At 42.9% G+C, this 277,938-nt stretch overlaps 7 protein-coding genes and 1 long non-coding RNA gene across 19 annotated transcripts; 6 read left to right on the top strand and 2 right to left on the bottom strand.

The window, feature by feature from the left end:
* Window positions 1-1,946: 1,946 nt before the first annotated feature.
* On the bottom strand, window positions 1,947-14,647 carry prss16 (serine protease 16). Its single transcript, XM_047593983.1, has 9 exons — window positions 14,413-14,647; window positions 14,041-14,222; window positions 12,022-12,254; window positions 10,807-10,942; window positions 7,186-7,300; window positions 4,215-4,416; window positions 3,565-3,655; window positions 3,186-3,388; window positions 1,947-2,256 (listed from the first exon to the last, which is right to left on the bottom strand). Exons 1-9 carry the CDS (start codon window positions 14,617-14,619, stop codon window positions 2,147-2,149), a joined length of 1,479 nt encoding a protein of 492 aa, XP_047449939.1. The 5' UTR covers window positions 14,620-14,647; the 3' UTR covers window positions 1,947-2,146.
* Window positions 14,648-15,133: 486 nt separating this feature from the next.
* On the top strand, window positions 15,134-25,018 carry psmd2 (proteasome 26S subunit ubiquitin receptor, non-ATPase 2). Its single transcript, XM_047594572.1, has 21 exons — window positions 15,134-15,318; window positions 16,880-16,936; window positions 17,028-17,192; window positions 17,491-17,612; window positions 17,953-18,177; window positions 18,288-18,446; window positions 19,271-19,415; window positions 19,991-20,051; window positions 20,210-20,356; window positions 20,491-20,597; window positions 20,814-20,941; window positions 21,136-21,223; window positions 21,306-21,468; window positions 21,606-21,707; window positions 21,942-22,093; window positions 22,212-22,295; window positions 22,556-22,724; window positions 23,483-23,577; window positions 23,683-23,809; window positions 23,939-24,057; window positions 24,250-25,018. The coding sequence occupies exons 1-21, from the start codon at window positions 15,196-15,198 to the stop codon at window positions 24,430-24,432; spliced, it is 2,721 nt and encodes a 906-aa protein (XP_047450528.1). The 5' UTR covers window positions 15,134-15,195; the 3' UTR covers window positions 24,433-25,018.
* A 667-nt stretch (window positions 25,019-25,685) lies between these two features.
* On the top strand, window positions 25,686-60,118 carry LOC125013286 (eukaryotic translation initiation factor 4 gamma 1-like). Its single transcript, XM_047593795.1, has 33 exons — window positions 25,686-25,764; window positions 33,013-33,065; window positions 33,231-33,352; window positions 33,905-33,991; window positions 35,065-35,097; window positions 35,620-35,640; window positions 36,196-36,390; window positions 36,638-36,740; window positions 41,603-41,739; window positions 45,616-45,708; window positions 46,320-46,410; window positions 47,246-48,262; window positions 48,381-48,469; window positions 48,691-48,883; window positions 49,243-49,376; window positions 49,508-49,633; window positions 49,725-50,138; window positions 50,815-50,961; window positions 51,146-51,379; window positions 51,547-51,651; window positions 53,264-53,554; window positions 53,682-53,793; window positions 53,891-54,005; window positions 54,136-54,383; window positions 54,958-55,085; window positions 55,268-55,440; window positions 55,956-56,081; window positions 56,170-56,251; window positions 56,375-56,473; window positions 56,968-57,102; window positions 58,046-58,127; window positions 58,211-58,351; window positions 58,480-60,118. The coding sequence occupies exons 3-33, from the start codon at window positions 33,233-33,235 to the stop codon at window positions 58,659-58,661; spliced, it is 5,253 nt and encodes a 1,750-aa protein (XP_047449751.1). The 5' UTR covers window positions 25,686-25,764; window positions 33,013-33,065; window positions 33,231-33,232; the 3' UTR covers window positions 58,662-60,118.
* Window positions 60,119-69,149: 9,031 nt separating this feature from the next.
* alp3 (alkaline phosphatase 3) lies at window positions 69,150-84,248 on the top strand. Its single transcript, XM_047593228.1, has 11 exons — window positions 69,150-69,258; window positions 72,763-72,879; window positions 73,171-73,286; window positions 73,992-74,166; window positions 76,254-76,426; window positions 76,533-76,673; window positions 77,533-77,602; window positions 79,419-79,553; window positions 81,095-81,286; window positions 83,378-83,494; window positions 83,666-84,248. Exons 1-11 carry the CDS (start codon window positions 69,189-69,191, stop codon window positions 83,974-83,976), a joined length of 1,617 nt encoding a protein of 538 aa, XP_047449184.1. The 5' UTR covers window positions 69,150-69,188; the 3' UTR covers window positions 83,977-84,248.
* A 4,345-nt stretch (window positions 84,249-88,593) lies between these two features.
* On the top strand, window positions 88,594-110,489 carry fam131ab (family with sequence similarity 131 member Ab). Of its 10 annotated transcripts, none has more exons than XM_047594071.1 (7): window positions 88,594-88,894; window positions 89,053-89,269; window positions 93,256-93,395; window positions 98,006-98,099; window positions 98,207-98,389; window positions 104,375-104,506; window positions 105,563-110,489. In XM_047594071.1, the coding sequence occupies exons 2-7, from the start codon at window positions 89,239-89,241 to the stop codon at window positions 106,219-106,221; spliced, it is 1,239 nt and encodes a 412-aa protein (XP_047450027.1). In that variant the 5' UTR covers window positions 88,594-88,894; window positions 89,053-89,238; the 3' UTR covers window positions 106,222-110,489. The 10 variants fall into 10 exon arrangements, with proteins under 10 accessions (XP_047450027.1, XP_047450028.1, XP_047450029.1 ...); XM_047594072.1 differs by having other exon boundaries at window positions 88,987-89,269; XM_047594079.1 differs by having other exon boundaries at window positions 88,597-88,894; window positions 89,053-89,149.
* Window positions 110,490-115,989: 5,500 nt separating this feature from the next.
* Window positions 115,990-122,944, top strand: LOC125013654 (heat shock protein beta-7-like). The gene is made up of 3 exons (XM_047594509.1): window positions 115,990-116,426; window positions 120,552-120,712; window positions 121,848-122,944. Exons 1-3 carry the CDS (start codon window positions 116,174-116,176, stop codon window positions 122,037-122,039), a joined length of 606 nt encoding a protein of 201 aa, XP_047450465.1. The 5' UTR covers window positions 115,990-116,173; the 3' UTR covers window positions 122,040-122,944.
* Window positions 122,945-128,549: 5,605 nt separating this feature from the next.
* On the bottom strand, window positions 128,550-271,926 carry clcn2c (chloride channel 2c). Of its 3 annotated transcripts, XM_047594208.1 has the most exons (25): window positions 271,654-271,925; window positions 226,710-226,860; window positions 199,836-199,967; window positions 198,441-198,569; window positions 196,751-196,884; window positions 194,398-194,475; window positions 189,209-189,287; window positions 188,099-188,224; window positions 187,135-187,219; window positions 183,222-183,323; window positions 182,261-182,345; window positions 178,431-178,586; window positions 164,465-164,534; window positions 163,617-163,727; window positions 159,757-159,970; window positions 154,639-154,772; window positions 152,883-153,073; window positions 151,627-151,738; window positions 149,838-149,908; window positions 149,296-149,370; window positions 147,894-147,926; window positions 140,227-140,265; window positions 138,825-138,929; window positions 135,244-135,330; window positions 128,550-132,480 (listed from the first exon to the last, which is right to left on the bottom strand). In XM_047594208.1, the coding sequence occupies exons 1-25, from the start codon at window positions 271,702-271,704 to the stop codon at window positions 132,286-132,288; spliced, it is 2,745 nt and encodes a 914-aa protein (XP_047450164.1). In that variant the 5' UTR covers window positions 271,705-271,925; the 3' UTR covers window positions 128,550-132,285. The 3 variants fall into 3 exon arrangements, with proteins under 3 accessions (XP_047450164.1, XP_047450165.1, XP_047450166.1); XM_047594209.1 differs by lacking the exon at window positions 147,894-147,926 and having other exon boundaries at window positions 271,654-271,926; XM_047594210.1 differs by lacking the exons at window positions 147,894-147,926; window positions 149,296-149,370.
* LOC125013484 lies at window positions 219,448-225,683 on the top strand. The gene is made up of 2 exons (XR_007113390.1): window positions 219,448-222,381; window positions 222,518-225,683. It is a non-coding gene; the product is annotated as an uncharacterized LOC125013484 (long non-coding RNA).
* Window positions 271,927-277,938: the final 6,012 nt, after the last annotated feature.

Raw genomic sequence — 277,938 nt, 5'->3', positions numbered from 1 at the left:
GGAAAATTACTAAGATGCTTGTATTCACATTAATAATTATAAACACAGCATAATTTTTCAGATTGTAATGCATACCATAAATAAAAATGACTAACTGCCCTCGTGGCTTTTCCAGCTAAATTGTTATTATTACTTAGCTAACTAAACAATAAATACAGGCGCATGTGAACTTTGGAACAACTTCCCCAAACTGAAAAAGGGCCATCTGACACTTTTCTATCTGTTGAGGTGATGCAGTCAGGTAGTGACACACAGATATACAAACACACACCTGAAAAGAGAGTTTCAATTACATCCATGCTGCTGCCAAACAGAGGATTATGAGTAGGTGTAGGTTAGATTAGTAGGTGCTCGGGGGTTTTGAATTACAGGGGATTAACTGAGTGTATGGGCAATTACAAACGAAGCCACCGCAAATGTTTATGTTTACGAAGATTATGAGGGATTATAGTCTGTCCTAAGAATATATGGTTCACATGTTTATTTTGTGGGCTGAACCTCAACTTTAACATATCAGTTTTACAGCCACGGTGTATGACTCAATAGCTATATGGAGGCTTTTAGCCACTGCTGCAACATGGGATGCAGACAGTGTGGCTGCGTTCAGGGCAGGGTTCGGTCAACTGTCTTTTTGGTTTGTGCTTGGGGTTGTGAGGGTAGTGGGTGTCCAGCTGGGATGCAGGGATGAGACTGTTGTGACAATAAACACTTTCAATCTTTTATGTCTGTTTGCAGAGTTTTTGTGGAACACGCAGCTGTGGATTGTGATCATGCCAGTAGATTTGACATACTGCTTTCAAAGTAAAACTATGTAGTTAAAGGCAAAAGATCTGGACTTTGCAATATGGTATCCAGCCTATCACGATAGTGCCTGACATACCCTCTCTGCTTCAGGGCGGCGATATCATCATGCTCCTGCCGAGCAGCCAAGAAAATATTTGCACTCTTTTCATCAAACAAGACTAAACCTGCACCAAAAAACACCAGATGGTGCATGTTTGTGCCACACATGCCCATTCAAGAAGAGGACAGGTTTCTGGTCCTGTTGAATTTTTTTTTTTCCCCCCACTACTTGTTAAACATGATTGTCCTTTTGATAACACCTTGCAAGGCTGTTTTTTTCCACCACAACTTGACATAAACTTACTTTATTATGAAATTTCCAAAAGCTGCTGTGAAAGATAAGTTTCTCAATACGAAAGATATTTGCCAAGAGTCTGACATGGCACATTGTGTTCACAATGATATGGAATAAAAAAAACAAAATGTTATGCTGCAAAATCTCATTTTGCACTAACCTTATATTTATTTAGGTTTAAACCGGATAAAGCAATTAAAGCTATAAGTTGTACCTTTACTCTGATGTCCTGTAGGCTTTCAGTAACAATAGTTTTATGAACTCTTCTTCCTTATTGTGTGTGATACAGCCAACAGCGGGTGAGTCGTCAAAGAACGTGCAAAACAGCCTGTTCCCGAGGTTAAGAAGTCAGGGATTGTAATGGAAAATACAAATTTCCAGTACATGGTTTAAAGTGTAAACAGAAAAGGATGACGATACCATTCCTTGGATCACTCCAGTGTTCTTTTGCAGCCGGAAATATTCCAAACTTTGACGTATTCTGTAATCTAGGCCACAAGGTCCTGGCCCACCTGCACTGCGGAGAGATTCTTAGCTTAAGGTCTAAAGTCTTCACAGGCCTTCTCAGGTGCGCAGGTTGGGAGAACAGGAGCGGCTACTCTGAGGCATGGTGAAAAGGGCAGAGTGCCTTCCAAACCTATTCAGTCTCAGAGAGAGGTCAAAATATGCTGGAACATTCCCAGTTTCTCCCCAACAACAAATTTTTCAGATTTTAACATGATGATGTTGGTTTAAAAGTACGCCAAATGTCTACCAATTTATTTAATTTAAACAACAACAATACAAATAAAAACTGGAAATGCAGGAATCATAAAAAACATCTTTATTCATCAGCTCAAATGCATCTTGCTCATTTCATACACCTGCATTTTGTGTCTCCTGACACTTGTGGCATGTCAAAACTCTCAGAGAATTTGGCAGTAAAATAAGCGGTCCCGTTCCAGTGTAGGTGATCTAGAGTGATAGGTTTGTTTTCCAAAGTCATCGGCCAGTTTATGTAAGCGTCAGTCATTCCTTTAACCACTGCTGGAGCAGTAAGAAGATGTGGTCACGAGCCAGAGACAGCTTTAGGAGATCCTCGCTCCTGGCCGGGTACATGTTAGCGCAGTGAGCTGTTCCTGGGTCAGAGGAACATATAAACATGATGAATATAGCAGCAAAAAAAGGGAGGGAAGCAGGGTGTTCCAGTTACAATTATACTCCTAATAAAATGAGAGTTAAACAAGGAAGACATTGTTCTCCTCTAAAATAACAGCATTGCTCGACGACTGCAGTGGGCAGTGGCCACAAACACAAATTAGTCTCAGGGAGCAACTTACAGACAAGAAAACTCCCTGTGATCAGATGAATGACTCGCACAGGGTTTACTTGAAAATGTACAGACAACGTCAAGCTGCTTAAGTCTGTTCCACCCAACGTATGCAAACTATGAGAAACTATGAGTATGAGAAGAACTTTACGTAAACTAGAAGTCTAAAAATCTTCTCACTGCCATATTCAAACCTCCTAGTCTTAACCAGAAAGTAATTTGATGGTGAAATACGCAAATGAATATTTGCCACACCGACCCATCTATCAGTCAGTAGCTCAGTGTGGCAATATCAGTTATTTGCAAGTTGTAAGCAGTTTGTGTACGAGCACATAGACCAATAACACAAAAAAAAAATCAAGTGTTACAATCTAAGTGTGTGTAAGCAGATAAATAATTCAGCTGCTGTCCAATTAAAATCGACACGAACCAAGTTCATTAATAGCAGTATGCCAAGTAAAAAACACGGCTTTTTGATTAGCATCACAAGGCGAAAGTGAAATGCAAGTTAAAATATGGTGTTATGACAGAATGTCTAAATTAAATTTAAAAAAAAAATAATGCCAGTAGAAGTTATTGTCGTCATTTAGTGGTACATTTTCCAAAGGATTATTCATCAATATGTTAATCTACTAACTGAATGATGTGATAAAAGATTCAATTTAAACTATAATTATTTGTTGCAACCCCAGCGAACACTTGGTTTCCATGGCTCTCACTGTGCATATTTTATCTCACCTTCGATGAAAACAGCAGGGAGGTCAGGTGATATGTCCTGGGTGATGCCCAGGGCATGCCAGGGGTCAATCGACCCGTTGGGGAAGACTATTCTGCTGGAGCGGATGTCATAGCCGCCGTAATACTCATTGGTCTGGGCGACGGCCTCTGCCACCTGATCAGCACTGACGTTGTAGAAGTCTGCACATTGTTTCACCTGATACCTAAAAAAAAAAAAAATAAAGTTAACAACGCGACACCTTCTGAAACTGTGCGTAAAGAAAGAAAATGGACAGTGTGTGATCTGGACATGACAGTAAGCGAGGGGAGAGGCAGTGAAGGAGTAAAAAAAACACAAGTTATGAAGGTGAGGCAGAGAGGCGATGTTGAGAGTACTCACTGCAGAGGGAAGCCAGTGAATGGCTGGTTGGGGGAATCAGTGCTCTGGTAGAATCCAAATTCAGTGCAGGTCTGGTAGACCCACTGTCTCCCTGACAACACACACGCACAGTTGACCCATGGCCAGAATGTTCAATTGGTTCTTAGAAACCAAGGCACTAATATCAGACTGATAATTCTAGAAATTAGCTTCAAATGGCCACCAATAAAGTCTTCACTTTCAACAACTCTGCCCTAATCAAAAGAGGAAAAAGTGCACAAAACAAAATGGGTGATCTGGGGAGTTTGTACAGGCGCATCCCAGTGGCTTTCCAAGAGACCACATCCTTTTCTGGTGATCCACCTCCCATCCACCCACTCACGAGCTGGAAATGAGTAACTTTAGAACAGAGCAAGGATTTGTGGCTGAGTTTTGGGTTAAATATATATGTTGTTAATCACTGGGTGCACTCGCTCAGATTTTTTTTTTTTTTTAAGTCAGACAAAAACACAAACAATCAATCTGACGAACCAAAAAAAGACACGATACTTATAAAGAGCTGTATTGCAACAGGCGCATAGTCCTATAGCTGACATTTTGAAATAGGACCAACTAAAATATCCTTATTTACCCAAACAAAATACCACTTCCCAATACACATCCACACCCACCTCCCCCTGCAGCCGGTCCATCCCACGACGTGTTTGTCATGTCCCTGACGTAGTTACTGAAGCTCGCATCCAGACATTTAATGGAGAAAGTTTCCATCATGAGGTGGGCCACGGCAGCATATCGGGCATAAGGATCTCCCAGTGAAGTGTCGGCCATCATGCTGCAGAGCACCTTGATGGTGATGTTGGTGCCCAACGCTCCCTATCCTCACAGCATCACCACAACAAAAAGAAAAGAGAAAGCAAATCAGTTATAGTATAGTATAGTGTGTGCATGTCAAGGGCTAGGAGAGATGTCTTAAACAGGTTTCTGTCTACAATCATTAAACTTGTGAATGCATCACAGGCCACATATTGCAAATTTTGAACCTTTCAATTGATTTCTTTCATTGATAAGAATCAATCAATCAGACTTCTCGCGTGCCTTGAATACCATCCAGCCTCTCTTATTGAGAGGAAAGCTCGACCGAATGGTGGGCGGATCCCTCCTTCACCACCTGGATCACAGACTACCTGATGGAACGGCCACAGTCAGTCAGCCTGGGAGAGTTGTGTCTCTGACACAGTTGTGAGCAAAACCGGAGCTCCGCAGGGTACTGTACTGGCCCCCTTCCTGTTCACCTTCTACACATCAGACTTTTCCTATAACTCAGATTTCTGTCCAAGACGGTCATCGACTTCCATGGGTCCCAGCCACCTCTGCTGCCTATTAACATCCTGGGCGAGGACATTGAGGTGGTGAAGACCTACAAGTTCCTGATGAACAGATGACAAACTGGACTGGTCTGCCAACTTGGACGCTCTCTATAAGAAGGGTCAGAGTAAGCTGCTTTTCTTAGGGAGACTCAGGTCTTTTGATGTGTGTATGGGAATGCTGTTTAGGTTTTACCAGTACGTGATGGCCAGCAATCTCTTCTATGCTGCAGTCCGCCGGGGTAGTGGCATCTTAAAAAAGGTCACCGGTCGGTTAAACAAGTTGGTCAAGAAGGCAGGTTAGGTGGTGAGGTGGTGTCTAGACTCTCTGGGCTGACTATGGCGGAAAGGCGTATGAGGTATAAGTTCTTGTCCAACAAGGGAAATGTAAACCACCCCCTCCACCATGTTTTGGCGGGGCAGACTAGCAGCTGCCATTGCGGGCGGCTCCTCACAATCTGCTGTCAGAAGCCACCCTAACCCAGACAGAGCGCCACAGAAGGTCCTTCATACCAGCTGTCATTAACCTACCTACCTACCTACCTACCTACCATTAACAGTTAGACTAGACTAGCACTCGTGGAATTGTCTAGGTAATTGTGGTGATCCGCTCATTGTCTGCCCACAGAGCTCCTCATAAATGATTCAGTAGCAGCTGTCCAGCACTGTGCTTGTGCTCTTCCAGTTAAGAACTCGCCCACAACAAAAAGCGTTATTTATTGCAATGAGAGCGGGAGAGGTAAACATTTGGTAGTGATTACAGCAGTGAGTACATGCAAAATGAGAGCCCTGTTAACCATTCCCCCTGCCTCTATCTGCATCCTCTGTGTGAAAAGAAGAACTGTTAGTACTTGCCCTACCAACTGCTGCGTTACATAAGGCCTTTCCGTATTTCATAAAGCCCCCCATTGATAACCCCTCAACTGTGAAGCTGCCGTCTTGACTCTTCTGATTGAGTTACACATCAATCCTAGTTCTTACCCAAATTCCTCAGTGGTACCTAAAACCTGCTAGTTTGCTCTGTAGCCAGCCCTTTGTGTCAGAGAGGCAGCTGCTGGCTGCGCTTGTCCGCCCAGCGCTGTGGGCTCTGTGGCCCACCACTCGTCTCAGTTCTTTTATAACCGTCTCTTTAGCTTGGGGCGACAGGAAACCAGAGAGACCAAAGAGGCTTTTGTTACATTTTCACATCAGCTTATTGGTAACCGGACTCACGTCTTCTCAAGGCACCAGGGGACAGAGAGGAGCTGGGATGAAAAAAAATAAAGAGGAGGGGAAAAGAGAAATATGAGGTAAAAGAAGAGGATTCCAAAAAGGGGACAAAGGGTGACATCTCTCCATCACGGGAACTTCTTTGAAGATTCTGTACCAGTTTGAGAGTATGGCAGTGCAACATTTTAACTTAATTTCTATATGATTGTGTGAGTTTCATTTTACAAATTTCATTATTTTTTTTTTTTTTATAAATTTGGAAAAATGTTTCACACCCTACCCTTACAGCTCAGCACAGAACGCATTTTGTTACCTCCTTTGAAGAAAAGCAGCAACTTGAACATTTAAAAATCTTTGCGATTGTCGCTTTAAGTGAGAGCTATGTCCAGTGTCGCTCTTAAAACCTACTTCCTCCCTTCACATGGTACCTACAGTGCTGCCATCCTCTTTGTTGAGCCACATAAAAAGTAGCTTACAAAAGAGACTCAGATTCAGACAGAGTAACCGGCCCCAGGAAACGCCACTCCTGACCCTCTTACGAGGCAGTATCTCTGGGGCTCTTTCTGTCGGGCATTTCAGGGTTTATTATGTTTCAGTATACTGCTCGGGGTGTGTGTAAGGTTCCTACACCTCATAACTCCCCTCCATTCAACCACGCCTGGATACTTGGTCAACCGCTGATCCACAAAACCTTTACAGAAAGTGTTTCTCGGTCTTCACACAACGTGCATCAGTCATGTTTACTTTAACACACTGTTTCTGTATCAGACAACCGTCAGGCTAAAGGCTATTCATCTGGAATTCATTAAGAAAAATAAAACATATAAAAATAATCAATGAACATCTGTTCAGCTTCATTATGACAATGAATGGAGTATGTATTGTGTAAAATCAACAAGCATTAAGAACAAAAAGAAGGGGACCCTAAAAATGTCCAAAATGCCCTTTAAATTATTCGTTTTCATTGTGGAAACTAATAAATTCTCTCAATGCAAAATGACACAATCTGTTTCCCGAGTCCAACATTTCTTCTACACATGTTGTTCGGCTTGCCCCTACTCTTTCTCACCTCAAATGCCCTGTTGTCTTGATTGTACTGGACCACATCCATGAAGTTGCCAGCCAGTGTTTCCAGGAAGTAGGCAGAGTCCGTCTCTGTCTTAATCGTAAGTGTGGAACACAAACTGGAGGAAGAAACAGAGAGAGAGCAGAATAAAAAAAAACAAAAAAACAAAAAACAAGGAGATGGGGAATCAGAAGACAGAGGAGAGGAATCACGGAATGTTGGGAAAATTAGGGAAGGAAAATGTGGAAGAGTGAGAGAAGGATAAAGGAAGTGAGTTAGACAATTATACATGGCATTGTGCATCTTTGTTCCTGCACTCTAATGGAAGAGAGCTGTGAAAATACTCCACTAGCCACCATTACTGCAACCAGCTAGAATGGGGTCTGAATAATGAGTAACCTAATGACCACCTTCCCAATATTGTGTATGTCTCCCTTGTGACTCATCAAAGAATGGACATGGGCCTTCTGAGGGTGTCCTGTGGTGTCTGGCAACAGAATATTATTAGTGGAACCTGTGAGTTGAGGGGAGGGGCCTCTGTGGATCATCCCACAGATACTTGATCAGTTTGGGATCTAGTGAATTTGGAGGCCAGGTCAACACCTTGTGCTGTCTTTCATGTATTTTGAGTTTTGAAACTGTTTCTTGCGCATGTGACTGCGTCAGGCTGCATCCTGCTGGGGATGGATGCTGCCATCAAGGAGTGCCCTTGCTATTGGGTGGGGGTGTCTGGTTTGGGAAAGAAAGTAGTACAGCGATTGTCTGTCGGGAAAATTCAGACAACGCTCTGACAACATGGTATGTTTTATTTGAAACTTGTCTGCATGTGTGTGTCGGCGCTGAGAGGCACTTCCCTCATGATGAAACCGTGACGCAAGTGCTGTATTCTCTGAGGCACTGGGGTCTGGAAACTAGACAAGCCTCAAAACCACCTTTTGACCTTTGTGTGTTTGTTCCTGCGTGAGGACATGTCTGCATCCACGGTCTGCGAGATGCTGAAATAAAAGACGTCCAGTGTGGTCAGGGCAGTTTTCGTGCGTTTCCATAACAACATTCGTACTGTGAGACCAACCACACCATTACAGAAGCCATTTACGTCTGCTTATTCATCATGCTGACTGACCTTACTGTCACTAACACAACCTAAAATACATGTTAAATAACATCACAGAAGGCCACAATGACTGCAGACATGTCGCAGGGGTGACAAAAAGGGGAAACAATGGGGGCAAAATTAAAGAACAATGGGCTTAAAATGTTCAAAAAAAATAAATAAATAGCATTAAAAGCTAATAATAAAACTAAACACCATCAAAAACCGTGACGTAAATAAACATAACATCCATCCCATAAGAAAGGACTGTCAAAAGCTGGATCTATACAATTTCTGAAATTCCATCTGAAATTCCAGAGGTGCATCCTCAGTCCAAAAAGGCCGGAGGCAACGCTCGCAAAGTTGTAACAGGACCTGACTCAAACGAGGACCCCGAAGCAACCGCCACTGCTCTTTGATTCTCTTACATCGCTCCGGCTTTCACTTCTTCCCCTTTTCTTTTTTCTCCTCTATTCACTTTCTATCAATGACTTGAATAAGAGGATCAAGTTGGCTCTTACGTCAGTTTGGTAAATGTGAAGCAAAAAAAAACTGTGTGTGTGTGTGTTGCTTAGCTTAGCGTAGCCTGAAGCTATGCACCAAAAACCAAAACATTAAAATATCACAGTTCATGTTTTCGCATCTTGGGTTCCGTCAGGTTGCCGGGCAACCAGCATGTGCTACAGGAAGTCAGCGCGGTACGTACACCAATCACATGGTTGATGCATAACATTAGGACCAGTGGGATATACTGTATTAGGTGGCAAGTGAACATTTTGTCCTCGAAGAGAAACTTTGAAAAGGGCCAAAGAGAAATGGCTAGAGAATTTTGAGGTGTTCCCAGTTAGTACTGACCAAATACGAGTCATCGGCCAAGTCTCACTGCAGCACACGCAGGAGTAGAAGTTGGACAGTATACTGCTGGATCAGACCATATATGGTCTGATACTGTAGCTTAACGTACTGAATGATTAATGCTGGTTCTGACAGAAAGGTGTCAGAACACCTTGTGCGCAATGTGCTTTGTGTGGCGCTGTGTAGCCGCAGACCAGTCAGGGTGTCGATGCTGAGCCATGACCACTCCTGAAAGTGTCTACAATAGACACATGATTCCAAGAACTGGACCATGGTGTGATGGAAGAAGGTGAGTCATGTTTTCTTTTCTCTTTACATGGATGGCTGAATCTGTGCGCGTCACTTAGCCGAGGATCATAAAGCACTAGGATGCAGTGCGGGAACACGGGAACATGGGAACATGGGAACATGGAAAGCTGGTGGAGACAGTGTGTTGCTTTGTGTAATGATCCGCTGGGAAAACATTCTTGTGGCTGTTAATTTGACATGTGCCGCCCACCCAAGCATGGGTGCAGACCTCGTCCACCCCTTTACGGAAACTGATGACAGCGGCCTATTCTAGCAACGGTTTGAGGAATACAACCCGGCGTTCAAGGTGTTGACTTGACCTCCAAATTCCCCAAGGCTCAGTTCAACTGAGCGTCTGAAGGATGTGCAGGACAAACAAGTCTGATCCACGGAGGCCCAACCTTGGAACTTGCAGGGCTTAAAGGATCTGCTGCTAACATATTATAGAGGAGTGGAGTCCATGACTCGAGGGGGCAGGGCTGTTTTGGTGGGTGAAAAGCCCTCAACAAAATGACACAGTATTAGACAGGTGGTTATTATGTTGTGGCTGATGGTTGTACATCAACGCAATTCTTGCAAGTGTTAGTAAGGATTTAACAAACAATGGTGGGTGATATCCATTTTTAGCTTAAGCTAAGCTAAGCTAACTGGCTGCTAGCGGTACGAGACTTCTGTCCATCTTCTCACCTAAATTTATGCAAATGTCAAACGGTTGTACAAATACATTAGTGTCATTGTATAAGGCATTCTCATTTAAATTATTATTATAACATAATTATTATAACAACATGACTTGACAAGCAGGAAGAAAGAAGGGTTAATTAGCCTATTGATAAAGGTTTAATTTTATGTAAATCTACGAGTCCTAGCATTTGAGAATTTGGTTTAATGTGAATTACTGATCTTACCGACTATACCTGGACTTCTCTGCTTTGAAAAGTCAAATGAGCTAAAATAAAATACCGAAAGTCCTCGAAGGTCCCGCCCATAATCACACGGGGTCATTCCAGTATTATTCTCTCTGATTGGACTTCAGCTCTGGGAGTCTACTGAGGTCAACAAATTTCATTAACTAATAAGATTAATAAAGGTCTAATTTGTGATGCCTTAAAAAGAAAATGTCCGGCAACAAAGCTAACGGGGGATTGAGGGGAATGCATCACCAGCTAAGCCTCTATCACTGCTCTGTCCTGAGAGGAACTCTCATCACGCGGAGTAAAAATAAAACCTGAACAATTCTCTCTTCTGCGCGCAATAAATAAAAGTAGCGCGACTGGGAGGCCATTTCTGATCCTAAACACATTCTGATGTTTGACCGGATTCCTGTGCTGCCGTTCCTACTTCAAGAGAGTTGACTTTGAGGTGCAGAGGGAGTGAATGTACTGTACTTGAAGTCTTTGGTTACGTTGTCGTAGGTTTTCGGGTCTTTCAGGCGTTCAGCGAGCGAATCCGAAGCCTTTTTCACCAAGTCCGGGCACTCCGCGTTCTCTGAGGCCAGAGAGCGCCGCACAACCTCCAAGTACTCTGGTAAAACACAGACACAGGGGGAAGGGTGGACACTTAAACCTGGGCCGCTATAAAAAGACCACAATAATACACACACACACACACAAAAACAAACCACGGGGCTATTTCCAAAGCAGTGAAAGCGCCAATTTATCTTCAAAACAGCACGTGAACCAAATTCTATTTAAATGCTCAAGGGAATATTTATTTTAGGAGGTTGAAAGTGAGGTTGAAAGTGAAAAGATGAGTCAATTTCACAGTTTATGAAATTCTAAAAGCTCTGGGGAGAGACTCATCATTACAAAACCCTGGAATATTTCTCCCTCAAGTGAGAGCCAAGTCCTTACTGGTAATAATTCTGACTAACTGCAGCGTCGTTTGAGGAACTCGCGAAACATCTTGGGGGTGGAAAAAGATTTTTAAAAAAAATAAAAGACACTTGACGTCACCAGTACAACTTGTACAATGCTCTCTGAGTGTTATGTCTTTCTTGCTTTCCTAAAGTCAAAGGGAACGCAGCTCCAATGTGTGTGATCGCGTCTGCAAGATTGCACCGGTGTGAGGGGGCGGAAAAGCATAGGTCCACGTTCAAAGCTGCTCTGACCTTGATTCCAGCCCGCAGCTTTCCGGAGGAAAACAACAGCCTCAGCCAAGCACAACACAGACACAGATAGAGAATGAACCCTCGTCTTTGATCCATCTGGGACCCTTACTTGCGAGACACCGAGCAAAACCGGAGAATCTGTGAGACGCTCAATTTAGTGCTTGACGTGTTCGACCGAGGATGTTGATATTGGAGCGCGCTTAAAGCGTGCAGGGCAAAATGAATCCAGCGGAGGATGTTTTATTGTTAAATCAGCCTATTATGTAAAGCTAAAAATGACTACTAGAACGAAAGTAAATTATTTCATGTCTTTTTTCTGAAGCTGTATTTACACTGACTGCAAATCTAATTTAAATTGCCTGTTTGTTTGTTTTTTTTTTTTTTAATAGAGTTTTGCACAAAATCAAATCTGATTATTCAAAAAGAAACAGCATCTTAGGGGCATGCTGTTCTAAATGCATGCGTGATTATATCATGCGGCGTCAATTCACACCTGGAAAGTTGACCGCAGCGTGGACAGGTGCACTGGTGGCCACAGAGGCATGGACCAGCTGAGGGTACTTCAGCCTGAACCAAGCAGCCAGGGAGCCCGGGTACGAGCCGCCGAACGCCACCCACTTCCTGTTGCTCAGGCCGTGCTTCTCGCCCAGCACGGTGCGGAAGTGTGCCAGGTCGGCCAGCGCCTGGCGGCTGCTGAGGAAGCGCAGGTTGTCTGAGCTGAGGTCCCTGAATGAAAAAAGAAAAAGAAAAAAAAGCACACAGCCCTAAATCCTGTTATTCAGTTCAAGCGACTACATTTGTGTTTATCTCAGTGCGGGGCTGCCACCTAGTGGTGCAGCTGCGACACTCCATCCAGGGGTGAGGTTGGGTCAGTGCACAACCTTTATAGCCTCAGAGCTGCCATTTGACACAGGTCATGTTGTAAACTGATACATTATCCTCATCGGGAAGCTATTCGTCTATTTCACTGTCAGTGACAACACCACAGTCTAAGCCATGGAATCCTGCACCAACCTGAGACATATGAAGATATAAATGTATGATTTATGGAAACACTGCACGAGCAGCATTCATTCCCCACCACTCTGACTGTAACAGATTGAATTCATCTGCTTTTTTTTTTTTTTTTTTTTTTTTTTTGCAATTGCTTAAAGTGTTCTGGAAATCATTTTAAAAAAAAAAAGTTCCTCTGCCAAGAGTTTTGCACTCGCCTAAGAGCAGCTCATCATGGCAGATGCCTTTTGTCTGAGGACACAGTTTGGCTTCTGGTATTACATCATTTTTAAATGTTTCAGCTCACTGAAGCAGGAAACCTGCTATTTTTAAAAGTAATTTCCAGCATTCGCGTACGCATGACTTGTTTTCTTTAGTACAAACGTGTAACGGGAAAAAAGCGTCCACCTCTTCCCATTTCCACTTCAAATTCTAACCAGACTTTGGCGTTAACTCTAGAAATGTACAGATAAAGAATCATAACATGACAATCTGTACTTAACAAATTAAGAAAGGCACACCGAGGCCAGGCGCCAGCTGATTTCACTGAGTTGTTCTACCTTCTGCCTGTGCATCCACAGGGTTGGTGCATGTAGATAGGTAAGAAAAAGACGTACAGACCCATAGACTAAATCATTCTCTGTGCAGGTTACTGAATATGCTAAAAAAAAGATAAAACAAAGGCAACTGGACTTAATGAGTTTTCATCACTCAGTAAAATGGTTTCTTCAGTTCTAAATACCTGAGATTAGCCCTCATAAATAAAGAAGCCTCTCAACAGGTCCAGTTGTCCTTGTTTTAGCTTTGTTTTTTTAGATATAGAAATAATTTATAACCAAGGTGTCACACAAGAAACATCTCATGCAATAGATCTCTTCACAAAAAACAGCACTGGTAACCAACAAATCCTCTCAGAACCACTGAGAGTTTTATCTGCAGGTAAAGGGGAAATCAACCGGCCGATTAAAGATTATAAGGCAAAAGACTACCACATAGGATATATTTTTTAAATGAAATGTATTTAGTACATTATGTAAAGCAAATTCCCTATTTGTTTACATGGAGTTTGGCACAAAATCATACTTATAATTATTCAATCAGAAATGGCACATGTAAAGGTTATTATAGTATAGTTGTGCGATCAGGAACATTCATAAGAGGGCAAAAGGAATCCCAAAGTGGATGATTCTTTACACAGGAAGTGTTTTGAAGCTGGTATTGCTACCTTTATTGCTATTGCAATATTGCTACCTTTTTCTGTCATTTGACTTTAATACACGCCCCTTTTTTATGGATCACCTGATCAAAGGTTCACGTGGATCGCTTGTGACCTCAGTGTTTGATAAAAAAAAAAAAAGTACTTATTTCCCTCTGTGTCTGTGGTGAACTTGATGGTGCTGAACTTCTGCATTTGGCTAAATTTAACTCAGGCCGGGCCCACTTGAACCAAAGCTGTAGGGGAACTTTACAGTCACAACACAATTAAACCCACTCATTACTGCAGCAGCGACAAACTTACACTGTCGGGTGACTCTTTCCGTAGAATCGATGTTCCAGCATCAAGCAAAGTGCTCCCAGCTTCTCAGCGTAGGTGAGCCAGGTGCCGTACTGCATCCATGCTGGATTGGCTGGCCCCTCTCCACCGATCATCAGGAAGACTGGGCCACCAGGCCTGTAGAAGGTTTCATTTACAAAGTACCTCTGCAGGGGGGAAAGGAGAGAGGTGTGCAGAAAGTAAAAAACACAGGGAGACAATATAGATCAAGTGCCAGTGTATTGTTCTTCATCTTAAGCTGAATCCACATGAAATCAATTATTAGATCAATTTGATTTGTCATCTTTCAAATGACACCTCAACCCTTGTACAGAATGACCCAGCACACAGACTTACTTGCTTCCACACTCGGCTGTCTGCACCGTTGAAGTGATCCAGTTTCTGTATGAACCACTGCTCCTCAGACGCAGCCCAGTGCTGGGAGTCCTGCACTTGACTGAACTTCCTGAGCCCCTTATACTGTCCCTCTCCAACATCAAGGAGAGACAACAGCAAAAATAAGGTCACTTTACACAGCAGCATGCTACACTTCAGGAAAGCCATAGTGACCTAAACAAGGAAACAGTCTGGAGCATGTGATATACTTGAGTGGTCATATGACAAGTTCTTCTGCTGCTTTATAGCACCCACAAAATATAGGAAATATGAACTTCCTGTCCAAAATAACACGATGCAAATGTTTTTTTTCCTCCACTAGGCTACACGTGTACTGTATACATGTTAAATACAGACAAAATAGTCGATGTGTTTATTTTAAGTACGAGTTTGTCATGCTGTGAAATTTTAGAAGATCTTCTATTTTAAAAAGACAATGTTGTGTTCCTTTTGACGCAGTAAAATATGGACTTAATATGTGACTAAAACGGGTCGGTGCATGTTAACCGATATGAGTGTGGGTTTAAGTAAAAACATTTAAAAATTAAGATAACCGCAGTTTACATCGGGTATTTAAACACTATGCTCAATTTTCTTAGCGGAACCTGAATCATGCAGAAAGGGCAAGGTTTTCCACCGCCTGCAGGGGCGCTAAAGACGCACAGTAAAATAATTCCTGTGGCGAACAAGTCGCGGTACGACACCAGTTCCGTTTGCAAACCGATAGTTCACAGAGCAGCAACCATGGAGGAGGCAAAAAACAAAGAAAACAAGAACACCGAAAAGACAAATGAAAAGGAGAAAGAAAAAGAAAAGGGCCAGCAGCCCGCGGGGAAGGATAAGGATAAAAAAGAGGAGCAAGAACTGGTAAGTTTGCGTGTTTCCTTTTCATTCAAATGAATGCTAACTAACTAACGCTACAGCAATCAGACGTGGGATTTTACCTTAGTCACTGCCGCTTTGACAACATGGTGGAGGAGGCCGAAGTCTGGGGCATTCACAATAAAGGACAAATGAACATTTATTTATTGGACAGAGATCATTTTCTACATGAAATGCCACCTCTGTGGCGGTTTACCTCACTATTGTCCGTTAAAGTCCCGCAGATAAACGCGGATAAAGCCATTTAGCTAACATTAGCTTAGCCTGCCAACCTCAGCCGGTGAGCTAACGTTAGCGTGCTAGTTGTTATGTTCAGGTTGTGTGGTCCAACTATGTGACACAGCAGTTAACACGAATAACACTTTAATTGCACAATAACATTTATTCTGCATTAATTTAATACTTGCAGTATTTGGCAGTGTATCAGTCCTAATTTATACACCTCAAGCTGTCAGTGGTCAGATTGCTGTGTTTACTGTGTTTTAGATGTTGGATGACTGTGTGAACTCCAGTATAAACATGAGCATTTATTGCTCTTTTGTTTATGCTATTTGCCACATGACCTTTTGCAATTAGCCAACTTTCTTAAAAACACTGTCGTGCTTCAACCTCCTGTAGTCCTGTAGCAGGGTGGTGTGCATGGGGAGCCAGGTCCCCTGACCCGATTCTGGGCCGTGGTCTCACTCATATCTAGGGAATGCCCACATGCATGTGTGATGACACTTGCCAGCCGGTGTTGGGTCACATTAAGAAAAATTGATAAATCCTGCCTAAAATGGGCTGAGCTGTTCATTCCTTCACTATGTGCCCCGTCTTTGACTCAGCTTGGGGACACCTGTACCTATCTGGTCTCCCATCTCTCCAGAGATCTACACAGAAACCCTCTGAATTCTCTTATTCGAGTGAGGTGACAGGAAAAGCTCATGACCCTTCACTGCAGCAGTTTCTACCAACACCAGCTGCTTCCCTTCCCCTGACCATTTTCCACATCTTTGTCCTTTAATCCCCCTTTTACTTACTGAGGTGTAGCTTTGCCCTCACTGCCACACAAGGTTATTCCACTCAATAAAGATCAAGTGTATCAGTGTGGCCACACACATGCACTGAAACAATAAAATATTTGACTGAAAGACTGTAACTGCATCAGTCTCATATTAAGATGAAACCCCCTTTATGTTAAACATATGAGGACAAATGTAGAAAAAAACACTTGGATCATGGACTCACCTTGTTAAAAATGTTGAAATTCCATTTAAATGAATTGTCTTTGTTCTGTGATGTCCTTGTCATGTCATTTGCTGTGGTTGCTGTAAATGCACCAACCATACATTCACAGTTGGTCAGGTTCCTCAGAAATATGATCGATGGGACTTAGTTGTGACATGGTCGTGATAGTTGGCAGCAGTGGATGGTTAATTATCAGTTTCCATTGATTTATAATTTCAAGAAGGAAGCGTGAGAGGATTGGTAAATGAAGTCATTAATGACCTTGAACAGCCCTGGTTTTGTTACAGTTATCAATAATTGTATTCTCAATGTTTTTCAGTCAGAGGAAGACAAGCAGTTACAAGAGGATCTGGAGATGATGGTGGAGAGACTGAGCGTGAGTATTTGCTTCTTTTTTCCCCAACTTCTCTTTGTGTCAAGAAGTTAGCGTGATGAATGAATAAACGTTATTTTCCATATATTAATAGGAGAAGAACACAGCGCTGCATCGCCCTGCACTAGAAGAGCTGCGCAGACTAATCCGCTCCTCAACCACTTCCATGACCTCAGTACCTAAGCCCCTGAAGTTCCTGCGCCCACATTATGGAAAGCTCAAAGAAATTTATGACAGCATGACCCCTGGAGAGAACAAGGTAGGTCTTCGCAGTGCTGCCAGAAAATCAAAAAGTTAAACTATGCTCTAATTCTTGAACAGTTCTCACTGGAGCCACATTGTAAAATTGGTGCAGATATGATATGACTGCAAGGAAAGGGACTGTATTATCTTAGACCAAGAGTTCTGCTGCACTCACTCACTGCTGTTTAATTGTACAAATGGCATTGTGATTTCATAAATTTAAGAACAAATCCATCCACACATGTCACACTTTGGAACACTTTAATACCAATGAACAAATGAAGTTCAAACTTTACTCGATGTTTGTTTTCCAGCGTTTCTGTGCTGATGTGGTGTCAGTGCTGGCTATGACTATGAGCGGTGAGAGGGAGTGTTTGAAGTACCGTCTGCTGGGCTCCCAGGAAGAGCTGGCCTCCTGGGGACACGAATATGTCAGGTACATTATATTAACTGAGCCATGAGTATTGCTTTGACGTCATCAACCATGGTATACAAAGCTGCAATGTAGGCATAGGGAATGTATAAGTTATCTCATCGTATTTTCTTTGGTGTTCTTTTGTCAAATTGCTATTTCTCTTACATAAGAATGAAGAGTAGCCAAAAAGCAGATTGTGTTGACTCACGCTAACTCTGTTAATACCTGACTGCTGCTAAGGAGAATTTCTAACAAAACGTCTGATAGAACATTGGATATTGCCATGTTCTTGTCCATCCTACTGTATAGTCTGTTGCTTTCCTCTGTGATTAATATGTTTTTTTTTTTGTCCGTGTCACAGACATCTCGCCGGTGAGGTGGCTAAAGAGTGGCAGGAGGTGGAGGAGAACGATAAAACCCAGCAGGAGACGCTGCTGAAACTAGTGAAGGAGATTGTGCCCTACAACATGGCCCACAATGCTGAACACGAGGCGTGTGACCTGCTGATGGAGATTGAGAGGCTGGACATGCTGGAGGACTATATTGATGAAAATGCTTATGGCAAAGTTTGCCTCTACCTCACCAGGTCTGTTGAGATTTTGTTTTAGTTTCTATATTTATTTGTCATTAAACATTTTGCATACAATTAAAACGTTATTTGTTGTCTTCATATATTTAAATATGTCACTCTTCCAGCTGCGTGAGTTACGTTCCTGAGCCAGAAAACTCAGCGCTGCTGAGATGTGCCTTGAACATCTTCAGAAAGTTCAACCGTTATCCAGAGGCTCTACGCCTGGCCCTGATGCTCAACGACGTGGAACTAGTAGAAAACATCTTCACATCCTGCAAAGACATGTAAGAACTTGGCAGTTATAACAAATGTATGTTAAAGTGAGCGTAGTTTTGGCTGCAGACATATTTCAATCGTATAATGGAGCAGGGCTTCATTATCCTGATCTCCCTATTTGTTAGAACGCGACTCTCTTGAATACTCCGTTCTGATTGGTCAGTCACCAATATTCACATGTGGTTATTACTCAATAGACCGCGGCTGCTCCTGTCAACTAATAGCCAACGCGAACACACTTCATAACTGGCGAAACTGAGTATTTTCCGAATATAACGTTTCATTTGTTTGGAGAGGATGAAGAACGACATGTCCCCAGCAAGGCAGGAGAGAACAAAACAAAGCAGTGCAGAGAGGGTAAGAGAGGCGAAGAAGACGCAAGCAACTGGATGAGAGACAGCTTGACCAAATTGAAGAGGACAGACATGGGGGAAAAAAACACTAAGAAGAACACAGCGTGGGCCATGAACGTGTTGAGAGAGTAGATACAAGAGAAGAACGTGGCAACACATTTTGACAGCTATGATGCCCAGAGACTAAATCAAGTCTTGCTTTCATTTTACGCATCAGTACAGAATGCCACCGGTAAAACATACTGTGACTGCAGTTACATCGCTCTCCGGTCTGGGGTATCCCATCAGCTTCCCAAGTTTGACATCCTGAAAAGTTCCTCCTTCACGTCCTGGGTTGGGGTGTGGTCATTAACTATAACAACAACTATAGTTGGGGCTGTGATGTCCTCTTGAACTGCTGCTCTGCTGCGCTTTGGGATTCCGTTCCCCTGCGAGTTATTATTATGATTAACCACATACCCTATGTTTATTTCTTGCAGAGTCATCCAGAAGCAGATGGCCTTCATGCTGGGTCGACATGGTATGTTCTTGGAGCTCAATGAGGACGTAGAGGACTACGAAGACTTGACAGAGATCATGTCCAACGTGCAGCTGAACAGCAACTTCTTGGCTCTGGCCAGAGAGGTAGGAGAGAGAAGGCTGTGAAATCATTGTTATGTTTAACTGTAGGGACGTAGTTTGATGACAGTAACAACAGTAAAATGAAAGGACTGCATAGCACCACTTCACACCATGTCTAGACAGATCAGGTGAGAATGTTGGACTATGCATTGCACAGTCCTGCATTTATCATTAATGGGTAGTGCAGTCCGGAGATTTTATTTGCTAATAATTTGACGCGTATCCAGTGTTTTGTCCTCATTTATATAGAAACTAGGAAAATTACAATAAGATTTAATATGTGCGGAAAGGGTGAAGCTGAAGAGTAGATGAAAATGTTTGTCCACAGGACGCCCTAAATCGTTAAAATGGCATGGGCAGAAATGGCAGAATTAATTACTCGCGGGGGAGACGACAAGTGGACGGTAGCAGCAGTAAAACAAAACAATTATGCACGGCCCAAATTGACTTCACCTCTGACACGTAGAGAATAATGCTCCATGATTCATAGAGAGGGACTCAGGATTATAACTGAGCCTCAGCGTCACTGCCGGGATGACTCAGTGCTTTTTTAGTAAAAACACTCTTGTCTTCCCCAGCTGGACATTATGGAGCCTAAGGTCCCTGATGACATCTACAAAACACACCTGGAGAACAACAGTGAGTATAGGTTTAAAGATTACGTCTTAATTTATGATTAATATACCCATTTTAAGTCACCTGGATGAGAACATCACTGGAACTTAAAATAAGGATGTTGATCGTATGTTGTGGTTTAGCTTTTTCTCAACAAGTGACCTCTTCGTTGTATGTGACAGGGTTCGGAGGCAGCGGATCCCAAGTGGACTCAGCCCGCATGAACTTGGCCTCTTCGTTCGTGAACGGCTTTGTCAACGCAGCCTTTGGACAGGATAAGCTGCTCACAGACGACGGCAACAAGTGGCTGTACAAGAACAAGGACCATGGTACGAGAACGCATACAAACAACAGTGGAGAGATGCTGTAACCCACTGGAGCAGTTCTTTTATTACCGTTGAATACTCAGTCTTTTTGTTGGCTGTTGATTGCTGTTTATTACAAACAATGATTGTCTCCTCAGGCATGTTGAGTGCTGCAGCCTCTCTCGGTATGATCCTGTTATGGGATGTGGACGGTGGTCTGACTCAGATTGACAAATACCTCTACTCTTCTGAGGACTACATTAAGGTATGGTTACTATGGAAGTTCACTGACTTATCTTATCTTGACCTTTCTTCTCTGGTATTACTTTGTAATTCGTGGCAGTTTCTTTAAAACGTACTTCTCCTACGTAACAACATATTACACGAAAGACTGTCAGGCTTATTGCGAGAGAGGAGAGGGCGTGAAATAAAAGCCCCGAAGGCGTCGTGTCTCACACCTGCTTCTTCTCTTTGCGGTCAGTCTGGTGCCCTCCTGGCCTGCGGCATCGTAAACTCAGGTGTGAGGAACGAGTGCGACCCAGCTCTCGCCCTCCTGTCCGACTACGTCCTGCACAACAGCAACGTCATGAGGATAGGAGCCATCTTTGGGTGAGGAGTTGTTTTGGGGATCATGAGCATTTGTTTTGCCGTCACATGCTATAGTTCCTGTGTCTACTTGTTGTTTCTTGTTCTGCTGTAGCATCAAAATAAGCTTTCATGAATTTGTAGAGTAGTATTTTTGTATCTGTCTTAAGATGAACACAAATTCCTGTGAATCCTGACCCTTCTCGTCTTTCTTTCAGACTGGGTCTTGCGTATGCTGGCTCCAACAGGGAAGATGTCCTTTCTCTTCTTCTCCCTGTTATGGGAGACTCCAAATCCAGCATGGAGGTATAACCCCCGTCATTTTGTCTCATTAACACTAAAGGTCAGTTTAGGGATATTAAAGTGTGTGTGTGTGTTAAATGTCCAGGTGGTTGGCGTGACGGCTCTGGCGTGCGGCATGATCGCAGTGGGGTCTTGTAACGGCGACGTGACCTCCACCATCGTCCAGACCATCATGGAGAAGAACGAACAGGAGCTGAAGGACACATACGCTCGCTGGCTGCCTCTAGGCTTGGGACTCAACCACCTGGGTAGGCACTGACGGAGAATAAAAGTATCTCACTGCCTTTCTGTGAATCGGTTTGTGTACGTCTGTTATCGAGTCAAATTCACAGCATCTTATCTGCAGCTGCTCTAACTATTCTATATGTCATGCCAATGTTTTTAGGTAAAGGAGAAGCAATCGAGACAACCCTGGCAGCTCTACAGGTCGTCCCTGAACCTTTCCGCAGCTTCGCCAACACACTAGTGGATATCTGTGCATATGCAGGTCAGTCTTACAGACTTACAGTGTTGTCTTTCAGCTATTTTTAGGGGATTCTACTGTGTTCACACATGCAAATATCCATCAGTCAGCCTTAGCTTTATTTACATCTTCATGCCCTGCGTAATCCAGTCACTGGTAGGCTGACATACAAGTATTTAGCTACTTATTTAGAAACTTATAAATAAATAAAATAAAACTTAACAGTAATTTGCAGTTATTTGTCTCTCCCTCCTCCAGGTTCTGGCAATGTGCTGAAAGTGCAGCAGCTTCTCCATATCTGCAGTGAGCACTATGAAGCCAAGGAGAAGGACAAAGAGGAGGACAAGGACAAGAAGGATAAGAAGGACAAAGACAAAAAGGAGACTGCTGCTGACATGGGCTCCCACCAGGCAAGGACTCACTTATTACCATCACTATCGTCACGCATCAGTTTTGTGGTACCTACATTGTGGATGCTTTTGTGCGTGAGGAAAACAGAAAAGACTGATTTTTATGTTTTCCTCTCAGGGCGTGGCTGTTCTCGGTATTGCCCTGATTGCCATGGGGGAGGAGATTGGTTCTGAGATGGCACTGCGAACATTTGGACACCTGGTAAGTAGGATTAAAATGATCCTAATTCCAATTTAACAGTTTACATGAATCGTCACTAAAATGAATCGGTAAATATGTGCTTATATTTAAATGCAGCTAAAATATCATGTACTTCTGCATCTTTTTCTCACTGCTGGTTCTTTATGTCATGTCTCAGATATATAATGTGTAAGCTCATTCTGACATAACAGATTTTTGTTTTCTTGATCTCTGTTTTACATGGTCATAACATCTCATTGTCACTGTTTTCATGTTACCAGCTGCGTTATGGTGAGCCCACCCTGAGGCGAGCGGTGCCCCTCGCCCTGGCCCTCATTTCTGTGTCCAACCCTCGTCTTAACATCTTGGACACTCTCAGCAAGTTTTCCCACGATGCCGACCCCGAGGTCTCCCACAACTCTATCTTCGCCATGGGCATGGTGGGCAGTGGTGAGTTTGCTTCTGAGAACTATATGAAATTATTTTATCTCATTATGGCTGCCATGACACCATCAAGCTTTAGGTGTCCCCTCAAGGGCTTTGATGCCCCGCAGCTTCGTTTCAAATATTAATAAAAAGCTAATTATGTTTAATCTTGGTTGCATTCAGGGTGTCATGACTTGCATTTACATTCACCTGTCATTTCATTAGGGAAATAAGTAAAAGCAAATACAATATAACAGTCCTGCATTAATCTTCCTTCATGACTCTAATGTTCAGTTTATATTGAAACTTTATGATCATTTTCGAGGATGTAGTTTTTGTTTGTTTTTGTACAACACAATTAAAATGACAATGGGCTTGAATTAGCAGCTCTCAACAGAGGCTAAAATAAACATAACCTTCATGAAGCGGTGCAGGATTGATATTAACACACATTGGTTTTCACCAGTGTACCTAATGAACTGGAAGTGAGTGTGTATGATGCATTTTTTTCTGTTTAAAATAAAAATGGGAGTCAATAAGGAAAAATAAAATAGATGCTGTCACTTAAAAATCTTTTTACACAAGTTGGACAAGTTTAGTTATTTTACTATGATGAAGCAATTAAAAACTGTGTCTCGCTAGATATAACGCTTAATACTTGAAGGTACTTGTCGTTTATTTGTCATCTTTACTGAAGCACAACGCTGCCTCTTCTGACTGTACTTCTATTGTCAACCTCTACAACACATTCAACAGGCTTCTTATTTTTTCCATGTCCTCAGGCACAAATAACGCCCGTCTGGCGGCCATGCTGCGGCAGCTGGCACAGTATCACGCCAAAGATCCCAACAATCTCTTCATGGTCCGACTTGCTCAGGTGGGTGGCGGAACAAAAGGCGCCCGCCCAGCACCAGACACAAGTCAACTTTCAAAAAGATGTTTGTGTGTGATTATTTACCCTCTGCGCTCTGTTCCTCCGCAGGGTCTGACTCACCTGGGTAAAGGCACACTCACTCTCTGTCCCTACCATAGCGACAGGCAGCTGATGAGTCAGGTCGCCGTGGCTGGACTGCTCACTGTGCTCGTTTCCTTCCTCGACGTCAAGAACAGTGAGTTCCTTTTTGACCCCTGCTGCCTTCCACATCCACATCAATTTAGTAATGAATTTGAAAATTGCGTAGTGATTTGAGAGTGTCCTTGTTCATATCCGGCTGCGTTCTCCGTTGTGTGTGTTACAGTAATCCTGGGTAAATCTCACTACATTCTCTACGGCCTGGTAGCAGCAATGCAGCCGCGTATGTTGGTCACATTCGATGAGGAGCTGCGGCCACTGCCCGTGTCTGTCAGAGTTGGACAGGTAAAGCCTGGAATAATTCATCTAAGGAACCTAATGACTGCGCGGTTTATCAACTTGCTTTATTTAATGCTTTATTTAATAGAGGAGATGCATGACAAAAATTTGTGTATGAATGAAGGTGTAGTACATTATTTAGGTCTAAAGAGGACAAGAAATGTTGTATAACATTTTATGTTTTTAATCTGTCCGCAGGCTGTGGATGTTGTGGGCCAGGCTGGTAAGCCAAAAGCCATCACAGGTTTCCAGACTCACACCACGCCAGTGTTGTTGGCTCACGGAGAAAGAGCAGAGCTGGCCACAGAGGAGTACCTCCCCGTCACTCCCATCCTGGAGGGCTTTGTTATCCTCCGCAAGAACCCCAACTACGAAACCTAGACTGCATCCATTCTCACTGGCCTTTCCTTGTGTTTGTTTTTTTTTTTTTTTTTTTTTAAGTAGCCCTCCATGGCTCTGGGCAGTTGTTATATTTAGTTGTTCATTGCATGGCTGAAAAGAGCGAGGCAGGCCTGTCTTTCTTCCCCTGTCGTCCCTGGCCGAGCTCCGGCAGTCATTAAAAATGAATGGATAGGGTCTGGTTAATTGGACTGGTATGACACAGGCAGGGGAAGCTGGGACCTCATCATCTCTACATAGATGGTTTCCTCATTGCTCTAATTTTGATCTGCCTCTCCCACATGTACTGAACCAGCTGTTTGACTGACCTGAGGCCAGTTCAGAAGTGGGACCTGTTCACCGTCCTTCTTTACATGTTTCAGTCATCATTAAATTAATAACTACTGCTCAGTCCGCATCAGTGCTTCAAATGTGTTGACCCCTCCTCCTTACATCCCGTCATCTTTTGTAATTAGAGCATTGAAAAATATGTATTCTGCATCACATTCTTCTTTTTTGGTTTTTGTTACAGTTACTGTAAAAGGTTGATTCAAAAATAAAAACTCGATCCACGTGGTGGAAATGTGAATGCTGTGTGTTTTTGTGTTAAATTAAGATGCAAAGTATGAAGTACCATTAGTATCTCTGTGGAACGCAGGTCAGGCACTTGACCCTGTGAGTCTGTGTCACTCAAGTTTAACATGAATCACTGGTCTAAGACCAACTAGTCCCGAGGTAAATATAATATCTAATATCTAAATAATAACAAAAAGAAATTATTTTAGTAGTCAGTACCACACCATGAGCTAAAGTGCAAATTTACTTTCTTGATTTTTTGGGTTTGAGCACAGCATGATTTCAGGTGTAGGTCTTTCATTTCTTTTACCTAACGGAACAATTTTTGTTTCACACACAGTTGATAACTGGAAAATCTTTGATTTCTCCTTTTTTTATTCCATGATAAGAAAAACTTAAATGGGCTTTCTCTGTGCCCTGCAGAGATATACTGAACTTTTCATAATGTAGTCATAATTGAAACAATAATTATAATTTATGGAAATTATTTAGTTTCTGTGAAATTCATCGAACCAATGATTCCTGGAAAAACAAACCCTGGTTTCATTTAAACACTCGGAGTGTTGTTGCTCGCATTCAAAAACTTTAAAGACAGTTAAGGCGATAAATGATGTGAAAACAGCGTTTGCATCCTGGACCAACCTAGAGACCGCGATAACCGGGAAAGATTCACGTGACGGGATTTTGCCGGAATTACTAGCTACCGGCTTCCGGGAAGATTTTCCGTCCGTCCGGCTCTGCGGACTCAAGGAGAGAAAGGTAATGCTGCGCTCCGCATCTAAACTCTGTATTAAAATGTTCAATTGTGACTGAAGTGCCCTTTCACTGGCACGTGGAGACTCGGGGAGGACAGCCGAGGGTGCCTTTTATATTCCTGCGTGTGGTGACTTTGTCCGGGGCTCTCTGCCGGCTGCTGCTCCCACAGTGTTCTCGGGGATTAGCTAGCCTGCTGCTAGCATCTCATGCTAACGCGACGTGGGTGTTCTTTCTTCGCTGTAGCCAGTGAGTGGGGTTAGCAGGATAACGTTACGGCAGACGTGGGATATGTTAATTTACTCGCGTGACACAGGGACGCGTATTCTGCGGTGTGGATTTTAAAGACGGGAAGCGACGGGCGGACTGTCGCGTCACGGTGTTGTTGTTTTCGCCGGTTAGCGTGAATCCTGTTGGCTAGCTACACAGTGGGCTCCGTGGGCAAGATAGCAGGAAAACCCACGGTGGTTGGAGCCCCGTGGTTCGGGGTTGTTTCTGCCTTCTGCACGGGTGCTTGTGTTGACAGCCTGGCTCTATGTAAAGAAAGGTCTGTTACCAGTTGTGGTGAATAATATGCACGCTGATGCATTGATACCTGAAACCATGTGATGGCGATGGGACATTGGTTCCAGCAATCTGAACCCCCCCACCCCCTCCTCCCCTCTCCTCTCCTCTTCTCTCCGAGTCTAGTGGTAAAGTATGTAAACGTGTAGCTGTGTGCAGTCCGAGTAGCTCATGCAACTAGTGTGCATATGCGGCAGCATGCCGCCTTATGTTGTTGATATGTAGTGGGAGTGTACGTAGGAACTGTGAGCCTGTGCAGGGTGACGGGAGTAGACCCGATCCGACACACAGTTGACAGGTCGTTGTGCTTCAAGACCAAACAGCTGTGTTGGAAGTGATGCCACACGAGAACTTGGTAAATATAGGATTTACCCCCCCTCCGAACAAAATCCCACTGATGCATCGCTGCAAACGTAACGCTGTCGTAAGGGGTGATGTCGCTGTTAAACTTGGTCGCGATGTTTGGCTGCGAAATAAAAACGGAGGCGTCTGACTCATTCCGCCCAGTTACAGTACTCGCCACTGTCACGACACCGCTGGCAGCACCGCTACTGTTTTCAAACGTAGATGGCTTAAGCTCCCGAGCAGCTGCTGAGTGTGAGTAGTATTTTAAACCATTGAATGTATAGCTTGTTATCTGGGTTACTGGTCCCTCGCCGGAACCTCTTCACATATGACTTTGCTGACTTTAAAAAAAAAAAAAAATTACTTGATTTGTATAGTTTGTGTTTCACGTGAAATGCGTGGTTGTCCGTGGCTGATAGTGGCTGAGGTGTGGCTGGCGTGAAGCCGGCAGCTGGGATGTGCATCGCGCCAACAGCGGCACAAACCACGTGGTAAATCCGGGCTGGGCCTAGGAGAAGTTAGCAACGTGGCTAACGTAGAGCAGCACCCCTTTGTAACCACCGCATTTGCAGGTGCTTTCGCGGCTGTTTGATGCGCCTGTGTTTATTCGGCGTCACGTGCAAATAGCCGCGTTTGTCGTGGTTTGCCGTGTGTCCGAGCAGACGGGCAGACACGCCCCTGTGTCGTAGCAGGAGTGACACAGTTTGGCCAGACATAACATCGGTGGTTCACCTCTGTGTAGTTAGCTTGCCAAAAACGCCTCAGCTGACTTTTGACTCAGTGTCGGATTGTTCAGAGGGCGAGTCTGTCGGTGGGCTCGTGATTTTTGCCGTTTGCTGCAGCAGGCTTGAGGCTGATGTTGAGGACTGCAGACATGTGACCTTTGCTGAGAACGTGGGTCCAAAATGGATGCTGTCCACTATGCATGACACAGATAATATTACAGCTGTCAGACGGATGTTTAGTCCCCATCTTCCTCTTCTGTCCACAAACATTCTTGTGCATTGATGTCAGACCTGCTTCACCTAGTTACAGTAAATGGAAACTTAAAGCAAAGTTCCATCAACGGTCAAGAGCGTGGTGTTTTAGAGCCAGGCCGGCTCAGTTTTCATGACACAAGGAAACTGCATCACTTCCTTTTGTGACATTTGAAAAAAACTAGAGTCTGGACATGTGTGGGTTTTGGCAGAATCTTACCAGAGGAACATGGGTGAGTGAGGGGAGGGGGGTAAGGAGGAGGACAGGCTGTGCTGGTGTGATGCTGTGTCACTGGAGCTAAACTTTTGACTGTATGTACTGTACATCTTTGTCCCTGTGAAATGTCAGGCTGAAGCCACATTTCGTCATAAGTGCTTGTCACTTTCTGTTTTGTTTAAAGTCTTTGTGAGTATGGATTTCATCATGTTTTTGAGTTAGATCTACGTTGTTTTGGAACTGGAGGAACTCCACTAATGTTACACGTGGGATTATCGGTGGGAGTGTTTTCTTTGGTACTGACAGGACCTGTCTTAAGTCTGAGAGGTCACGGTCAAGTTCACGTTAAGTTGTGTTGTTCTTAAAACTTAGAAGAAGCGGATAGTCTGTATTACAGTCTGGCTGGGCTGTGTTTGGCAGAATGTTAACTGTAAGACAGGGATGGTCATTGCTTTTCCAGCTTTGACCATTGTTTCAGTTGTTTTTCTTATGGCTGTGCCAGGTTTATGTAAGTGCAATTTTTAAATCAGAGGCTTTCTACTTTTAAGAAGCAGCGTAGCGCTGTCGACCTTTAACTGCTCGAATCCTTTCGTCTCTGGTCAGCGAACTTGAAAACAAGCCTAATTTATTCAGAACGTGTTGATTCTGCCCATAAATCTTAGACCAAAAACACCACTTTGTTTTATGTAACCGCCATGTTGCTGCCCCTTTCTGGCTTACAGGCTATAGTTTTCCACCCTCAAAGCGATCCAGCGAAGTTAAGTGAAGCTTGCCGCCACTGGAGCCTTTTCTGCACACAGTGTAACCACCACAGCCGACACAGTGGTACAGAACGCCATCACAATGTGCAGGTTGTGCAAGTGAATTGTATACAAAGAGGAGATTCCAAGGACAGTGAAAGCAGTGTGTGCAAGAGCATTCTAAGTAAAACAAGTCATCTTTGTTGTCAGTTCTGCTATATGTATAGACAGACATTATGTTTCTCTCAGGCGAAGGAACCATTAGCAACTAAATTATAAGGAAAAATGCATTAATAGAAAAGTAAGAAAATCAAGTACAAGTAATACAATGGAAAGTTCCCTTTTGTGATGTGTTAAAGTTAAAGTTGACTAACATATAGTTAACCATGCTTAATGTATAGTGTGACGTTTGCTAAATATCTTAATATCTGCAGCGAGCCACAAACTCACAAAGACTTTTCGTACTGCAAACCTCAGTGTCACTGATGATGTTGATTTGCGTAGAGTACGTCTGGTACAAGAATCCCAGAAAATGACCAGAATTTCATCAAAAGTGTGGAGTTAAAATAATTCCTACATACTGTATTTAGGACTATTACACTCTCATGGCATCCTTATTGTCATCTGGTAGAAGTGCACGTATAGTGCAAGTGAGTCAGTGTGTTTACATGCAGAGCTTAATCGAGCTATGCTCAAAATTCGACTTTCTCACAACACTCCTTGTGCCAGTTTACATGCAGCGCCAGAAATTCGAATAACTGTTCTCCTCCTCCACACTAGGTGGCGATACGTGTCTTTTCAGCGGGATAATACCACGTTATTATGTCCCGATTTCCGGGTTGACCTTTTACGTGATGTAATAAACAAGAGTGCGGCAGACCGGCATTTCAAACAACAACCAGATGGATAATACTAAATTTTTTAATCTTGTACGTAATGTTCGCGCTACTTCTGATGCAGGTAAGATCCGCGCCATCCCTCAGACGGCTTCGTTTCTCTGTGATCAGCTTTCTTGGACGTGTTTGTTCCGGGGTCACACGCCAGCGCAGCGGTGGTGGAGCATGCGCACACGCATTATCCGATTGAAAACTGAGATTCAGTTGCATTATGTGGGTGTCTCAATCGGACAAGTAAAACTCCGATTTTAATCGGAGTAACGTGTTTACATGCACTTACGTTCTCCTGTTATAGTCTGATTAAGGCAATAACTCGTTTTTTTCACGTGCATGTAAACGCACTGAGTGAGAGACTGCTGAGCTACTACCGTGTTCGCTGTTAAATGTGTGTGCATGTAGCTACCTTAGCAGGTAATTTGATTACTGACCAAAGATTGAAATTTGTGCTCAAACCTTCTGGTTCATTCATTGCACATTTATTAATGAGTTTAAAGGTGTTATTTGGATACGTATAAATACTGATATTTAGATTCATCCTGAATTATGTTATTTATACAGAACTTCTGATTCACCAGACCATTGCACTGAAGATGTAACTGCGTTAGAGTAAAATAAATGTTATGGATTTAAGACATTATGTTATGATTCTGCTTGAAAGGTTTAGGGCAAGTTCTTTAAATGATTCAGTGGTTAACAAAAGGATTAGTCGGTTGTTTTGGTCTGTTTAGCACTCAGCACCGTTAGCGCTTTCAGGTTTAGGAAACGGTTATTTTACAACAAAGGTCTGGGACATCGAGTCTGCATTATATATGTACATTGGTAAACTGACACCGTCCATACCCCTCAGTAGGAGACATGATAGCCAACTTCTTTAACAGCGAACCACCCCTCTCTCTTTCACTCAGTAATGGCTGTGCATGCAGAGGCTTATGAAACAGTCGAAGGAGAGCTTGTAACCAGAGGTGGAGCTGGTGGCTGGATCTCCACAGTGCTGCATGTCAGATCTGCTCAAATAACGGGACTGTGTGTGATTAGGGGGTTGGGGTGGGAGCGCCTTAGCTCATACAATTCCCATGAAACACGTATCCATTGTAAAAAAAATGAGGACTTCTTGGGAACTGCTCTTTGTATAGTTCTTCAAACTATTCCCTGAATGTTTTTCATGTTTTCTGCAGACATATCTTTGTGGTGTTGAGGTGTGTGTCACTGTCTCAGTGGTTGTTTAAGAAGCCAACCACGTCTCACTGCTTCTGGATAGAGCATTCCCCTAAACACTGCAGTTTTTTTTTATTAGTGCGTTCCCCAGTGACTGGAGTGAAGCCTGCGAGGCGGTGTGGACCCCTCTTTTAGCTTGGAGATCGTTTACTCAGCATTTCTTCTCCCAGCCAGTCTCACTGACAATCTTTCTGTCTGTGGGTGAGCCCACGAACTGCTGTCTGTCTGTCACCCCTCTTACACCCTTGACTGGCCCTGACTTGTGTTGCTGTGGTCCTTTGAGCTCTCAGGGGACGGGGGCTACCATCAGTGTCACCATCAGTGTTTCTCTAAGCCAGGGATTTCATCTGGCTGTAATGAAAGCAAGTTGACTGCACTCAGTTGAAAACTATTTTTTCCCCCACTTCGTGTGTGTGTGTGTGCGTGTGCGTGTGTGTGTGTGTGTGTCTGTGTCTGTGCGTGTGTGTGTGTGTGTGTGTGTGTGTGTGTGTGTGTGTGTGCGTGTGTGTTTAGTAATTGTAGCAGTGGTGATTACGACTGTTTCTGCTGCATGATTTCCTGTTAAACAAAAAAGAAAGAAGAAGAAACACCCTGAATCATCATGACTAAGGATTTTTGCACTGCTGCCTCTATGAGTGTGTTTGTGTTGGAGTGAATGATGGAAAGTGTGTGTAAAAGAAAGGGGCCGTGTGTGTGTGTATAAATGGCAAAGATGATGTAGGTCTTTGCTATGAATACAAAATGTGTCACTTTTGCAAGCGCCGTATAATCCAAGTAGGATGATTACTGGGAATCAGGAAATGACCCTTGAGTCAGCGGGGTGATGGTATTGGATGGAGCAAAAAAAACAAAACATATTCAATTTCAGGCATGTTCAGAGCAGCAATGGATGGCCAATGAAAGTGTGCCATTACACAAGAAATTTCTGCACGAGTTGTAAAGTGATGCATGGCCAGTGAATTTGAAATCATTTCACTTTGGTTAGGTACACTGACCTAATACATTAGATTGACGTCATCGCCAATAGTGGCCTAATTAAACAGCCTGTGTGTTGGTACGTGCCCCACATAAAGACTGTTTGTCGGTGGTAATGTATAATTGTAATAGTGAAAGTCTGTAATATTGGGGATATGAATTAGGTTATGGTCAGCTTTCTGCCTCAAATACAGCTCTTACATTTTTTGAAATGAAAATGTCAGCGTATTTTCCATTTAAATGTCTTTTAAGGTGCAGGAAGTACCCGAAGTCTTTTCCTGCTCTAAAAATCGTATTTGCAGTAGATTTGCATATCGCTACTGATTTCTTAAATCTATTAAATTGTAATCTACAGGCGCCTGATTTGTGACGTTTCGGCAATATTTTATCTTTAGTTGGCACATCTTTCATATACCGTCGCTTGACTGCAACACTTCGCTGTATTAAATACTTTCTAAATCCTGTCAGCCTTCAGGCCTGATGGAGCTCTTAAAGTCGTAGCTTCTGTCATGTTGTGTATCTCCCTCAGACTAATCTCAGAGCGCGATCTCATGAAATCTGTCTTGCAAAATTAGTCTCATCAGACCACAGCGAGAATGCAGGAAATAGTATGTGTTTATAAAAATTGTTCCAAGGATTTAATGAATCCATATCAGATCTTTTAAATCAAGATTGACTTGGAATGTTTTGTTAGCCTTATTTTACAGTAACAAGTTTCTTTTTGTTAACAAGAAACCAAAACAGCCTGGTTACTTTCTAAATACAGTCCAGTGTAAAATAATCAAGTAGTTCTTCATTTGAAAGATCCACTATCAGATCCAGTGCAGCCTGGACAAGTTCACAGTCAATGAAGTGACTGAGTTACTGTATAAAAAACACATTTTGCATAAACATAATTTCTTCCTCAAGTGTCTTGATTGTGTTACAGTTTAAGGAATACTTATGATTGTTAAAAATGATCAAATCCATTTTAATAGATTCTAAAACAGTTAGATTCTAAAATGTGATCGTTTCGTGTTTTGCCCCGGTCTCACTTTTATAATTGGTTGAATATCTGGGTTTTGGACTGGTCGCGCACACAAAAAAGCCATATTGTGTTTCACCACTAATGTACGGTTCGGTTTGAGGATTGTTTTACTGGAATGTCCAGGCTCGTCATGTGTTCTCCTCAGTGCTGTACCAGCCTTTATATTCCCTGTCTCTTTGGTACGACACAGGTAATTGGTTTCAGTAACAGGTTCTATTAGATGCTGTGAACTATTTGAATGGTGCTACAGGTCAGTACACGCACATTGATAAGCGTTGTGTTTCTGTCTGCCATGTAGGAAAAAACCTTCCTCAGTGTAACAACACTTAGGACCTTAAAAGATTCATAAATGTAAGTACAACTGTAAACTTTGATACCAAGTTTTTGAGTTAAATCTAAATGTAACTTTGCATATTGTTTTTTTCCCCCCATTTTCCCAAAATACTGACTTCTGAAATGCTGCTAATCTGTAGAAGTAAGCAGCACTGTTAACACTCCTCTCTATTTTTTCATCAGATATGTACACAGGCCCACATCTGCCTCCCCATGCAGAACTCCGTGAAATGAATAAAGCACCACAGCCTATAACGGGACCCCCCTCCACCCCGCACCCCGCCCCCTCCCCCGGCCTCTCACAGGTAATGTATCCCGCCGCTTCGCTCTCTGGATCGGCTCTTTGAGGGCGTAGTTCTCTGTCCCACTTTGTTTCTCTGAGAAAACGGGTCCGTTGTACTGTATTTAGCGCACGTAATGAAAAACAGATCGCGTACTTTCTCTGGTGGGGAACAGTTGCAGCTGTTGTAAGCCGTCTGTTTGTACATCTCTCAACCGCGTTACAGAAAGGCCCACAAGTTCTCCATACTGATAGTTAGAAATGACAACCGCTACTTTTATGGATGTTATTATATCCATTTCCAGTCTTAGCATCAACAATCTCGGCCGTTACTATAGCTTGCAGACTCTTCATTGTAATTATTAAGCTCTGAATGTCGGCTTTAACCGTATTAAAACAGAATGAGTCACATTCATAAAGTTCTTGTGAAATGAAACGCGAATGTATCATTTCCACCTCGTTAAAATACATATGAAAATATGAACGTCATTGTTCCTGTTTTATCACTTGTCTACAGCATATCCTCGCCTTCTCCCTCCACTCTTCTGCTTTTGATATCACTTCTCGCCCCTTGCAGCCCTCCTTCCCCCCCGGGCAGCCCCCTTCTGTCGTGTTCACCACCCAGGCGCCTCCACAAATGAACCCAACACCGCAGCCCCGACAGGTAGGCGTGCCCGCCGCTCACACATACCGCCGCGTACCTGCAGCGAGGGCCGAGCGTTTCTCCCCTCGCACGGCAGGAGGTGATTTCACACGTGCGCCGCAGCCCTGAACCTTTCTACGCGGCAGCTTCGTGGGAGGATATTTGGAAATATTCGATTCAGTCGGACTGGACGCAGAGTCGGTGTAATGTCCAAATTAGCCCGTCTGCGAATAGAAAAGGTCACTGAGAATTCACGGCGAGCGAGTGTGCCCGTTGGTTGGCGTTATGTCTTTCCCCGCGCATGCTCTGCCTGGGTGCCAAAACCGAAACGCTTTGATCCGATACCACTGACAATCTTTCGCCGTCTGTTACACGTGCTACATGGCGACTCTGGACGCTGCCCGGGCCTCATTCTTCAGACGCTGTGCTGAGTTCATGTGTGAAAACACCAAATTAATGAAATCAGAAGCTCGGCGTGCTGCTGCAGGATTTTACTATCGCTGCCGAGTTAGATTAGGTAGTCTTTTATGAAGAGCATTCCTAGTTCCCGTATCTGATCAGTAAAGTCCAAATAAATAATATCGTGCACGGTATCCTGAATGCAGCTGTGAATTCCTTATAATGTCTGCATGTCCTTTCACCTACTTCTCACCAGTTCTGCACCGTTTCAACTGTCGACATCCTTCTCTACCGCTACTAGTGTTACAGCTTAATGCACCACATGCTCACATTGGCTTTCTCTGCATCATTTAAACTCTTGTGCTGCTTAATGCTCCTGACTGACTGAGGGATATGCAACAAAGCCAGTTGTTTCTATTGATTTGTTTCTATTAATAGTAGAAGAAGAACAGGGAGATCAGTGAATTCAGTTTGTTTTTTAGAATTGCTGTATTTATCAGGTAAAATATGTAATAAAAGTATTTAAAATAGCAAGTACTTAGTTGTAGATTCAACTCTCCCCCTGACATCAGTTGCATATTTGCCATTAATTGCAGTTGCAAAGGTGCAGAACTGAATAAGTCTGATAGTATAAAGTGAAGCGAACCTTGAGCTTTTGTCTTTGACCCCTGTCCTGTCTGCCTCTCCTCCTTTAGTTTGCCCCAGGGCCCCGACCTATACATCAGCAGGTACTAACACCACAGCTGGCTAACATGACTCGGGGTATGGTGGGGTTACTGTCTTTAAATGCATGTTAGGAGCAGTGGAGCTCACTACTTGAACCAGAGGCTAAACTCATGCTATATTCTTGACATATATTGTTACATTCTGATATTGTTAAATATTTTACAGATGAACCTGCAGTTTTTATTTACAAATCTTAACACACACGATACATTCTTGATTTCACACCATGATTAGAGGGGACCTGTTAAAACATGGTCACCAGTCTGTGGTGCCCTTATCTGATGGTTTCTTAGTTGCACTGCATCTTAGTCAACTGCACCTAATCCAGTTTACAGGGACCCGTAGTGGTGTCTGTTCTCTGCATGCTGCTTGTTAATTCACTGCTTGGCTCAGAACGGATGGTTCCTGGGCTCTTTGCTCTAACTGATTGTGGTGCTTTCCTGTTCACAATCCTTCTCTTCCCACCCTCCTCCCGCTTTCTTATGATGTGTCTCTCTGTGTGGTCTGTGTTTGTGCTGCTGAAGGGAAGCTTCAGGTCGCTGCAGGTAACTCACTTTTCTCTTTCTTCCAGTTTTCCCCTCCGTTTTTTTTCTTTAACGTCTCGGGGAGTGCGTATGCGTGCGTCTAATATTTGCCAGTGTTGTGCTTTGTTGGCTTGGTGTCATTTCGCTGGCTATGGCGTTTAGCTCCCAGGCCAGCAGCAGAATGTCAATGAGGAGGCTCTGAATGAACCGGCATTAGCTGCTTTATCTCTGCTGGCAGCCAGGGCCAATATGTTTCCAATTGGAGTCTAGCCACAGATTCATGGACAAACTATGAGCCTTGCTGTCATGCTGGACAAGCTAGCTTCACTCGGTCCAAGACGCAACATGATGTAATGAGAGTTTATTAATGTCTCTGCTTTCAGAAAGCTAACTAATAATTATCACATTTGTTTTTGTCCTCTATTTCTCTTTCTGTCTTATTTTCTGTCACTTCCCTTTTGTCTTCGTTTGTCCTCGATCCCTCTTTGCCTCCGCTTGCTTTGGTCTGTCACAACATCTTTTCTTCACACGCCTCCTCCGTCTCCTTCCTCGGTTCGTCTCCCTGCCTCCTCATAGCCCTACTACCCTAACAGACCCAGCCTGCCTCCTAGCAGCGGGCCGCGGGGCGTCCCACCCAGCGGTGCTCCCCGCTCCGTTACCCCCACCCACGTCTACCAGGCCGGCCCTGGCTCCCAGATGATGATGATCCCCCAGCAACAGTTGTCCTTCCCCAGCTCACCACAGGGACCAGCCTACTTCATACCGGGACAGGTGATGATCTCAGTTTGACGAAAGAAAGTAGACGGTAGTAATTGTTGTACTATCGCAATGAATTGCCTTTTGTTTTAAGTCTGTACACACGGCACGAACTAAATATGAGGTAATGATTCCGTGCTCCCTAGCTGTGTGTGAGGAAGAGAAGGAGGAGTATCTTTTTGAGCACGTCTGTGAGGATGGTCTTTGTTTCTCTACATTAAATGACTTCATCTCCTCTTCTCCCTCTCGTTTGCTACTTTAGTACCGTTCACCGACCTACGTGGCCACACCCCAGCAGTACCCAGTCCCAGCAGGCACCCCAGGCTTCTACCCAGGAACCAGCCCCGCCGAATATGGTACTTATGGTAAGAGGCTCTAGCCGGGGCCTCAACACTCACACACAAGAGCCAAACACAGCAGGGTTTTTTACACTGACGCCGCACACCGCAGTTGAGACGATATGGCAAGTTGACAGGAAATGTAATTTACACAGGAAAGGAATTGTAAATATCAAACAGGGTCATGAGTAGCTGTTACTGATGACTTGCGCAATAGTTTGTCCATAAGAATTTTTACTTCTCCACTCACTTTCTCTCTGTAGCGCTTGTGAGTTTCATGACATTAACGTGGTTTGGGGTTTGTTTAATTTGGCTCTTTTTTTTTTTCTGCCAGAAATAAACACACTTCTGATATCGCTGTCACGTTTGTCTGTCTGGACTCCAAAGCGGCTGCATAGGATGGTTCCGTTTAATGTGAACAATGATGAAGAGGGAGTAAAACTCATACCTCCTACTCTCACCTGTGGAGAATCAAATCATACACACAAGAGCAGTGCAGGCTTTCAAGAAGATCGAGTAGCAGGATGTGTTTTTTTTTTTTAAATCAAAAGGTTTCGTTGTAAGTTCCTCAAAATCTAAGAGCAATGCCAGTTCTATAGAGTGTCAGTTGTGTAATGACATTCAGCAATCGCCTAGGGAGAAATAGATGACTTTTTCCTCAACCATCGTAGACTATATGTCCGTAATGAAATGCAGCTCCAAGTCATGCTGTGCTGCCAGTGTTGGGTGCAGCTGTGTTCTATAAAGTGTTAGCTGTCCGTTATTATCAAAGTGGATTACGTAAATGGATGGATTTACCACAGCGTGGTAAAGCACAACATCTGTATTCATTTACGCATTAATATTCTCTATGAAACACTATATTTTTATAATATGCTTAAAGAATGTAGTTGGCATTGCTCATACCAATTAGCTATTTTGTCTCTCTTCTTTCGTTTTTCTTTGTCTTCTTGTATCTCAAATACTTTTTCATGTTGCTTCACATCTGCCAACCACAGCATCACTGCAGACATGCAGTTTTTTGCTGCTGATCTAATGTGTTGGCGCGCCCTCTAGAGGCGACCGGGCGTCGGTGCAGCAAAAGAACTGGCAATTCACTGAAACAAACTTGCTGACCCCCCACTGCGAGGCATTTCAACTATGTGTTGTCATTGTTAAACTGTAGCTCATCAGCAATAGAACGAAGGGACCTGAATGCAGACCTGAAAAAACACAATCCTTCCTATGACGCTGTGCATGTCCCGCTCTTTGCACTGGGCAACCTGTGATGCACAGTACAGTACTGCACTGAGTGGTGCATCTGAAAAAATAATATTAGATGGATTTAATAATCATCTCATTTAAGTTTGTCACATGTTTATCAAATGTTTAAAGATGGTTGACAGTCCCAAGTTGGGTCTTCTGCATAAAGAGCATCAGGCAACAGTACATTAATTACTTTAATGTAGTAGCAGTTATTCTTATATTTCAGATATATGTGGAAACCTCAGTGGGTATACCTTGTACTCATAATGTCACTGATAGAAAAGTAAATGAATGTCATTATACACAAATATATGAGGAGTCATATGCAGGTTGGAAATTAAGTGCAGCATTTAAGTTGTAGGTGATAACTGTAGGTAATGGATGCGGGGATGACCCGCACACTGATCAGTCAGTGTAATGGGTAAGAGTGGGACCGGGGTGCAGATCTTTTTATGCTGAGATAATGTCACATCACGTAGTTTCATGAGGTACTTGTTTATCCACAGTCTGGCCAGTACCCACGGTACCTGGAGCTCGCCCTGCTGACTATATTACACATCACATCAGATCACTTCAGAGAAACCAAACTACCCCTTTTGCATGAAATAGACTTAGCAACTGTATCACGCTGATGGTGTGTTACGTCAATGACACTGAATATTGTCTCATTTTTAGGAAGATGTGATACACTGTGTTTGATGAATTTCAGATAGAAAAGGAAAGGGTTCACTCTACTTGAATGCTAAGCATTCAGAATTTTGAACCCTCAACATGAACAGGATTTCTGCTTCAGGGGTTTAAGTCATTAAAATAGTTTCAGCTAAATCATCCTGAAGATATGCGTTGGGTTCTGAACCTTGTTTCAGCCATGTTTGCTGGATTATTATCACACCTCCGCTGGATTTATTTATTGATTTATTGTGTCACCGCGTTCTGTTCTCACTGTTTACACGCCGCAGAGGTGCATGTTGTTCTTCTAGTAGCGTGCCGCAGTCAAAGAGGATGTCACATTTTGCTGCTGTTATGTGTGCGGACAGATTTAGTGAGATTCTGTTTGTCTTCCCAACAGCTTGGTAACATGAGTGAGCTGTGTTCAGCTTTACGCTGAAAAGAATTTGTGATGAATGGCATGTGTCACATGGTCATTCTGAGAGTCACATGGTATGCCGTGACATCAGATGATACATAACTGTATTGTAATACACAACTAATAGTAAGACTGTTCTCAGAGGGGCGTTGTGAAGAGGTGCTGACAGATTGTCAATATGCCCTAAAAACAGGAATGTTGTGTACCTATAATATATACATCTCAGGCGAATGAAGCACTAACCTATTATACCGATCATAAACTTTGGTACCTGCATAGCAACAGCCCCAGAATATCATAACACCACCACCCCCCCAGTCCCCTAAGTGGTACAGTCTCTCGGACCACAGTCCTTTTCTAGTAGTCAGGTAAAACACACATACACAGTGCTGACGTAGTGCAGTCACTATTTTTAAGACTCCAACCTGTCAAGAGTGATTTGCTCAACTCCTACCACGTCCATACACACAGCCCACCCCGTTTGTAGTAGGCTCCGGTGTCTGTGCCAGCACAGATCAGATAGCACGTCCATGGTGGCGAGTCCTCAGGCAAGTCAGAGCCACTGTGAATGGTACGACCTAACAGTTCAGCTCGCCTGCCAGTGCGCTGTAGGGGAGGGCGAGGGAACGAGGGAGGAATCAGGAAGGTCAGAAGGAGGAGCAACACGGAGACACGCTGGAAGAGGGAGGGCTGAGCATTAAAAGAAGTCATTCTGAGAGGGCACCTGTAGAGAGGACAGGAACAAGTCAGAGAGGGGGTTTGATCAGAAACCCCCTCTCCATTTTCTGTTCATACGCAGTTTGGCCCTCAGCAGGCTTTCAGCATGGGGAACCGTGGGTCTCAAGAGCAGCAGGACTCTGAGGGTAGGTGTCGTCTAGACAGTGTGTCTCTTTGAAGCCCCCCTCCCACTGCAAACTTCTGCACTTTGTGAGTCATAATCTCAAGTCTCTTAATTACAGTAATGGGCCTCGGTCCAAGAAATGCCTCATTCCGCCTTCTAGCTTTCTGGTTTCTAGAATGCTCCCCTTCTCCCTCTCTCTGTCCTACTCTTTCAGTCTTCCCTCCCTTTCCCGCTTGCGCGCACTCTTCCCCCAGCCGGTGTGGGTTTTTGACTATATTTAGGCTGTGCGGCTCCTGGTCAACAATGCAGACTCAGTAATGTGAGTTAGACCGAAATGCATGCAGAGGGGGAGAGAGGCAGAGCAGGAGCTACTTGCCGCTGTGCTGAAAGAGAAGCCTCTTCAGTTTGAGGATTTTTTTTTTTTTCTTCCCCGTTCATTGAAAGTGGGCTACAACTTGGGTCTGAGCTATAGCTGAGGCCAGTTACACGGCCAGGTAACGTCAGTGAACAGTTTAGCTGTATTGTTGACATTATTGACTGAGCAGGCTGAAATGGGTTGTTTGAGCTTGTGGATACTTTTGTTCTACACTGGCAGCAGCTTTCTCGTCAAATTTGTTAATGTGATAAATGACTACGGCCTTAAGAGATAAGGGCCACTTATGCAGCACTGAGCAAAGAGAGAGAGACACTGACTGCTGTGTCATGGCCCGAAGGCCTACAGTACCTGCAGAGTCCTTCCAGGTGCCGTGTCGGCTTCAGTTAACTGTTGAATTCAGATCTAAGGCAGTGGATTGGTAATGAAAATGACCGGGTGCACATTTGAGACAGTGGTAACTTTTCTGAGTTTATTGTTGAAAGTTAGTTCTTAATACGGACGTTATGCCTGGAAATGCAGTAGTGGGTACTATTTATGGGCTGATGTAAAGTTGAAAAATGGGAGAATTTGATGATTTTTTTGTGGAACAGTAGATTGAATAGCTGTACTGGACAACAAACTATGTGCGTACGTCAAACAGGGATGCATTTTTCACCATTTTTTTAATTTTATTTTATTTTTACTATTTTAACAATACATACAGTTTAAACTTAAATTGTAGTATTAGTTGCAGCAACACAGCACAAATGTGCAAAAAATCATGCATGTGTTTGATTTCACCGCTCAATAGCAAGTTCTATCAAAAAAGCAGCTTTGTGAATGTCTGATGCCTCACAGTCTGGCAATATGGCCGCCATAAATAAAGAGGCTCGTTTCAAAGTTTTAAAACACTAAAAGTAATGATTGGTCTGAAGGCAGTTTTTAGAGTTCGCACTTCAGTGTTTATTCTTTTATGTCCTCCACATTGTGTTCATTTATGCACTAGTTTATTTACTGATTAATCATAGCTTTTTAGAAAATGCTGCTGTGACAAAAAATATTTCCAAGCTCTTGTTTTGGATGTACAGAAAAACTGGAGAAAAGATAACCCAGAAAGTACTTTAGACATAAAGAGAATGCAGTTATCATATTACGTTGGTGGATATACAGCTTCACATTCTGCATGTCCCTTTTCTTACTGCTTAAGGTATCTTAACAAGTTACAACGTTATTGTGGAATCACAGTGTAGGACTTCTCAGTGGTTATGTGTGTATCTGATGTGTTTATGGTAAGTGACAGCTGTGTGTATTAAGTCAGTACGAGTTGATTTACATTGTTCTTTCTGTCTGACCCACACCAGGGGCCTACTACCCTGCACAGCCACAGTTCACCCCATCGGTGCAGGCAGCACCGGTTATTATGAACCCTGCCCCTCAGCAACAGCAACCACCACCTCAGCCGCAACAGCACATCCCCACCAAGCGGGAACGCAAACAGGTACAGTCAGCATTCTTCCACACAAAACCTGTTGCACTTTATACTGCCTCATTGAACAGTGCACATCTGCCACAGTGCTTAACTAACCATGTGTGTAATAATTTAAAACTTTCACCATTTTCAAACTGACTTTCCAAGCACAAAGCTGGTGTGTTGTGCCCGGATAAGATTGTGTTGTCCATGAAATTCTTGGAAGAATATCCCCTAGTCAGAATGTACTTTGTCATAGTAGTGGAACACCACAAATATTATACCGCTTTCACATCGGAAATCCCAGGTCGACCCGGCATTTTCAGACCCGGGTCAACACGCCTTTGGTGCGCTTTCACATCGCACCCTCATACTCCATCGCGTACGTTGCAGATAACATTGCAGTTTGTTGATGGACCGGTCAAACCCCCGCTCTCTCAAAAGGCTGCTAATATTAGAATAAATCACTGTGTCCTGTACAGAGCCCAATACCTGCCACTGAATCTCCTCTTTTCCTCGGATGCAAAGAACTGCTATGATAGTGTGGGAGATCCCTATACAAGCTGTATATAAACACAGTCGCTCAGGTGCTGTTTACCTATGCGCTTCCATTAACGATCATGTAACAACACATTTGATTTGTTTGTTTGAAAAAAATGAACAAAAAGCTCTGCCCTTCAGAGATCAGTCTTTATGGGAGTAGACTACAACTTGGTTTGCGGAAAACCCGGGTCGACGCGGTATTCCCGTTCACATCGAAGCCACGTCAAATTGAGCCGATAAAATCCGGGGTCGATTTGCTGAGTCGTTGACCCGGCTCGACTTTAGAAAGAAATGTCCCTCATTGGGTCATGTTTACGGAGCAATTAAAGCCCCTTTCACACAGCACGAAAATCCCGCATTGTCCCGGGTTGTGGGAAAGGGTTGACCGGGCATTTCTTCCTGAGTCAAATGACCTGACAAACAACCCGGGATTGTAGCAGCTCGGCTCACCTGCCGCGTGAAAGGTATCCTGCGTTGTCCCGTTAAATTAACCAATGACGTTTCCTGCCTGTCGCATTCTGTTGTTGTGGCCCAAATGAGCAAGCCAGAGGGATAAATGCTCCCAGTTTTCGGAGCAACAACCAAGGTTTGAAAGCACACAAGTTCTACCTGGAGACTACACCATCCTCTACGAAGTCATTCATCTCTCACTAAAATGTTGGTGCTTGGGTTCCATTATGGACAATGTACTGGACAGGGATTGACAAGATAGGAGTTTTTACTGTCTTCTATGAGCCATTATGCCATTACAGGAAAACATTATAAAACAGTGTATGTTTACTCACCATTAGAGTCATGTTGACCGAAAATTAGATGTTTAGCGTGGAAAATGAAAACTTTGCATTGTCCTTCCAGTGCACCAATCAACACACCCTTGCATTTGCATTATATTGACAAGTTTTACAGATTTTTGTGAGATAGCAAAACTAAAACTGTGTGTGTTATCTGAATATTATTCTCAACTCTTCTTAAGTGTATGTTTCACAAATTAAATTGCACTCCGTGTCCAGATAGTGGTGAACTTGATCTTAACTCGTTTTGCTGCTCAACTAAGGAGCTGTTACGACACATTCCCTGGCTCTACAGTATGTCTAGTGTTTCCTCTGCTCTCTAAGATGGCTCTTGCCTGGTATGTGGTAGCTCTGAGCTAAAGCCCCAGTTTGTGCCTCTCATCTCATCTTTGTTTTTGCATTTAAGACTCCTGCAGCGAAGGTTAAATATCAGTCAGACATATAAGTAACTGCTTCTCTGAATTCATCCTCTGCACCCAGACCAGTACTGTGCTTAATATAATGTGTCTGTCACATGCCCACACATTCATCTAAAGTCATTATCGCAAAACAACGTGCATGAATCATTGGTGAAACTTCACAAATATGCTTTAAAGGTGGTGGTGAAGATTTATGTAAAGTACACACCACAGGCTTTGCATTGTTGGCTTTTGGGAGGGATGCACTGGAGAAGGCAAGTAGAGATTTGCTGTCTTGTGAAGGACACGCTGACATAAAAAAGGCTCTGGTGAGGACTATCTGTAACATTTCATTTATAGGCACTGTATGTAAAACTGCAAAGCAGCAGTACACATGCATTATGTTGATAAGTCAGTGAGAAGGAGTGTGTTTGAATATTGTGGGTTTTAAAATGCTTATTCAAATATTTTCTGTCCTCTGGCTGTCATATATTTAACTGCCACCATCCGCACAATTTGCGCTCTTTGTATACCAGACGGCAAGCAAAAGCTGCATCTTTGTAAATATCAGTTTTTTCGGCTTTTCCGATTCCCACTCTGTGTGTCAGAGAGAAAATCCAGAGGGGAGGGGGTGAAGGACGTGTCAGCACATAGCTCAACTCCACGTGGCCACCGGTTACTCCCCCTTCTGAGCCGGAAGGGCTAAGCAGGCAGCCTTCCTCTGCTGCTGTGGCATCCCCCTCCTCCTCCTCCACTGCTGGTTTCCTCTGCTCTCAGAAGGCGCACGCCTGAGAGAAAAAAAAAAAAAAAAAAAAAAAGCCCCGAGGAGTGACTTCAGTGGGCTGGATGACAGCGAAGCGAGAGAGAGAGAGAGACAGAGAGAATTAGGAAAGGGGAGTTTCTTGTGCTAGCTGAAGCTCATTTGATAACGCCAACTTTTTTTTCCCCCCCTGGAACCCCCCATGCCCCTCCTTAACTCTCCGGCCCCTTTAACTGTCTGTTAGTCTCTGTGGGCGGGGGTGCGCATTCCAATACCATAGCTTTACAAGGCCAGTCGCTTTATCCTTTTTCCCCCCTCCCTGTTCTGTTCAGTGTATGAGAGAGAGCGAGAGGGTGAGTCAAGTCGCTGGCTAGCTCGCTGACAGACCCAGCCCTGCTCTGTCCTGCTTTGAGAGCGTGGAGCTCACCTCTTGTCAGCCTGGGTGTGTATTGTGCACGTTAAACCGAGGTGGAACTACTCTCTCTCTCCACCCGCCATCCCGCTCTGTTGAGTTTGAAGTCCACCCCTGAGCCAGCTGGAGCCGCTACTGCAGCCCGAGGATGAGAGAGAGGCCCGCCAGGGTTTGTAGAGCTCCGGGAGAGGAGTTGCAGGCAAACTGATCCAGGTAAAGGTCAGTAGTGTTGAGTAAATATTGAATGCAATTTCAGTCAAAAGTAGGTCACAGAGCAAAACCGTTGTAGCAGCTCGCTGGTAACTTTTACAGTTTAATCCTTGTCCACTGACTGTCTGCGTCACTTTAGTTAGTAGCATTCTGGTTTATACCACTTCCATGGCAGCTCTGACTCCACTCAGTGAATACATGGTGCGTTTGAGTGAAAAAAGACTGGTGAATAGAAAACACGTGTTTGCAATCTATGGAGTGAGTGATCAGATTTTCACTCGCTTTTTTTTTCCTCCCCCTTCTGCCTGAGTGTTATGCGTGTGTGTGTGCGCGTGAGTGTGTGGACAACATTTTCAGTTGTCGGACCTGATTGTGCTTTGCCTTTCACGCGAGTCAGGAGCTTTCACAACAGTTTACACCAGCAGAGGAATTCCTTTGACAATTTGTCTTCTAGTCGGTGAATTCAATTCACGTTGAGTCGGGCAGCTTTTTCTGGTGACTCAGAGGCTGAGGCGCATTCGGTGTGCAGCGGAGGAATTTGCATGGCGGGTGGTGTTTGGATTCTGTGTGGCTCGGCGTTCAGACGGAGAGAAATGCAGCTTTCATTGAATGAGAGGCAGCTAGCGAGTGGTGCCGCGAGGTGGGATCAGAAAGGGCGGATGACTGGTTGTAGCACTGTGGAGGGGGGAGCAACTCACACCTGTCACTCTGCCCACCCTCAAAAATGTCTCTTTTCTCTCTGAGCTTGAAGGAGGTTTCACCGACGGCTCACCTGGTTCCATTTCTCCACAGATCAGAATAAGGGACCCTAACCAAGGAGGCCGAGACATCACAGAGGAGATTATGTCAGGGGGCCGTAGTGGCTCTACCCCAACCCCACCACAGGTGAGCAGCCATGTTCGTACAAGCACAGCTGAAGCACAGTTTTTTTGTATAACGTTGTATGGTTGTTATGACATGATTTTTATCATACCATGCGGAGACATAACACTTGCCTTGCAATGAGTAATCAGATGAGTCGAAATAGAACATACGTCTGTCTGTTTTAACTTGGTGTGTTCATTCTGCTGTCTGTCGGGCAACGGCTACTCTTTTCTGGAGTTCATATACAAATGTAAGACATGTAGAGTTATTATAATGTTTTTTTTTGTGTGTATTTATCTCATTCATTATTGTTTAAATAATTTGAGCACTTAAACCCGATTTAAATGCTTTAACATTACCTCCACATTTTTGGGTTGAACACATGTAAGAGTAAAACGTGTCTCCTTTTTTTTTTATGTTCCTCTCCTTTTTAAGCAACCTATCAGTCCTCACGTGTTACCTCACAACCTGTCAGACTCAAACTGATTCATAACTGGCTCTTACAGTACTGACACGTGGCTCATATATCTAACTCAGGATTGACATGAAGGCAGGTTTTCCCACGGTTAAATGGAAAGGTTGAAAAACTTGCGTTGCTTTAACTAACTTTTTGTGTGCGTGTCTTCCGACAGTCAGCCATATCAGGAGCAGAGAGTACAGCAGTAGCACAGGCCAACGGTGAGAGCGTCACAGCTGCTGTTACACCAGCGCTGGTTAGACCAGGTGAGTTCCACATGCAAAGAGCCTTCAGCACAGACACAAAAAATAATCTGTCACTTTCATACTGGGCATATTAATCCCAAGCTGTTAATAATCACCTTACTTACTTTGGGAAACTCTGCTGTAGGCGTACTCTTAATCCATTTGTATTTTGTAAACCATCAGAATGTGTTAGTTCAACTTGATACACAGTAGTCTCAGTACTTTTGCTTGAAAATTAAATGTTTCAAGGTATGTTACCTCTTAACATCCAATAACTATTTTTCAAGCTGACAAAACAGTCTTTACATTTGACTTCATGTTTCATAAATTATCTTATCACACACACTTAAGGACCAAGCTTATCTAATGAAAAGGCCTGCTATGTTGATTTAATTATATTATAAATTTGCACAGTTTGCATGGTCAAATACTGGAATAACTGGATAGCATCAAGCATATTTCCACTTCCGTCAGTCACGTACGTGTTGATGGAAAGAAAAATGTATTTCCAGCAGCTATATACAAAAAAAAGCGATATGAGAAATAAAAAATGTACAATAAACGATAAACTCATAGCTAAGTGTGTATATTTAAAAAAAAAAAAACAGAGATCAAGTTACAAATTAGAAATGTTGCACAGTGGGTGGGTGACTACCACTCCTTCCCTTCTGTCCTCTGTGGCCTATTTTATAATGGGCCATGTGTTAAGTGTCTTATATTAGCTGCATATGTTTACATTTTCAGAAAATGGTAGATAGTGTCTGAAGCATTGTTACATTGTTACATAAATTACATAAACTTATAAACTTGGTATTTTCAACGTATCGTAACTGTATTTGTGATTTTGACCCCTCAGATGAAAGAGGGAAACCTTCGCCTCCTCCTCAGTCGAAAACTCCAGAACTCGCTAAGGGTGAGCCCACCCCCACAGAGGCTCCCTCCTCTGACACGAACACTAGGGCCTCTGCACCCCCTCTACCATCGGAAGCAAAGAACACTTCTCTCAACACTATTTCAACACTCGCATCCAGCGCTCCCGTAGCAGATGTGATGGATGCTCCTCCGCCTCTTAGAGAACCCACGCCGCCCCTCCAGTCGGCACCCGAGGTACCCGCGTACCCGGCACCTCTCCCCGACCCTGTCCCCAAATCTGACAAGAAAGCCACAGAGGCAAAAGAGGATGTGGCGGAAGAGGTGGAGACTACAGCGGAGGAGGCAGCCGCCTCTCTGGACACAAACATTACTCTCGCCTCTTCCACTAATGGCGTGGCAGAGGTGGAGCCACAAACGCTGTCAGTCACCTTACCGCCCACTCACCTGGACGCCCCTCTAGAGTCTCCCATTGCACAGCCCGAGGAGCTCCGCCTACCCAATGGCCTGCCTCTGCCGGCCCCCCAAGACCCCGAGGTTCCTGCCATCAGCACGGCCGAGCGCGACGACAGCCCCATAGCCGAGCCGGACGTCAGCCAGCTGCCCATCTCACAGACCTGCACCGCCATCACTCCGGCAGCGCCTTCGCTAGTTGTTCAAGCCACGCCTGCACCTGACGAGGAGTCGGCGGCCGTGACCCATAAGGAGTCGCCGCCTGCGCCCACTGTCCTGGAAGTCCCTGCTGAACCAGTCACTCAGGCGGCGCCCGCGCAGCCCGAGGTGCAAGAGGTGGCCCCTACAGCCATTCTGGACGTTGAGGAGGATGCTCCAGCGCCCCAGCCCAAAGCCAAGGAGGAGACGCCATCTCCTGCTGAGACGGTTTCCAAAGCTGACAGTGCCCCAGAAACAGTGCCCACTCCTCCCCCTCCTACAGCAGAGGAGAGAGAGGACACCCCTCCTCCTCAGACGGTCCCCCCTGCCCTTGTAGAAACTACTATGCAAGGTCAGTCACTTTCCTCTATTTTTGTACAGATATTTTTTAAGTATGACAGCCTCTATCATTCACATGTAACCTGCACCGACAGCACTGATCTGACCCAATGTTGCTTGTCTCTCTGTAGCTGCTGTGTCTGTGCCAAAGAAAAAGAGGAAGATGAAGGATCTGAACAAGAAGGAGGCGGTGGGAGACCTCCTGGATGCCTTTAAGGAGGCGAGTGTGCAGCAATGCATTTATTCATTAATTACCATGATTTTCTCACTTTTTATAACCAGTCTACAGTTTCTCCACACTTTCTGATGTTGGTGTGAAGCCTCACGTCAGCCCCTAAATAAGATGTTCCAGGGAGACCACTGTTACTGATTTGGCTCTGAAGTGTTAATCTGAGTTTGTTCTAAGATCCTAATATTCCTCATTGACTTTTCCCAAACAAGGAGCAGGTAGTGGTCCCACCGGAACCTGAGCCGACCCCTTCCCCGGCACCTGAGCCCCAGCCCCCTGTAGCCTCGCCCCCCGCTCCAGAGGAGGCGGACTTGACGTGGGAGGATAAGGAGGACAAGCTGGATGCTGAAAACATTAAGCCAGATTCTCCAAATCCGACCGACAAGAAGTACCAGTACAAAGAGGGTGGGTCTCTGAACCTTGATACCTTTCGGCGCACCACGCTGACGATTCAGCTTAAACAATGACCTTATCTCACTTTTAGCAGTATGTCGGTTAACCATGTTTATGTTTCCTATATAGAAGCTGAGGGAGTGGCATTTTTCCAGATTGCGTCGATATGAGTGTTGATATGAGTGTTCAGTGGAAAATGATAGTGTTATGATGGCAATGCATAATATTAAACTGCCCAGGTCACTTGTGGGTCACCTCTTTTTGCTTTCTGGTGACTTTTTCCCTTTGAATAACTGCAACAAATGAATCTAACTGGCATCAAAATGAATATATCGTGACTCACCTTGAGCCCTGGACATTTTCTGTTTCAGATCAGTGGAAGCCAATCAATCCAGAGGAGAAGAAGAAATATGACCGCGAGTTTCTTCTGGGGTTCCAGTTTATCTCAGCCAGCATGAACAAGCCTGAGGGTCTACCAGCCATCAGTGATGTTGTCCTAGACAAGGTACAAACATGTATAAGAAGCTTTAATAAACATCTAATGATAGTACAAAAAAAATGTACACAAAAATATATCGGTGTTATATTATGGCACATATTGTAATTAAGTTCCAATCCTGGTTCCTTTCTGTTCAGGCTAATAAGACCCCTCTGCGTCAACTTGATCCCAGTCGCCTACCGGGGATGAATTGCGGTCCTGACTTCACACCCTCCTTTGCTAACCTTGGCAGGCCTGGCATGGGAGGAGTAACCAGAGGACCAGTAAGTTATATCCTTGATGTCACTCCCACCCCTCCGCTTGACGACAACTTGTCTTTTAATGAAATGATGTCTTTGTGTCGTCCTCCCCCAGCCCCCGGGTATGGGCATGGGAGTCGGCGGCCCCCGTCGCTCTCAGCAGATGCAGCAGAGGAAAGAGCCGAGGAAGATCATCACCAGCATGTCTCTCAGTGATGATGTGCAACTGAACAAGGCGGAGAAGGCCTGGAAGCCAGCGATGAAGAAAGCCGTTCGCGCCCGGGCGAGCGAGGAGAACGACGAGAGCGATCCGGACCAGACTAAGACCCAGGAGCTGTTTAAACGGGTCCGCAGCATCCTCAACAAACTGACTCCCCAAAAGTTTCAACAGCTTATGAAACAGGTGACAGAACTGACTATAGATACTGAAGAGAGGTTGAAAGGAGTCATAGACCTCACCTTCGAGAAGGCCATCTCTGAGCCAGACTTCTCTGTGGCCTACGCCAACATGTGCCGCTGCCTTATGGGGGTAAGTTATGGGGGTGCTCCCTCTGTGAAAATATGTATATGTTACTTTGACTGCTGGACTGCTTTGATTCAATGCTATATTGCTTTGATACAGTGTATTAACGTTGTGTTTGTCTTTACTTGAGACTACTTTCAGGTAAATGTGTGACTTTGAATTTATAGAGGCAAAATTTCATATTCAAGTAATATATACAGTCAATTTCCACAAAAAAATCCTACCTTTATCTGAAGCCTCATCAACAAAATGAGGAGGAAATGGTGTAAACCCATTCCCCCAAACTGCAGCAAACATTTCTGTTTATTGGTAGTTGTCTATTTGACGTCTTTATTTCTGCATTAAGGATAAAAGGATCCGTTAATCTCAGAATAATGTTTGAATTGATCAGTCTATCTGTCACAACACTGGGAGGCTCATTGATAATCAGCACTGAAGCATTAAATCTTATCAGGCCCATTTACCACAGGATCATAAAAGCTGTTAATTGGATAAGGAAAATGATTGAATACCTCTCCGCATCAAGATCTATTGCAGATATGTTGCCAGCATCGTAGGCCAAAAGGAATAAAAGCTACAGGCTGTTAAAAAGTGATCAAAGTGATGGGGTAGAGTGACTGAGGAGCCACTTTAATGCTACACTAACCGACCTACTGATATTAATTCTCCTTGCTCTTTTCAGCTTAAAGTCACACCCGTAGATAAGCCGGGAGTCACTGTGAATTTCCGCAAGCTGCTATTAAATCGATGTCAGAAGGAGTTCGAGAAGGACAAGGACGACGACGAGATCTTTGAGAAGAAGCAGAAAGAGCTGGAAGCTGCTTCAGTGGTAAGTGTTCCACAGTCATTTACAGGCTGGATCCGTCATTCATGCACGAGAGAAATCATGTTTATAGTTTGAGTCTCAACTGTGTATTTAGAGGAAGCCTTTGTGCTAAGGTTGTAAAGCAGCGTTATTATACTCCAGTTTTGATTTCACCCCTCCCTGTTCCTCTGTTTGTTTTGCCCGGCAGGAGGAGAAGCAGCGGCTCATTGATGAGCTGGAAGAGGCTAAAGACAAGGCCAGGAGGCGCTCACTGGGCAATATCAAGTTCATCGGTGAGCTGTTCAAGCTTAAAATGCTTACAGAGGTCATCATGCACGACTGCATCGTCAAGCTGCTCAAAAACCACGATGAGGAGTCCCTGGAGTGCCTGTGCAGACTGTTGTCCACCATCGGCAAGGACCTAGACTTTGAGAAGGCCAAGGTACAAAACCCGCATACTCCTAATCAGAGATGTGATGAGGAAAAATAGCATTGATGCCCACATGCTTTATACGTGTTTGCTGATGTATTTATATCTGGGTTTACTTGGATACCGTGACCGTGAGAGATAAACAGTATAGATAAGAAAAAAGTGTTGTTCATCTTCAGCCTCGTATGGACCAGTACTTCAACCAGATGGAGAAAATTATAAAGGAGAGGAAGACCACTTCTCGGATTCGTTTCATGCTGCAGGATGTGCTGGACCTTCGACGGGTAAATCACTACAGACACACTCATTGTATATACATTAAGTTACTCTACATGTATTCAGGCTTTATTCCTATATAAGTCAATGAAAGAAGTTGTGAGCAGAAGCAAAGCTTGTTATCAAAATGTATAGCTACCATAAAAGCTACTATCTTCATTAATTTACTCCATATCAGTAACAGACCTTTATGAGCAAGATACCTGTACTAGTTCAGCTGAACCCAACAAGGCATTGCACCATAGTCCTTGAAAGAGTCTGTGACTAAATGTTACTTCACCACACAACTTCCTGTTTTCTGAAGGCTCACTTGCCTTTCAGGGTTTAATCAATACTTATTGCATGTACCTCTTGTGTGCTGTTTGTCCTCTGTTGGACATGTAGCACTCAAAAGGTTGTCCACCCCACTGTTTGCTCTCATTAGTCATGTCCTGCACAGTCCATGCATGTGTGACGTGAGAGTCAAAGCCGGCAGTATGGCTGGTGAAGGAGACACTGAAGGAGAACGTGGAAATGAAAGGAAGAGTTTTATTGGCTGCAAATTATGTTACGCCCCTTTAGTGCTGGACGAGCCGTCGTCATCATTTTTAGCTTCTTTGAAATCACAAACTGTATAATACCATTGAATTTATTTACCACATGATGTTTTTTTGTTAATTCTGAAGCAGATTCTCATCAATAGTTAACATATATCATGTGGCATATAAATTTTGTACGTCTCAAAGAAGATTTGACTTAATCATACACTATATTTGGAATATTATCCCTGTCATTTAAAGTCACGCAACTCATGCAACCACAGTTCAGTGTAAGTGTCCTCTTAAGACATGCATATAGACTACGCAAATCACATTTTACAGTATGTCTTTTCTTCTCAGTTCTGACTTATTGTTCCTGTTGTGGCGTTAAAGTCTGTTTCATGTCAGAGACTCTATCAGTGAGTGTTTGTCCCCAGCCCCAGAGATACCCACACTGGTCCTTGAGCCGTGGCCTGTGTGAGTCTTGGATGGGCTAATATAGAATGGTGTTCCTCAGCTCTTTAATGCAGGGCACGCTCCTAACACAGAGCTGCCTTGTGCCATAGGCTGAGACAACACAAACAATCCCAGCTCTTGTATCAGCAAAGTGGCTCCACTTCTGTTGGTTGACTTAACCATTTCATAATGTTTCAGAAATACTTTCTTGTGCCATCTGATTCATCACAGTGATTTCCTTGTCTTAACTTCCTCCATCTTATTTGAGTGTAACTTGGTTAAGCCGGCTGAATCTGGTGGTGTTAGCTCGTTCCTTCGAAGGAATGCTGCAGTCCTGTAGTTAGGCTTTCAGTCCCACCCACACAATGTTACAAAACCTGCTGTCCTCAGTGTTTTTACAAGCCAAACTCAGCTGCTTCAAGTCAGCACAGTGCACCAATTTAACTCTGAATCACGCACTGTGTCCTTTACGTTCTTGTGAGTCAGAGACTGAACAAAGATCCCTTTAAATTGTAGTTTTTCTCATGAACACTGTAGTTGTGATTGAACCCTTGTCACTGTAGAGATAAAAAATTCTAGATACATTTGTATCATCAGCCCAAATCATGTAAAAACACTCACTCCTGTCGCGTACTTGCCATCCCAGAACAACTGGGTACCCCGGAGAGGAGACCAGGGCCCCAAGACCATCGATCAGATTCACAAAGAGGCTGAGCTGGAGGAGCACAGGGAGCAGATGAAGGTGCAGCAAGCCCTTATCTCCAAGAAGGAGTCCAGCGGCGGCCCAGGAAACAGGATGGGTGGAGGTGGTCCCGGAGGTCGTGGAGGCCATCACACCCCGGGCCGTGGTGCCCCCCCACAGGACGAAGGCTGGAATACGGTGCCCATCTCCAAGAACCGACCTATTGACACCTCTCGCCTTAGCAAGATTACTAAAGTAAGAGGGAGCAGGTTCTTTTCACCATGTGTTAATATATAAGATCCTGTATTTGTCACTGTAACAGGTTTAAATAACAGATCAAATTCAGACTAGTATTTTGTTTAAAACGCCATCTTCTTTTCAGACTCCTGTTCTCGACTTCAACAACCAGTTGCTCGCCCCTGGAGGTAAAGGCACGTGGGGCAGCTGGGGTAAAGGCAGCAGCGGTGGCACAACTACCAAACCCGCAGATACTGGTAGGATTTCCCAGCTCGTTTGGTTGCACATCCAGTAAAATGAGCTGAGTACATGAAAATTGACACTGAACTGGTTTTGTGTGTATTTCATGCTCAGGCTCAGAGTTAGGCAACCGTCCAGCCACCAGCACTCTGAACAGGTTCTCGGCCTTGCAGCAGCCCTCATCCTCTTCAGGCTCTTCACTGGACTCAGATAGAAGAGTTCCCCAGAGGTAACACGTCTTATTCAGATCTTGCCCAACATTGTACCGTGGGACCCTATGTTTGCAGGTGTACCTTGTACCTGTTTTTGTTTTTTTTAAGAAATTGTCCTTATAGTGCTTTCCCGTCGTTCCTCCACAGAAACAGCTCGAGTCGAGAGCGCAGTGACCGCTTCGACCGCTCCGATCGCTTCGACCGGCGGGATGAGCGACGGGACGACCGGGATCGCAACCGGCTGCAGGTCACAAAACGCAGCTTCAGCCGTGAAAATGAGGAACGGAGCCGGGAGAGAGAGCAGCGCGGGTCAGCTGATCCTGTCCGCAGAGTGGCAAGCATGACCGATGACCGGGACCGAAGCAGCAGAGAACGAGCCAGGAGCAAAGAGAGCGGTACGCGGCACGACGTAGCTGTAGTACACTTTGAAATATGAAAAGTTAGATAGTAATCACAGATTTTTTTTTATTTATGATATTTATAGGTTTGGGTCCGTGTCCCTAAACTTATATTTCCTTACTGAAGTTTTAGATTCTACCTCTTTACTAATAAAGTAAGGGGGAAAAAACAGGATATCCAAGATACAGTGTTCAGAGACATGGTGAATGTAGGTAACGTACTGGCTGCTCAGCTCAGGAAAAAGACAATTTAGAACCAAGGACTGCTCACTGGAAAAAGTCGTTAGTAAGTTTTAAAAACTTTAATTTCTTCTCTTGGTGTTTTCTCTCCCCAACACAATTTGAAATGCAACACTAAGAATAAAATCCTGAGGGAACTCCAAATGATCTGATTTGGTAGGGAAACTCCATCCCAAAAAACCCCTGGTAAAATTACAGCTCAGCCACAACAAAGACACTTTTTTAATTCCTTCCACCTTTTGAGTTGTGAAAGATCTCCAACAGGAAAACTGATGAAACAGTATTTGTGCTGTGTGTGAGTTCTATGTCTTTTTGTGTTGTTTGTGAACAGTGAAGCGGGAGACCGCTCCCACCCCTCCCCCTCCCCAGACCCCCACCAAGCCTGCCTTGACAGAGGAGGAGTTGGAAAAGAAGTCGACAGCCATCATTGAGGAGTACCTCCATATCAACGACATGAAGGTACAAACCAATGCCCATCTTTAAAATCTTTAAAACACAGAGAAGATGGCGCACTTACAGACGAGTGCAAAGAAAAAAAACGTATCTTTTACCTTCCGTTATGCACAAATGACATTGTTAAATGATTTGGAATGATCATGCCTGTAATTTACTACTGTCTGTGTGTCTTCCCTGTCCAACAGGAGGCTCTGCAGTGTGTGCAGGAGATGAACAGCACTCAGCTGCTGTTTATGTTTGTACGAAGCGGCTTGGAGTCGACGCTGGAGCGCAGCACCATTGCACGGGAGCACATGGGGCTTCTGCTGCACCAGCTCATTAAGACTGGCATCCTCCCAACACAGCACTACTACAAAGGGTCAGCTTAGAGGTTATATCTAAAAAAAATAAAAATAAAAATGATATGAAGGGAATGTGTGTAATAAGTAAACATACAGTTGAAGTCAGAAGTGTATATATACCTTGGCCAGGTACATTTAATCTTTTAAACGGTTTCACGATTCCTGACATTTAATCCTACTGAACATCCAGGTCAGTACATTCCCAGTGGGTCAGACGTATACATGCGCCTCATAAAGCACAACATGATGCCACCACCCCATGCTTCACAGTTGGGTCTTTTTGGATTAGATATCTTTAACCTATTTCCTCCAAGCCCAAATTTTACTTTCACCAGACCAGAGGACTTTTGTCCCTCTGTGAAGCTGCAAACTGTACTCTGGCTTTTTATAACAGTTTAATGAAAACCCTCCTGTGACATGCAGGACTGCAGAGCTTTAAGAGACGACTGGTGACATTTATACCAACAGGAGTTCATTGACAGTTGGCTTGTGAATAAGCCTTGATGTCTGTGTGCCGTTTTTTTTTTTCCAGGCTTCAGGAAATTCTGGAGGTGGCTGAAGACATGGCGATAGACATCCCCCACATCTGGCTCTACCTGGCAGAGCTGATTACTCCCATGCTGCATGAGGGTGGTATCCCCATGGGAGAGCTTTTCCGGTCAGTACTGATAAAAAGTACTAAAACTATTTTTTGTGTTGTTTTATATATATCAGTTTTAACTTTTGCTTACCTGTTTGGTCTCCAGGGAGGTTTCAAAGCCCTTGGTCCCTCTGGGTAAAGCCGGAGTCCTGCTGGTCCAAATCCTCACTTTACTCTGCAAAGGAATGGTTGGTGCAGATCCTAAAATGCATTGTCTGGTGGATTGTGTGTAAATGTTTATGAATGTCTCAAATGTGTCAGCGAATGTGTTTATCCACCAGTGTACAATTATCTGTATCGTCCCTGAACAGAGCCATAAAAAGGCCGGGACAATGTGGAGAGAGGCAGGGCTCCGGTGGAAGGACTTCCTCCCCGAGGACGTGGACGTCAACAAGTTTGTGACAGAACAGGTGAGCGGGCCCTCGCTAGCTTCATCAGCATCAACAGAGAACTAGTCTATAATACGTTTCTATATAGTTGTAATGTATAACACAAACGAATGGCTGGTTGGTTTACTTTGTAATGGGAGTGACTCACTGGAGTCATTTTGACTTTAATTAATTTACGTATTTAATTAATTTATAATCTTAATTATCTTATAAATACATATTTTTCTCTTCTGTCATAGCTTGTGAAATGATCTTACCACAAGTTTTTTTGTTAACCATTCACCATTTTGTGCTGCTCCTCCAGTTCCAGTACTGTTTAAAAAATACTCAAAGATTATTACAGATCGAATGTCTTTTTTTTTTCTGACCAGTCACATCCAGAAATCGCCATCATCACATAAGAAAGAAAAGCACATTTTTTCACATTTGAGAAATATTTGCATAATAAACTGACATATGGATTGACATGTCATTTCACCTAAAACCTGAAATGAAACTATGATTTTTATTACTAGAATGTGGAGTTCACACTGGGCGAGGAGTCAGAGAAGAGCCAAAAGAAGGAGCTGAGCTCTGCAGAACTGAACAAGCAGCTGGAAAGACTGATCCATGAAAAGGCAAACAACCAGAGAGTCTTTGACTGGATCGAGGTTTGTGTCTTAATTCATACTTGACAAGTACAAAAAAAAAACAATTGCTACCACAAAATGCATATATTTGTATAACTTGTATTATAATAAACCCCAGATCATAGCACTGACCCCCACAGGCCTGTACAACCTTACCCTGATACACCCATCACAACGGAACAGGGTAAATCTGGACTCATAAGACCACATGACCTTCCATTGCTCCAGAGTCCAGTGTTTATGCTCCCTAGCAAACTGAAGCCTTTTTCCTGGTTAGCCTCACTGATTAGTGGTTTTCTTAAGGATAAACAGCTGTTCAGTCCCATTCTCTTGAATTTCTTTCACATTATACATGTGGAAATGCTCTTAGTTTCACTATTATTATTCTACTGTTGTTGTTTTTTTCCAGTTTGATTTCCCCTAACATTTAAGTGATCAACAATGACGATCAATAAGGATTTTTTTCCGACCACATTTCTTCCTGGAAGATGATAGTTCCCCGCTACCCTTCCAACTTTTAATAATGTGTTGGATGGTTCTTTTTTTTTTTTAGTAGTTTCTGTAATCTCCTTAGTCTGTTTGAGAAGGGTCAAATCATTGGCAAGCATCAAGCAAAGAAAACATCTAACATCTTTTCCATGACCACGGGATGTGTCTTTCATCATGGTTGTTTAAGGAACCATCAGTTGGGGTTAAATACCTTGTTGCCAGCTTAAAGATAATCACCCAGTAATTATCCAATAGGATGTTTGTATCTATTTGCTTAGTTAAATCCAGGTGATGACTTTTTTTGTCCAGTCAGTGTAAGAGTGCAGTTTGAGTTTTATAAAACAACTGCAGCTGCTGATTGTAACTGAACAAACACAGCTGAACTATATAGAAACTGTTTTTTAAGGATTCCAACAGTGTATTGCCTCTTTCTTTATGAGTCCCGGTTTGCTGATGAAAATGTTTCTGTGTGTAGGCAAACCTAGATGAAGAGCAGACCTCCTCCAACACATTTGTCAGAGCACTGATGACCTGCGTCTGCCAGTCAGCAGTCATATGTGAGTCCATCTGCACCCTTAACACCGACCATTACGGTCTGTAAGATATAACAATAGTTAAAACCTGACTCGTGCCTTTTCAGGTGAGAACCCGTACAGGGTGGATGGTGGGCTGATCAGACAGCGAGCCAAGCTGCTGCAGAAATATCTGAAGGATGAACAGAAGGAGCTGCAGGCTCTCTACGCCCTGCAGGCCCTGATGGTGCAGATGGAGCAGCCCGCCAGTAAGCAACACATTCGATCTCATGTTATCCCTTTGGCGCAGATATTTTGTACCTGTTATCATGCACAAAACTTTCCACTCTAACAATCATAAAGACTGAAGAATTCCCCATCTCCCCTCCCCCGTCAGATCTGCTGAGGATGTTCTTTGACACTCTTTACGACGAGGACGTGATCAAAGAGGAGGCCTTTTACAAGTGGGAGTCTAGCAAAGACCCCGCCGAGCAGCAGGGCAAGGGCGTGGCCCTCAAGTCCGTCACCGCCTTCTTCGTGTGGCTCCGCGAGGCCGAGGATGAATCCGACAACAGCTAGGGGCCGGCCCGGGGGAAGCGGCGGCGGCGGCGGCAGTTCAGAGAGGATCCTTGAGGAGAGCGAATGTTCTGTGGATGATTCAGAAGAGGCTGAATCAGCAAAATCCTTCTGCATAAAGAGGACAAAAAAAAAATCAAGAAAAAAATTCTTCAACTGGGAGAGATTGTATTATGGATCGAACGTTCGATCTTTTTTTTTTTTTTTTGCTCGTTTGTTTGTTTTGGGTTTCTTGTCTTTTGTCGCGCAAACCGAATGTCCTTTTTGAAATGAATGAACCTACAGGATTAAACAAAGAGAATAGATATGAGAGAGACGTGTTACAAGCCGTGGGAGACACTGTAATGCTGTTTTCATCAGTATTTTTTTGAGGTTGTTTTCAAATGGCTCTTCCTCGCCACGGCAACACTATCCAAGACTATTTGCTTAATGACAGACATAAAGAAAACTTAAAAGGCTGTTCACATTTATATTTTTGAATTCACCCTTGTGGATGGGGCACAGCAACACTGTCATGACACATGTCTGGTGTTTGATCCACGTGATGCGCTTTTGTGGATGACTAGCTTCGATGTTCCTTTATTTTATTTTTATTTTTTTTCCCTCGGCGCTGGCTGATTGGAGTGTGTCTTTTATAATAAAACAGAAAACTACAAAGACGAGTGACGAGAGCTGTCCAACAGACATTTCAGACAAGGAGTCAAAGCGACGGTTGTGGACTCCCGAGGATTTCACGCGGACTTTACGAGGACGATGTCGCCGAGTAGAGAGAGAGGGGCAAAGAACACTGACCATTTTGCTGCTGGGGGGGGAGGGGTGACCACGTTTCCCTGATACCCCTCAAAACCCCAGTCTGACCCCCTGCCCTCCAACGTCTGTGTTTTACTTGTTTCCCGTGCTTCTAAAGAAAAAAAAAAAAAGACTGAGAAAGGGAGAGCAACAGCGAGGGCTCATGGCTGCACCCTCCTCCAAAGCCTTTTGTTGGATTTTAAAAAGATACATTATAAAAACTTGATTAAAGTATACAGACAAAAAAAAATAAAAAAAAAATGCTTTATTAAAAAAGGACAGTACGAACCCTAAGGCCTTTTTGCTTCCACAAGTGGAAAAGCATTTCAGGAGAGTATAATCCCGTATAATAGGATGGATTTCCTTCCATTTTTTTTTGTTTTGTTTTGTTTTCAAAGAAGAGATGCTAATGTATTACCCCCCCCCCCCCCCCCCGCCTCCTCTGGAATAAAGTGGCAGTTTTTTCCCTGTATTTATATTTTTCTCTCCTCAGCTCGCAGAAGGTGCTTGTAATTATCCAACCCAAGTCATTGATTACAATTTAATTGAAAATCTGTAAATACTTTTTTGCTTTACTTTATTAAAAAGATATTTAATTAAAGAAAATTAATGCCTCTTTTCACATCCAAAAACTGGAAGAGCTAATAAAGATTGTTGCAAATAAAAGCAAAGCGCTTGTGCTTTTGTGCTGTAAGTTGCCTTGACAGAAACGGAGCCTCAGTGGAATAACGGAACGACCACTGCAAACCACAGCATACTGCACATTGCAACAATTGACTTTTTTATTAAGATGGACTAACCTTACTTTATGTCACTCACAGATTTTGTTAAAAGAGTGGTTTTGAAGCTCAGTGGCAGTGACTGACTCTGACTAACTCCTGGCTAAATGAAGTGGGGATAAGTGGGATAAGAGTAGCGCTGAGAAGGTTGGCGGTGGTGTCTAAGCTTCATCCTTGAGTCAGGAAATGAGCTTAGAGACCAAAACTTTTTTCTTATTTTCTTTCTTATTTTTTTTTTTTGGATTTTATTATGGGGCGTCTTTCGCTACCTCTCCACATGGCTGTAAGACTATATCACAGTCCTACAACCAATCAGAGCCATTCTGTTGTGAACTAATTTGACTTCACAGTGCTCGGATGATGTCAGTGACTACACTCTTTTGCCCAAACGTTCTGACTGACCCGGCAGATCTTTGCTGGAGCATAATAATCAGTTCCTAACGGAGCGACTCCAGACCGACTCCTCAAAAGTCAAGAGGTTTGTCTGACATCTGTTGGGATTTACTCACCTTTGTAACCAGCCTCAAGTAGTCATTCAAGGAACTGCTTTTTGGAACTTCTTGTTGGCTTCATTTTCAAGTTTGCTACTTGATAGCACCCAGTGAATACCTCTGGTTTAGTAGAGCCTACGGTGTTTGTTACTAAAAATGTGTTCGACTGTTCTGGGCTTCTACATAAAAAGTATCCGTGGAAGAGGACCTGCAGCATAATCTATTACATGCAGATGTGCCTATTCTCACCCTTTAATCAGATGCAGACAAGTTCTTTTGCCAGTCGGGTCTGGAGCTAACAGACTATACGTGATGTTTCTTTTCTTTTCTATCGTCGAAGGATAGATATGCTTTTGCAGATACTGAGAGACCTGGGACCAGCAGCCTGCTGGTTCGAGCTGTTCAGCTGGCCTTGGGAAACGGCGCTGCGGTCAGCGTAGAAATTATATAACTGGTAGCTGCACCACAGACTAGAAAAACTTGGACCAGGCGTCTGTTATGTCATCCCTGTGTTCCTAATGGGACGCTTGTCTGCAGAACAGGGGCTTCACGCTGAACACTCCTGGATTTCTTGGGGAAATCCAGAATTAAAAAAAAAAAAAAAAAAAAAAAGTCTAGGCCGTCTGTGAACACATTCGGTTAGACGGTTAGTTGGCTAAGATGCACAAAGGCCCAGGAAACGGCTTTCCATCCCCAGGGTTTAGCACCAAACCCAGTGAAGCTTTCCTCCTAACCACACAATGCAATTAAATATCTTAAAAGTTCTACATTTTCTACAGATTTCAACCCTCTTAGGGTCTTGGGTTCTGCAGCCTTCCCCAGTCCACTGTAATTGTAGAGCGTATGCCATCACTGGAAGGTGTGTTCCTTAACAGTCTTTACTAAAAACTACAGCAGATGAGGTATATACTGCAGGAAACATACATACATTAAAACTGATTTATCCCATCAGTTATCCTAACTCTAACCTATGTTTCTTTTTCAAAAGTGGATCGAGTGGGAATATATGTTTTAAACTTCGGCACCTGCTGGAGTCTAAAACCTATATTCCCACCTGAAAAACAAATGAACGTTCATGTTGGATTCACGTTGCTCCGGTTACTTTTCTCGCTGCAAATGCACAGAGGCCGGCGGTTACCCTGGAAATAAAAATACACTCTAAAACAGCAATGGAGAAACCACTGTTTGACATGGTTTGCAAAAAAATAAAAAAAAATAAATAAAAAAATTCCTCTTGCCACTACGCTATTAGGCCAGACATGCAGTCTGTTTTCTTTATTTGTGGTGAGGAGGCGTGAACGCTGTGAGAAAGCTGCCAGTTCATGTCTCCGGGCCGTACTTGTATCAGTGCTGGTGAAAGCAGTGGGCTTCACTTCGCTGTCAGCCCACCCCCTCCACCGCCGACCAGAAATAGAGAGTGCGGTTGTCCTGGAGTGCTCCTGCGTGCATCTCCGTCCAGAAGAGTGTGTGTGCTCAGCAAACTTGTGCAAGCTTGTGCAAATAAGAGGCGGCGCTGCGCTCCCACATTCTTGCGTTTTTCAGGCCGTGGATCCTGGAGTCGCCGTCAACCAAGCACCCAAAGTCGGATGTTCAGCAGCACTTTGCACAATGAACCTACAGAGGCACCTTTTGTCGGCTGTAACATGACCTCTGTGTAATCTTAGCCAGAGTCGGGCCATCATTTTAAACTGCCCGTATCAGCTTATCTCACTTGTTACGAGACCTGCTGTCAGCCTGCTGACATGCTCCCCCTCAGGGAGGAGGTGGCCTGCCTTATCTGTAACCTGCTTCCACTAGGCTGCACTATCGCCGGCGGTGGACCCGGTCTTTGCGTGACATTTCCACTCGGTTGCGTCACCTGTGGACACGCCGTGCGTTTCCATGTAATCCTTCCAAAGTGTATTTGCAGAGGGTATTCCACAGCTTTAGGCAGCTTTCTGACGCTGCGTTCCCACTAGTAGATTCTTTTTTTCCATGTGGATCAGCATCTTTTGCCAACTCGCTGTTGTAGATCTGCGAAATACGCAGGTTACAGTGAAGTAGAGGCAGTTTCTTCTGTAGTGGTGACTTGGATCAAATCCAACACTATTAAAGTGACTGAGAAGAAGCATTTATGCACAATCCCACAGTTGCCTGAGCGTTTCATAGATGCTGTTTAGCTGAATCTTTCGGATGCTGATAGATGCTACAGCGTTTGAAGGCCCTTTAGTGTACATGTATTGGTTGTTTGGAGTGTTTCTAGAAGTTTGTGTTTGTGATGTGATTCAACGCAGGCCAATAAATACGAAGAAAGAAAGAAAGAAAGAAACCGTTTTTGAGTTTGTGTGCGTTGTAATTGCATAAAAATGTGTCTGAGTCTGAGGCTTTGAATCTAGTGAATCAGGAAAAAACAAACAAAAAAAATGAAAATAAAAATAAAATGTGATGTTGTCATTCACACTGGTACCAGCATGACCTAATTTCTAAATTCAATTTAATTGCTAATTTATTGGGATAAACTTGTATTTGGAATCAAAAGGTCCAGATTATGTGCCAATGTTCAAATTATCTGCACTGATCTTTTCAGGACCAGAACCTCATAGCGGCCATGAAGCGTGGCAAAGGAAATGTTACAGTTTGGGGATACTTTGCTGCCTCAGACAATGGTCAGGCTGCACTCCTCACCTAGAAATTCTGCATCGTGTCAATGGATGATTGAAGGGTGGTTGAAGACAATGAGAACAATGTGCCTGAATGTAATGATAGCAAAATCCACCAAATAAAGAGGTTCACATGTGGTGTTAATGGCAGCTTTTATATAATCTATTTCCTACAAACAGCACAGCTCTGACTTATTTATATGAAACTGAAATATTCACCATCCTAAATACACTAGAGGGGGCCATTGCACCGTATATTCCTCTCATTCAGTATACCCTAGTAGTGCTGCAAGTGTTCATGGCAGCCTGTTTCATTTCTGAAATAATCAGTTAGCCACAAACAGACATTAAAATAGTTTTAATGTGGAAATATTTAGAGTTTTGTGTCAGAGTGCTTTCTCCTTGAAAACAGAACAGACTACATCTTGCTTTTGATTGAATGTACCATTTGTCCAAAAACAAGCGAGCGAAACAAGGTTCTCTTCCTCTAACCAGCACCGATCGATGAAACCGCATGCAATTACATTATGACCTGAGTTTGTTTGTTGGAGCGAATGAAACGTCTTCAGCGTGTGACATTTTTCTGTCCCAGCAGATTTCATTCAGTTGTTGGGTTAACAGCTGCCTCGGAGCCGTCAGAGCTTAATGAGTCAGCAAACCGCAACACTCCTGATGATGTATGTTTTAATATTTCTGTGTCAGCTTATTGCGTCTGTGTCCCATTGTGCCCAGTGTGTGTTTCTCGGCAGTCACTCATCAACTGTCCACCAGGGGTCCTCGTCGTGCTCATCCACTGTCTGGGTCTCCTGATGCTGCCAGCCCAGCTTCTACTAAAAAATATTACTTCATTTGGGCCTGTACAGGTGAGGGTTTCTCTGTCAGTTGTAGGATGAAATTATGATAAGTATTGCTTTATTATTTTGGTTGGAAAAAAATATAAAAGAAAGAAATGTTTGTGGACCAGGGGCATATATATATAAAAAAAGTACCCAACTCAACAGTGCCATCGCTGACTTGCTCAATCAAATCCACACCTCCACATACAGTCAATGCTGGCTCCAAATTAAAAAAATATGGCAGAAAGTAACTCAAGGAGAAGAGTGAGTAAAAAGTGACTTAATCGTAACTCACAGAGCTGTGCCACATCTTAAAATCTCACTTTGTACTGTAAGATATTAGCCTGAGAAAGCATCTGCTCAAGGTGGCCTGGAAGCAATGTGGGAGACCAATCAGCCGACTGTGGAGGATTTAACCGATGACTTGATTGCACTGACCTTCCTATGCCACCTCTCATTACATCCCAGAAGCCTCCTTAATATCACTATACGCTGTAGCTACAAACATACAGGGACCTCACTGTATGTCATATTTGGTGGCTCAGTGTTGTATTTTGAACAGGGGAGCGTCATATTTTCCTTGAGGGTCAGTCTCTTTCTGCTGTATTCTTTTTCTTGCTGCCTAAACGTCTTCTTCCCTTTCTCCTCCACCTCCTTGTCTCCTTGGATTTGCTCTGGAGGTCGGGGATAAAACTGGACAGATCCCTGCCCTGACCTCAGATCCCAAGGCTTGTGACGCCACTAGCTGGAAACACAGACATAAGCGCCCTTTTTCCACCACAATAGCTTTCACTTGAATACACAAACACATATGGCAATGGAGACTGTTCATATTTATACTTGTTGTATTTTTCATGCTGTAATTGCTCAGCCACTTCATTTTTTCAGCTGGTATCATTTAGGATTGACTTACATAAAACGCTCAATAGTGTGGAAATATGCCCAATTGCGAGAATTCATTGTGACGGTTATACCCTCTCTCATATCAATAAGCAAAACATGAACCTACAGCCAGGAGATTAGACCTTTAGCTTAATTTAGCTAAAGGTTGGAAATATGGAAATAGTTAGCTTTACTCTATTCAAAGCTAGGCACACCTCAAATAACAACAAGCTCAAGTGAAATATAACATGTTCATTGGAGAGGTGAGCGGGTGTTTTTAGAATGTTTTGTTACAACGTTATGTTAGCTTGTTGTTTCTCCAGTGATATGCTAAGCTAACAGGATGCTAGATGTAGTGCTACAAATATAAGAAACACAAACAAAATAAAGGAAGACACAGATGTTAACTGCATTTCTTCAGAGAATGTCACACCAACAAGGGGGGAAATTGTTAAATACCATGAGGTTATAAGGTTAAGTGATGACTGTCTTATCTCAAACTTATTCCATAAAGCACTATTGCAACGTTCAAATGGCGTCACGTTTATCATATTAGTGAGTAAACTCCATGTGAATGGCACCCTGCTGTGTTCACAACCTTGTAACTGGACATTTTTAAAGAGGCCTGTGTTCACAAGTTACGTGTTTGCTGACGTGTTGAGAAACAGCTGAATTGTCATTTAATCATAAAGTTTTTCTTCATAATTTTAGGCTAAGTAGAGAAATAATGTTCAGTTTTCCAACAGACTCATCTTTTCCTCATGCAAAACTATTTGCCTCTGCGGCTTCTAGACAGCAACAGTTGCCTAGCAGCAGCGTTCTCACAGCTTACAACTAATTTATGGTAACCAACTGAACGGTTGGTTACCGGAAGTATATTTTGTGCACACAATTCCTCATGCGGTAACAGCAAGCTCACAAATTCCAATTTAAGACAACATTATGTCAATAGACCCTTTATGTGTTAATTAACGTGATGACGTTTCTCGTGGGCAGGTCTTAATTGGAGACTAGACAAGCCACAGCAGTAGCTACCTTAATGCACACAAACTAGCAGCTTTTCTCTACAGCCAACCTACAAGATCCATATTTGACCAGATGATTGATTTCACTCGTGTAGTCAGTCATTCATTTTCTGTAACCGCTTGTCCTCTGGAGAGCTGGGGGGGTTAAACCCTGGACAGGTTGCCAGTCTGTCACAGGGCTATACTACACTAGTGTAGTCAATCAAAAAGAGAGCAACGTAGCCACTGCATAGGAATCATACAGCAACAAACTGCAGCAGCCAACCACTCAATGCAGCTTCTACAAAGACATTTGATCATTTGTATATTTTACCTGCAAAATAACATTCAAAACTGCCCAACTGGGTGTAAAACTGTCTGATCTGTCCACACTGTGCCCTGCCTCTCTCCTGATGCATGCTGGGATAGGCCCAACCCACACAACTCTTCACTGGATACAGCTGTAGATTATGTCCTTTTTTTTTCTTTTCTGTTCTTCTTCTTTTTTTTACATTGCATTCATTCACATCACTATATATTAGTTGTTGACACATTTAAATGTTGCAGCAGCTTTGCCTTTGCTCTATCCTACAAATTGCTACCATGACCCATTTTCTCACACACACGTTACAGGACAGTGAGGATTTGACATCACGTTGTGATGAACCTTATCTCCTTAGCAGATGGTAGCGGTTGTGAGCCATCCCACTGGCTGCTGAGACCTACACCAGTGAGGACACAGTGTGGTCATGTCTCCTCACCAGCATGACTGACAACATGTCAGCAGCTTCCACTCACCGTGTGGCGCACCGCTCCAACCCATTCAGCTGTCACACCCAGCTTGTCTTTCACAGGTTTTGTGTGTGCTGCAGAGGCTGAGGGAGATTTACTCTAGGTCACAATTTCTCATCTTCTGCCAAAATTTGCACAGACCTTCTTTTATTAACTGCAAATGAGCTGGAAAAAAGGCAGATTCACAAAGAACCGTGGCTATTACTCAACTCTTTTTTCCCCAATATCAAACGATCTGCTGCTTTCCTTACCCAACAGATAGAAATAATTCTGGGTGATGACAACGAGTTAAAAAAAAAAAAAAAAATTATGTAGCATCAGTTAAATGTTTAAAGTTGTGTATTTGACTTTGTAGTTGCACTGATGTGTCTTTGTTAATAGTATTGTTGAGTAAGGTTGAATCTGTATTACCTTTAAATGGAGTCATGCTTTATGTGTCCACAGGAGGAGTCAGGACCCTTATCCACAACCTTGGAACTGAAAATGTTCAATAAGGTCAGAGTTCATGAGTTTTGATGAGTTGAGTTCTGGTAAGTGGGCATGTTGCAATTTGGTGATATTTGTCTGCCTCAGGAAATTGCTTGTATTCACAGGGCTCTCATCTTTTCATTATGCCTTTGCACTTCCGAGAATGTCAGAACAGAAAATACACACCACAGCTCTTTAAAAAGAATTCAGTTTTAAGGCGTCCACACACGCACGCTCGTGTTGGCCCAGGGAATGAAGGCACCAAATATTGAATTAAAAAGTAATTACATTGAAACTATGTTGGGGCTTACCACATGAAAGATGACAATGGATGTAAAGTTGCAATATCAACAAAAATAAATGATTATGTGTATACACACCAGGCATAACATTATGACCAGCATGTGTAGGTCTCCCTTGTGCCTCCATAACAGTTGTGACAATTCAGAGAATGGACATGGGTCCTCTGAGTGTTTCCTGTGGTGTCTGGCAACAGGATGTTTAGCTGCTGCTACCACCTCCTACATGCGCTGTTTACACCCTGCTACAAAAATACAACATACTTGCATACATCGACAAACTTCAGAAAGCCCACCGTAGATTTTGGGACACAGTGAAACCATTATAACGAAAGAATAAAAGAGTTTTGAATGATAGCTGGAGTTTGAGGGTTTAATAGAATATGATAATAACTTGATGGTCCGGTCCTTTCTAGGCTCCCACATTAACACTAGACATTGTTTGAGGATGTCTTCTGGCCAAAAATGCATCGGTAATGATATTTTAATAAAATATGAGGCTGCACAGACTTTGCCTTTTTCGATTTTTCTTTGCTTTGATACCTGATTCATAAGTTCGCGTTCGAGCTCCCAGTTACTCTCTCTGATACTCACTCATATATATATATATTTTTAAATTCATTTTACATTTTCTCCCTTTCCCTTCATTATGGATTCAGAGAAGCCCACGTACAGTACGCTGCGTCACATCAGCTCTTTGTTTGGCTCTCTCTGCTTCCATTTACAGAAACATGCACTCTCATCCCCAGCTAATTTGAGCTGCTTAACCCGTTTTTTTTGCATATTAACAAGTCACCGTGGCCCTCGCCGACGGCCTGTTCACATTTGTGAGGCTAATCAGTGAACTTGCAGCGAGCATTAGGCGATCAGATTAGCTCTGATGAGTGTCCCATTACCAGTGTGACGCATGGCACCTGTTGAATAAGAAGAAAAACTCGTTCTTGCATCAGTTGCCATGCTACCTCCTTCCCTCCCGGTGTCTGTGATGGGAAAATTTTGGACAAGCGATCAAACAAAACATGGTTTGTTAATACATATATTCATCTCTCTCGCTAATATATTCATTGGAAAATAGATGGCTGAGTGCTTCTGCCATTCAGCTCAGCCCTGGTGGACTCTGCCTTTCTCAGTTACATAACTCTACCCATTTGTGATTAGAAAGCGCACAGTTTCTTTCCGTAGCTGTTTGGCATGTTCACTTTTATTCCCTTGAGCTTTAGCACAGCGTCATAAATAATTTCCCTATCATTAAAACAGCATGCGATGATCAGTTCTTAAGGAAAGTATAATCCATTTTTTCAAAAATGGTTCTCTGTGTGAAACTCACCTGCTCTGGTGTTGGCCATATATGCATTCTATATCTGTTTTCTACAATTTTTTTTTTCTCAAAGCCAACAACGCGTTTTTTCTGAGGTCATAAATTTGTCCCAGGCCCATTAATCTTTGTGCATTTACGACATGCTGTTAAAAGAGATAGTCAGCTGTTGTGATTGCTGATTATTTCACTTGAGGGCTTGTTGTGGAGGTCAGAGCTTCAGCTTCATCCTGGCCATGGAGTCGACAAGGCTGACCAGCTCTGTTTTCTTTCTGCTTGTGGTGTTTACGTTGTCCAACGCCAAGGGTAAGGCAAGGAAACCAAAGAGATTCTGAACTTGTCATTGTTTTAATGAATCTGATCGTTCTTCCACTTGATGCCTTTTTTTTTTTTTTTTTTTGGGTGGTTCCACTTTTGTACTTTCATCTGCTCAGATTTTCTTCAAGTCTTGCACATTTTAAAATATTCTTTGATCCCTTTCCTCTCTTCTATCCTTCAAAAACATTCATACTTTGAAGTTGAAACTTTATTACATTTATTAATACCTTCAGTACATTTTTAACCCTCAGAACGTACTTTATCCTGTCTGCCTCTGACACTTCTGCTTCTCTTTAAGCGACTTATTTCAAGTCGTGACATCTACTTCTTTTTCAGCTGTTATACTTCAACTGAAACTTTGACCACTCCTTTCAGTGGTTGCACATCAGCTGTCGTTTCTGCTCACTTTCATCTTTTACTTTTCCACGAACAATTCATCGGATTTTGATGGTTCCACCTCAGAAGACATTTCCATTGTTTTCAAAGCTTTGCTCTTCTCTCCTCCTTTGCTGCACACTTTATCAGCTACACCATAAAATACGTTCTCATTGCTTTCATCTCTTTCGATGTAACATTGCGTAACAGTTGCTTCCATCATTTACGCTTCAGATAACAGTTAAACTGATTTCACAATCCACAATTCAGTATTACAGTATGTCTGTCTCTTTCTCTGAAACACCTTCCAGTGCTTACACTGCAACTGAAGTTTCAACTTTGGCCACATTCTCTCCATCTAACAGCTCAATCACCCATTGCACTTTTTTGTTTTTAAATGACGTTTGGACTCACTTCACTTCTTCACTGCAAAAGCTCAACCACTTTCCGTGCATACACCACAGAAGGTATTTCCATGGCAGCAGAGACACAGCAATAAAATATGTCTCATGAAACCACTGGAATTAGATAAAACCAAAAGTAAATCAGGGATGGGGGTTAAGGTTACAGAAACCCCATGCAAATAGGATACCTGCAAATACAGAAGTGCACTGGAAGCAGCACTAACAGTAATGTAAATACTACCCCCTGAGAATAAATGTTTACATGCAGCATTATTAACGCCGTCAATCTGCAAATAATGGTGTATGTCGTCAGATTTTGATTTGCTAATAAAAGGCAGGCAAGTTGGATAGATGGATGTTAATACAAACAAAAAACGTATTTCCAACACCACTGACGAGGTGCTAAAGTCAGTGCTTGGTCTTGTGTGTGTTTTCAGTGCATGTGTTTTCCTGTGATGATGACGTTTTCTTACCGTGCTTATGTCTCTACACTTGTACACTTTAACATTTTTCCCCCATTTCCAATGACAATCCAGCTTCTTATCTCAGCATTAGATAGTTAGATAGTCAGCCAACCGCTTACTCTTCATTTATTTCTTCCCTTTCAACTACCTCTGTCAGCATTCGTATTTTTGCTGCGTCTTAGGTCACAGCATTATCTGATCCAAGTGTTTCAACTGCACATTTTAGTCAACCACCTGACATTTAACGATAACATCACAGTGGCCTGTAAATGCTGACTTTAATGTATAACATGATTCTCCCCCTTTTTACCTCAGACTTCTTTCCTACTTTCCTGCTTTTCTAAACATAACCACCCGCCGCTGAATTCCCTTCTCACTTTGTGCTCTGTTTTTTTACCCTCATTTCAGCCTTTAATTTTTTCTCCTTAATGATTCCTCAGCTTTCACATGGCCATCCGACCTCAAAACACTTCCTCTCCCTATTTGTCTTGTAAGAGGCTCCAGAACTTTTTAAATCCGCACGCTGGACTTGTGCCGTTATCAGCCTTCGCCGCGTATCGGAGGAATGCTGTATCAAACCGATTGCTGAGACCACAGAGAGATGTGCTGCAGTAGATAAGAGAGCATGATAGTGAGGCTTGACAGCTGTTGCAGCAAACAAACATCCCGACACACACACACACACGTTCAAGTCCTAAAGGAGTTTTTAGTTCCGCTCCCACTGATCTCTGCAGGATGTGCGAAACAGCTCTTTGACGCTCATCCGTGACATTTTAGTTTGAAGTTTGTTCAAAGCACTGAGTTACACCTGTAGTGATTCCCTACAAGGACGTGTTGTGCTTTAAAGGCACACTCAAGCAGATTACACTTTCAAAAACTTTAGGAATTCACTGGTCTTAGCAGAATTATAGTCTAGTAACCTTTGAGATTACATTATGAGGCGTGTTTATGAGTCAGTTAGAGAGATACAACCATAACTTTTTTTTTTGTGGACGGTGGAATTCGGAGTTGGAATTCACATTAAATAAAAGATTAAAAAAAATAATAAAAAAAAAATCTATTGAAACAGAAGATAATACGTCAGTGGCTTTAAGTCCCTAGTATGGGTCAAACTCTGTCACAAATACAACTGAAAAGCATCCTTCAAATATGTTTGTGAGGGAAGAGCTATTTCTGTCTTTCCTGGTTCTGGTAGAAAGCTTTCATTATGTTGTGGTGGGGGTTAGATACCTCATGCCCTGCAAGCATGGAGTTACTGTTCTTCCAGTTCACTGTGCAGCAAGATAAAGTTGTTTACCTTGATGATGTGTTGGAGGTATGCTAGTTATGTAGGAGATTTCCACCTGGAGCTAGTTTGATCTCACAGTTTTCTCCCTTTGGTTTTACCTGACCTTGTTTTACTTTACTTAAATAAATTAAGGTTACATACTAATGTGAGGAGTAACAGATTGAACTTGCTATATTATCTTCAGCAACAGGGATGGTATGTTTGGTGAGCATCAATGGAAAGTTAACAGACAGTGGTCCCAGCATGGCTTCAAAACAGGGTGTATGTCTGAAAGAAAAAACACAAACATGCAGATGAAATTAAAGGTCACGTTGCAAACTCTGAGGCTTTTACACCTCACATTAAAATGTGATCCAACCACGAGTGGGTGGCTCTGAGTACGGAGGTGGACGCAGCCACAATGCTTTGCAGATGAATTATCTTCTCCTGGGCAGTCCAGTCACTAGAGGTCAGCCCAAAGTACAGGTGTAAACTGAGCTCGGGCCACATTTGGAGGTGGCCTGGATCGCCTTCCTTTGGCAGCGTGAACACACAACTCCTCCTTCTGCACATTAACACCTGCTCAACGTGGGTACTCTTGCACAAGCGAGTGCCTAATTCATAATGATGAATATTCATTTGTTATGATGTAGTCGCTCACCCTCTTTTGCCAGTATTTCTCAGTTTCATGCTAGGTGTACATGCCCACATTGGAACTCGATGCACTGCTTGGATGAGCATGAAGCAGATAAATGACTCCATAATAAATGGTTCTTTAATGAACAGCATAAAATATAACACTATATGAAAACATAAACATGAACTTAAGTATGACTTTCACGTTTCAATCCTCCTTGTGTGTTTTTTTGAAGACAGTATCGAGAACACTGAAAAGTTTGCGGTATAGATGTGTCAGTTTTTGATGTGTTTATTTATCTCAGTTTTGGATTAACACCCTTTTGAACTGTATGTTTGTCGACAGTTGCGGAGGAGGATCCAGAGTTCTGGAGGTCTCAGGCCAGGAAGACCCTGCAGTCAGCGCTGGACAGGAAACTCAACGAAAATGTTGCTAAGAACATCTTGTTTTTCCTTGGAGATGGTAGGTTACACAAGAGAGTGATTTCATTACAGTAATAACACTGGACGGCCTCGAATGGCTGAACTGTTACGACAAGTGGAACCAGGAATTACTGCCTGATCTACTTCTTAAGATGTACAATTCTGGGTCTTGTCTCTGCTGTTTTGTTTTCATGTGTTGCGCAGAAAACAAGTAGATGTGCCAAAATGAGACTTTCCAGCGAAACAGAGCGATATTCTTGTTTCATTAGAGGAAATCCTGGATAGAATAGAATACGTATAAGATGTGTCTGTGTGCGTCTGTGTGCCTCAGGTATGGGAATCACAACGTACACCGCTGCTCGTATCCTCAAGGGACAGCTGCAGAACCAGACGGGGGAGGAAACAGTGATGACCATGGACACCTTCCCCAGTGTGGGGCTGGCTAAGGTACACACACAAACCAGAGAGTCAAGTGTCCATGAGCGACAAACTGAACCCCGTGAACAAACGGATAGATGTGTCATACAACATGTGACTGTAAAAAGCTTTGCGTGCCAATAGGCAGGAAGCTGTTATATAAATATTATTCATCATTCATATCTCCCTCATGTATTAAAAGAGCAACCTTTTGACCTGCATGTCTGCATCATCATGTGTTCTCATAAACCTATTAAAATGTAAATTAATCTAATATACAGATAAAAGTTTGCTACTAGGTACAGGCACACACCCATGGAAAAAAACGCTGACTCGTATTCGTATTTAGTTTGTCATCTGTGTCTAGGCAGGACTCACCATATAAACACTTTTTCTCCAAGTCTCCAGGGAGAAAGACAGATAAATAGATCGGATTCAGTCAGACGTGAAACAAATATTTTAATGAGAGCAATTTAAGCAATGGCCACTGAGTAATCGCTTTAAGGGAAACGTGAGCAGACACTGCAGTGATAGATTACTTTACTGTAATTGTTACTTATATTTTTCTTAACGTCCCATTAGTTCTTTTTTTTTTAATTGCTTGCCACTTTTTGCCTCTTTTCAGTTGTTATGTTCTGCTGTAAACCGGCGTCGTTAAAGTCTAAGAGCGTTTTGTCACGCCGTGTATTTTATTTACGGTCGTCTACAGTCTATGCGTGTGTGCTCGTTGTGCAGACCTACAGCGTGGACTTCCAGATCCCGGACAGTGCAGCCACGGCCACGGCGTACCTTTGCGGAGTGAAGACCAACCTGAACACTGTAGGGGTGAACGCGGCGACTCGCAACGGAGCCTGCAAAACTCAGAAGGGCAACGAGGTCACGTCTATCCTGAAGTGGGCCAAAGATGCGGGTGAGATCACGGCGAGGGCGCTGTTACAGAACCGCTGCCAGTACCTCTTATTTTTCACAAATTCAAATAAATGATGTGGCGCTCACTGATGTTTCAGCAGGAAAATTTTTCAGCCAATGAGAGTTTAATACCTGACACGACACGACAATGTGTAAAAAAGTGTTGGTTTTATTTTTTGGTGTTGAGCACTGGTGTAGATGGTGTACCTATAGGTTACCCTGATCTCTGACCTATCAAAGGCTACTGGCTACGCCCCAGCCCCCCTGTGACCAATAAGCAGTAATAGATGATGACTGTTGCTTCACTGGAAACACTTAAATCTGCACATTTTAATGAATGGATAGTTTAGTTGTTTACCCTATATGCAGTGTTTTGTGTTTTGTTGTTTTGTGTATGCTCAGCATTTTATCTTTGCTGACTTTCATCTCTCCTTGGCCAGGTTTCTATCACATACAAGGTCTCCGTTATCAATTATTATTTCAATAACATCGACATGAAGAAGCTTTCTTGAAAGGATATGTATACACCAATCAGCCACAACATTAAAGCATTCAAACCATTAAAAACCATTACAAACCATTACAGCCACCTACTGTCAGTACAGGAGGTGGTCATAATGTTCAGTCTCATTGGTTGGATGGATGGTAAACTTATCCTCACGGTGATTTTCTTTGGATGTATATAAAATAAGTCGTTGCTGCGCACTATGTCCATGTCGTCCTCAGATGGTGATTGAACGATCGCAGTAACAAATGGATTTTCGGGCTCTCGTTCAAAGAGCAGCCAGATACCTGACACTGTCCGTCGCGCGTGTCACAATTTAGTTCTAGCTCCTGTCAAGAGAAAATCCCTCAGGTCTCATACAACCTCGCCAAAACCCGATTTTACAGCTGAGTGCGTTCCTGTGAGCTGCAGTGGCCCGTCAGAGTGGTGTTGCCACAGGGGAGCGAGGAGCAACAGCAGCTCCACACTGAGGATCCAGTAAAGGATAACGTGCTACACAGGGAGGAACCTTGACTCTTATCATGTTTCCCCGTTATCGGAGGCTGTAAACATCTCACAGCGCACACGCAGGCACACAGCGTGTCGCAGCCTTGACCCTGGCACACCACCAGACACTGACGCTCAGGTGTGCGAATGTGCTGAAGAACAAGGGGGCTATTTTTAGACTTTGGCCTGACACCTGCTTGACGTCATGAAGCAATATCTCAGAAATGGTCCTCATAACGCAATCCTGAAAACATTTCTGTTTTAGCAACCTTTATTTTCCTGGAAGGGAACACCTCGAGGGGGCAGATACATCTCTGGCATTTCAAGACGATTTTTCTTTACTCAAACCTTTTCTGTTTTCTGTTTCTTTCCTAATGACTCTACTGAGTTATTAAAAACAAAGAAATATGGGGCGCCCGAAGAGCTCCCCTTTGAGCAGCCTGCATCCTCTTCAGCACGTCGTTCCCTCCGTCGCACTCCATCATTTCCGGCAAAGACATAAAAGGCCAAAAAAAAAAAAAGAAGCAAAACCCATAGGAGAGCATGGTGAGATGCAGCAGCAACTTGACGTACATTTTATCCACTTCTTGTGGGTAATTAAGACCCAGAGACTCGTGCAGTGCCACTGGAGGGCCAGGGTTGCTGCAAAAGTTGTAACCAAAGATATTCAGTTTGCTGCAAAGGGACGGAAACAGAACAAGCAAATATTCACCTTTTACAATCCTTTTCATGTTACTGGAAACATGACCCAAACAAGCAATCAGTAACCAGAATTATACCCTGTTATTTTTCTGTTGACTACATGACAGATCTTTACTGAATTTGTGCTTTAATGACACACAGGGTTCAATATTTAAGTAAAGACACTTAAATGTTAATCCAGTTTTGTCTAAGTATTCATGAGGATTCAGTTGACTCAGTGTTGTGCTGCATAGGATACAGGCCAAAAAGAGTGTTGGGTGTTGTGGTTAAAAGGAATTATACAGCGATCAGACACAACATTAAAACCACTGACAGGAGAAGTGAATAACATTGACCATCTTGTGATAATACCGTGTTGTGATGGGAAACTTCATTTCATTCACTGTATGCCGTAGGTAAGTCCGTTGGCATTGTAACAACTACGCGTGTGCAGCATGCCACTCCTGCAGCCGCTTACGCCCACAGCGCCAGCAGGTCGTGGTACAGTGATGCCGACATGTCTGATGCTGCCAAGCTGGAAGGCTGCACCGACATTGCTTCGCAGCTCATTGAAAACACAGACATCGATGTAAGATTCTCTGTAACCCAGATCAGCTCCACTTTTTCATGTTATGTTTTTTTTGTTGTTGTTGTTGTCATTAAATTGTGTTTAAAATTGCGGCATGTGTTTCTAGGTGATCATTGGTGGCGGCAGGAAGTACATGACGCCTAGCGGCACCAAGGACCCAGAGTACCCCTGGGATTACGGCTCCAGGGGCAAAAGGAAGGATGGACGCGACCTAATCACTGAGTGGCAGAATTTAAAAACCGGAAAGGTAGCATTTTTACTTACTCAAGAAAGCAGCATGATTTATAAGAACATCTTCACAGCGCTGCCTCAGTTAAAAAGTGGCCCTACATACTATCCTGTTTTATAATGTTGATGTCAGGGCTCCTAGTTTTTCCTTAAATAGTAACTACACTTGGAGCAAAAGGTCTGATTCTGCAGCCTTCTACTGTGTGAACGTTATACAGTGTTAGCAGCTTTAGTCGCTCTTAGAGGAGCTGCATTAAATGAAACACAGTCATAAATGTGCAGTTGTACTTGAGATAGTCATAGAATGTTTCAAGTCATTAAGTGAATTCTTTTTTAATAATTTCAGGTTTCCAAGTACTGAGAGTTGCAGCAGAGTACATTCAATTTGGTCGGCATTTCTGACAATCTTGACTAGTGCTGCTGAGTTTTTATAATTAGGTTTTTAATGCACTGACTACAGCAAATGAGCTCTGTTACATCAGTGTTAAATTAGAATATTTAGATATAGGAGCACAGCTCGTATCTATTTAGAGGTGAAAGCAGTAGAGTGTTCTTTATATGCAGCACTACTTCCTCTGGCATGGAAGGGAAACATTTGTTAAAGTTATAAATTACATGTTTCAAACGGACACACAGTGGTGGCAGTCAGGAGTGACACACTTATGCGACGTTCCATATTTCTTAGACGTTTATCCATTAAGTACTAAGATGGAACAGTTGGAGTTTATTTGGCGCTATATGGAACATAACACTTAACATTAATACACAGGCCGTAAACACAAAGAGAATTTGAGGACAGTGTACGAGTGGAAGTGACTCACTCAGTGACTCACAACCAGCACAATCGCTTCCACTCACAGCGTTAATGTGTGTTACAGAAGGCCCACTACGTGTGGAATAAATCGGATTTCGACGCTGTTGACCCTGAAACCACCGACTACCTCATGGGTGCGTTCATTTTCCTTTTCCATTGTCGTCTCACGTTTTTCTTTTCACACGAAGGCGACTCCTTTCCATCCCACCCTTGATGAACACAACATCAACAGACCCGTAGTGTCCTTGGTTCATTCACCAGTTTAGTCTTTTCTTCTTGTGTTTGTGTTGTCAGTTCTGCACAATGTTTTCAAGGTACATAAACATGAAGTCTTTCATCAAATCTTTTTTCAGCACACCATGTGTTTACTGTTACTGCTACTACTATTATAACAGCGAGCTGCTGCTTGGATGGCTCTGTAAAGCATGTTGTCCATGACCCAGATTGTTAGTGGTTTGATCCCCAGTACTTAACAAAGTGTCCCTGAGCTAGTCACTGGACCCCAAGTTGCTCCCAGGGCTTGGCACTGGCACAACATCTGTGTTTAATTAAAGTTTCCGAGAATAAATGTTCTGTTTTGTCTCATGTATAAAATATACTCACTTGCCACTTTATTAGGTACACCTGTTCAATTGCTCATTAACACAAATAGTTAATCAGCCAATCACATGGCTGCAATTCAATGCATTTAGACATGTAGAGGAGATCAAGACAACTTGCTGAAGTTCAGACCGAGCATCAGAATGGGAAAGAAAGGGGATTTAAGTGACTTTGAACGTGGTATGGTTGTTGGTGCCAGACGGGCTGGACTGAGTATTTCACAAACTGATGATCTACTGGGATTTTCACGCACAACCATCTCTAGGGTTTACAGAGAATGGTCTGAAAAAGAGAAAATATCCAGTAAACAGCAGCTTGTAAATGAAAATGTCTTGTTGATGTGAGAGGTCAGAGGAGAACGAGCAGACTGGCTGGAGATGATAGAAAGGCAACAGTAACTCAAATAACCACTGGTTACAACCAAGGAATGTAGAATACCATCTTTGAATGCACAACACATCCAACCTTGAAGAAGATGGGCTACAGCAGCAGAAGACCACAACGGGTACCACTCCTGTCAGCTAAGAACAGGAAACTGAGACTACAGTTCACACAGGCTCACCAACACTGGACAATAGAGGATTGGAAAAACGTTGCCTGGTCTGACAAGTCTTGATTTCAGCTGCATCATTCAGATGTCAGGGTCAGAATTTGGCGTAAACAACATGAAAGCATAGATCTATCCTGCCTTTCTGTCCATGTCCATCCCTTTATGACCACAGTGTACCATCTTCTGACGGCTACTTCCAGCAGGATAATGCACATGCAATGACAATGAGTTCACTGTACTCCAATGACCTCCACAGTCTGCAGCAACTGTGTGATGCTATCATGTCAATATGGACCAAAATCTCTGAGGAATGTTTCCAACACTTAAAAGTATGCTACGAAGCATTAAGACAGTTCTGAAGGCAAAAAAGTGTCCAACGTTTCACAAGCAATGTGTACCTAATAAAGTGGCCAATGAGTGTAAGTCGTGTTTATCTCCATCTCCCGTTGTACAATGTAAGTTTAGTATTCATTCTTTTAGTTTCTGGATATAAATATTTGTCTCTTTTAGTAGCTATATGCTCCAATATGTTAGTGTGTGCCAGTTCCTAACTTATCATTGTTCTTTTTTTATATATCCTGATGTCAGTCTTCTGTGTGGTGTGCGATGTGTGTGGGAGTACTTGTTCTTTTTCTGGACTGGATACTCACTTACCGCTGTACAGACTTTGGTTTATCAAAAAGATGAAAATAGTAGTAGGGGGAGTAGATAGGACTTCCCTTGCTTCTACGCCTCTGCTGTGGGTAGATACACTGGAGGTACTGTAGTTTAATTTGGTTTCCGTCTCTCCCACTTCACAGCCCTTTTTGAACCCGGCGATCTCCACTTTGAGGAAGACAGGAACCCAAGCATGGATCCATCCATCGTTGAGACAACAGAGAAGGCCATCCGCATCCTGCAGAAAAACCCTAAAGGCTTCTTCCTGCTAGTGGAGGGTGAGGAAAACAGCTTCGCCCACCTTCCGCATGCACCCATCTTTTAGTCGATCAGTGACTAGATAATGAAATCCCCTGAGAAATGGAACCAAAAATAGCCCAAGTGGATCAATTGAATCATTGATCCTACAGTAATGACAAAGAGAGCCCAAGTGGCCAATAACTGACCACATAATTGCTGTGGTTTGCTAAAATATCAACATGTGTTCACCTTCAACCCTGATATTGGTCGGTTTTAGGAGCTGTGTTTTCTGCCATAGTGACAGCATCTAGATACATCATGTCACAGAACAGTGTGTACCTGCAGTAGATCCAGTGACTTGACATCGATTCTGCATACAGCTCAATGAGTTTGCCGCAGTGTGGTGGCCTGATGTGTTTCTGTTCCACGCGGCTGCCTCATCGGCCCCCTCATCCATCTCTCCCTTTATCTGCCGTCTGGGGACTCCATGGTGCTACTGAGCGTCTTCACAATGACTTTAAAATAACAAGCAAACGTATAAATAGAAGCCAGCATATGGCGCACCCAATCACTGACAGCTCGCTGAGATCACAGCTTATTAACCTGGGTCTACTTCACTTTCCAGTATAGCTCGTGGAGAGGACAGGAGTGGGAAGATGCGCTAAAAGCAAAAAAAAAAAAAAAAAATCGTCTTCCAGCAAGACCCACTCTCTCTGCTGGAGGAAAGTAGCAACTTTGAAATCTACCTACTTCATATGTGCTGTACTGTATACATTCATCTCTAGGCTGTTTATATATAGACTGATTTTCTGCATATAAACTGTAGAGTAAATGTTACCTTTCAGTGGAGTCCTTTGAGCAAAGGTTAATCTTCAAGTGATTTGAGGAAAAAAAAAAAATAGGTCAAGTTCTGAGTGATTTGACATAATCCAGAGTCTTGCGTCCTTTCAGAGATAAGTCATATTTAAGTACGTCTTGAGTCATTTGACACGGGTCAGAGTGTTGTGTCAAGTCTTCTTATACAAGCCAGAACGAAGACAGTGTCAAAAGAAGACACCGTAGTCTGAAAATAGTCACAACCAGACATAGGTCTTGGGACATTCAAGATTTACTACTGGTGGGAGTTGAGCTGGACTGGTGGGCTAACATAGACTCAGTGTACCAAAAAGGTCAGAGCCGACTCTATTTCCTGAAGAGACTAAGATCATTTAATCGTTACATAATTAGATAAATTTTCCTTTGGGCAAGTCAAATCTGAACTCTTGAGCTAGTCTTCAGATAAATCTATGAGGCGCCAAAGCCAATAGTGATTAAAAGTAGAGATTACAGATAACAGTGTTTTTATGTGACAAACTATGTAAATAATAATAATAATATTAATAATAGGTTTCTTTAAATTTCAAACACGATTCACATTATTTTCTCTATAGAAATGTGTCTTGTTTGAGTAAATATAATAATAAAAACATGTCACTCTTTAAGTGTAATGAAAAAAATAAAAGAAATTAAAAAAAAAAAAAAAAGCAACCGATCATCCCTAATTTATGCCTTTGTAACCCTTTCCTCCCTGTATGTTCAGGCGGCCGTATCGACCAGGCTCATCATGCGGGCCGGGCGTACATGGCGCTCCACGAGACGGTTGCTTTCGACTACGCCATCGCCAAGGGCCTTGAACTGACCAAGGAGGAGGAAACTCTCACCGTAGTAATGGCTGACCACTCCCATCCTGTTACCTTCAACGGATTCCCATTTAGGGGCCAGAGCATCCTGGGTAATTACAAACAACCTCCTGTGTACAGTTTCATCGCTCACTAAAAATTGTTTTAAAAGATGACAGTGAAGGGGCTGAAAGCAGAGACCATGTTTCCTGCGTGTCAACATTTATACAAACTTACAGTTAACGATTAAATCCGTGGGCTTCCTATTCACACATGAACGGAGGTGAAGAAGGAGAAACCCTTCTCTCTGTTCTATTTCCTCCCCTCTGCTCTTTGCTCCATCCATCCGTTTCCCCCACCTCCAGGTGTGTTTGTCTGCCATGACAATCTACACCCAAGGTGGCATTTTGTGCCTGTTGTGTGCGTGTGTGATGGCTTTCAGTGCCGGCTTCCTTACAGCTTCATTGTGCCTCTGCCACCAGCAGCTTGACATTTCCTTCGCTTTCTCTCCCCTGCAATTACAGCGTGGGTAAACACATATAGCTGGCAGCCTTTCTCCCGCTCGCCTTTCTATTTCAGTCCCTCGATTTCTCCTCATCTCTGTCCCTTCTACCTGTCCGCCGACTACAGACGCTAACGCCTGCCTCTGCCACATTTTAAACGTCTGACTTTTCCTCGCTTTGTTAATCTCAGTTTGGACGGGCCTCACCGACTCCTTAGCTCTGTTCCTTCAGCTCTTTGTCTCCTCTTTACCTCAAGGCTTAAAACCTCAGATGCCCTTCGTCTCACACATGACAATATGGCTTGTCAGAAAAAGGAACATCGTGCGTGCTGTAAATTGAATGGAGGCCCAATTCTATTCTGTTCACATTACTGTCACCGCTTACCGAACACAACGGACGCAACCATAGGCACAGCTCCGCTTTCCCAGATTTGACACATGAAATTGCCTCAGTAGACAAGACAGTTTCTCAAATTAAAATCTCAGTTCTCCTCATTTGTATTCCGTGCATAAACTGTTTTACCTCCCCCCAGGCTGCAAGACAACCGACAACTAATGAGATCTAAAGATTTTCCAGATGGGGACACGTGTCTCTGTAGATTATTTTAAACAAAACCTGTAATCACCATAAAGAAATCCATTTCACCTCTGCTGTACGGAAGCGAAAGGGGAATTTATCACAGAGGCAACCCTGGAATCTCTTTCTCCTCAGCTTCGTTAGCGCCCGTGGTGATAATTGGTAATTGCGATTATGTTTTTGAAGGCGAACAGATTCGTCACGTTGTCTGCCAGCTGGACTTTTGAGCGCTCCACCTATATGTACCTCGAAAGCAAACTGCTGTTTGGCGGGACGATTTGTTCGTCTTTGTTCTGCGGCAGATAGAGCAAGATTCAACATTAACACCTTTATTTAAATGAAAATCTTCAAGACTGCCACTTAAAAAAAAAACTATGTACCGTTTTTGTTGCATTAAAGTTGACGTTGCCCTTCAAATGTGTATTAGAAAAAGTTGAATTCAGAGTCCAGATATTACAGTTTTGTTTAATAAAATACTTCCTGCATACCTGTATCAACAACTATGAAGAGTGGACAAGAGGATAAAAAAGAATGATGCAATAACTTTGTATTCCAGAGGAATTTGGATTCAATTATAGTTCAAACCTATAACTGAGCACATTAAGTGTCGCTGGAACAATAAGTAAATAGGAAAATCAGGCTAAAGGGGTGTTAACTGTACTATGAACTAACTATGTGTCTTCCTCCCTGGTTTCCACTGATTCTGTTGTACAAATATTCACTTTAAAAGAATATTCAGCCCACGAGTATATCAGAGAGTCTTCAAGGCTTATGTTGAGCTGTGGTTATATTGTGCCGGTCACACTTTTCTACTCCCTCTTTACTGTTTTATCCTATTTTACCCTCCTCCTCCTCCTCCTCCTCCCCAGCGGTGCAGCAGTGATTAATGTGCTTGGGAAACTCTGCGCTCTTCATCAGCAGGGAGACTCGTCGGGCTAATGGCTCATCTGGAGACAAACAATGAGTTGCTCAACAAGCTCTAGACCTCCTGCAGCACCCTCGGGATCCACAAATCCCCGCTCCTCTTTTGTGTGTGCGTGATGTGTGCGCGTGTGTGTTTGGCGAGGAAGAAGGGAAAAGAAAAGGAAAAAAGGATAAGTCAACGATAATCTTTATGTTCACCAGGTAAATCTCCACTTTGGGCCACCGACTTCTTGCCTTTCACAACGCTGATGTACGGCAACGGACCTGGGCACAAAATCAGTAACGGCAAACGCCCCGACATCCGCAACGTCACCACCAGTAAGGCGCACTCATTACTGCTTTGTTTTCTTTTAAAAAACATTGTGGACTTTGGTTCATTAGCATCCATCACTCCTTTAACAAGCTTTGTTTTCTTTGCATATCTTGAGAAAACTTGAGGACAAATAAGACAAGCCTAAAAGCTGTTGCATATCACTGTGTCTTTTCCAGAAGCTAAAGACTACGTCCAGCTGTCTGCAGTGCCCTTACAGTCTACCACCCACAGTGGAGAGGATGTGGCAGTGCTGGCCCGTGGACCCATGGCCCATCTCTTCCAGGGCGTCCAGGAGCAGAACTACATCGCCCATGCCATGGCCTATGCCGCCTGCGTGGGCGCTGACCTGAGGCACTGCCAGGGGCAGACTGAACCACCTGTGGGTCAGACCACAACCAGCGGCGACATGAACGGGGCCCGGGCAGTTGGAGCCTCCACAGCTTTGCTTGGCAGCCTCATCAGCGCACTGCTGGTCCTTCAGTTCTGATTTAGAAATTAATTTATTTACATTAATAAATTTTCCCTTTTCCTAAATGAGGCCTGACTGACATGAGCTTACAGTTGGAGGCTGGGCTCATATAGGCTGACTGTCAAAGACATATGACAGCCTGTGTGGCTTCTTCTATGCTACCACTACTGAGCACTTTGATTCGAAGACAGAGAATCAAACTAGACACCAGAAAGACTCACTGTAGTAAGAAAAGCCATTAAAGAACAGCGTGATCCCTGCATTACATTAATAAAGTATTCTATTCTATACTTACAGTGTCATGTATTAATATTTGTGACTTTATTTGCATTGATCCAGAATGTCAAATTTTCCTCATCTAAGAAAACAGCCTTATATCCAGTGTCCCTTACCCATGAAGGCTCACAGTCCTCCTGTTAGTCTTAAAACACCTACAGCAAATTGCCACATTTAGAAACAAGGTTAAGCAAAACTAAACAGTTGGCACTTTCTGCTTCAAGTTTTACATATTTAACCAGCCCACAGAATGCAGCTGACAGCACAATTAAAATAGCAGTTCTACATTTTAGGAAATATGCTGACTGGCTGGGAGTCAAATGACCTTCATGTACAGATTAAACCTACTAAATGCATTTTTTTTTTTTAATCACTGATACTCTCCTTTTTATTCTTGTTTCTGCTCTTAATACTAAGCTAGTTACTAAGCACACATGAGACTGATATAAAAAAAACACTCACCAAGAAAAAGAATTAATTACTTATAAGTTTATGTTTGATTGTAAATTACATGTTTCACAGTTCTTCTAAGGGAGGCCTTTCCATGCTACAAATTGTTTAGGCATGAAAATCACAATTAATTCATACAAAGTGTGTTCAAAGTCACTACACTAGTGTCCCTCTTCATACAGTCAGAGACTGACATTGGCATCACAGTTCTGGGGTATTTAGACCACCTGTTGCTGGACTCCTTGTTATTCTATGGAGTCATGATTTTTTATGACTCTAGTTGTATTGTCCAACTACAGGGTGAATTTGAGGCCAATAAGATGGTTTAAGGGTAGTGCATAAAACATTTGCACTTTGTATTTCCCAAAATTGCATTAAAATCTACATTTACCCCTTATCTCTATTATTTTGGCATGGGAAGCAACATATAGTGTAGGCCAATGGGATTTCAGTGATTAAATGCCATCATTTTCTGACCTGTGCAACGAGATGAGTCTAAAAATGACTCCTGGTTTCTTTGATCCTCTCCTCCAATATCCGCAGAGCTAATTGAGGTTGGAGGCGGCTTGGTTTGATGACATTACTACAGCAGTCCATTAATAATGCAAAGTATTTAAAGATCATCTATTTTTATCCTTGGGTGACAGATTGTGGTAATTATTTTGGACATCTGTTGGGGTTTCTGGAGTAGGTTAAACCTGATTTTGACTCTCCTTGCACTCATTTCTTCTGGCCAGCGGCCATCGGTTTCATTCCATACGTCGGGCCTGCTCTTGTCTTCCACACGCATTCAAGGAAGACTCATTTACGGGTCACATATTGGAGGGGAGATAAACAGCCTCGAAAACACTTTGTATGTAGTGATCAGACATGGAAAATATTCTCTAAACCCACATTCTTTTACATCAGATGATGGATGTGATCACGTCTTATCATGGGCTTAACCAGTGACAAAACACTGAAACCATCTTCACCACAGCTGGAGTTTATTAAAGTCTATCAATCTGTATGTCAATCTAACTAAAACACGTATTTAACTCTATCTGTAGAAAGTATGCAGGATTATTTCATCATTTTTCTGGTGGGTTTTCCTTCTTATAGGTTGAATTCTGGCCGCTCCAGATTCTTGGCAGCACAGATGGCTTCCCTGATTTTCTCCTCATAATATCCTGCTTGGGATGAATGCTCCTGTCCATCACAGATCCTCCGCGCTGGCCCCAAAGTCGCTGCTTCTCCTCTCGGACCTGCTGCTTCTCATTTAAAGCCCTGAGGGGACAGTACGTCTCCTTTCTGCCACTGGAGGCGATGGCTCTCCTGCTGCTTCCCAGCCTGGGTCGAAGCATCTGTCACGCTGTTGTTCTCCACTGTTCATTTGCTCAGCTGGGCACATCTACAATCCCACACTGTCCTCGTTTCTTTCATAAGGATTTATGCAGAGATTTCTTTTTTTAACAAGATGTCCTTCATATCAATTGCACTGAAGCATGTTTGGTCTGCTGGCAGAAAGCTTCTGTTTCATCATCGCCCACAGATGCTCCTAATAAAAACTCCCCATTTAAGAACTCAGCATTTAGAATTGAAGAATCCCTTTGGATGAGTGGTAAAACGTCTTCAGCTTTAGCTTTATTTTAGGTTATACCATAACCTGGACAACTGAGAATAGTCAAGAACCACACCTTCTCATCCACTTCCTTAGGCCAGTCATAACACAGTGGATCATGCCCTCCTTTAAGGACACATGAAATCCTGCTTACAGACATGTTTTAAAGGTAGATTAACTTTTGAGTTTTCCTTTTCAGACTACACGAGAGATTTTGCTGCTTTTACACACATTACACACTTCTAATTGTTTTAGAAATGATGAGCACTACACCATGATCATAAATAGACATTCCCAGCGTTTATGTTGCCCTATTTCTCCTTGAATTTCTCTACTCACGTAAAGCACTGCGAGGACCCATGGCATTCACAATATCGCCTGAACACATCATCCGAGGCTCTGATAATGGCCCTTACTCTCATGTTCTGCCTCTCAGCTCTGCAGCCTCATACTGTACTACGCAACAGGCTCTCCGCACTCCCGAGGCTTCCACAACTGCCCGTACCATCCTTTCGGTGGCGCCAGAGCATCAGACAACGTCCCGTGTAATGTGAACGTAGACGCTCTGCGCTTTGCGAGCACTGGATTCGCTTCAGCCGGGAGGTGTTGAGAAATGAGAGTTGAGTGCGCACTGCAGGGGGAAGACGGGTCGGAGGAGATACAGTCATAATGTTTTAAACTGTAAGATCACAAAACACGGAAAAGAACCTGCATGTGCGGGAAAAAAATAAATAAAAAATAGGCTGAAATACGTGGAAAGCGAATTATTTCCAAGTCACCATGATTTATTTTCTCGTGTTCATTTTAAAAAGGTTTGCTGAATAACGCGTAGATGTTTTTTTATAAATATATTTATTTTTTAGGCTAAAGTCTCTCAGGGAGGCTCTGCAAGATTCGCTCACAGAGAGAGAGAAACGTGTGGCACAAGCTCTTTTGTTTTCTCGCTTCACCTTTGTCCCCGTGGCGCGCATTACGCGCACAGCCTGAGATGAAGCGTCGATCCAAATTTCATCCAGTTTCCCCGACACGAAGACCCTTTGAATTAGCAACCGCCGGAGCTAAAGTTCTTCACGCAATGTCAGCAGCTATCACTAAACTCATGTGTAATTACGTTTCTGGGGCAACTGTATCAAGAAATGAGGGCCAATGCGCTGATATTTGTTTTCCAGAGATGCGCAGGGGGAACAGATCCCAGAAGCTGCATCAAGATATCAGTTGGTTATGGTTAACATTGTTATCTTGTTGTCCTTTCTTTCACAGTATGATCAAATTCAATTAAATATCATTAGTGTTGTGTAAGGGTAAAACTGAGAAATCCAGTTTACAGTGTCCTTAACTGTAACCGAGCACCCGGTACTCAAAAGGCGTTATATTATTCTACCCTTAGCTTTACTCTGGCTGCATCCGTTATCGATATGAGATAATAGGTGTAGTGGAGGAGCAGCCCCGTGGGTCAGCAGCACTGCAGGTCTATGTTTAGAGACCTGGTGGGCGTTACGGATGAGACTGAAGGATGCTTCAGCGCCAACCTGCCTGGAGACAAATTTGGGTCGCACATAGAACGAAAAAGAAAGAAAAAAGACTCAATATGGGCCTTTTTATTATTATCAGCGTCCGATGTGATCTAACAGGCCACCGCGATTTAACATGACTGAACAAAGAATTTCAGGCGCAGTAGTATTAATATTATTAATTTAACCATGCCTATTTGGATGTGCGCACTTTGAGGTCGGAACGAGCAAGCAGCGAGGCCTCTCAGGACTTTATGAAATTGGCTTCTGATGTCCTGAAACGTGTCAGACTGCGTTAGGAAAAATATCATAGTGCTCGCATGTACTTTTGCTACCATAATTGGACGGTTCCATGATTGCACCGCTGCACATGTAAAAGCTTGAGGGCATTTACATGTCCGGCGTGACCTTTTCTCTCCGAGACGGTTAGATGATTCTCGACATTAAAAAAAAGCTCAGCGAACACCTAATTTTATACACAAGTAGGTGTTGCTGCTGTCTTGTTATTCCTCACCATCACAACGTCCGCACTGCTGTTAATCAACTCTGCTATTTTCCCACTCAGACCTGTTGAAATATGCAACATGGTCCTCATTTGTCATTATGTCAGCTGTTGTAGAGATGAGGAGAAACGCAATCCGTAGTTGACAATTTGCTCCTCCTATGCGCGCGCCACTAACTCCTCCCTCGACTCCTCATGTCGGCTGCTATGTAACGGGACACCAGCCAATCACGTCTTATTCCGCTTCTACCTAGCAGGGGGAAACCGCGCAAGGAGGCGGGAACTCAGGTTTGACCGTATAAAAGCAGTTAAGCGTGGGATTTGGTCTCAATGTGTCGGTCTTCAAAAGGTTCACTCTCTGGCTGGACGGCAGTGTGGAGCACACGGAGCTCACTGGGATCTGCATTGGCAGTGTGGCGTGGACTTGACCAGCAGTGAACGAGAGAGGAAACCCCCAACCCTCACAGCTGCCAGACTGAGACTGAAACCCATGCTGCTGCTGCTGCTGCTGCTGCTGCCAGACAGAGCGCTGTCCGTCCGCTGTGGTGCTGAACCGCAGGATACGACCCTGCGACCGGTGACGCAGAGCTCATCAAAGTAAGACTCAACCTGATAAAGATTAAAAATAATAATAATAGTAATAATAACAAATCCATAGTCAGACTTTGTATGTATGGATTTGAAACAAGTCTAAAACACAGAAGAAACTAAAAACGTGGTGCAGAAGTGATGCCTGGACTCCCCCCCGCCCTCAGCGTCACTCCGGAGGTCTGAGCACAGCAGCCGCCTCGCACCGGAACCCAGCGGAGCCTCCGTAGATGAGGAGAGTGACCGAGGCTTTCGATCAGTGAGGTACGCTCGGCGTCTCTTACACAAGGAAATTAGGGAGATCAATTTGATAGATTGCGCCCCTATATAAGGCTCTACATGCAGCTGCGAAAATGGGCTGTATCAGCTCCAAAGCGCCTGTTGGTAAGAACTGTTTTAATCTGTCTCTCATGAAAAGCACGCTGGGGGAAGCCTGATTTATTTATTTATTTGTTTTCGCATTTGTTTTGCTGCAGCCTTTCGCGGGCGCAGAGTGAATTTTAGGTGCTTGTAGTGCACAGCATGCTGTGCCCTTAAATGTGAGACATATGATAGCGCTGCTGAGTCATATGTATGTGAATTAGGAGCCTTATGCGAAATAAACCGCTTTACGTGGCTAGAATGGAGAGCGTGTTAGAGGTGGACGTGTGAATGTGCGCTCGGGCGCGTTTCAGTGAGGCGGTGGGGAAGAGTTGAGGGGCTGGCATCCGCAGCCTAAACATCGCGATGCTACGAGAGTTGGAATAAGCTTTTCGGTGAGCACGCCAGTCAGAGGCAGAGAAGACACGGGTGCTCTTGATGCCAGTGAGGGATGCGCTGTTGAACGGCTTTTAATTTGGAGACGTGAAGTCTCATCGAGACACGATGGTTCTGACCGCACTGACCCAGTTTAGCTGCAAGGTAGGACAATATTTTACGGCATTAAACGCACGCGACCGCGCAAACTCTCGAGGTACAATGACGGATTATGTCTTAGAATGACTTCTTCTATCAAAGTAAAAATAATAATTACAATAATCAAGAGCAAAAATTTGTTTGCATTCACAGATGTCAAAATTGAAAAGAAATCAGAATCAGTCCATAAAAACACTCACATGCGACAATAGAACAGTTGCTTGTTGCCAAGAAACGAGCTCCCTGTTGCCACTACGTCTATTTGCTCTCTCGGTTGTTTACACATTTGCTGTACGTGTCCCCCATCCGCTCGGCTGGCCAGCAGTCTAAATGTCGCCCAGGGCCCCGTCCTCTGACGCGTGTCTCCCCCAAATATACCCTGCTATTTATTTATCTGGGTCTCCTCTGTAGCCTCCATGAACCCGACCCACATCTATCCATCCAGCGTCTTCGTCTTGACATGAACCGACGCGGTAACACATTTTCTACCCTTGGTGATTTAAATGTTAAACGTGACCGCTTCACCTGCGGTACATGCGTTATGCTCAGGCACACAGATCACCCGTCTCTAATTAGTAGTATTAATGTGTCGCTCCAGTCAGGTGGTGATTATGGCGCTTCGTCCCCGTCTCCATGTTGTTGAGTGCGTAAGGACATGCCCTAGCCCCATAAACCCACATTCTTTCTGCACACAAAGTGCCATTCAGCCTACAGGTAAATAACAGCCACCTGTTTGCCTCCCAGATGTACCCTGTATGTATGTGACATCACACTGCAGCCTGTCTTAGCCTAATTGTGTTGATTCGGCCATAAGACCCTCAAAGAGCAAGGAAGACAGAGAGAGAGAGAGAGAGAGAGAGAAAGAGAGAGAGACTCACGGACATGGTCTCTCCATCCGCAGTTTCCACGACAACGGCAACTACAGAGAGAGTATGTGTGAATGCCAGCGAGACCCACAAGCATAATTAACAGATAAATGAGAGCAAAATAAAACGGAAACTGCAGCTCTCATTTGCTTTGAGGGGAGAGGAGACTGAGCTACAGATAGATCGCAGTAAAGGGAAGGAGATTAATTAAGATAAAAAAAAAAATAGGATGAAGAAGAAGATGTGGAGCAAATTGGGCACAGGCGGAGGACGACCGCGGGCCCAGGCAAGAGAGACGCCACAAGTTTCAGTCCGTTTCTCCAAGTGGAGGAACTGACCTCCCGGTTTGATCAAGCCTGTTACGACAACACGTGCCCGGGTTACATATAGAACGCGACATAGTCCCATCGGTTCCATTACACCAGCTCATTTGCATTTCATTTTCGTCTACAGCCTTCAGTCATGTCACGTAGTCGGGCTCCTTGATCTTGCGCAGGGTCATTTCTGCAAAACATAGCTACAGTGATTTTTACAGTGACTCGTGCATTACGGGTGTGGATGTTGTGTGTGTGTGTGTGAGAGAGAGTGTGTGTGTGCGCGCGTGCGTGTGTGCGCGTGTTTGTGCGTGTGTGGTTTCAAATCTATTAGGCTCCTCTATGTGGCGTTAACGCGCGACTACACGAACTGCTTTACAACGTCTCGCCTGTCCCAACTCAGGCTGTGGAGATCCGTGCCAAATGCCACTTTTTTCCCAACAATTAGTTGCTGACGTGTCACCATAATATCCCTCAGGGTTCAGACAAACAGCGGGGCTGCACAGCTTGCATGTACTGCGGCTCAGATGACTGTCACATTCTGAAAATCCATCGCATGAAATACAGAAGACGTGCGCTTCTTTCACTCCTCTAAACAATCCTTTCATTGACCAAGGTGGCCTAGATCCGACGATACAATACACCCCGGGGCACCCGATCTCATCACACCCAATTAAACTCCGCATATTGAATTGTGCTGTTGGGCAACTTGAGCTCAGAACGCTAAACGGCAGGTCTTTGAGCAGGGGGGTGAGTGATTGCTCTTGATATTGGACTCAATATTTGAGATGGCTGCTGGCGACCAATCGAGCGAGTTGTTCTTTTCACAGACAGTAACTAGAAACTGCCCTCCGCAGTGGAAGGCTGGAAAGAGGAGACAGGCACTGACATTTAGAGGCCCACCTCTTAATCTCCATTTTGCAAATCTGATTTGAAGAGTGGTGAGCACCGCGGGATTTCACATGGAGCGTCAGTGGTTTTTGTTTTGTTTTGTTTTGTTGCAGTAGGGAGCTGTCCAGGTGCTGAAATGTTCCTCCGTGTGAGGGGGCCCATCCGCAGCAGCGGGTTAATGAGCGCATTTGGTCCTGCATGGTCTCCGCGGTCTGTCAGGTCACAACGAGGGCAACAGATAGAAAGGTTAAACTCATGTAATCAGTCTGGCGGTCATATATCTGCAGACAATTACGTGACGTTGCTTAGTGACATTTGTGGCGCTGCAGGTCCCGCAGCGTGACTCCGTTTGTCTGCGTCGCTGACGTGGCCTGTTCACGTCGGGGAAATTGTTTATTAAGAAAAAGAGAGGTGGAAATTGCATAATGCCATCGCAGACAAATGCTGTAATAAACAATAACATGAGAACAAAACAAACAAACAAACAAACAAAAAAACGAAAACAAATGTTTTTGCTGCTTCTCTTCCTTAGACAAAGCAGATTTAACTTCGTAAAATATCAACCAGGCTTGGGCTGCTGCCAGCGCCGCACCTGCATGACGTGGCATGGCTTTAAAGTGCATGGAAGCAGGCCTCCACACACGCCCACCGTGTTATCTCACTACATGTAGTCTCTACAGGATACGCTGCAATAAAGAAGCTGGGCATTTGTAGACTTGTACCAGACATAAAAACAACAACAGCAACAAAAAAAACAAACAAACAAACAAAAAAACAAAAACACGATGCTATGCAAGTAAGCAATTTTACAATGTCTGGTACAAGTCTTAACTCGCCCTTTAAAGTCTCATAACTTCTAACTAAAATATATATCTTAAACAACATGACATTGTGTCTTTGCTTCGATGTTCATTTTAAAAACCTACTTGTATCTTTTCATAAATCCTTTGGGAATTGGCTGGTTGGTCTCCGTCTATTTTGAGAATATCACGTTTTATATTTTAAAACCCGATTCTTTGCAGTTTCTGTTGGGGGAAACTGCAGTGGGATACGGGAAAGGGGAACATTACCTTATATGGTCATCACCCCTGCAATGGCCGCCCTGGGGTCCTCGTGGAGGCCTGGGTTGGCGTGAGGGTTGCAACTTTGAGCAACACGCCAGGTTAGACCTGTCCTTACAACTCATAGCTCGCCATTCTTGCTCCAGTTTAAAACAAACAAACAAACAAGCAAAGAAACCCCATTATGGACAATAACACCTCATTTTCGCATTCCATCAGAGGCGTTGTTGTCATAATGCATGTGATATTTGTCCCTTGGAGCGAGAATGTGGTGCGGAGCTACTATGAGTTTTGACGACTGTCCATTTGCTGTGACCTTCACGTGGCTCTCTTCCTCCTGACAGTGGCGGTTGACGGGTCGTTGCGCGTGGACTGGAGCGCGGCTAGCTCCCTGTCTGACCTCGCGCTTTTGGGGAACACGCGGACCTGCTTGGCTCGCAGACTGATACTGACAGCACCTTTGGGCGTACTGGACTTCAGTGAGGTGCCCTCAACTCTCTCTTCACTAAAGAATTAGTTTCTGCTTGGTCAAGTTTCGTACAGTAGCCATGTAGACGCATCGCGCGCTGTTATCCCCCCAAAAAACGCTAAAACGCATTTTTGGCAATTAAACCTAGAAGCTAGCAAACGTTACATTAAATGTAGCCTAGATGCGTTCGGTTGCCATTTAGGAGAATAAAGCTACGCATGCAAAATTATTATTTTTCATTTATTTTTGTCGCTTTTTTCCCCAATTGCTTATTACAGAAGGAACAAATAGCCCTTTACTACTTTATAGACATTATAATGAGGGTTCATGAAAGGAAAACACAAGTAAACAATATTTAATTTCAGACTTAAACAAACCAATACAGTGAAACATTTATCATCTGCTCGACTATTTCTTTTACAAAAATATGTTTTTATTATTATTGTTACTATCATTAAGGTACTAGTGCTTAATTTAAATTGTAATAGATGGTAATTTAAACTGATAAAATGCCTTTTTACTGTGTCTAAATGTTTAAAACTTGTGTGATGAAGCGTAGACGTACGTGACCTCACTCGGTTTGAGCAGGCTAACGGTGACCTAGTGTATCGTAACCTTTTCAGGCACTTACCAGATATGCCTAATCAACGATGACTCCCTCTGCAAAGTCTCTGTAATTCACCACGCGAAGCAGAAAATGATTTTCTCAACCGTTCCTAGTGTAATAATTGCCTTATTAATCAAGCCATCCAAGTCTGTAATGTGCTTCTCTACGCTCGGTTCTGTCTCCATTTTAGTTTTCATTAATGTTAACCAGTTGGTTTCCAATTATTTACATGCCGTTCAGGGTAATTAGCATTTCATTTTTAATGCACTCTCGCCTTTGGACAACATATAACACAGGAGCTCTGCTTGTGAGCGGCCGGACCGTGAGATGCCACATTTACAGTATCTCCCTGAATGTTACGTGCAAAATGTTTGCAAACGTTTTAGGGATGTCTAAAACACATCTTGAAGTGTGAGCAGGAAAACAATAACTACATGGTCAACATGAATATCTCATGGTTTAACTGAGTGACATTTTATCCTTACGACTAAAGGAGACCATAGGGTTCTTTACAGTAGTAAAAATGGAATGATACAAACTATTTATTGCTCAGACTTCAAGTTAGCGGGATGCTTATAATTGCCTCAGAGATTACGGTGATGGTAATGAGGATGATGGATCCACCTTGCCTCTTTTATCAGTGCACACCATCTGCGTGTGAATCTGATGCGTCGCAGTGAGCCAGCCAGGCGGTGATTAGCAGCGTCTAAGTGATCCATTATAAAATGCAGCCTCTCACTGCTCATCGGCGTGCCTGTTATTGAACACTGGGCACTTTGAAAGACGGGTTGGCAGTACTGCTGAGCTCTGCACAGCTCTTTAACACAGGAAGTACTTTCTAAAGCTTTACATTTCAGGGACATCTGCAAAGACATACCACAGCCATATCTGATGTTAGGAAATATTTTCGATTTTTTTTTGCGGCTGCTGTAAGAGGAAGCGGGAGCGCAATTCATCAGGCATTTGTGACTGTCGGTAGGTGTTCTGAGTGTGCGACATCATGTGTGAATCGGGCATGCAGACGTACTGGGAGGAATTGTTCCGCGGTGACTGGTTGCCATAGAAATGTTCCCTTTGTGGAAAAGTTCAGGAACAGGGAGGGTGAAAAAGAGAGGATGAGAGAGAAAGGCAGACATGTGGCAAAGCTGAACGGGGAGAAGGATGTCTGGGTTATTTTGCATTAACAAAATCACATATCTCTGAACCAACAGGTCGCCTTCCTACAAAATTCTGTGTAATGAATATAAGAGGAAAAGGGGTATTTGACTCAATCGACCAGCACAATCGCACAAATTGGACTACTGCGACGCAGCTTAATTATCCACGGAAATGAAGCAATACATATGAATGCCAAACAAAAACGGCTTTTATGGCCCAGCCACTGCAAATCATTGAAATAGGTAAGCCTAATGAGCCAATCTGGATTCTTACATCCAATTAAATCCCATCCAACGTAATATATTCTTTTCAATGGAATCGCACAAACCTATATAAACAGATAAATCCAACCTCTGTGTCCGTGTGTCGGCTACCCAAGCGATGTAGATAGAGAGACACTGGTCATCATACACCCGATTTCACCCGTCACTCTGTCTGCTCTCAGCTCCTAACAAGCGTGCTGTATCAGAGAATCTGTTGAATTTTTCTCTGCACTGTCTCCAAGCTACATTAGTCCGTCGCTCTGACTCACACAGAGAGCAGTTAACCGATGATTTAAAAGCCAAAGGTGAACCTGAGCGGCATAATGACAGCCCCTTTACTGGCTGCCTCCACTAGACCATAGAGATATGTGACTTAAAATGTAAGGATTATAATGTTAGGCTTCAGCTTGGCCTTCGGTTTGGGTCATATGTGAGAGTGTTTGAAATGCACTGAGAAACGCATATGTCATGTATCATAAAAGCATGCGGTGCAGTAATCTAACTGAAGTGCTGTGTGTGTTCTGAGTGCGCCTAGTGTCTTCCTCTGTGCTCACTCTGCTGTTCAGTAGGGCAGTGGGGGAGCAGGAGGAGGGAATCAATGGAGGAGCAGAGCAGCAGTCAGCATGATCACTCTCAAGCAGAGGGTTGTACTGATTTAAAAAAAAAAGAAAGAAAGAAAGAAAGAAAAAAGGCTCATGCTCACCTGTAACACATAAAATTAGACCGTTCTCTGCCAACAAACTGACATGATCTGTTTCCAAGTAATATTATTATAGCGGTAGAAATGTCCCTGCCATATCTTCACAGGATACTCCATTGGGGAAAAAAGAAGCAATGAAATCAGGTTTAGAGGCATTAGGCAGGGAGAGACAGTTGTTTCCCAGTCGGATCTCCTCGAAGATGCACAAAATCCTCCCACATTGCGCTGGAATGATTTCTCAGGACAACTATTTTAAAAACAAACAAAACATGTTCGGCCGTGGGTGGACGACATTAACTGGCTGACATCCGATTTTTAATTAAAGGCCAACACTGTATATAATTCTAACGCTCCTAGGGTATGTGTCGCTTCTCCCCCAGATTATCCTCCCTATGATCTGTGATCTGCTCTGCGGCACCAGAGGATTATCAAACCTCACAGCAGCAGCTGATCACAATCACAAGCCCGGGATCCCCCTTCACTTTCGCGGGGCACTTCCGATGGATAATTTTGCCGCTGTTTGTCTGCTGTTGGCGCTGCTGTTTTGTTGCTGTTAAGTGGAATTGGCAGGACATGGCCAGGGTGACACTTTTGAAATGAGCTAACCAGTGTCCGCTGTTCCTGATTTCGCTGCAAATCAAACATGTCCTGTATTGAATGGTGGCTCGTTAATGAAAGGATTTAACTTCAGAATTACTCAGCAATCCGAATGTGCATTTATGGTTCAGTTATTATAGAGTCAATAAGCTCAGGGCTGTTCCTCGACGTGAAAGCTTCTGAAAGTAGACCGCCAGACGACGACAGTCAGTCACAGTAGGGCTGCGCACAGCCTGTACCCGTTGAGATACACTTGTCTACCCAGAACCATCACCAGACTGCTCAGTCAGCCAAGTACGTTGACCCATATTGAGTAACAACACAGCAGCGTCAGCTCACCATGTGGCCTTTGCTGTTGACGTGCACGTTTCCTTACGTGAGTACAGGTAGGGCTATAAAAAGAGTTAGCACACAAAGGGACTTGTCAACACCCGATACTCCCTCTGTGGTTTGAATTCACAGGGCAGACAGATTTGATGGAGGACAGGCTGGGAGGGGACATCTTTTGTCTTCTGTCTGCTTCTCTTACGTCCCTGCGAGGACTCTCTGTGTTACCTATCGAGCTGTCCAGACGCAGAGCTGTATCACTTCCCTTCACAGGTGTTTTTAATATGACTGAATTTGCAGTGGATCACAATTCCCTAACATACGGCGTCACTACAGAGGCCCACCTGGGTAACAGCTATGTGGAGATAATGTGGAAATATGAAGCAATTTTAGTTAAGGCCAGAGATGTACCCTGTTTTCTTGTTTGTCTTTTGTGCAGTCGTCTGCAAGAGTGGTTTCTTGAGAAGAGTCATCTTATGTTACCTGAACAAGCCGCTGTTTGTTCATTAGCCAGGTGGCTAATGAACAAACACGCCACTTAAGTTAACACGCCGTACGTAACCACTGACACTGATTTGCTTTTTTCAAACATATGTTTCTTCAGAACTAAATACTATGTAAATCGGGAGTGGTGAAACAGTGCCATTAACACGCTAGACTACATAATTTAAACATAGTCCTGCAGAATTATAAGCGTGAGCCTGCACGCATATATGTGTGTCGCTGGGATAGCGCTCTTGACTCATTAATCACTTCATTCTGTGTAGAGAGAAAATCCTTCAGTTTATGATGGCCTTGAAACACCATGAAGTAGCTGAAGTATTTTGAATACAGGAGTCCCTCTTCCATCAAAAGGAGACGCTGGGTTTTCCTGTTAGTCATAACGGGATGTGTTCAGAAGTGGCTCACATTCACGCTGAGCTGCTCTACAAGTTTTGAGTCCTTTTTTTTCTTTTCCTTCTTGTCATTTCAGGTGAATGTTGATGACACCATTGAAATGTTACCAAAATCAAGAAGAGCTCTTACCATTCAAGAGATTGCTGCATTAGCACGATCCTCCCTACATGGTAAGTGCAGCTTAATGGAAGCTGATATACTCGATAGTATGCATGCACGTACTATGTACATATATGTGTGTGATAACAAGATATTATCCATGATATTTTCCATGCAGGTATTTCCCAGGTAGTGAAGGACCATGTGACAAAGCCTACAGCCATGGCGCAGGGCAGAGTAGCCCATCTAATAGAGTGGAAAGGCTGGTGCAAGCCTATGGACACTCCGGCAGCCCTGGAGTCTGACTTCAACTCTTATTCTGACCTCACTGAGGGAGAACAGGAGGCACGCTTTGCTGCTGGTGAGACACTGAAGATGTCCTTCTGTGCTACACTCACACTTCAAGCTGAAAGAGAGTTTATGAATGAGCTCCAGCCTCTTAACACCACATGCACTGAAGCAATGACTCACACAACTAAGGCGAGAGTGCTTATGAAAGTGTTCAAAGTAATGATGGAAGATCACAGAGGAGCTTTTAATTTACACGAGAAACCACCATAACAAGGAGTAAATATATACCAGTAGAGTATATCTGACTATTCTGTGATCATTAATTACAGTCAATTAAAGGGTAACTGATCAGCACTTACGCACTTACAAAGTGCTTACAAATGTAAACACTACGTAAGTGTGCTATGCAAGTCTTAGAGTGCTTCACAATGTTTCTCATTGACACACACTAGTACACTAGTGGCAAGGAAGCTGCTGTGCTAAGCACTCACCTGCTATTGGGAGCTGTGCCCAAGGACACAAAGAGGCCACAACCTCCTTATCACAAATATTAAACACTTGTGGCAAATAAGCCCCATATGTTCACAGTATTGTGAAAAATCATGCTGAACCAGCTTTGGGACTAGTCTTAAACTGACTCCAGAAATACCGTTGAAGTGTTCAGGTACTGTACAGCGTGGGGGATGACGTTAATCTTTCATCTGATCTACGCTTCACCAACATCTGGTGTTTATTTAGATCTAGACAAGGAAATACATGTCTACGTGGGGTATGAATGCATATAAAAAGCACAGTAATCTGATTGCTAAGTTGTTGGCCAGACCACATCTGGAGCTGGTGTGATTTATGACTGCATCTCAACAAGGTCAACCATAATATTAGAGGGTCAGTGGGATGATTTATTTTTGCCGTTCCACGGAGAGGGGAGTAAAAGACGGATTAAAATAACTGATCCTAAACGAAGTTTGATAGAATTCAAATGACTCTAAGCGAAGATACTGTACTTGTCAAACCTCGCATCAGGCTTTTTGTAATGTAGAATGCGTAAAGTGAGATACTCCTCCACAACCTCAGGAAACACTGCACAACATGTGCAATCTCTGTACACAGTGACAGATGGTGCAATGGAGACAGTTACTTACGTACATGCATAATAAAAATGCATACAGCTAAACAGAAAGAGTAAAATGACTTCAGGGGATCAAAGGTCATGATCCTGATTAGATGTCCAAACACAGATTTCAAGTTGGTGTTTATCGCCCTTAACTCTTCTCCTTTACACAAATGGTTTATTCCTCTGTGAGAGCGCTCACCTCCAGCTCACGTCTCTTTTATCTTTTACTGACTCACCTCATCTTTGACTTTTCTTTCATCTGTCCCTGCGCCCTCTGTTCATTACCCCTCTCTCCCCTTCACACTGCCCCCTCTTTTAATGCTCCTCTCTGCCCTCTGTTTCTGGATTTTCTCTTTTTCTGTCTTTTTTACCATGTCCCTCCTGCCTGCTCTCCCTCCATTCTGTCGCTCGCTCCCTGCAATGCAGACTCTCAAGGTTAATTTGCACAGTAAGGTTTTGCTCCTGGCTACTGCCACCGTGACTGAGCGAATTTCCTCTGTACCTCCTCTCTTTAGCTTTCTTTTTTTCCCCCCCTATTTGCATTCTCTACTAATACCTTCTTCTTAGCGATTTCACGGTTCCGTGCGTAACTGGAAGCCAAAAAAACGGACTCCCAAAATATTTTCACTCATTTCATACATCACAAATGATGTTTTATCAGTACAATAAACCGTTATCTATACTAACCTCTATACTAACCTCGTCACCTATGCATTTATTAAGAAATGCTTGAATTTTAACGCCACAAACCCATATGTAAACCTGAAGAAGTTTATTTTTCATATCTTTCAGGTTTCTCCTTGTAGCCCAGTGATGGTGTTACTGTGGGTGACTGGACAAACTGTGTGAATGTCAGTGCGTGTGTTAATACATAAAGTGAGCATGTGTGAATGTGTGAAATGGGCGTTTGGTGTGCCTGGTGTGCGTTCGAGCTAGTCACACTTGAACACACAATGCCAGTGTGTGTGTGTGTGTGTGTGTGTGTGTGTGTGTGTGTGTGTGTGTGTGTGTGTGTGTGTGTGTTGTTGAAATCCAGAGAACTCAGAGTGGAGGTTGTGTTACTTAGATGGCTGACTCTTGCCAGTATTCACGCACAAGTGCGCATACAAACACACACAGACATGCATTGTTTGAAGCTAATCCTGCAGCGTCTCTCCATGCTGCATGAAACTGACTGCAAGACTTGATCGTCAGAGTGAGACTTATGCCTCTATCTGTGTGTGCATGAATGAAAGGGCGTAAGTGAGACAATGTTTGCCTCTATTCCAGTTTCTGGTACACTGCAGCGTACCAGAGGCGTATGTGGTCTGACCAGGTTTATGTTGTTCCAGCAGTAAAAAAAAAAAAAAAAAAAAAAAAAAAGCCTATTGGAAAATCTAAATTTGGAAATTGCCATTTAGTGTTGTACAAAATGCCTTTGCTACAAGTGACAACAGAATCAGCGATGCTGCATATGGCACTTAGGGGTGAAGCTGAACCTGAACACTCATGTTAGCATTCATCTGTTCTCTGTAATTCAGACTATTGTCTACTGGTAATGGTAAATGGTCTTGTTTTTACATAGAGCTTTTCTACCTATTAGTACTCAAAGGGCTTTGCAGTCACAGATGCTTCTACCCATTAGCTCACACAAGCACACACACATTCACACACATCAGCGCCGCACACTGGGAGCAACTGGAGGTTCAGTGTCTTGCTCAAGGACACTTCAGCACCATCAAACCCGCTAACCACTCTACCTACTGAGCCACAGTCCCCCCTACTGTCACATCATCACATTCATCTGCCCTTCAAGTCAGTCTACATCACCTATATTAGCTGCATTTAATGCAAAACACCAACCAATATTGCATATATACATAATTATTATAATGGATAATTAAAGAATACTTATTTTTACACTGACATATCATAAATTAGAAGTGTGACTTAAATGAAGTGACTGGATTTTTACACCGCTTTTGAATTTTATTTGAATACAAATACTTTTTTCCCCTCAACAAATACAAATATTGGATGGTTTGTACAACCCTAGTAGCACTCCTGAGATCTGACAGAGACACCACGTCAAACTGCGTTTATCACCTGTTTTTCTTCAAGTGACAATAATAACCATGTTCATCATCTACAGATCACGTATTATGTGGACTCTAAGTGACGAACACAGACAATTATCATGCAACTCTGCATGTCCTCTTAGCTAGGAAGCACTTCACTATCTTTGTTTTGGTTTTATGGCCCAAAACTCTTCAACTCATCAATCATCAACGCTCCATTTCCAGCTGCAACATCCAGCTGTTTTCAGGCGAGGGGCTATGAGATCCTTTCACAACACCTGTCCAGCTCCAAACAGACAGACAGTTCAGTGTTGAAGTTCAATGCTTGACTGCTGAACAGATGGGAGCATTTAAGCTGCACAAAGTCAGATGTATCGGCGCAGCCTAAAAACAGACTATGGACTTGCATTCATGAACTTGGACAGAGATGTAATTCCACATGAATTCCAACGTGAACACACACAAAAACTGTTCGCTAACAACTTTGTCGAGTGATGACAAGTCAAATGTAGCTATCCAGTAAACATAAGAAAGATTTACGTCATTAGAGATAGTGTTCAATAATCATGTGAGTGTGTGGGAGTTTGTGACAGTGTGTGTTTACCGACACCTTCAGATAAAGCGATAGCGCACCAGGTCAAGTGTAGCAAGGCAGTGTTTGTGTATCATCTCAACATCGCAAGAACATGATCACACATGATTAGTTATCACCAATTAACCATTAACCATTTCAGTTTGACAGTAATCTGACAACAAGCGCACATACAACCTGGTCTTCTATATGCATCAATAGAGAGCAGGTTGCAAAGCAGGTTGATGTTGCATCTCACACACATAAATACTAATGCCTGATCTTTTTATATCTATTTTAGGCCTTTTGTGCTATGTGGGTCAGGGACATTAAACGTATAAATGCAGTTGAAAGCTCTTTTTATACCTCCGTTAAAGGAACTTTAAAAAAAAGAATTTCAAAGGAGAACTAAAGAGCAGCATTCAGAATTGCATTTAGTACAAGATGTGTCGGCGTTTGTGGGAAGAGTTCAGGGCCCAGCTACAGTGGAAGATGAATGAGGGCATTGATCTCTCCCTGTTGGAGATAATGCACGAATACTGAGCATTGACCACAGAGAGAGAGAGTGAATGACACAAAGAGAGAGAGAGACCGAGGAGGGAGAAATCAGAAAGAGACATCGGGGCCGCGGCTGAAATATTGCAGGGGAGAAAGAAAAGGGAATGGTAGGAATGAGGAGCGTCAGGTGAGTCGATAGAGCGTTTTATTGAGAGACGATTGGATGAAAGGCATGACATGAAGGAGGACGCTGAGGAATACAAAGCAGATGGACTAAGAGGAAGGGGATGAGGGAGCGGAGAGATAAAAAGGAAAAAAGAGAGAGGGAGCCTTAGTCTCTGATTGGCCGGTTGCTGCTGATGACCGGAGGTGATTGGTCACTTGGACCTTGTAGCTTACTGTTTCTGGCACTTGCTGAGTCACTTCGGCCAAATACAAACATGCACATACTGTTATCCTCCCTCTGGCCGTACACTTGCGCATGTTTCACATGCACACGTATGGAAAGGGTGGAATTACTTGTTACTTGCAAAATGTGGTGATTAGGTTGTTGTCACTGAACAGAGAACAAAAACAGGAATACGGTCGCTGATAGAACTGAGTCGCATTGTCTCAATTATGTTCAAATTTTTCGTTTTAAGTAGGGGCTCTGCTCCTAACCTGTTCTCAGAATTGATTCCTAAATTAAAATGTCTATATTTAAAGCCAACAATTTTGGGGATACGTGTTTATTATTTATTAATTTAAGTGAGACAGCAGACAGGAAAGACTTATTATACTAAATACAGGTCAAATAAGATCAAGTTCACTTCATACATGACAGACATTACAGGAAGCACATTAGGTGAACACTAACAACATATTTAATTATTTAACAACTAAAATAAAAAAATTGCTGATGTCTGGTTAATGTACTCTCTGGAGCATTTTGTATTCAGTCAAGACTGGGAGTGAAAAGATCTATAACGCTATACTGTTACACTACTGGATTGCCAAACATTTCTCATATCATGACAGCATTTTAAATAGGCTCCACACTTTTATATAAATAAAATAGTTTTTATGAGTCTTCCTCATAAATGTAACCGAGGAGAACAAAACAAGAAAAACCTCTAAACACATTGTGAATTTTCCAGGACTGGCCGTGGAACGGACCGACCTCAGAGAGACCAAAGAGAACAGGCTTATGTTAGAGACGTCATTCGTCTTTATTGTTCACATTAAATATAGCCTAGTCTTCATTTTGTTTGACAGAGCTGTTAAAATGTGGAAATGCACATGTTGTTCTCACCCACTCCATGTTTTCTGTGCCTGTCCTTTTCTTATCTGTCCACTGCCGGGGCCCTGAATACCGCCTTTAATGGTATAAAAACCTGACCTGCTGTTATATCATCGGCCTTTCAATGGAAATGTCAGTGCTGATTACTTTACCAGATCATTCCTCTCTTGGCATTTTGAGAGACATATGGATTTAGACTGTGCTTTCAAGGCTCTTTTTTGTGCTTCTTTCCGACTCACTGCCTCCTCCTCTGCGCCGGTAGAATTGCAGCCTGCATAACAACACTGTCAAACACTCAGCTACATCCATCTTAAGTGCACCAGCCAAATGACCGCAGAAGAACATTGACTGTAATGGGAATGTTGTCTGTGTCCTGTGTGCACTTTGTTCCTCGCGTGGACCTGCCAGTCAAAAACAGTTACATGACGTGGAGGCACAATGCCTCTCTGTGCCTTCTTGTTACTATCCCAGACATCTAATTGATTGTGTGCATGTGAGGCTCATGTGTGTGTGTGTGTTTGTGTGTGTGTTTGCAGGTGTAGCAGAGCAGTTTGCCATTGCGGAGGCTAAGCTGAGGGCCTGGTCCTCTGTGGACGGCGACGAGTCCAACGATGACTCATATGATGAAGACTTTCTGCCTGCCAACGAGCCCACCACACAGAGCACAGGTAAACACGCACAGCTCGTTTACTTGCCTCATATTGTCCCTTTCCTTTCTAATGCCCGATTACACACTCTATTTTTTCCCCATCTCTTTCTCCCCTCTCCCTCTCGCTGTATCTTTCATTGTCCCAGTGCCCTAGTTTTCATCTTCTCCTGACATTTTTTTTTTTGTTCCTCGACGCAATTTGATATCCCTCCTGCAAGTTTAATATCATTTCCTTGGCTGCAGAGACTGTGTCTCTGTGAGAATGGTGTGTGAGTGGGTTATAAATACAAAAGGCTGCATGTGAGCATGCCTGTCTGTACGGGCGTGTACGTACCACAGCTTTCATCTTGATTACACAGACGTACCAATAACCTGTGCAGCACATTGTTGCTTCCCTATCTTCAAATATTCATCAGTGATTTCTTACCTTCGGGCTAAGGTCGTTCAGAATGGAGTTTCTCACATACCGACCTGAATGTGATGTTAATCAACTCTACATGAAACGTGATCTGGGTCACTGATACTCTTAAACCTACCTCTGTACTTCAGTGTCAGATTCCGCCCCTCAGTTCTTCTGTGATTTTCTGGTTATGAACACAATATGTATTTTTCCACTGACCAAATACAGTTAAGAGAATTCAGTCATGGTTATCTCTCACCAGACATTTTAGCTCACAGATGGTTTTCGTTGTGTTATTAGAATTAAATGATAACTCATCATTCATAATTTTAATGAAGAGCAAATGAGTCTCCATAATTAGGGTTAATACAAAGTTAATCTGTGGAGTCAGCCTTATACTTAGTATACAAAAAGACCAATGGTATTCCTTCCATATAAATGATCATTAAAGCATTTTCTCTTCTAAATTTAAACCTGCATTCTACTCACACATGTAAAGCATTACTCTTTAGCGCTACTGGTGGTTAGAGTATCTTTAAAGTTTTTATAAAAAAATTTAATTCCTCAATCACTCAGGAAATATCTTCAGAAATGAACAGTTTCATATTTCTTCTACTTTCATTGTTCTTCTTCCTCCAGGACTTCATGCTCACATTCTGTCTCCGTTCCCTCTAGATGTGCCATCATATCCGCCCTACTTGAAGGACCTGATCCACAGCCAGCTTTGCCAACGCCTGGGCCTGCGAGGGCCCTGCTGTGAGAGTGGGGGAGGAGGCGGAGAGGGAGGCGGCAGCGGCAGTGGCGAGCCCTCGCCCACGGCCGGCTCTCCGGACACCCTGTGCTCCAGCCTCTGCAGCCTGGACGAGCAGCACCCGCTGCTGCGCGACCTGGGCGGCCACCCTGGCACCCACTCCCACAGCAACGCCGCCGAGCTTGCCGCGAAGATCCTGTCTGCGCTGCAGGGAAGGGAGGAGCTCCTGCTGGCGCGGCTGCAGAGGGTGGGACAGAGCGGGCTCTGCGGGGGAGACTGTGGCTTCCACAGCCTGGGCGGGGGAGGGGGAGGGCGGGGCGTCAGGTCCTGCGGGGGCCAGGACTCTCCTTGCTACTCCATGTCTTACTCCGAGACGTACCTGTCGCCCGGAGAGGACGACGACAGCCCCTGCAAGGACTACGAGAGCACCGTGTGCCCGGTGGAGGCCGAGGGCAACGGTGTGGAGTATGACCCACGCAGGAGGGTGTCCGACGTGGCCTCCTCCGGGGTTGTGTCCCTGGATGAGGAGGATGAAGAGGAAGAGGAGGAGGGGGAGAGGCCAGCAGAGCCAAACAACCAATGACTCCTCTTTTCTCACCTCAGTGTTGAATCCCTTCCACTCTTCGAAGGACTTTTTTCTTCTTTTTCTTTTTTGCAAAAATCCCCCTCGGCATCTGAAAAGTTTCAACCCTCTGAGCATGTTGTTTTTTTCCCCTCTGACCGACTTACAGATCATCCATACTTGCCTTACTTGCAGCATCTCATCTGCTCTTTCCCTCCTCCCGACCGCTTGTCCCCATTTCACGAATCAATGGTATTTTCTTTGAAGGCGTCCAAACAATCTTTTTTATCGGTGTGAAAACGGTGAGCGCTTGGACTTGCTCCGGTCCACTGACTGACTCGTGGGTATGATGCTCACAGTTTTCAGCTCTGCCCCCACCTGCGAAGCAAAGAGATTCCTCTGCCAGGCAAACAGATCAGAAAGACCGAGAGTCCAGAACTCTTGACTTATCTTTGCATGTGTTTTGCAAGTGCTGAAATCGACGGGCTGACCCGGTCTTGAGCACGATTTGTAATCTCAGCTGTTCTGTATAACCCCTGCCCATCTCTAAAGCGTCTCCCGTAGGAGGGCAGGTTGACACTGCATCCTGGGACCTGCCCTTACCTCCTCCCCGCCCTCCCTGCCTCCCTCCCTCCCTCCCCCTCCTTTGCAAGAGACTAAATAGCATCCTTTTTGGGCATGGCTTGCTGAGTATGCCAAACTATCTAACCCTGTCACTACCAATTATGAGCAAATGCTGGAATGTCTTCAAAGTGACAGGACATAGTATGTATTTTAAAATAACGAAGTTTAAAAAAAGATTTGTCACACGACGATATGACAGAAATGATATGCTTTTATTGTACTAGTTTTCTATCACTCAGACATGTTGTAGTTCATGTTATTAAACGTCATTATGATGGACATCTGCCATAATGATCAGCTATAGCTACTGGATATCTTTGGGGAGTTCTGTGGAAGAAAACACACGATAGCATCATCATCATCAGCAGCAGCAGCAGCAGCGATGACAAACACAACACAAGCAGAATGTTCTCTGAAGTGACCCTTCGGCGCTCGGTGTTCAGCAGGAAGTGACGCAGGTTTAAAACACAGAAAAGTTTTTTTTTTGTTTTTTTTTTCTGTGAAGAGATAAGTTGCATCGGAGATTTTCTATATTTTTGTATGCGTTGTCTTGCTTTGATCTCTTTGCCTATGCGGCGTGCCAGTGTATGTGGTTTTTTGCACGAAGCTAACGTGGCTGTAGATTTCTCCTTTTCTTCGTTATCACTATGTGATATAGTCTACTGGGAAAAAAAAATAACAATACAAATGTGAACAACAAAGTTTTTATTTTATTTTTTATTTCAAAAGAGGATACTGTGATACGGTTTGTTATTGCCATTTGTCATGATCCTCATGAAGAGCTCTTCTTCTTTTTTTTCCTCTTCTTTCCTCTCATACTGACTCTTGGAAAGCCTTGCCTTTTATTCTATACTTTCCCTTTTCTTGTGTGATGCTTGTAAAAGGGCATGTTTATGTGAGGCATCTCCATGGTGACGCGAGGAGCCCCAGTAGGGTTCTCCAAGAGGGACTGTCATTCATACAACTCAGGAAATCCCATTGGACCAGAGCATTAATACATCCCGCCCATACGCACAACACCACTTGTCTCTCATCCTCCACTTTTGTGTGCTTGCGTGTGTGGATTTTCGTGCGAGACTAAGCCTGGCGTGCGTAGTTATTTTCTACGAATAATTAAAGCACAGATTCAGACCCCACTTCCCCTCCTTTCTGTTGACTGTTCGGAAAAGCCTCAACGTGTGAATCCCTGTGCTTTGACGTTTTGCGCAGTCGCATGTGTGATTCTGTATGTGGCAGTATTGCAAGATGTCAGCAAGCACTTCAAGCTTGCACTTGTGTATCCATTCCGAAACCGCGCCAATGCAGCGATTCCCTTTAAAACAGTGGCTGGTGTAGCGGAGGTCTTGGGGGTCTTGAACTTTTACTGATGCTGGAGTTTAAAGAAAGAAAAAAAAGAAAAAAAAAAGCATGCAGTCGACAAAAAGGTAAAGAATTCTGAAGCAAAAAAAAAAAAAGGATAATGTTGCAAAAATCGTCTGACTTCTGCACTCAAAACTACATAAACACAAGGTCATAGTGAGGAGAGCTGGAAAAGACAGTGACAACTCAGGGGGAACCATTGAAGCTGTGCCTTTCATTTGTCACCTTTGACCTTTCAAGTTGCATCATCATCACGACAATCCTCTGTGATGTTAGTGAGACCATAGCTTCCTTCCGCTTCTCCACTTTCAAGTGAGCAAGAGCGAAACGCTGCGAGCAGGCACCGAACGTCCTGTTGCATCTCCAGTGTGTAGTCTCTTGCTGTGGAGGAGAGCAGGTTACAGCAGGCCGATTTGCGTCATTGTCCTTTTGGTTGACATTAAAAGCTGGGCGGTGCTGGCGAGGCGAGGTTGTGCTTTTGTCAGGGCGTGGTGACGTGAGTGTGCCATTGTCCACCCTCCCCTCCCTCCCTCCCTCCTTTCCTCTCTATTTATCAGCTCACTTTGTCCACCTCTGTGCATGCATTTTCTCTGTCTGTCTGTGCGTCCCCAACCTCTCCCCTGGCAATGTTTGTGTTTGTGTGCGTGTGTGTGTGTGTGAAGGCGGGCTCCTTGGTGTGATGCGTTTTTCATTCACCTCGCGGCCTCTTTCACACGTCCATGTGAGTGTTTTTATCGTGAGAACGTCATCGTTCACCAACCCGCACCCTGACCCCCGTCCTCTGTCTCGTCCCAGTCTCCTTGCAGCAGTGGGACTGTTGCGAACGTCTCCGTTTTTTTTTGTATTCCTACGAGGACATTTAGTCCCCCTAAGAATAGAAATAAAAGACTTCTCACTGACGCACACACAGACAGCCTGATGAATGTGTCCCCTCTCCATCTTTCAGTCCTGTCATTTCCTGCCCGCCACCCTCCTCTCGTCCCACCCTCTTTTGTCTCCGTCCTCTCCCCTCATTCTCCTTTCTTTTCCTCCCTCGCTCCCTCCACCTACCCCCGTTGGAGGCTCATTATGTAACTAAGAGGACATCTGAGTGCTACCTTTGCCGACAGGCAATTAGCCCGCGATTATAAAACCCCCTGATGATCAGGAGATGCGTATCTCTCTCCTGTCTGTCTTATTTTGTTATCCTTCTCGCCATCGCTCCATCTGCGCGCTCCCTCTACGTTCTCTCTACCCCCTCCTCACTACCACACACTAAGTGACATCTTTTCAGGTTCTCTGTCCCAGAAAACTTCTCATGTTTTTTTTTTTTGTGCTTGCCTCTCTGTTTGGAAGTGATTAATATTTAGTAAACAAATAGCAGAAGAGCACCCTGCTGTCCTTGAGTCAGACGTGTCTTTCTAGTGAAACATGTTCCTTGTTGTGCAAGTGTGTGTGTGTGTGTGTGTTTGTGTCCCTGGGCAGTGTATTTTAGTTTGTTGCTTCAGGCCAGCACTGACATTGGATACTTATCAGAGAGAAGTGCTCCAGATTCTGCGTGTGTGTGTGTGTGTGATCGTGGCGGGAGAACCCAGCGCTATAAAAAGACATCAAAACATCTGTCGGACAGTGTCAAGCCAGGAGGGCGTATGAATATTCAGTTGTCGGTGGCGCCCCTGTCGCCCTATAACCTACTTACCATTTTAGAACAAAGCCAAAGGACCTTGGGACTGTACTCCCCACACCTCCGGCCCCCAGCAGCGAATATTAGAACTAAACCTGTGAACAAGCCCGAGAATGTGAAAACGGCTGCAGGAACTGAACGTGAAGAGTTTTATCTTCGCAGACAGAGATGGTCTGTGTTTAACACACATTAAGCCTCCGCTGTCTTAATTAAAATGTCCCACAATCCTCGGGGGCTTTCGGTGCACACGGTGACACACACACACACACGCGGAATAAAGAGAGACTTACGGCACAGAGGGCTTGTGTGAGTTCAGAGAGCAAAGCCATACAACTCACCCACCAGAGACAAGGACACTATGAACTAACAGGGTAATGGATAGATGACCCAAAATGAATGTACCGTCCCATCCACATCACCATCAGCATCAGTCTAACACACAAACCCAACCTTCTCCTCCCCCAGAAACCCAAGCCTGTCTCTTTCTTATTTCCTCTTTTCTTCCTTTTTAATACTTTTCTTCCTCTTTTGGCTGAATGTAATTATTTGAGTATTGCCACCTTGGAACTGACGAAATCTTTGTTGCTGCATCTGATATTATTTCGACTTAATAAAATATTGTTATTGTTCTTTGCAAAAAATACGAGTCTGGCGTGATGTGGTTCTTTTCCATGCATTAGCGGTGATTAGCTCTCTCTCTCTCTGCTCATCTCCCAGGACTCCATACTGTGTTTTATGGTTATGACCAGATAATGAACATTCACCTCTTTCAACCCCATTCACGCCCAGACATTCGGAGCAGACACACGCCATAAAGCCCGTTTCAATTAGCTCCTTGACATGACGACATCATCATTATTAAGTTATTAGCGGGGCAGAGGACAGTTGTCAGAGAGAAAGTGCTCCGAGTCGGGCCGGTCTTAGCGATTCTACAGCAGCGAGTATTTCATTTTTCCATGACATCATGGGCCCCCGGGGTGCCGGCTAATCCATTTGATGGGTCACTAGAGATGGAGGGAAAGAGGGGCAGGCCAGGCGGAGCAGGATCAGGTTCAAACTAAGACTGGCATATATCACCAGTGGGACTTGGCATGTTAAGCTGTAGAGACACGAGGGTGACATTAATTGGCAGTGTAAACAAGATGCGCGATTCAGAAAATGTAAAAAAGGAAAGCATATCTAATGGAATAATAATGTGTCCTAGAATGACATGCATGAGGAACGTGATGTCAGAATGAAGCCAGGTTTCTAAAAAGCAAAATGAAACAAAACTCAGTATAATGTGAAGATAGTAATATAGAAATTAGGTCTTAATTTCCAAGTACATATACGTGCTGTATGTATGAAGTGGCTTTAGTGAAAGGGAGGTTAAGATCAGGAACCTGAACACTGGGTTGAGTTATCCCTGATATATCCAGGACAGCAGCAGGTAAATGGAATAAAAGTAAGAAAAATGTGAATAATGTTATAGAGTCTTGAAAGAAACAGATAAATTAATTACAAGCTGAGGAACCTGGTTTATGTAGAAAAAAAGCCATTTAAGATGTCCAGGGTTTAGAATCTAATGATGGACTCCAGGCCTGTAATGCACATGGTTGGTTTTAGTTAGTTCAAGCTACATCAAGTGACATATGAAATAATATATGAAATAATAAAACAATTGCTGACTGACACTTGTTAGAATATAGAAATGTTCAGTGTTTGTTGGCTTGTCATTTAATTTTAAAAGAGAGAAAATGTGCTTTTTCCATTTTCTACATTCTTCCACTGTTTTCCTCCATCCCTCCGCACAGTTCTGTGAATAATACTGTGATACTGGTGTCGCTGGAATACTTAAGCTGGCTGGTCTAAATGTTTTAGCATTTCTATTAAATGTGATACAATTTAAAAGTTTCTTGGTGTCCCCTTTTGAAAAGTGTGTTGATACACTTCTTCACCCAGAACAAAGGGTCACATCAGAGACTTTTGATTATTTCATGCAATCTAATTCACGGCTACTTATTGTAGCAAACAATAACAAAATAAGACGATTGTTCTAAGTTGTGCTGCAGACAGCTCATGTAGCACCCTGGTCTTGTAGAAACTTAAAAATGAGACTCAGATCTTGTCTTGACTGTTGGCTGATGTTGCGTTCACACTGCTGGTGAAAAAGCAGCAGGTCACAAGTCATTTTCAATTAATCCAGCGATATGAAGTTACAAACCGACGCCTGACACTTGACACAGCGTTAATGAGCACTCGATCGACACTTCAGAGACACTGCAGCAGGGCACGTTTGGAAAGCCGTCACTCACAGCAAAGTGATGTAGTGGCCTCAGCCTAAAACCAACCAGTTCTCTGGCAGGCAATGAAAAGTCCTAAGAATTCATCTACAGCATACAATCACAGCCATGACTGCACATCAAGCCTAACATCAGTTTAGTGAGTCTGTGTGAGGCATACATATGTAATTCAACTGCAATTTTGTGTCCATCACGCCCCAAACCTCTGCGAGAATGCAGACTACACTACAAGGAGAGACAGATAAAGTAGAAGAGGCTGCCTTCAAACCAACACTTTATGTGAAAACAAGCCGTCATCAGAGGATCAAATATGTTGAAAAGTGTCACACCTCTAATTCCCGTCTGGTCTGACATCAGATTTACGGGGAGAGGGATCTCTGTTGCTCGCTTTCACACTATCATGTGGAGTCATTTCAGTAGAATTGGGTCTGCGCTGTGTTGATTTTCTCTCCGCATGGCAGGTGTCTTTTCTTCTGATCGTCTTTTGTTGTCTTGGCGGACTGTAAGGTTTTCCCTGGAACAAAAGAAAAGCACAAAGTGAGTCTGACGCTTCATTTGTGATTCCATCGCATACCCATAAACAGACAGAAATCATCTTTCTAACACGGAAAGATAATTCAGAAATCTGCACTTAGCCTCACATTCTTCTTCTTCTTCTGATGCAAAGGGGCTCAGGTGTTGTACATGATGAATATATGTGACATAATGTGAAACTACAAAGGTGAATAAAACCTGTTCAGATCCCTTTAACCTTTTTTCTCTATTCCTGCACTATATGTAGCTTCTCTCATAACGGCAAAGCACATTTGATATTGATACTAGGGCTTAGCAAAAAAACATTACACACTCAAAAAAAAAAAGAAGACTTCTTTGTAGTTCAAATCCCATCTTTGCAAGGCTGTGAAACAGGCTGGAACCACATCTGATCTTTCCAGCTCAGGCGGCCATGAAAAGTTTAGATCTCTGCCACAGACTGAAAATCAGATTTTGTGACTTAGGTCAGAGTGACTGCCACACTGTGAATGGAACATATCCAGTCGTATTTGGGTCAAGACTTGAACAAATCCTAACATCTGAAGTTTTTATTTCTGAACCTTAAGATCAAAACCAAAATACTTAAACAGAACATACTCTAGTACAACCTCATATCAATGGTTTAATAGTTACTGTTCTTATACAGTTACTTTTAGCTGCAAACGAATGTTGCTGTTTGACATGAACATTTCCACACTGATGTCATACTGATAGGCTTGTGGGTATGCACTCACTCACTGCTGCTATGTATTAGCGACACTTAATTGAATAGCCGGTCAGAGAGCAGGATGTCTGCAGCGTCACAACGTCCCCTTGCACTCAGCCGCAGCCAGAATCAATCATTCACATGATGGTTCACTGACTAACTGTTTGACAGAGATTAGATGAGACTGATGGAGACTAGAAGCTGCTCATGGGCTGTGCATAAAAGATGGATGTAGCAACCTGAATCTGTAGCAATCTGCAAAGTGAAGCAACAAGTGGAATACAAGTGATGGCCAGTGGATCATAGATGTTATTAGCTAAAGTCACTCCTTCTGAGTGTACTGGAGCCTGTTTTGTACATGTAATTGATTACAAGGGCCACAAATAAAGCAACGCTTGGATACGTGTCTGGTTGATATAGCCAAGGAGTGAACTGTGACTAAACTTAGCTTAGCCATCTATCAAGCTACCAGAGCAAACATTTGAACTAGAAATCAAATCTCGGTGTGACAGTGAAGACAGAGTAACACACTTAGTTGTATGATTTAATTGGCAAATTTTGATACTTAATCTTCCACCAGCTATGACACAAGCTAAACATCCTTGAAACTTTGAAACTTCAAGTGAACAGTTGTCTTACCCTTTGGTTTTCACAGCCGTGGTTCCCTGTCTGCATTTCCACAACACGGGAGAGCTAAAGATAGTTACTGGGGGAAACAAAAAGCTATCCACTTTCTGTTACACACGAGCTGTAAATGGAGCCCTCATTTTCCCGGGAGATGTCCTACCTGGTGGCAGATTGCATTATGAAGATGAGCCCAGTGGGAAACCAGTCCAAATGCAGATGGTGTCATCATTATAGCAGCTATATTGGGCAATCAGCATGCATTTCAGGTTGATAAATTCGGCTGACAAAGCACTTGTATATTGCTACTAGTGTATGTAAAACTAGACTGAAAGTGATCTGACTAGCTAACCTGCTGTTTTGCCTGACAAGAAAAACCATTTCACTTACAAGTCTTTTGTCCATTGATCATTTTATTTAGTCATAAACCGTCTTTAATCTTAATATCTTAACATTTTGGGAATCCATTAAAAAGCTTTGAAAAAAGCAAATATTTCAGCCTGGCGCGACCTACGGACTTGAATTCATGTCCTTGAATTATACATTATGTCAGGGGTTGAATAGAAAAGCATTTCTGCTGGATTTATGCATAAATCAAGAAATGATTTTGCACTGCAAACCATACACATCCTGAATTTCGGCTACTTGCAACACCCGCGCTGCATTAAAAATAGATTGATGGAAGCAACAGTTCCTTGTCTTGACCAGGGTTTCCAGGGGATCGTAGCTGATTTGAGGGTCGTGAACACCTTTTGATCATCTTATCTCAGAATTTCTTTCTCTGATTTCCACCACATTACACCTACAAAAAATGCACCATCTGCTGGAGGTCAAGAAAGATGCTGGTCTCCAGAGACAATAGTGTGAAAGACTAAATCTATTCCCAGTAGACACACTGAAGTCTGAGTCTCTACATTTTGTTGAAAGAATTTTAGATGAGTATAGCTCAGTGGGAACCTACAGAGAAGGGTACGCCTGGCACTGGGATGGTTACCATGCACACGTCATAACTATCAGGACAGACTAGATAAGAGGAGGTGATTAACGGCTAGTAACGATCTTTACAACATTTGCTCATGTGTTGAACCTTGACCTTCTTCTTGTTTAGGTGAACCTACTAAACAACACCTTATGCTCTGCATCAGCAGAGACACAGCATCTGTACTGAAGGAAAATGAAGACTTAAGTTTCCATAACACCACTAGCTGGAATCCAGCTCAGACCATGTGCAGCTAAGATGTTTTATTAAGCTTTCAAAGACATTAAAAGAACATCGCAAGTGGGTTATCATGCATTATATTTTCCATAAGGACAAAATCAAGTGTTTCACCTGAGAACACAAAAGGGAGGTGTCATGCTGATGCATGCTGCTTCTATTAACTGGATTGTTTCAGGTTTATGGCTCACACATGAAGACTCAGGTCATGTTATCTTGGAGGACAAACGACGTGCTGCTGAATGTCATGTTTCACATCCTAGAATGTCTAACACACCCATACATGGCACAAAAAAAAAAACATTAATATGACAATCTTGAATGTGGCACTGCTTTGGAGAACAACTATGTTGTTAGGAAGCAAATGTCACTACAATTAAAGCTTCTAAATGGGGCACATAAAGGTTAACCAGGACTACATTTGCATTGTCATGTGATTTTAGCTTGGAATCTTTCTGAGGAAGATCTCTGCTTCAGCTGTGCAGTTTAGTGCTCATCTGTTCTCTTGCATGTTTTCAGGTTTTGTGCTGGGCCAGTCTAACGGATGACCTGGCAACTCCACCACTTTGCTATTTCTGACTTCATGCCAGAAGCATCTCCAAGAGGCCTCCTCCAGCCTTATCTGTCCTCTGTAGTGTGTGCCTGAATGGGAAAGGGTCTCCACTTGTTATCAGTTTGTCCGTTACATTCTTGGCCCTAGTGGCGGACGAATTGCCATTTATGGCTAAAGGAAGGATGCAATACAATATAGCGCCCATTGTGCTCCACTGACCCATGATGCACCAGGGCTTTATAAAAACCCACAACAGAAACAAGCAGATGGTTGAATGAAAAGTTAATAGCTTTTGGTAACCTACCTCCACTGTAGAGGGAACTCTTTTTGGAGAAAAAGGTCTTGTTTTCTGAAGCGACCTTAAGAGTGGGAGTGTGTTTTTTGCAAGGTTTAGTCTTACTACATATTTTCTATGGCTATGGCATCGCTCACATCTTCCAGCCGCAGATCCTCCTCATCGTACCGCTCATCATCACGTTACAGCACTTCCAGCTCCTACCGGTCAGAAGGATCACTGGGTGCATCATCCGATTCTCTCGACACCCTCTTTGAGCCTTTCCTTGACTCTGCAGATCATTCCGGTCTGTTTGGAAATGAGGGCCCCGGGGGACCCAACTGTCCTGTCCCTTTTAGCAGGCACAGCAGATCCTCCTATGGACACACTGGTGAGGAGTTTGATTGTTCTGGGCACATTTATTACTTTGCTTCACAACCTTTCTCTTCTCAAACAGCATGTAATGCAGATTTCTTAGAATTCATCTATATTCCACAGCAAGCTTAATCACTAGCTAATGTTAGTTCATGTCTCACTGAGTCTTATTGTTTCCAGCTAATGTGTACTGAATACGAATATTGCTTCAAAAGGGATCTTAGGATATACATTACATACACTACAACCACAACACCATAGATGTAACTGATAAACTCAAGGCAATTACTATCAGCCGAGTGAAAAGTTATAGAACACAGTGCAGGACACAGTTGCTAACATTAGTCTGTTGGAACTGTTAACCCCACATAAAATAGTTGCATTGGAGACAGTGTTGCCAGACTCTGCTAAGGGTTTCCAGCCAAAAAGTTATTCAAAAGTCGCCAAAGCACACACAAACTTGCACACAAAAAAAAATTGGAACCTTAGCAGCAACAACTGCAATCAAATCCTTGCGATGACATGCAGCAAGTCTTTTTCAGCACTGTGGAGGAATTTAGGTCCACTCGTCTTTGCAGAATTGTTGTAATTCAGGCACATTGGAGGGTTTTCCAGCATGAACCTCCTTTTTAAGGTCATGCCACAGCATCTTAATAGGATTCAGGTCAGGACTTTGACTAGGCCACTCCAAAGACTTCATTTAGGTTTTCTTCAGCCATTCAGGGGTGGACTTGCTGGTGTGATTTGGATCATTTTGTCTGTCACTCCCAAAGCAGCAAACCAACCTCAGACCATCACACTACCACCATCAGATTTTACTGTTTGGATGTTCTTTTTCTGAAATGCAGTGTTACTTTTGTACCAGATGTAATGAGACACAGACCTTCCAAAAGGTTCAGCTTCTGATATCTCGTGTTTGGATCATTTGATCTACTTCACTTTGTTGGTCAGGTCCTATTTAAGTGATTCCTTGATTAAGAACAGGTGTGGCAGTAATCACGCCTGGGTGTGGCTAGAGAGACTGAACTCAGTTAAGTTTTGTTTTAAACACTTATCTTTGCCTTATGTTTAAATTATTTATTTATTTATTTTACACCACAGTACAAAGGGATGATAGTAAGATGTAATTGTGTCAATTAACATTAATAACACAGAGTTATCTATTGCTGAAAGGTGAGTTGTTGTACTAAAAAAAACTAAAAGATAAAGATAGAAAAGATAAAAATAAGAGAAACATTTTTTCATTGTCATGCTTTGACTGGAGAATACTGTACTGGAAAGACACTGTTCAGGTGGTTTAGCAAATGGTCTGCAGAATGAACCTAATGATTACTGGTGTCTACATTAGTAAATGTGATTTATTTTTGTTGTATCATAATGTCACAGAGCTGCTTAAGCAAGGCCAGTTGAGCTTTATCAAACTAAACCTTGGAGCTGTTGATCATGAGCACCTTGGTTATATTTATCAAGGCTCGGTGTAAAGCCTTTTTCACTTCTTCTGTCCGGAAAGGCATTAGTACACATTCTAGTGGTGGGTTCACTGAATTAAAAATACCACAGAGAAGAAAAAGACCTGGCAGAGAGTAATGAGCCAGAGCAATACGATCCTCGGTGTATTGTGAGAAAAAATAGTCTGCAGGCTCCAGACAAATGATAGCAAGTTTGAACACATAATAGCTCTGATATAAAACACAGACATAAATTGAAGTGTTGAAATATTTATTTTAAAGCACAGAGCGGCCAGAATGAAAAAAGAAAACAAAAAACTTTATGACGCTACAGGAAGATTCAAGGAAAATCAATGAACAGGCTGAAAATGTGATTTCACTTGTGTGTAATGTTTCCGTACATTTATGAGGGATAGTCCCCAAAATATTACAGTCTGTTAAATCAAATCAAATCAAAAAACACGTACCCTAAGACTGGTAGTAAAACACATTAACAGCTCAAACAGAAGCTTTAGTCTATATAAAAGTATATAAAACACATTTAATCACAAACAATAGTACCTGTATATGGAGGACCAAAGTGGTCTCCATTAAATATATGATGAGCTACACAACTGTGCAAATAAACTGTGTAGAATTCATGAATGAACTAATGATCTTATTATTGCTTTGCAGTTATTTTTTTCCAATGTCTTATTATTACATTGTATTGCTAATTTGAGAAACAGCCTCATCTTAAACTCCGTCATGTTAGCCAATTAGCACATTAGCTAGGGTAACAATTAGTAACGTTGAATCAGCCAGCTGGCTGCAGTTGTACATTAAAACACTATAATGTCTCAGCAATGATCAGCACAAAAACACTACACAAATAACTAGTACTAAGGAGAAAAGACAGTATGTTAGCATTAAACGTTGAACAAACGTAGTAACATGTAAAAGTTATTTTCCATGCATAGCCTAACCCACCAATCCCCTCTTATAACTGCCTTTGTTCTTTCCTCTCACATCTGGACTTGTCCCTTCATCTCTCAAATCAGCTTCAGTCAACCCCATATTCAAGAAGCCTGGTGCAGAACCCAACAACTTTAATAACCTTCATTCTTATCTCCAGTCTTCTTTTTCTTTCTTAAGTTCTTGAAAAAACAGTTATATTCCAGGTCCATGCCCACCTCTCTGTCAATAACCTATATGAACCATTTCAATCTGGTTTTTGCCCATTATACAGCACTGATGTAGCCCTGTTAAAGATCACCAACGACCTCCTTTTGGCTGCTGATTCATAATTTCTTTCAATCCTCATCGTCTTTGATTGAACTGCAGCATTTGACACATCTCCCACTCTATTCTCATCCGTAGACTAGCCTCCATTGGTATCTCAGACACACCTCTCAACTGGTTCATCTTATATCTCTCTGGCAGCACTCAGTCACTTCAGTTAAAAACATTTAAATCCCACCCACCCCCCTTCTCTGGTGTTCCCCAAGGCTCCAGTTTTGGGCCCCTTGTATTCAACATCTACCTCATCCCCCTTGGTCAGATATTTTATGGGTACAATATTCATTTCCACTGTTAAGCCGATGACACCCAGCTCTAACTGTCCACCAAACTCAATTCCACCCACATACCTCTTTGACTGTCAACAGGAAATCTGGTTCGCTATCAAGTTCCTCAGACAGTAGCAAAACTGAAATTATTCTCATAGGCACCAAATCCACCTTATCTAAATAACCAGTTTCTCCATTCAGACTGAAAATTCCCCTGTTTCCACCTCCCACCAGGTTAAGAGTCTAGATGTCATCTGTGGTAATGCTGTCTCTTTCCTCAGCCTATTTCCACCTGCGCAATATCTCACCTCTCACCCAACAATACTGCAACTCTGTTCCATAGCCTGGTCACGTCCCGTCTAGACTACTGCAACTCCCTCTTATTTGGTTTACTGGATAAACCCATTCATAAACTGCAACTGGTTCAAAACTTTGCCATACATATCATCGCCAGAACCCCCTTCCTGCGTCACATAACACCTGTCCTGCAGCAACTCCACTGGCCTTCTGTTAAATTCCACATTACCTATAAAATCCTCCTTCTTACCTTCAAGGCCATAAACAGCCTCACCCATCAGTACCTCACTAACATCCTGCACACAAACATTCCCATCAGCGCTCTTAGGTCATCTTCATCCATCCATCTCACCCTCCCACCTGCTCACTCGACCACCACGGAGTCCAGAGCCTTCAGGCAGCCCAGCTCCCACCCCCACCAGGCTCTGAAACTTATTTATTCAGGCCGACTCAGTCCCATGTTTATTTATGTAACTGTGTAATTTTAATTGTGTTTTATTTTGACATTAGTATTATTAATATTAATGTTGTTGTTTGATGCTGTTGCTGTAGCGTCAAATAACTAACTAAAGCAAAATGTCAAAAAATGTTAGCTGACATTACAAGATAGCAAACTCAACAATACTATATTTATTTTCAAAATGTTGTTAATTTATTTAATACTGCACACTACATATTTCCAACTATAATAGAAGTGTATTTTTTAAGAATGAGCAGTGTGCCTTAGAGAGAAACAAAATGTTGTCCATGCTGTTGTATCATGATAAGTACTGTAATCTGCAGGAGGAGATGGGTTCAGTTTTTCATAAATGTTTAACCAGTCATGCCACTCTCTGTCTGTCTTCTTAGCTCCCGTAGGTGGCGCTGTTACGGGCCGGCAAACCAGTACAGGCAGTGGTGTGCGATGCCTGGGAGACAGCTACTACACGTCAGTCGACGTGAGCCAGTTTGAGCCTCACGACGTGGTGGTGATGGCCTACAACCACCACGTCGTCATTCACGCCCAGAAGGTGTGCGAGTGTATCTGTATGCAAAAATAATTAGCAAGAACTATTAGAAATAGTTGGACACTTCACCTCTCTGGGTCTCAGGAGGTCCTTTAAATGTAGTACTGCTCAAGCCTAGACCCACACCCATTCTGAGGCCTGACCTCTAATGAGCAGCAGTGAAAATACTCCTTGTAATATACCCATTTATTCTACTTAATAATTTAATTATCATTACTGATACATAGAAGCAAAAAAAAAAAAAAAAGTACCTGAAACTAGAGTAAAAGTAGTTAGAAGGGTTTTATTTGGATGTTAATGAGAATGTCAAGGCAAAAAGTTTGAGACCACGACTGAATTAGTCAAAAATGAAACATGTCATTAGCCACAGCCCTCTGCTTATAACACTGCAGATAACAAGGCTAACAGTGGAGGGTTGATCCCTGGACTGACAGGAAGAAAAGAGTTGTGCCCTCAGTGCCTCAATGTCCATGATTAGGAGCCACTGAGTGAGGTACCTAAGCTCTTAACTGATCCTTGGGTATTGCTCACGGCTGCCACACACCTCTAGGTGTACTCGCTGCTCCTCATGTGTCGGTTGGCTGAATGCAAATTTTGTGAATAATCTTCAGATAAAAGAACAATGTCAGACTCAAAAATGCTCTGTCAGTGGATCTGTAGACAGGATGAAGCTTGCTGTGGGTTCTGCTATCTCCCCCTTCATCTTCCCTCACAGTTTTGACATTATGTTTAAAAGTGAGAGAAGAAGAATCAGTGTGAAAAGATGTATCTGCTGCAGTGCAGGAAGATCATTTTAACAGGGGTCAGCAGGCAAACCGGCAAAAATCCACACATGTTAGAAACGCCTTGAAGTCTTGTAACAGCACAAAAAGTGCCAGTCAGTGTTCATTACCTTCTCCCTCTGCTTTTCCCCCTCGTCCTCCACCAGCTGAGCAGTGCTGACCTCTCTGCTTCTCACTCTTTCACCGGTTCTCACCCTCTTTTCTCATCCTCGCGCCTTTCTTGGCCCTGTTGCTCTTCTCACTTTCTCCTCCCGTCCTCCGGTGCTTGGTGACCTTTCGTTTCATCATCTTTTCTTCTCTGTTTACCCCTTTCCAGCAGCACGCTGATCTGTCCTTCTCTTGCCTCTGTCCTCCAGGTCATGGATGATGGAAGTGTCAGTGACACCTTCACCCATAAGTCTCTGTTCCCAGAAGATATGGACCCCCTGTCAGTCAGTGGGACACTTAACCCCGACGGTACGCTGGTGGTCAGTGTTCGCCGGACCCCAGCGCTGGGCGGCCTGGAGACAGTGGGTGTCCCCACCTACCGCAGTGAGGTTCACCTCTGATCTAGTGCTTCTCATGGTATCTCAACTACTGTTGTTTTAAAAAGATTTTTTTTGTCTAGTGGTGCAGTCAGTGTGGTGCAATTACCCATAAATACAATGCTGGCATTAGATGAAAAACTACATGAAGTCTGTGGATAACTGCTTTGCTTCTTGATCAGTGGTAACATGTCCTTAAAATATCTGCTCAGGTTACAATAAAATATTTATATTAAGGACAATAACCGATTAGCGTTTTTTTTTTTTTGTGAGAGAGATTATGATGACAGGTCTAGACTAGTAAATATTCTCTTGACAAACGATTTTTGCTGTAAATGTTTGTAAGAATTGTAAGAATATGATTCACATTTCCATCAAATATCACTGGAAGGTTTGGCTCCAGGGACTCACATCCAAGAACTTTGCGAGAAACTTCAAGGGTTTTCAGCTCATTTTGGTGAATTAGCTGTAAATGTTCCCCAGAGGATGAAGGCCCACTTCAAATCTTTTCTCTAGCATGATCAGTGCGAGCTTTTGAATTGTGTTGTGTCCCTGGGATGTTTAGCTCCAGGGACTTCTAGCTAGGATTTTTTTTATTTTTTACAAAGAACTAGAAGGTTCTTTCAGCCCTTTGTTATTTTCCCTGTGATGTTTACGTAGATGAGTCACTTTGACCTTTCAAAACTAAACAGCTGTTCAGCTACGTCATGTTTGCTCAACACAAAATGATGATGACTGTAATGAAATTTTAAAGTAAATTTCCTTCGTAGCAGAATGCCCTCAAAAAATATCCGGCAGGATGGCCTGCTCCACATAAATAAACATCATAAATGCTTAACGAGGCTTGGACATACTGTTGTTGGTTTTCCTGATGTTATGTTGAAGCACAATGAACAAAAATAAAACTGAAATGCTGACGCAAACCCTGAGCACTCGATCAATCCATATCACTGAGCACCGCTAACTCTGAGCTTTTGGAAGTACAACCACCTGGATGTGATAAAACAAGCTCCACAGTTAGAGGAGTTTTTTTTAGAGGACGTCACATCCTAAAACAGACAGTGTTTCAGACCTCATTCTGTGTCTATTCTGATCAGTCTGTGCTGCCCAGCTGTCTCCAAAAGTTGCTTTTTTACAAAAGATTTCAGGCATTTATCTTCCAAAAATCTAGACGGCCTTATTTTGTATTTACGAGGATGAAAGAAGGAAGTAGCAGAGCATATCTTAACGTTATTTGTGTTGTTTCTATTTTTGTAATTTGGCTCTGTCTTCAGGTAATGACATTTTACTCATTACCAAAATGTGTAACATCCCTGCGTTGCAATGTTGCTAGTCTTTAATGACATGAAGCTGTATTAGTTTTAACAGTGACATCCTATTGTGGACTTAGAAGCAGCAACAAGGCTTTTACTGTCCTTTAGATCATGGTTATGACACTGATACATACCCACTATTAGAACAGAGCAGAGTGCAGTCGTCTCTTACCGGTGATGAGGTTACATTGCTCAGTCTCCCAAGTGTATGAAGTGCCTCCCACGCTACAGCAGTTAATGGGAGCTGCAGGAGGACTTCTTCAAGTCAACCTTTGTTAGATATTCATCAGAATGAAGGCTGTGTCCGCATGGACATATGGCTCTCCACTCGTGTGCTTCTAACCTTATTCATCACAAAGTACAGATGAATGGAGTATGATGAGAGCGGGTGCTGCGCTGTTTTCTTTTTGCTCTGAATCACTCTTAACTGAGCCGTGGAACTGTCACACACACACACACACACACATACACACACTGGTAACACATCAGCCACAAGATGTTGGTGTCACATCCATATTTAGAGATTATAATCGAGCCACAACAGAGGCTCCAGGAACATGCAAAGTGATCTCCTCAGGCGTCGGCACGCACACACGCCCAACAATCTCCAGAGAAAGTCTGGAGCTGCCACCTCAAATTCACAGAGGGACAGAGCTGCAGCCTTCCTAATGAATGAACTCGTTTAGCTCATTAAGCTTTTACCACTGCTCCCTCCACCCGTTGCAGCCCAGATGCTCGTCTCTTCTTTCACAAACAGCGCGTGTGTGTTTGCGTGTGAGCACACTGGAAACGTGGAGGCAGCAGAAGGAGAGAGTGCCGAGGAAGAAATGAACACACGGGAAAAAGTTCATTACTGAACCAACTGTTGCATTAAATGCTCCCGATGGAAGAGCCGAGCTAGGAGACGCGCTTCCAGAGCTGTGGTGATGAAAACTCCTGCACAATCTTGATTTTCCTGTGGGGGTAAAAAAAAGAATACTATGTGGGCGGTAAAGTGGAGAAATGTGTGAGAGTGTTTGCTTTAAATCCAACTGTGACATCATTAGATTTGAGGAGGAGGAGGAGGAGGTGAGGCCCCAGGGCTGGACACAGGTAGAAGAGAATGCTGAAGATATGTAGGATATGAGGAGTTGATGTGATGAGCTGGACCTGTGAAGTGTGCAACGAGGAAACAGGTTGCAGAATTCTTATAGCGAAATGACTTAGATTGAGGCTAAATCTGAAAACTAAGCAGTCAGCTGGTTTCTGCCTCAAGCATCCTAAGTGAATGACAAACTTTCTTTACATTCACAAACAGCATTCACTGAGAATCCATAGGATTTGCTGCAGTCTGTGGAGGGTTTTATTTTCTGCAGAGCCTTAAAAAAATATATTACTGCAAAGTTAATTACATCACAGACAGAACACATATAGGGCAGTGTAAGACTTTTTATATGGAACTACTTGTTACTGAATTTTTATTTTGCTTTTCCTGTGATACATGGAGAAACAGTGGGCTGCACTGTGACACAGTAACATGTATCGTGATGCTGCTTGAATCTGTGGCGGCTCCACTCAGTTCAGCACCGTTTCAGTTCACCAGCTCTGTCGCCCACTGCTGCCGAGGCTGATTGAGACAAACTGTCTCTGTGGCTGGGATTTGGGTGATACCATCTTGGCTGTGACACACCAGTATACAATATGTGTAGCACTAATTACACGCAGCCGTGTGAGCGTTTGTGTATGTGTTTGTGTGCAGTCAGAGTATCGATAAGGTTAAGCTGGCTGAGAACTGGATTAACGCCTCGAACAGAACAATATCTGCTCATATGAATCATGGTGAATCCGAAACAAAAACCCAGTAGATTTCTGAGTGTCGCTGTATTTTATCTGATCCCACTATGGTTCCATGTTGCTTGATCTGGAGGTGTCACCATGAAAGGTGAAGCCCACTAACGTGACACACACGTGTTCACATATAAGTATACCTAATTTTTTGAAAAAAACAAAAAAACAAACAACATCTTGTGTTAATATATTGGTTGATGTTGCCATGATACTGTGTTGTTGTTCTTTTTATTCAGTTTGGTTTCCTTGTATTTGACATTTTGTTTTGTAATTGGTTATTTTCTTCAGTTGTTGTGTGTGTATAGATTTTATATTTATATACTCAGGATATACCTCCATGTACTTATGGAGGCGAGCAAGTATGTAAATGTATATGGATACTGTTCAGCCACAACATTAAAACCACCTTCCTAATATTGTGTAGGTCTCCCTCATGTCTGCAAAACAGCTTTGACTCATCAGAGAATGGACATGGGTCTTCTGAGGGCGTCCTGTAATGTCTGGTAACAGGATGTTGTTAGTGGGGGCCTTTAGGTGCTCACTTACTACAGATACTTGATCAGTTTGGGATCTACCCAACACCTTGTGCTGTTTTTCATGTGGGTGGTTCATGTCTAAGTAACATCCACATGGACGACAGGTTCAAACGTTTCCCATAAGAACATTGTGTCGTCACATGATATACCACTTTTACTCACTTTCTGTTGTAATCACCATGAAAAGCATTTTTTTCTATGCAACCACTAAAACTCCAGCTGTTTTCTTTTTGCTCTGAATCACTCTTAACTGAGCCGTGGAACTGTCACACACACACACACACACACATACACACACTGGTAACACATCAGCCACAAGATGTTGGTGTCACATCCATATTTAGAGATTATAATCGAGCCACAACAGAGGCTCCAGGAACATGCAAAGTGATCTCCTCAGGCGTCGGCACGCACACACGCCCAACAATCTCCAGAGAAAGTCTGGAGCTGCCACCTCAAATTCACAGAGGGACAGAGCTGCAGCCTTCCTAATGAATGAACTCGTTTAGCTCATTAAGCTTTTACCACTGCTCCCTCCACCCGTTGCAGCCCAGATGCTCGTCTCTTCTTTCACAAACAGCGCGTGTGTGTTTGCGTGTGAGCACACTGGGAACGTGGAGGCAGCAGAAGGAGAGAGTGCCGAGGAAGAAATGAACACACGGGAAAAAGTTCATTACTGAACCAACTGTTGCATTAAATGCTCCCGATGGAAGAGCCGAGCTAGGAGACGCGCTTCCAGAGCTGTGGTGATGAAAACTCCTGCACAATCTTGATTTTCCTGTGGGGGTAAAAAAAGAATACTATGTGGGCGGTAAAGTGGAGAAATGTGTGAGAGTGTTTGCTTTAAATCCAACTGTGACATCATTAGATTTGAGGAGGAGGAGGAGGAGGTGAGGCCCCAGGGCTGGACACAGGTAGAAGAGAATGCTGAAGATATGTAGGATATGAGGAGTTGATGTGATGAGCTGGACCTGTGAAGTGTGCAACGAGGAAACAGGTTGCAGAATTCTTATAGCGAAATGACTTAGATTGAGGCTAAATCTGAAAACTAAGCAGTCAGCTGGTTTCTGCCTCAAGCATCCTAAGTGAATGACAAACTTTCTTTACATTCACAAACAGCATTCACTGAGAATCCATAGGATTTGCTGCAGTCTGTGGAGGGTTTTATTTTCTGCAGAGCCTTAAAAAAATATATACTGCAAAGTTAATTACATCACAGACAGAACACATATAGGGCAGTGTAAGACTTTTTATATGGAACTACTTGTTACTGAATTTTTATTTTGCTTTTCCTGTGATACATGGAGAAACAGTGGGCTGCACTGTGACACAGTAACATGTATCGTGATGCTGCTTGAATCTGTGGCGGCTCCACTCAGTTCAGCACCGTTTCAGTTCACCAGCTCTGTCGCCCACTGCTGCCGAGGCTGATTGAGACAAACTGTCTCTGTGGCTGGGATTTGGGTGATACCATCTTGGCTGTGACACACCAGTATACAATATGTGTAGCACTAATTACACGCAGCCGTGTGAGCGTTTGTGTATGTGTTTGTGTGCAGTCAGAGTATCGATAAGGTTAAGCTGGCTGAGAACTGGATTAACGCCTCGAACAGAACAATATCTGCTCATATGAATCATGGTGAATCCGAAACAAAAACCCAGTAGATTTCTGAGTGTCGCTGTATTTTATCTGATCCCACTATGGTTCCATGTTGCTTGATCTGGAGGTGTCACCATGAAAGGTGAAGCCCACTAACGTGACACACACGTGTTCACATATAAGTATACTTAATTTTTTGAAAAAAAACAAAAAAACAAACAACATCTTGTGTTAATATATTGGTTGATGTTGCCATGATACTGTGTTGTTGTTCTCTTTATTCAGTTTGGTTTCCTTGTATTTGACATTTTGTTTTGTAATTGGTTATTTTCTTCAGTTGTTGTGTGTGTATAGATTTTATATTTATATACTCAGGATATACCTCCATGTACTTATGGAGGCGAGCAAGTATGTAAATGTATATGGATACTGTTCAGCCACAACATTAAAACCACCTTCCTAATATTGTGTAGGTCTCCCTCATGTCTGCAAAACAGCTTTGACTCATCAGAGAATGGACATGGGTCTTCTGAGGGCGTCCTGTAATGTCTGGTAACAGGATGTTGTTAGTGGGGGCCTTTAGGTGCTCACTTACTACAGATACTTGATCAGTTTGGGATCTACCCAACACCTTGTGCTGTTTTTCATGTGGGTGGTTCATGTCTAAGTAACATCCACATGGACGACAGGTTCAAACGTTTCCCATAAGAACATTGTGTCGTCACATGATATACCACTTTTACTCACTTTCTGTTGTAATCACCATGAAAAGCATTTTTTTCTATGCAACCACTAAAACTCCAGCTGTAATTCATTGTGAACCTTCAACCTATGTGATTGGTAAACAGAACCAAACACACATTCAGCTTCAGTGATTATAAATGTAATTAGTGCAATGAAAACGCAGACGTACTGTGAGTTTTGTACTTTCATGCAGCGAGGCACATCAGGACAGACTGGACTGTGGTATAGAAAAGCAGACTGAACAGCAGTGAGCATTCTCTCTTTCTTCGGGGTTAAGAACAATTGTCATGTGCAGCCTTTAAGTCTCGGAGGTATAAAGAGACCGGGGACAAAAGCACTAATCTGAACATTACTGTGGCATCACCGCGCGTGCCTCCCCGCTGGGAGTATCAGCAGAATACGAAAACAAACCCTTCAGGTGCTTCCCAGCTGTTGCTGAAGGGAAAGAAGAGGACAGGAGCACTGCTGCAGAATAACCGAACTCCTCAGAGACAGAAAGCTCTCGCCAACAAAATCCGTTTGTTAAAATCTCATTTATTCATCACTGATATTCAAAAAAAACAATGCTTCATTTTTCGGTGTGAAAAATAACTCTGGATTTTGTTCAGTTTCATCACATTTGGCCCTCGAGGCTTACCGTAATGTATGCCCCAGTATGTACAATGTACAGTCCCTAAGGAGTGGATAGAAGATAACCCTCAACAGCTGATCGAGGCCCCTCAGACTGAAGGAGAGGACACAGGGGGGGCGTAACAAACCTGACTCGGCGTCAGTGCTTAAAAGTGGTGGTGTGTTTGAGAGAGCCAGCTACAGTCCATGCAGCAGGATTCACCGTCTTAAAAGACTAGACAGCAAAGATTTCCCAAAAGCCTAAAAGAGGAGCTGAAGCATTTTTTCCTTCTTGAACAAAGAGCCAAATCTGTGTCTTAAAGGTGTCAACTCTTACTCTAGTGATCCTTTATGAAGGCTTTTGGGAAAGCCCACCCCCGTCCCCCCTCCCCTCCTTAAACCACCATTCCAACATCAATTCACACACAAGCTCCTATGTGATTATCAGTCCTCCTCATATACATACATCTTTTTACACTTTTCAGGTTTCTTTACAAAAATAAGGTTATCTTGCATTCATGTCATCAATTAAAACGGGATTACAAAGTGAGATGAACAACTGTTATTGCACGAACTGATTACCCACACACAGATCATCTGGAAAAACAATGGCAAAACAAGAAAAAATAAAAACAATAATAATCACAACTTCTACTCAGATTAATACGGACTAATAAATAGTAATCTGCCTCAGCCTGTATGTGTCTGCGAGCGAATGGAATGAAACACTCTGAAATGTCCGAACAGAGGAGAAACTCTGACAGAAGGCAGAATAATGTAAATCGACGGAAAGCACAAACAAATGAACAGAACCAAATCTGACACCCCCCCCCCAAAAGGCGAGCAGATATGAGCGGGTGGGGGCTGACGGTGGCGGGTTGCCATGGTGAGAACTGCACACCGCGGTGACCCCCCTCCCCAACTTCCATACATACATACCGGTGTGTTTGTGTGTGTGCGCGTGTGAAAAGTGCCTCGTCTACATGCATACGACTAGAAAACCAGCTCCAGACACTTGGGTGCCGATTGCTTATTCCTGCTGATAAAGAAGAGGAGGCACTTGTGGAATGAACAGCAACAGACCACATGCTGGTCCCTTCACTTGATTATTACATCTCTTTTGTTTTTCCCCGTCAGGCAGCCATGGCGAGCCTTCGCCCACTTAGTGTTATTTGCACTTTACAAATAAAATGTCTGTCATAGTAGAAAGGTTTCGAACAGCGTGTTAAAACAAACAACCAAAGAAAAATAAAAAAAATGCATGAAAATCTCATTTCAAATCATCAAATGTGACAAAAATACAACACATATCAAAAAAACAAGCCCCAAGGATTGGTTAAGACATTAAATTATGATTTTTTTTATATTACAAGAATGATATTAAATATATTAATCTGTAAGTATACGTACGCAAACCCAAAGAACCCATACCCAGTTCAAAATCAGGCAATGAATGAAGCTCGCTGGACGAGTGGAAGATGCCACTGTTCAGGCACAAGATGGCGAACGTAAGACAACACCATTCACTCGCCCCGTATTCATTTCTGTCAAGCTTTTTTTTTGTTTTGTTTTGTTTTTTTTGGTACACTTTGATCATATACGGCATATCCCGCATGCGCTCTCTCATGCCAAGCCATGCTGGGTCACGGGGAGGACTTTTAAAATCGGCAGCGCGGAGCAAGACAAAACCAAACGATGTCCATGCGTTGCGTCGTAGGCAGAAGTGACAGTGGTGTTTGGAGTGTGTGAGTGTGCTTTTAAGGCATTCAAACTGCAGGGCGTAAGTCGGCGGGGAGTAGTGGCGATCCCTCAGCTGGTCCCAAAATAAGTTACACACAAACAAAAATAAAACAACAAACAAACAGGGGTGTGTCTAAAAGGAAGCACTAGGAGTCAGTAGGCGAGAGAAGTAAAAGAAACGGAGGTGGAAAAGACAGGAAATGATGGAGGGTCGGGGGGAAAGGGAAACAGATCAATTTTTTTCTGCTGACCTGGAGCATTATGGCAGATGTGAATTATTAAACACAAACTGCTCGGCGTTATCTGTCATGTCAGAAATAAGAAACCACGCTGCCGTTACGATACGACGCCACAAGCTCCAGGTTCAGTCTTTGGACGGCGTGGGCCAGTTTTTTTTCAGGGATGTTACTAATTATGCAGCTTTCTGTTGGTAAACCTGAACCATTCCTCTCTGAAGGCTCTCTGTCAGTCATGCGTCTCCAGTTTACTCAGGCCGTCGCCGTACATTAATCAGGACGAATCTGCTCACACGTTGGCGTGCGTCGAGTCCGGACCATTACGTCATACAGCTGTTGGGCTTGCGTCTCTGACACTACACACTAAAGGAGGTTAGCTAACGTGGCGTTCAAAGGCAGATTGATGAGAGGGCCCAGAGCAGCTGGTTAGGTAATGATGTCTTCATTCTTTCAGCCATCCATTTGCTCTCTCCTCTTCCTCTGTCCCTCCCCCCTTCGCTTCCTGCCCTCTCCATCCGCCCCAACCTTTTCTGGAACGCTTATTAAGAGCTATATTTAGATAAGGAGAAAACCTCCACTCTCAGAGTGCATCTGCGCTGTGTGTGTTTGTGTGTATGTAATGCAAGGCAGTAGCTACACTATGAAATGAGTGGACGTCAATGCAGGGGGCTACAGGTGCCTCCGTCACCATCTCTGCCAACAGGCATGTCTGCTTGCATAGGCTGTACTCTCAACCTGAAAACTAAGACTCGCAGTGAGGGGATGAGCATACAGTGGAGAAGAGGGATAAATATACAAAACTAAGGCTTCTGTCCCTTTATGAGTCCGATGCTCGGGACAAACTGTAGTGTAATCTACAAAGAAATGATCATTCCAGTTAAACACAGACCACCTGATCAGTCAGAAATAAACTCAGCAGCAAAGCAGGAAAATGCAATGAAATGTGTCCTAAAGGCAATAAAAAAAAAAATCCTATGAGAAATAGTCATCTGCTACCTCCCTATTCACGTACAGTCACACGTTCTCGTTTCATTCACTCTCAGCACATGCATCTGTTACAGTATTCTTCCTCGTGCTGAATTTCTCTGAAGTGGAAGACTCGTTCAAATTATAACTTCTGCAGGTCGAAACTTTGATTCCTACTATAAAAGGTACAAGCTTAACAAAGTCTGCTAAAAAAAAACAACAAAAAAAAATAACATCCCTTTACTGTTTTTTTCATTTTGTTTTTTTTTTTTTAAAATGATCTTAACCCAGTCCCGGTCCCCTGTTGGACGCGACCAACAAGTGTCTTTTCTTTCTTGGCCCCTAATCCACATTCGCTCCGCTGTGGGCTCCCAAGGGAAACTGGAGAGCAGGGCACAGATTGAGTTGTACCCCCCTGCTCTTGTAGAGTGCCTGCTGTGTCAGTGCCAAGCTCTTGGTAAAAGCACTCGCTGGTTCACGGAGCAAAGGATGTGGCGGAGGGGGAGGGAGAGGAGCAGATAAGGGAAAGCGTTGAAGAAGAGGCTGGCGCTGCAGTAGAACTCTTTCCAGAATTAAATATTGATCCTAAGCCCTGAGGAATTTTGCATGTATGTGGCTTTGGGAGATTAAAGACCTCAATGCTTCCCCTTCTTCCTTCACCTGCTCTCCTTCCTCCCCCTCCACCTCCCCGACTTTCCCTCACTGGGACTTCTCGTCGGACTCGGAGGGGGTGGGCTCGCGGGGCAGCGACATGCTCTTGTGGCGGTCCCACAGCTTGTGGAGCTCGGTGGCCTCGTTCTCGCTGCTGCTGGTGCCGCTGTCCCGGAAACTGGCGAGAGGCGGCCGTACCTTCACGCCTTTCACCGTCACTGAGCCCTCAATGGCTTTGCGGAGCTGGAGGAAGAAAGACAAGGCGGTTATCAGAAAAAAAGTCACTTAAAAGTCATCTGCGTGCTACGTATGCTTTCTATGCCTCCAGACAACAGCCTCTAAGCTCCAAAACTGAGCGGTTTGGAGCTTTTTACAGTCCAAAAATGTGGTCCCCAAATGTGTGCTATTGAAATTTAAGCCCCCTGACAAATGCTGGAGATTATAGCATTATAGGAGCATTATAGGATAATTTTTGTTGGAATAAAATTCTGTATAACAAAAATGGTGCTGCGTCGAGCAGCAGCGAGCGTTCATTTCTGCAACGGCACCTTTAAATATCCTAAAACAGACGGGTTTTAAACGGAACACGTATTCAACCAGCTGCTCTGCTACAGGACATCTGATGCTCACACTCATCTATTATCCCCTTATTACAAGAATGAGAAGAAAATGAGTGAGGAAAAAAAACAAACAAAGCAAAGCAAAGCTTTGCTAACAAGACACGCTACAAAAGTGAGACGGCTTTCGAAGTGCACTTTTAGAATGCCACTACCAATTAAGAAGAAAAAATGTCCTAAGGTTGGATTTTGTTTATTGTTTGGAGTCGTTCCAAAACACGTTCCAATTAGTTTCCTTTCCTTTGAGCATTGCATTGCGGGAGAATAGCGCATTCAAAAAAGTGTGACAACATAAGCATGTACACTAATAAGCAACACGCTCCAGGTCTGGTGAGGAGCTAGAATGGATAAAGCAAGGCGAACAGAGCCGCCGAGCGTGGCGCAGCGCTGGCCTTGCTCTGCGGTGCAAGATCATGTCAGTGGCTTCACAAGCCGATGGAAAAAAAAGCACACAAGCAATTTTCTATTTTAGATTGGAATCCGTTTTCCAAAATGTAACTGAGGGAAGGATCACGGTCGGAGGTGGCGTGCGTCGGAAGCTGAGGTCAGAGTGACTCGGACTTTGCTGACGTCTACCCAAACATTTCAACGAATAAAGATTGTACATCCATTAATCTCTGCAGGCCTCCTTGGCACCTACACACGGCGGCGATGGAAGCAAATGAAAATGGGTCTGAGCGCAGCTCAGAGCAGCTTCTTCCACGGTGCAGACACTTTATAACAGGGAACCAAAGAGGCTTAGAGTGTCAGAGAGAGTTGGTTTTGGTGTTACCAGCTCTGATCAAACTAAATTATTATCAGCTAAAATGATGCGCACAAGAAGTTAACTTTTAATTCCACTTCTTGTCTATGTGTCCTCCCCGACTGTGTCGCTACAAACAAGCTGAACAGAACAAGTCATCAGAGTCAGCCCAGATGGTAAACTGTGACCAAAGGGAATAAAGGTGCTGCCTCAGATGTTACCGTGACAAATCATGATAGGGGAGAGAGGGAGACTTCAGGAGACTCTATTGAGGATTGTTGTTGAAATGTTTTCCAGTGTGTGGGGGTCCTAACAGTTGGAGGCCTCCAACTCCCCAACACCTGCTTTCCGTTTCATCCGTTTATCCACTCCTTCTAGCTATCTATTTCAGTCACTAATCTGTTATGTTCAGCTGTCACAACCGTTTATCTTTTACTTTATGCTCTTTGATGAGATTGTGGTGTTCATCAATTCAAGAATTACCTTGAGCCTTTGCTACTGTTTACCAGTTGGTTTTGACTAACTGCTGGTAATTGTGTATCATTGTATATTTGTTACTTTCAGTTATTCTAAGTGTTTATTCCTGACTTTAACATTTTTTGGCAGACAGCCATTTATCAGAGACTTAAAGCTATAGCCACTCAGACTTTCTTTTCTTGCTAACCACTTTTAACTCACTCACAGTGTTCACTTAGCAACAACTTTCTTCTTCTGTCTCTACGTAGAGGTGGGTGGCTCTTAGTGTCTGAGTCCAGACAGGAAATGTTTTTAATAGCTGGAGTGTTCTGGGTTTCCATGACCTGACATCATTCAAACTCCTTAGCACACTGCAGCCATGTGAAAGTTTGTTATGACTCTCTACAGTCTCCTCCATCCTATCTCTCCCCGAGTGTCTGAGTGTCAGTGGGCTATTACTGAGATTTCTGTCTGGCCGGGCCACGTTTGTCATTTGGCTGGTAGGGTGAAGGATTTGCGTGCCACAGATCCTGTGTGTGTGCGTGTGTGTGTTGATATGCACACAAACATGTCTGTGCCTTCTCTTCCATACGGACCAGAGAGGCTGTGGTATAACAGCGCCTGTGTGACAGCCATGCAGACATGGGAGAGGCTGGGTGTTATCTGACTTGGCCGGGTTTCTTTGTTTGCTGGCGGAACGCAGAACAAAAAAGCCTAAATGTCAGGGACAGGCAAGCAGCGCTGCACTTAGCAACAATCCTCTCCCCAATTCCAAGCCAATTCACAAAGAGTGAGGGGCTTTTAGTTGTTTGTGAGGCAGGAGAGACGGAGCGAGGGGAAGGGAGGCAGAGAACAGATAGAGGGACAATAGAGAGAGACAACAATATTAAGCAGCCTCTTGTCTGTCAGAGGCAGAGGGAGGAGGAATCATTAATGAGGACTGAAATGTCTTTGTGGGCACAGCGCAGGGATATTGACAGTGATTTTACAGTTATGAAAGCAGCGAACACGCAGCCTGTGTAAAAGATGGCAGTCACGACTCAGGCTGGGTGTCAAAGAAGCTGGATTGTGAGATTAAGGCTCAGAATGATCACACACCTGAGTAAAATGAATAATGGAAATATGTAAAAACTGCTACAGAATAAATCTAGAAAGCAAAAAAACTAATTAGAAAACACAGATTTTACTTGCCTCTTTGAGGGAAACCACCCCGATGAGGCGCCCGATGCTGGTGACGTAGGCGTGGTCAAGGCCCAGCAGGGAGAAGATGGTGTGGGTCTGAGGAAAGAGATCAGGAGAATATGTGTTACCAACCAGAGGCAGTGGTATGCTGGCTACTCGCTCGACTCAATTCAGCTACACTTCAGCAACACTAACAGCTTCATTTTCAACCAGGATAAAATTAGTCTTGATTTGAAAGATCCAATATCATCCATAAAATCCTCCAATCCATACATGCCATTTCCCACATCCTGTCCTAGACATCTTGCTACTGTCTCCTGAGACTGTTTCAGCATTACAAATCTTGCGCGATTGAGCAATGACATCAGTGTGAGGGAGATCCAAAACATGGCAGAAGCTACAACCCTGAGATCACCGTAAGACCTGAAAGCGAGTTGGACTTATTACTTACTTAAATTATCTACATAATAAAAGACAAGGGATCAAATACTACAAAGAGTTTCTCGTTGTAATGAGATGATATCTGCAGATACATACTGTATCTCTATACCCACGCCGCCTGACTCGCACATCTGAAGTGTAGGGTTTTATCTTCTCTGTACTCTCCAGTGTTGTTTCTTCTGCGCCTCAAACGGCAGTTTAAACATTTCACTGACGATCTAAGTGAAAGTTAATATGGCACTAAACTGTAATTGTATGTTACTCTGTGGTTTAGCTGTGATGTGTGTCCCTCTTAAGCTGCAGACTGGAGTCTCTGACTGGTGATGACACACATTAACCTGAGACAGCTGCCTCACGAACAGGGTCAAATACAGGTTGAACATGTTAGACTGAGAAAAGACTGAGAGTCTATTGAATTTAAAAGGCCTTAACGTGGGGGATCCAAAGATCCCCCGTCAAACCACCCTTTGAGCGCTAATGGTGCAACACATTCAATATCCCCCATAAACCAGAAGGAGTGCAAACCGATCAACTGTCACTGTGTTAAATTTTTATGGGACATCTACCTAATTTATTGTCATTATTAGCATTTAGTAAGATCCAAGTGATTCGTGTGTTTTATCAAACGTTTATTGTGTCAGCACTCTTGTTTTCATATGTTTCTATTACCACCCTATTTTGCTCCGTTTATACTCTCTTCCATATTAGAACTGTATTTGCTCATCCAATGACTAATTTTCCCCATGAGGATCACTTAAGTTAATTTAATCTTATCTGCAGTGCTAGAGTTACAGTGGATGGGTCGGGCTGTGGGAGGAGCAGGAGGGAGAGGTTGAAAACTTCAGTAGATCAGAAAAGTCGTGGGACTGGTGCCAGCTGGACTTTTTGTTCAAGACTCTTTTAGCGTTCAACAGAAGAAGGAAGTCAGAACTGGCATTTGGAAGCAAGAATTGTGTGCCAGAGGACCGGACGCTGTGCCAAGGAAAAGAGTGTTTTTAGACCAGGGCCAGCCGTAATGTGCTGTTTAAGAGTTGGCCCAAAGAAGACGTGGTGGCCCTTCTGTGGAATGAGTCAGTACTTCAGCCCAGTTTACATCTATTATCTTACATCTATTTTAACTACTCGGCAAATTGCACGTTAAGATAATCTGATCAGCAGTGTAACCTTTGGCATATCAAGGGAACAAGAGCAACTGGACTGTTTTGATTCCCCAGTGAACGGTACTCTAACATCTCCAGCCTCCTGATGTGAATGGGATGAAACCATGAAATTTCAACCTCTATTTCAATATATGGAAAAGACCTGAAAAAGTTTTAGATCAATCATTAAGTCAACTTGTAGAAAATGAGCCACCAGTCCTCAGTTCCTTCATCCTTCCACTTAACACAACAGACACTAAGATACTTAATGGTGCCTATTACATTCGTTTGTCATTAATCTATAGGGTTTATGTAATCTTGGTGACTAAACCCTTTAGTTATAAGTTCGTAGTGATGACAGCAGTAGTTCCTGTACTTCCTGCTAGCATATACCTTAAATTAACTGACATTTGCCCTGGGCCAAAAGCAGAGGCCATGGTATCTGAAGGAACATAATGTCATGGAAATATTCCAAGAAATAGATTTGTCCATGACAAAAAGGCCTGCAGACAAACACACACAACAAGCCCAACTCTAAACGGCTTGAGATAAATGGTAGCCAGCGAGAGAATTATTTCACACGCGCACAAACACGCACACAAGCCTATGTACAGGCGGTGTTTAATATGCTGGAGGAGATTGTGCACGGTATAGGCTTTTGGCGGTGTGCAGTGGAGGGAAGGGAGCAAGATGGATTGGTTCAGGATCCCTCTCTTAAATGTTTAAAGAGTATTCACAGGAGGCATAGGAGAGAGAAAGAGAGTGGGAGAGAGAGGTAGCGTTATGAATGGAGGACATTAGGCGCCGCTACAGCCACTGGCAAGTCACAGTGAATGTATGCTGGTAGGAAGTGTTTCAGCACTGAAATGTGTTTGTGTGGGTGTATTAGGGTTGCTGGTGCTACATTTAGATATGTGTGTGTGTGTGTGTGTGTACTGAAGACAGAGAATCTTCCAGGGTGTTGGAAAGTGCTGCAGTAAGGGACTTAAATCAACTTCTGAAGAGCGGAAGATGTTTTCTTTACTGTGCTTTCTCCTTCACTAAGACAGGAAGAACTTTGTCTTGAGTATATGTCTCCTTATTGGTTATTTGCAAACTTTTTCAGTGTCACACTAAAAATACCTTGAGTATTGGAAGTTGAGGCAGTTCTCTTTCCATTTGCTTATGTCACTTTTGGGGTGATGAAACTGGCCACATATTGATTCTTAAATAACTTCAAGTCGAATATGTCAGAAAACAAATGCTTGAGAAGTTATTTTCTAGTCACTGTATCCTCTACTGCCCTTATACTACCAGTAGGTAGTGACTGAGCAAAAATGACATGGCATTCCACAAGGCTCCAGTCTAGGACACCTTCCTTTCCAGATGAGATTATACTAGAAATATTGAAGATATATTATCTATGTCCATAACAATGTGACAGCTTTATACCGGTTCAGATGCACTGAGAAGATCTGGATTCTAAAATGTGCTCTTGTTTGTAACTTTAGTAAGCTAAAGCAGACTTGGCTACCGTCTTTACAGGTCTCTCTAAAAAGCTGATATTGAAGACAGAATCTCCACTCCAAGTTTTAAAATGCTCGCTTGTCTTGGACAGGTCTGCTTACTAACCCAGAAGTAAATAAATAAATAATTTATTAAGTGTTTGAGACAAATTCCCAGGAAACTAGTGATCTGCAGCACATTTTTGACTTTTAAACAATCTTTAAGCAGATCAGAATTTTATCAGAAGCACAACAATTTATCCATATCATGCAGAGTATACAGTATAGTGTTATATTATTTTGAAATATTGTATTTATGAATCTTAACTGTTCTCATATCAGCTTTTTATGCCAATCTGAAGTGAATTCTTGTAAGCATCTGTAAAGAAACCTAAAAATCCTATATCAGCTGATAAATGTCCCACAACTCAGGCAAGTTTTAGCAACTTGGACACAATGCAGATAAGCAAACATTTGCAGTATGTGAGACACACACACGGAGGTTGAACGGCTGTATTTATCAGACCTTATGCAGCGACGTGCGCTCCACCAGCTGGAACGGGGCGGGGTCGATCTTGCAGTTGTTGAAGTTGACCTGCTCATCAAGCTGCTTTTCCTCCCACTCTGCGATCTGCACAGATGTTGAACATCACTCAAAATATGCCAAAAGGAGGAAAAAAACAAAAAAAAATGCCTTTGTAACATGAAGGACGGCTCACAGGCAAGACTTGACTGATCTGAAGAAAAAAGTAACCAAACAAATGGTGTCACACCTTGTTAGAATTAGATGACACAAGCAAACTTCAATTAGCACGGGACTCCTTGTTGAAACCTGGCTTTGCTCCCCTAACATTTATTTAATTTGGACCCACTTCACTATAAAACTTTAAGAGACAGGATGCCCATCTTTTAGCAGATGATGGCTTTAAAAGGCATCGAACAATCCCACATCACCACCCGACAAATCACATCCTCCGATAGACAGCTAATGGACCGGGCGCTTCAGATGAATGACTCTATAAATCAAACGAGACCTTCAACAATGGATAGCAAGAAAGGTGAATGGTGAACAAAGAAGGGAGACGTAGAGAGAAGCGAAGACACGGCAAATCCACGAGAGGTGAAGGATAAGTGATACCGAGAGAAAAGAGGGAGGGGCGAGGGAAAGTGTGAGGAATGTAAGGCTGACAGAGAGGAAATGAGAGGTGCTGTTGATGGATGAATTATGAATTATGTTATATCCAAAAATATAAGACTGCAGGGTAATCGGACCATCGGATATTGAGAAATCTAAAAGGCGAAATCTGTGACACCGAGATTGCATCGAGCACAAACTGAGATTTGAGTTAGATTAATATAAGCTTCTTAACTCAATTTGACTGAATGCATTTGATGTGATACTTTGTACTGTTTGTGCATCTTGAACCTGATATCGTGCAACTTATTCCTCTGTGCTATAAACTGTCTAAAAGCAGTTTAAACACATCAATGAGCCACAGTCACAATGGTTGTCATGTTCCTATTTATTATGTGTCTTGTCTAGTTATGGGAAATACTACTTAGAGCACTAGACAGGGATTGATACGCTCTGAAAATAGCTCTGAAAAATTAAATTTAAGAAATAAAAACTTAACATTTGTGACCTGTTTCATGGTATGTACTTGAAGCCAACTAATGGTGCTAGCTCTAATTAGTGCTAATTGTTGCTTATTTGAACAGCTTTAAAATCATTCTGTGGTCATGAGGGTCATTGGGTCTGAAAGCCTTCATGGCGGCAAGCCACATGTGTGAAAGAGGTCACAATCAAAGCAGGAAAAGTTAACAAATCGTTTTCATTATTGCAACTCAGCAACACCCTACTTTTAAGCTCTCTGTCTGATCAGCTCTCTTTAAAACTCTCTGCCCTGGGTTTGATTTGTAAATCTTACCTCTCTGATGGTCATGTCATCCTCCACATCTCCGTCATCCTGCAGATGAGAAGATACAGGACAGCAGTCAGTACAGAAAAACGAATTCTTAACCACGATCAGAACAGATCCAGCGTGCACGTCACAAATACACAAAACGATGGTAAACAAATGACAGCTATGACGCCCTGCGGGTTATTATCTCGATAAGCCTTTATGTGTACTTTTAAACTGTACCCTCTTCACTATATCTGCGCACAGAAGGCAAAACGACACACAATCACCCATGCATCACATCGTAAGTGTTATTCTGTGCCGCTGTCTCGAGACAGATGGACAGAAATGGGATGAGTGACTGAAGGAGCGACTACAGTATATTTAATGAGTGCGGGGGATGTGATGTATGAGATGTCGGAGCAGATGATCATTATAATGATGGATTTGTGGTGCGCTCAGGGCTCATAACAGGCAGGCTGACGCTACAGACACGGTTTGACGGGCTGGAGTCAACCCGACAACCTCGCCTTGGCAGAAAAGCACTAAAGGTAAAAAAAAAAAAAAAGAGGTCTGGGTTGATCGAAAGGTACAACCGAGAGGGTGAGAATGTTACCGCGGGGTGTGTTCTGGATGTCTGTGTGTGCGCGTGATGGGCTGTGAAATGCAATTTCAAAGCGTTTAGTCATGTGCTTGAGTTCAGGTATTTACTTTTCACAGGGGTGCAAGAACGCAGGAGAACATGTGCGAGAGCGAGATAGAGTAAGGCAGGGTGGGTGTGACCCAGGGGCTGATGGGAGCCCTGAGCTCATTTATCCTCATCGCTGCGGTGGTCGACCTGTCCGTAACCTTAGCAACTGTTGCCGTGGGGTGGAAAGTGGTGCCCTACTGTAGCATTATGCAAGCAGAGGCCAGACGTGCCTGGAGTTAATCAGACAGAGCAAACACACAAACACACACACACACACACCTACAGCGCTTTATCTCTGCTGTCTCACTGATCATTCTGCTTGTCACACAGCACAAGGGCACTCTGAATGTCACTGAGGCACACTGTTGTTCGATGGGAGGGGAAAAAAGTAAAATAAAGGATGTGTCGGTGCGTGCGTGGAATGTGTGTGTGTGTGTGTTGTTTTGAGGTGAGACTGTGCATACAAAGCAGGTGCTTTCAGAAAGATTAGCTGCTCTATTAAGAGAGCAAACCTCTGCTCCTGGATACACAGATTATGTGTCGAGTGGGAGAGTAAACTTTGCGAGCCTACGTGTGACTGACTAAAAACCAGAGAAGCTGCGTGGGCACATTCTAATGAGATGTGAATGGGAATGTGAGTGTGTCCGTTGGTGTGTGTGTGTGTGTCCGTTGGTGTGTGTGTGTGTGTGTGTGTGTGTGTGTGTGTGTGTGTGTGTGTGTGTGTGTGGGCGCAGAGGCCTGTGAGAGTGCTGACAATGGCCTGATGGAGCTGCGCTACTTGCCGGACCGTTTCTGTGACCACACAAAGATTAGGAAGCTGTTCATTTCTCTCCTTCACTCCTGCAGCAATCCATCGTTACGTCAACACGGGGATCACGTAATGAAATGTACATTTAATCGAGTAAAAGAAATGAATAAAAAGCAGACGACTGTCAGAGATTTCCGTGAGTTTTAAGAATTCAGTCTCAATCAAAGCAGTAGCACAAACAACTGCCGAGCCTAAAGACATGCTTCAAGCTAGCGAGGCTATAAAGTAGCTACAATGATAAACGAATTAGTCGCACCCCCAATATCTGGTTTGGAACAATTAAACAAGGCTGCATATTATTGCCAGTAGTTAGCGTTACAGTCTACAGCCACAGCACACTGCATGGCTGTAATTAACAGGGCTGTAAACCGTGAACTTAAAACAAAACAGGCCGTCTGCCAGTGGCTGCAGAACCTTGTAGAAGGTGAAGAAGAAGAAGATAAACCGTCAATTTGGCCGTCAATGAGAGAAAAAATGTTCAGAGGGCTTCGGGATTATTTTTTTCCCCCCAATTGGACAAGATGTCTGGAGCTGAAGACAGAATGGATGCAGCAACAACCTTAGGACAGGGGCAGGCACGAGAGCTTCTTTTCCTCTAGAAGCTGAAAGAGCTGATCAGTCATGTCAGTTAATGGTTTGAATGCTACATCATGACCATGACTGAGGAGGTGTTTCCATGGCCAAAACCGGACTGCCAATAAAACTGGCACCTGTTCCTTATTTTTCCACTAACGGCCTCACTACAACTGGGTTGTATGTGAACCCTGAACTGCAATGAGTTTGACTGCTATAGGCCATTCCTAAAGTCACTTTTTAATACTTTACTTGAACTCATATTTATCCACCTCCATCCAGACAGTATAAAATATGAAAACATGTAAACAAACTGGTGGATTCAACTCCAATGAGTTATTGAGGCCAGATGCAATCAGCTCATTCTTTTTAAAAAAAAAACTCTGATTTTATCAGATTTAACTCGGCCTGAGGGTCGACTCATATCAGCTCCTACGTAACAACGTGTTGTCTGTAATGTTGTCTGTCTTCCACCTTTGGACTACGCTCATGACTCGGATGCCACTGCTTGTTGTTCTTTAAATAGTTGTTTCAGATGTTACGGTGATGTCAAAGGGCCCTATAAAGTTGATCTCTCATGCTTCTTCTCAGTGCACTGATGGTCTCTGTTTCTCCATCTACTGGCTGCACCACACACTAAATAATGCGACAGGGAAACATTGCAACAATAATTAGCACTCATGTGCGAACAATTAACTGTTGATTGCCTTGCTGCTGATGCCCACTTTGCTTATTGCTTTCAAACTCCATTACCGCCTTATCCGTGTCTTTGATTAGATTGCAGACACAACTGTGAAGTAAAATCAATAATGACATTGTTCAAATCGCAGCGGCGTGAGCCATGATGTTATTACGCACTTGCAAGAGAAATGGGAAAAGGGTTCATTGTCCTTTGGCGGTCCTGACCACCCCTATTGTTCGGGAAGCACTCCGACAATCATGGCTACACTATATCTGAGTGGAAACGGTCAAAAACCGATGAAACCTGCACGAAATTCTTCACAGTGAAAGTATCTGGTATCTTGCACCAGATCAGTTCACCTTCAAAACACATTACAAGTCAGTATGTCAGTATGTCACAGTCTAGATAGATCGGAGTTCAGTCTGTGTTGTCAGAAATTATTCAGGAAATGAAAATGTCATCTAGTCCCCTGAATATTCTTCCTATCAGCTACCTGAAAGACAATTTTAATGGAGTCAGAGTCTTTGTAATACAGCTCAGAATTTGCCTCCACTGGACCTATTATGAAAATCCTCTCGGCACTGATGTCTTAAATAATCTCTGCCCTGTTTTCAAATCTATAGAAAAATGTGTTCATAAGAACCTTTAATCCACTGTTACCTGTCATTTCAGGAGAATACGTGCTTCCCGTTATCAGCAGTTGCTGAAACCCACCGCTTCTTTTCCTCCAAGAACTAAGCATGTGTTAAATATAGTAAATCATTCTACAGTATATTCTTGGACTATCTAGAGAACCAGGTTTGGCTTGAGTCCAATTTCTAGAACAAGACTGTCTGTGTTGGCTTTAGGGAGCACAGATCCTACTTACTCCACACCGGTTAGCCTTGTTATATTCTGCTATTACACACTTCCTTCCTCACCAGCTCAGTTTGAGTGGGCTGTATCAGTACTTAGTGAATCCATCAGGGAAAATTCATTCTTACGAAGCTACTAGACATCAGGCTAATTTATTTTGTAAAGTTATTTTGGTTTTAAAACTAGCAACCAAATGCAAAAAAAGCCAATGCTAACCTAATTCACCAATTCAACATTTACTGATTATGGCATTCATTCCACCTCTTTCCAATCTAACTAGACTAACTCGACTAAGTTTGAAATTAAAAACCAGCCCGAACAATTAATCTTAATTGCTTTGTTGGGCAAAAAGAAGTTGTATTTCAGCTCTTTGTTTCTGAAACAAAGCAAGAGGGAAATGGCAACTTCTTTTTTTAAACTGCATTTCTAACAGAACGTCCTCAAGTTTTCTGCAGCTGTTTACCAAAAAAACACTGAGACGCATGTAATCGGTATCGGCAGTTGGACGCTCCAGATGTCACAGCGACTTAGCTCATCATCTCCCTGCGTTACTGGTAATTGTGAGATTCTGGAGTTATTTTTCATAATACTGTTGCATAAACATGTTCAACCAGTTGCTTCGTTTTGCAGCTTGGTAAAACTGCTGATTTCTCTCAGATCATTTATTCTTTTAGTCACATATTTAAATAATAATAAATAAATGCATTTATTAGGTGCTGTTCTATCACAACACCTATCACTGACGTATTTTCCCTGATTGCTGTCGAAGCTGGACAACTGGCCTCTATTAAAGAATAATAATTCTTTTCAACCTGTTTCTTCTCTTCTTTTTGTCCCTGAGCCTTGTTTTCTTCTTTTCCACTGATGCAGTGGAGTGCGACGAGTCAAACAGCTACTCACGATACAATTTAGGTAGAGAAGCTGGAAGAGGGCTCATTACAAACAAGCGCACACACAGAGGACACATATTCTTTTGTCTTGCGTCACGCGCTGCTAATGCAACTTCATATGCAAGTGTGTATGTGTTGAGACGGAGTGAAGCGCACATTATCACCAAATATCTAAAGGACGAAGCAAAAAACAAAAAAAAAAATCAAACGAAGTGAAGAGGGAGAAGTGAGGTGACAAAAAAACGAGCCCACGGGGCGTCATAAATAAAGCATGGAGGCATTAGAGGGACACTAGAGTGGAGGAAAAATAATGAGAAAAACTGTGAGGAGAGACTGAGAGTCTGGGCGACATCATTCCTCTGAAACAGACTACTGATGTCATTTACTCTGCATCAATATTTTACAGCCCAGATAGAAGAATGGAGGAGGAGAGGTATCGAGGGAAGGTGTGGACAAATGACAAGAGCTACAAAAACAAGAGGGGAGCGTTGTAAAAGTCTCGAAGACGGATGGAGAGTCGGAAGCACAGCTGCGCAGATTAAACCGAAAACAAAGAATGAAAGAAGACGTGCGAAAGAGGAGCTGATGCAAGGGGCGGGAAAATGTAATAACTTCTCTCTATCTCTATTCTGCTGTGAGGGGGCGACTCAGGAGTGATAGGAGAAGTAAAAACAAATGATGAGTTTTTCTATATTCCTGCTCGGACCCACAGAGCCCCGACGAAATCGGAGCAGATGCAAAGCTCTGCCACATCCACTGTTATTCATCTGTCCACCTGTGAATGTTCTTTTAGCTCCTGCTAAAACAAACCCACACTGTAAGTGGACACACTTGCGTGTATGCGACAGGGGTTCATTACTAATTAGCTCACTGTAAGGCAGTAACGACTAATGTGCTTGTAGGCACCACTTAACACATCCAAAAATTCACTGCACTAATAATCTACCATCTGTCTCAGTACTGACCATCCAGTGTGCTCCTTGTGGGCACATTTAACAAATCACTGGGCACTTTATTCAATTAGAAAAACTGTTGCAGACGAGGACCACTGGTAGCTTGACTTGTAGCTAACAATTAATGCTAAAGACATTGAAAAAAAAATGGAAAACTTAAAAAAGCCCTACATATGGTGCCACAGATTTTGGTGCAAGTCTTGATCCTTAACAGATGATTAAACAGCGGATGTGCACGATTAAGATCTGAAATCAACTCTGCCGAACACGTGAGATGTGGCCTGTGATGATTTCTAACAGCCAGAGAGCTGATGCGCTGCTTCCTTTTCACAGCCTAAAGACCGGCAGACCTAAGATCTAATGGTCGGTACCTCAGCTTTAAATGCATGAAACGGCTACACTGCGTTTTGATTAATCTGTTTCAGTATTACAGTTGGAGAGAGCTGTTTCTTCATTCCCCTCATATTAAAGTTCCTCCTGTGTTTTATGGTCTCTGCGGTGTCATGGTGCTAAATACACGCCTCTGGGTTCATATTTTACGGCAAGAAATGAAAAAAAAACAAAAAAAAAAACACTCCCAGCACGCCTCCTCCGTTACTAATTTAATACTCTTCATAAGGTCCCTTCAGGCAAGTATGACTGCGAATGTGGATTTTGGGGGCATTTTTTTGAGGTGCTTCATAACAGAGAGGAGTCATTTCCGAATGGAGCCAGTCATTAGAAAACTCACACCGGATGTGGTGCTCGGGCTGAAAGTCCTTAGAGGGTCATTGGCCACATTGGATGGGAGCAGTGGATGATTTAGGAACACAATGCTGTCAGGGTTTTCCCTTACTTATCAACAGCACCGTTCACAGTGTCATTTATCAGCCGCGTACCGTGGGTTTACACACGGACCCCGAAGCGATAGGTGAAAAATGATGTGACACTGCTCGGTGCTTCTGAATGATTGAAAATGTGTACAGACTTCAATAATTGTCACTGACATGTTAAACTAATGGAATCCCTTCAGTGCCTCAAGTCTGAATCATCAATAGTGCTAACAGAGTTAGACCAGCACAACCATGACAGGGAATGTGAAGGAAGAACCGTGGAACCTCGCACAACAATAAACACACACAACTAACGGAGAGGACGACGAAGAGGCTGCATTAACAAGTAGATCCACTAACAATCAGATAAGATTAGAAATACTTTATTAAACCCTGCACTTTCTAACAAAAGCCACTTATTTGACATTTTTATGCTCTTTTAAACACCACCATGAATAATTTGAATGTCAGCCAATCAAATCCAGGAAATGCTCAGGTTTATATAAAACAAGATGCTCAGTTTGTTGTCTGTCCATTTGTTTTAATGGACAGACTTTTAAATTCACTTTTAAAAGTTAACAAGCAGCTCCACTAGAGTGCTTCCTCCACTGCAGGCGAGAGGACACAACGGGAACAAACAGGTTCTCAGTGAGAGCGGTGGGAACAGAGTCTTTAAACAATTCATTATTCAACACGTTGGAGCCTCTTTGTACAGTACCACATAGCTGTTACGAAGACAACAGCTTTAATTGAACAACTTCAACCTTAAATCAGCACTAGCCCTTAACCTCTCATTCCTCCTTTCCTTTACTTCAACATTACTGCAGAACTAGAAAGTGCCTCTTTGGTGTCAGTGTTTGGTTTGTCTGTTTTGCTCTAAACATGGCGGTAAACCATGGTGAGCCCTGTGGAAGATGACCTGCTCCTTCCACTAGGGACAAAAGTACACTACTAATGATGACGTTAATTTGAATACTTCTATTGCCACTTTTGACCTCCTACTCATCCATTATTCCATTTGCTAACGCGTTTACATTAAACTAACAGTTCATCCAGAGGTCAGAGGTTACATGTGTCATGAGTGAACTCTCATCCTTAAATCCACTCAATAAATTATAAACAAATAAAAACTTAAAGTAAGAACTTGTGTTTATAGGGTCATGTGACTATATTTAGTGAAATAGTCTGAACAACTATATGTTTAATGGTTTAAAACTTTACATGAAGTACAAAAGATTGAAAGAATACCAATTGTCTGTAAAATGTTCAACAGTGGGTAAACAGTTGTTTTGGATTAACCAAAAAAAAGTGTGGCACTCAAACTCACTACAACCACGTGTCAAGACGCCGCATCGCCGTCGTTCTAGATTCACAGCATTAAAAAGCGAAACAGGAAAAAAATGTCAAAGAAATGTGGACAACATGCTCACCCCAGAGAAATTCTTTAGGTTGGGCGGTGGCTCCTAGTGAACGAAATGACATTTTATGTGATGAGTGGAAACACAACTCGATTTAAAATTTGAGTATGAATGAATCATTGATGCTTATAGGCAGATAAACGTGAGTGATCACACGGCGCTCAACAGTGTTTGATTTTCAGCAACGGTCTGATTGCATCTGATCATTTGTCATGCAAGGCTGGATGATCTGGTATCGTTGTTCTCGGTTCATATTCAGACGCTTGACTTATTGATTGACACGCATCGCAGCTGGGCTAATAGGACAGCAGGCTACATCCCAGCTTGTAATGATATTTTCCAATAATTCACAGGATGTTTGTCAAGCATCATCTTCTCGTCTGAGCTGCCGCTAAAACGCTGCTGTTCAAATACCTGCCTGGTCCTAAGGAGGGAATACGACTCCTGCCCTGATGTTGGATGCACAGAGACATCCCCCCTCCCCCCTCCCACCGTTACATACGTGGAGTCACGACGGATGACATGGGATTTTGGGTCACTCCAGAAACAGGGCGGGGCCTGCTCTGGGAGGCGGTCACTGATTGGACCCCTCGGGTGACACGGCTGATGATGGACAGCGCAGCATGCTTGATTGAACAATGCACAGAACACTTGACCACAACTCCAGCTCTTGGTTGTTTTTATATTTCTCTAACTATGGAAAAAGATCAAATTCAGTAAAAGCCTGTGTCCAGATTGATGAAGGGTTCTCATTATTTAATTTGTCTACTCATTTAACTACACTACCACATATAACAGGTTTACTATAATTTAAAGCATCTCTCTTAAACTTGCCAACATTTGCTTAAAAAAGGAAAGTAAAAACGTTTTAGATATTTTAAAATCTATTGTTATTTCTATTTTTTTTTTTTTATTTCTGGCATACTTAAGTTGTTTGTAGAAAATCAGAGACACCAAGTTGTCTCCCAAATTGTGTTTCTTGATTCAATGAATTTGAATCCATGTGACGGCGTCACAAACATGCTATTTTCAACCAATTAAGAAAGCAACAGCTGCCTTGATTGCGTCACTCACCGGTAGATTGCGGAGTTTTATTGTCAGTGGTCAAATGTTCTGCTTAAGTCTACTGACCAACAAACCAATGGAAACTGTTTAAGCTGAATGGGTCCTAGCTTTAGCCAACAACACAGAGGCAGTGAAAGGTCAGTAGTCGGGGGTTACAGGTTGCACAAGGAAGAGGGTGTGCTACACTTTTTGGCACGATGGCTCAGACGGGCTTTTGGCCCAGATCACAGTCCATCGGCATTTTTGGGATTAGCCCTGGAATGGAATGGCGGAGTGACAGTCGATTGATTGGCGGATGAATCTGATGCAGATTCCAGGCGATTGGTCGGCCCAGATCAGTGGCTCTTACCACAACGGATATCCGGACTCGTTTGGACGGCCTCCTTTGCTCAGGAGCCGTGGGAATCTCCAAGTTGTTGTTTTTCTTTCAGGGTGACCAGAGAAAGGCATACAAGGTTAACAACAACCTCAACCTCAGTTTGACTTTGCAAAAACTCCCTTGCAATGTTGCTTTGACATGCCTAGAGTTCTCTGCAGGGCTGGGGAAAATGTACATGGAAAATGTGTTTTCGAAGAAATAAACCATTACAAGGGGTGGTGCAGGAGTTAAGAGTTTTCTTTAAAGCTTTGCAGGATGCAAGGCTGAGACAAAGTGAAAGAGGCTGCCTCAGATACTGTGTGTGTGTGTGGGGGGGGTACTGTACTGTAGAGCGTGAAGGACTGTATGCGAGAGATAGCATAGGACTGAGTGGGTGTACAGTGTGAACGACAGGATGTGAGCCAGTGTGTGTGTGTGTGTGTGTGTGTGTGTGTGTGTGTGTGTGTGTGTGAGTCTGTGTGTGCGTGATGGTGTCGTTGTTGTCCCGTGTGTCGAGGACATGACTCTCTCACCTCCAGGCCTTCTGCATCTGGACTGGCGCAGAACAGGTTCTTCAGTGCAATGCCAGAATTATCATGTGGGCCTGAAAGGGAAAAAGATATAAAGATTAATTTTGTCATCTCATCTTTTACTGTGACCTTTTTACACTACACTACACTACACTATACTACACTATACTATAAATTGGGGTAGCTGTGGCTAGATACCACGAACCAGAGGGGTAATTCGCCTATGTGCCTCCATTAATAATCATGTAACAACACATTTGATTTGTTTGTTTGATAAAATGGACAAGAATCTCTGTTCTTCAGAGATCGGACTTGGGGAAACCAACAGGAAGACTGTACTTATGGGAGTAGAAAAAAACTTTGCTCTGGTTTGAGCTGCTCGCAGCCCTGGAGCTTCTACAATGACACAGTCTGACAGGCCGTCCATTAAGAAAATCAGAACGCGGGTCAACACAGGTTTTTTGTGCAGTGTGAAAGGGGCTTTAGTCTTGAGATTCATCACTGTGACAAATGTCAGTGTGATGATGATCTGAATAACAACCAGTGGACACTAATCTGCTTGTTCAAAGGTTCAAATGTTACTAAATTTATACCCCCAGGGTATTCTTCGAAGTTGCCTCCTTGTCTTTCTTTAACCTATAACATTGTAGAACGCATTAAATTCTTATTCAGTTGATTGACCAGCTCTACATGACACAAAATCATCTCATCTCATCTTCTACTACCGCTTATCCTCACTAGGGTCACGGGAGTTGCTGGAGTGGGGTACACCCTGGACAAGCCAGTATATCGCATTCACAACTTGGGTCAATTTAGAATCACCAATCAAAACTAACAAGCATACCTAAAGAGGGTGGGAGGAAACCGGAGTGCCCGGACGAAACCCAGGCACAGGGAGAACATGCAAACTCCAGACCTATTACATGAAATAATGTTTGCAAATGCAAAAAAACTTTCAGTAGTGCTGCCTTGGAGAACTTTCATCAATGTCAAAATCAAACCTACAAACTTAAATCTACTCCATCTGCTTTGGGGATGAGTTGTACAGAAATGTGTGTTTCCATGAGAGTGAAGCTTGCTGACTCTGGAAGCCCTGCTGCTACCATGACGCTGACATTTGAAATATCAAATTGACGGGTTTCCATTAAGTTGAGAACAGATATTCTGGCGCTGCTCGGCATGTGAATTGTAATTCCATCCTCTGGGAAAATAGTTAATTCGTTTAGTACTTTTTATCACCAAATATCTGTGAAACAACTGACCTTCCTCACAGACATTAGCATGAGATGTCAGTTTTCTAGGAAGAGAAATATGCCAACAACAACATGTTATTATTGTCAGTGTGACGGTATTAACATAATGGCATGAAGCAATTAGCTCAAACCATGTGTGTCCAAGTACATCCTCAAAAAACTGTCGGCTCCAAGTCCTGTACGCAGTTATTATAGTTATATTATTATTTATTACTGAATTATGGCCATGACATAATTCAACGAGATGAAAAAAAGGTGTTGCGTGTTCAGCCAGAGGAGAATTAGGCAAACAGTGAGGGTTTTTGAGGGTGTGTTTCAATTAAGATAGTTGCAGTCAATGACTCCTAAAATAGCTTTCATCTTCTAAGGAGCAGAGAGACTAATAGAGAAATGCTATCAGTGCTATGTGAGTTCAGAGAGACCATTACCCACACTCCTTACGGATCTATTCAATATCCTATTCCTTTTCCTTTTGATTGCCTCATCTATTTGAAACGCTGCTATCTGAGTGTCTCTATGTGGGCAAGTGTGTTTCTTACTGGTGGGAAGGTCAGTGGGTCGCTCCACCACCGAGGATCTTTTCAGGGCAGGTTTCAGGGGCTTCTGAGATGCTGGACGAGTTGGACTGAAGGACGACTCCTCAGTAGAGATCTGCACACACACCAAAAGACACACACGCAACGCAAAGATTACAAACGGCACTCAAAAATCCCAATCCCGCTTAAGAGATCAACTCGTCTCTTGCTCGTCCCGCAGACTCATTAGACAAATGGATGTAGCTCAGCGGAGTGGTGAGATAGAGACAAATCAAAAAGATGGAAGAGAAGAAATTCAAAGAAAAGTTCAGAAAAAAAGAAAAGAAAGCAGCGGGGATCGAGCGCCATGAGAGGGGCTCGTGTGTGTTGGCCTCCATGCAAACTTTCATGACTTTGGTGACTTTCACACGCTGCCATTTCAATGACCCATTTTTCTCAGTTACTTTAATGACTTTCTGACGTGGGACATAATTATAGCTGCATCTACAGTAGTAGTACAGTATCACAGATCAAATCTGTAAGTTTGCCCTTTTACAAATCCATTCATATTATGGGCATTAGCTTTTAGATTCTTTGACGATTGTGTTGTAATATCGCGTTAGTTGCAGAAGTGTGCTTGTTTCCCTGTGCCGAGTGTATTTTGTTCTACACATTCCTTAGTAAGTAAATTATTTGCTTAAAATATGGCATTCAAGAGAGTTAAGTTCTAGTCTTACAAGAAAAAATGAAACTGGGAAATTGCTTTAAGGAAAAGGGTTGTTAATGCTGGTATAAATATACACCAAGCAGCCATAACATTATGACCACCTGCCTAATATTGTGCCTCCAAACGGTTGTGACTCATCAGAGAATGAACGTTGTCTTCTGAGGGCGTCCTGTGGTGTCTAATTTTGTTAATGGTGTCCTTTGGGTTGAGGGGAGGGGCCTCTGTAGATCATCCCACAGATATTTTAACAGTTTGGGATCTAGTGAATTTTGGAATTTAATACAAGTATAGCCTTTAAACTCTTTGTTCAGTCTACAAGAAAGAGTAATAAGGAGGCGGAGAAGTGAAGTGAATCTCCTATGCCTGAAGGTGTCCTATTCAGTCACATTGTAATGAAAAAGAAAGGAAACAAGAGCTTGAGCACTGCAGGAGAAGACCTAGGACCAATTAAGACATCTGCCTCAAAGCTCTCTGCCCAGTTTTAGTCAGATGATGTCCAGTGTGTTTCCAAATGTTGCGTCACTCCCTTGCTTCATCTGCAGGGGCCTCTCACCTGGAAGCGGACTTCCTGACTGGCCCGTTGGCTGCCGTCCTCGCTGCCTAGGCTCGACACGACAGACAGGCGCTTTTTCTCTGCGTCAGCTCGTTCCCTGATGTACTCCATCCGTCTGGAGCGACCGAGCTGCTGAGAGAGCAGCGACTGGAGCTGGGCACGCTCGATGGAGCCCAACAGAATCATTGACTCTGGGAAGGGAGACACAAAGAGGAGAGAGGTGAGGAGAAAAGAAAAGGGGGAAACAAGACGAAAGTGTAATGGGTGGAGGGCAGTATTGAGCAGGTGAAAGAAGGAAAAAGCGAGAGGTGGGAACAATTACAAGAATTTTTTTTTTTTTTTTTTTGGTTAGTAAGAAAGAGTGAGCAGACTGCAGGAGATTCCAAACACACGCGGCACTGCAGAGAGCTCAGCTGAGTTATATAACAAGAGGCCAGGATGCAGTGAATATGTATTAACTAAGGGGTGTGTGTGCGTGTGGGTGGCAGCTTGCTTGCTTTAAGTAATTGCCTTTGTGACAGTACGTGCTGATTATGTGTTTGGTTAAATGCCGCGGCTAATTGTTCCTGCATGATTGCATAATTGAAACAGCTTTGGAATACCAAATTTACACTTCAGTGCGGTGGCCAGCGCCATCAGCAAGCTGTACCCGGGCAGGTTTGTCAATCAATCAACCACTCTAATGAGCACATCACCAAGGTCGCTGGAGTTAGCTTTTGGTAGCACGTGGAAGGGAGGCTCCGTCCGACCGCATCAGCAACATTGAACAATGACATCAATGACAGTTCAGACACCATGATTGGCACACTGCCTCCACACAAGATTAACTACTGTAAAAATATGTTTTTCTATATTGTTCCTTCTCATTGTTTTCACACTGGTGGGTGCTTAGTCAAATAGTGATTACCTTTAAATATATCCTGGAAGCTGCACTTGTTTTATTCAGTTTTTGTAGATGAGTAATTAGAAAAACCAATACGGCGAGTTAAGATACACTGCAGGAGGTAGAGAGTTGTTATTTGAGAGGCTCTGGTAATATGTAAGAACAAAACAGCGCAGCTTTATCATAAAATGTGATTACTGGACCATTTTTACAAACTGTTAATTGGCCCAGAACTGAAATTTACTGCCCATGCACATGAGCTGTTAGCTCGCGAGCAACAGATGTCTGTGGGCGTGTGAATAGTGTGTGTGGTGTTCAACTCAGTAATTCATCAGAAACTTATTTCCCTTCAGCCTCTCTCCTTCGTTTCTGTGCCTCTACGGTTATGACAGATTTAGCATCTGTTTGCATCTCATCCAGTCTTTATACGAGAGGCTGTTTTCAAGGTCAATAACTTCTACAATGAAACCAAAGAGGAGTTGTAAAATGGTTCAAAACAAAGGAACACTTCTTTGACTGCCGAACTCTGACCTGAATCTGATGAATCCGATCACGTGAAAACTCAAGAACAGACAGGTAATGGATTTTGATATGTAAACTACGTTGTTGTGCACATGTGTACTGCTTCAGTTTATAACTGGATTGGGTGGAATATACAGTTTTGATTTGAGGTGAAACCCTGTTTATAATTGTGCAGACAGATCAATACAGTAATGTGTAGTTTGTTATGCAGCTTTAATGATTAAGTCAGTGTGTGTATCATATATCAGGCTCAGGCTCATTTTCAGCAACCGTACCAAGTTGCCGCTTCATATGAATATTAAAATATTTAATCACAACTGTACAACGTGCGTTTGTGTATTTGTGTCTCACCAGCTGATTCCACCAGTGCCAGAGTCTTTAGGTGCCCTGTCAGCAGGACGTTATGAAGGTCTCTGTAGCAGCAGTTGAGTGTGATGTACCGGACATCTCGCACCATAATGTCCTCCACACGAATATTATACTTCCTGATATGAGAAAACAAAAAAGACAAATATAAATACATTGAATGGTCCCAAACGGATGATTGTAGCAGCATAAGCTGTAATAATAACTGAGGTTATATTTATTTATTTCCGATGAAGAGTCCACTAAGGCATGGCCAGTGAAGTTTTCATAAAAATGTCAGTGATATATAACCGCTCCCCGTCACACTCTGACAGCACATCCTTGTTTCAGCTGACAGGTCAGTCCAGTAACACGTTGCCCTGGAGACACGTCACCCGGATGTTGAGGCTGTGGCCATGTGTACGGTGGAGGGGGGCGGAGGGGGTGACATTGTGTGAGCAGATCTTGCCTCAGCAGAATTGTGCGCCCCGGTACACCAGTCATAAACACTCAGATTTCTCTTCCTGCTTGATCTTGGCAAAACCTGCGAACACGACAGCAGTCGCTCAATGGTTTCCGCTGCCAAGGCCTGTAGCCGTGCCAGGATGCAGACTCCGGCCAAGCCTCCGCTTCTTCTTGTGGTGACAAGTCAATACACTGACCTCTCTTGAAATACAAAGTTAAATTGATGACCAGCTTCCTGGAGCTCCACTTCAATACATATAATGCACAAAATTAGTCTAGGATCCCTCTTAGCAAAGTGAGTGGCATATATAAAGTTCCTCCTGAAGTGCTACATCAAATCAACATACTGTCTATTAATTCCATTAAAGGGTCAGTTGACCCTTACTGGGATATTAATCATATCATCAGAAAAGAACAGTGAATTTGCAAGAACTCAGCTGATCAATGGGACCATATTTCTCTAAGATCCAAAGCCAGTGAGTACTTTGTACAACAGCAACCACCAATGTGGTTTTCAAATTTTGCAATAGCAAACTAACTACCCAAAGCTCCACCTTCTAAGTTCTGGGATACAAGTTTACTGGTTCAACATTTATTTTCAGTGTTATCTTCTTTATATAGTATTGTCTGAAGGTTAAGGCGTTCTATATCCGTTCCAAATGGCAGCAAGTCTGGGTGAAAAACCTGCTGCCACAGATGGAACCAGGTGTGATCACTGTATAAATGGGGATATTGTTATAAACAGCTCAGTCCTTTGTGGTGCCAAAGGGTTATAGATACCACTATGAACAGCCAAACACAGTCTTTGAAGAGTGCCGGCATCTTTACTTCCGCCTTAGTATGTAAAGGGCACACAATTTCCTTCATGATCACTGGACATGAGTCATAGCTCAAAATTGTCCAGTAGCAACGTAATTCAATGAGATGCTTGGCTGGGTATCTAGCCACGCAGACAGTGCTTTGGTTTATTTGTCTAGGATTCAAAATATTCGCCTCAGCCTGTACACAAAGGCGATGGAGATTGTCTGGCTGGTTGTTCTTACAGCGTTGTGAAAGGTCATTACCGGCACTCAGTTTCATTTTTCTTGCTTTTGACAGAAGAAATGGTCCTAATGAAAAGTCTTTGCAGCTCAGGTAAGTGGATTTAAGTGAGGAACAGGGTCCCAGCTCCTGGAATGAGATCTTGCTGTTGAAGATTTCAAATTTAAATTGTCAATGATGGTACCACAATAAATAAAATTGTGCTAAAGAACCTAAGTGATGCATGCCACAAGCTCAGCAAACAAAATATTAAGCATCTATAGGGCTACATAAACTGAGTCAGCAGAAAATAAAGCTTTTTTGTATTGTGGATGAACCAGTCAAACAGAGGATAACTTGCTGAACAGACTCCAGTATTTGGAGCCAGTGTTGTAGGTGATCAGTTTTCTTATAAAGTTTAAAAAACCCAAAATTAAATAACATCTTGAGCAGTACTGAATATTTTCCTCTTCTTCTTCTTCTTCTTCTTCTTCTACCAGATGCCTACTATTACCATCAACTAATCAAACAGCATCATGGTAGCTTCCATTAATCTTTGACTGGACGTGGAAAAACATATGAGTGAAGAGGGAAAACATTCCCCGAAAAGAAAGCTTCCTCTTCTGGTGCGTTGGCAGCCTCTTTTAATTTGCTAGTGGATCTGAGAGAATAATGTGATGCGTACCTCTGAACTGGCCTCAACCGCTGCCAAGTCTAATTTCCCTCGAGATATCAAAGGCAGTTGATGAAATCTGATTGGTTTCCTCTTAATTGAACCTTCCTCCCCCTGCAAAGTCTGGGCAATACATCTGATCGGTTTGAGTTATCTTGCAATGAGAACCAGCGTATAGATTTAAGCCAAGATAAACAGACTTATTGGGTGATAAATCCAGGGTACATAGATCATCCATATAGTCCAGAGTAGTGTGGAGAGGCTTTGGCTGTGAAGTCTGTCTGTATGAGTGGGGGTGGGGTGTGAAGGTGTGGAAGCCAATAAATGGATGGTTGTAATGATCCAGAGAAAATCTGATCATCTTCTGTGGCTTGGCTTCTTGTCAAACGAGGAACAGAGGACCGCAGACTATTAAAACAAACTGTAATTGGCCATTATGCAATGCTAAGAAACACAAAGTGACAGACTAATGACTTTGCACAAAGGCATGTGCAGAGAGTGACGTTATGTAACCGTTCCCACACATCATTTTAAATGCCACTTGCTGAATGCTGAAGACAAATCCCTCAAAAAAGACAAGAGACTGGTCCAAATAAAAGAGGGAGAGAAGACGTGGGAAAGATTCCACATGCGCTGCCGGTATCATTACAGAAAAAGATCATGTCTGCGGCGGAAACACATATTTGATCTGTCTGTAAAGGATGCACAGAAACAGATGATAAGAAATCCAATTCTCACCATGTCTGTGTGGGTGGACGGTGTACATGTCATCATATGCATGTAATGCACAGCGGGCATTACACAAGTGTTCCTGCATGTGTGTGGGTGTGTGTGTGGGCGTGAGATGGATCATTTCCAGTTTGAGCTTGGAGGGGACCACGCTACCTACAGTGTCCCCCCCACCCCCACCCCACCATGGCCATTTCCTCTACTGCTCATGTATGCAGCACACACGCAAACACAGGTTTGGTGACAGAAAATGACAGAGTGAAAGAGAAAAACAGAAACGCACACATAGCTTTCTGAGACTTTTTCTATCATCTATGCTGATGATCCCTTCATCTCTAGTTCTGTCTCTAAACTACTTTTGAGGTTTTGGGCCATCATGTGGACAAATAACGTTTTATGAACCCGAATCTGAATAGAGACCTGCATTGATTTACTTATTTGTAGTGGTCTGGTAAGACTAAATTACTCCCTTGTAGTTGTGTGACTCTGCCGACCAGTCTTCTCGCATTTTAAATCCGCGTGATTCCATTTTCCTGTACATGTTATGGGAGATTTGTTTCGGCCATAATTAGCACATGAATTCTTGAGCGATGGCGAAAGAATTTGCTCCAGGAGGTCACAGTGACTGTTGACTATCAAATTCTCATCAGTTCACCTTTGATTCCAAGCGGACGTCTGCGCCAGACGTAATGAGATCATCTTGAGAAGTTCCTGAGAATGGGATGAATGGAAGGACAAGCTCCAGAAACATAATGCGTCTGGCCATAGCTGTTGCCAGCACAGACTGCACCTGAGAAGTTGCCAACAATCTATCACTGTCCAAAAAAAAAAAGCAGTTACAGGAAATATGCTACTTGAGGACAGTGGGCGGCGTACATTTTTATTAACGTGACGCTCGTTGGGCTGATTTTTGAAGATAGAATCAGGTGTCAGGAACTCGCAAGGGCGAACAATGGTCACAGAGCCACAAATAAAACAATAATAGCTCCAACTAGTTGGCAAAAAAAGGCTGCACAGACCAGCACCAATGTATAAGTGGGGCTCAAACGTTTACTGTTCCGTTTTTGATCACATCTTTATAGGAACCAGTGGGTTTAAAACAAAATGGCTGAAGAAAAATGGACGCCAGAAAAGCCATGTGCCCTGTTGGCTGAGGATGGAGTATTAATATGTTTATGCAAGAGCTCACTGAAAACGCTGCTCACATCACATACTGTACAGATTCTTTCTCCACCACCCACACATACACGGAGAGGAGAGTGGGGACGTGATGGACAGGCCTTGAGGTCGGAGTAGATAATAGGAAGAGACAGATGAGAAGAGAACAGCAGAGAGAGGGACAGATAAGAAGAGGTGGGCAGCGAGGGTCAAACGAGGCTCTCACATAGAAAGTGAAGCACTCCAGTGGCAGACATGGATGAAACTCTTCAAGGGGTAGAAAACGACGAACAGATGGAGGAGGAAATAAAATTTTTCCTCATTGCTCCCAATTTGAGTGTTATGCATCCACACTATTATCTACACCTAATTATTTGCCGACATCCACAACAATAATCGGCTCCAAATAATTGAATGGAAAGTGCTTGTGTATGGATTCGAAGAGCTCCGAGGACACCAAGCAGCTGTAGTAGTAAACCCGTTCAGTATTGCATCGTTTGTATAAATTATTAATGAGCCTCCACCCACATTTGTCTTAGGAAAGCGAATTTCAATCAAAGAAGGTGTGCAATTTGCAAAAGTTTAAAAATGTTTTAGCAGTCAAGCGTCCCTGAATGACTCCCCTGGTCTCTTTAAATATGTTTTGGGGAATAATGCAACAAATAATAGCTTTTGATCACTAATCTTTCAAGGTTTCAGTCATAAAGTTGAAGCAAAATTTGGTAATCTTACATTTTCCTCGGCATGATGTGTCATTTGTGTATTCTTTAATAGCCTGCTGTGTTGGTTTACATGAGTCTGGATTTCATTATAGGAAGTGTTTCAACTGATACGGAGATACAATCAGCACAATGAATTATGTGATGTATGCCTCTAAGCAACAACAGACACAGTAGTGGAATTTGGATATCTTCTCTGCTCTCTTCTCTCTAAAATGTGTCTTCCAATATCAATTCTTAAATATATTTGTTTGAGTTGTCATTTCAAAAGAATATTTAATATTTCCCATCATTTGCTCCTCAAATGTATGTAACATAATGCAACATGTGAAGGTCACAGTGTGCTTGTGCTGTACTTACTCATGGTGTCCCCAGCCCAGCTCGGGAAGGTACGGCAGCTTCTTGATCCTGATGATGGAGTCGTAGAGGGAGGGCTGCAGGGACTGAGCCACGGCATTAGCCAGGATCACTGCTATCATCACTGGCAGGATGTGTGAGATCTGGCCAGTCAGCTCAAACACGATGACCGCGGTGGAAACCGTGTGGGTGACCGCTCCGGACAAGGCTGCGGCACCTTTCGGGTGGGGGAGAGGACAGTCCGGGTGAGCAAAAGAACAGAGAAGCAAATGTTCAGATGAGTGTTCAAGGTGGGGCCTCGGGTAATGCAAAGGGGTCAGCGGAAGGGATTGAAGAACATCATCAATCAAAAGGACAGGCAGCTCAATACCAACATGATTTCAAATGGGTAGAAATAATATTCTTGCTGCCTTTAGCATATAATAAAGGTGACTGTTGAGTTCCAGCAACTCAATACACTGATTAGTAAGTGATGTTTCCAAATGTAACTTTCCACCAGAGGAGCCAGGGTTCCGGTATATTCCACAGTCAGTTCCTAAGTAGATAAATATTTCCTTTTTCTTAATCAAAGGTATGTCTCTCAAAAATTCATGTAAAAGGAGAGCTAAAACATATTAAAATAAGATGAGCTAATCCTTTATTTAAATTTGCAGGGTTGCAGCAGCACACAGCCCAAAGGACACTGCCCACAGTAGTAGGTCTACTGGGAGCAGGCCTGGTTCTACAGCCTCTCAGCGGCAGAGAAGGAGTGACCTGCGGACCTGCTTCACCCAGCATGGCTGCTGAGCACGCTTCATAGAGGGGTGGGACTGGTTTTCCATGGCAGCTCTCATCTTACGATCACCTGCTACCTCCAGCCCAGAACAGAGCTGGCCTTCCTCACCAGTCTTTCCGGTCAGTGAGATGCTGCTGCTCCAGCAGACCACTATATAGAAGACGGCTGATGACACCACATAGTCAAAAACAGCACCTCAGGAGAGCTCACTGCACTCTGAAGGACCTACCTGGCCTTTGTACCATTGTGGTAGACATTATGCAATCCTGAAACCTTCATCTCGACTGTCCACCGTGTCAGAGAAAGTTGCGTAAAAAGTCCCATAGATACATTGGAGGAAACCAAACATTGAGCAGATGCAGTGTACAACACAGTTCACCTGTCAAGTGTTTTTAAAAACACTTCCAATACAGCAGTGTCTGAGGACAGCGTCTTTCTTGATGTTGTGCTACAACCAGCGATAACGGCTTTATTACTATATGGTGAAGGGAAGAGTCCACTGGTATTTCATTTCTTGGTGGTTAGCCAATTACCCCATTTCTAGTGGGTGTTTTCCCTCCATGTTACAATAACAAGCTTATTGCCTTATTGCCAGAAAGTAATTTTGTTAGATGGCCTCACAGTTTGCAGCCTCAGCTCTAAGCAGTGTTGAGTTAGCCAAGGGTCAGGGACTGCTGGCATGGTGACACGGTTCAGATCCTATACACAATAATGCATATTGTATACAGCATTATCGATCTTATCCATGAAACGAAACTTCAGCATCGGAAAGCCATTTACTGAGGATTCACAGTAGCCACGCTGTTATCAGTTTCCCTCACCGGACCTACTACTCTCTCCTTCTTACACTCACAGCCCTGCAAACCAAATCAACATTCTTCTTCTCACCGTCTCCCCTCATATGCCCTCAAGGCAAAAACTGACTTCTTCAACTAATCCAATACAAAAGGGAACCTCAATATTTCCAAATCTTTTTTTCTCCCAATAAAATGTTGTGAAAAGTGCAATATAAAAGCTGCATCAAAGCAGACAGCGCAGCATGGGGCCAAGTGAGCCTTCACACTAACAGAGAAAATGGATGAGCCCAAGCCAAGAATGAGATGAACGCTGGAAAAAAAACAAAAAAAACCCAAAAACAAGTGGAGAATAAAAGCATTAAAATGAAGAGAGAAGAGAGAGGACGGCAGAGAGAAACAGATGGCGCGGGAAGAGAGCATACAAAGGCAGGTTTCGTTGTTCTTCCTCGTAACTTAATTAAGCCCATGTATGTCCGCCTATCCGCCTCAGATAAATGCTACTGCTCCCTCGGCCAATCCTGCCATTCGGTCCTTTAAGCGGAGCTTCACCGTGAGATGAAAGAGGCTCATCAGAGAGTCAGGCCTGTAAACGGCTGAGTCATCAGTCACAACAACAACATCAGCAGCAGCAGCCCCAGAAAAACAGCCGCCGCCAGCGTGCAACAGTGGCGTAATCAGCCCGGCTGTCAACAAGTAACACTATGGCAACACTGCATCTCATTGGACGCAAAACTTCAGGGGGGAGGTGTATGTATAATTGTACCCTATGTAAGATCACTTATTAAAAAAAATAAGCCGCTGAACAGTTACGTCCAACTACATCAAATCATTACTATTATGTTATTATCTGTCATTGAACAACCTCTGAATCATCTCTTTAGAGTCAGGCCAAGAAAAAGGTCCGGACACGTCGACTGATATTAATTCATGGCACCACATTAGTTTCCTGGAGCCAACAGAAAGTGACAAGACTCATACAGATGATTTACAAATTTTTCTTATTATTAGTTGTTTTTTTCTAAAGTTTTCTTTTCTCATTGAAAAGATAAAACATAACACATTTTTTATGTTAATATTATGTTTAAGAACCGAAAAAAAAAAAAAAAAGGGCTTTACATGAGCGGTGCATATAAATGCATCACAGTTGGTGAGTGGCCGATGCGTCTGGTAAAGGATCACCGTCTGTGTCTGAGGTTTGAGTCTGGAGCAGCATCGCCGTCAAGCAGAGCATGTGACTGGACACCTGTCAGTTCTGCTCTCCAATTATTTCTCTAATTTTTTGCGACAGCCAGCGAGAACGCCACGAGTCCTCTTCTACTTGTCGTGGCAGAGCGCTTGGCCAACGCTGCGTTTCTGATTTTATTTCCACACCAGCGCATCGCAATTGGTGTGCTGGAAAATCACACGTTTACTTGTTTGTTGGACTGTGCATCATTTTCACACCTTTCCTGTTGGTTGCATGTCTTCAATTGTGGGGCGCGAGCAGGGGCTGGAGTACTGCACGTGGCACGGGAGCATTACCCATGCTATTAACGAACACACCGTCTCACACCTCCAATTTATGTCTACAACTCAACAGAACTTCTCAACAGAAAATCTACAACACAGTTTTGGGTATGGAGCTAATACAAATGTAATCTCCAATTTCCTGCTGTTGCTCCACTGTTAAAAATCTGTTTTAAGACTTTCAGGAGAACGCTGTGAGGGTTTTACTCTTCGTTGTGTTTGAGATAAAAATGTAATAGGTGTATGCAAATGGAAATATGAACATGAATTTTAAACGGAGAGGAACGGGCAAAGTTGCAAAGTGAAACTAAAAACTAAACTAAACTAAAAAAAAAGAAAATGATACATTCACGGATAGTGTACGATTGAATTTTGATCCATGGAATGATATTTACTGTGTGGTGAGTTGTGGCGTTTTCTTTGTTAACACCAGCTCGGTGCTCTTGGAAGTAAAAGTGTTTTAAGTCTGATCATGTCCTGTGTCTCCTTCAATCAGGGTCCATGTAAAGTCTGAAGTTGAAGAAGTAAATTGTGGCACTGGGCTGTAGGAAATATTTATCTTTCATTTTCTGTGAGCGGTGGCAATAAAACTGAAAGTGGAAGCGCCGATGACCCAAAGACGAGAGTGAGACATAAGAAAATCTCTGCAAGTCCCAAAATATTCACAAATAGTCCCAAAATAAAAGCAAAAAGAGGACAATAGAAAATACACCAAAGATTAGCGAGAGAGGCAGATATTTCATTGCAGGAAATGACAGGTGACCAGCAATGTGCCTTTAACTTACCCACAACGGCGTAGCCTCCTGGCACTATGGGGTAGATGGTACCATCTGTGTTAATGCCATCTGGGAACCAGGCTGCCATGCTTTCTCCAACCAGACGACCAAAGGCTGCCCCTGAAAGGCACATAAACACTCGCAAATAGGAACAGAGACATATTTAAGCATTACTTTTTCAAGGTGTGCACACCAGGACGGCTGCAGCTAAGGTGGTAGATAGGGTTGTCCGGTAATTGCAGGGTTGGCGCGTTGCCGAAATGTCCTTGGGTAAAAACGTGACATAACTCCCAAGCATGTTGCCTGGCAGCTCCACCAAATGCTCTGCTGTATGAGTAGGAAGCTCTACAAACATACTTTTAGTACCACTCAGGTAGGAAAGCGAACGTAAATGCAGACCATTTACTATTTCTTTTACTAAATGTAAACAGGACTTGTTGCTCTTTTCAGATACCAAGCCCCATGATTCATTGTAATGTTAACGTTTACATTAACTGGTCGATGTATTCACTAATTAGTATTGAATCAGGTCAAGGTAGGGCTATTTCTAGAGTGAGAACCTGCCACTAACTGGTAACGATACTAACTGGTGACTATAAAATGCTATATTACATTTGTAACTGATGAAATCTCACCATTGCTATATGGTTTCCCCACCTGAAGATAACTACTAAATCTAAATACGTACACTGGGGTAAGACATTGGGATTCTGAATAAAGACTGTTTTTCCTGTTCTTCCCATTGTCCTGACACTATGTAAATGTAGTTTACAGAACACATTTTCACTTTTGTCTCACAGACAACTCTTCAAACATATAATGCACACACATAAACACGCACTTCAATTGCCTCTTACCGATGACAAACACTGGCATGAAGGCTCCACAGGGGACTGGGATGGTGGTGGCCAGGGCAGACATCCAGAACTAAGAGAGAAAAAGAGGCAGATAGAGACAGAAAAGACATAAAAAAGAGAGAACAGGGTGGCATTTCAATTAGCTTCAGAGTACCATCCGTTGTGCCCATAGATGATAGCCAAGTTCAATCCTCCACCAGCAGTGAGGAGGCGGCCATGCGAGGCTTATTGCTGAGCTTAGATTGAGCTGTCACTTTCACTCTTCATTTGACAAAGACCCTGAAATAAACCCGGGGTAATGAGCGCGCTGCGCGGATTGGCCGACGCTGCACCAGACGAGCGGAAGGGACTGCTAATTAGCAAAGACAAAGAAAAAAGGGAAATGTCAATGCTGACAATGTGCGAGCATTATCGCCAGGCGTTTGTGTGTGTTCGTGCGCGCGTGTGTGTGTGTGGTTGTACTTGAGATTAACGGGAGGGTTTCATCAATGTGACTTTTAAAAGGCTGGCATGTTTGGAAAGAAGAAGATACACCGAGACTTGGGTCAGTGTTAAAATGAAAATCATTAAAAGCAGCCATGAGCTTTCTTGTCTCTCCTCACATATTAAATTGTACGTCTCATTAAAATGCCATTGAAGCTCTGCACAGCCAGTATAGTATTGATCAGGTCTATAGTGAATATATCATTCATCCTTACATCCTTGACATCGGAGGTGGACAACAGTAAGTCAGTGCGTAACTAATTGTTTTTAAATCTGCAATTCAGTTTATTTGGTGGAGGTCTAGAGGTAACTTGGATCACTTTGTGAAGCGGCCTTCTGGTTGATTATGGTCCTCTGATGTGACTCACTGACAAATTAAAGCTGCATATCATACCATATTACTATATTACCACAAAATATAAACACAACACACCTCCGTCTCAACTCCTTTCTACTTTCAGATGAGAGGAAACCTTCACATGGTGATATGCATAAGCGTGATTACCATTGCTTTTTTATTAACAGCTCGTGATCGACACATGGGAGCGTTTCAGCTTTTGAATCAATGCTAAAAATCACCCACACACAAGATTTCCTTCAGCGAGCAGCAGTTCACAAGGAAGTGCAAGTACACACAAGGAGTTGGTTGGTTTCCGCTTAAGTTTACCTACTTCCTAGGTATGGAGTGTATGGAGTATACAGGGAGAAGGAAGTGGGACCAGGGTCTGGTGTCACATAGCATGAAAACCACTTGGTAGACTACTGAATAGTGAGTAAATTAATTGGTGAAGATTCTAAAAGAAAGTCATTTTTAAGCTAAAAAGACAAACAAACTTCTCTGCTGCTGTGTTTCTGTTTTTAATCACTACAATCTTCATATCTTGGATGATTGATGTTCTGATCCTGGCTCTCTTAATAGCCACTCGCATCTTAGTTCAGTGATTCAGTGTAGGGTATATACATATAACTCCATATTATTCATGTTACTCACACACTTTTTCACCTTATTATTATAGTTTTTTTGATTATTTTATTTTATTTTACTAGATTTTTACTTGTATTTTATTTTAATCTTACTTTATTATATTGTGTATCTTTCTTTTTACTGGTATTTCATTATTGTGTTTTTTATGTGCAATGAAGCTACTGTGACCAAGCAATTTACCTTGCGGAAAATCTAAGTCTAAGTGATACGTACCAAAACCAAAAGTCCTGTATTCAAAAAGCCCACTTCCTATAGAGATGATAGAATCGTCACCAGACAGATGCACTGTAAAGTTTTAAATCACTAACAAGCAGCTGCACCAGATCAGAGGGTGAGAAGATAAATCTGAGAGGATCTAAGCTCTAGTACACATATTTTATTTATTTTTCTAATCCTTGATGTGAAATATAAATATAAAATGACAAATAAAGTTATTTAAAAGAAGCCATCTGGGAAGTAAAGACTGGAATTACTCCTTAAAAATAACAGCTAATAGCCATCTGTGACAAGGGCTCCAACCACAAAATGCTTTTTTCCAACTTCACTTCAAAATGTTTGTAGAACTAATAATTTCACTTAAATCAAATGATGGATTACATTTTATTTCTTAGGTTACCATATATTTGTTTGAAAAAAAAAATGAACTGTGAACAAATGTAGAGGAGGAAAAATTATGAGGGATTTCTCTAAATTATAGTGTAAAAATATAAAGTAAAACAACTTTAAAAGCCTTGTGTAAGGCACTTACTTAAAATGTCAACTTGAGTTTTGGAGAACAATGTTGAAAACCATCAACCGATAATCACATTTATCTTCAGCTGAAACCAAATAGACTCACGCTGGAAAAGCAATCGAGTGGTCAACTTTGCTACTGAACACCTGCACACACATGCGTTGTGCTCACAAACGGCCCACTCGTGAAATGACCGCACAAGCACTCATGCTGTTCTTTCTGCGATAAACACTGCAGATCATTTTAGATGATGCACCTACCTACGTGGGGGCAGCTCCTCTATTCAGCAGAGGGGTCACAAAATAAAATGCATGAATTAGAGTATTGTACAAGCCATTACACAAACCTCACCGACATAATAATCTCACGGTTTCAAATAGACTTTTTAATTACACTCATTGCTTCGTCTCTCTGCCTCTGCTCTCTGCTCCCTCTGCTCCGTCTATAGTTAGCTGTAATTAAGGCCGGCTGCCATGGTGACGTAATGGATCTCCTCCTGTAACCCTACAATGCTGCTGCTTTCACACCTCGCGCAGCCACACATATGCGCGTAGGTGTTCGCACATGCGGCGTAACACAGACTCAGTGGCGAGAATCAGAGCCGAACACAAGGCCAGACACACAGTCGGCTGAATACACAAAATAGGCCTCATGGGAAAATGAAAGGGCGATGAAAATATTTTCTTTGTCTTGTCTTCTACCTTCATTTCTCCCTCTCATCTTTTTCTTTTTTTTTCCCCCCACCCAGCCAGTAAAACCTAATAATAATAAGAAGCAGGAAGTTTTAAAGGCTCTAGAAGCTCATAATAAAGGCTTAACTTTATTGCAGAGGCCATGGACTCTGAGGAGTGCACCGGCAAAGCGTGTGTGTCCTGGTGTACCTGTGGGACATGCCGTAACAATTCCACAATTTCCAAAGCCATTGCAATGTAAGCCAGGTGTAAATTTACCATGAAAAATAGAAAACTGTTGTGCAGTTCACTTCACTCCAAGAAATCATAAAAAAACAAACAAACAAAAAAAACCATCTCAAGACACAATTACATTGTTTTAGGAATGACATTACAGTATTATAGTGATAAACTCAACAATTGACTCTTGAGCAAACGCTGACATGAATCAATAATCTAATTATATCATCCAGTCACGAAATGTTTTTATAAGGATTCTAATGAATTATTACAATTTAACAAAATGTGTTATATACCATAACTGCTAAAAAAAAAAAAAAATAATAATAATAATAATAATAATAATAATAATAATGATATTTTCAAACAGGTAACTAATTTATGTGTACTGTAAGCTTCCTAATAAATAAGTATGAAGATCTCCATACATTTATTATTATATTTAGCTGCTTAGCTTAGCATAGTTTGGCATAATGGACTGTATTTTATTGTACTTTCATAATAGTTTTTCTTATTTTATTGTACTTTCATAATAGTTTTTCTATCATACTAATAGCAATGCTGAGGATTCCTATATCTGTAGAAACAGAATAGTTCTGGTCCACTATCAAAATGAAGTTTCTGCCATCCTAACTATGAGCTTTTGAAACGATACCTAAATCTATTTTAACTTTATGATGGGATAATACTATGAGTAAGGTCTGGTTAAACATTAATCAGACTGTTATGATCCTAAAGCAAGGCAGGAAGTCAGGTGACACTAAACAGTGAGGAGCCTGGGGTGGATGGATGAGTCAACACAACATCAGACAATGAGGCAGCTTAAGTTTCCAGTTTCCTGACAACTTCCTAATAACAAAGCTCCATTAACTAAATGCAATTACGATTTAACCCTCTTAATGTTCACGGCATTTTAATGTCGGCAGAGGGAAAAGGAATACTTTCAAACGTAAACAGGATTCTCTCTGTAGAGGACAGTCTAATCAGAGACAGCTGCTCGTTTGCTCATAATAACACTCACACACACTTGAATGCAGGTGAGTGTGACGGTGTGTTCTGGCTCCGTCCTCATAGGACAGGAGACGTAACCATGACAACTACACTCCTGATGCCTCACAGTTGCCGGTGCGTCCACCATTGGTTGGCCTGAGGTCACCACAAAGACAGACACAACTGTCCTGGTTACAACGTTATGTCCACATGTGTTAACTGTAGTAATTTCACATCGTAGAAACACTCTGAAAGTCTTTCATCTATATTCAGCAAAATGCACTAAAATCACTAAAACTAAAATTACTAAAAGTAAAAAAAATAAATAATAAAAAACCTCAGATCGTCTTGCGTTTTGTGCTTGTTGGTAAGTGTTGGCTATAGAGCAAATAATTACAACATATTCATCGAGCATAAGCCGACAACTTTTTGACAACATACAAAAACAACAACATAGAAAATATTTTTTTGGGGTTACCTTGCTCTTGCTCTTGCCCTTCTTTGAGTCTTGTAAAACCCAGATTCATTTCATGCTATTACTCCAACAATAACAGCTTCCATGACGATTTACAATATCATCCTTATCAGCAAAAAAGCTTTCTGCTACATTATACTGGAGTCATAAAAACACGGATGGAAAGTGAGTCACCGTGACCTTGACTCTGCTCCTTGTACGTGGCTTATGTACAAATAACAGTGACCTACATAACCGTTTTATGTCTGTTTCATTACTGTATGTCTTCATGTGTTAGACTTGAGTCCAAAAAGAAAAAGCCTATAATCAACCAAAAACTGCATTGACCTCAATCCATCTAAAGGTTTGTACGTCCTGGGTTGTCCAGTCACAAGCGGTCAGTTTAGTACAGTGTGAACACACCCAGGATGCATGGAGAGATCTGTGATTGGATCTTAGACAAAAGTAGGAGGCTACTTTAGGTGAACACACAATGTGTGTTGAGTCCCATTAAAGACCACCTTCTTTCATTCATTCATTAAATAAATAAATAAATAAATAAAACATACAATCACAATTAATCATTAAAGTTCAGACTTTCATTAATTGAAAGTCTGAACCTCAGAAGGTTTGTGTAGCTGACAACGTTTACACGGTTGTCAAGTTAAAGTCTACAGTAGATACATGAGGTGGATAGTTTTCATGCCCAATTCCAATCTGACAAAAGGCCAGCATTTCTGAGCATATTTCTGTTACATTTATTTGCTCTTTTACCACGCATGCCTTCCTATTTGTTGCTGTATCTAATTCTTTGCAGCAGCACTGAATCACTTCACCCTAGAGGAGCGATTCATTTTTCATCTAATCTAATCTGATGTAATCTACTGTGTGTATATCTCACAGGGGTAATGCACAGCCATCAAAAATTCATGAGGTTCTCTGACCTCAAACGTAACCGGGACTCTGATAAAGCGTGAGAGGAAGCAGAAGAAAAAATCAAGGTAGGACTTGATTGGGTTGTTGGTTTAAACCTTTGAGGTTAAAAATACAAGCAAAAGAAGGAAAAAGACTCTTAAACAAAAACCTGCCGCATTAAAAACCAATTAAAAAATTCTTAATGAGCCGCGTGCATTTTGACAGTTGTTTTAATGAGACTTATAAGCTATAGAGCTGCTTGAGGGCTAAACTATTTTAGAAGAGAAAAGTAATTAAATTATGTTAACATATGCAACTCAGATTTCATTAGTGGATATTATTAGTAATGCTGCTGAACAAAAATCCTGCCGCCTTTTTAAAGTTCTATCTGGCAATGACGTGCCTTGTGTGATGATCGTGTTGTTGTAATTTGCTTTATGTGAAATTATGTGAAACATAATCGGCAGCGGTGCAAAGTGTAATGAGTGGGTCCTCGCACATAGCGATGACAAACCCATGTGACTGTGAACAGATTGTCCTTTTAGTGTTGATGCTTTGTGTTTGTGCCATCATTTGTTTGAAGACAGCAAAAAACTATATTGTTTCATATATTTATCCATCTTTGCATAGTGCTTTTAAACTTAATCTGATCCTGAGCACATGTACACATAGAGGTATGAGAGATTTAATCAATACCAAAAAGACATACAAAATTTAATTATGTGATAAAGTCAAGGTGAAAACTATAGGAGAGGGGTTGGTGTTGAATGGATGCTTATCTGGAGGCATATTATAGACCCCTTTGCAGTTTGTAAAGAATGTGGTGTTTTTTGAGGGGCGGGGCTTAGCTGGAGGCAAAAGAGTTCAAACACCGTAGCTTGTAAATGGCGGTTAGCATATTTCAACAGGCTGTTTTTTTAATTTTTTAATTTTTTTGGCAGGAATGAAATTACAAGAAGTGGAACCACTATGAGGGACCACTTCAGCAACTCGTGGTTAGCATTAGAATTAGCATGTATCAAAAATCATTCAAATAATGATTAACAACCTAATTTCAGTCATAATTTAGTCTAACCCATAACGTTATCCAGGCTGAAACTTACCTGATGTCAAAGTGCGCCCTGCAAACAGAGAGTTGTTGATGATTGTCTCACTCCAGACTTTTAATCGTGTTCAACCAAAGTCGTCTACGACTGGCAGTGGCTGGTATGCAATAAAACTTAAAGTTAGTGTTTTTGCTTTTTCAATTTTGGCCCCCAAAAATACAGCAAGTTGACATTTTCCTGATTCACAGTGATGGTGTTTGCATCAAGCTTCCCTCTGTTTTGCCTCCAGCTAACGTAATAGTGACGTAGGCCAAGAAGGGGTCTATAGGAACGCCCTAACTCACAGATCCATCCATTTGGTAACCATCGTTATAAGATAACCATTACAGTGTCTAAATTAGTAGTATTGGTAGTATTAGCTACCCTTTTAATCTGTATTAATCCATCTAATCTGGTCTTCGATGGTGTGTCGTGTTTGATGATAGAACACTCATTAGTAGACATAAGCTACCGTAAGCCATGTTCCGGCAGTGACTACAAATAAGCTTTCAAGTTGCTGACCCATGGGCATCAGGCTCAAGGTTGTATTGTAACTGACAATGCACAAAGGAGATTTTCAAAGAGAACTGGATGACACAGCCAAAAAGCACACAGCATGGTGCCACGCAATTTAACATAGGGAGCAAAAGTAATTAGCAATTTAGACGATACAGTTTCCAAAAGGAGGAGAAAACCGCAATTAAGGCAGCAACATACTTCTGGTGCTTCTGCTCCACCGTAATGTTCAATCAGTGAGGAAAAACTGGTCACAAAGCAGTTACGCTTGGCCAAATTACAACTGGTCTCTAGGTAACAGACATAAACGGGAAAAACTGAACATCTTGTGCTTGATGCCAAGACTGTCAGGAAGCTGAAGGAAATGCTAAAATGCTGTATGTCCCAGAAAATGAAATAAGAAAACAATCCAACTGTGGCAGAATCTTTGGCGTTTGTACCCAAAACTTTACACATTACACAACATTGGTTTAACGGACAAATAAACACAGACAGGCTCATATGTCCTGCTTTCCACGTTTGTCAAATCTTCACAGGATATCATGATTAAAATCTGCAATATTGTTGATTGTCAGACAAAAAAACAAAAATCAGTGTTTAAGAGTTCATCTAATCAATCTCCAGGTCCAAACTACGCTCTATTTAACAAGTAATGTGGATAAAGTATTAAAGAACGGTGGAAATGGCACAAAGACAAGAAAGTGTCTTTCACATCCAAACCACTTAAACAGTTTAACATAAATCAAAGCTTAACATTAATATCATATTTTCTTTAAATGCAACTAAAGCAGAAATTCATTAGGACTTCAGGAAAGAAAGCTTTTCCTCATATCTTAAGAGCGTGTTCATTTCCAAGCCTCGAGCTTAACATTTCAGCTGCAGTGATCAAGTAACGGATTAAACCCCCAGCAAAAACCAGCAAGAACTTTACAACCTTGGCGTGATATACATCTATTAAATGCACCCAGCAGAATTAAATTATTTCATTTCTACAGAGCTGTGCACTTGAGGTTATCATTTTAATGTGTAAAGATGTGAGATGTGCTTTGGTAAAGTGCAGCATGTTTTCCTGCTCTAACGCTGCTTCTCTCTTTATCGAGAGAAGCAGGTATAGTTCATGTGAATTCTATGCTCTCATTAAAGGAAACAGATAGTCAATAGATATGGTGCCGGCAGATTAATTGCATGTTTATCATATAATTGATCAATATTAGACTAATTACAGATGTAGAGGGATGCTGGAATATGTGTTATCATCTGGTTAATTTAAATACTTTTGCTCCCAGCACATATTGTTTTTGCCAAATAAATCCGTTGGCAGCTGTAAAACATAATGTTTAATGTTGACAAGGGGTAGTTGACATAGTTGCAGATTTCAGTCACCTGTTACTTGCAGGTTTAGGCCAAGCCAAGCCAAGCTAACCTATCTAGCTAGTCCCATTAGTTGGGTAAAAAGAGACCTAAAGAGACTTGTTATTTTTCCCTTTTTTTTTTTTTTTTTTTTTTGCTATTTCTCAAGTTTCTCAGGTTGGCATCACTCTGGATTGCTACGTCTATCACTACTGCCCTCTTCTGCTGTTTGTCCACCACTGCAATGTCCGGTTTGTTAGCCATCATCGTTTTTTTGTCAGTCTGTATCTGAAAGTCCCACAGGATATAGGCTCAGGCATTCTTCACTTCTTGCACAGATGTTTCTGTACACTATGCTTAGGTTTTGAAGGTTTTTGGTAGCCCACTTCTTATCAGATTTTCCAGCCCCCCCCCCCCCCCCCCACCCCACCACCTGACATGTAAATTCTTAGCCCAGGTGTTGTCCGATTAATAATGACGTAAGCAGATGGTAAGTAGCGCCTGAGGAGCTTACCATTTTCATCATTCATCTGTTGCACCTCCAAGGCAAACATTCATCTAGTCTCAAAACGAGCCAACTATAAACTTTAAAAAGTCATTATTATACAGTGTTTTCAGCCAACTTATGCAGAGAGCCACGTAGCTATTTAAGCTTCTTAAACCTGCAAAGAGACGATTACTGACTGGATCCTGCAAAAGTCTGAAAGCTGCACCTTCCCGGTTAAAGCCAGCGTCCCCGTAGACTAGACCTTAGAAGACATATAGCTTTCAGGATCAAGGAGAACAAACATGCATTATAAATGGAACGTTGGTGTGTAAATTTGACCAAAATCAATACGGAGCAAAAGTGAGTTGCCAATGTTTGCTGACACTGATACAGCAGCATCCAGGATTGGTTTCTCTGTAGATGCGCTTTTGCTAACAGAGCACTAAGTAATTAATGCTCCTTGGCCTCGGAAACGCTGTTTCAGGTTATTAGCGTAGGTTTCGCCAGATAGGCTAACAATTCAGCTGACAGTGAAGCAGATAAACACACAAATGAATCTATTCTTCACACCTTTGCCAGCGAGTCTTTATGTATTGATCACTAATCTTTAAACATCCTTATGGGTTTTACTGTATGTTACACACCTTGCGTCATGATTCCTTTTTATTTATTGATGTCAAACATAAAAAAATAAATAAATTGGGGGAAAATATGTAAAGCAGCAGGGAGAAGTGAAGGACACTTATGTCAGGAATAGCAGTTATGACGCACTACCCAGGACATTTATACTCTATTTAATTTGTCATTCATCTGAGAACCCTCTGTGCTTATGTGTGTGTGTGTGTGTGTGTGTCACGTCCAGAGGACAGGCTACCGCTTGGGGGCCTCAGGGACCCTCAGGGGCCCTTCTTATATTCCCACTCCAATTACAGTACTGCCAGCTCTCCGTCACTCAGTCACACACACGGAGAGAAGACAGAGGACTGGCTCATCCTGGAGGACACTCACACACATTCACACACACCTGTATTAATAAACCAACGCTGATGTGCATAATTGCACGCAACTAAAAATAGCATTTAACATCGAAGTGTACCGAATTAGCTTACAGGTGTGTGTGGGGGCGTGTTTTCAGAAGCTTAAAAATGTTCTCAGGGCACCACGTCTAACACTTCTCGATAGACGCAGTGAACTTTACAAAGATCAACATTTCATCTCCTCACCTGTGCTGTATCATTACACCAAGTATTTATATTTAACGGCTCTGCTGTCGATGACTTCCCGACACCAGACGCACACGCGCACCTTTTCTTTCAAAAGTTTAGCAGCCGGTAAAAAGAGTCTCTCTGAAGTTTCGGCATGAAAAGGGGCGACAAGACGAGATTATTACCGAGCGGAATAAAGGAACCATTCATAACCAAGAAGGAGAGGGAGAGAGAGCAATCTTCCTTTTGAAAATCACCAGGCTGAATCCAGGAAAAAACAAAGGCTGTAATTAGACAGGGCCATTACAGCCTCACTTCGAGGACTGTCTATGTATCATAAGAGATTCTTATGTGTGTGTGTGTATGTGTGTGTCTGTGTGCATGAGGGTGTGTATGTGACAGAGAGAGTGGACGTGAGTCAGTGCATAACCACAAGTAGATGCTGAAACTGCTCAGTGAGATCTGTTCAAGTGTGAGATTAAAGTTAGAATAGTGTGTGTGTGTGTGGTACAAATCCCACCAATAAGTCAGGTCCAGACCTGATACACTCCATACATGCAGAAAGACGTGCACACGCACACATACCATGAAGTGGACCTCACACAATGGGACGAAGACGAGTGCAACTTCGCTTAAGGGCAGAAAAAGGACGGGACAGGATACGCACACGCACGGCAATGAGAGAACGGATGGCTGACTTCATCAAGAAAAGTTGAGTCAGTCAAACTCCCTTCGTAAGGCAATCAGAACCAGTGTTTGAAAGTCTTATTTCTGAGATACAACCAGAGACAAAAGGCAGAGAGCGAGTGTCTCCATTGTGCTGCTGTGAAACAATGACGGTGAGTCAGTTTGTGCCGTTACTGCAGTGCAGACACATCATCAGGCTCCGCGATTACATAACATGACATTGGAGTCGTCAGCCATCCATTTGCAGTATTTCTGCTCTATACTTTTTGAAATGTATTGCTATCCGTGGTGGCTGACACTCTTGGCCAAAAGGGCGACAATTTGGTTAAGATATTAAGCGCCTATTTGTAGTTTTTCAAAGCAGTAGCAGTAGTAGTATAAAAAAATACCGAGCCGAAGAGCAAAGCAGAAAACAAGCTAACAGCATAGCGGTTACTCTGAAACTTCTGCAGGACAGTGGCAAATGCGAGTCATGTGTGGGTGGGTCAGTTGCACCCATCCACTGACAGTGACAAGGGTCTGGTGCTATGTGGATCGGGCAGCAGACCAAGGCGGGGGCCTTGGTCCCCAGTCAGAAAAGGGTGGATTGACCACTCCCGGTTGGGGAGGAGGTCCTGCCTCAAGTGGAGGAGATCAAGTATCTTGGGATCTTGCTTACAAGTGATGGTAGCAAGGAGTGGGAGACCGACAGGCAGATCAAAGCTGCGTCTGCAGTGATGCGGGTTGAGGTGCTCCACGTTAAGAGGAGTCAGTTGAGGTGGTTCGGGCATCTGGTAAGGATGACTCCTGGACGTCTCCTGTCAGAGGTGATTTGGGCATGTCCCACCGTAAGGAGGCCTCAGGGTCGGCCCAGGATACGATGGAGGGAATATAGCTCTCGTCTGGCCTGGGAGCGCCAGGGGATTCCTCCAGAAGAGCTGGTGTAATAGCCAGGGAGAGGGCGGTCTGGTCTTCCTTGCTGAAGCTGCTGCCCCTGTGACCGGGACCCGGACAAGCGGAAGACGGACGATGGACGGACACATGATAACGGAATACCTTCGAAATTAGCTTAAAAGTATTTGACTTGGTACGGGGCTTAAGCTTTAAAATATGGTGGGGGACAAACAGCAGACCATCAGCTCTGTGTGTTTGCAGAAGATAAAGGTTTGTTTTATTGCTTACTAATGTGATGTTTTATACTTGTACGACTCAAAAGTTATTTTCTCTCATGCAAAAAATAAAACTTTCTGCGTTAAAACTTTTCATTACGCGATTTAGCAAATGTGTATATGATCTTTTATAACTTTTTACCTGAGCTTTCTACAGTATGTAACTTTTGTTGCATGGACTGCTTTTCATGTCATTTTAAATGTAAAAACATGACTTTCCTCAAACCGTGCCTGCAGCCATCTGGCCATGTGCACACACATAACCCAACTTCGCTCTATTCTGCACCCACTCGCACTTTTGCAGGGTTCTCTTTGTGTACTTGAGTTGCTGTACGAAGTTCATAGCACACACACACACACACACACACACACACACACACACACACACACAGCACGCGATGCAGTAATGGTGATTTATAATGTCTACTTTTTGGTATTGGGGAAGGACATTTCATTGCAGCTCAACGGTGCAGTCCAAATAAATACAAACATAACAAAAGCCAGTCTAATCACAACCCCAGCAGCCCTCTACTCCAGCAACCCTTTAACAGAAACCAAAACAGCGGCCTCTTCTCGTGGGTGAGACCATAAGAAAAACAGCCGATAGGTGGCTTGACATTGCCGTTTTCTCTAAAAAGAGAACGATGAATATATACTGTAGAGTAACTGTTCAGCTTGTTGTTTTCTTCCCCGAGGCCAAGAGTGCAGTGGCTGGGCTCCAACAATTTTAACAACACTCTGTTTCTCCCTGTCACTGAGACCCAGGGGAGTTAAGCCAGAGCCAGGTACTGATACTTCCACTGCATATGCTACGTTCCCTCATAGTTCTTAGCTCAGCAAAACAGCCGGGGAAAGTTTTATATGGATGAATTTGTCACCTCACATATACCGACTTCCACAAAGGATCTACACGTTTCCTGTTATGAGGTTCTCTTGGTACATTTTAAATAGGTTTTGTGCGTTGGGAAAGAATTCTGAAGCCAGTAAAACAAACTACTGTGATCTGATTTTATGCTGCATGATATGATTTTGAAGGTGAGCAGTGTGTCATCTGCAGCTCTTCATCTAGCAGCTCACTGTGGCTGCTCCTTCTTGTTCCATTGCTCCCTGATCACAGACTATTTCACCAGTGACTGATGTCCTCCTCTGTAGACACATTTTTGATGAATGATCGTGGTAAGTGCTAAGCTCACTGCATTTCAAACACGCTGTTTCCCTTGACTAGTGATAATAAAGGTCAACTTGCATTTTTCTCACTGACCCCAACTGATAATGATTCAACATTCTCTACTTTAGGAACATTTTGTAATAAGCATTGGATCAGTTCCTGTTCCGTTAACTCATTTAGGCTCCGCTCTACATTTTCAGATGGATTCATTGGCTTCGTCACTCAGCGATACACCATCAAAGCAGACAAAAACTTTAAATGGCTTCCCGGGAACGTAACGTTGTTACACAGTGAGGGGGAGATAGGCAGCATTCTGACGTGTTTTCTTTTTTTTTTTTTTATTTTAAATATGCTCTCCCTTTGTTATTTACCAAAGGCAGGAGGAGATGGGCTCTGTTCCAAGGCTTTCCCATTAGCTCTGGTCCAGTGTTGAATAAAAGGAGCAAAATCCCTCTCATTTATAATATGTTCATGTTCAAATCACTGTCTCCTTATGACCTTCCTTTATCTTTAGTGATGCAGCAGACACAAGCAGCTGCTGCATGCGTGAATTTTACGTAGCAGAGTATATGCAATACTGAAAGAAACCAAAAGGGAAGACTTAACCTCTTAAGCCCTAGGGTGCTGGAAGGTGAAGCTTGTTTAAAAAGACTAGATGGATTAGTAGAGAATGGATTCCCAGTGTTAGTAACAGCATGACTGTGATTAATTTGTGATAAATTTAAAGAGGAGTAAAAGATCAATGTATCACATTAGCTGCTACATATTTGCAGACAGAAACCAACCAACAACTTGTTGGTTGGAGACGTTGTGAATTCCCAGCATCTTCTCACAGATTTCATCTCCTACCTTCATGACGATGAAGAGGACGAGCGTCACGAAGACATTGAGTTGCGGGTGTTTCCAAGCTTGGGAATTACTGAAGTATTCGAACTCCTCAGCGATGCCCTGTTTGGCCCACGTCCTGTTGTCCAGTAGTGTCACCAGAGACTCCTTCTGAGTCAGCTACAAAACACAGGAAGTGACATACGGCAGTATGAGAGGGCAGGTTTGTAGCATTCATTCTTTGCATGCATCCAAGAGTTTATTTTTTCTTCTCTGTATCGCACCATGTAACAAGTCCTATGATGAAAGACTCTGATTCTGATAGGATCTGAGAGTGGCTACGCAAGGCTAGAGTGAGTAGAGTGATTTATGATATCCTTCACCTCAAGTTTCAACAAAACCAACTTGACTGGAACTTAGCGTAACCACAAGATGCTGACATTAAGGTATGAAAAAAAAGGTGGAATTTAAATTTAGGATCGACTATGAAGTATATTAAATAAAGGAACATAACGTTTTCATAAGTATTACAATGAGAAACACGATTTTATTTTTAAAAGACTCTTTACTTGTTGCATTATAATACACACCAATCAGGCATAACATTATGACCACCTTAATATTGTGTAGGTCTCCCTTGTGGCTCCACAACAGTTTTCACTCATCAGAGAATGGATATGGGCTTATGAGGGTGTTCCGTGGGGTCTGGTGACAGATTGTTGTTCGTGTGGGTCTTTGGGTCCTATGGGTTGAGGGGAGGGGCCTCTATGGGTCAGGATTGTTCCAGTGCATCAAACAGATACTTGGGAGTTTGGGATCTAGTGACGTCTTTTGAGTTTGTCCTAAACTGTTTTGGTGTGTGTCTGTGTCAGGCTGCATCCTGCTGGAGATGGCTGCTGCCATCAAGGAGTGTCATTAGGAGTGGGGGTGCCTGGTCTGATCTTGGTGGGTGTTACATCCACATGAATGCCAGGTCCAAAAATTTCCCAGCAGAACTCTGAATTTTTACAAGATGGTCAATGTTATTTACTTCTACTGCCAGTGGTTTTAATGTTGTGGCTGATCAGTGTATTTTAATCATTATCACCAGACACCAGGCTCCTTGTAAACACTTGTTACTAGAAACCGTCTTACAAGGCACTTCTCATTATTACATCATGTCACTTTCCCTGTGGCAAAACTTCTCGTCATTTCACAAACCCAGGCCGAGTCCAAATCTCCCACACCAAAAAGAACACACAACTACACCTAAGGCACATAAACAACACCAAAGCGATCCCCCAGCCAGAATAAATAAAAAAATGTCTCGCCACATCTCCCTGTCAGCTACACTGGTTACAGAGGTTCTCTAACACCTCATCATGTCATAACAAGAAAAGTTGGTTGTAACGAGATTTGTTGGATGTGTGAAATAGCAATAAAGTTTTCCAGTACGGTATAATGGGATGAAGTGACGCATTGTTATGTAACGAGAAATGTTCTTGTTAAAACTAACCGGTAAAAGGCCGTATGTCATACTATCATAAAAAAGAACTTTTAAAAATAAGTTTCTCATAAGAGAACAAACATGAGAAGTCTCCTTCTCATTAAAACAACAAATGTGATGATATAACAATGAGCTATTTATTCAAACGGTGCATCTCCTCAGTGGAACACATTGTGCACATGTGAGTAAACCTTGGTCCCATGTGCTCACAGGATCCCTGTAAATGACTTTGTGATCCAATAACTATCATGGGAAGCACATTGGTGCAATGATTAGAACTATCACATCATAGCAACAAGCCATCTGGGGCCTTTCTGTACAGAGTTTGCATGTTCTCTCTGCGTGAGTCCGTGGGATTTCTCCCCGGTGCTCTGGCTAACTCCCACAACCCACAGACACGCACCATGGCTTAACGGGTGGTTCTACATTGGCCGTAGGTGTGAGTGTGAATGGTTGTTAATATCTCACAGTGACAGCACCAGAAGGCTCCAGGTCTACAAGCGGCCCTCTATTATGAGTAGTTATAGATGATCACTTGCTTGTCACTTGATGCAACATAACTAATTCGTTACCCAAAGGGGTCAATTAAAGCAGAAATGACACTGTTGTACAGAAACATTCTGTACAACAGAATGTTTTACTAATACTCATTATAAACCTATTATAAACCTTAAGCTACTTTTCCATTCTTTAACCTTTATTTTGAGTTTTTTGATCATGAGCATGTTAAACAATTTTAATGACCGAGGATTAACAGTGATTTAAATTAGTGAATAAAGCTGAGTAACTGTAATGGTTTGCCAATCTAAGATACCATAATACACCTGACACTGGGGCTGAATAACTAATCCACATTTACTTTAAGTTCAAGTGCAAACACTATGGGGTGATTGGAAATATTCTCTCCTCCTCTCTATCCAGGAAGCCTGTGGTTAGCCTGCATTATTCAGCCGTCTCTTTGCACAGTGCGCATCAATTTTTTTGCTACTCTGACAGATTCTCTGTATCACTTTGAGAAAATTACCTTTCTTAATTAGCATCTAAAACCCGCCCGAGTCATCTTCCTGCGTGCCAGCACGGGAGACGATGTTCTCAGAGTGCATAAAACAATGTCACTAGAGATTTAAGATGTAAGGTGGCGGGGAAGACAAATTCACCTGCAGCTGTTTGAAGCCCAGACTACAGTAGTTCATACCGGTGGTGACTATGCTGCCCACCGGCAGACACGTGGCGTCTGAGGAGTGTGTGAGCAAGACGGAGGGATCTGAATACAGAGGTCTCTGACCGTGCGCTCCGGAGACGAGCTTTAAGAGGAGTGGGCCAGCGTGGGCAGGTTCTGAGCACTGGAAGTCTGACTCACCCTCTGATTAGGAGCCAAGGCCGAGCTACAGCATGCGTGAGTGCACTGTATAAGAACACAGCCCAGGGATGATGCACAGACTATTCTGTTTCTAATTCTGATAATTAGACGGATGAAGGGGTAAAACTGGAGTGCAGTCACACACACACACACAGGTTTATGAGTCACCCGAGAAGCGAAAGGACAGTGTGATCATCCAGGACTCAACAGGAGCACTTACAAAGGACATGTGAATCTGTGCTGTGAGTATGAGGAACAATTACACGCTGACATGAATGGTAATCAGACTGTTGTGTTAACAGTGTAGTAATGAATGAAGCAACAACAACACAGAGTAACATGTACAGTGTGAATCATACTTGGAGTTCTGATGTCATTTTGCTTATAGTAAATGAAGACGTTAAAAGGAGTTGACTTGTCTGCAGTCTACACTAACTTCGTTACGCGGTGACAAATGAGTGTTACATGACACACAAATAAAAACAAGGGTTGCACACATGCAGGATGATTTGAGGGAAAACGGGATCCACAAATAAATGGCTTGGACAAATACATAACAACTTCAATAAATAAATTTCAGAACAAACGGAATAACAGAATAAATTTCACACAAAGCAGCAGATGAACTTTTGTTAAGGTTGAAATGTTTCAGTGTGTGAACTTCCGGTTGAATTTAAAAATTAGCACTTGTATTTTTGTAGATCATGTAACACATGACGTCACCATTTTGAAGGCCACTTTCACTCCATGAATATCCTGTGTGATTAAACCTGCTGACGCTTTGCCCACATCAGGAACACGCTCACTGCACACACACACGGCTGCAGCAGTGACTTCATGTAAAACACTTACTGGATGTTCCACAAACATGTTACAACAGAAAAATTTGATAAGAACAAACAAAACACATAAATATGAAGTCAGCACATCATGGGTCATAATGACACAGGCTTTCTTTTGGATGCGTAAAAGCTGCAGTTCAGTTTGGAAAACAAGGTTTAAACTTACTCTTCCAGCCATAAACTGTCCAAAGCCAGGAGGAAACGTTAGTGTGGAGATGATTAAAGTGACCAGTGCTGGATACAGCAGACGCCTGAAAAGACAGAGAGTAATAAAAAGAGACACTATTAATATTTGATGCAGTTAAATGAGCTGACTGACAGAGGCATGTTTTTCACCTTCACCACAGAGTGGAATGAAAAGTCAGCATCGATACAGTAAACCAACATTCACATTTACACTGTTCCACAGAGACTAAACAGGTGTCCAAACGCTATGTTAACTGCAAGAAATAAAAGTCAGAAAAAGGCCAAGCCGTTGAAGTGTTGCTCAAGGCCTCATTCACAGGGTTATTCCATCATCTGCACCGTGTCCTCTGCCGTTTCCGTGGTTTTGCGGATGGCTGCTCCCTTCCTTGCTCCACCAATACCGGAAGACATTAAAGGTTCTGGACAGGGATCAGGCTACAAAACCCCTGCATCTGACCTCTGTTAGGAGACACCTACTGTAGCTCTCCATCTCCTTCAACAGCTTCAAAGCCATCGTCATAAGGAACTGTTAGCTCCAACATAACCACCTGCTTGGTGGACTTGGACGGGACAACAACATCTGATCTCAGTGTTGTGGCCACAATATGGTTGGTGAACTTCAGTTGTTGCTCCACGTCCACCAATGGCCGCCAGTGCTTTGTGGAGGCCGGGATGCCTGCGGATGTTCTTGCCAATATCTTCCACTGGTACTCCACCTTTGACAAAGCCTTTCACTTCTGAGGTTTTCAGCACGAGCACGTAAGAGGCAAACACTGAATGACGTACCTCGTGGCCTCTGCGCTGCTCATATTTCTACGCTATGCATGATAAATAGACTGAATAATCCGAACAGCATTTGAAGCACGAGAGGAGAGGGGTAAGAAGTGGAATAGCTACGTCATTCATGAGCGCAGTCTCTCCCTGCAGAAGGTCGTACTTACTTTTTCATGAGGAACCTGTTGATGGCCTTCTGTTTCCTGATGAACTGAACAATCAGTCGGTTCAGGTAAACAAACAACGCCCCGCCAAAACCACTGGCAATGCTGCAGGGACAAAAAAAAAAAAAGAAAGAAAAAGATGGTTGGAGCCTTATGTATAATCAACCTGAACCAGACCAAATTAGATCAAGTGTAAACAAGCCAAGGCGGCAAGAGTGTATTTTTTTTTTCCTCCCTTGAACCACGTACGCAGTATCTGGCCACAGTAAAAACGACGCCAATGTAACTCGTCTCTAAAGCACTGGAGGTGGACGTTAATGTAAAGAAGAATAGCCACAGGTTGTGCATAAAGCAAAGAAGAAGTGATAGGAAACGAGAGACAAAGACAGAAGACGGAGGACAAAGACAAAGTCAGCCAATGCAAGAAGAGTAACAATGACGACAGAGGAAAACAAAGACATACATCGGAGGCAGAAACATAGATGTGGTAAAGAAATGAACAGGGAGTTTCAGCCGAGAGACAGTATGACAGCACACAGCGAGATGGGCATGTGTGGGGGAGTCGGAGACAAAGCAGGGGAAGAGGTTTATGTAAGTATGCGTTTAAAGGCTCAGCGGGAGCCCTCTTTATGGCAGCGAGAGGAGAAGAAAGACGAGGAGAGAGAAAGAATAGACTCAGACAGCTATGCAGACAACCTAATGCTTATAAATTTATCTTGCTGCATTATTAATTCCTTCAAATACCTTTGAATAAATAATGAACAGGATGATGAGGGAGTCTTTGCACTGCTCGTCGGCCTTTCTGTGTTCTGTGTAGGTGTCCTCCGTGGGACAGTTTAGTGTCGGGGGGGTTTAGGGTAAAGATTTGACTATTGGTTGAGGACAGGCAGGTGTTAGAGGCAGATAAAGGTGTTTCAGCCGACAGTGCTGCTCCTCTAAGCGGAGGCACTAAGAAAGTGTAGCGAGAGCTTCATTACGGTTAAATGAAATGTTCAGTATTCATATATTCTCTATTAAAACTGCTCATTTTCGAATACATTCGACTTGAAGTGATTCAAATGATTAATCAAGTCAAAATTGTTGTCAGTTGATTAATGCATTGATGCCTGTGACATCTCACTGGCTTTTAAGTTCCACTGTACTGAATATGTATTGATTAATAAGCAGCAGATTAATCATTACAGAAAATAACCGTGTGGCTGTTGCCTAAAATCTGGCAAAGGAAAATACACCAATTTGCTGATTAAATGGAAGAAATCAAGAGGAACGCACTTTAAGAATTATATCTGTTTGTATTGTTCTTTATTTAATTAAATCTGTGCTTTCAGACACGATTAAAGCTCCATATCATGCCCACGTGTAGCTAAAAATGTTTTCTTAAAAAAAAAATAAGATGAATGATGAAGCCTCACATGAAGATTTTATTTTGAGTCTCTGCAGTTTTGGGTTATTAATGAACTACATTTCATAGAGTCTCAACTCCGTTTTTTTTAGAACTTCATGAACATCGAGTTTTAATGGAAGAAGATACTTTTTTGGCTTATGCTACACATGGAAACCTGGTTTTAAGGTGCCCATTTACAGTAGTTTATTTTGGCCCAACCCCACTGCCAGAAACACACATATTTACACACATGTATTTATACGCTGCTAAAAATAGTCCCCAACAAATGCACCATTTATTTAATTTAATTTTAGCATTTTTTCCACCTGACATCTCTCAAGCGGCGCAGAACATTTTGTTTAGTCCTTCCACCTTTTCATGTCTTAACCATTTGAACTACTGTTTGTCTAGTTTCAAACCCACACTGCTTTTTTAGTTGCAGCATCTTCCTTTCTTTATACTTGCCTGTAGCCTTACTGACCTCAGCTGCTGCACTTGGAGCATCATTAGTCTGAGCAAAAGTTCAGGGCTGTTGCCATGGAGAACATGTGGTAGGTTACATGTTCGTGCTTATGACCCAACAGTAACTTTCTTATTGTCACATCAAAAGAAGTAAAGCTAATTTTTTTTTATTATCATTTTATTTATCTAAAACATTTTGCCTTTTGGTATTTTGGCTCTTTTTAAAAGCCAGAATACGCCTTCCAACTAGGGAAGTCCCGACCAGTATTGAGAGACTGTTACCGGGGCCAATCCAGGCATTTTTCAAAGCGATGAGATCGGTATCTTTTTTAGTTATTTAGTTTAGATTCGCCATGAACCAAAACCACATCCCTGTAGCGTCAGAATGTTTTCCTCCTCCTCTGCTTTAACGGCGATTGGACAGATAAAAGCTGTCAGAGACCTAACCAAAATCACATGACTAAACACGCCTGCTCCGTGGAAGTGATTCACTCAGGAAAATAAAGTCAGTCAGATAGAAATTTCTAAATTATGCAATGTGGTTGTTTTTGTGAGGTTCCAGTAGGACACTGTTATTCAAAAGTAATGATTGATTAATGCAGCTGAAAAAAACAACAACAAAAAAAAACTGGAGTACGCCGAGTGCACACACGCAAAAGCTGCACGAAACAACAAACGCTGATTTAAAAGCAGAGAAAAATATATTCCAGAGGGGGTTATGGAGTTTGTGGCGTTGGATTACTAGCTCATTTGTGGAGTAGAAAACGCAGGTTTTCTGGGGCCAAGGCACAAGCTACATTCCCACTACTTTGTCTTTGACAGCACTACTTACTGGACTTCATCCGGTCACATGTGATATAAAAGAATACAAGGGAAATAAGAAAAGTCTTTATGAATCTACAGGGGAAGCGCTTTTGTTTATTTAAGTTATTATTATTAGATCTGCCGATACGGAATATTAAAAGCTCGGTAGATCTTAGTTGGGAAATCGCTGTACTGGATGCATTTCTCACGTGTGCACACTCGCAAGTGCGAGAATGAGGTCGTATCACGTCCTCCTCAATTCCCAGTGAATCTCTCTAAAGCCCCAAGGTGTAAACAGTGCACAGAATAGTGTGTGTGACTCTTCAAAGACGTGCCCTTGGCGGCCGCTGGAACAGAACAAACTCTTCCCGGCCTAGTTGACTGAGACACTGACCGACTTTCCCAGCTTGACAGCTATTGGCAGGGGAAGATGGAAACTCCGCGGATGCACCGGCGCGCAGCCTCCTCCGCACACGCACACACTGGTACAGTGTAAAACTTGGGCTAAGCGCTCGGCTGCCATCTCTGGAGGCAGTGTTAAGTGTACTGTACGTGCGAGTCACTGATGCAGCAGTGGGTTTTAGCACCTCCAGGCAAAAACAAAACCAAAAGCAGCCGTGAGATGAAGAACAAAAGACGAGGGGGAAAAAAAAGAAGAAGAGAGGATTTTCCTCTCTTGGGCAGACCTATGCGCTGGTTACACAAACGCATGTGCTTTCGTCCTCCCTCCCATCTCTCCACTGGCGTCCTTCTAGGAGCCTATGGTCTCATTCACAGCAAAGGAAGCGCCTCCAGGCTAAGGCAGGATAAAATAAGACATCCCTCAGTGCGCCAGCAACTGTTGCAGGCTGAGTAATCCATATTAGGTGACTCACGCTAGCCACCCTGCAGTAACACCTTCGCAAGCTACAGTGAGCGGAGCTTCTAAATAATATCTAAATTTATGCTGCAGCCATAGTAAATGGGAATACAGGAAAAGCAGAAGGTCACAACACATGTCGCTGATTTTATGCTTTAAGTTTCTTTGGACGTCAACAGCAGACCAAACTTTTTTTTCCTTCTGTAATTACCTCTTTCTAGTTTCATGAATACTTAACTGATGGTTAGTAATCTGGGCCAATTACTTATAAATCTTTCATATTAACACGTTTTGACTGGTGTTTGACGTGAGGGCTAGCGGCCCTCGTTGCCCACACTTCATGAGTCTAATTGCTGTCTTTGTGAAGACACAGACTGGACAGTGTCACGCCACCAATGAACACTTACCCAATGACAGCGAAGGCAGGAAGCTCCTGGAGGTCAAAGGGGAAGTCTAGTCGGAAGCGGGTTTTGAAGAGAGCCGTGATGGTCTCTGGAGAAAGGGACAAAGGACAAAAGTTAAGAAAGAGAGAGAAGGCCTCTATAACGTCAGAGAGGGATTGGACATTACAGCCATCCAGCTTCTGTCCCTGAAGGAAGATAACGAGTGAGAAGCAAAAAAGTTCAGCTCATTGTAGAGGAGCTGGACAGGACTCATGTCAGTCCAACTATCTGCACAGCATGCAGATAGTTGGAGAAGATGTTGTTTAAAAACAGCTAACAAGGGCCTGGCAGTCCAGAGGAAGCCATCTGATTGGCTGGAAGTTTGGAAATCTGCCTCTGTAAAGACAGACTCTTGTTAGTTTTCAGCTCCATTAGGAACCCATTTCTGCCTTGAAGGCATTGGTTCCCCGCTATCCTTCCAGTTTCCAACAATGCACTGGACAGTTCTTAACCCAATTAGTAGTTTTCTCTTCTTGGTGCATGCCAATGATATGACCCTTCTCAAACAGACAACATTAACCCTGTCCTTTGCTTAATGTTAATATCAGTGTAAGGTTTGTCATCATTATGGATGAGTTCCCCTCCTCCACACTGACAGAGACAATCTTCTGATGCCTGCTACATATGTGAAAGGTCAACTCTAGACAGTGTCAGAAGAATCAGGTCCAGATATCGTTCATGTGTGAATTCAGCACAACGGGGCTCCCACAGATTCTACCTTCAGCTTGTACATTTTCCACATTTTGTTGAGACTGTCTGAAAAGTGATGGGGTCGTGTTGGTTGTAGATTTTGCCCTCTTCATATATGATAACAGAGAGGGACACTTCTGAATATAACTGACCTCAAGATTAAATTACAGTTCTAAGTTACATTGCATCACACCGCGTGCTTAGAGAGTCTTGGGGATTCTGAGCACGTCCATCTTACCTTCGTCTCTGTTCCAAACAGCTAGGACTCTGAAGATGAAGGCACTGAAGGTAGCGGCAAAGAAACCTCTCCAGTAGTTCCTCACCGCAAAGAATGTGGACGTTACTTCGATACTGAACAACACCCCTGGAACACACAAGCACGAGGCATGAGCACTGTAAGACACATGTTTCTCCACAGACAGAATCCCGTTGCCCACCTTTTACAAGTTCCTAAGAAAAGCCCCTAATAGCACACCTCCTCGTGACCGTTAGGCTTTGTTGAAGCCGCTGCTTCTGAACACTGCCTGATCATCTTTTTGTTGTGGTGGAGGTCGCAAAATGATTGAAAATGGTAAGACCTCACATCCATTCATACACAAATATGTGCAGAGACAAATATTAGGATAGTAGGATGTCTGTCACGTCACGGTGGATATTTGTACGCTACGGAAGATGATATTAGAGTGAGTGCATTAGTGAGCTTCATATGGTCGACCACACGAAGGGAGCAGTGATAAAATCGATGTCAGCTTGTCAAGAAAGTAGCTATAAAACATTGCTAGTGTCCAGAGAAGTCTGAGGCCCAAGGCCATTTAGAGATCCAATTTGTATCCTTGGTAAGTACATAAAATATTAAAACAGTATTATATACAGTATATAAAAATAAGAAAAAAACAAGACAACGCTGTTAGCCACCATCTGCACTCAGAGCTGATCTCAGTTGTTGGGCATGTCATATTCCATTTCAAAAACTCAGTTATTCGCCAGATGAAGCCACAGTGTGCTGTAAAATGACTGAACAAGCACAGGCGGAGAAAAACCTGCAGCTGAATAAATGATGCCACTCACACAAAGACCTGAGATCTCCGCCAACATTTACCAAGTTTCTAAATTTAACATGAGACGTTACGAGCTGTACAGAAAGAGATATCGCCTTCACTAAAAGATCCCCCCTGAAAAGTACAAAGAAAAAAAAAAAGAATTGCTCCATCAATTTTAATGACATAAAGCCCATAACGTGTTATGTTGGATGATCTGAGACTATATATATTATATAGCGTTTACACCTCTGCTTTATTACAGTGCGTGCCAGGCTTCTGTTATTCGGATATCTTTGGGGGAGACTCACCTCCTATGGGGGCAGCAAAACAGCAGCCCACTCCCACAGCACAGGCTGCAGCCAGCATCTCAATGTTCCTGGACTCATTCTGAAAGACACACACAACGCACACAACTGGTTACACTCCTGTGAGTCTTCGCCATTTAAGCACCCGGGTCTAAAAACGAATCACGAGGCAGGATCAGAACGCATCAAATCCACCTATTAAGCATTTAGAAGCAATACAAGGAGGAAGTAGACACAAGAACAATTTAATTTTTTTTGGACACGTCTGATCCAACTTACCTTCATTCCAATGAGGCCAATGTCCTTCAAGCAGCGTTAGTGACAGGTTAGTGTGTTTTGTTGTGTGTTTTCTTTGACTTTACACTTAACTACTGCTTCCAGGTTTCAGGGAAACACGTCTCACTTCACTAAAAGCATGAAGCTTGCACAACAAGTTGATGTTGAAATGTAAATAAGCAATTTAGCAATTTTTCTGCTTCTAGAAAGATAAAAGACTTAAGTGTATTAGAAAATATTTTGTTTGTGGAGACATAAAACTAGAAAAAAAATAACTCTTGTGACTGCGTGGTGTCTGACAGAAACATGCTTTGACCCTCAAACCAATCTGAGACAGGATACTGGAATAAACGACAGACAGTCCAGTCTGTTGGACAAGACCTCGGCAGCTGGAAGAAGAAGGAACAGGGACTGGAGGGCATGCTGGAAACTGTGCAATTGAATTACCTTAATCCCTATAAGAGCAGGTTCCTTCAGGTAGCATGGGAGTAAGTAAGAAACAAAGTTAAGCCGGTAAAGAACAAAACTACAAACAACAACTTATCTAACTCAATCAACTGACATTCACAGACCTGATACAAAAAGAAAGATAATTGTCTGCCATTATATAGCCCATCTAGTGTCCGCCCTCTTCAACTAATGGCGTACTCCGTGTGCATGTAAAGTACTCATCGCTGTTATTTTTTTTTTTTCCAGAACGACAGAGCTTCGACACAAAAAGCTTACTTTCACAGCCCACGGGCTACATTAACACACTGTGCTTCAGACCCTGGAGAGGACGAGGAGACACTGCCGCGGAGGGACACTTCACACATGCACACACACTCTGAGCATTAATATGCCATAAAATGCAACACAGCCCTCTGGAGAGACTGCAGGGGAACAGAAGGTTACGGGGAGACAATGTAACGAGGGTGACGACGACGACGACAGCGGTTACTGAAGGGAGGGATAGCGAGGGAGACAGGCAGATGAAAGGTTTAACTGTCAAGCAAAAACAAAACAGGGATGGAGAGAACATGGTGCATTTGTTTTTGGCCAAAGTAAAATCAAACGGTGAGGTGTGGGTCTAAATGGATTCCAGATGGTTTGCCCACGTTATCTGAATTCAAAAGATATAAACTTCTCCCTTGTGGTGGAGATTCACCTTTAGTCTTTTACACGGCAATTAATGAACAGTATTGTTTGTACTGGGGCCTGTTAGCCCAACCATTAAATAATACCGTTTTGGAATTGGAGTGTTTCCACATTTGTAAGAAAACTGTAAGATCTTAAACTAAAAAAATTTATTTATTTATTTTTTTAAGCGAATGGATCAGTAGAGAGAAACAGGAAATTATAGGTCAACCATTTGAACTATATGGGCTTGACTTTTTTTTAACTTATTCATTGGTAGTTGATATAGTCTTATATATATAGTATATATAGTAGTATATAGTATATATATATATTATATTATAGTCTCTATAAACAATAACTCTGTTAATATTCAAACTTTCGTTAATTGATATTGAGACATGTTGGTGACATGTTTGAACGTTTGATGCTTGATCATAGCGGTAGAGAGGCTGCGGCTATGTCTGTGTTTAAAGACTTCCCACAGTTCTGACTGGAATGATGGAGTTTAGGCTTTGTAAGTCATTTTCAGCTTGCCTTGTAACAGGAGCCACCACAGTAGGAGACGAGCTTCAGCATCACGATGTGTCGACTTACTCCACGCAACATGTTTATACAATCAGCGTCATTAATTATGCTGATGTGTCATTGAAGTCCTGTTGTTTTGGAGCAGATAGAGAAGGAATTCCAATTGACCCACAGAGTCCATGCAGGAAGTACCTGCAGCTTCAGGTGGATGGACGGGATCAGTTTTGTAGTCTATATTGCTGATCCATAGCAGGGGCGTGGTAGCTCAGGAGATCCAGATACAGACATTCTTTTCGTCCCACTGTCGTGTGTAATCTTTTTTTTTTTTTTTTTTTTAAACCCTCCCATCTATCCTCAATTTCATCTCTCAAGAGAGCTGCTCACATCTTATCACCGCTAAGAGGGAGATGTGAGTCAAGACTTCCTCTCTTCCCTCCCAGACTCCTCTCCCCACAGACAAAGAGGATGAGGATGAAGAAGAAGAAGAAGAAGAAGAAGAAGAAGAAGAAGAAGAAGATGCTGAAGCAGAAAAATATTCTCCCCCACTTCAATCTGCATCTTTTCCATCCCGCTTTTGTTTTGTCTCCACACTGTTTCTCACCTCTCTGGAAAAAAGTTAATTCGGGACATGAAAAAGATCTAATTTGTTGACAAACAAAAGTAGATTTATAAAATTGGGGTTTTAGTGGTTCTTATCTCCAGTTCCTGAAGAAAAAAGGAGATAAAACTGCACTTTTTCCATTTTCAGCTGCATAGATAATGAAACTAACAAATATAATCCCTACGTCAGACAAAGCGACTGTCTGGAAAGCATCGGGCCGCTGCCTGCAGCTGTCCAAAAGGCATCCATGTTAGAAATGAGTTCTCTCAGTCATCTTCATTCACAGGTGAGCTTTTTGTTCTTCTCCGCCACCCTTTCTCCAGCAATTCACCCGCTGTCATTATCTACCACTTTTCAGACCTATTGCTCTCTTTACCACTTCACTCTCCAACAACTTGAAAAATGTCAGTTCGCCCCACCCACCCCAACCCCCCCGCTCCATTCCTCTTGGCCTTTTAAAAGCGCCAGTCTTATCTTTTCATTTCGTTTCATTCCTTCTACTTTTCTTTCTGATCAAACCTTTGAGTGCTGCCTTAAGCTATTACGTAGCTGACTTTGTGCTCAGACTTTTATGATGTTGGAAATCGATGGAAAAATCTATTGAGTTGCCCGGAATAAAAGCACTGACTTCATCAAAAGCTTCATTTGCACCACCATGGTCTTGAGAGACACAAGTGGACATTTAGGTGGAGGTGTTGCTCTATCAAAACTAACTTAAAAGGTTCTAGTACGTTCACCAGAAGCTTGCGTTGGTCTCGGAATCCATCTGATTTGTCTAAATATAAGCATGAGGTATAAAAAATCCATTCCAGAAATGTGGAGACATAACAGGTTTTCCGTTCATGCTTCATTACCTGCACTGTTTGTTTGTTTGTTTTTTTTTTTTTAAGTCACATATTATCAAGGCACCCGTGTGCAATAAAATCTTCTTTTACTATGAAATTCCCTCTTTGTGTTGCTGATCCTCCGCTGCAGCTCAGCGGGGACACATTGTCTGAGGCATCACGGAATAAATTTAGCACTAAAACCTAGCGACTGTTAGAGGAGATCTCTGCTTTATTTGTTCAGTTCAGGCAGCAGAGAGGAGCACAGATGAGCATCACATCATCTTACTGACACATTTTTGTACAGGAGGACCCTACATTTTCACTGGATGCACTTTATAAAGTTGTAATGTGCTACATTAACAGGAGGAGTGCTATTATTATTAGGACGGCTCATCTGTGCCCTGCTCTGTGCTAATCAGACTGATTAGAAGATTGTTGCTGTATATAACGGGAAAAAAAACTAAATATAATTCTCATTACTCTGATCACTGAAGTTCCCTTAATGAATGAACTACCATAACGTTCCTCTATAGTTGCTGTTGTAGATGCATATAGTGCTTGGCAGATGCTATTGTTGTATTAGCACGTATCCGGCAAAGAAAAAAGACTGTGCTCATCTTTGTCTGACATATTAATAGACGTTTTTTTTAGAAGATATCAGTTGAGAATTAATTGTGTCTTGTTATGTAGAGTGTAGTGTCCACGAATCAGAGGGCTAGTGGCTCCATTCTTGGTGGACCACATGCTGAACCGTCCTGACTGAGACATTTTCCACATGAATGGTTAGATGTATCATAAAGTTGAGTGGCGAACGGTACAAATGCTCTATATAAATACAAAACCATTTACTAATAAAATCATGACCCGAAAACAAAGTAGTCAGCCTGCAATGATGCTTACATGTGTACCGACTCCCTATATAATGGGTGTTCAATAGTAAGCATCCAGTGGGGGGTTGGGACGTTCACCAGTCATTGTCGTCTTGTGCCCAATGGCGACATATTGGGGGGGGGGGATTCCATGGGCCCCTGACTGACAGGATCAGTCACAATGTTGTCCAGTAGCAAAGGAAAATCTGGTTTTAAAGCATTTTTGGAGAAGCCTGCATTGATTGACTCATCTTTTGTACATTGTACCTTTGACTGTCGCTGGAGGGGAGAGCGCTTTCAATAAGCTAAACTGATAAAAAAGAAAAAGAAAAAACTATATTTGAGGTCCACAATGTCCCAGGACAGGCTTTAGAGTCTTGCCATGTTGTCCATTGAAAGTCAGTTGAAGAGAAAGCTGGACTTCAAAGACTTGATAAATGACTTTGAACTAAAAAGGCTCCACGCTGGGCTCCTGGGGACTTTTAATTTGGTCACTGGTTCTGTCACTTTGTTACAGCCATATTTCAAACTTCAAAACCTATTCATATAGTCGCTTTATTATCTCGTTTCAATGTGTGCGATTTTAAAAAAATATATACTGTTTTCATTATTTTAAGGAGGATTGACTTCATTTATTTTTCTAACTTTGTTTAATGCTGTGAATTTTATTTATTTATGATGGGGGGCCCCAATGTGACTTTTTTTTCATAGAGGCACAAAGTTTCTGGCAGCGCCCCTGCTCGTGCAATCACAGTGAGCTGACATGTAACGATCACTTTGATATCTGTAAGATTCAGGGTATTACACAGTGGGATTGTTGAGGGAAGGTTTTATACATGCCATGGACACTAGTGAATAACAAAATGAAAAAAGAACATATTTAAATTTGCCAGTGAAACCAATAAGACCATGGAATCGAGTGGGCGAAATGGAAGAGGTGGAAGCATAATGTGAGACATACAAAATAAGACTTACTTCATAGATCCCTCCAAACAGAGACATGAACTTGCTGAGGAGAGCGGCGCACAGACTGGCGATGTGTACAAACGGACCCTGGCAGGAGGAGAAATAAAGACACAAAACAGGGGAGTTACCCAGGACAGCTCATGAAACGTGCAGGGAAACACATCAGAGAACATTAACATTCAGAGGGCGTAGAAGAGAGTGGAACTAACGGGATTAAAAGCGAGGGCATCAGAACAGTGATGCAAAGCGAGAGGGGCTGCACTGAATCCAAACTGCAGATGCTGCTGCAGCAGCGCACAAGCCGAAGGGCCTGAGGCATGTGTCCGAGGAGACAAGATTTTTTTTACTTGCAAGTATGTCATTAGGGGGCTGCCACACTTTCTAGAAATACTAATCTACACTAATTTGCATTCGCACAAACTTGTTCACGAGTAAGTCCAAGTCCACTACTAAACAATATCTGCAACGCGAGGCGGGGGATCCCAAGTCCCAAAACCTCCAGAAAAACATTCGTCTCGCTCCCAGTGGGATTGGAAAAAGTCTCACTCTGCACTTTCCACCTCTTTCTCCTGTTTTTCAGGATCTGTACACTCCCTGCTCTCCGCATGAACCCGAGCGTATCGGCCTCGGCGCGCGCCATTTATGAATCATCCGTAATTCATGCTGCGGGGGTACTGGGGGACTGGAACGAGAACGAGCTGGAGAGGGTTCATGTAATGGAGCATGTTAGTCGGAGCATGTAAGCAGTGATTCATGATGCAGGTTTTACAACATGCTCCACCACCGTCGCCAACACTTTGCTTCTCCCTGTATGAGTTTCTGACGGCCGATAATTATTTCAATGGAAGTTGGTTCAGCGCAGGTTCGGCAGATTTATTGGACGCTGTGAAAGCTAACAGCCTGGCGCTGGTCTGGGTTTCATCATAACTCAAAGGTTTGATGATGTGGTCATTGAGTCGGGCTAGAAAACAACTGTTTGATGGGAGCTTTGGTCTCACTGCTGACAAAAAGCGGTGAAGCTGAGACTGGATCGTTCCTCACAACGTCAGTAATAATGACACACAGCTGCGCAGTGTTGACAGATCAGGTGGTTTCATGGGTAGTTTTGAATTTTATTCAACGCAACTACACATGAGTGACTCAAAATGACATCATGGCGTTATACCTTACAGTGTTATGGTTTACAAATTGTTAGATTTTGATAATATGCAGAATTTATGGTGAGAAAAAACAGCATGTGGCTGCAAGGCTCATTTTTAGTCTAAGCCATAGGTCTTCAACAGGGGGTCCGCGGCCCCCTGGGGGTTGGCAGCGGTACTGCAAAAATCTTTGGTTGATTAGACATTTTTTATATATACAATTTCTTAATTTCCCCCCACAATTTTGCCCCTCAAATTGAAATCTCTTTAAATACACATTAACAAAAATCACACATATTTTAGTATGTCAGTGTTTAGGTACATTTAAAGTTATAATTGTCAAGAAAAGAATTATATATATATAAAATTGACAGATAACTGACAGATTGACAGTTTTAACTTTAAATGTAGCTTATTGTTTTGTCATTAAAGGAACCTGACAGAGTCAGCGTGTAATATGCAGCATTGTGATTGGCACAGTGGCGATGGGGGGCTTAGAAATAAAAAAAATATATTATTTGAACCCGTGTGTTATTTTAATAGCTCACTATAGAATACAAAAATATAACAATAATGTGTATCTACAAATAGTTTAATATAGAACACATATAGTAGGTAGGGGGTCCCTACTTAATCTCTCCACCAGTTTGGCCTGAAAAACGTTGAAGACCCCTTCCCCAAATAAAACTGTTTTTTGAAAATTTACAGCTTCAAATGTGGTGTCTAAGCACCCTGAGAATTTCACTTGTTATACCACATAGATACACCACCAGTCAAAAGTGCACATGTTATGTGTAGATTCTACTTTCTCCTTGAGCCCAGTAGAACGCCTTGACTTATAATCACCTTAAAAAGTTTTGAAATGAAGGTATTAATATATATCTATATCTGTTAAAAGGTTCGGCTCAACATCCCGTATACTGTTTGTGCAGCTACTGCTCTCTGAGCCCGTTCAGTGGAAAACAAACTACACATAAATCATTTTTCCTCAACCCTGGTGAGAAGAACAGTTTGCAATTCATTTCAGAACAGTGAGTCACACATCGTAATGACTGCCTCATTGATTGATAGAGTTGTGAGCTTGTGGAGTGTTTGTCATTTGCTGTCCTGGGTCATCTCATTTAGTGGACTAGTTCCATTAACGTGCACACAGACGCTTTATGTACAAATGAAGAGGTTCAGGCTAATTTGTGTATGTGTGTGTGTGCGCGCGTGTGCGTTACCTCCTTGCCCAGAGGCATGCCACTGCCTAGAGCGCAGGTGAGGCCGATAACTTTGGCCACAAAAGTTTTGAAGGTGAGGTATTCCTTGAGCACGACTCCTCGCAGGATGGTTTTCATCTCTGGTATACCTGAACCTGAGGGGGAAGAAGAGCGAGCGCTTACAGTCGACTGTCAAGAACAAAAACACTGAAAGACGTGGCTTCAAATCTAAAGCAATGTCAAGCTACGTGTGCAAGAAACAAAGGTACTAAATAAAAAAAAAAACATCCTTTTCTTGGGGATTTAAATAGGAATGAGTTTAAAAAAAACATACATCATATATAGTTGAGTGTGTAAGGTTTGGAAATGGCTGCTAATTCTCTACATGACATTAGCTGTTTTAAAAGCTAAATATTTTTAGAGCTACTTTAAAACGGGTGTTTGGTGTGTCATAGTCTTAAGACCATTTCACGTATTTGATTTGAATGAGCTGCACTTTATGGATTTTTATGTGACACATTGTCTTTTAAATTACTTGTATTCTAAGTAACAGGTTAGTTTAGTAGTTTATATGAAATGCTGTAGAAAGTGTCTTAATTCCTAATATTCTGTGAAAATCCCCCGTTAAGAGAAAAAAAAAAAAAAGATGACGGGTGAAAGGAAACGATTCTTCCGTGTTAGAAGAAGACATCTCAGATTCCCAGGAGCACACCCATCTATTTAGCCTCCGTTATTGAGAGTGAGAGGCACGTCTCTGCCCCAGATGCAGCACAAAGTATTGAATTGGAATCAAACGAATGAATTTAAGAGAGGATCCACATTTCTCTCGTTCCCTCGTCCGATACAAAAGCAGAGGAGGCCCTCTCGGGAGGGAGCCGAGCCTCTGGTGGCGTTACATGGCGGAACTACCATTCACACATTTACACATACAGTAGGCGTTTAGGAGAAGCTGATTAAATTCAGGCTGGTGGCCTAATAGGAAGACGATCGGGGTTTCATTTGATTCTTCCTTATGCAAACAACCACAGGGACAGATTACACTAGGACACAAAACCTTTGGTTGATTAGACATTTTATATATATGTATATATATATATATTTTTTTTTTATTTCATCCCACAAATTTTAATTTCTTTAAATACTCATTAACATGAATCCAACATAAAGTAAGCAACTCCACAATTATGTATTACATGGAAACGTTACAGACCTCCAAAACCCTGTATTCAAAGCCTTTAAATATAAAGGAGGAAATGCATCACGTTTCACGCGTTTGTGTGTACTAAAGCTTGTGCAGTAGTTTTAAGTTACCACAAGTTTCTTTTTGGGACCAAATATCTCTAGGTAGGACAGATTTGGGCTGCAAGCTGCTATGTGTTCATGACTGACTTGCAGAAACAATAAATAATAAATGTTGCACAGTTGTGGACTGGTGTCCACACACACACGCAACCGGTTATCTGTTGTAGTGTAGTGCAGAAAACTGTGTTTAATTATTAATTCCTGTAATATTTCTTTCATGTCTTAGATTATACCACAAACCAAAAGATATGCAGTATAAAGAGACAAATGAAAAAAAAACTATGGTAACTCCTCACCAGACCACAAACGTTGGCAAATCAAATGCTAAATATCCATTCACTTTATATTTCATTGAATATGTGGTTCTAATAACACGCCAGATGTCCATGTGTGTGTGTGTGAGTCGTACCAACAGCCTGCGGGGCGAGGATTTGAGTGAAGCCAGCAGAAAAGGTGATGAGGACCACAGGGTAGGTGACCCAGGCTAGGTACTGAAGGAACACGTTACTGTCCAGGCCGCCGTACATCCACTTCTGTGCTGTGGACACACAGACAAAGCCAGGTCAGATGGAAACCACAAAAAAAGGTGCAGCAAAACTGAAACACTATGCGACGAGTGAATATGCTGCATATACATGACACACACAAAAGAAGATCATTGTAAACCTTGCAGGCACGTTCACAGGTAGATGTCATGAGGTTACACTAGAGAAACATACACCCTCACGCATCAAGGAGAACGGTTGCATAACTGGGGGAAAATGTGCAGTTGTGTGCGCCTCCGGAGGCCAGGTGGTTTGTCATATTCAGCATCCAATTAAAAGAGATGTACGCCACGAGTGAAACTGACAAGACTAGGTTAGCATCCCCATGAGAGAGCAGCCCAGCACACACAGCCTGAGAATCGGCCAATCAGAATTAGAGCCGTCTACCTCTTCCTGGAACGTACTGTTGACATACCCTTTAATCCCTCGTCCACATCACGCTCCCTCAGTCTCCTGCCTTCACCCTGGGTTAGATACAGTAACTGATGCCACACGAGGCCTTCCATCAGTCCCTCCCTCCTTTCATGTACCTTCAATCCAGACGTCTTGTTTTCTTGTTCTGTTTTTTTTTTTTTTTTTTTCCACTCTCCCTGCCTGATGTCCCTCCCGGTTTCTATTTCACTCACCACTCTTGTCTGTATGTGGTGTTCATTTAAAATGGCCCCGGGGCTCAGTTCCCAATACAATCTATTCGATTTACATGTCCCCGTCGGCCCCCGATCCATAAAAAATCAAATCAAATTTAGATGCAGTGCCGTGCAGATGTCTTGATGAAGTTATAAAGTTATCAAACCGCAAAGTCATCAAAAAATAAATAAATAAAATAAATAAAGTTCAGAGGCTTCTAATCTTCTCTGGCTGAATGAATTAAATCAGAGCTCTTTACATCATAAGTAAAAAAAAGCAAGATTTGCTGGAAATTTACAAGCCGTGGCATATTGCTTTGTTCTGCTTAAGATACATGAGGATCTGTGTAACTTCTTACCCTATTTCATTAACCTATTTACGCATAAAATATTGCTTAAAGAGCTCGCTTCTCTGGGCTAACTACAAGCTAACACTGTTGATTAGTAAAGTACTTAGATGTTATAAGAAACCTAAGTTTACAAGTTTAAAACCATGTCCACTGGCCATCATCCCTCTACATCCTTCATCCTTCCTTCTTCCTAAAAATCTGTCTTTTCTCTATCAGCCATTTTAGTCCTAAAAGCACAGACCGGTAAGCCCTCCACCCCTCCCTCCCTCCCTCCCTCCCTCACCTTGTAGGCAGATGGCGATGCAGAAGTCCACCACCCAGCTGACCAGGGCCATGACGAGTCCCAACAGGATGAGGAAGATCCAGTCCTCCCCGACCCGCGAGATCAGGAACTTCTGACAGCGAACTGTGCAGACTACAGGGATGGCAGGAAGACAACATATCAACGTTAGGAGCCATGTCGACCAGAGTTTGGCACTGAGGTTTTATGTAACGCGGACAGTGTTTATTCTACAGTGGCCAAGTGAAACAGCCGCGTTTCCATCCAACAGTTTTGAGGTGTGTAAGAGGAATTGTGGATTTTTAAAACCAATCTTGACGGCACACTCCTGGACACCACACACTGAGGCTGACAAAGAAACTGTGGGATCAACTGGACTTTGTCAGCGTAGCTGAGCCTTATTTATAGGTAATCTGTAATTTCTTTATTGAAAGGTTCAATAGGAAAAATCTATAAAAGTCAGACAAAGTCGAATTGCAATTTTTGTCTGTTTCTAACTTCCACAGAAATGTACCTGGAAATGTGCCAGCTGCACAGTTTAAATTTTCTTCCATTAAATTCAAAGTTATAGATCGGTTTCTTGGAAATCAAGAGAAGTATGACATTTTAAAACTTATTTTATATGGATCTCACTTGTCTGAGTTAGGGTTAGGGTTAGGGTTAGGGTTACTTTTGATCCGGTCAGTTTCGTCAGTAAAAATAGCAATGGAATAAATGCCTGTACTCTACTGGTAGTAAACTGGGTTCTTCATCATTTTAACAATACTCTTTTTATTTATGAGTAATCCATTTAGAATTTGAAACTTTTATATTATTTTATTATGTGATTATTATTTTTAATCAAACCTGCACCACTGCAAATGAGGATTATAAGCTCAGTTCATTGGGGACAATCTCAACCAGGTGATCTATCAGGGTCTATTGTATTTTGGATGGAAACTTGGCTGCAATGTGAAAGTCAAATGAAGTAAGGATTACATGGTCACATTTAATGAATAAAAAATAAATAAATAAATAAAAATACAAGTGCCAGGAGAAATTAAGGCAACATTATAGCTCTATTCAGACCTTGCAATCCAGTCACTAGTGACCAGTGTTTATCGGTACCACGAGCCAGCTCTTCAGCTCCAGTCTCAGTTTTGTAATCTTTACACAAATAAACACTTAAATCATTTGGGGCTCGCTACAGTATTTAAGCCTTGGCTATCTCTAATGGATCTCTACTGACGACCAAAGGAATGCGACCAACTCCAAATGAGGTCGGAGATCAGATCTCTCAGATCTCAATGTGTCCTGCGTGTGTTCACACCCGTACTTCACGACGATCACTTGGCCTGAGAGGATGTAAGGTCTGAACGGGGCCTTGGTCAGAAACTCACCGACTGTATGTTACTATGAGTTAAAAATCTATTACCCATAAACACATGGGAGACATGAGACTGAAGACAAAACATACTACACTAATCAATTAATGTTAAACAGGTAAAACAGCCACGGCAAATGGAGGCAAAGCACTACAGAGTGGAACACAAAACATGTACACACACACACACACACACACACACACACACACACACACAACCCAGTGTGTGCGGCACCATCAGTCGTGCTATACTCACCTGGAAGCAACGGGAACTGAGATTCGCGGCTAACACTGTGCACCACTCGGTGCAAGACGAGTATCCACACCTTTTAATTCTGACTAATTTCAGGAACCAAACATTAGTTGGATGGCGACTCATGAGGACGTGCACTCACAGCATAATTCATAATACCCCTCGTTCACACCACGTTTCCCCCTCCCCGCCATCTTCAAGGCCTGTCCTCGTTTCGTCGCCTCTGCAGGGAAATGACACTCGGCAGCAGCGGGGCGCCCCTCACGCTGATGACACTCATACTCTCTTCATTTGTTTCTGTCTCCTTGCTTCCCCTTTAATTCCCAGCATGTACGGCAAATCTTAATGTAAAACTCTAAATACTATTTCACGGCTGGCTTCCAGTGAGTATCCTTTAATATATTTATTTTATTTTCAAACCTCTGTTTACTATCCCTTTCCTAGATTTTCTTTTTAAAAATGTGGGAAAGCCAACAGGGAGGTAGGCTTGGTTTTTCTTTCCATCATATTATCAGCTTCTGTGTCTGTCTTCTATAATTATTTGTACACAAGAAAGCAAGTGTCAATTAACTTCAAATCATTCACTGTTATGTACTAAATAATGAAATAGACAGAAAGACACAACTGCAACCACAAAGTGAGTTTACACCCCTCCCTGTACCCCCAAACATTCCCATTACATTAGTGAGATTCCACGCTTTTATTTCTGCGTTGCCTTTGTCCTAATGTGTGATGACAGAGTCAGTCCTCCTGGACAATACCAGTCTTACACAAATCTGCGCAGAGATCAGCAGCTCTTTCCTGGAGGGGGTGTAATGAGTCCGACTGGATTTAAGTTAGGTGACGTAAACTCGGCCAAGTCGTAGATTTCATTTATTCTTCAGTAACTCTGGTTGGACAGTTACAAAGTGCCTTGGATCACTGTCAAGCTCAGAAATTTAGCCGATATTTATGACGTTTGTATCTGCAGCAGTTTGCTTCCGTGATGTGGTTTACTTGTTGTACACCGTCTGGAGTTCACATGCAGCACCACTGAACCACTCCGCTCCACAGCTCCACACTTAACACTGGTGACAGCTAACGGCAAGGAAAGAAAACTGCGGTGGCATTGTTTTCAAGGACGGCCGCTACGACTGACTTTTATTCTATCGATAGTACATCTTTTCCTGCAGCTTCAGGTCAGTAACTTGACCCTCTTCCACCCTTAGGCAGAGCCATGCTGCACTGTATTACACCAAAACTGAGAACACTGTGTTCACGCATGCTGTTCTAGCCTTAGCTCATGCTGCCCGCCTTCACGTTTGTTGCATTAAGGTTGTGCTTTGGGGTCTCTGTTTTCAGTCTATTCCGTCTAACCAGTGCGCTCTAATTGTGCAAAATAAATCACACATCACCCACTTTAATTACATTTTTTGTAAAGGGATATAGTTTGGAAGAATAATGCACAGTTGGAGTTTGTTCAGCGAACTGAACTCTCACTATATAATTGGTGCATTATCCTGCTGAGGCTGTTTTGTTTGTTTGTTTTATTGTATTTTATCCTGTAATTTCATTCTTTTTGTGCCACTGAGGGTTTGCTCCGAGTTTCGTTTTCTTCATATGTGCAATGAGAATAAAAGCACTTGATTGATTTGATTGGTTTTGATCGTCGTACACCGCAAGTTCAGCTCACGGGAAGAGCACTTCAACAGGTTAGATCTTTTTCAAACTCTTTTTTAACACCCCCGGTTAAATCGCATTTACCTGCGGACACCTGCAGAAACATTAGTAAAAGCATGAAAATAAACAGACGCTCAGAGCGGAGGTGAGGTGGTCCGTGCGTGAAGAGAGCGCAAAGAGAGACTGACCGCTGGAGCGAGGGCAGGAGGTGAAAAGCTGCAGGGATGGCGAGAAAGAAAAAAATGCACTTACGCACCAACGCGCACACGTACAGGCGCACAACCACCAATCAACACCTTCAGGAGCCGTCTAACACACGCACAGGCTGGCAAAAGATGTGACACACACACACACATATACACACACACACACACACACACACACACACTCACTAACATACTCAAATTTGTCTTTGCTTTCCATCACTCCACAGACAGTTATGTGACAATTCTAAGAAACAGGCTTTGTACATGTGTATATTTAGATTTATGTGAGCTTGCTTGTGTGTGTGTGTGTGTGTGTGTGTGATTGAGCTTGTGCGTCATCTCACCCACAGGCCGTCTGTGTTCTAGGACCCCTTCTGTCATCCAGACACTAGTCAATGTAAATGAGTGTTAGTGTGTGTGTGTGTGTGTGTGTGTGTGTGTGTGTGTGTGTGAGCATGCGTGTGTGCAGACAAGATTTCTTTTGTACTTCTAAACACGGACAGTGTGTGCGTGCGTGCGTGTGTGTCTTGCAGCAAGTGTAATCTTGTCTTTTTGCAGATGCAATTCAGTTAGCTCCGTCTGTGCTCTGGTATTGCATAAGAGCCTTTTCTGTACCGCGCACACGAACACACACACACACACACACAAATCATGCAGACGGGTTGCTGACTTTATTCTTCATGGCATGCAATAAGCAGCATGCTAGTTCCCAATAACCCCCTTTGCCTCCTGACTCACCCCTTGCACCTCCCTCCCCCTCTTTCTGCCTCTCCCTGCTGATGCTTTCTACTAATCACATCCAACCTCTGTCTTTACCTCTCATCCCCTCCTCTCCCTCCGAGTCCTTATCCGCTGCCCTCTCACACACTCACTTCTTTCTTTCCGCTCACCCCTCTCGCCCTCTGTATATTCCTTTTCATTCTAGCCTGCCCACTTGCCCACACTCTCGTCAGCCAGAGACACACAATGCCCACATACCCGCTGAGACTGATTTAGGTTGCCTTGGATACGCAGGGCATCGAGCTCCCTGGATTGGCATTAAGAAACTGCATGTGTGTAGTGAGCGTCTTGTGTGTTTATTTTGGTTTGAGCGATACATTATGAAAACTATGTCTGGATTTAATTATAAATTTATTATAAATGGAAAGGGACATTCCTAGCATAGGTGTAGCATAGAAATATCTGGTGTGTCTAATTGGTCGTGGTTCAAATGCAGCAAGTACTACAGTTTCGCAGCGTGGTGTAGTCAGACTCGACACTAATCAGAATATGGGTCTGGTAACACCGCAGTTGGATGGATGTGTCCACTCCATTTTGGGTATAGAGAATTAAATACCTATCCACACAACTGGATAGTCCTCCCATCAACCAGAGCCATTTTGATGTAAACTAGACAGTACAGTCTGCTGTCTGTACTCGTGGAAGCTGCCCAAGTACTGTTCTAATTCAAAGCACGCATCTGACCAGGTATAGTCTAATCTTAATCATGGATACAATGGGTCTGTGAGGACTCTAGAAAGCAAGGTATGCGAGAACACGTTTCACAGCATAGACAAGTACACTGCCGTCCCTAATTACTCGACAACCACCCTCTGTTCTCCAGGGTTTACACTTCAGAGTCAAACTTCTGAAGTCTGAACTACCACGTTCCCAAGTCCAAAGTTATCGTACATGGTATCGATAAATGCCCAAATTGGCCAGACAAATCGTTACTAGGCCGTAATCAGTTCCCAACAGGGCAACTCCAGATCTACTTTGTTCTGCAAAACTTTGTGGATGGGGAAAGTCGGGCTTGCTTCCAGGCTAACACGTTGTACAGCTGCCTCTATTTTGAAGAACGTTCTTCAGGCTGTAAACCATCTCGGCTATTACTGGGCGAGAGGCAGGGTACACCGTTACCATTCACACTCACATCCATACCTACGGCCAATTTAAAACCATAAGTTAATCTAACAAGCATGTCTTTGGACTGGGACGAAGCCATAAAATCCCACGGTGGTACCGGGAGAACAACACAAAACTTGACTCCTGAAACCTGCTGTGCTCCCTAAGAACACTTCCTTGAAAAGTGTAAGAACAATGGAGCTTTTTATAGGGGGCATGTTGACACATCATAGACAGAAAGGGGCATCCCAGAGGCAGAAATGATGTGTTGTTGTAGAAGTGTCATCAATTAAACTATATCCATCATCTCAGGTGACAGTAGCGAACCAATGTGCATTATTTAATAAAAGGAACAGTGTCAGAATAGCAACCTATTGGTCCAACTCTTGTGTGATTGTGCTGAAAATGAGGGCAAGAGGCAAGCAGAATGAAAAACCACACTCTCTTTCTCTTAGATGGAAATCACTAGTGGTGCAGTTTCCCTGCTTCCGCTCCCACACAAAACCCAATTATTCAAATCACCCCCTCATCTGTTATGCAAGGTGACAGCTATATATGGGTGTAAAGGGTAAAAGAGCCTACCATTATTGCATCAATTCTGCACAGTCATGGCAATGAGCTCTCAGTTTGTGTGTATGTGCCCCTGCATTCATTATGTAGCGCCATGCGTAAGGAAGAGATTCAATTAGAAATGCCTGGCTGTGTTTAAGACCACAGGCTTAATTAGATTAGAATTAATACAGATAGACAAATCTGACCATTCAGCTCTTCTGCTTTTTAAACTGCAACTCTTTAGGCAGTACAGTACTACATGTACAGTGTATAATAAAAGGGTAAGTGACCAATCTTTAAAGCTCTACACCATTTCACTGCAAAAATGATAAATATTTTTACACTTGGACTTCTGCCGTGAAATTTGTCAAGCACTGCTCTACAGATTGGCAAACAGTGCACCCATCACACAAGCTTGGTTATAATGTTGGTTTTCGAGATTAACAATGTGCAGTAAAGTAATCCCAAAGTGACCTGAAGTCATGACAGAATGGTCTGATAACAGAGTCGGAGGATTTAATAGAGAAAACTCGTTAGACTCTTTAACTTAACATTTATGACAGACTCTCACACAGGTGGAATCTGTAGTCTGGAACAGAAGTGATTTTATGCTGCATTCTTTTGATGATGGACTTTGACACTAGTTACTTGTAACATCAACATGTAATTGTTTACTTCAGCTGGACTGGTACTACCATTAAATAAGTCCCGTACAAATTGGTTTCGTTTTCAAGTTTCAATACTAATTGCCACAGCAAGTATTTCCATTAGCTCAAGTTATCCATTATAAAAGTGTTAAATATAACATTTAACATTCCATTTTTTTGTTTAGCGAGCCATTTCATTGGCGTAAGGTACAGGCAAAGGATGATGATGCACTCTCACTATATACGATCTGTCCTATTATGTTTGAAATGTCCGTGGATAAGTCAAGTCTTTTGTTATGTTGGCTTTCAGTTTATTGGATGCAAAAGAAAATCAAAAGGGAGCAGTGGTGTATGGACTGCTGGAGGACCTGTAGCTGACAGGCTACCATACCTACTTGATGTGTTGGTCAGCTACTAAAATACCAGATTATGCTGACACATAATAGTTCCATGTCTTTATTTAAGGAATTAAAGAGTATGTGATGCTGAGGTGTTATGACCAAGACACCACAGGGAATCCTGAGAGGTCTTGTGCCTTGAGGCGGTGAAAGTGTTTTCCTCACATATATAGATCGGGCATTGTTTGTGGAGGAGTTTAACTTTTGGCAGTACAGGTTTACACAGTATTTTGTATGGGGAAATGAAGGGAAACAATCATAGCATAGTTCCCTCTGGTTCGTACTCCCTGACTCTCAGTTTACTGAGGCGGTTTACCTTGGTCTGAGTAAATCAACAGAATCTCTGCGCTTCCGATGAAATGAGCTGATTCTAAAAATATGAGCTAAAGAACAGGGGACGCAAGAGTGAAGTGCACGAAAATACTAACAGGAAAAATTGGTCCCTCAAGACAAAAGAAATGTTGTTAGAGAAATAAAAACCAACAATGCATTTGTAAATGTTTCCTCTGGTACTTAATATGACCATCTCCATTCTCTGAACGATCCAACTGTAGCGTCTCCGCCTTGCTCTCCGCTCCCCGCGCACCCATTCATCTGTTCATTAATCTATCTATCCGTCCCTCCTCCGCTCCTTCCTTCATGTTGATGCGTTCTCTATGCTAATGAGATGTAAAAGGAGGTGATGTTTATGTAAATGTTTTGTAACAGCCCCAGCGTCGGTCCCAGGCGAGATGGCAAAGCGTCTCGTCTCGCACTCAATCACTCGCCGCGTAACGACGGCCGTGGCACCGTCTTACGGCTGCAGTACAATGTCTGCTTAATGAGGTGTAATGGTGTGTCTGCGCACACACACACACACACACACCCACCCACACACACGCACAAACGGGCCAGCGCAAATCACCAAAGTTATTATGCAAGCTCTGGCATCTATCTTTAATCGCTTCCAGAGAGACTTTGGTTTGTATGTTTAACATTTCATCAGGGAGCAACAGTGAAACCCACGCACTCACCTGAGTTATTTTCTGCATTCTGCAAACGAGACACGTCATCAGATGTCATCAAGTTTGAACTCAACGATTTGCTCATATGAACACAGCTCTGTAGAGAGCTGGCAAGACAATCCTCCTTTTCTCGTTTTGTCATTATGGCGTAAAATGATGAATAGCTTTCACTTATATAGCACCTGAGTGGTCCAACCATTCACGCACGAATGGTGGGAGCTGCCATGCAAGGTGCTCACCTACCTTTGGGATCAAAGGGTCTTGACTAAGGATACTTCGGCCAGCTCTCATTTAGCCAGGGATTGAACTGCCAACCCCGCAATTAGTGGCCAAATTGCTCTACCACCTGAGCCACAGCCACCCACAACTGCCTATTTCTTTACTATCACTTCAATAGAAAGCCTCCCATGTGTGTAAGTAACATGTATGAATCCTATAATCTCACACTAAATAACTTTTACTGCCCCTGGTTAATGGCTTGGAGCTGCCTCACTACTGTATCTCCTTTATCAACTCCAAAGTTGTGTGCAAACGTTTACCTATAACTTTTAACTTCCTGATCGATAGTGCTTTTCATCTTGAGCCGAACAGACACGAACAGGCAGTCGATACCATGGCCCCAACTTCATCCTTAATGAATGCGTTAGGGTCTTAGGGCGCCTGAGTATCCTCTCTCTCTCTCTATCCAAGAAGACACGAAGACTTCTCAGTCTCCCCAGAGACTGTGAAACCCACGGAGTCGGGCGACTTCAGTCTGACCTCCAGGTTTGTGAGTGTGACCCCACACTTTGCTGTCATGGAAACCTCCTCTCCTGGAACCAATGGTTTGAGAGGAATCCATAATGAGAAAGGACGCGAAGCACAAATCGAATAAGTGCTGTGGCCGTTGTGACTACCCTTTTGATTAATATAGGCTTTTGTGGACTTTTGTGACTTGCGCCACTGTCTGAAGAGGTGAACGAGTTGTTTTACTGCCGCTGGCATTTTTAAAATGAATAAGCATAAACATTTGCTCGATGGGAAGAAATGTTGATCTAATTTTACCAGTGCAGGGTTAGAGTCAATATTTTCCAGAATTATTTTGGTTTCCACAAATCCGATCGAGTTTTCCGTCACAACCCACTGGCTCAGGCTTAGAGGCGTTTGGCTTTGTTTACTTCTGTTAATCACTCGAACAATAAAACTTTCACTTGAACAAACATCATCTGGTTTAATGTTGCTTCCCTCTCTTCCCTAGGAGAGCTCGGTGGTAAGTGAAGCACACACTATACGCCGCTTACAAAAGTCAATTTTTACATATTTGTGGCTTCTAAATTGTTGTGTTACAGACCTTAGATTTGATTCAGACGAACTTAAAAATACAGAAATATATCATTTTTCACATAAATAACAACAAACACTGGGAAATTACTAAACTTGTCAGTAGTGTATGTCTGTGAAGGCTCTCATTATGGTCCTGGTATGTCCCAAAAAAAAACTTACTGGACTTGTAGGGTTTCTAGCTTCTTTACTTCTAAAGAACAGGTGAGAAGTAGTGGTTTAAACGGGAACATCTGTGGGTGTTGGCCACCTGAAACCCAGGTACTCACCCGTAACAACTGTCTCAGTCCATCTCTCTGTTCGGAGAGGTATAATCTACCATCAATTCAAACCGTCTTAACATCTGTCCACAAGAAGTTTCTCTCCCATTCACATCTGGTCTGGACAACAGTCTCTGACCTTTAATGGGCTGTTAGAGTGTCATCCATTGGAGAAAGGGCCTTCCAACTATACCTGGTTAATAGACCCTATATCTGATATCTTTTTGGATATTTGTCACCCTGGTGGACAAGCTACGCAACTGCAACTACACGCCGACACGCATGCCACTATTATGTAAGAATTATTATCGGCCAACAACACCAGCCAGAAAATGATGTTTGTTTTTCACCCGCCACGTTTGCTCAGTTGATTAAAGGCGTCCATGTGCACGTTCCGTGAGAAGCTTTTGTGTGTATTTTATGGACGAAATAAACTCCCGTGAGCTTAGACACGTGTTTACACAGTATTTAACGACGGCTCCGCGAGAAGGGCAGCGTCAAACAAACGACTGCATGCTTTATAAAAAGGGATACTGAACAAATTTGGGCCGCATCACAACTGAGGCCGCCATGAGGTGATGGAGGATGCAGCAGCAGCGGCGGCGGCATGATTTCTCCAGTGGCGACACACATCACGGACACACAGACACGCACCCACACAGAGCCAAGGTAGGCAGATGGTGGCACTGATCATCACAATAACAGTCCATCAACATAAGTGTGGATGAGTAAGTTTGCGTGCATGTGGCCCTTGATGCGTGGGGGGAATGTTCTTTTTGCTTTGTGTGTGTGTGTGTGTGCGCGTGTTTAGCCCGATCACACAGGGGAGAGGTAAGTCGTTTCATTTCCTGGATGAAAGCCTGGTGCACCAAAAGCCAAGGGACCTGCTGCTGACTCTCTGCACTGCTTCTCTTTCTCTCTCATTCTGTCTCCATTTATTTCATCGCTACTCTCTCCAGACCTTTTCTCCCCCCCCCCATATTTTCCTCCATCTGACCCCATCCTACATTAAGCTTTCTTCCTTCTCCTTCAGATTCTCCTTCCATTCCTGCGCCGCATCCGTTCACGTCTCTCTCTCTCATTCTCTATTGCAGATTCTCCCTCCCACCCCCACAAACACACAACCACCCCCCCACACTCCCACACCCCCACCCCCCCACCATGCTCTGCCGCTGCAGAGTCAGCACTTCCGTTCTGCAGTCCTCTGCAGACACGCAAGTGTGCTGATTTACACTTTTATGCCCTGCCCTAACCAATTTCAGAGCATTTCCATTGCATGTGCGGTACCACTGCGATCCTTTAAACTGACGGCAACACACACATACATAGACACATGCGGTAAATGCACGTGTGTCCTCCGGGCGCACGCACATTCATGCACATTGAAGCGGTGAACTGAGGCAAACACACATCAATCTTTGCCGAAAGAAATAGTATTAAAAGTTGCAAGCGAATGCACAGCACAGGAATACACGCAGTGCACATGACTAATGAATTATTAGTTGTCTGTGCGTGTGTGTGTGTGTGCGGCGATGGTGCGACATTTGTCTGTTCTTAAGCAGCAGGAAGATGGGAGACATTGATCATCATGCTTGTCTAAGGCTTGCACTGGCTAATCAGAACCATCCATCTCCCATATCACACCACGGCTCTCACACCCACACAAAACACACAACTAAAATAAGATGTTCAGAGCTCTTTATTATTTTCCATTAGGGCTCGCGGCTAGCTGTAATAAGGCCAGGCCGGGCGAGTTTGTAGCTACCGCACAGCAGAATAGGAATAACATGCGCACAGATATTTTTCATGTCTGCTGCTGATTAATATGAAGCCACGAGGTGAGTGCACGTTCCTGGCTTCTCTTTGCTGCAGGACCATCAAACTTTAGCCTCTTATTGTTTTTTTTTTTTTTTTTTCTGCATTAAAACACACTGATCATTACGGTCTGTACAGAATCTGCAGAGACGGCGGGGTTTTTAATTGTCGGCGGCAATGCAAAGCAAGGGAGGGAGGATCTTCTCAAGCATTTGACAGGGTTGGAGCAATGCTTAATGGCCACTTATTAAAGATTAATGATGGAGTAGTAATGTAGCTCTATTTGCCGTAGTAGAGTGAGGATTAAGGGGCTAGTTGGTAGTCGAAGGGGCAGGTTTTTTTTTTTTTTTTTTTTTTTTATTATTTCTTTGATTACCAGAGATAAAGTCCTGGGCTGGGGCTTCGAGAACATACGGGTACCCTGACCCTAGAGGACAAACAGATCATATAACAGTTAAACACAAGCAGCGGTCCACTGTGTGTGTGTGTGTGTGTGTGTGTGTGTGCGTGCGCATTGTCTTTTCCCCACAACCCCTCCTTCATTTTAAACAAATTTTCTTTCCACCAGTGTAACAACAAAAAAGCCTCTTTATCCATTTTACTATATAACATTGTTAGCGCGTGATTCATGTGAGCCCAAACGCGCAAACTCAGCAGCACCACAAAAAGAAGCGGAGGAAGAGCAACATAGGATTAACCCCGAGACAAAGAGGGGAAACAAAGAGGTGGGGTGGAGGGAAAAAAAGAACGAATATAATCCAAACTTTATCAGGAGGTGTGTCCAGCAGCAGCTGCAGTTCATATACTGAAGACGCATGAAGACGTGAACGCCACACGACAGCAATGAATGCAAGCGCCCACATTCTCTGCTGATGCTCCGTTTTTGGTACCGGTGGTTTCCTGATCTTCTGAAGTCCAATTTTGGCGCAAAATTACGTCCACCGTTGAGGCGATACCAGAACTTTGATTTGATTGCTTTCTAACAGCTGAAGTTGTTTAATGATTAAAGGAACCAAGGTTGTGGAAGCACCCAGAGTTTAATGTTATGATCAAATGGAGGAGACCATTACAGCATAACACATTAATTAATTAATGAATTAATAGATGAGGATAGTGATTCGTCCAATCATACGCACATGTACGAAGCCGTTTTCAGTGTTGGGAAAAGCAAAAAGAGCACTGCAGCTGTGAAGAAGTAAAGTTCTGGTACAAAAGAATATTTGCAGAGATTTGAATTCATTTTCAGACTAATGCTAGCTTTCAAAACTTCAGACTTTCAGACTTGCAAAACTGTTCTTTTAAATTGGATTTCGCCATTATGGATGTAATCCCATACTCCTCCTCCCAGAATTTAGCAGGTTGAAAAGCCTAGTGAAAAACAGTAAAATGTTCCGCTGTGACATCTAATCAAATTGAAATGTGAGTCATTTCATTTTGAATTCTTTCGATAGCACACGGTGTGGTATTGATCGTGCCCTGAACGCCAGTGGTCAGTCTCACATCCATCATTTCAGGGAACGAAATGGATGGTATTCACTTTTCTTGAATAAAAGGCCAAACAAATAGATCTTCATGACAATAAGAGAAAAAAAGTCACGGCGGTAACAAATTTTTCGGAATGCCCCATGTATCGCCTGCAAGAATCCCATCTCTCAAAAAACTTTTCCCAATTCTCATCCGAGTCTGGATGCAAACCAGCAAGTCTGGAAAAATATGTGTGCACTGTGGATTGGCTCTGGGCTCGCTCATGATTACAGAGTAATAACTCAGAACATGGGTCTCAGATGGACGGAGAGAGGTGGAAACACACACACTTCAGATTATACCCAGCAGAGAAGAGAGAGAGGCGGAGGTGATGGATTGCCATCCAAGAGGGACTTGAAGAGTTCTGAGCAGTAAGCAAGAACGGAGGTGGAGAGGAAGCGAGGGAAAGCTTAGAAAGTGGAGAGGGAATGAAGGGGAAAAGGAAAACGATGTGGAAGCGGGTCAGAGGAAGCGTCGAGATAAGGGGGGAGGAAGTGAAGGGCGGTGGATAGTAGAGAAAAGAAGAATTACAATGGAAAATCAAATGGAAAAAAGCAGCAAGAAGGTGTAGAGAAAGGATCAAGATGAAAACACAAATAAAAATTACAATGAAAAAGCTGCAAAGTTTCCAAGAAACTAGGACGCCGGCTTCTTTGTGGCCTTCAGAACCATTCATTTTTACCGTGAGCGCTGTCGTCTCCACAGACCACGTGATGATATCACGGTCCGAACACATAAAAATTAATGATGGCATTAATAAAACTTTGGCCTGCTTGGTAACAGCTGCAGTAAAATCAGTCCAAAACAATAGATTTATGTATTCACACTTGAAAAGTCTAGCATCTCTCTGGACGAATTCTCATCTAACTGCAGACAATTAAGAAATAAATCTGCTTTTACGGTACCTACGTATGACTGTGAGATATGAAAACGGGTATGCAACCGGTTGATATCTAGATTGTTACACAGGAAAACCAGATCAGAAATCAAATCAGAATCAGCTTCAAAGGAATGAAGCTACACCTTTAGAAACATTATTTCTCTATCAGTTCATTATATTGTTGGAATGACCACGACTCCCCTTTCCTCCCGCTCGTTCTTCACCCAAACGATCTCGCATTCAATCAGTAGACGGAGAGGAACTCAAGCCGGGTACAGCATTACTCTTTAAAACAGCTCCCAGCAGATTTAGAAACTTGATGAGTCTGGCGGTGGAAGCGGGGCGCACCGCGGTCGCAGTATCGCTGTTGGAAACCATGGTGCACCATGGCTGCTGAGAGAAAATAGATGTCCAAAGGAGAAGTCATGGAAAACTTTCGTCACTCAAAATGAATAATGTACCGAGGAGTGTTTGCAGGCGGCGTACAGGGTGATACAGTACCCATCAATGCTGCTGTCAACTGCGAATCCATGTCTGATCCTCTCTGGAAAAGAACCACCAAACGTGTTCCTTTTATCCAACACTAAATACCTTGCCTATATCTGTTTGTATGGACTGGAAGAAGTGACACTTCTGTTACAAGGAAGTGGCCAGAATAATAAGGGATGTGACTTTTCTCTTGTATACAAGTTAAAAAAAAAAAAGGTCCTAGAGCAGCTGGAAATACAAGAGATACTGGACTGTAACAGGTACGTGTTGAGTGGAAGTGACACATGCAGATGCAGCAAGAAGGTCGGCTGCAACTTGTGGAATGAGGAACGCAGGTCAACGTGTTAGAGCACCGCTAATTAGGGCGTCATTGTGAATTACAACAGGTGCATCCATTACAAACAACATTATCCAGTATAGGCTCAAGTAGCAGAGTCAAAATATAATAATAAGCATGTGTAAATAATGTTGTTTTATTCATTGCATGGAATAAGGCAGTAGGATTTCAGTTGGTTTTCAAATTGTTGGTATTCAGTCAGTTAAGGAACCTCCTTATAGCCTACACGTACTTCACACATTACTGGAGCATCACCAGGCCTTTTATTGGGAGCGTCATACAAACGCACTTAATTTGTTATTCCAAAACTGGGTAAGTTTCTCCCTGGTGTGAACGCAGCAATCATGAGCAGCAAGAAATCAGCCGCTGAGTCCAATTAGCGAGTTTTTCATATACAGAACGCTGTTACATGAACCACAGAACAATAAATACCAGTGCCACACTCCCTACCAATGCTCCATTTTCAATTCATAATTCAAAAAAAAATTCAAGTCTATCCAGAAAAATGTGTGAGCACGAACCAAACCAAGGTCAATGCAACATTTTGACACACAGTAGCGTTTACCCCCTGAATCCCAACAGCGTGAAAGCATCCTTTGTTTGCTCTCAAAACTGTCACGATTCCTGGATTCAAAGTTTGACGAGGTGTCAGAAAGTCTTCTTTCACTTTGTGCTCCATGTGGATACAACAACTCGAAGAATTTCCTGTAACACCGGCCTGCCATTGGGTCTAATCTGACCCGCAGCATGAATTTGCAAAGTGCGAAAAGGAAGACTGCAATTTTCCAATGAAAATAACTTGCATTCCTAATCTGTCCACCGTCTTGATTCTGCCTTGATAAGAACCCTACCCTACACGCAGCACCATACAAGACGACGCACCAGCTCTTATCCCACTGATGGAACCGAACGTCCTTGTTTGGCAGCGTCCCGACTATGGATCTCTGTTGGGATTACAACAGGAGCCCAGATTTGGACACCTTGGGACAAGTGTCTGAATATTAATTATAGTGTCACCATCTCATTTCTCTAGTGCGTGTTGTTGTGGGTGCCATCTAAGCTCAGCCCGGTGTCCCCAAGAGGACACAACGAATGTTAGCCAACACCGTGGCTAGCACCGCTTCTCTGGACTTATGCCACAACCTCTATAGTAAAAGTAATGGACAGTAGCAATCCAAGATCACCACACAAAAACACACACACGCATATACACACAATCTTCTTGAGTGGCACTGAATCAAATATTGATCACTGGCCCAAGTCTTCTTGGTTACTTGATATATTAAAGTGAGAGTTCCCTTACCCTTTCTCTCTCCTTGTATCACACACGCATCTAACACGCATGTAGCAGATTTGGCCGCCAGCTGAATGTCAATGACGTCTGAACACGCCCACAGTGCGTCAGTGTGGTGCCCAGCACACACATACACACACACACGGGCAGGACGCACGTGACTCACATAGATTCTTTAGACGCCTGTGTACAGTACGTAGCCGAGTGCATGTAAACGGCGGAACAGCGTGTGCCCGCTAATCGCCGGATTGGGATGATGCTGCCCGTTCACTGAAGCAAGCGGCTGATTTGTTAAATGTAGCCCGCGCTAACGTGAAGTGCGTCTAGCGCCGTAGTACAATCAAACATGGTCAGGTGCAATCTTGATCACAGCTATAGTTTGAAAAGTCTCAAGTGTCTGAAGTGGATGCACGTTGGAAATATGAAAGTGACATGAGACTTTTGTAAGGACGTTTTAATGGGGAGGGGGGCATAATTACATGTTAGATAATGTATGGGACTGTAAAGGTCTCCACTGGGAAACACGTGTTCTGTCACATTGTGACAAGTTGACGGGTACTTAGCCTGATATGGAGTCTTTTAAATGTGTCTGGGAACTGTACAGAGCAGAAACAGCTTATCAACACTAGCATTATACTTTGTCTTCTTTGGATAATTGAGGGATAATTATGTTAAGTGTGTTTGGCTTGTCCTATACTGGTTTACACTCAGTATTCAAATTCAACCAGTTACTATTTGCAATGTAAATATGGATATAAATGCTACTATTAGATGATGACTCTGATGCTGAAGAAAGCTTAAAACTGTGATGATTCTGAAGTCACAATGTCTTCATATCCAAACTATTAAGTCCGTTTTTACAACTGTTTTAAAAGTGGCATTGTCCAGACTGCGTGTGAAAGCTGTTGCTGCTGCATCCGCTGAGCGTGTTTCGACACGTGGGCCAAAGCAGCTGCTAAACTACGAGACTTCATGAAGTCTCCCGCCACACAACTCATGTAATCCCTCCACATCTTCATTGTGGATGTGACACTGGTATTTCAAAAAGAAAGAAGAAACATGGCTTATTGTCCTCTATTGTCCTCTTTGTCTTGCGTGTTTGGAAAGTGTTAGAGTCACTGTCATCTGACAGCGTCGTTGTCACGGTACGAAGGTAAAGATAATTCCAAATGTATTTGCCAAATCCTTCTTAAACTGCCGTGACAACACGTCGGAAAGCATTAGCAGACTAGGAAAACACACTTTTGCGTACAGGTGCACTCATATGTGGTACATGCAGGCACAAGCAAGGACGCACTCAGAAACGCGCAAAAACACACACACGCCCAGGTGCAAACGGGACTACATGAACCAGCACCCCACACAGAAAACTGAAGTGGCAACATGGTAGGTGTCAGCGGTTAATGAGCATCAAAGTGTGCATGCTTTCGTTGCGCGTCAGCGCACACGTGTGCGTCGTGTAGAAAAAGTGCACATTCCCCACCGGGGACATGGGTGCTGTTGTTGCGTTACTAATAACCAGGAGGAGGAGGAAAAAAACAAACAAAAAATAAAATAAAAACGAGGAGTCGGGGTGGAAAGCAAAGGTAAGAAACAAAAATGAAAGGGAAGACAACGTGAGCATGTGAGCAACTGTTGGTCGCTAGGCGCCTGCCGGTCGTCATGGCAACACGCGGCGCCATGCTGGGCTCCCGCTGACATCACACCTGTTGAAGCGAAACGTGTGTGTGTGCGTGCGTGTGTGTGTGTGTGTGTGCCTTGGAACCAATTAAACGACATAGCGGTGCAGGTGGCGCGAGGGACAGAGAGAGACAGAGAGGGACGGAGGGAGGAAAAGAAAAAGACAGCTGTGTAGATTTCATCACTGCCTGGACACAGCTGTGTGCGCGCGTGTGTGTGCGTTTGTGTGTCCTCTGGGATGTTGGGAGTCTGTGACATCACCAGTGAGAGCAGAGGACAGCAGCCTGAAGACGGCAGACGCACACACACAAGAGGAGACACCCCTTTCCACAGCAACGGAGACAGACAGGAATGATATTTAAATATCTGAATGGTTTATTTAATCTCTCTATTGCTACAAGAAAATTACTTTCTTTGTTTTTGATTAATTCAAAAAAAAGAAAGAATGAAAAGTAGGGGCAAAAGAGTGAATGGTTTAGATTTTTTTTTTGGCAAGTCGCCTCAGATCACTAAGCCACATCAAGATAAATGAACTTGACTGAGATTTGAATTGGTGCATTGCCTCCTACTACAACTGCACTGTGTGTGTCCCTCTTGCCGGCTGGATATGTTATATCTGCCTACGTGGCTTAGCTCCTTTAAAGTAATCACACTGCCTGTGTAATCCTTACCTTTTAACCTCGTCTGTCGCAGGGATTCAATTCAGAGCGGTCAGTTTCACATTAGACGCAGTATCTTTATGCGATCAACCTTTAAAGCCAAATAAGACGCACAGCAAATCCAATTGTCCCACTTGCGACTATCGAATAGAATTAAATTACCAGACACAGGAATCTTGTTAGGATTAACCTCGTCCCAACATTTGAACTGAATACAGAAATGCAGAAAAATAAATATTACGAGTGGATAATGGGGGAGGGGATTAGTTAATATACTTTACTAGTGTGTGACCAGTTGGTGAAGAGAGAATGGGCAGGGTGACTGAAAGGATGCTCACCGATGTCCAGTTTGTGTCCAGGTTTGTGTTTGCGCAACACAACAACATGCACACGAAAACACAGGAAGAGAGGATTAACAGCGTCTCCAGGGCCCCTTCTCATTTCTATCGCCATTCATCCCCGTTTCACCTGAAGGCGCCGCTATGAAGCTCAATGCTGCACCCTGCTGGACAACAGATCCGCAGACAGGCTTTCCCCAAGGAATGGCCTGGGTGGTTGAACAGCCAATAGTCAGTGAAAACACCTTATGTTCACTCTTGTGGCACTTGTTTTCCACTTTATGGTCTCCAAATGGAGGCACTGAGTATGAAAACGCATTCTGCTGTGCTGCTTAGTTGCCAGCTTTCCTAACAAGGCCAGAATGTTTTTCTTTGTCTGTAGTAGTTATTTAAACTGACATTAACTGTTATAACAGCAGGGTTTTCATCTAATACACCGAAATCAAAACTGAGATAATGATCAAACTTTCGCTGACAGTAACATGAACAAAAACTGGACATTGTGGGTGAGAAGTAACTGGATAGATTTTATAAATGTGCTGCCTTCAGTAGCTCAGTGTAGATTCAATTCAATTCAAATCTTATTGGAATATGATTTTAGTAAGTGAGGTGCTTGAACTGAGACAGTAAAAAATATAGCTTTGCCCGCAATTGGATAGCCCTACAGCCGATCATGTTGTTGTAAACAAATTCAGCTCCATATTATTCAAATGATGTGTATGACTATTTCTTATGCTACAGTTTCTAGTGATGCTGACGCTACGGCTGGAGGTCCAAAGACGTCAATGTATCTGTGAAGGTTCACAGTCATCCACGGCATGGTAACCAAAAGGTTTCATAAAGGCAAATGGAGTTGTAGAGAAACTGTACAAGAGTGGTTACATCTGGGACCTAGGGAAGTCCAAAAGGTGTTTATAAGGCAACTGAGAATCTTTGATTTATCAAAGACATCAATATTTCCTATATATATATATATATATATATATATATATATATATATATATATATATTTTATATATATATATATTATTTTTTTTTTTTTTTTTTTTTTTCTTTAAAGAAAAAACAGAAAAAAGTCTAAAACCTAGATGTACGTCCTGCCTACAGCACCATGGTTGAGCCAGCTGGGGACTCGTGGAGTGGTTGCATGTTCCCCCTGTGTCTGCGTGGGTTTTCTCCGGATATTCCGGTGTCCTCCCACCTCCAGACACATGCTCACTGGACATGCTGCTATAGATACACTTGACCCTAGGTGAGGGTGTGAATGTGAATGGTTGAGTGTGAATGGTTGTTTGTCTATGTGTTAGCCCTGCGATACCCTGCCTCTCACCCGATGACAACTGGGATAGGCTCCAGCAACCCCTGCGACCCTAGTGAGGATAAGTGGTAGCTGAAGATGATGTCAATGTATATGAGACGAAATGAGATGAACTGATACTCATTTACCTTGGGAATGTTTTTAAATCCATGCTTTTTACTTCAACCTGCGGTTTGTTTACTGCGGTCCCTAGGTTCCAAGCAGTTTAAGATTTCTGCCTGCTCAAGAGTGGACATGTTTGCCACCAAAAACCTTTGCTGAAATTAGACGTTTTAGCAGGAGCACAGAGGTCTTGAGTTCAGTGAGTTCAAATGGAAACTAAATCACTGCCAGTCTGTTCAAACCACTCTGTTCTAGTTGGGTGAAAGGAGCAGAAATATTGACATTAAAGCAAACTAATTACTCTTCAACAGGGCAAATCACTGCAGTGCGTATGAACAGTGACACACAACAAACAAGTCAGTAGCCACTGCATCAGTTCCCCATAGCACATGCATTCCTAGGATTGCTGCTATAGATAAACTGATCTGATAAGGCGACGTTATCATTACTTTCATTGTGGTCCTGTACAAATATGCTGTCACTATTTCAACGATTCCAAATCACAAGGATTTTTGTCGAAAGATTTTGGTGGGGAGATGGTACACCCACGAGAAGTTCTGACCACTGACACACTGTATGAACTCAGGGAGTAATGTTACATTCAGCAGTGGTCTGAGAAATGTTTAACAGTGTAATCAGGCCATAAGATGTGCTGGGAAATCTATTGGGATCATTGGCAACAGATCTTCAAGGACTATGTGGATTTCTTGTTAACGTCTTGGTGCCAGATACCTGCAGAGGTTTTTGCAGGTTGGAAGTGTTTTGGCGGCGCACAAAGAACCAACGGTATTTTAGTCAAGGATGGTAATAATGTTCTGGTTCATCAGTTTGTGTTTCAATCGGCAAAATCATTCCTTTCACTCCTAAGTGAGGACGTCTTAAGTGGATGGTGATGTGACCAATCCACATCAAACACAGGTTTGCTTTGACAACACTATCGCTGTGGATTACTAGAAATTTCACTTCAAACGCTATCAGTCATTCACAATAACATGGCAATTCAAGTTATTTCAGTGTGGTGACATCTACAACATTTTAAAAGAGAGGACAATGGTACCAGGTTGATACTCAACCTTGAATTGATAACCTTGTTTCTAACTCCTCTAACTAAACTTGCAATCTCAGATACAGTAACTAATCTCCGTCAAGGTCTGTGGAGCATTATGTCAAAAGGTCACCCACACGTTTCTGTCCGAAAGCTGCACGGCAAGTCTTTCACCTTCACTGTCTCAACCTGGCCATGAATGTCTATTTTTTCTAGAAGTACTGCAGTAATTCAGGACAAGCTGCTCGGACGGTTTGATCCCGAGCAATCGTACAGTTTTAAAAAAAAAAAAAAAGTTGCACTCAGCTTTTCTACAGCCTTCGGAAAGGGCAAGGGTGCCGCAGCTGATGATGCAAGATCGTGCTCTGTCTCGTAAGGGAATGATAGATAAGGAGCAGAGATTGCAGGGCAGAGGCAGTCAAGCCTTAAAAGTCACCAGTTAAGAGCTAAAAATCAAATGAATAAATTCAAAAAATTCACTGGTGCGATAGAGGTGCTCCTGCAGGTTCAGGTTCTGAGCATTTCGTCAGTACTTTGTGGAAAGAGAAAGCGCTTGAAGATTTTGTATGACACAACTTAACGCAATGGTTTTACCTTCCAAATCCCTAACCCTTTACCTGTCCTATCTTCAAATGCCATACTAAAGACATAAGCTGAACATTAAATAGACTACTTTAGAGTGTGGGAAAAATCACCATTCTCTTTGACACCTTTTTTTAAATAATATGCACATATTAGGCAGTAAGGAATGTAAACCTTTAGTAAAAAGCCAGTGAATCTTAAATCTAATTTAAATCTAATTTAAATGATGATTGCAAAGTAACTATTTCTACCTACCTACTATTTCTAAGTGTTTTTTAATCTATGTACGTGCAAATGAATACATTTAATTCAATGTATTTGGAATTTATTGTGAGAATTTATTTATTAATATGTAGTGAGTGTATTTTGGGGCTTTACATACTTTGATATAATCTTGTCACAATAAAAGAAAATAGATTTTTTTTTTTTTTATCTTGTTTGATTTATTATGTTATCACCAATCCCTTGATTGGGCACTTTAACAACTAAACGCAACCCACATTTCTCATTCTCCTGTTAAAACTGGAGGAGCATTCGAGCTGACACTGCGTTCATGTCAGCAGCTACAGAGCGGGCTGCAGTCTGCTGCACCGCCGGGAGCGTCCCGCGACCCACTCGCACTCTAGCTGCCACACTGCCGGCCGTAATTACAAAGGGACTACCTGTTGTTCAAGCTGCTCCGCTGTCATTACATTTCGCCGGGAACGCTGCCTGGAGCTGCTGGGACTGCCTGGCTGCTGGGGGAGTCGTGCTGCCGTATCACGAACGCGCGCTGGTGACACGCGGCTGAAATAGATGACAGCGCCCGCGGGGCCGGAGAGCGCGTTCTGCTGTCGGCTGCAACATTCAGCATCATTAAACAGCAGCGAATGAATGCGATGTCTGTTTGCTTCTCGGAGGCGCGCGTATATGTGTGTGCATCAAATGTAAATAAGAGCGGGTGAGCAATAATAAAAAGAGATTGCGCCCTTCTCGGCAGGGGAATACTGTGCGTGTGTGTTCCTGTCAGTTTTATATTTCCATATATTCTGAGCCAGCCTTGTTTGTGTGCCTTTAACCCACTCTTTCTCCCACAGAGACAAAAGTGAGCTATCCAAACAACATCTCTCATGCTTGGAGACACCTGATGGGGGTCTAATCCATCGCATCGCTGTCATTTTGCCGTCCTGACCCATAAAGAGAGGATGAGGGGTGGCAAATGTAGGAGATGGGTAGCTGACTCATCAACTTGGAGCAAAAAAAAAAAAAAAAAAAAAAAAAAAGCTCTTCAATGAACTCTTTCACCTGCCGCGATCATCACCACAAGAGTGTGTGTGAGTGTCTGTGTGATTTGTGCTGGGTGCAGTGATCACTTGTCAACAGCAGAGGGGACTCCATTTACACAGAACAGGCAGCTGGCACTGGGGGGAAAGAGTGACTGACACGCTTAACCGCTCTTAATCAGTGAAGTCATACAGTCAGTGGCTTCTTTCATTATTCAGATATTCTCATAAATACCGACGAGGGGGGAATCAAGGTTCATAAAATGCACAAATGAACTGAAGGACAAATGTGACATGGCTGCAAACTCAGTAGTTTTGGATATTTCCAACTGTTCCCAAGCTTCTGAGAGACATCAGAGCATTACAGGTGCTGGACTCTTACATCTGTAGATGTTTCAACTCATACAGCAGTACAAAAAAAAAAATCCTGCAATCATTCAACTGTGTGGCGCTCAGGTAACCATTACTCTGTCCATCGCCACATAAAGCCACATAAAGCCACATAAAGCCCGCCCAAATGATTCGATTGGCTCAGCAGATCTTTGCTGGAGAATAATCAGTTTCCAACAGGGTGGCTCCAGTCCAACTTTCCACTGCAAACCTTTCGCAGGCGGGGGGAAGTTGGGCTGGCTTCCAGGTTCTGCCGCTGCTCGTCCGCTGAAGAGGTGAGACACCATACTTCCAAAATAGCCGAAGCGTGGAATTAATTCTGTTAGTTTAATATGCTAATTAGATCAGTAGAGGGGAACAAGAAGAAGATGAAAAAGGACCAGAAGAAGATTTTTAACGGTGTTGACATTTTTTTACGTTCTTATTCCATCACTGCAGCTCAATAACACAAGAAACCTCTGTTTTCTGTTCCTCACAATGCGAGGAAAAAGACCTACGACTATTCAGTTATATTTATGTGATCATATGCTTTTCATGCAAAACAACCAAAAGGACCACTTGTTGCTTCATTTATCTATTTCGACTTTATTTTTTTTTTTACTGAGGAAGTCAGTTCCCCCTCCCTGCGTTTTCACTATAGGGATCAAGGTCTAAATGACTTTTCAAGGGGACAACTATACACTCACACTATCCCCAAAAAGGTCAGGGTTGGTCCTATGTGTTCAGGAACTTTTGGTTTGGGGCATGAAACAGTGCTCATTGGTGAAACACACCAACATTTTAATTTTTTTTTTTTTTTTTTAAACACTGCAACTGCAAAAACACTGATTTGCTCATTGTTTGTGGATGAAAATACTCAGGACAAAGCTTTTCAAAAGCCCAGCGTTGTCTGTTTTTGCAGGTGGACTAAATTTACAGCTAGTTTACGTTTGCTGTGCATCAGACAGTCCAGCAAGGATCTTGCCCGTAATGTTGGGTGGAGAATCCACTTTATTGTTATTTTTTTTTTTAAATCTCTTCCTGTCTAAATCTCTCGGGGGGACACTGCCAGAGATACATACAGCATAAAGACAGGGATAAAGAGGTCGCTCAATAAGTTGTAATTATACGGTGGAGAGATATGACAAAGAGGCAGAGAGAAACTCAAAACGATAAGGAGTTAGAGAGACAAAGTCAGAGCAATGATGTAGATATCCAGCAGCAAGTCCCATCAGGTCGCTGCTGTGCAGATACTCTGTACTCTGTTTTTATCAGTCTTGTAAGTTCTATTAACACGCACAGCACTTTCTAATCGGCCTCTTTGCAGCGTTTTCCTCATGCTGCACGGATCAATTGGCCGGCCGTGGCTGCTCGCGCTCAACGCAAGCACAGAATGTCCAGTTGGTTTTACCCATCGATTACACAAAATGCAGACAAAAGGAGAGAAAAAGAGAAAAGGCGTCATTACTCTGAGCATTTTTAGAATAATTCAACTAAAAGAAAGATATGGGTATTAATTAAAAGTAGTAGTATAGTAATGCTATAGTAGTCGTTTGACTGCAGTCACGATGGAAATTCAACTACAGGAAATCTGACCAATCTTACAGGTCGATTATTTAGAGTTTACAGAGTAAATCAGTCTAGAAGAAGTTCATCTGGATTCCAAAATGACTTTGGAACCAATAAACTTGACAAGAGTTCGAAATCATTCTGTCTAAATGAATCTCCAAGATATTCTCTGCTCGTGTTTACCAGCCGTCTTAGGGCCCGTTTCGGGGCGATCACATAAAAGACATACATTAAATACCTCAGCCTACATCAGGATCACACACCTTTATTAAAAAGGAAAAAAGCACCATAAGTCATGTCTGTTCGCTAGTAATGAGAACACTTAAAATATTCCGTCCTTGCAGCTGTTCGATAACTAATAAATAAATAAATCTAATCAAGTATTACCAAGAAAGTATGTAATTTAAGTGCACAAATAACATATCAGCATGCAGTTAATTATCGATGTGATCATTCTGATGTACTAGGAGTAACGTGCAGGTCTAACTAACGTCAGGGTGAAGGATCAATAAATAACTTAACGTGCGGGCCCCAGGAAGAGACAGCTGTGCTCACAGCTCTGGAGCAGCCGCAAAGATCCATTAGAGACATCAGCTGTTAAAATATTCTATTGCACCCCAGATGATGTCAGGGTTTATTTGCATACAGAGCGAAACCGAGATTGGCGGTGGAGAGCAGGCTGGAGATGCATTAGGAGACGCATGTTAATGCCAAGTGTGAACGCACTGCCCAGAGCTGGTCACTTAGGATCAGACTGCGCAGGAAGGACGTTAATGCCTTATTCTGTTACGTGTCCTATACACAGTCTCATCTAATCTGATTATTATCTGCCTCACACACACACACACACACACGCACGCATATTATCACCAGCAACAGGGCAGAGACGGGTGTGTGGGGAATGTTCACGTGAATCCACTCGTGCATTGAGATGATGCATGCGCTCAGAATCACAGCAAAGGTTTGTTGTTGTGATGACCGTCTGCCACTTTCTGTCCTGCCCTTCTATTCAGCATCAATGCTCCCCAAGCCCCCCCCCCCCCCCCCAAAAAAAGTGGATTTTTTTTTTTTTTTTTTGTCAGTATTGCTTTATCAGCACTAAGGTAATTTTCAAATGATCTTCTCCCCTCCGTCAGTAATGGTGAAGATGGCTCAGGCTTCAAGGAGCACATACTCTTACTATGCCTTTTTTTACTGGGCTCACTCACTCTGGATGAGATGCGGGATTATATTTCTTTTCTATGACTCTCTGAACTGTGTCTCCACCGAGGACTGCTAATGCTCAATCTGCCTCTAAAAGCAGAACGAGCAGACTAAAGTCAGTTGACAGCAGTACCACGGTGTCACCGGACCTGACAAAGGTTTATCAGCCCATTACATGTGTTTTCCTGAAATGGTCCTAAACAATATGCAATCAGTGAAAAAAAAAAAAAATACCCTCGATACCACAGGACACTCACTTCCAAGGCAGATTGCATTATTGACCACTTGAAAATGTCACAGACGACTCTTTTCACTAAATATATGAAGTTTGAAGAAATGGATGAAATCAAATGCACAATAACATGAAGGGTAAAAATCTGAAGCCCGATTCAATGACAAAAACAAGATGCTTTTTCTTTGAGGGTGGCGAGCAACGCCTGTAGAGTGATCTCTACTACGAAGACACCATGTGAAACAATGTGCATCATGGTTTTATATGGTTATAACTGGAGTTGATATAACAAATTCATTAGATGTTTTTTAAATATATAAAACCAGTTCCCTCTTTGATCTAGACATAAGCCAGTTCTGGTAATGAGATAATGATGTTTCCTTTGAGTTGTCGCCACATTAGAGATTTACCACTATCAAACACGCTGGAGTAATGCTGTTATTTTGTAAAACTCCCTAGGGAACCCACCAGGCTTTGAATAACGACAGATATTACATATTTGGACACTTTTTCTTTTAAACCAAATCAGAGGAATACTCTGAACCACTGTTGTGTCATATAACCACACCCAGAACAGATTTTAACTGTACATTAACCATCATTGCTTTTCCATTCCCGAGCTGCAACACTTACTGCGACACTTGGCACAGCGCCCCTTGTCATACTCCAGCAGGTCTAGGGTCCGGCTTCTCTCGGTCACCGATCGCCTCTGCCCGCTCTCCCTCAGCCGAGCGGCCTCCTCTTTGGCGTACACCCCGAGCTCCTGGGTGTAGCGCCCATACATCTGGAAACAGACAACAACACATTTAGCTTTCTGGGAGAGGCCGCACACCGAGCCCTGGTCAGCTATTCTGAACCGATATGAACGAAGATACAGATATTGGACTGTTTCAAGACCGAACATGCTTGTTGACTCATACAATTCTCTGATTGCATCTTCTCATTAGAAAATCATACAGGATGTGTCAACCAGAAGTAAAATAACTTGGAAATGACACAAATAGGGATGGATATCGAGAACTATATATATATGTGTGTGTATAGAACTATGTATATATATATGTATATATATGTATGTATATATATATATATATATATATATGTATGTATATATATATATATATATATGTATATATATATATATATACTAGTGTATATATATATATATATATATATGTATGTATGTATATATATACATACATACAAACATATATATATATATATATACCGTATTTGTGTGTGTGTAGACATATATATGTGTGTGTGTGTGTGTGTGTGTGTGTGTGTATATATATAGATAGATAGATAGATAGATAGATAGATAGATAGATAGATAGATAGATAGATAGATAGATAGATAGATAGATAGATAGATACCTACCTGTTAACCTTGCAAAAAAATATTATATTACATTCTGATGTTTGAGTTGGTGGGATTTTCTGAGTGCACATGTATGTATAATTTTTTCTGTTAACCTGTTTCATTGCCGTCCCGTCTTCATGAGTTAATGAATTTGTGCGACTCTCGGCCAAAAACAAAAGACGTCCAGTCAGCAGCACAAGAGACAGGAAGCGCCAAGTTTTGTCCACCGCCCAGACACCAGCTCCCCCTGCCATCACGCTCTCGGGTGGTGGGCAGGAACCCGAGCACTAATGATTTCCTCTTTGCCACCCAACACAGCACTGCGAGGTTTTCAAACCCGCCTTGAGAGGTCGATCGAGGCCATCAAGGATGACCTCAGCAGCTTTAGCGTTACTGACTGGGGGGGGAAAAAGTGCCTATACAACCATCTTCTGCACAGCATGAGTCGACTTCATATATTGCAAGTATTACTCTTTAAAGTCAAAGCTCTGTGGCGTACATCTCAAGTCCACAGTGAAGGGCGTATGGCGCATATATTAACCTCATTATTAAATCGAAATGCTAGAATATCCAAAGTTCAGAAGTGAGAGAGAGAGCCCAGAGAGGATGTCTAACTATATTTAGTGCTGCTCGATAGACTGGATGAATTGTGCCTCCAAAAACAACTCATCAGAGAATGGACATGAGTCTTCTGAGGGTGTCCTGTGGTGTCTGGCAACAAAACACTGTTAGTTGGGGACCTTTGGGTGCTATGGGTTGAGGGGCGGGGCCTCTGTGGATAAGTCTTGTTCCTACAGAATCTTGATCCAGTCCGTGGTTTTAATGTTGTGGCGGACTTGCTGGCCATGAGCAGCAGCGTTACCTCATCTTCATTCGGTCTGAATATGCTGCCACGACCTTGAATAAAGGTGCACGCTCTTTCCATGTCACACAAACAGCACCTCCCTCCCTATCGCTTTATGGCTGATATGGTTGTGTTTACACAGCAGAGCCATAGGCGCGTTCCCCTCCGAGGCCGATTCTGTTGAAATAATCAAAACGTCCTGATTGACTAAATGTCCGCGCATGTCAGGGTGAAACGGACAACGGAGGCAGGTTTACATTTCTAAGAACCTTTCCCCAATGGCCTGGTGGAAGCAAGTGTTTTGACAACAAACACACGCACCCACATCCACACACACACACACACACACACACACACACACACACACACACACACACACACACACACACACACACACACTGCTGAACTGCGATACCTAAAAAAGCTATTTTTAGCTACACACACAAACCTGCGCATTCTTATTCAGAGTCTGTGCGGTTCACATCTGGTTTCTTGGGATCAACAATCACAGGAAGTTGGCTCGCGGCCCAACTGTTAATCGTCATAATAAAGGCAGTGATATTTCCAGAAAGGATGAGCCCGGGACATATTTCAGATGGACTAAACTCTCCACGTGAGAGTCCATGTTTGTCAGGCTCGCGTTGCAGACGCGTTGTGAAAGGGTTTTCCGTCATTGTCTCACAGCAATGCAACGGCATCTTGTGCAAGTCCCGTCCGTATCAAGCACGCTCGGCATTTCTTAAGCCCTGCCAATTGTCTCAGTAAGAAATTCCAGCAGTCTGTCACGGCGTGGGAACTAATATCAGCACCAGTGGTGACTTAATAAAAATGGATCAGGAATCTGCCAGACATGACTGACCTACAGTAAACACTGTTTCTCAATATTATTTCAAGCTCGCCTAGAAAAACTGCACAAGACAGGAAACAAAGTAACTGTAGAAATTTGCTTTAGATTAAAAAAAAATGTTTTTAACACATGACAAAAATATGTGGTAGCAAGTTCAAGCTCTTTTCTCATTCTAAATGCAACTAGTTTAGAAGCATGGTATATATAACTGGATACAGAGCTCCATCTCTTTAGTGTGGCCCTTCAAAGCTTGTTTAACACTTACAGGGGCTAGCAAGTTTCCAGTGTTACTGTAAAACAATGTCTCCAATCAGTCTCAGTCACAGTTTGGTAAACTGGAAATTAAGGCCACCTATTCTACTGTATAACGTAGGCCCTGGGAGGTCCCCAGGGTGCAAGGTGGGCCCCGCCCCTATCGATGCTGAGCCAGTCACGAGGCCGTATATTACACGTTGACTCAAGCCTTTTCAGTTCCTGGGTGAAATCCAGAAGCATGTTGCAATATTAGCAGAAGAGAAGCTAACAGCGCAGCTCGTTCCCATCAGCATCTGTTCATCCAAGGTTAGATAAGTTGTGTGCTTCTCTTCAGGGACAGACATCTCGCTAAATGTATCTCAGGTATGTTTAAAGTTGAAACTTGAATCTGTCAATTTCTTTATCTGTCAATTATACACACACCAGTTAGGTATGTGTATGTTTTCGGTAGTTGCACGACCACCCCACTGTTGCACGTGTTAGAAATAAAATACTGAATATTTGAACCTGTGTATAACTTGAAATCTTAATACTGAATGCAAAATGATAATAATAATGTATAATGATTATAAATAGCACTAGGCCGAGTGGAGAAAAGAAAAATAAAAAATAAATATTCTTTCTCATGCTATAAACAAGCTGGATGTACGTTAAATTATACACGTTTGATTGATCGTGCTAAACAGACGACCATATGCTGCTTCTCGTCAATGTGAAAATATCACATGAAATATTTACCGACTGCAACCGTTTTATTTATAGCCCCTAGTTCCAAGTGCACAAAAGAAACTGAAAAAATGACCTAGTCACGGATTAAAACTTCATTTTTAATACAAGTATGCTTGATTATAGGTAATGAGTGCCTGACGTCTGGAACCCATTAAGACCAAAGAATGGATTTGTGATGCTTTGGCAAGCCTTTGCTGCAGTTGTTGTTTTTTGTTTGTTCATGAGTCTTTCTGTCTTTGGTTTTGTATTCTGCTAGTTAAATACATGTTCAGTCTGTCTGAGATCAGGTGACCGAAATGGCCAAGCGGGTCCATGTGTTCTTGGACTGCAGATATCCATTACATGTCAAACAGTAACTTTTCCAAATGTGTAAAACTAGACAAATCGTGTCAGTGTCTCAAAAATATTTCGTTCACGTGCTGATGTAGTGATAGCCCATAAAGTAGAGACAGTACAGGCAGACTAAACTGTATGTTGAAGGAACAGAGCAACAGAATAACAAAACTCAAAGCTTTTGATGAATCTGTGCTCTTAAAATGTGGAGCTGGTTCCAATTCCAAACCACTTCTTAATAAACCCTACATGGTAGAAGGGATTAATAGACTGACAAGCCTCAAAATACCTCACTGCGTTAGTAAAAGTCCAATATGGGAGTAGTAAAGGAGTAAACACAAACAGTGGGAAAGAGAGGAAAAATCAAGAAGGGAAACATTTGGGGAGCGATTTGGGGTTTCTGACATCAAATGCCAACCGCTGTTCAACCCAAGATGCCATTCTGCATGGCATTCTCGGCCACATTCATGATCGGCAACCCTAAGTTTTAATTAAGTAAGGAGACTTCAAACGCAACGGAAACTCGAAAGACCCGAAAACAGGAGGGCAGAAATAGACCTTCAGATGCACCCCCTTGAAACTTGCATCTGACCAGAGGAAGAAAACAAACAGACCCATCCAGAACAAAGACATTACTGGTTGAAAGCCTATCATTATGTTGAGCATAGTCAGAAATGGGTGCTTGGCTCAGCCTGCCTGCTTGGGTTAATTGATCCCAGATGAATGGGTTGCCCTGGACTCATTGTCCTGGCCGCAAGGGCAAGGGAGAGGGAGCGGGTGACAAATAATACCAGAATCGGTATTAAGGGTATCAGCAATTGGGAAGAACCTGGGCACACCACAAAGCGAGATCCTCTCAATCTGTCATTTGCAACAGGGCCGTGAAACCGTTCCAACCAAGAATTCTAAATTAACATTTAACATAGCCCTATCAGCCACAACATTATGACCACTGACAGGAGAAGTAAACAACGTTGACCGTCTTGTGGGAATGCAATGCACTACTGGGAAACTAATGTGGATGTTACTTAGACATGTACCACCCACATAGACCAGACCAGGCACACCCAACCCAGAGCAATGACACTCCTTGACGGCAGCAGCCATCCCCAGCAGGATGCAGCTTGACACCGGAACAACTCAAAAACATGACAAACAGCACAAGGTGTTGACCTGGCCTCCAAATTCACTAGATCCCAAACTGATCAAGTATCTTTGGGATGATCAACAGAAACCCCTCCCCTTAATCAATGGCACCCAAAGGCCCCCAGTGACAACATCCTGGTATCGGACACCACAGGACACCGTCAGAAGGCCCATGTCCATTCTCTGCCGAGTCACAACTGTTTTGGAGGCACTAGGGAGACCTACACAATATTAGGAAGGTGGTCATAATGTTATGCCTGTAGATTAAACCCAGTTCAAAGGCCAACTGACAAACTTGAAAAATTAATAAGTGACAAGGCTTGTTAAGAACAAAAACCATAAATGCGCTTCAAGGTTCAGGTCACCTTGGTTAATGACATTCGAAACAGGTGTGATAACAGGCAAGACAAGTGGGAGATACTGTAAGTCCCCACCTCTCTCTCAGCTGTGTTTTTGTAAGTAGTTTAACAGAACGCACAAGAAGGAAGGCTGGCGAAGTGGAAAACATATGCAGTCATATGGTGACTTGTTTGAAACTGGAAACAAACTTGTTTTTAACCTTCTTGTACAAACGTACTGCTTTGTAAAGTTTCTCCAAACATAGGGGATCATAAAATCCTTCAGGTACATTAACACCAGTGTAGTCAGTGATGTAACCAACTGAATACAGCTCAAAATGTTGAGCACGGTTCAGTGTTATGTTATAAAAAACAAGGATTTATGAAAAAGTAAGGGATATGCCTTTATTGACACTGAAAGAAATCTTTAGAGAATGGACAAATGTCAAGGTAGAGGACAGAGGAAAAACTTGACTCAAGGAGCCAATCAAGGAGCTCAGCCTGTGCAACACCTTCTTCTGTTTCCGCCACTCTGAGAGGTTAATTAGTGAACCAGCCGAGCTGGAGTTTAATCAGCCCAGCAGATCCTGGTTATAGCGGGAGCCACACACTCGAACACACACAGATGTGTCTACATTCCTTAGCTTGGTAGTTGAAATATGCCCTGTGTGCAGTTAAAAGGAATTAAGTCTTTATAAATATGATCTATGCTTCGGTCAAATATAAGAGTCCTCAACGGAGTCCTTTTTCTACAGTGACTGAAACCTCTACTTAGGGAATGGATTCCTAGTTTTATTCTGTTGTGACTGATGTCTGACATTCCAGCAAGGATCTGGTGTCAGTGGTCGTTGCATAGGCATTTGCTATTAAAGTTCACAGAGTGCTAGGGTCACAGACAAGCTGGCATGAACTAAACCCCATTTCTTTGTATAATGTTGGATGAGTGCAATACTGAGAGTGAAGGAGATGTTGTTACTCAGGAGTTTTAATGTTGTCGTTTCAAGCAAAAGGTAGCGGGACCAGAAACATTAGGAAGTTATGCCACCTAGCGTCCACTGTTCCACCAAATTTCCCTTTGTCTGTTATGTAAACTGGATGGTTGGATAGCTTTGTGACCGCTCAGAGCACTGATAAACTAAACACATTCGGTCTCTGATGCGGTCAGACTGCTTGTCTTCGAGACCAGTACTTAGGGGAGATAATGCCGCCCTTAACCTCCCTTGTTGGCGTTCACTTCCCCAGCAGAACAAACAAACTTCTGCCTCGACAACATTCAGCATTTGGGAGACACTGTTATATAGTTTGTTAAAATTGCGAACACAGAAAAACATGTCTGTGTTGAAGGGTCCAATGACCCGGACTGTTCCTAAATCATAGATGCAGTTTCCAAGCAATCGATACAATATGTGCACAAGTTTAAACACCGAAGTGATGCTTTCGAAAGAAAACTCTAGAACCTCCTGTTGGGAGTTGATTCTACACCACCATTGCAAAGCATGTCCATGTTGTCCAATAACCAAAAGGTTGGCGTTTCCGTTCCGCCCTAGTCTGTCCATTGTGTCCTTGGGCAAGATACTTAACCCACAAGGTGTATGCTCCCTGTATAAATGAGTGAGTGATGTTTGGTAGTGGTCGGAGAGGCCGTAGGCACAAACTGGCAGCGACGTTTCCATCAGCCTGCCCCAGGACAGCTGTGACTACTGAGGTGGTTTACGTCCACCAGGGTGTGACTGTGTGAGCAAATGAATAATGCATACAATTGCAAGCGCTTTGAGCATCTAAAATGGAAAAGCGCAATGTAAAACCAATGCATCAAGGCATTTATTGAGAATTCTCTAATTGCTTAATGTAATTTATTTAGTTGCTCAGATTGGCTGTTAGGCTATCAGTTGTACCCCAAGGTATTTTTTTGCTCCATCTGTTGAATAGTGCCCATAATGAAATCCTAATGGAGTGCTACCAGACTTACATTCTGTTACGAATTGAGTCTGGCTACACCAGGTTAGTCCAAATATGCTTTTACCTACTTCTAAAATGGAAAATTATGCTGAAAATCTGTAATAATAGCAGAGTTTGGATTGCTTAACAAAAGGGAAGGTGGAATATATGGGAAATATTCTTCTGATGACACTTCATAACACTTGCCAAACGCACACATACACGAAACTGTACTGTCAAGTGAGGACACTACTTAAGGAATGCAGCTGCACAAAGTCTGGAAGACATTTGCACAAAGTCAGAGTGGGGTCGATAAGAACTGCGAAAGATGATAAGAATCTTGTGGGGCATTGCATTTGGTTCAATACAAGTCAGATCCTGCATAGTGGGAGTCTGTAAATGAGGGAAGAAGAGCCTTAAATAAACATGAATGGAACAAGAGAGCTGGAGACACACACACATAATGCGCACACACACACTTGGCTGCAGTCCAAGAAGTCAACCCCAAATGACCAGGAACCCTCACCGTTCAAGCCCAGCGTGGCACTACTCACTTCAGCTAATGAGCTCTCCAGCAGTGTGTGTGCGTGTGTGTGTCCCCCCCGATGTGTGCGTTAGTGTGAAGCACATGGAAAGAAAGAGCATTGATTCGGATCACTCAGAAATTCAGAGCGGCGCAGAGAGGAACTGATAAAAAGGTAGATAAGCCGCCGTTCTTTCGCGTCCCTCAACCTTCCCTCTGAAAACATTCACCCATGTGAAAACAGGTAGAGGAGGCGGTTCAACACAAACACGTCCCTGGTGTTTTTAATGTGTGCAAGCGAAAGTGTGTCAGCACACTCGTGTAGGAAGGAAGGAAGGAGAGGACTTGAAAGAATTATTGTGCAATTAATCTAGAGGAGGCACCGTGTGAGGGGACCGAAGGAAGAAAGGGTGAGGAGTGAGACTGTGTGGGACAGAGGAAGGAATTTGATGGCTACAGATTCTTCGCCCTGACGAGGATTAAACTGGGGGGAAAACACTGCACCCTTGTAAGAGTTTAATACTCGCAGCACATTACCGAGCTCGACGGCTCTGTCGTATTTTGAATGGCTCAATTTTCCGTTTCAGATGTGGCATGATTTGGCAGGGCTTCTAGCCCTAACACATTTAAACTTCGCAATGTCATTCTCGGCCACTCCCTAAGTGACCTTTCTGGCTCCGAAAAACTACTCGGGGTCCAATTCTTGAGACGAAAATAACTGACCACCACATTTTTCCAACAGAAGGTGACATTTTAGGTGGACATTTTAATGTACGTGAAGTGACAAGAGTTTAGTCCATAACTTGTGACTTGTGACAAGAGAATGTTTAGAAAGGCACCGGCAAAAGCTGCACTAAGTGGCCATTATATGACTTTTACTCCATTTATCTCAACTCAAATATCATACACTGACAGATTTTTCATGTTAATCACTACAGATAATCAACATTTCATGCAAATAAAATCAACTTTAACATTATGACGAATGGAAATATCTTGGTATGACCGATGAAGCATTCCCTATGCTGCCATAACAAGCTACCACATAGATGGTTTAATGTTTAACTTATTTTATGAGCAAACATGCATTTGAAACTCAAACATGCAACCCACCATTCATGTGAAATTAAATCAAACACTGTAGTGTACCTTGAAGTTGACATGTTTGAGTATTTTTTTTTTTTTTTTCATCTTTTTTGGGGGTCCATATCCACTGGTGAAGTCCCAACTTTCTACCTCCGACAGTTTGATCTCCGCATCCTAAACTTTTGATGGTATAATAATACCAGTAATAATTATAATAATCCAAATAAAAACACCAGGGATCCCTAATTACCTCTGCACTGAATCACATAAATTGTTCATCTTAATGTTACTTCACTGTCGGCATCTTTTACAACAGACTTGATAATGGGTCATAAACATCTCACTTTTCTGACAGAAGCTCAGATAAAGTGTATGACTACGACTCCTCTGCCCGTCACCACATGAGGCCCCATCCAGATCTTTGCTGGAGCGTCATCAGTTCCCAACGGAGCGACTCCAGACCAACATCCCCGCAAAACATTCTGTGGGCGAAGGAAGTTGGGACTGGCGGCTGTCCCTCACAAAGCAAAAGACAGTACTGAAATCCAGCTGGAATGTCAGAGGTGGGTGTTATTTCTCCAAGTCTGAACCTGCCACCATAACCACAACACGACTTAATCAGGAACGTTAACTGAGGTCTGGTGGCTCCGTTTCTTTCCGACTTCCAACCCTCATTGTTAATATCATGTGAGTCATCGACAGCCGGGGCCGAGCGCTCCTTCGCTCCCGACTGGGGCCAATTCATGGCAGCTGATCAGACTTCCTGCAGCTCTTTCTGAAGCCACAAAAGTCTTTTAAGCTTGATAATAATACGGGCCGCAGGAACAACAGGGTTGGAGTTGTATAACCGAGCCAAAGTGGATAACAAAGTGAGACCCAGAAGAAGAAAGTGTGGAAGAGTGGGATGAACAGGATTTACTGTAAATAATGGTTTCCCAATGCTCCCGTGGGGCACCTCAGGGGGCTAATAGGGAATCTTGTGCTACTGTGCCAGGCTGCCATGCCAACCCTCCAGGCCTCTCTCACGCTGACCCAGAGCCGGACAAACAGATGAGAGAAAGGGGGGGAAAGGATGGATGGACAAATGACAGTAGAATAAGGAGCAGGAAAAGCTGAGGGAGGCGCTTCGGAAAAGCGGCGCACGGGTGACGGACAGTCGAAGGTAGAGGAAGAGGGGGGACGAGAAAAAAAGAACGGGTTAATGCGCGTAGGAGGGGGGGCGAATCCATCCTACAGTGTGAGCTGAATTTAGATTTAAACTGTGCATTCGGGAGGAGGACGATTTGCGACGAAAAAAAAAAAAACGATGGAAGGCGGGAGGAGACGGGAGAATGAAAGAGTGCGGCTTTGAACGCTGGAGGAGCGGCTCGTGATTAATGACAGAGTCTTCACACCTGTCAAATGTCAGAGCAGGGAAACGCAGTCAGGCGCAGCGCACGCACACACACACACACACAGAGTTACACATCTATCCTTAAATAGACCGCAGCTTGTGAAATATACATTCCAATTATGTCCCGGGGTTTCAGTTAAATAAATATGATTATTTAGTCCACTGTGCTACAGTAACCCACACACACACTGCCTCTCCTCTGTATCAGTTGCGCGTAGACAGACATGCACTGTGCCCTGCGACAGAGAGAGCCTCAATCTCCTTCTCTCTTTCTGGCTCTGTGTCCGTTCCCGCCTTGTTCGCCCGCTCCAGTAATCAGTTCCAACGGCCGGCTGGCAGCTGCACATTGATATTAGTTCCACGTCTTAACCAGACCCTCCAGAAAAAGACACACACTGCAAAGCGCCGATATTCACCTGTGGGTTTCGCGTGCGCGTGCGTGTCAGTGTGTGTGTGCGCGAGCAGCAGGTGTGCTCTCCTGGTGCCTCATTAAGAAAACCCATATTTACTTGGGCACACTCGGCTCTGCTGGCAGGCTGCACTCCTGCTCTTTCCAAACACTCCACTTCCATCACTCTCTGTCCTTCCTTTCAAGGTGTAAGGCCACACGCGGTTTTGGAAGCCGGCGCCGATATTGATTTGCTTTTGAAAAGTGCCTCCCATCTAGTTATTCTGATCGATGCTGCGCGCTGACATGACCAAGACGTTCGGTTTTAATCAGCGGATTAAGTGGCTGGGTGCAGTGTAAAAGCTCACCGAGACGAACCCACAGAGGACCCACTCACATCTGTGCTTGAAGGTCTGAGGAGCCGATGGTCTGGGTTTCCCAAAGACGACATCGGTAGCGCGTACAACTTATTAATTGCCAAATTAATCACCACATATAGAGTCTTATTCAATCAAATTGTGGTGTTAATCTCTCAGCTCTTACTCACGTCATTTTATTTTTGACTGTGAAGGAATTGGTCCTCTTATCAGAAGGGATGTCCCGATCAAGTGACTTCAAGTGACCCACAATCTGATCCCAGTCATTTAATATTGAGTATTAGCTCATTTAAGTCCCAATCCCAAGATTATGTTTTTGTAAGTTAAAAAAAAATGCCTCTGGTGATTCATGACGTCTTTTTCTGATCTTAGTTGGATTCTCCTTGGTCACATGTTCACCGCGCTGCTGTATTAAGTACAATAAACTTGTAGGCCCACACTGAACTGATCTTTGACACGGATGAACGGCTCTGCATGCAATGCATTGAGAAAGATATTCAAGATTTTCATTTCATAAAACTCTTAGAGCTGGTTGGTTTTAAAAGGTAAATAATCCCGAAATATCTTTATGAATCCATGGTGAAACATTCTGAACATTCTGTCAGAACGTACCTTAAATCACAATTCTGCTCGGACCAGCACTGCAAACAGTTGTGTAAAGTACATCCAGACGGCAGACATGATTGGTTTTTAACATTTGGTTTGCTTCACGGCAGCTTTAAAACAAATCCAAAAGATCTGGCTCGGCTACGTGCTCAATCCGATCAAATGCCTGGATCTACCCCTACACATTCCTACTCGTCAGGCCGCTGGAGAAAAGCCTCTGAAATGGAACGTGTTACAATCATCCGCAAAGTTTAATGTCATAACTTTTGTTAAAAGGTGAGAAAACGAAAACCAAGCTCATGGAGTCACCTCATGTCAAATTGACGACAAATCAGTGCTGTTCGATAAGTGTGGTTCCACACACCAGACACATTTCTAAATATACCACCATGATGCTGCTCATCACGATATGTTCCCTTCCCTTCCCTCCCACCTCTGTCCCATAAATTACCATCCATCCACACACAGACAGAGGAAGAACGAGGCCACTGCAGTGAGTGCTGAGGAGGAGGAGGTTGTGTCAGAAGAGAAGAACTTCCAGTGGACAGATTCCCATTAGGCCAACAGTTCAGATGATGTGGCTGACTGGGAAAATAAACAGAAAAATCTTCCCTTCGTCAACCGCGTCCTTCACGAGGCACTTAAATCAGCTCGCGAGCAGTTATCACGATACATTTTCTTCGCATGACGCCCCATTTATCTAATCAATCACCCCGGGAACACGCTCCCTGTGTTTGTCAGTAAAATGCAATTCAATCAGCGGCGACGAGCCTTTGTCATAACAGTCTTCATCGCTTAAGACAACAGGCTCACAGAAGGCCACACACGGCAAGGCTTCATTTACATGGAGCTGCAGCAGCAGAGCGCTACGTCAATAAATCCGACTGGAAATGGTCTTGTTAGAGTTGATGCTTTTATATTTAGAAAGCAGTTTAGGCTGCAGTCTTAAGTGTGGTTTGTCCTTCAGCCAGTAGCAGCCTATTTCGCTGGGAGCCTTGAAACGTGTGTGTTGACATATTTCCGTAATTACGCCGCACAAACACTAGATGGTGGGGGGTTTTTGTGCCACCGCTTCTTCGCGTCCTCCAAGCAAGAGCGGATCACGTCAGAGCCGGAGCCGGCAAAAAGTTAAACAACTGTCACTTTTACACGGAAAAGAGAGAAGCGATGTCGGAGAAGAGAGCAGGACGGTGGCTGCTGCTGCAACATGTACTTGCATTCCTGTGGCTTGTCAGGTTACACCTACACTGTACATTCTGCAAAGATCCGATGCACTAAGTACACAGTTCTGCTTAAATTAGAATGTGGAAACGACCCAAAATTCCATCTGTTTTTCAACGGGCGCCCAAATCATTTGGTGCATTTGTCATTTAGAAGTTAAACCGGAAAGCAGTTCAAGCTTCTGAGACAGACATGGTGTACAGGACCAACAATGTGTCTGCTGCACAACTACTTAGAGTTTTAAGACCAAAATCTGGAGATCTTTGTTTATGAATAATTTCAACTGTAACAAAGTTTACAGATACCGTGTTTTGTTCATTTTGGTCCCAAACTCCATCACATCCATCGCCAAGACCAAAATTTTACAAAAGGAGCAAATTAACCCCGATGCAAATCTGGAGCCAATGCATGCCTCGCCATTTTACTTGAAATATATCCTAAAAACTGATTGATGGGCTAGTCGCTTCGGGTCTTAGACTGCACAGAGGTCCATTGCCTTGTGAAATTGACTATTTGACATACTTACTTTTTCTATTTTCAGCTTGACCTCAGGGTGTTTCTTGAAATGCTGAATTCATCTCAGAGTACCAGAAAATAGCGCATAAGGTAAAACACCAAAAAAAAAAAAAAACAGTTGAATGATGTGATCAAGTCCTCTCCGGTGTCTTCCTTTGTGGTGATGGTCCAAACTGACAGTTTTTCAGCGCCGCACAACGTGTTTATGTGAAAAGGATTTCTAGTGATAACACGTAGTAGATTACACAAGCCCCTATTAAGTTCAGGTTTGCTGACCAAGTCCAAATGAGTGTGAATATTTATCTCTAGATAAAGAGGCCAGTGTCCATTCTGAGAAACATGGTCACCAGAACATTTGTGAGCCCATACCTACGTCACAAAACATTTATCAAAACAATTTTCATGTCTGTCCTCACTCAGAAAATATGTACGTGGGAGCTGTGGTCAGAGAGGTGGACCTGGGATTGTAGGGTCACTTGTTTCAATCCATGACCCCTTGAGCTTGAAGCCCAACCTTTAAGGCCACATAGCAACCACGTTCCAAAACCATATTGTCTTCTCTGGTTTTCCTTGGCATTACTTTGAGAATATCTCCATAAAATCAATCCACTCCAAAACCACATCTAGTTGTAGAAACGCTGTAGTACATATTAGTGGGCTGGGTGGTACGACCAAAAATGTATATCACGTTTTTTTTTCAAAATTCTGACGGTATCGTGGTACATAACGTTCTGAATGTTGTGGAATGAAATACACCGGTATGTCGGTATATTAAAAATTCAAATCCTAACGGAAAGGAAATACCGGTATACCACCCAGCCCTAGGCCTGTGCATGGGCCCATGCTACAGAAAAAGAAAAGGGGGAGCATCACCCCAGCACGCCGTATACAAACATACATTCCAGATTACAGTCCGTAATCCTTTTAAGCTCAACATAGTTGCACCATCACAAGCCTGTAGTCCACCACTGATGTTGTCGTCGGGCTAGTCGAGGGTTGGGGTGATGACATCATCGGGTTCGTATCAGGCGTGCACACAAATGGAAAAAAAAAAACATACAGGCTTCGTATTTGTTTTTGTCTTTTGTTTTTCCACCCTGGGATCTGGATTCAAAAAGGTGAGGTTCCAGTCATTGAAAAATGCGGATCCGTCATGACGGTCGGCCTAAACGTGCAAGACTTACCAGAAATTCGTATTCATGTGGACGTGGCCAAAACTACTCCCTTAGCGCCTTGTAGGACTGCTCCAAACGGGTGGGCTAAATGCAGAGAGCAAGTCCCTTATACAAGTCAAGAGTTTGGATACAAGGGTTTTTCTTTCTTTATTATATTTATCATTTTCAATATAATGTGACTCATTTGAATAATCTAAAATATGAAGCATATTCTAGATTTGTTTTTAACTTTATTTTTTTTAATTAGAATACCATATATGAGATGTCTTGTATGCGTGTGTTTATCTTGTATGTATATTTGGCCAAACATTGTGAAACCTTTGCATAGAAAATGTCACCACTTTATCATTTTATCCTATTAATCTATTCCGGGCAATATAATCAGTGATTTGTGATCGTCTGACCTCTACATTCTGATCGTTTATCTTGAGTTCAACCAGACATTGAGCTGAATTAAACAAAAAAAGTGCGTCAAGGTGTTTCAGGGATACTCCTTTCACAAGCATGAGCAGACAGAGGGGTACGCCGACGAAGCATTTCATTTTCATACGGCAGCTGAATCGAAGGTGAAATGACAGGACCGGAGCAGACAATGCAGTCTCAGTGAGAACAGGGGGTGAGACTGAGGGAGGGAGAAAAGACATTTATGCACAATGACTCCCTGTGTTTCCTTCTCTCTTCCACTCTTGTCTCTCACACGTGCTTGGATGGGCCGTGGGAAGACACCGCCATGGCACTGCCTGCGCCGGCCCAACACACACACACACACACAGACACACACACACACACAAACACACACATAAATGCGCTGAGGACACACTGTCCACAAACTCGTCACTGACATCTGACTGTAAAAACACAGCTGTGACAATAGCTGGCCTGAGAACGCGGTGAACAAAGGACTGCAAAACAGGCACAAAAAAAGTGAAAACAAAAAGGAGGAAATACACGAAAAAAAGACAACAAGAAAGTTAGAGCGCAGGGAACGAAAATCCTTAAAGAAAAGGGGGTGGAGGTGAAAAGAGCTTGAGAAAACACGAGAGAAAAAAGGAGAGAGAGAGAGAAATATGAGAGTCATAACATAAACAGAACTTCGCAGAGTGTGAGAAAGGAAAAAAAACAGGGCTCACATGAGAACTGACCCAGGTGAGAGGATGAATAATAAAATATGAAAGGCTCTTAGGCTGGGAGAATCCAGCAGCTGCAGGGTCCAGCTCTCTCTCACACACACAAACACACACACACACACACCTTGAGAAACACAATAAGAGGAGGAAGGGAAGAGGAGGAGGAGGAGGAGGGACACTGAGTAGTGCCAGGCAGGTCAGATATTTTTTTTTTGTCAATATCTTTAATGAAATAAAGGCTGCCTGAGACAATATTCAATCAACCCCTGTGGGAAGATACCTGCAGTCATCAGCATATAGCAGCACTGCACAACACCACCACTTACACCAGTTGTGTTACTAAGACTCCTTTCAGTCTGGTGGGTTCAAGCGTTTTCTAAAAACCCGTAAAACATTTGGGTTAAATTAAAGCTGCAATTCACAGTAGTAATGATAAATATGAAGAAGTGCATTTTTGAGTTTAAGTCTTTGTCTTCGGAAAAGAACAATGAAAATAAAGGAGAAAAAGACAAGAAAGAAGAAGCTGAGGTTGAAAGACAGTAAAAAGTGATGAAAGAAATGAAATGAAAGAGACAAATGACCGAGCCAGATGAAAAGATGGGGAAAAAAAGACAAAGGGAAGAAGACGTCATTAGAACGAACTGTGAGCATAAAAATGGAATAGGAGGAACAGAAAAAAATAATTACGGCCAAATCACAATCACACAGCAATTATGGCATACAGGAAATTTAAAGTGAAGACGCAAACAAACAGGGAGACCAACGAAGCTCGCACACGAGAGCAGACACGACTTTTAGCCCGTTTTAAGGGATTAACTTCCTGGAGCTTCAGCACGCGGGATGAGATTAGGGCAATCAAGTTTACTCACACACACACACACACACACACATGAAACAAGGAAAGCTTTTAGCTAAACAAGGCTGAAATAAATGTGAAGGAAGTGGAAAGAGAGGAACAGGGTGTACTGGGGAAGAGAGGGAGAGGGCGAAGGAATTATTCAACTAGCCGAGCAGCGGTGAAAAAGAAAATTCTAAGCTGGCAATAAGAGTAGCGCCGGTCCACTAAGTCGGGAACAGGCCTACATAATCCCCTTTTCATAACCCCGCCAATCTGCATGTATTGATCTGGCGTCGGTGTTGTATTCCCTTGTGAAAATCACTTTCCAGAATTCAGAAATAATCACCGAGCTAAAGCCCATGGACAGATGGCTGTGAAATTGCTGAACACCGGAGCCTTGAAACCAGTTAAGTCTGTGCATCATGAGATAACTAGTGGAGATATTAAAAAAGTAAAAGTATGTTCGCTTTATTACAATATTATGTGATGCATTAGAGACAGAATGATGGAAAGCTCTCCCCTGGTGAAGTGCAATGTTAATCAAATGTTTGAATTAAACACAGAAAACACTGGCTCCTAGGGGTGGGCAAGGGCTTCACGATACGATACGTTATTGCGATACTTGAGTCACGATACGATACGTTATTGCGATATTGCGATGTATTGCAATATTCTACATAGTTCACTGAGAAATTTTAAATGCAGCTTAAAATACATATTGTATATATGTACATCAGATGACAGTGATAATTCACTGGACAAACTGAGTCAAAAAACAATATTAATCCAAATTATCCATTTCCAATTTATTGCACTTGTACAGAAAAAGTGGTGGTGGAGGTGCGGAAGTTGTTCACGAAAACATTACTTTTTCTCAGTATTAAGACATTTGAAAATGATATTGTATCCAAAGAAAAAAGTATTGCGATATATTGCCATATCGATATTTTTTCCCACCCCAAGTCTATTCTTGTCGACTTTTGGAGTTTATACAAACTGTACAGAACTGACACAAGTCAACACCCACTTGAAATAAAAATGAAATTTGGTTTACTGGATGTTAAAACCCAATACACCACTGATATGTTCAGTTAAAAACCTTTTCACTAGCAGGCACTGTGGCATTTCATAGCAAGAAAGGCATAAGTATAACTACTTAATGTTTTTAACTTTTACCGTCTTTACATCGAGTCTGTTATTATGCTCATTGGCCCTGAATGCGAAGCAAAGCTCATAGTTAGTTTTGTTGATGATGCTACATGATGAAAAGTATGGGAGTAATGAGATGGTTTATCCTCAGGGGATACAAACAGGGATAAGGGCAAATGTTTACACCAATCTACTGAGCAGGTGTTTGACATATAAAACTAAACTTATGGTGACACTACAATCATTACACTAGAGTCATTACAATGTATCCCCTACGACTATTTGTACCAAAGTTCATAGTAATCAATCCAACGCTGACTAAGGTACCTCAGTGTGCAGTCTCACTGTGGCAAAACAAACACTAAAGGTCAGCCTGGTCACATTAAAATCTGATGATATCTGAATATCAGCTGAATATGCTGAACCAACAAACCATCAAACAGCCTGAGGAAAGGATTCAGAGAGTGTTAACACTAAATATTTCCTAGAACACACAGTGCGTTGCTTATTAAACAGCGATTACTTTTTTTTGCCAGAGTCAGCTTCCCCGTGTTATCACTGGAGACTACCGAACCCTCCAGGGGGCCACTCCTGTGACTGTGTGAGAGGAGGCGAATATGTGGCTGAACTGGTCCCCAACGTCACCTGTGCTTTAACAGGAGGTCAGTGCTGCAGCTGTCTTTTGTCAAGGGGTACTTAAGGACAAGGTTGTATGGCTGGGTGGTGTGACCAAACATGTATGTTACGGTATTTTTCAAGAATGGTATCACGGTATATCACAGTATTTCTTTTTTCATGCATAACCAGGTGTTACACAACATTTCCTACTGGTTGAGAGAGGAACGACTGCAGTAGATTGACTAAGGATGGACTATCTTACTGTCATGATGAGTAAATATTGACTTTAACTTTAAAGGTTCTTAATATGCTAAGACATGCTTGTAGCTACAGCGGTGGAGTAAATTGCTTGTGTTGCCACCTTCAGTGACAACTTAGGCCGGACAACACTGGCAAAAAATTATTTTTTGGTCGATGTCGGATTTTTTTAAACCAAAAAAAGTCCAAACAACCGACACAGCACCTTTTTTTCCCCCCATGTCTTCATCATCTTCTCATTCTGCCTCTTCATTTTCGGACCTTTCCCTCTTCACCATGTGCCGGTACATTAAAAATCCGTATCATATCAAAACACCGGTATGAACCGGTATACCGCCCAGCCCCATAAAGATGTGACTGCCCCTGGTTATGTAACAGCCACAAACTGATGCTGCATTGTTGTGCTGCAGCTTTAAGAAAACAGAACACGTGACTGCCCTCCCAAATCTTTACACATTCAGCAGGTGAAGGCTTTTAGTTATTTATAACGGTCCTATTAACGGAGTGAACTCTGACCTCTGAGATATAAAAAAAATAAAAAATACAATACAGTCATCACTACAATGCATTGCAGTGTGCCTAGTCAGGTGAGTACCATAAATCTTCCCTTATCTAGCGATGTATGCCGTCATTAAAAATTAACACAGCAGGCTGTGCAAGGCAAATAAATGGGCTAATTAACAGACCTACTGTTTCACAACACTAGGTTCAGAATATCCAATATAGTATATTAAGAAATATAAAATATAAAATAATCCGGTAAAGTATGGTATTATATTATCAATGATGCACCAGAACACAAACTTTAAAAGTTCCAACAACTAGTAAGAATGAATGTGTAATATTGTTTAATCTATTTTATCTAATGCATTATTTTGTCACTTTAATATTTATAATGTCACTTTAAGCACAACAACATTTTAATGTATACAGGGACTGACTCCCCTTTGGAGCCAGCCTCAAGTGGCCGTTAGAGGAGCTGCAGAGTTTAATTATTCAGCCAGGTTGCTGCTTTGTATGTGCTATTCCGCACAGACTGTATATAATACTGATATAGTACCATTCAAAGCATGACTTTAATTTATTTTTGTGAAGCTCAATAACTTGCTGATAGGTCACAACTGAGCATGTACACCACCAGGTTAGACCACGGTGTCCTGAGAATAATCCTCTTATACTGAACTGAATTCTCCCAACCTTTGTTTTACAGATGTTCACTGTATGATAGAGGTCTGTCTGGATTTGCTGCCCGTGGACTCTGCTGGAGGATCTCATGTACTGGGGATTTCATTGTCTCAGGCCACACTGAGATGATCCTTAGTCCAGCATCCACACTGTGGAACACAAGCTACCTGCTGCTTTTACTGGAACTCGTGCAAATTTGTAGGAAAACACAGTTCCCGTCAAAAAACCCCGCTGCAAGTCCACTGATCCATCTAAATAACTCTCGCCTAAAGTGAACAACATGCACTTAAACCCCTTAGAGCTCGAAGGTCTGCCCTTGATAAAGGTCTTAAGACGGCTTTTTTCTTTCATACAGCAGCAGACATATTGTTATCTTCAGAGTAATGTGTTATACTGTACATGTGCACCTATGTACGCATATGCCTGAGGGTGGGGTGCATATCACGATGTTATCTTGAAAGTTACATGAAAAGGTATGTGTGTGTACTTGTCCTTTGCCTGTGCAGAGTAGTATATGCAGGTAACAGTGAGCAGACAGACCTCAGGGCCTAGGCTGAAAACTAACATCTCAACAAGAAACCAGGAAAAACACAATCTATTTTGGTTTAAATGCAACTGTAATTAAAAATAAAATCTGAAATTGAGGGACACTTTCAGCTTCGATGAACTTTGAATATGCTCCATGCCATTTACACAGAGCATCCAAAGGCCTTGAAATAACAATCGTAGAAGCTTGTTGTAGAGACAGGGTTTTGAGACGGTTAAAGTTTGGTTTGGTTCATGTAGTCATGTGTTTCTGCTTTAGTATTTCCAGCTGCTTCACATCTCTGGGATTTTCCAACAAAATGACCAATTTTGAGGAATCTGAAAGTTTAACTGAGGAGGTTAGTGTTCGGCAAAATTTCGTCGGAATTTGGACAAAAATTTCCAGTGAAAGGTTCAGTCGCCATTGTTGAAAGTGAAGCAGGAAGTACAAAAATTAACCCATCTGGGAAAAAAGACAAAGTGCCATCTGATGTTTGGGTGGAGTTTTTACAGATCAAAGTCTAAATGTCTCGCACTGGCGCAGGTTACATGTGTCAGGTCCTTGTGTGGCCATTTTGAACGGAGTCGTTGAGCTCTTTGCCCAATACGATCATGTGCAACCCTTAAAACCACATAAATAAAAAGCTCTGTACACGGACAAAATGGAAAGAAGCCTGAAAAGCTATTGTGACTGTCTGGCATTGCCAGTAGCAATGGCAGGTCATCAACTAGCTGTGTAAGCTGTCATGACATCTTTTAATCCTCTTGATTTTTGGAGTGTATATGTTTTAAATAAGCTTTCCCTCTCAAATAACAACGTTGGAATAAACATATAACTCATCACAGAAGGAAAGCTGCATGTGGAGAGATGGTAATAAATATTTTAAGGCCTGGTGACAAAATACCAAAAGAATTCCAAAAACGGCCATAAAAACCTTTATCTTAGGGCGAGAAATCAATCATCTTGATTATCGGTTATCCCGCTGAGCGTTATCTCTATTGATTGCGTCTGTAAACAGCCCACTAATTTCTCTTTGTCTGGCGAACGGTCAAAAAACAAGTTATTGAGTCGAATACAATGAACATCAAACCCACGTACTGGAAAGACTGAATCATAAAGAGTTACATCATTTGCACATCTGATTATTTATGCAACTGTTTGCAGCCCCAGTTACTACAATAAAGACACCATAAAGTGACTCAGGGGTTCACGATTGCCAAACACGATGCAGGTATTTGTCGCCATATTTCAGGTGGAGCAGTAGCTCTGGGTGAATATCTGCCGTCAGGAGCCCCCTGTCTATTCAGCCTCACACGGCTGCTTTCTGCCCTGTGAGCTGAGAAGATTAACTTTTGGCTTCAGGACGACCTACTGTGGGAGTTCCTGCATCGTACGAGTTCACTTGCTACACCCACGTGTCTTGTCACTGCACTTTGTCTCAAGAAATGCTATGCGGTTACCTCTGAACGCGTCTCAACTAGAAAAGGGAAAGGAAAGGGAGTGAGGGGGAGGGAGGTGTGAGTTGTAATTGATTTAAGGTTAATGACGCTCATCTATCTTAGACTAAGTGGGTGTCGCTGGTAAAGGAGTGGGCTGTGCACGCACGGGCCACCGCTGTTTGTGCTGCTTACAGTCGCTGAAACCTCTGAGGTGAGTGTGTGGTCCTTGTTACGTGAAGTAGAACAGGACAGAATGACTTTATACTGGCTGGGCATCCACATTCATAGACACATTATCATTATACATTCCTTCAGTTTTGAGTGTGGTTCATTTGCGGCCTTGTGTACAGGTTTAGTGGCGTCGTCTCGCGCTAACAGACACACAAACACACGCCTTGTCCCAACGGTAATAAGACCATCACTATAGCTAATACAGGCTATTAAGCAACAAACAGAGAAGCACTCAAGTACAACGTGACCAGGACACACAAACATACTCATAGGATTGTTGTAAAAGAAATGTCCTCTTCTACTTTTATTGGGATCAAAGGGCATATGTGTGTGTGAAGAACAACCCCAATCTGTGAACACAAGGTAATTAAAATGTTTACTTCAATCAAGGGAAGACGCCTGAACGCAGGAAGTGCTACTGGCCAATACCAGTCACTGATCACAGGGTCTCTCTAAAACTACTGCAAAAATACTTGTTTTGTTCGATTCACTGGCTTTAATAAGGAATGAAAAATCATTATAATAAAATTATAATTTTTTTATACATTAGTTCCTCAGGAATACTGAACGTAGACAGCTGATTAGGAAGCAGAGCATTGTAACACATGAACGCACAACAAATTTAGCCAGTTTGTGATTTCTCGGTGGAGCTTTGAGTATCATATGTCGTTAAAGCATCATTTAGGTGTTTGTGGTTCTTCTTAGGTTTGATCAGGTCAATTATGCTTCAAGTTTCAGTTATGCTTCACGACCTTGAAATGACATTTTCCACAGGCCTAACACCGTCATTCTTTTATCCGGTAGTTTTGTACTTTACCGTAGGAGAAAGTCTACGAGTGACTTCTTAGCTTCCATTTGAACGCCACGTATCAAACTCTCCTCACAGTCGAGTCTATGTTTTAGTGAAAGTTTCCAAGCTACTGCGCAGCGGGCTGACTTTTAATGAATGAGCCTGTTGAGACCGAACGTCACCTCTGATTTTCATCAATTAAAACCAACTTCACAGCAGAAATAAAAGACTCTACTGCTGTATCTTGTCTAAACTAACAAAATCCAATTTCCCACACATGTCTGTGTCCTGCCAGTGTGCCATCTTTTTATGACCTGACGGCAAGCGGCTGCTGATAACCTGCCAGGCGAATGGATTACAACCTAACAGAGAGGACGTGTGTGTGCCAGCGTTTGATTCAATCTTTAACAGCTGCTTGACAGACGAACGACCTGCACGTTACTACAAACACGTAGCAAAAACTATAGGGACAACGACTGACTAAGTCCGCTTCTTTAAACTTTAAGCTACTGCATGATCACTGCTGTACAGAGGTGTCATGGAAGCAGATGCTGTAACAGTATATAACTTCTATTTATCAGGGTTAGGGTTAGGGTAGTAGGAAAGAACTTAAACAATAATTAAATATCAATGTGCGTATTTGTTTCTCAATAAAGTTTAAAGTCCATAAAATGGTCCGATTTACGAAACATGATATAATAAAGTAGATGGAAGTTTAATTGAGCTATCCAAACCCTATTGAACTTGAAAATTAGACTAAGATTGGAATTCTAATTGAGAAGGTTTGAATAATTGTGACGCGTGCTAATCAGGACTGAATGCTTTGAATTATAAAACACAGACGGTGCAGCTGTGAAATAGAGAAATGGGCATAAAACCTCAAAGTTCTTTCAAAACACACCAAAATGCAGAAGTGGTATAAAAAGCAACCTACAGCATAATACTGTTTTAGGTTTTGGTCATTTATTGCAGTCACTGCACACGCACCAAAATATCACATGACAGCAGCTCTGAGACACAGCCACTCTTGTCACTGTTGCATAACAGTTTCTGCAGTTAGTATAGTATATCACAGCTTTCTTTACATTGGAAAATGCAAAAGACAGATAATCACTGCCTGAGGAATTTCCTGTTCTATATTGTTTATAGAGTCAAGGGTTAATGTCACCTGTGCACAGGAATTCTCCAGTGTGAGGCCATGCTTGGCAGTAACGCAAATCAATGAGCAGAGCTCAGTAATGGCAGAGTTGGACTTTAATACAATGATACTTGTACATATACATAATAAAGTATCTAGATTAGTGATAGTAACTCACTACATCAATCAAAAATAAATATACCCACTTGGCAACTATATCAATGGCAGTAATACAAACCTATTTTGCGTTACACCAAGAACTCGACTTATAACACCATGAGGGCCATCCATGAAACTATATGTCCATCAGGAAGTAGCATCTTGATTTTATTTTAATGGAATAGACCTTTTTATAGCAGTGTTGAGTACAGCAGGGTGGCGCTCTGAAGCCACATCAGTCCATCTATTTGTACCAGAGTTGAATCCAGAACAACAGGAGAACGATGGAGAACTTGATGTTACTTTGAGGACTCGAGGATGAAACGAACTTTTTTAGTAGGATTAACTGACAGCTATGCTTCAAGTCTGTGGTATAGTAAGCGATCATGGTGAGCAGATTTTCTGGTAGATGCACGCTAGGTAACGCTACTACGCCGCTGTACTAAATGTGTACTGGGGAAGGACGGGCAGTGTGAAGCTGTGTGGGGACAGGGCTCAGGGCGGTCTTATGTTCACACCAAATGATCTCTGTCACACATGGACTCAGATTTCAAACGGCTCGCTGAATGACACACTTTCCCTCTCAGACCACTCATAACAAGCTGACAGCTGGATTCTGACTAGCTTTTTGAGCAGGGAGACGCTGCTAAATATAGAAAAAGCTCAGAAAGTGAGATTTTCATCCCATGTCCCCTTTAAAGGTACGAGGCCATCGTTAATAGACAGCTTTCACTGCGGTGACAAGTCAAGCAGTCTGCTGTAGGAAGAGATGGTCATTAATGGCCTTCTTCTGTAAGGATTGTATTGACATATGCATTCATCCCGAACCATCCAGTATAGGATGCACGTTAGTAGACTTTCTTTGTGAGGTACGTTTTTTTTATCCAAACTACTACTACTACTACTGTCAGAAGACGTTTATTTATCCACTCACTCACATAGACTGGAAAGCGAGTTCCTCTCCCTGCAGACTTGGCTGTGCCAAAGCAATAATAATAATGATAATAATAATATGTGGGCATTTATCAGCGTGGATACGCAACCATACTCAGCGTAGGAAATTAAGTGACTCGAGCATATGGTTGAAGTGCTTGGGGTTGGGCTGTGTTTTGGTCAGCCAGCTGCTTTACAAATGAGGGCAAGCAACAGTTCTTATAGAACGGGAAAAAGAGCCCTTGTACTCACTCGCAAGAGACAAGGTATTATTGGTTACCATTCGACCTCTGGTTAGCACAGCGGCGCTGGTATTAAACTGAACAGAAGAGACAAAATAGACAGTCGTATATGCTATACGTCCCTGCATAAAAAAAGACCCTAGAACCAAACATCGTGTATTTAATTGTACTGTATCACTGTGATGGGACCAGACCTTTATTCAAGCACTGTGCACTTCACACTGAATCGACACTCGGGTCAGTGCAGGATGATGGATGAGTCATGCTTTGTGACTTTACCCTGTCATCTTCTACCAAATTTACCAGTTGGTTCCCCTCAAACAAGTTTTTCTTTTATGGGGAAGGCAGCAGTGATAGGGGACATGCTTTGAAAGAGTGAAACTAGGACGTCAGTGACCGAAAGAGTCGCCTGCACAATTATAGTCCAAAGACGCTTTTGGCCTTGTTGTGTCTGACAAAGCGTTACCAAAACTGGCCTGCTCCTAGGATTCCTTTTTTCCTTTTTTCTCCAAAGACTAAATCTCTAAATGTTTCAGCTTTTCAAACCAGAGCAGCGAGAGAACACGGCTCAAACGCAAAAATAACAGCCTTTAAAAGTCTCTTGAGAACCACACTCTTGTTCTGAGGAAAGTCTCTATTCTGACACAATCCCCAACACTAAGAGTGTGTGTGTGTCCATACCGTAGTTACAAATTCCTATGCGAAGTTATGACGCTGGCAGAGGCGGCGAGATGTTAACACTGGCTAATCTCTGTAAGTCAATGCGCTGCCGCTATAGGATGCGAAACAGCGAGAAGTGTTCACAGTCATATCTGCATGTGTGTCACATTGAACACAGACAAACTGCATCTACACCAAGGTGCTTCCAAGGTTGTGGGTCATTAGATTGTGCGCGTATGGAATTATCCGTCTTATCATAGCTTGTGTGGTTCAAACTGCAGAACAAACAAGGTCAGAAAATGTATCAGACAGTTGCTGCTTTAGCAGAACGCGAGTGTGAGTGTGTGTGTGTGTGTGTGTGTGTGTGTCCCACGTGGCTGTCGATCTGTCACAGCTCCCACATGCTCCAGGCTGGTGCAGTGCACCGTAGCACTGCCCTGCGGCACTTTATAAAAGCCAGACCCCAACAGGCTTCCCCCCCTTTGCTTTTTTTCCCCCTACATCCCTCACTAGAGAGGAAGGGGGAGGACATATGGAAGGATGGTTGGGGGGGCCGGGGGGGTTGCAGAACTGCCAAGGCTTAGGCCAACTTATTAGAGGGAGATCGATGTGTGTGAGCTCTCAAGAAGGGCAGCGAGGTTTGGGAACGCAAGCCAGCGAGCGCAGGGATGGAAGAGTGAGGGGGCTGGGGGGAGTGAAGGGGAGCTAAACTAAAAATAACATCTATTGATTCAACTTCAACATGAATACGGCGGAAAAAATAAATACGTGCCCGTCTCGGAGCTCAATCAAGCGTCCCTGAGGCCCAGTCGGTCTTTTCCCACACACAGGTCATACACATGGCATGTGTTCTGTAATATTACACACCGTATCTGGCGCGCACACACACACACACACACACACAGAAAATGGGTAGTTATCACTGCAGAAAAACAGTTGAACACATCTGGGACCTATGCAAATGAAGAGATGCTGCAGATTCCTCCCGCCTACGTAGCTTTCAGTCTGAAAACAGAAGACCCGAGTTTATACAAACTTCCTGTACATTGCACGAAGCAACCGACATGTAACAGATATCAGCCGACTGAGCCATACGTCCAACCAGAAAGAGTGGAGGGGTGGCAATTTAAGACGCTTCCTACACTCCCAGAGCTGAACAAACGCGCCCAGCGGAGGGAGCGGTGTCGTAGGGGACCGGCTATGGGAGAACGAGCACAGCTGAAGGTGCCATGCTTACAGAAAAATCTAACACCCACCTGTGGTAAAAATAAAACGGGCCGACATTTCTGCTACGGTGCGAGCACATAGAGAGACGGGAACAAGAAGTGCAGAGCAGAGCCCGGTGGACATGAGGACTCTTGTCTTCACAGAGACAGCAGGGTCTGGGACTCTGAGCAGCTTGACACTGGTTCCTATTAACGTCACACGTCAGCTGTATCCTACTCAGTATGGTTCATGTCAGTCACTACAGAAGGAGCTGTGAGAATGCAACGAGTAGCCATATGATACAATAACAGATTTGTAATTTAAAGGGAGAAAGGGATATAATACATGAGAATATACAGAAAAGGAGACGGAGAAAAATCTGTCCTTACTCTTCTTGTCCGTGTCACTCACCCTCACCTTTTCAATCACTGTCCTTTGTTAAACGTCTTTGCCCGGTCGCCCTTGGGTGGCATCAAGTGGCACTGGAGTCCCACCATCACAATGGCCTACAGTGTCCCTCAATGCGCCCTCTCCCGTGTGAAACCGACCAGAGTGCGTTACATCAGCCCGCTCGCTGCCCTGCAGGTGTCATCTCAAAACCCGTGAGTGCTCACAGACTTCCTCAGTGCCAGCGTGACTGGCCGGTCCTCCTCCTCTTATGCACTCCGGTTCCCTGGAGAGCAGGGCATAAGAGGAGGATGGATGACCTCACTCGCAGATGTTGAATGAAGAGGAGAGGGTGACGCAGCATTCGGGCCGCAAACAAATGTGCACGGACCAAGAAGATTCCCAGACATCCAGGATCACTTAACGACGTTTCACCACTCATCCAAGTAGCTTCCTCAGTGGTGGGGAGGCTTTATTGGAAACATCTGTGGGTGTTGCACATAGACGGTAGAAATATGGACAACGTGTCCCCACTTCCTTGCATCGGTCAAACTGATGCAATTTTCCCGGGAATACCGGCAGCAGCATCTTGGGAGTTTGAAGCCAGAGTCTGTGTAGCGCAGTACGAGAATGCATTTTTATGTTTTAGTTCGTCCCAAGTCCCATCCACTAACATGGAGGGGGGTGGAGGCTATGACCTATACTGCAGCCAGCCACCAGGGGGAGCTCTATTTGCTTTGGCTCCACTTTTGAGAAGCTGTTCCGGCGTCCGTCTTTACGCAGCCTGTGCTGTTGCCTGTGTGAAACTCACGAGACCAGGGTCTGTCTATGACCATATATTCACCTGCAATTGGAGGATTTTGTTTTTGATCCTGTTTTTTTCTCTCCAACCAATGGTCACTTCAGTGACCTGAGACTCCAGTCTCAAGATGTGAATGTTAAGATGTTAAGACCATGTTGTAAATTTATGGCATCCATTTACAGCGCACAATCATGCTAATCCCATGCAAATGTGTTAAAATTTCACCAAGCGGTGTCCCCAGGTATAAGTGAATTTCGGATGCAAACTGTACCAAGAACTGTTCATAAAATGTCTCAACTATATTTCAGGTCAATATATTTGCATTCAAAGCACGCCCAGCCTCCCATTTAACTTCATTAAGACTCCAAACTCGAACGAGTTAACAAAATACCAAGTTGGGTCAAAAGTTGTTGCACTGAAATTTCAGACGTAGGTATTTCCCCACAATAATGCACAAATAATCATCCAAGCAAGAGATGTCCTGCTGGCCACAGACCACAAAACACAATAGAGAGAAAACATCCATCCATCTAAAAAAAACGATTTAAGTCGGAGAGAAGGATTTAGGATTAGAACATTTTGAAGGAGAAAAGATGCTATAGTAGCAGCTGTTGATATTCCGGGAGAGGTTTCCCACTCGGTATGCCTTCCACAGGGCCAGGCTGTGTGAAGCAGCCGGCATCAGATGAAAGAAACAGGCCGAAAGACTTGAACTTTCTGAGTTTAAATATTCTGGTAAGGCTTCACAAGACACCGTTGGATGCGCGATAAGAGAGTTGAGGGAGTGAACTGGAGAGGCAGACCTGAGACACCGTGCGACTGTGAGGATACAAACACACACATTTTAGATTTGCAGCACCGATTTGAATGCCAAACAAGGCATCACTTGGAACTCTTTGACTGTCTGATCCTTAAAGCCAAATCCACTGAGTATAGACGTGTGAACGCATCGTCCTTTGTGTAGCTGAGCCAAAAAGGTCAGAGATGGGTACTGTGCGGTGACATCAGCGCCAGACATAACAAGACTTTGTTGCCAGTGTCTGCTACTCTGCACACTATAGTTGTGATCACAAGTCAGATATCATGACAGTATGGAGGTTTTCAGTCATCCAGGTTGTGGAGTATATGAAGGAAACAGGAGTTTCCTTCAAGATGTTTTGTCACTCATCCAATTAACACCTGAATCTGACCCTAGTCATTTGAACTGAAGAAGCCATTGAGTGGTGGCTTCGTTTTAGCTTTGTTTTTAGATCCCAGTATTTCTCCATATACAGTCCAGACCAGTGTGCTGTTCAATTTTTTCTTAAAGTCAACTGTTCCGTGACGAAAGTTAAGACAACACAGACAGACAGCCGCTGATGACGTCACCAGTGAAAACACGGGAGAAGGCAGCACGCTGCAGCAATGAAATCTATATTCTTGACTTCACTGCGTATGTTGAGAACAGACGTCTCATGCGCTACACGCTGTGAGCTGCAGATATCTATAGCCTGTATAAAAACAGGCAACTCCCGTGCGCCGTGTTTGTGTGAATCCTTCTCCCTCAACAGCAGCTAAAGGTCTGATACCATTGACAATGAAATTCAAGAGCCGATTGTTGACTTGCAGCCTCCTCCTCTCTGTTATCGTAGGATATGAGCCTTTCCTCAGTAGTATATTTGTGGTATTTCAGGACTGGCTTACATATTTTGCATGCCACACTAGAATGGGCTTAATCTTCACCCACTGGGCTGCTCATCCGTCTTCCCCGAGGGGTCCACGTTGTTGCCGTCACATGATCAGTGACTGGTTGACCTGATACTTAAAGCATCATGGCGCAGCAGTGGAGTCGACAAACTGACAAGTCGCCTTGTCTGCAACAACCCTTAGTTCTGACCTAAGACGGATTCTGCTAAATCCAAGCAAAACATGGCAAGAGTGGATCTGGTAGAAAAATCAATACAAGCACAGAGCTCATCCAAATGAATATATTTGCCTACGGAATGCTAATATAAAACACACGAAAGGTTTCTTTTGTCTTTTCGTTACTTCCATGCACAACACGGGTGGCTGGCGAGAGCCCTTCTGACGATAAGATTGCAAATGTCTGATTTGTTTGGTTATGTTAAAGGTCAACTCAGTTCTGTAATCAGCTACAGGTTTATTGTTAAATCAATATTGGGCTGCAAAATATCTGAAAGAAAAAAGAAAGAGTGAATAATGGAGCTTGTGCTGCAAAAACACCAAATAATCATCATCAGTCACCAACCGCACAATCACGGACAACATAAAACTTCAAAAAGTTTTATGTTAAAAGTGTACGTTAATCAACAAAGTGATTATGTGACTGATCGTTTTAAGGATTCAGTCATATTTAAGACTGTTAGCGACTAAAATAAAGCTGGTAAAATAATTAAAAAAAAAAAAAAAAAAACAAGAATCGTGTAATCCCGCTACATTTTCAGCTGGCATTAGTGGTGACAAAAGAGCATTTTTAATACGATATTGATCACCAAGGATTTTCAAGAAGTCTGATGTTGCAAGTCGAAAATAAAAACATTTTGCTGGGAGTCTTTTCTCTGCTTTTCCTATCTCCACTGTCCCTGTCAAAATAAAAGCACAAAAGGCCAGAAATATATAACATATGCTGCACAGTCAAACAGGGGAACGTAAGGTCACGGGTTAAATAAATACATATTCTCAAACCCAGTAATTGGCCGCTTCATCTGCTGTTCACAGAGACAAAGAGCAGCGATGAACCGAAAGGTCCTTTTAATATAATTATTCCTTAAGCACCTCCACCCTCATCTGTCATAAAAATCATTTATCGGGCGAGAACTCCCCCCTTGTTCTTCTCCCAGATACACCTTTTAGCTTGTAAAATGTCAGATTAAGTCTACAGCTAATTTTCAACATTTCACTGGGCTCTTCTTCTTTCACTATCTTCTGCCACCTCACGTCCTCTCTTCCCCATACTCCAGGCTGTAAAATTGACATCAACCTAGATACCCTACAGTCCCATAATGCATCCACGAGAGAAGAGAATTACCATGAGTGGGGATCCACAACTGTATCTTTTGTAGAAGCCTATTCGACTCTTGTGACTTATAAGAGAGGCATGGCATTAGATTTTGTCCATGTATCTCCCTTCTGTCCCTCTGAAAATTATCTTTTTATGACTGTGAATTAAAGTAACGAGCAAATGCATCTTGAAATTGTATGTAGTGAGTTATCCCAGGGATGCTTTTATCTTGTTTCTCAAAAAACACAACACCACTGATATTCTAGTCCATTTCATTATGGGCCATGTATCGACTAATGCAAAAATAATAATCGCAATTGGATAGTAGTACAACCAACCACAGCAGCAAAGGAAGTTAGTTAATCATACGTCCTTTACAGTTATTTATAGATAGTCGATAGTCGTGACTATGTTTCTGTACTAGAGAAATCTATGCTAACCCTAACCCTAAACCCAACCACAACCCCAACCCTAACCCTAACATCAGATTGACTACAATAACTATAGTTGTGGAGTCAGAACGCAACTTTGTCACTTTTGACTCAACTCGCGCAAACCGTTTTCTGTAAAGCTCTCTGAACTCGTTCTAGCCAAGGGTCACGCATCAACCGGCCCTTTGCCACACAGTGAATTCAATTAAAAGTAAATCCGCAAGCCGTCATGAGCACTGTCATAAAACACAGTGGCACGCTACGGCTAAACAATAGACAGAGGACGCAGCTGTGGAACTCGTGATTGCTTACTTACGGACAGACAGAAAAAATGGAAAAGATGCAAAAGGCGGCAGATCTGCGGTTCGAGCTTCACTGTTTTATGGGATAAAATGTGAAAATTAGCATTAGCTTCTAAACTGCTACATTTACTGATTTGCGAAAAAAGAAAACGTCAAATTGGCATGCGGATAAAAGTTAGGCTGCAAAATGCTAATCTCACGCGACCAATATACACTCGAAATGCTTTTAGCAAAGTCATTACGATACGAAAACAAAAAACAGGGTTTACAGTTTGGTGAACTTAAAGCGAGCGGAAAAGAAAAATTATGGAGAAGGGAAGAGAGGGAAGTGAGTGACAAACTAGAAAAAGAGGGAAAGCGAGGAAGAGACTGCTACAGAACCGACCAGTTAACAACCCAGTCACACACTAGCGCCGCAACCGGGACCCCGCGGGCAACCCTTCAAACAAAGCGGAGGAGCGTGTGTGTGTTTAATGTGCGTCTTTGAGGCTCATATGTTGCGCGGTTCCAGCATTATGTCCGTAGCGTGCCCTCCTTTGTGTGTGTGCGTGCGTGCGTGCGTGCGTGCGTGCGTGCGCATGTGCGGGAAGACGAATCGTATGTTGTGGCGAGAGTGCAGAGGGGCGTTCAAAGGCAGGCGCTCATTCTCCGAGGGGGGAAAGAATGTTGCGGAATCTGTTTGCAGAAGAGGAAAACAACACAAACACAAACTCTGTAGGAGGGACTTGAAAAAAAAAAAAATTACACTGGCCGCTAGAAAAAGTAGAGAGTGAAGGAGTCGCGCCCACATCCCGAAACTGAAAGTAGGTGCCGGAGCGAGTCCCAAAACCACAAAAAGATAGAAGTTAAATACCACAGCGGAGTCGCGCCCCATTGTAATGTGAGGCTAAATTCAGCAGGAGCATCAGTGTAAGCTTTTATATATATATACATATATATATACCAAGATATTATAAGAAAGAAAGAAAAACAAAGAAATTAAGGAGGAATTCTCAAAGCTGCTGTTTCTAAGGATTAGTCTGAAACAAATATGTTGGCATCCATTAGTAGTAATGGGGCAGGCTAACAAATGCTATGTGATTTTGAACAAGAAGGCGCTTGGTCAGGGAATGAGGAGTCTGGTTGATATTTTTGATACATACTTGTGTTTCCTTACTGCTCAACTTTAAAAGACTACCTACCTTCATTTAAACTGCACCTCGGAATGCGTTGCCGGTCGCACCACGTGCAATATGCTTTGCTTTGTGCAGGTCAAGTGTTAGAACAAGTGTTTGGACTGTTCCAAAAGTTTGTTAAATAAGCCGGACATCACAAGATATACACACTGTTCTCAAATATTTATCACTTCATATCACATCGGTCCTAATCTAAAACCAACACAAGCTGCTAGACATTGTGCCTTGCGGTCTCTCACATACCCACATCCTGTTTCTACACCTGATGTGCACTAGCCAAGCACAGCCAGCCTAAAACCTAATCGAAACAAGAGTCTGCTGGGACGACATTTGGATCTCATTATGGGGTGGTCCAACAAATATAGAGGGGGACAAAAACTGGGCATGTGTTGGATCCTTCACTCTCTTGTAAACAATTTCAACTCTGTGATGCTCAGGTCACATGTATGACAATGTCACTGTTGCACATCCAAACATTTCGATCGACCCGGCAGATCTTTGCCAAAGCACCATCAGTTCCCAATGGAGAGACTCCAGACTGAAGTTGGTCTGATTTCCAGGTTATGTCTAAACACAAAGCTACAAGTTCTAAGTGTTGAGAGCAAGTCAGAACTTGATCTCTTTGTCTCGATTACCCTCCACCAGGCCATTTTGGCACACAGTATTTGCACAGGGTTTTTGGGACAAAGGTTTTTTGGGACATAAACAGAGAGAAAGACAGAAGAGAAATGCCCACATCACCGTCATCTAATCAGCAAGTCCAGACGAGTCACGCTGGACACTGAGTCACACTGAGTTTCAAACAATTCAGACACAGATAAGGGTCTGGCCTTGTGCAGTCTGGGCAAAGTTTGTGACGTGCGTTTGTGTTTGTGAGCAGGTGAGACGATTGCAAAAACAAGATAGGTGAGACGTTGGAAAAGAGAAAGGGCACTGCAGACATGAGAGGAAAACTTCACATTTACATAAAACCCAGAAAGGCATGAGTGCGAGAGATGGAAATGCGAGGATGAAGAGCGGCGAGGAGGGTGTTTGGAATTAACCTGCCATGCTCTGATTGGTTGCTGATGGCTGTGCCGCATTAGCACCGCTCTTAATCGTAGCGCTGCGATGAGCAGCAGGAGTCATTATGGCCGCGCTCAGTCAGGGTAGACAGAAACAGGTGGGATGTGCACAGCGTGTGAGGGTCGACGTGCTATGAGCGTACATCACGGCGTGTACGCAAAAGGCCAAGTGCCTATTAGAGGGGTAAAATGTCTGCGGCTTACAAGCACATGTTTGTGTGCTAGCCGGTGTAGCGGCAGGGCGCTGCACCGCCTGCAGATAACTGGCGTTCGGCGCTTCAAAGCGCCTTCCATCTCGCCTCGCGACCTGTCAGCGCGGGGACTGCTGCGCCTCGTCTGACGAATGCGCCGCCGATCGACTTTATCGGAGGCTAAACACTGCCAAGCGTCTGTTTAATTACACTCCACTGATGGTAAACCAACAGCAATTAGGAGGCATGCCCTCGGAGGGGGGAGCTCCTGTAGTTCTGGGGTGGTGAACTGAGGACAAAGCTGGAGAACGTGGACAGAACAGCGACTCCAAAAGACAAGAGCAATGTCTGAAAACCCACTTTGCCCCTCCAAGAAGTCATTTTAGATTTAAGTCCACTGGGATGTAGACACTTTTTGGACGCATATATTGTATTGGAGGTAAGAGTGAGATGAACACAACTGAGTGTGGGATGTATTCTGGGTCTACGTTTTATTCTGGGACTTCACTTGTGTGTCTTTGGATAGATCAAAAACCAATAAACTGAAATTAAATCACTAACAACACTAACCCTCTATGCTGCCCGTCACATCCGATTTATCAAAAACTGATAATATAGGCTGCAGGGGCTGGACGAATTTAATCTCTATGTGTGTGCGGAGACATTGTTGTTTGTCTTTTCACAGAACATACAGTATTGTTTTTTGGAAGATTTGTATGAACTAAGAAGCGTCATCAGCATAGTCTGATATTTTCTTCCACGATTAGGTGATGGCCACACTGAAAGAGTCATATCGTTGCCTGGCTTCACAATGACACAGGTCGTAACAGAGCATAACCGCCAACGACTAACGAGTGTCACCACACTTCACACAGTTTAGCATTCATTGGTATGTCTTCCATATGGTTTTGTGCAGCCCGTCTCTTTATTCGGTGGTTTTTAAATCCTACCAGATTTCAGGCCTGACAGAGATCGCAGGTTTGGAGCTTCTTTTATGTTTTGGATTTCCCTCACACGCCCGACCGCACCAAGGTTTTTTTTTTTTTTTTTTTTCTTAAGAGAGATGGAAGGAAATAGCCTGTAGTTTTTGTGACTGGATTGGGGCAACGCTTGAGGGGCACGGTCAGTCAGCAGTGGTGGTATGTTCCAGCAGCGATGCTGGGAAGATCAAACCACGAATGCCGACAAGGTGCTGGTCTTTGAAATGTTAATATCAGTACTGGCCTAATAAAGTATTGGTCTGAATAAAAGCAGTGTCTATTATTTCTAATATGAATGAAGCCAATGCTGGAATGATGAAAGCTCCTGCCAGAGCCCTGGTGGGTCTGTATATGAAATTCCAGATTGCTCATCGACGCAATTTAAATTTGTAATCCCACGGGGATAGAGTGGCACAATAAAACAGAACAAATAACACGACAAGACAATGACCAACAATGAAAATGTATTGTTATATGTATATATCTATAAATCACCTCATTCAGATTGAATGTTCCGTATAGTTTCAGGCCTTTTCTGCAGCTGGCCCTAATGGCCCCCCTTAACTCACCATTATTGATTACTGAGCTTTCTAATTATAAAAGGCAAGGGAAGCCACGAATTCACTGCCTTGTAAACAAGACGGTAGAGGCATGCTGCAGCTTTCTAAATCACACATCACTCAGACAAGACCAAGGGCTCGAACCTTTTTAACACCCAGGGTAAGTGTGACCGATCGTTCTCGCAGGCTGGATATTTATTTTTTTTTTTTTCGTGAGACAGGGTTGACACAAGACAGTCTTTATCAAAAAGATGTTTACGGTAAAAGCAGTTTGGGGCACGGAAAATCTCAAACACACACACACACACAGCTGATAGTGAACTGAACATCCGCTGATGTGTCAACTTAGAGCTTGTTGTTTTAACACAGCGTCACCTTGGCTGCATTGGTTCACACCGTCCACTCGTTCGACCCGGCTGAGTTCATACAGACAAAGGAACCGTGTGCTTCCTCATGTCAAAATTAGCTCTGGGAGAAGACCAGAGACAACGTGACAGCTGAGAGGAAGATTTCAGTGACTCAGTCAAAGGCACAGGTTTGCTTTGTTGTCTGTGTGGAGGGAGAGCAGGAGTACAAGAAGTGTGTACAAATGTTATTTCCTGCACATATAAGATCGAGTAGATAACTGTATGAAACTGGTTATTATGTCAACACAGTCACCAGTCATTTCCTTAGATCTCATATTAATAAGTCATTTAATCTCAGCTATCACTTAGGGCTGGGCGGTATGACAAGAACTGTATATCACAGTATTTTTTTTTTCATGCATAATCACGCATGAGAACATTTTCTACTGGTGTTGCCACTTTTTGGCACATGAACGTTACCCAGGGTAGAGACAGCGGCGCCACTTCCCTAAAAGAAAACGGCTTGGCCAGTAACACAGTGTAAAGAACCTTAACACAGCAGGCATGTTAAGACTTGGTGTAGGTTTAGGGCCGCTGTAAAAATACACTGACCAAAAAAAGTCGCCACCTGCCTCCTGTTGGATAATTACTGGAATTGAAGAGGTTTGTGGCCTTAAGAAAACCGCTAATCAGTGAGGCTAACCAGGAAAAAAGGCTCCAATTTGCTAGGGAGCCTAAAGATTGGACTCTGGAGCAATGGAAGAAGAGGCAGATGAAGTGATGCACCCATCATTCCTGGTTCCTACTGTACAAGTATGTGGAGGCAGTGCTATGATTTGGTGTTGCTGCAGTTGCTACGGTCATTATGCCCAAAAAATGAGGTCAGCTGACTACCTGAATATACTGAAGGACCAGGTTATTCCGTTGGTGGATTTCTTCTTCCCCGATGGTACGGCCATATTCTAAGATGACAATGCCAGGATCCTGGGGCTCAAATTGTTGAAGAGTGCTTCAGGGAGGATGGGACATCATTTTCAGACATGAATTGGCCACCACAGAGTCCAGACCTGAACCCCATTAAGAATCTTTGAGATGCACTGGAGAAGGCTTTGTGCAGTGGTCAGATTCTCTCATGATCAATACAAGATCTTGGTGGGAAATGAATGCAACGCTGGATGGACATAAACCTTGTGACAATATAGAAGCTTATCAAAGCAATGCCACAGCGAATGTGTGCTTTAAGCAAAGCTAAATATGGTCCAATGAAATGTGTGAGTGTGTGACCTTTTTTGCAGTATTTTGCAGTGCAAATACAAAAGATCTGACCCGAGAACTGATATCAATAAAAAGATAGAATTGAGTCATTCCTAGTGTCTGCTGTTTAGACTCTCACTCTCAGGAAGTGAAAGACACTCAGCCTGAACGACCTCCATCAGGAGGAAATCACAGCCCACAGTTTCAACAACAAAGTCAATTACTGCTGCTCTAAAAGCCTGACTGTTGTGATTCTGATAAATCAGGACCTCTCCCATCTGGACTTGGACAGGTAGTTTAAACCTTTGTTACCATCTGTGGGCTTCCTGCAGCTGCGGAAAAGGGAAGACGCGTTTTACTGCAGCCTCGACCTGCCTGGCACAATCAGAGCAAGTGTTAAACAGCAGAGAAAAGGGTGGTCCACAGAGAAGCTCATATAAATGGAAATGTCGCTGCATCGTGAACCTCAAGCTTTTCCACCGAGAATGTGGACGGGTAAATGCTCCTTGGCGGATGTTATTGGTGGAGACAGTTTTTGTGAAAATGTGGGGTTTTTTTTTGTGTGTGTAAAAGTTTTATTTTTGCCTCTTCTGCAGAGAGAGTCTGTATTGTCTTTGACAGCATGTTTTACCCTTTTAAGTATGGCTTTGTCCATAATCACAATTTCACCCTGTTTAAAATTGCAAGACATGCGCAGGTGTCAAGTTTTAGATGAAATGATGAGATGTAACTATCCGTTGGTGAATTGTCACTGTCTGTAGTGTGGGTGTCTTCATATTGAGACTGACAGCTTTGAGAGCTCGATTGAGGAGTCATTCATTGATGCACGTTTCTACACATTTTGAAGAGACAGTCAATATAATGAGTGAATGCATGAGCAAGGATGAGAAAACCCTTTTCAACAGACACTTGAACAGAAATGTTTGAGCTCCCCATATATACACTCGGTAGATGACGTAGCTACTAATGTGTGTTTGGGACTAGAAAAAAGAAAAAAGAGAAAAAAAAAGCCTAAATCTAAATAAAGACAATCCAATCCCATTTAGTCACGACCCATCCTCTGAGTCATTCAGCCACGATTAGCACATTACTAACGTGGGCTATTTACAGAGGAAATAATAACCGAATGCAATGAAACAGTCCACTAAAACAAATCAGAAATGGTCAGAGTTTTCGCCGTTATTCACCATCATATGACTCCCTCTGATCTTTGCCTTCATCTTTTGAGCCTTAAAAGGGGACATTTCTATAATCATATTTATCTGGCACTGGCAGTCAGCCCGGCCTCTCCTCGAAACAAGAAGCTTTAGCTCCTGGACGAGTTGCGTTCTGATTGGACGGCTTCTTCTCCCAGACCACACACAACGTGTGACTTTGACGAAAAGTTTATGCAGAAACAGGGTAAGAAAGGTGGTAATTCAACAGTGAGATAATTTTAAGAGGATGCAGCCTCGTAGTGTTACCATCGCTGCCAATTTTCCAAATAGATTTGACTGGGAATCACACTGATCTAAATTTAGATTTGGATTTGATTGGATTCGATAATCAGTTAATTTAGAGATATTTCAATTTGTGGTGTTTCCACAATATTGCAATATTGCACAATATGCCTTATGGTGCACTAAGCATTAAAGCTGTGAAAAAATTGATCAGACGATGTTAGGAATATGTATTGTCATAATAAAAGAAACATGATAGTGTTGATTCTTTTATTCAGACAAAGGGACAAATCCCTACGCCTCCACGAGGAATACTTTTTCATTATTGAAAGATGAAGAAGACAAAACGAAAGTTTTTTGAGCTAACAGAAACATGCGCCGGTACAACGCACACCAGTTAAAAAGTACTACAAATGAAAACGCAACCCAACCAATACCTGTCTCAGTTATTTTAAACTAATGCTCAATATCGTGACCTTCATTAAGATAAGATTCAGTGCAGGACTGTAAAACGGCAAAGTTTTCTCTGGTGTACCAAATGAACTGGCAAATGAGTGTACGTGGTTTGCATTCAGTATCTCGACTTGACTGCATCGGCCGTGCTCTGCTGAGGTCTAATCTATGAATCTGCACTGTTGAGGGTCATCACCGAGTCAACATCTATTCGCCTCTCTGTTTTCCATCTAATCCTTATTTGTTATGGACACAAGAGACAAAAGAAATAACTGTGTGGCGCTAATTAAGAGACATGCCTCAGGACTTTAAACTAGCTCAACTGTTCATCTATTGACCCATTGAGCTTATTCTCTCAGTCCCTCTCTCAATACAGCCACGATTAATCATCAGCAGGACCCCTGTCCGTCTGATCAATGCGTCTTAGAACAAAGAGCAAGTCGCACAAACACATTCCACCTTTGGTTCTTCCACCTAAAGGCACGGTCAACATTTACTCTGCCCTGTGAAGTGTTTGCCAAATTCACCGTTAGTATGACCAGCGCCTCATTAAGAGGCTCAACTCTTTTGCTTTTGTGAACACGTTTGGCTTCAAGATCCTTTTCCAACGTGACTGAGGAAATCCATCATGGCTGTTTGTCCAAAAAGTAAATAGAGTTAGATAGGTCATTGAAGCAATGAAACAAAAAAGAAACAAAAAAGAAAAAAAGAGCGAGGTTGATCATTTGTAACAGAGAGAGAAAACTTGTTGGAGGCGTTTGATGCTTATCTGAGACTCGAGCCAGCCCACGTTATGCAAACAGCTCTTTCTCCACTCATTTAAAAGCGGGGTCAAGGAGCTGTTGACCTGTCTCGCAAAATAAAAAAATAAAAAGGACAACTTTACTCGCGGGGCGCAATAAAGCCGAGCGCGACTAAAGGGGAAATTTCCAGTACTGATGGCCAGAAGGAGGCTTCAAAAGGACGCGGCCCTGGCTGCAAAACGCCTAATAATCTACCGGGATCACACGAACGACGCGGGGTTACAAACGACCCTGTGTCGCAGCAAGACAAACGACCACAACACTCGCACCAAGACAAACTCAGAAATACGCACTTCTAAATTATTAAGTGTCCATACTCCAGTCAGCGATGTCAGAAAAATGTCTGACCTCAGCTTCCTCTCCTCTCCTCTCCTCTCCCATAAAATAGCTTGTACCAATGGCTAAACTCAAGTCAGCGGTTATGTCATTACAAATAAAAAAAAAAAAAAAAAGAACGCACTAGAACATTGTTCCATAAATAGCAACAGGGAATGAAGGACATGAAATTAAATGTTTTACAGCTTCTAAGTGTCACTATGAAGATATCGGTTATCCTTTGACAACGTGTTGTCTGGCTGCCTTATCTCGCTCCGTACGACTATTATCTGAGTCGCTGTACATCCTGCGCACACACTCAAAACATAAAACAGCCCCACCAGCACGGGCTCCGGAACAGCGGATCACGAGCCTATAAACCGATCAGCCACAACATTAAAGCCACCGACAGGAGAAGTAAACAACATTGACCGTCTCGTGATAACTCGGTGTTCTTTCGGATCTTTTGGACCCGGCATTCATGTACCAGCCAAGGCACCCCCAACCCCATAGCAATGACACGGACACACACAAAACACTTCAGGAACAACTCAAAAAAAAAAAAAAGGTGAACAACAGCACAAGGTGTTGACCTGGCCTCCAAAATCACTATATCCCAAACTGATCAAGTGTCTGTTGGATGCACTGGATGTGATCGTGGACTTTTGAAACATGGGATATTCCTTCTCCATCGTCATAATAGCCAAATAAAATTTAAAAATCATATAATTAGTCACCCCCTGCCTGTACTGTTTTAACTCCAGCTTGAAACCCCCGTCATGGTGACATCCACCGTGCAGCTAAAGAAGAAATTAGCATTCCTCGCGGCAGCGTTACTCATGAGGACTAAAATCTGATCTACATGTGTAAAACCAGTGATGTGGCCCCCTTAAACGCGTCACCATTAACCACCATTGTGACTATTCCGTCAATTATTACACACGCACATTGGTTTGCAGTTAAACTGGAGCGTACTGACACGCATCGCTCCTTTTTATTGCGTACTTAAACTCCCGCCACACTTCATAAAACATTCTAAATATTGGCTTCTCCCTTCTGATCGGGTCACGATTCACGCCGTTCTTCAACACTAAACACAACTTTTGGCCGTTTTCCACGAATACTGCACATAACTACAACTTATTTGAATGATAAAAAAAAAAAAGTTAAATAATTAATGATCCCGATCGTTTGATTTAAGACGTGTTAGAGTAATGCGTGGTTGCCTACGGCATGGCTGTTGGAAGGCCAGAAATAATACGTTTAGAAGAAAGCAGTGACCTGCTGACGATGAGCAACAACAGTGTGCACACTTGAGCAGTCTTTACAAAAAAAACTAACATGCAGTATATACACTATAGAAATACAGACACGGAAATGTTGACTATATGACTGTGTCGCCACGATCAGTCCGTTACAGGGCTGGATATCACTACTGATTTCCTGAATCGATTTGATTTTGATTCACGGGGTCACTTTGAGATTCAAAAGCAATTCGACAGAGTTAGAGTTCCTGTCGTGTTTTGAATCTCTGTCACACACATAGACTCATGTGGGCCCTGTGTTCTGAAAAACTTCTTTAAATTATAATGACTACGTGTAGTGTTCCATGTCCTATTTAAAACCAAGACCTACAAAAGTGGACACAGCAGCACAGACGCTAAGGATGGTGATCTCAACACAGATAAGCCACCGGCTTTCTGGCCTCCAAATAAGGAAAGAGCGTAAGACTCTAGAGCAGATGCTAAATGCTAGGAAGGCAACAGTGCGTTTGCAAGTTGTAAGCAATTTCTTTATGAGTTTATAGACCTGCAAAACTAAAGAACACAAGTTTCCATCAAGATCATGCTCCAAGTGGGTGTGAGCAACCTTTTGCAAATAAATAAATAAATCGGCCGCATTTCCGCGTACAATCCCCACCAGCCATTAATGTTAATTAATGGCAATAAACAACATTTTTCTGTCTAAAAATTCGATATTGATGAATGGTATCATTAGGTGAGAGTAAATGTTTAATGGTCTCTTCATTCGCACGTTTAATGTTAAAATACGGTATCATGAGTTTGAATAAACAGTTAGTGGTGGAAATTATGTTGAAGTTGAAGTTATGTTAACTTATGGATAAACAGCAGCCTGAGTGCATCAGAAAGCACAAAGTGATTTGTCTGACATGACCTAAAATCAGCCTCACAGACGTATAAATCAGCGTACTGTTAACGGACAGTATGCTGAGGCTGCTTTCGCTTTCCAAGCGCTGCGTACTCGCGGCCCTGCCAGCGTTCCCGCACAGCCAGCCTTTCAGCCTCTCACAGCCAAACTACACTGGCCTCTTTGAGCATCCACTGCCCACAACAAAACCCACACAACCGCCGTGGCTGCCAATATCGCACAAAGACACCATGTTACTACAACCCACGGCGAGGAGATGGGGGGGGCAGAGAGAGAACTCATTTACGTTAAAAGAGGTTATTCTCACGCTGCAGCTATTTTCGCTTGATTCCGTTTGGACGCCTGTGCCCCTGTAACAATCATCCAAGCACGGCAGCGTGAGCCGAGATTAACTGAAAAGGTGACTGTGGATGGATTTTTTTTTTTTTTTTTTTTTTTTTCCTCCTTTCAGAGAACCGGAGGGCCGAGCACGAGACCCTGCCAGGGTGACAGAGCGTCCAGCGCTGAATCAGCGGGTCGCTAGTTGTGTAATCGCGCAAACACACAGATTAACAGCACACAGAGAAGAGGGAAGGAGAGAAGTGTGCATGTGTGTGTATGTGTGTGAGAGAGAGAGAGGTGGTGGTGGTGGTGGTGGGGTGGGGGGGGCTCTTTACAAAGAAACTTTTTCAAGAAAAGGAAACAGAGGCCCAGAGAAGTGTTACAGTTGTGGCTCTTCTTAATTTAAAGCCTCGATGCCACTGAATGGGTCCAGCCGGCCTATAAAACCGCTCTCTTCAAACGGCAGATTGTTTAGGCCTGACAGAAGTTTTGTCAGGAAAAGTTCAACTAGACACTTTACACACATGCCCAGCCTGTTTCGTCCAAACCCCACCCTTAATCACTCCGAGGGCCGCGCTGCAAATATGTCCAGGGAGATCTAGAAACCTCTGCAGGTCTTGCAGCAAATGCTGAATCCGTTTGAGGGGCTTGTGACATGAAAATGCGTGACAGCCCCCTGGTGTATAAACTACGTCCGATACCAATGACTGAAACTGTATCTATAAAGCTTTGGAGCCCCTAACACACAATCACCGCCCTCACCTGTGGATCGCACTGGCAGGAACAACGCTGGACGCCTGCACTGCTGTCAGCTACACCTCATCCTACGGCACATTATCCACTTAATATGCACACAGCAGCTTTCCTCTGCAACAATCAAGGGATTTACAGCCGAATTTGGCCTACACATACTGTAACCCCCGTGAGAACTGCACTGTACCAGGCTGATTAGAAGAATTACCAAGTTATGTCCCTGGACAGCTGATTGCTGACCAAAACTCCATTCAAAAATCTGTTAACAGATTCATTTGCTCACTGAACAGCACATGCATCTTGCAAAGTGCCTTTGCAAATCGTATTTACTCAAACGGACCTATGCAAAGCACCACGCAGTTTAGTTTGTAATAGTTTATTATTTGATGAAACTGTTAAAACTGATAAAACCATAACACTGCTCACTTCTGTCGACCACTGTTGACTAAGACTGTGTGCAGAAAACGGTAAGAAAAAAAAATGATATTTTCAAACCTAAAATTAAAGTTTCAAGAAATGTATTGTATGCCGAATTTATCAGCACGTTTTAAAAAAAAATCAATACAGTCGTAATTGATTCTAATATAGCTACTTGGGGAAATATACGCTGCTTTACTGGGATGTTCAATTGTTATACATGGAGTCCGGTGGAAACACTCGCCACTCAAAGGGGGCACGACTGCGTGCACAGACAAATCCAGATGTTTTGACAATAAGCACCTGTGCTGCTGTGAAGCTTCGGGTCAAAAAAAAAAGAACTTTCTTTGTGGCGTTTAACGATTTGCAAACGTGTCCTCAGCTGCTTATGTCAGCCTCGCAGGAATAACAAGAATACAAAGGGACAATTAAGGACTTAGGGACACATAATCCACACACGGCGGCTTCCGACACCGCAAACCTCGGCCACATTCAAGTGAGAGCGCCGGAGGTTGAACCGCGTTTAAACTTCGCTCATCTCTACCTGAGCTTTGGTTGAAGACAAACACCCCGGTGGAGTTTTCTCGCGTCACACGGGTACAATCTCCCAATCGGCGTGCACACATTACACTTCAGCTCATTCATTTCATTCATGACATAACTTTTGAGCAGCTCGCTCACGGAGCTCGCTATCGTTAGCTAACGTTACCAGATGTGTACGTTGCAGCCAGGTGGCGTTAGATTGAACTCGGCTTCAACTCACTTTCCACGTAAGAGCAGTGGACGCATTGTCAGAACTGGGAACAACACTCGGAGAGGCAACAAGTGAAACTCACCAGAGTTTGCTCATACTGCAGCGCCCGCTGGTCTGACCCGTCCCCTGCCATGGCTCTGCTCCGTCTCCAGCCGGCGACTGGGTGAAGGATTTTCAGCTCAGAAGTCAGAGGGAACCGACAGCGATATGTCTCTGGGTGTGTGTGTATGCAGTGATTAAAGCATTGGACTGGCTATAGTTTCTGTTAAGGAGTCCACTAAGAGAACTCCAACTAAAGAGTGCGTCCCGATTACAGCAAGTTCCTTCATTTTATAGCCTCAAGTCTCCAGCAAGTAGTACACAGTGAGGCGGGACTAGTGAAGGTTGAAGTCGAATAGACCCTCCCACCAGGAACTGGTGTCAATCAAACCAATAGGAACTCAATATGAAGTGTCTGGGTCGTTTAAGGTTGACCGTGAATAATAATCTCACATTTAAATTTTTTACAGTTTTGACATATTAACTATAACTAAGATATACTAAAGGGGAACTTCGTGGTGAATTACTTGTGTTCAGGTGCAGTGATTTTGCCCTATCTCTTAGCCGACTTCACCGATCAACCACAACATTATGACAGGAGAAGTTCTGCTGGAGGACTTGTCAACCTGGTATTTGTGTGGATGTGACATGTACCGCCCACCTAGACCAGACCAGACACCCCCACCCCACAGCGATGACACTCTTTGATGGCAGCAGCCATCCCCAGCAGGATGCAGTCTGACACAAACAAGCACACACACAAAACCGTTTAGGAACAACTCAAAAATCATCAAGAACAGCACAAGGCGTTGACCTGGCCTCCAAATTCACCAGATGTGTGGGATGCATGGGAACATTGAATCTCCCCCTCTCACCAGGAACTAGTGTCAGTCAAACCAGGAGGAACCCACTGTCTTAGTCATTTAAGGTTGAACGTGAATATTTTTTGACATATAACTAGAGGGAAACCTAAAATTTACTGAAAGGGAATTTTATAGTGAGCTACTTGTGTCCAGGTGGACTGATCTTGCCCTCTACCTGTGGATGGCAAAGAGTCTTTAGTTATTGTTCGCCTATCAACCACAACATTATGACCACTGACATGAGAAGTAAATCACATTCATCATCTCGTGGTGATTCAGTGTTCTGTTGGGAAACTTATGAACTTGGCGTTCGTGTGGATGTGACATTTTGTGACGTGTATCAGCCACCTAGACCAGACCAAGCACCCCCACTCCTTGATGACAGCAGTCTCCAGTAGGAAGCAGCCTGATACAGGAACAACTCAAAAAAACATGAAAAACAGCACAAGGTGTTGACCTGCCCTCCAAATTCCCTGGATCCCAAAATGATCAAGTATCTAGGGGATGCACTGGAACGTTAAACTGACCATCCCTCCAGAAACTTGAGCCAATCACGAGGAGGAACTCACTGTCTGGTCATTTAAGGATTATGGTATATGCTAGTCTCACATTTAAGTTTTGGCAGTTTACTGCATAAAGCAAAGAGAAAAGCAAAGAATGTTTTCCGGTTAAAGTAAGATCCTTCATAGATTCAAGTCTCCAGCACGTAGTGGCTATTGAGGCGGGACTAGTGAAGGTTGAAGTTGGATTGAGCCTCCCACCAAGAACTTAACAATTGTAACAATTGAACTAGAAGGAACTCACTGGCTGGATCATGTAATGTTGATCGTAAATGTCAATTACACCCATGAAGTCGTGGCTGCTTTCGACACAGGTGCTCTGACCACAGTATGACAGTATGAACATTATTTAGTTTATATTATTAATCAGGCAATCCGACACATGATATTAACGGTGTTTATTAGATTACTGTATGTGATAAACACATTTCTAAAAGAAAAAATAATATGCGTAAGAGACTCATATTTGTTTAATTCTTGTGATCCAGCACAAAACATTCAACTAAACTGTTAATTGGTATTGTTGATCATTTAGGCATCTTTTTTTTTTTCTGATTTCAGACACTGTTAAACGAGTGCTATAGGATAAATGAATGTGTTACTCTTTTATGCCTCAACCACTTTATCAAAATCAGAATCAGACAAACTTTATTTATCCCCAAGGGGCATTAGGCGTGCAAAGAGCGGTACATAAAATTAAATAGAGAAGAAATACACAAAGGTCAAAAGCAGCATATTGTGTGCAATGGCAACACCTTGCTATGGATGTAATAAGCCAGATGTATCTATGAAGAGTCGAGATGAATATAAATATGAAATGAATATAAAAAATGTAAAATAGCAAATTCAGTTCAGCAATAAATAATGTGAAGCATGGGTTAGCAAGTATTTGTACTTCAGGTGGGAGGTGACAGTGACATGACAGCCTTGTAAGCCTTTTAGGATCCGTGATGATTACCACACTGCTTTGCAAATGCTTATCTGAAGGGATACGCCTCGCCTATGTGAAATTTAGTCACTCACCATATTTTCCAGGGTTGGATAAGAGAGAAAAAGCTTTTTTAAATCTGCTCAGGCATTGTTTTAATCCACCTGTTAGCTTTAGCTTAGCATAGGCACTGTGATGTAGAGTTGCCAATCAGCCAGTCGTTCGCAAAAGTGATAAATAAACTGAAGGATTTTCCTAATTACTTCTTGTGACCTGTACATCGAGTACAAGTGTCAGTGCAATTAACATGAAGGGATTGCCAAGGGCAGATATAGATTTGGGAATATATTCTGGCAAAGCACTGACAAAGCACTGCTGCCAGGCACAAAGACACCACGACTTTTTTTTATCATTGTGCTACCTATGCTAAACTAAAACCAACAGCTGCACTGCTGGATTAGGACGATGCCTGGACCAATTTACATAAGTTTTTTCTCACTTATCCAACTCTGGGGAATACGGCGAGTGACTAAATTTCACATAGGGGAGGTGTATCCCTTTAAGGACTTAAGTACAGGGCGTAACAAGGTAGATTATGACATGAAATACTTAACTGTTGGTGGATGGAATACCTATCTCGGAGTCAACTGCACTTCAGTCCAGACTGAAATGTGATTCTCTACAGATATATGGCTGGGTGGCTTTGGTAATTTACCAAAGATGATGGTTTGAGACAAAGGTCAGCAGGCTTCGTTCCTTGGACACCACAGACTGTACACCTGTAGTGAGTCAGATTGGCAATATGAAATGTGGCTGTACACAACTTCATGCCAATCTATTCTAAATTCTGTGAGATCCTGAATCTCTTGACCAGTCAACAGGCATTCCACAGGCTGTCCACAAACCTATCATGTGTAAAACAATTCATATGCCAGACGAAGTATTCCAAGACTATTGGATGGATTGCCCAGAAATTTTGTACGTTAGTAGTTGCATTTTATAAACTGCATTCTACGACTCAGGAAAAGAAGGGATTGTTTTCCCCCCAGTACTATGATTTATGCTCAATTAATAGAAAGTTTTCTCAATAGAACTTTTCACATGTGACAGTGAATCAATGATGGCAGGATTCCACTTGGGTAAAGTCCTACTTTCTGCGGATTCACTGTCACGGCCTCCTGGGAAACAATGGAACTGAGCTCTCACTGACAGACTTTTGCATTCTCTACTGTGGCAATTCAAAATGACTTCCTCGAAAAAGCTCCATAAAATTCCCATCTTACTTCGCTAGCTTCACTTAGTGTTTGTAACTTGCAAGCAAACGTTCGCATGCAAACACACTAAACTATGGTAGTTAAGACTACAAACATTACATGTGATCAGCATCCACATGCTGGTCATTTTGCAATATTTTGTGCTCATTTAAGCGTAATCACATTTGAACTATTATAACAGAAGTTAGAAATACATTGTTTAGAGCTGAATCCACGGTGGATCAGATCAGTCAACAGAAAACTGATCTTCACTTTTTGCCGTGTGAACTTTTCAAACTTTAACAGTTTCAATATAATTAACTATTGACCAGTTTAGGAAAAGATAACTGAGGGCAAAGAGTGTTCGATTTGATTTGTCTTAGAAAACTCATACTGGGAAGCTGAAGTGTTTGATGTTCTTTTGCAGTGATGTGAAACAAATACAGGGAACCTATTCAAAGACGTCAACAGGGAGTTCAGCCTGAGAAGGAACTCTGCAAAAACACACACTTGGGCCCACTCCCAAACAAAATGAGTGTGTGCGTTGTTGGGCTGAACAGGTTAATGATTTGAATGGCACTGCTTTGTGTGTGAATCCCCCTTTGAAAGTGACAGCCTTTGTAGTTTAAGGCCGCGTCTTGCGTGGCTGCTGTTTTCAAGGTTACGCAAGGGTTCGCATTCTTGAAAATTGTGACTCAGAATGGAAAATGACTGGAAATATGTGACAAGCAAAAACACTGACAATCAACCACAGCCATCCACCCATCATCCGCATCCCGCTCAGATCGGGGTTGTGATGGCGGAAGGTCAAAAACAGTTTTTGTCCTTCTAGGTACGTCCTCCAGTTGGTATTGGAGTGGATCTTGAGGTAAATCGTGGTTGTATGGGTTACCCGTAAGGCCACCTGGCTGTCTTTTACTACTGTTCACATGATCAGACAATTAAAGATTGTACACAGCAGACCGATTGGTCACTGTCCTGCCTCTTGGAATGAGAAGTGCTTTTTGGTTAAATCAGACTTCCCCCACAGATTTCACAGCAGGAGCAGCAGCAATACCAGGTGGATGTTCTTTATCAGGCCAGTTGTTGTTTAAATGATACATTCCAATCCACAGTTATTAAATTTTACATTCTCTCGTAGCTCTTGTAATATAGAGATCAACTTTGGACTGAGCCTTGCTATAAACTGTTTCCAGGCTCGTGAAAACCCTGGGTAGGGCTTTCATAGTCTCCGTAGTCTGGATGTTTAGTTGTATTTTTGAGGCGCACATAAGCCAGGCAGCGGAACCTATTATTAAAGTATTAAAGTATGTAGTAAAACCTGAATCTTTTTCATTTGGAGCAGAATCTTGCTCTCCAAACTGGAGGACACAAGACACCGTCTTCTGGTGTAAAGTGAGATTGTTCCAGGTCTGTAATCGCTGACCCACATGCCTCAGCGCTTTACATTCAGCTATAAGTCATTCTGCTGTTTGCTTTATGCTCAGTCATTTGAAAGAGTCATGGGAAATTCTTACTCGCCATGCTGGCTGTGAACTGATGAATGTGTATCTTTCTGAGAAAAAAAAAATGAAAGAAAGCTCAAGTTCTGCTAAGGTTTACCAGGGTTGCAGTCTTTTTTAGAACAAAATGTTTCTTTGGATGCCCACAGACAGTTTCCTTGCTGAGCCACGGCAAAACACGGCCTGTTAACCTACACGCAACTACCACGGTGAAAATTCTATGAGAAAAATCAATGAGGATAACATTCATTCCTCAACAACGCATGGAAAGATGATTCAGCAACTGGTCCGACCAAATTACACAGACTATATTCATTTATACATGTAGTCATTATGATCAGCGATTCCAGCTTCCAGCAATGTTGAGATGTATGCGATTACATGCCCCGGAACATCACTCACCTCTGACAAAACCTTGCAAATATGTGCAGCTGTGGAATGTGCAGAAAAGGAAGAAGAAGTTATTTCACAACTTTATTAAAGTCACAGAATTGATTCGACAGAAAAATATGTCTGACATATCTTGTCTTTGTGGCTTGGCTTGTTCTTTCTCTTTTTTGAACAGCTTGTTGCATCACACGACGGTCACACTTGTGCGGAAAACACGCTAAGAATGAACTTACCGATTCCAACCAGAGGGAAATAATGGGATAAAGCACATTTACATGGGGTTAGCACTGATGCCTCACAGCAGGAAGGCTCTGGGTTAGAATCCATCGGGCCTTTCTGTGTGGAGTTTGCATGTTCTACCTGTGTCTGCGTGGGTTCTCTCCCCGGGAACTCCGGCTTCCTCATTGGGTTAACGACCCCCAAAGAACCTCCAGAGGGCAAGAGGCTACACAAAATGAGCGAACAAATGAATATTTACATGACTGTCAGTTACAAATATTTTGCCATTCAGCGGATTAGGTATACACCACCTTTCTCAATCAGATTAAATATTCTTTCCGAACGGGCCGGATTGGATCAGTTTGTCTGGACTGGACTGGACTGAGGAGTTTCCATGAGGTATTTTTACTCTGTTTATTATTAGTGGAATACTAAACATGCATGTCCAGTTCTCAAGTGAACCTGCACAGTGTCATTCATCCAGAATTCAGATTCTTTCTTTAAATTAAGAATGTTTGAATCTGTAATTCTCCTGAGTATCATCAAGTACCATGACATTGAAACAAGAATACAATTGATCTTTCTTTTTTTTCTTTCTTTTTTTTTGACATAA

Source organism: Mugil cephalus, chromosome 9 (genome assembly GCF_022458985.1).
Source record: "Mugil cephalus isolate CIBA_MC_2020 chromosome 9, CIBA_Mcephalus_1.1, whole genome shotgun sequence".
NCBI classification, from domain to species: Eukaryota; Metazoa; Chordata; class Actinopteri; order Mugiliformes; family Mugilidae; genus Mugil; species Mugil cephalus.
The sequence above is the reverse complement of the archived record's forward strand: the minus strand, read 5'-3'. Positions and strand labels throughout refer to the sequence as shown.

Coding starts and splice junctions, on each gene's coding strand:
- fam131ab (XM_047594071.1), top strand. CDS start 89,239: ATGGGCTGTATCAGCTCCAAAGCGCCTGTTG. Junction 89,270..93,255: donor CAGCTCCAAAGCGCCTGTTG/GTAAGAACTGTT, acceptor TCCTCCTGACAG/TGGCGGTTGACGGGTCGTTG. Junction 104,507..105,562: donor GCCCACCACACAGAGCACAG/GTAAACACGCAC, acceptor CGTTCCCTCTAG/ATGTGCCATCATATCCGCCC.
- prss16 (XM_047593983.1), bottom strand. CDS start 14,619: ATGGCTTTCCTGAAGTGTAGCATGCTGCTGTGTAAAGTGACCTTATTT. Junction 12,255..14,040: donor GGAAAGAGTCACCCGACAGT/GTAAGTTTGTCG, acceptor TTTTTCATTCAG/GGACCTCAGCTCAGACAACC. Junction 4,417..7,185: donor AAGACAACAGGGCATTTGAG/GTGAGAAAGAGT, acceptor CTGTGAGGATAG/GGAGCGTTGGGCACCAACAT.
- psmd2 (XM_047594572.1), top strand. CDS start 15,196: ATGGAGGAGGCAAAAAACAAAGAAAACAAGAACACCGAAAAGACAAAT. Junction 17,613..17,952: donor TGGGGACACGAATATGTCAG/GTACATTATATT, acceptor TCCGTGTCACAG/ACATCTCGCCGGTGAGGTGG. Junction 18,447..19,270: donor TTCACATCCTGCAAAGACAT/GTAAGAACTTGG, acceptor TATTTCTTGCAG/AGTCATCCAGAAGCAGATGG.
- alp3 (XM_047593228.1), top strand. CDS start 69,189: ATGGAGTCGACAAGGCTGACCAGCTCTGTTTTCTTTCTGCTTGTGGTG. Junction 69,259..72,762: donor TACGTTGTCCAACGCCAAGG/GTAAGGCAAGGA, acceptor GTTTGTCGACAG/TTGCGGAGGAGGATCCAGAG. Junction 83,495..83,665: donor CATCCGCAACGTCACCACCA/GTAAGGCGCACT, acceptor TGTCTTTTCCAG/AAGCTAAAGACTACGTCCAG.
- LOC125013286 (XM_047593795.1), top strand. CDS start 33,233: ATGTACACAGGCCCACATCTGCCTCCCCATGCAGAACTCCGTGAAATG. Junction 48,263..48,380: donor TGTAGAAACTACTATGCAAG/GTCAGTCACTTT, acceptor GTCTCTCTGTAG/CTGCTGTGTCTGTGCCAAAG. Junction 58,352..58,479: donor GCAGATGGAGCAGCCCGCCA/GTAAGCAACACA, acceptor CTCCCCCGTCAG/ATCTGCTGAGGATGTTCTTT.
- clcn2c (XM_047594208.1), bottom strand. CDS start 271,704: ATGGCAGGGGACGGGTCAGACCAGCGGGCGCTGCAGTATGAGCAAACT. Junction 182,346..183,221: donor AACAGGTTCCTCATGAAAAA/GTAAGTACGACC, acceptor CTGTCTTTTCAG/GCGTCTGCTGTATCCAGCAC. Junction 149,371..149,837: donor CAGATGCAGAAGGCCTGGAG/GTGAGAGAGTCA, acceptor TCACCCTGAAAG/AAAAACAACAACTTGGAGAT.
- LOC125013654 (XM_047594509.1), top strand. CDS start 116,174: ATGGCTATGGCATCGCTCACATCTTCCAGCCGCAGATCCTCCTCATCG. Junction 116,427..120,551: donor ATCCTCCTATGGACACACTG/GTGAGGAGTTTG, acceptor CTGTCTTCTTAG/CTCCCGTAGGTGGCGCTGTT. Junction 120,713..121,847: donor TCGTCATTCACGCCCAGAAG/GTGTGCGAGTGT, acceptor TCTGTCCTCCAG/GTCATGGATGATGGAAGTGT.